Here is a 243,089-nt window from a genome sequence, read left to right as displayed (position 1 = left end):
ATTTTTATAAAATATATGTGCTAATAAATGAAACATAGAACTTGTTGCAGAAAGAGCCCTTTCCGAGCGGCAATCCGAACGTTTTAGTTTTTACGTTTGCCGCTAGGAAAATTACTGTAACGTTACAGTTGCCAAACAAACCGCCAACGCCAGCGCGTTAAATGTAAATAAACATGGCCAGTGCATACGGAGAAACAGAGGCGGAGTCTTTGTGTTATGAACAGTGTCGAGTAGCGCCATATCAATTTGAACCTACTCTGAACGAATCTAGAACAGCTACTTTCGACACAGATCTAACAAGTTCTAGTGATCAGGACAGTTTCACGAGCGAGAGTAGCGGAACAGTGAGTGATACTGTTAGCGCCCAGGCCGGTTGCGAGTCGGTCATACCTCCAGTGGAAGAATGGTAAGCCTAAGTCATGACAACAAATATGGTCTGTATTATATCACGTGCAATTTTAAGCATATCGAAATCTGTCTGGTGTTTATAAATTATTGGTATCACAGACTGAGTTTTATTTGTTTATACTTTGCCGACTATGATAACTAATGCTCAACCCTTCCACAATCATTGTACCGGGTATTTATGACTCGTAACAAAAATTAATTTCAATTATACGTCACAATTCTGTCTATAAAATTAAACTAGATGTAGCAGTCTGAATAATTAATTTAATATTTACCATAAATGTATAATTTATATGACATATTCCGTATGTTTGTGCAAGGTGTAGATGTGGTTTATGCCAACCAGGAGAGAGTGCGTTTGTTGTCGCTCATACGGCAAGGTGTCAAATCGATTAAAAGATGAAGAGTGCATTACTCGGACTCGAGGCTTTGATGGAAATTGCCTGAATATCGATGTCTTGGAAGCATCATACTATGAATCTGTTGACTTGAATGATGAGGAGCCAAGTCACGAGTGTGTATTTTTCAAGATGCAGTTAAACTTAAAATAGTATATTTGAGTTTAACCTACAATTAAAGATACTGTTTATCCAAAACTATGATCCTACTTAGTCATCTCAAGTCATCCAAAACAGTCGGATCCGGCACGAAACATGAGCGTTCAAAGTGATCTGGACAAAGCTTTGCATGGTGTGAAGGAGTCCAGTTCTTCCTATTGACCATCCGCACCCACTGTCGCCACCTTGTCGGTTCGTTCCTCCTTGCATGGAAACGAAAAGAAGCTTATGCCCGATGCCGAACCGTTTTTACAACCATAAGCAGCGCAGTAAACCATGTTTTCATAAAACAAACATAAAGTAGCAATATCAAGTAAAAAAAAAAAAAAGTCTCACAAAGTATGTAATCCGAAAAAGCACTGATATATTTACATAAAACACCAGCACTGAAAGGAACAAAATGGTCGGCGCGCAACGAAGCGTGTTTGGCAACTATTACGTCATAGTTGTAAAACGTCACGGAAACAGCCGAACGACCAAGAGGAACTTGAGTTCGAGGGCCAACATATTTTGTTTCATTTTTTTACTCAAAAACTAAAGTGTTTAAAAATACGGCAACCACACAGGAATTATATCTAACCAAAGTACAGTTTCTAAGGCAATTATTAAATTTGTTGAAATTCACCTTTAATGATATCGAATTTTTTAGAACTTTTCTGTCACCTAGATTTCGAGATGTAGTCCACCAGTGGGACAGCGGGGATTTTACAGACTTATAACTCTAAAATCCAGGGCTGGATAACCTCAGCAAGAAGACTAATACGGCTTTGCTTTAAAACAAAGAAATCAAGCTGTAATTACGACAAAACGTGGTCCAGACAGTCTTGAGGTTACCTTCTATTATATTTTAGTTTCTTTGTCTTTTACAGTCAATGACGTCTCTTTTGCCCAAGAAGATACTGCAGTAATATATAATATCTTGATTTAAAAATTATATTATAATATTGTTTATTGGCCTACTATGACGTTAAACTAATTTAATAGCCGACCATTGCTACAAGGGAGAAAAGGTAAACGAGTAACGATGTCGAAAAGACAAATAAAGTGAGTTTATCTATTGAATTCAGGTGCGCTTTATTTATGTAGTTTTTACTAACACATCATCAATAAGATTTTTTTTCAAGAATAATGGTTTTATTTCAATAAAAATTTACGCTGATGGTGAGAAAAAAAGTGGAGCCAAACATAGTATAACATAAATAATAAACATTTTGTCTGCTAGTTATGTTACAATAAAGATTTTACTCATTTATTAGAATTTGCACAAAGTTGTTATTTTACACTTCAAGATAATCAATCAAGTTATCAATTACAGAACACTCCTCGTATTTCTTGATTAAATTTATTGTTATTTATGGGCTCACCTAATTGTTGATAGCCTATTGCGTAGCTTTGTACTTAACTATAAATAAATTGTTTGGTTTAGTTGTAACTTTATTCAAAACTACTTGAGGGACATCTGCATTAGCCATCACTAATTTAATAATGATAGACGATAGGAAAGAAAGGCAATTAGTCAACACCACTTATCACCAGCTTTTGGACTACCCTTTTATTAACGAAGAATAGTATTCACCATCACGTTATTACGCTCTCTTGTCTGAAAATATACGTATGTTTAGTGACGGGGTTGCCTATCTAATTCTTGTTGGAACATCAGTTTCACCTCATAACACCACAAACAGGTAGAAAGACGAAATGTTGGTGGTTTTCCACTATTATTTATTAAATAGTTTTCCAAAGATAATATATACATTAGTCCTTGATTACTCTCTTGAGTTTAAAGGAATGCCTTTGCTAAAAAAAATTACGGATGTAAAAGTACTGATGATTGATAGAGAGAATTTATGAGTGAAGAGAACTGGTTGTATAGAAATATCTTAAGTATAGGAGAAGTTGTATCCTGGACATTAGACTTTTGCTAATGTTGCCTATGTCCATAGCATTGGACCCCCATTGGCGCAGCGGCATGTCTGCAGACTCGCACCACTAAAAACCGGGTTTTGATATTCGTAGCGAGAAGAACATAGATAACGCATAGTGTAGCTTTGTGCTTAATTACAACAACCAACCAACCAAATAATACCATAACATTGGTCAGCCTATAAACAATAATTCATGAAGTTTTGTTCATGTTTGATGCATCTAGACAACTCAAGCTGATAAAACCTCTGAAGATCATTCCTAGTGGAGGGGAAGCGTAATTCATTGAGGATCACCAGGATAGTTTAGAGCATGATGAGTGTAAGACCACATGTAAATGCATCTACCAAATTCCCAGGCCTTTGCCAGTCAGAGTGCAAAGTTTCTATAGTTCAAGTCCAGACTATCAATTGATAATGGACATATATTGGATATGTCTCTGGTGTAAATCATCCACGAAAAAATTCCTCCATCACATTGATGTTAGCTCATAATAATTTGGGCCATGTTGTGATGTACAACGAGCCAACAAAAGTAACTCATCATCTCGTAGCCCTGGACAAGGGATGAACCATATATTTAGATTTCAAGATCTCGAAGAATCGTTCCATCTGACGCCAAGAAAATTCACAACAACTTTTTTAGACAAACATGAGAATTATGAGAGAGAGAGAAAGAGAGGATTTAGCCTAACAACTAGGACCCAGTGAGTTTGCTAAAGTAAACATATCCTCCAATATTCAAAGATACAACATAAGAATACCAGGATTGGTGCCTCAACATTTCAAGCAGGTAAAAAATGGATGGATCCAGAATCAGGCTGTGCAAAACTTGAGTATGATCTGTGTTATTGATTTCACTTCCAGCAGAAAATCAAGTAGTCCATTAGGTCCAATTCAAAGTTCAGAAGAAGACTGGTATTGAGATACTGGCTGCCTGTATGGATGGTCTGTACCATTTGCACAGGAAAGTATACCTGACAATTACCTCTACAGATTGGGAGGACATTTTATTTAACGAACTTATAGGTGGTTTTCCGATTACCTTATGTGACACCACCTGTCATGGTATGCTTCGAAGTTCTCACCTCAAACTAGCAATCAGAAGGGAAAAAGCCTGTAATGGTAATTATACTAACAGATGGTGTGACTTGCAATGTTGCCCCTATAGTATAGGAGTAACAACCAGCCACCTCCTCGTTTCCAGCGAGTAAACAGAATTATACAGGTTCTTCCATAGGAAAGATTCTACAGCAAAGTCTAGGCACAAGACATATCCTAGAGTAAGGTATATTTATAGACTATATGCCTTCCATCTAGAAAATATATGTTACAGCAAGGTACACCCATGACGTATTTATGAAAAGAGATTGTCTCTGCCCTGAAGAAGCGAGAAGTTTACATATTCCCTAATTTAGCATCATACTTTAGACAATTTGTGATAAACTTCTAAAAACTAGCAGAACCACTCTCAGTTTTATAAAAGTGGAAGTGCATTTTGGATGAACCACGAAATGTTGTCAGCTATTTTGATTTATAAAGCTTCATAGACTAGTGATTATGGTGCTCCACTTTCAACCTAAAAGTCGTGGATTTGAATAGCCGTCACAAAAAAAGCAGTTATAGTAGTGTATAATGTCATTATCAATTCCACTATTCATTTATAAAAAATAATACAACAGTTGAAAGTGGGTGTGGTTAACTAGCTGCTGTCCATCCAGTCAATCACTACTAAATTAGGGATGGTTCACACAGTTAATCCTGATGCAGTTCTGCGAGAAGTTTTAAATAAACAAAAAACAATCCTAAAGCTCATTATGCTCGTACGTTTTCCCAGCGAAAAAGAAGTAATAGCAGTTTTATTGCCATTGCAGAATGCAGTAGAATACCTAATAACATACGCTAGTCATATGTTCACATCTCCCAATTACAGATATTATGTAAAGAAGAAAATATTTCTTGCTTTGATTATCTTCATAAAACATTATTGGTAGGGATCTCATCATCTGGGTAGATTCTGTTTTGCTGTTGTTTAGAATCTCGCGCAAACTATGCGAGGGCTGTCTGTGTTAGCCGTCTCTAATTTAGTAGTGTAAGACTTAAGAAAAGCCAGCTAGTCATCACCATCCAGCGCCAGTTATTGAGCTACACTTTTACTATCGAATAGTAGGATTGATCATTACATTATAACACCCTCACGGCTGAAAGGTCGAGCATGTTTGGTGTGACAAGGATTCGAACTTGCTATTCTCAGGTTACGAGTCAAGCACCCTAACCGCCTGGCCATACCAGGTCATGTTTTGTTGAAATGGTAAGTAAACTTTAAAAATCCATAAATGTGATATCACACTGTGCAATGAAATTGCAATAATATGACTTTATCAACGTTCATTGTCCAGGCTCAGTGCATGGAAACACAGATGCACTATCTCACCACACGGTCAGACCTTCTCTGTTTGTAGAATGTCCTAATCTTTGGAAATGGAACAGTGCTGGTTTTGCCTATATCAAAAACTGATGACAAGATATATTACTCCACTGAAAGGATGAATACCATTTTGGTTTGGTTGTATGTGAGTTTTGCGCAAAGCTAAACGAGGACTATTTGCGGTAGCCATCCCTAATTTAGCACTGAAATACCAGAGGGAAAATAGCTAGTCATCACCACCCACCGACAGCTCTTGAACTACTCTTTTACTCATGAATAAAGGAATTGAGTTTCGTGTTATGACGCCGTGGCTGAAAGAGCGAACGTGTTTGGTGGACGAAAATTGGAACCCATAACTCCTTATACTGCGAATCAAGTTCCTTAACTACCTGGTCATGCTGAGCTAGATGGATAGCGAAATTAATGCTTTTAAATGATCTAGTGAAGAACCTTTAGTTAGTATGAGTTAAACTAGACCTGTACTAATATATACGTGTGGTGCTGATACACATATCATGTGACACCTCTACAAACATTTAGTACAAGAAAGTGTATTATATCATGGCTATCAACCCAGAACATATGGTGCACTCACATTTGCTTCAAATAGTGGTCCCCATAGTTCTGCACCGTAAAATATTCCAGAAGTTGCACAACACAAAGGCTGGAATGCACCGAAGTGTAAACTGCCTTTGTGTTGCCATGCAAGTCGAGATATTTATTACTGGTGTGAGTTATGTACACCCTGTGTCGCCCAGATGAAAAAACTTACTGAGCGAACTATGATGGATAATTGTATGATTTCCTCCGGAGTTAGAATAAAGAAAAAATAAATTTATACATTAAAATAAGAAAATACCACGCTTTTTCTTACCCTTGTGCCTCAAATATTTTGTCCCAATTCATTCTTAGTTGTTGTTTACGGTATCAAAATTTAGTTAAGAAAACTATTTACTATTTCATGCGCAACTGATTTTTTTTCCATTAACTTGTTTATATGAGTTGTAATGTTGAATGTAAATACCTTTGAATACATGTTGGCCCGACATGGCCAGGTGGTTAAGGCATTCGACTCGTAATATGAGGGTCGCGGGTTCGAATCCCCGTCATACCAAATACGCTCGCCCTTTCAGCCGTGAGGGCGTTATAATATGACGGTCAATCCCACAATTCATTGGTAAAAGAGTAGCTCAAGAGTTGGCTGTGGATGGTGATGACTAGCTGCCTTCTCTTTAGTCTTACACTGCTAAATTAGGGACGACGAACTGAATTTGCGCGAAATTCAAAAACAAACAATACTTGTTATCTAATTTTCTGATTGATCAAATGTAAAAAAAAATTATTTGCTATGAAATCAGTTTGGAAGTTTTCTATCAAATTCATTTTTGTTTACGAGTTGTCTGAAAACACTTATATAGTCATGAATCACGCTATCTGAATGTAGTATTCTTATTTCCATATGAATAAGTGAGTTCCAGTTGTTCATAACAATGTTACAGTAAACCTTTCTACATTCATAAATGCTCTATGTTTGTCACAGATTACGTGCAACTGTGCTAATATCTTCAGTCTGTACTGACCATGTTTCATCTTGTTACATGATGAGGAGCATCCATACCAGTTCTGGTGCCCTTTAAGCTGCTGTACGTTTGAGTTTCTGAAGAAGTAATCGTCGTATTCAATCAATAGTTGTAGCCACTGTCATAAAATGTAACACCAGTAACATAAGCAGCTTTCATTCTACACTATGACTACGACTAAGATCTGAACCTTCAAGAAACAGACAATTCATTGGCATTTCTTTTTTGTGGATCCAGACAATAAAATACAACAGACTTATGCTCCTGTGAGTTGTTATATAATGTACAATTGTCCCTCCCAGATTTATAAGCTACTTCAATGATGTACCATACGCCTGACTGGCGAATTTCTGCCATCTCCATATACATTATCACATATTCCACTCAATTCTGAAACTGTGATAATACTGCCCTGATTTCACAATCATAGACATCAGTATCCAACAAGAACTCACAATTCTTCCATAAATATGTCAGCAATGGAATTTTCACTAAAGTGTGCTTCAGTAACAGGAACAGGAACCTTGTAGAAGTTAGATACAAAGCACTGGTGATACAACATTAAACCCAGGAACTGTGGACGTTTATATGTACACAAGTTGAGGTTAGTCTTAAATTACTATGTTCTTCATATTATAAATAAAGACTCATCTTCTCACACTATGACTGAGAAATTGCATCCACGTGTACCAGTGTACGCATACTTCTATGGCTTCAACTTTAAGCCTGACAATCTTAGCATTAGACTTGAATATTGATGCAGCATACAACAATATGTTTTTTTCTGGCATAGAAAGAAATCCTTCCCATTTCAACCTCTTCCATATGCGTTCCAATAGTCAGCATGAGCTGCATTACAAAGATGAAATGGCATAATGCAAAACTTATACAAGTCATCTTGAGTGTTTAAAGTTATGTAAGATCTGCTTTTGTCATCTAATTTGACTTCTTGGTATCCAAGTGTCTGGAATAAGGCGTTGAACCATATGGTACCATCCAATGCACTTACACGTTAGTTTTTGTATGACTGGTAGTGCTCTAACGTGAGTTATTGCTTTCACCTATTTGAAGTCAACACAAAACCTTGCCATACTCTCTTTCTTCCTGACAATCACTACTGGAGAAAATCATATTATCTGAAAACTGTATGATTTCCTTATCTAATATCTACTATAATTTTATACTGACTACATCTATATGTTCCATGGAAACATGTGTACCAGTTGTTTAATGGGATGTGTTTCACCTGTACCTATGACATATTCAGCCATTTTTCTTAACCTCATCAGTCTCTGGTCCTATAAGTACTACAGCGAATTCAGCCAACAGGCCTCTATATTTCTGTTACCATGTTGAATCGAGGTTGTTTGCACAATTATCAACTGCTAGATTCTGATACGTCAGCAGCCAAGTATTTGAATTCAGACGTACACAATAGTTTGATTATCTCTACTTCACACGTCATTCTAATCGCCATTGTAGTGGAAAGTTGGATAACCAACTGCTCATAATTACAGAACAACACCAGAACTTCATTCCTCCTCAGATAGATCATTGTCCAAGCTAATGCTTCCCGCTTTCTTGAGAGAAAAATGCAATTCATCCATTGTTTCTATAGCTGTGTTACAGAGTGCAAGCAAGCAAACTAAACCTTGAGTACACAGAGGTAATGTCACTCCCTGAACATCATTAACCTATGTACTTCATTGTTCCTGGAACCAATCTGAATGACATTCCTATGGAAATTCAGCTTACCCTCTTAACTGACAAAATACCTTTTACGATACGGTATTCCTGAGGATACCAATGCAAACGCTAAATTCGATAATTGTAACATTCGTTCTGTGGTTGACATGACCTATAATTATCTTTTCAGTTAAGATATATTCTATCAATATTCGCCAGAATGAAGTCAGCGTTAAATAAACGGAGTAGTAAGATCAATCAGTGTTCTCACAGCTTCAGAATAAAGCATGTAATCTATCACTTACACTTGTATCTTTATGGGTTGATACAAAGTTTCACCCAGTACAAAGAGCTGGATTGACCACTAAATCTCTTAGCGCAAGGTGTTTGTTTATCTTCCCAAGTCAGTGGCCAGAGGTAGCAGCAGCTATGGGCCATTAAAGATCCTCTTGCATCTTCCATTCACACTTTCAAAAGTGACATCCTTGCATATCTTCCGTGCACTTCAATTCGACGTAATTCTGTTGCCTATGACTGTTGCAAATCTCTTGGTCCTGTTTTCAGGACAACATCTTTATAGCATCATTTATGTTGACTCTGATACAAGCATTAATGGAGCACCAGAGAAACAATGCTTATTCGTTCTGGGAGTCAGTGGGTTATGTTATAATAATAGAATTTGTTGATTAATGAGTTGATATCGTCGAAGCTCAAGCTCAGTGAGAGGTGGTCACTTAAGTAGAGTAGTGTTTATAGTACAGCCACACTGCAGCTGTCATTGTGATTCGTTTTAAGTCATAATATAAGACTCATTATGTCAAAAAATGTCTCCAATAGTGTGAGGATCTCTCTCACATTCAAGTGAGACCTCATTAATTCATTAGATAGCTCCTCAACAAAAGTGTTTATAAGGATATATTTACAGACTGTTAAAGCTGTTGCAGGATATATCTTCCATTGCTATTGATGTGTATCTTTCATAAAATTGGTAAACATCTTGGAGGGATCCCGTGAACGAGCCTCAAACTTGGCTCACTAGACAGAGAAGTTACTTGGCTACAATGGTAATATAGTCCCATAGTTGTGTTTTGCTCAGTTTGTGAATTTTTACTGATAAGGGATGGATCACTTGAACTCCAAGCCTGGTATTACATTATATGTTCCTAACTCCAGATATGGTTTGGTCTCTCTTTTGCCACACCCTTAAACAATGGAATTGTGATTGCTTTGTCTCTTCCTTTAGAATCTGCATAAGTATCTCAAGCACAAACTCTTGGCCAACTCTCGGCAAAAATGTTCTAAATTTCGAGGTGTGATGGAGTGAGCTAGTACAGATGGATTGATATCATTTCCCTTAGGTTGTAAAATTGTGAGTTACCAGAAGTAGTTACTCTGAACGAGCCCAGGCTTCACCATAGAACATGGACGCCCCTGCAATATACACCAAATCACACAGAAGCTCACTACTGCCCCATGGATCAACACTTTCACTATTCTGTTCCTATTACTGATGAAACAACCACTGCTGGTGCATGTAATCCTTTAATAACACCTCCAGTTTGGTTGACAAATGCCTTAGTATCCTATAAAGACCACTTCATCTAGTCTCAAACTCACCAGACGAAGCAACAACGTGATGATCCTCAGTCATCTATATCTCCTGTAGACTATGTTTACACCTCAGGGAAGAACATAATCAGTTATAGTAGGAATACCGGATTCTGGCACTTATCCTTGCTGGGTCTGCAGCTACAGCACGAAAGACATTAAGAATCTTTGCAAAATCAAGAAATGTTGAATATCTGGAAAAACTTCCCACAGACTGATAACTCTCTTTTAAATTCTTATACCCTTGGTGCTTAACTCTTTCTCCTAGTCATAAGTCATTTGACTCACGAAAAATGCAATTTCCTCAAATACAAAGCTTCAACTTAATAATATTAGAGTTCAGAAGAAATAAACTCAAGCAAATACACTCATCAGGAGAAAAAACACATCTTACAGAAACAAATCCTGTAGTCAAAAGCCATATCTTTTCCTGCCTACCTGCTTTATAGTTTTCTTAAGTTCACTGAATTCCCTGAGAGTAACTGGGAATGAATTATAGGATAACAGAAGGCTCAGTAGAATATGTTTTGCTGTGGAAAATATTAGTTCCTCAACCTCCATTTGGTTGGAATGAAATAAAGAGATTTGTCACAATATACAATTTAGTAAACATTCTTTATTTCGGTCAAGCAGCAATCAAAGTTTTCATGAAGCGCCAGAGCTGGAAGGTTCTTTAAACCTGTTAAAATATGTATTACTATCTATGTTAAAAGCTGTATCTGTTATTAATTAAATTATGTAATCATCCCAGTTTTAAATTTTGCCCCAGCCTGAGAAAACTTGGCAACATATATAAGAAAAATAAAAATGATATTATTTTCAGGGCACATGGACTATCAACGTGACAGATGGTCACGTTTACTACAAAATAAAACTTGTATCCCTGAGGCATCACTTAGCATGTCTTATTAGCAGAAAAGATCACTGTATTTTCAAACAATGCTTCACTTTGCAGGAATCTTTCCAACGTGACAGCCGTGTTAAGCAATCCAATTCAATATATAAAAAAATATACAAAAAATGTTAAATGATTCCCTTGATCAATATCCCATATTAAGACTACATACATAACATGTAGATAAGCATAGGAAGCACACAGTGTATCCATGTATCACAATTACACTGGTAACCTTCAGTTGTGAAAGTGACTGCAATAATTAGTTTCATGAAGGTAGTCTATATTTCTGACCTACCTGTATTTAAAAAAGAGACTGGACAAAATGTAAAACAATGTGAAGAATTGGACTTTATGTGTCTGTATGGACAAGATAGCCATATAACTTAGACAGGTAATAAATGCACAGGACAGTATGACGGCATTACAATTTTTAATTTGAGAGTTCCAGCCATAAGAACATGTTAATATTTTAAGAAATTCTGAAATAGAGGAAAACACTAACCATTATATATATTTACAAAGAGGATCAATGCTTTTAGAGTGGATGTGTTTTCTAAGTCACTTTGTCATCCTACAAGTAGACATTTGGAATATGTAACTTCCAACTATTTCTAAATGTGTATTCAACCATTTTTGCTAAAGAATACAGAGCACTAGATTAAAATAATTCTCCAGTGCCCTTTCCTTGGGAAAGTATAGAAATACCACAGAGAATCGCCCTTGACAATTTATAATTAATACAAACAATAATGCCATTACAACTTGTGTTTCTTTGAACATTTAAATCTCCGTATATGTCAGACATATTTAACTGTAAACAGTTTTGATGAACTAAATTTCCACTTATTGAGCTAAAATAGAAAGAACTCATGGTACATTCAACACAACACTAAATTAAAATTACCTCTCTCAAAATTCTGATGGCTCTTTAATTAATTATTTTCTCTTACAAATTTCATATTGTACAGTACTTGCATATAAAATAATTTGAGCAGAGGGACTTCTCATCTATTAATTTTAGAATAGAACAGTTTTTCAGATGTTGCTTCTGGCTATAATTAAAATAACTGCCAAATATTTATTTTATAATCAAATTAAATTACGTCAGCATGCTACTTTATGACGCATAAAGTCAAAACTATAATGGCTCTTTGTCACTGTGGCGTATGCTATATCACCATATAAAGTAGCAGTTTTGAATCGTGCCTTCACTTTCTCAAAATAGTTTTTATTATAAAATCTTAGCTTTGTCTATTATAAGAATCACTCTGATACAACCTGTAAACATCAGCACAGGTTCAAAAGCTATCCAATCTTGATTTTCATTTTTTGAGAACAATTGTTATTTATACCTTAATACAGTCAGTAGCGTGTTTAATACTGACACTTACATCTTAATGACAGGGCTGAATGCATTATTTGTGCAACAGCAGTGTAGTATTTGATAACATTGTAAAGAAAAATGGTGCAATCTGGTGCTTTTCTTGGATTAAAGTTATACTACATTTGACCTTGATCCTATTGTTCAGACAACTACTGCTAATTTGCCTGAAAATAATGCGTGCGTAAGTTTCGCGATTTCAAGACAAGTGGGAAAGGGTTGGTAACTCCGAAAATAGCTCTTTGTACAGTATGTAACTAAAAACGGGACAGCAAGTAGTTCCTTGAACCAATATTCTATATTAAAACTACATACACAATGTGCAGATAAATATTATTTTGTATATTAAGGGGTAAGAAGCTCACAATATACTTGCATAATACACAAGTACACTGATAACCTTCTTGCTAACTATGTGGAGAAAGCACGTTTACGAATCAGAGAAATATAAGAGTGTGTGTTTTCTTGTAGCAAAGCTTCATCGGGCTATCTGCTGCGTCCACCGAACAGAAATAAAATCAAAGTACTAACTGACTGTACTTATAAAATATAAGCCTTTTCAAATATTTAGAGCTAAATCGAGTATAATGACATTTTTCTTGTTTAATGTAAAGAAAATGAAAGGTTTCATTCAATAAAAAAAAGAGATATAACTTTTTTAGCATAAATAGTTTCTTCTCAGTGTATATATACATATATCTAATGTGGCGCTGTTATTTTCTTCAATTTATCCTGATAACAGCGTGTCCGAAGAGCAATAACAAAAATAACATTAATACGGGTAGTTAATATAAAATACCTAGAATATGTTTGTAATAAATTAAATCTTATTTTGTTCTTTGAAAGTTTATATTAGATATAAGCAGTCACGTTAATATCTTTATTGTTTCAGATGTAGTAAAAAATTGGTTTACTTAGATATTAAGTTTTAACAGTTTACTTTACAGTTAAACTATTAAGTAAATAACTAAGATATCAGGTTTACGGACTTGAGTGAAAGTCTACCCCTTTGAACTTGTCAATATATGTGTCTCAGCATTTTTTACATACCAATCGACCCTTTTCGTTTTCTTTCTCTATGGATCCCATTTGTACTCCATATTATTACGTTAATTAGTTAAAAGTAGTATCACCAATGTACCAAGTCAGATTGTAAGTTATGTATGTGGTTTCCTTTTTTAAATACACTGTTCTTTGTTTAAAAAGGAAAAGTTTAGAAAATAAGGGTAAATACCATTAACAACTTTTTTTATTTTCACATGAGATAAAACTAAGTTTAAAATGCAAAGGATTAGAAGACCATAAATTTAGTGTGGTCTGGTGTGTCTCTCAGTGGCTAATAAAATAAGACATAGAGTTAAAAAAGTAATATATCATTTTTATAGAACTTTCTTAAACCTACAAGGTACAGGGAAAATCATAATAAAACATGCTAACTGTGATTGTACGTGTATTCATGTTAAAGTCACAACAAATTTGTTGATAAACAAACAAAGAAATCCAATTATTACTATTAGCAATTAAAAAATATACTTAGAATATGATGAATCAAACTTTTGAGGCTTATGAGAATGAAAAAAAAAAAGAGTATTATGAATACCCTTAAAGCATATTTGAATTAATAGTCATTTATAATTAAGTTAAATACAAAAAAGGAAAAAGAAATAACATCATATCTTCTAAATACTGGTATTAGATTTTAACACAAAACATTATTATGGAGAAAAACACAGACTACTAAAAAAGATTTGTTATTTTTACATGGAAGAGAAGACAAAGCATTTGAAGTGAATTAGGTTTGATTGCAAAGATCAGTTTTCTCTTAAATTCTAATTGGGTAAAGAGTTGAAGAAAAATCAATTCAGATGATATTGAAAAACTTTAAGTAGAAATCTCAGAGTCCTGCAAAACAGACTTATTTTAAACTTTGGAAGATAGATACTCAGTAGTTTGTGGGAGCTTTCAGGTACTGTTTTGTAATACATCTACTTTCCCTAGAAAAGGAGGAAACAGGCTTCAGAAAACAACCATTACTTAGGTGAATATTTTGCTACTTTTTTGTTACTCCATCCACAACTGTTACTGTTAAGCCTAATATTTACTAACCTACTGAATAATTTTTTTCATTATTAGTTTGTTTTCACACTGAAGTAATAAAGTTTATTTTTAATTATGTATAACAGAACATTTTTAGAAGTGATAACAACTAGTTTTAGACATATATAGTATTTTATAATACAGTTTATTTTGCCTGATTTATAACCTACTTAATTGAATTTAAACTAATGTATCCAAGTTTAAGTAAATGTGGTAATCTCTAAAACACAGAGATAACAAGTTAGTATTTAGATTTTGGGTTTGTATGTGTGTTTTCTTACAGCAAAGCCACACCATGCCATCTGTTATGTCCACCAAGGGGAATCGAACCCCTGATTTTTAACATTGTAACTCAAGACTTACTGGTGTGCCAACAGGGGACATTTTATATTGTAGTTATCTAGTAAAACAATGTATTCAACCTGTTTTATAATTTGCTTTAGTTTGAAGACAAACAATAAAAACAATATAATTAGTTGTTAAATGTTAGGTTTAACAGTAACAGTTACAGGGGTGTAGTAGAAAAGTAACAAATGTTTTGGGTTAATGGTGGTGGTTTGATAGGTGAGAGTACAACAGTAATTGGTTGAGTAATCTTAATTTTGCTCTTTTTTATATTATTTATCTATTTTGTGTTTTCTGTTGTATAATTATGTTTGAATTCTTCATAAAGTTATATTAGTTTTTTTTTGTAATGTTGGGATCCTTGCTCAATAATTTGGAACTTTTATTTTTGTTTGCAAGATTTTGCTTCATTCTCCATGGTTGTCCATTGTTTGTCTTTTTGTTTACTTGTTTTGTGTACATAGCATGTGGATGTGTTTTATGCTCTTTTTGAAAAGGCTAAAATTGAAGAAAATCATTACATATTATGAAGTTTAGTGTTCACTCATGGTGGAATTCTTAGAGGTTTATAATGGATGAGAATTTAAGATAAGGGATATAAATATAAATTTTGGCATAGTTAGACAAAGAGTCATCTTAAGCTAAGACATTTTTTTCTTTCAACATGGTTTGGCTTTGAAATAAAATTCAAACATAGGGAATGCAGTGAATTCATGAGTACATATGGGAGAGCTTAGTAGATATTTGAATTGTGAGAGCTGGTTTTGAGATTTTTTTCCTCAGTGGATGGGACATCCTTGATAGAGGAATAAACCTCCTCTTGTCCTTAAAGGTTTTATTTTATATTTTCTTTGAGGAGGATTTTATTTTTGGCACCTTTTAACTTAAAGCACTTAATGTTCAAGCTTCTGTTTTTTCTCATCTATTTGTTGTTTTGTTTCTACATATTATTGATATTTTTATTTCTAAATTTGCATTATGTGATTATCAGTGCTTTTGTTGTTTTGATACATGAAGTTCTTTCTCACTTGATGCCTTAATTTATTATCTATTAATTTTTTTTCTTCTGTGATCCATTTTATTAATGACAATATTTTATTTGATTTTTATGAGTTTTGATATTGATTTTCTAAGTTTCGTTTACTTACAATTTTTTGTCTTTAAATATATTTGAATTTTTTTTATTTTTTCATGTTTAGGTGTTTTTACCAATTTTTTGATAGTTTTTATTTCAGCTTTTTTGTGTGAGTGTGTGTGAGATGTGTTAAAATATTAAGTGATTTTTAGTATATAAAGTTTGTAGAACACTTACTCTCTTGCTATTACAGTTATGAATATATTAATATTTTATGGTCTTTTGTCACTAACTTTATTCTTGCTAAGTAACCCAAAGTAAGAAAAATGTCCTGTTTCAATGATTACTTTGAGCCAAAAGCAAGACGGAATTCTAAGTAGCCACGTGAAATTCTTTTAGGCAGGATTAAAGTAAATTAATCTATGATACTTTTTTTCTCTTTCTTATTTGCCATATTTTTGTGCACCATCAATACCAAGTGTGGGGTGCACTTTCATCTGATTCAGTTTTTGTTACTATTTAAGGATCTTTGTCAGTCTACTCTCAAATACAAGTTATTTCAGGCATAATTAAAGTGAATTAATTTATGAGACCTTGGATGTGATCAAATACATCAACCTATAGGGTTTGACCTCCTGAGTCCAAAACTGTAGTTTAGTCTCAAATTGGTTAAGAGATTTTGGAGGTATGAGCTAAAAGTGTGTACTTGAAAAAACAACAAAAACTTGGAGACATTCTATGAGCTGGTTTGCTGCAGCTTGAAAAAGGAATGTAATTGAATGATTTATTGGGACAGTTTTTAATGTAGAAACACTACATCTTTCTTGTATGAAACTGAACATATCTGTAACTGAAATTGTGCTGTGTATTGTAAAAGAAATCAGTATGGCAGTATAAAACCTAGGAAATTAGTTAAATATTGTCTTCAAAATACAACAGTAATTGTAATGAGAATTAAACATTGTCACTTTGAAAGACTAAGTATATTATAAAAATCATGGAACTGTCAGGCTGATTTGAAGCAATTACTAACAAAAACATTTGATGCTGATTTTGAATTTGAAGTTGGACTAAAATTAAATCCTGTTTGATGTATACAATTATATAGAAGAGTAGTTAATACAAAAATAATTTTTAACAAAAAAGTTTCAGTACATTTTGTAATAAAAGCATTATAACCAACAACAGTTTATTAAAAAAAACAACATAGGTTTAATGTTTTGTAACACATTTTTTCTGTTCCACAACTTGTATTGAATATCTTAAAAACACCATTTATTCTTTATACCCCAATTTTCTAAAGTATGTGCCTTTTAAATACTTCAGTCCAGATATTTTGTGTTTTTGAATGCTATGAAATGCATTTTTAGGTATTTTTAACCTGTATTGATACATTTATATGAAAATTGCTAAAGATATATTTTAAATATATATGTATTATTTAGTGATAAAGACTGAAGTGTTTTTGTTTAATCATCTACAAAATTAGGGTACAGCATTTTTGAAATAAGATGCACTTTAATACACATTGTTATTTTAAATGTTTCTGTAGTTAGTTGAGTATCTGAACAATGACAATTGTCTTATATGAAAGAAAGAAAAATTAGTAATTGTTTTTACAAGTTTTGACTACCCACTTATACAGTTTTAATTTTATTTACAAAAAAATAAGGACTATTTGCATACTGATGCACCTAATTTAGAAAGCAATTTTGAAATATAGGTCAATTTTTGATAAAGAAATTATGCAACCAGTATTAATGTAACAAAGATGTTTACAGTAATAGATAACAATATGTGATGAACAATTTGTTTATTTTTTTTTTACAGTGCTTCAATGTGAGTTTTCAGTTAGTTACAACTGTAGTTTCAATGATTTTTAGTAACAATGTATGATTTATTTGAAAACTGTATTAAGTTTTTAATTAAATGAGTTTATATACCTTAGTTAATATATATCAGTATGCATCATAAATGTGTTTGTTTTGTATTAGAGAACTGTATTTTCTTTATTTGCAGATGGCGTCTTGATGTTACATCTGATTATTTCTGGCCACATAAAGACCATATTTAACAACTCTCTTTCTTGAAAATGCATTTTTGTCCCCAAAATATCACTCTGACAGAGGTTTGGGTGAACCATGGACTGTCACATTGTTTTGTGGACACATTTGGTAACTCTGGATTGTTCCTTTTTATCAGCATTGCAGGGACTGTCCAGTATTTAATTTACAAAAAATATTCTTCCCCTTTAGATGATAGGCTCCTTCCTAAGTCTCACCTCTTAAAATTACAATTTTTTTTATCATTTTTCATCCCACTTTTGAACATTGTACGCTTTGGTCTTCAAGCCACCATTGTAGGAGACAAGCAAATTTATGGTTATATGATATTAGCAGTCATTCTAACGAGTGTTATGTGGCCTGTGTCTGTTATACTAATTTTTCTTGAGAGACAGAGGGCTTTACCAAGCATTCCAACTTGGGGACATGGCTGGGTACTGCTCACATTTTGGACATTGAATTTTATAATTGAAAACTTGGCATTTCTGAATTTAAAGAATGAGGACTGGTGGTTTGATTTAAGTGGGTAAGTAGGTGATAAATTTTCTATTGCATTAATATTTTATGTTTTAAGGAGGTTTTGACAATCAGATATAAATTGTTATAAAATGATAAAATCCCTACAACCCAAATACATTAGAAAGATCCACCTTTCTAAAGCTTCTTGAACATACATGTTTTTTATTAAGATATAAATTGTTGTCATGGTAGTAGTTATACAGTAAGTTAGGTCTAATTAATAATTGGTTATTTTCCTTTCTCATATTACTTAAAACTAATCACTAAATAGTATATATGTAAGATATATGTGTGTGTGTGTGTGTGTATATATTACATTTAGCTGCTAGTTAGCTGTTCTATACAGAAATGTTCTGAGTAGGACTGCATCTGGTAGCAAAGAGCCAGGATTCAGTCCTTGGCCTTCTTGATAGTAAGATATGTGTAGTATCTACTTCATTTGGCTATTATTATTTCCAGTGATATTTGGATCAAATATTTCAATGATTTTCTGGAACATAAAACTGTTCTGACTCTCAACGTAAGTTTTATGAAGTGATCTCTGCAACTGATAACTTAATTAAATAAAACTATGAAGTACAATACATCTTGACAATTCCAATGAGTAATTTTTCTTACATTCTGTTAAATAACATTTTTCTAGTATTATATTTAAAATGATTATTAACAGTTAAATCAAAACATAGTTATATTGATTCCCTTTAATTTTTTGCCAGAATGATATGTACGGAAACAGAGACCAGTTTTTTTTTATGTTAAAGTATGTCCATGGACATTTGAAACATAGCAAAAAAAAAGTGTTTTGCAAATGACTGGGTTAAGTAACTAATTTCTAGTGAAGCAACTGATTTTCTGAAGAGTTTTCATGTAAAAAGGAAGATGATATATTTTAAATTCACAGCTACAGAATGCTTGTTTTTCAGGTTCACCTAATATAAACTTTACTGATGCAATCAATAAACTAATGTCCAACGATTAACCAACTGAAATGTGCATCTTTTCAATAAATTTATTCAGGATTAACAAAAAATTTGTGTCAACTGCAAACAGTCTGAATATATAAATTACATTGGTTTAAGTTACACTTAAAATATGTTCTTTAACCTAGTGACCATTATCTGACATTTTTGGAGGTTAGTGAAAACAGCCTGATTGAACAAAAAGCTTTTTGTTATTTTTTCCACCAATCTCCCTATTTTATACACTTCAAAGGTAAATGTGGGTGCATTATTTTTCAAAATTAAACAATACTCAACTATACTGAAATGAACATGTATCATATACCACCATTCATTTTACTTATGTATTTTTTATATAGACCACATTGCAGAAAAAGTAATATATATAATATTTAATCGTGTAAGTGAAGCATTGGTAGATTGAATATAAGAAAAAACAATGTTAGTGATTAATGTACTGTGAAGAACATTTGAACCACCTAAATCTTTTACTTGCATTTTAAAGTTAAACATTTAAGCTAAATTAGAATTTAGTTAGAAGAGATTAAAGAAACCCACCGGATAATCACTCTTTACATTATTAATTCTTATGCTTTAATCTTGATAATGGCATCCATGATATTTGACCCTAATTATTCTTTCTGTCACTTAAACGTAGTTGTAAGTGGTAAAGACGTGAAAGTTCCACATTGAGAAAAATATCAAGTACTAATAAACATTAATGAAATAAATATTTAGTTGCATCATTCTAAGTGGTTTAAACACAAGTATTGAACTGTAAATAGTATAAATGTTTGAGTTTAAATAGTTACATCTCTCTCTGATTTAATGACCTATAAATGGAAGTGATGTATGAACATTTTTATGTTGTATCCAAGCCCAGACAACATAAGTAGGCCTTTCACAGGGCTCATGTATAGTCATTTTCAAACCAAAATCAAATTATTTCTCACAGACTGAGCAAAGCCCAGTAGTTATCAAACAAGACTACAAAACTAAGGTTTCATGGTGCATTTTAGGGCCATGGTTGCACTATAAGAGTAAAGGTCATATCCCACTCTTCAGTTAGAGTAGCCCACAAGTTATCAGGTAATTAATTACCTTCCCTCTAACCTATTGCTGCATAATTAAGAACTGCTACTTCAAATAACTCTAAGCTTTGCACACAATTCATGGACAACAACAGTCTGTAGACCTAAAATGTAAACAAGAATAACATGAATATTCATAATAGAAAATAAAGTTCATGTGTTTCAACTTCTATAAAACTTTAAAGATTCTGTAGGTATAATCTTTACTTTTTTCATTAAATTTATCATTATAATATATCGTGCTGGTATTAAGTTTTTGTGGAAAATATAATAAATTCATTTTTTGGACAATTAAAATATAATTCAACATCTTTAACAGCATCCAGGGTCTTGAATCTCAATAGAAAAAAAACATTTGCTCATCTTCTAGACTGTGTTATAAAAAGTTGTGAAATCTTGCAAAGTAAAACCATTATATTTGTTTCTTAACCCACTTTCTATTGGCTCAGTGCACTTGCTTTTAATTGTTATATAACAGTAGCATAACCTTCCTGTGCTTTTTGATTCTTCCTTCACTATATTTTGTATTCAGGTTTTTTACATTTTGCCCTAAATTCTTCTTATTTTTAATGAGATTGAGCAATTACATTCAAGTATCTAAATCTGTAAATGTAACTTCTCATGATGAAATAACTCGATCCTCCTTCCTTCAAACCTGATCCTCACTGGCTTATGTTTTCCTCTGGACAAACTTTAATGAAGTATTTGTGATGCAGCTTTACTCTACTAAAAATATAAAACCTGTATGAGGTATGGGTGAACTGTTGAAGAACCACACAATAATTTTCAGTCTTAAGATTATATTTTTTCAATATTATAATGTAGTGACTAGCTCCATATACGTCATTTTATGTTACCAACTCTTCTTCATAAAACAAAAAGGAAAGTCTTGTTTTATTTTCTAACATTAAATTTTCTTCTCTTCAACATTATCAATCATTGCAAGCTCTGTAAGCCTTTAAACTTATTTAGCTACATTGTGTGAATTGTTTATTAAAAGTTGATGAATAAGAGATCATTTCTGTTTCTGAACTCATTGGGATAATTAATTTTCTTTTTTTTCAGTGTTTCAGATAGGTTTGAATTCAGTCTTTTTGTGTTGCGGTACATATGCTGTATGCTGGTTTTTGTCCTCGGCTTGAAAGCTCCTGGAATTCCAACGTCCCAAGATTTCTATCTTTACAACAGGATACATCTTAATCGGGAGCAGAGTGAGGTACATAATACATGATAGAAATGGCATGTTAACCAATGTTTTTCTGACTTTGCTTTTTGTGGATTCATATCTGCAATCATTGAGTCTGTATACATATATATATATATTTTTTTTTTGAGTGGGGTTGAACATATGACACATTTAATGTCGATAGAAGTGATTATCTGAATTAGAAAGCAACTGTTTTTTCATAAAGTTATTTATTTAAAAAATACTAGTTTTATTAAGAATATCATCTTTGCAACATTTCTTCCTATGTAATGTGATGATGCATTTACCTCTTCTGATTTATACAATCCCTGGTTTGAAGTGTATATTGTGCCCATTACTTCTTGTTCTTCATATTTTTTATGGCAACATGGGTGTGCATTATAGTAAAAGTAGAGCATTGTAAATTTAGATGAGTTTTTGAGACATGCACTGGTTTAGAGGTGGTTGTAATGCAACCTTTAGCAGAATTGTTCACATTTCAATTTTTCTCCATGTAATGCTCTTATGGTGCTACCTTGTCTATGAGAGCATTTAATGTATTGCTGTTTAACTTCATAGATAACTGTAGTTAATTTTAATTCTACTCCTGAATGACTGATCAAAGCGTAAGATTTTGTAGTTTGAAATGCCAATATTGTGTTTATTATAATAGCTATGTATTGCACTGCTCAGTCATTCTTACTTTATTATTTTATTAGGAATGTAGTTAATAAAATTTTATGCTTATTGTTATTTTAGCCTTTATTAGAAGAAGGTTCAACTCAGTCATCACAACAGAGATCAACTTTTGCCAATCTTTGGCACAAGTGTCGAAAGCTATCTCCTTTCATCTGGCCTAAAAAGAGCTTCAAGCTACAAATAAGAGTTATAGCATGCTTTACGTTGTTGGTTGTAGGACGTATAACTAATGTTTATGTCCCCATATTCAACAAAAAAATAGGTACATCTATTTTGTAAATTAAAATGTCATAGAGGTGAGTGATTTAATTGATGACTTATGAGCAGCAGTATTATTGATTAATGTCATTTAATATCATTGCTGATTAAATGTCATTTAAATTCTAGATACGTTGTATTGTTTTACACTGAAAATTAATTTTTGCAATACTATTTAGTCTCTGAAAAATCAGTAAATTAAAAGGGTTTTCTGTCTTGTGCTGATTTCACATGGAACTACATATACGTAATTCGCTTGTAGTTGGACTCTTCGCAAGTGGACTGTTATGGAAATGACAATAATTTGTGCAAGACAGAGGTCATACAGGTGTGAGGTGCAAATTTTTATTAAAATATTTGTTAACAAAATTGAGCTGAAATAAGTCATGTTTTTTTGGTATTGTCATAACTATTTTTGTAATGTAAAAATTATTATTAAAGTAGGGTGATTGATCTCATAACAATTAAGCATTCTTACTCATAACTGGTGTATATGTACATATTATTTCTTTTATGCCAAATGTATTATTCTAAAATAAAATCATATTTATTTTTTCCATCTTCATTTAACTGTAATAAACAGATGAATTAGCAACATCAAATATATCATGTATAGTAAACTATTTTTTTTAGATTTTATTACACTTGGCTGTTTTAATTATAATGTTGATGTTCTTTCTATTTATTGAATAATTTTATTTATTATTTAGATATGTTTTTATTTTCGTAAACCTTAGATATTTGCTGTGCTATCTTGTCACCAGTAAAGGTCCATTAAGGAGGTAAAATATTACTTATACTAGTGTCATGTTTTTCAAGGGACAGGGAATAAGTGATAGTACATGAAGTAAATAATATTATCTGTTTGATATTAGTCTCACCATCTATATTGGTTAGAATGTTTAACTCTGTGTGTATGGCTAAGGTCAAAGTGCACGTATCACAACTTTTTAAGGTGTTACATTCAAAATGTAATTTAACAACTTTATCAGTGCAAGTTAGCAAACTTGGCATGAAAACAGTTTACAGTTCATATTTTAATTCCATATATTTAGTATCTTAATTCAAAATGAAAAATTTAACTCTGTTGCACAGGCTCAGTAGAATATAAAGGAATACTTATACACATTTGCACACTAAGTATTACACTATAATCTTTCATGTGGTCTGTGCCCCTTCACAAAATTTGGCATGCTTTTAGTAAGGATTACAAGTTTTTTGTGCAGAAAAATTGGAACTTTTAATGAAATACTTTTATTAAGGAATCATTTATGAAAATATCAAGTCTGTTTGGTCGTCAGTCCAAGTGATAAGTGATATCATGTTAGGCTCAAAAAACTATTCTTTATCCCCAAAATCTTGAATATTATTTGTGTAATCTCTAAAACGTCCTGAATACATTTCAAATGTTTGTTTTCAGTAAGACTTTGCTATTTTCTATACCCTCTGTGGGATCTTTCAAATGATCGACCTCATAACCATTGTAAAACAATTAGGAATTAAATATAAATTGTGCTTTTTTTGTACTGGAATAACTACATATTATACACATAAAAATACAAATGTTTAGTCTAAGTAGCTTAAGTCCCATATTTACCTTCCAGTTATGCCTAGCTTATATTAAATAACTTGCATTGATGCACTCATGTTACTGTATCCAATAGTATAAATTTGACCTGGTTTTGGCTGTATTTTAGAGAACTAATATTTTGTATTATAGAGTAAGATTTAAATTATTATACATTGTATATGTATATAGATTATTATTATTATTTAGAAATAAGTTACAAAACTTGTACATCATAAATATGGAACAATAAATAAAGATGTAAAGTAAACAATTATCTCTTCTAGCTAAGACCTTTGAACTTGGTTGCTAAGCCTTTTAAAGTTTTGTACATGGAAGATATCAAACAAAATTTTTTTAGGTTTTATATAAACAGTTGAATAACCAAAAAATCATAAATAACTATACTGACACCATATAATTCTACTATGATTTATTAAACTTAGTGAATAAGCTGTATTTAGGTCTAAAAAAAAGATGTGAAACTTTGAGCATGTTGAAGACAGAACCTACCTTCTTGAAATTTTAGTTTGAAAGAATATGGTAGTCGTTTCACAAATTAAAATGGCTGAGAAAACCATTAGGAGGACATTCTGAGCTGTTGATGTGTTATTTACGTGTCATATATTGTAATAAGTGTATATAAGGGACCATTTCGAAAAATGGAAAGAGATGAACGTGGCAGCTGTGTTTAATTCAGTACAAAAGCCATATCTCAGCAAAATAAAAACATGAGGTTTTTGTTTTATATTCTAGCTTGTCAATATTGGTAATTTGTGTTTCTGATTTGTATGAAACTACAGACTTAGTATTTTGACATCACATCATTGTGCTGCATTCAACATTTACTATATTATTCACAGAAATCAATATCTAGATATGTTCTTTAATATTTACTTTTAAATTGAGAAATTAACTCGTATAATATTAGAGTCTGAATTATATTCTACAATGTGATTTCAAACTTACTTAAATAATAATAATAATAAAAAAAATCCAATATGGTACTTACCTCATCTCACAAAATTAACTATTCTTTTTCAGTGCTGGTTTTTATATACAAACATTTTCTTTATGCCTGCCATAAGCTTTCTGCTCCCTTCTCTAGAAATTGGAAGATTGTCACATGTCTCATACAAATCATCATGCATCACTTCCTAACAACTAGCAACATGACTCACATGATGCATGTGACTCCCTCTACACTCCTTTACTGAATTATCACTTCTCATATGGTAGTTTAATGCTTCATGTTTGACTTTGTTTCCTCACAAAGTACCTTCTTTTTTTTTTTTTTAAGTTAGTGGGCCTTCATTCAACCTGTTTCATCTAATAATATTAGTTATTTCTAGTTGCTTTTTTTGCAATTATATACTGTGAACCTTTTTTGTGCAACAACTTCTGAAATTAATTTTACCACTTGGAGGGTTGCACCAGTGATGATCATTTTTTCTCAGACCTTAAGTGTGAGTGACCCAACATCGGATTTATCTTGCTTTTATGTTCTGAGATTGAATTTTACATGGGTTAGCCTTTGTCCCTGGACAATGCTCAGGCTTCTCCAGTACAGAGTGATGAGGATTTAAATTACCCTTTACCTCCTCTATATTTTACCTTTCATTCCCATTCCAAATCCAAGAAGTATATTAGGCCTGATGCAGTCTTTATAAATTTTGGGTCTTAGGTTTATGACATTTTATCCTTTTCTTTTATTTCTTATGCCCTTTGTCCTTTCTTATTATGTGAACAATTTTCATAATCCGTTCTGGTTTTTTTCCCTCACCTGACATTCATGGTCATGCGAATCACTTTGCCTCACAATCTTGATAGAGAATTAGCTTACTGCATTCCAGTAGCTTTCCAGTTAGTTCACTCTTTCCCACCATCATGTTGACTATTCATTTTTAGGCCAGCAGTCATTAGGTTTCTTGTCCCCTATTTGGGAGGTGCCTCCTAAATCATTTGTCAGTCTTGGCCATGCCCAATATTCTCACTTTTATCTTACCCTTACCAATCTATTAAGGTGTCTTTCTTCCATACTCATCCTATCTGAGGCTCTCCACACAAATCCAAAGGGGTTTTTTAGAGATACCCTTGCCCTTCTCTCCTCTACTTAAGACTGCATTTTATCTTTTTTTGGTTTATTTGTTGTTCGGACTGTATGTGTGGTGATGCCATACAGCTTAAGTCTTTTTACCCTCAACATAACTGAGGGATTAACCTGGCCCCATTTCTGAGGCACTGTGTTTTTGATATGGTCCAAGAAACTACAGAATCTTAGGTGATATCAGTCCATTAATAGTTCACACTTACAGATATTGTTAATCTCAGTCAGAGCCTTATTTATCTCCAATTATCTTTTTTCATCTTTCCCCTTCTCAGTCCTTACTTGTCCGTTCTTGTCACTTCCCTTAGCATTTCACCCAGTGACTACCCCATGGGCTCAGATCCATTGGGAAGTGGCTGTTTGAGTTTCTTCATTGCTGACATTCCTTCAACAGCAGTCAATAGGTACTTCAGGTTCTATCTCTTTTTTCCATGAAATCTCATGACCATCCAGCATCTGTCAGAAGTGGTTTGGGAATTGCTATTGCAACAGGGCATCGAACCTGTTTCCCATCTTTCCCAGGGTTTTATTCCCTCCTTTTTGTTAACCATAGTAAAACTAGGTGTTGGTGGCTGGTAATTGATTTATCTTTGTGTAATTGCTTGAGTTCACTGTGGGGGGGGTCCTCATTTCTCCTGTTTTCCTTCCTTCCATTTACAATCTTTTACCCCTCTGTGTGGATTCCTGTATGTGATGAAGGGACTTTCCAGGGAAGGTTCTGTTCTTTCAGTTTACCTCCTCTGGGATCTGAACATCCACCCACATGTTTGCCGTGTGTGGCAACCCGTGAAGGGGAGGAGAGGATACTGGTGGCTGAGGGGTCCAACCCTAATACACCACTTTGGTCTTGAATTCCTGTGGATGGGCAGTCTTGGGGTGGCCCCCCTTGGATCAGTCAGCTGGTCCACTTGAGCTAGGGTCAACCAAGTATCAGTGTTGGATGTTCTCAACAGGTGTTGTGGACATTGTATCTGATGCTGGTGTTTGGGTATAGTGCTCGCGAAACCCATGAGTTGCTGCAGTGCTCTTGTTTAACATTGTAGTGCATTCCCTCATAGGGCTCTATGGTGGGTGGGGTCAGTGGGCACCAAAATTTTCCTTTTTTCGTTATGGATACTCCAATTAAAAATCTTAATAAAATAGTGAAAAAACAGTCTATAGGTAAATGACCACGTCTTGAAGATTCTGAGCAGCAATTCTCACCATCTGTACCACCTGTTGTACCTCATTTTCTTATATCACATTCACTTTCAGACAAACCTTTAGGGCAAATGTCTCCCTTTTTCATTCAGAAGGTACTAGAGGTACTTGCTGGCTATCCAAAGTCTGTAAAGAAGCTTCAATCTGGTGACATGTTGGTGGAAACATTTCAACACAGTGAACTCCGCTTGCATTCAAAGGCAATTGGGGATATACTTATTGAGGTTACACTTCATGCTACTTTGAACTCATCATGAGGAGTTATTGTTGAGAGGAATTTGAAGAACATCCCAGGGCCAGAGATTCTTGCTGGTTTCTCCACCCAAGGAGTTTCTGCAGTGAAGCGTATATCAACTCGCAAAGATGGAATTATGATGCCGACCAATATCCTCATTCTCACACTTACATCACCACGTCCACCTGCCACCATCAAGGCAGGCTATCTTAATTGCAGAGTACAGCCATACACTCCAAACCCTCTTTGATGTTTCCAGTGTCAGCAGTTCGGTCACTTAGAGATGTCATGCTGTGGTTCCTTGATGTGTGCTCATTGTGGTGGCAAGGACCATGATGTTTACGAGTGTGAAACAGACCCTCAATGCATCAATTGCAATGGCTCTCACCTGTCCCACTTTTGTTCTTGCCCTAAATGGTTGAAAGAAAAAGAGGTGCAGTATTTGAAAATGATTCAAAACATGACTTACCCTGAGGCTTGAAAGTTGCTGTCCATCACATTATCTCAGATGTATGCTGCTGTGCTTCATTCCACTAGTACAGTGGGAGTGCAGACAGATTTCTCTGTGCCTCAAAAAGAATCATTCTCAAAACAAATGAAAAGTCTTTTGACCTCCATGGTTAAAAAGGTTTTTAAATCAACTTCAACACCCATCTCTGTCCTTCCATACATTTCAACAAATCCCATGATCCCCTTCTTTTGATTTTGGGTACAGGCATTTTTTTGGATACATCTTCTCCCACCTCATGATGCAAAATGATCATTTGTTCACATTCTCAGTTGCTGGAATTTTCTTCCAACAGTAAAGACCTGCCCAATCAACCTAGGACAGGATCCATGGAGGTACAGAAATGGCAAGCTGTGTGATGGATGAGTGCATGGAGGGGTGGCACTGTTGGTTGATCAGCATTTGCCCACCCTGTCTTTGCTATTTGACACACTCTTGGAGGCCGTAGTCATCCGTGTTTCCTTGGGTCATACCATCACTGTTTGTTCTCTCTACCTGTTGCCTGTAGGGACCTATGATCAATCAGACTTTGATGCTCTCATTGAACAGTTGCTGTCTCCTTTTTTCATCCTTGGGAACTTTAATGGACATCATCCCCTCTGGGGAAGTTCTGATGTTGATAGGAGGGGTTGCTTCATAGAACATATGCTCTCTGATCACAACCTTTCTTTTTTCAGTATTGGTTCTTTTACTTATTTTCATGCACCTAGTCAGTCCTTTAATACTATTGACCTCTCAATTTGCTCCCCTTCACTATTCTCCCATTTTTCTTGGCAGGTTGACAATAATCGACTAGGCAGTGATCATTTTCATATAATTTTGAGAGAGATTGGCCGTGGTTGATGCCATCTGACCCATGTGCCCTGGTGGAAGATGGATCAAGCAAACTGGCCCTCTTTTATTGCTCTTGCAGACTTGATCCTGCCATTGTCTGTAAGCCATCAATAGACGACTCTGTGGCAGCAGTAACTGACTGTATTATACAAGAAGCTGCTCAACATATTCCTAAAACCTTGACACATTTTCCATAATATCCTTGTCCGTGGTGGAATCCTGACTGCCATTGGCATGGAAGGCTCAAAAATGGGCCTGGGATACTTTTCATAGGTATCCTACACTCTCGCACCACATCACTTTCCAGTAGGCCTGTGCACATGCCCGGTAGGTAAGACTTCAAAGCCAGAATTAATCTTCAGTTAAGTTCACAACCAACATGTCTTCTACCACCAGTTCCAAAGTCATATGGGATAAGATTTGAAAGGTCAGTGGGCAGTATAATTCTGTCCCCCTCTTGATCTTGCTCTCTGATGGCTAGGAAGTAGCTGATACCCGGAGCATCGCTGATACTCTAGGTGAAAGCTTTTGCCAGGTATCTAGCACTTCTACTTCTTCCTCCACCTATTTAGCCATCAAGACTCAGGCAGAGCAAACACCTCTGTCCTTTCGAGCTTATTGTCTCTATGTCTATAATCATCCCTTTACACTGGTGGAACTCAAACTGGCCTTTCATCGGTGTGGTAGTACATTGGTTGGACCTGATGATGTACACTATGAAATGCTTCACCATCTATCTCTTGCTTCTCTTATTATTCTTCTGCATGTTTTAAACTGAATTTGGCAGGAGAATGATTTTCCTGATGCCTGGTGCCAGGCTATTGTCCTACCTTTCTGTAATCCTGGGAAGGATCTCAAGATTTCTTCAAACTACTGTCCAATTGCTTTGACAAACTATCTCTGTAAAACCTAAGAGAGAATGGTTAATGCTCATCTCATTTGGTTCCTCGAATCAAACAACCTCCTCTCATCCACCCAGTGTGGGTTTTGACGACAGCTCTCCATCATAGACCACCTGTTTCAACTTGAAACGTCCATCAGAGAAGCCTTTCTCAAATGAGAACATCTTGTATCAGTATTTTTAGACATTGAAAAGGCTTATGATATAATGTATGGCATTTTGTGACACCTCCATGTATGAGTTACATGGCCATTTGCCCATTTTTATTAAAAAAATTTTTAATGGACAGGAGATTCCAAGTTCGTGTGGGTTCAACACTTTTCTGTTCTTTTCAACATGAACTTGGAGTCCCTCAGGGCTGTGTTTTGAGTCTCATACTTTTAACTCTAAAGATTAATGCCATCACTGCACAACTCCCTCTTACTGTTGCAAACGGGCTCTATGTCGATGACATTCACATCTCCTGTCAATTGTCGAACATGAGGTATATTGAGTGGCAGCTACAGACTGCCCTCAATTGTTTGCTGAAGTGGACCACAGCAAATGGTTTTAACTTCTCTCTCTCTAAAACTGTTTGCATGCACTTTTGCCACCGATGGGGTATTCACCCTGATCCTGAAATCAGTATCGGTGAGTTGCATTGTCTGTTCTTGGAGCTAATCTTTGACCATAAGCTGACCTTTATACCTCACATCAAGCAGCTATGGGTCAAATGTACAAGAGCACTGAACATCCTTCATGTCCTCTCTTCCACCACCTGGGGTGTGGATCGATGTTCTATGCTAAAGATATATCATGCTCTTATTCATTTGAAAGTAGACTACGGATCACTGGTCTATGGCTCTGATAGGACTTCGGCTTTAAAGATGCTTGACCCCATTTATCATCAAGGACTTTGGCTCTGCACTAGGGCTTTCCTCACTTCCCCTGTTCAAAGCTTATACATAGTCTCATGAACCTTCTTTGCACCTCTGCCATTTGCAACTGTCTTTACTATATGCTTTGAAACTTCATTCCTTACCAAAGCATCTCACCTGGGATTGTGTTTACCTTCCTTGATGGACCAAACTTTTTCAGAATAGACGATCTGCCTTTTGGCCTTTGTATCCATGTGCAGTTGGATGAATTGGGTCTGTCCTTGGATAACATTGATGTATTCACTGGTCAGCTCATCCCATCATGGCTTCTTACAGTTCCCATATTTGACCTATCTTTCAAGTCATCTGAGAAAAGCAAACACTCCTGACTGGAAATACTGTCTGTTATTTGCTGCCCATCTTTCAAACCATCCTTCCACTCTTATTTATACAGATGGTTCAAAATCAGGTGACTGTGTGGGCTCAGCTATGATTTATTGTGGCTTGGTGATTGAGCACAGAATCCCCTCTACAGCTTCTGTGTTCACTGCTGAACTGCATGCCATTTCTCTTGCCTTGGATCACATAGAGTACTAAGCAGTACTCAAACTGCACTATTTATGCTGACTCACTTTGTTCTCTACTGGCCCTGGAGTCGCTTCACGTTTATCTGCTCTGGCACTATCATTGCTGTGCCTGACCAATACATGGACTATGGTCCTGTATTCAAGCCTCAGCTCCATGCCAGCTGGCAGTCAACTTGGAGTTAGCAATGCGAAAACAAGTTTTTCCAAATAAAACCCTATATTGGATTTTGGCTGTCTTGCTTCCATAAGGATCGGAAAGAGAAAGTTGTTCTAACTACGCATTGGTCACAGCTTTTTAATTCATCATATTCTTTTATCTGGAACTGATGCACCATTGTGTAGTCTGTGTGATACTCAGGTGACAGTAAATCACAATTTACTTTCTTGCTGTAGTTATGGCTCTCAACGATGGCGCGATATTCACCATATTCTGTTCCAAGGTTTGTCCATGACGTTGGACAGTTTCATTGGTGATTGTGACACTGTCCACCTTGCAAATGTTTTTAGTTTTTTAAAGGCCATTAATCTTTTTAATGCCATTTAAGTTTTTTAATTTATACATAAGACCTTTTTCAATTAGATTCCCTTTTAAGAATCATAGTCCATCTAGTTCAATTTGAAATTAGAAAATGGCCGTAAAGTCAACTAACTCGAAACCAGGACTGGATCGGTCAACTTCAGGTAACTGACGCTGCTGTTTGAACTACCTGTTAGTCATCCTGGTGAGTTATTATTAAAATTTTACTATAAATCTTTTAAAATTTTTATTACTTTTTGAAAATGGCCATGACATCAAATAACTCGGAACCAGGTCTGGAAAGGCCAACTTCAAGTGACTGATGGTGGTTTTTGTACTTACTTGTTAGTCTTCCTGGCGAATTATGATAATTACAGTTATGCTACAGAAAGTCCTTTTCAACTTGTATTACTGTAGTTTTTCTCTTAATGCTGTAGACTAGATGTAAACATTGGTTTTGTGCTTTTTTAACTTTGTTTTATTTTACCTTAATTTCCTTTTATAAATTTCCTAATTTTACTTTAATTTTAACTTTTTTACTGGATGTTTGGCACAGATAGCCTAGCTGCTTTGTGGCATAAAACACCAAATCAACCAACCAATCTTTTACGTTTTTAACTCTAAACCAGATTCAGATAGGTTTCTTTATTTGGTCAGGATTTTGCATTGTTAATGCTCTTTTCTGGGTTATGCATTACCAGTTCTTTATCAGCTAGCAGTTCTTCTCCCTTCATAATTTTTCATCTTCTACCCTTACCAATTGAGACCATTGCACTGTCTTAGGTGATGACATTCCTTCAGGTTTCCCACTGTAATTACTTCACAATGATTAACCTGCCCAATCTAAAAATGTATTTCAAAGTGTTTTATCCGTATTTCTTATTAAATTCGGCTTATTTTTTCCTTTTTCTTTTTAAACTAGAGGTGAGTACTGAAGACAGTTTTGGGCTTTTCTCAAGTACAGAGGTTAGATGGGCCATAATTTATTTCGATAAGAAATTCCCTAGTTTGTTCTTCATTTGACTTAAGAGCGTATTGAGTTTCTTAAGTTATTTTTGCAGTGTGAAACAATAGATATATATGGTTGGTGCCTATATGTGAATCTAGGTCACTTCATATTTTAGTTGTGAATGATAGTCTTCACCGTAAATAATTTTCAACATTTTGAACCTCCATCCAGCAAAAATCAAAGTAGATTCACCACTGAAACTTGCCAACAACATGTATTAACTTAGTGAGAAATTATATGCAAGATTATTTGATGGGAATATCTTAAACTACAAATTTCATTTATAACTACAAAATCACAACTCATTTTCTGGAAGAAAAAAATTAACCTTGGACAATTTTTTTTCAGTTTGAAATTTATCAAAAAGATATATTTTATGACAGATTAACAAAAGTGTTAAAGTTATGAAGTTGTAACTCCATGACTATATTTTTTGTATTAAACTGTCATCAGTATTATAGTTTAGAATATTTATTTTAATTTCATCCCAAGCTTTTTAATATAATCTAATTGTCTTAACTGTACAACTCTATTTTAGATTTCTGGATCAAAAATGATTACATGTGTTTCACCTTTGTTTTTTTCATTTTAACAACTTTAATTTGCGAACAGTTGACGATTACCATAACTCATTTCTTATTTTGTTTCTTTCAGACACTCGGGTCATTTTATTGTTGTGGTTCTTAGAAGGAGAGGGTCTAAACTATTTTAATTTAGTTTAAATGTTTCTTTTAACAGTGAACAGCTTGTCATTACAACCAGGTGAGACAAGCATTTCCTACCGATGGGACTTTATTCTAATTTATATTGCTTTGTGGTTTTTACAAGGACAAGGTGAGATTTTGAAATTTCTGTTCATTCTTCCATATAAAAAAATAATTTGTCTAAAAAGGTAAAAATAGCTTTTTAACTTAATTTCAGAATTTAAAATACATGGTAGGTGGTGACAATAATCTGAAAAAATAATTTTTGTTAAAAACCTTGTCAAGTGATGTTATGTTGATGTAATATATAATACTTGTATGCCTAAATATATCAGTTTCACATGTTTGTCGTAGTTTTCATGGGTTTTTCATAAAAGTATTAAAACATGAGCATAAACTACTTTTTCTAGCATCATTCATGAGAAGTCATATCCTCATTTACTCACCTTGCTCCAGTAGTTTTTGCGTATTATGAATGACGAAGAGCTTTTTAGTTTCAGAATAAAACTGAAATACAAAATTCAAAATTGGCAAATTTACCTCCAAAATACAAAATGACTTTTCATGTTGAATTTAGTGCTGCCATGAAACATCGAACTAAAGTGACTAAAATTCTGCTTGTTTCTGCCATTATGTAGAGTACTTGTCAACTTGAATAATCCTCCCATCTTCCATGAGACTTGCTCTGTTTGTGTAAAGAGTATGAGTCCCTGCATGATACTAGTATTAACTAGCTGATAAATAATGGAATTACCTATTTTACTGTACATGTGGAATAAACCAACTGCAATGTTATCAATCAAATAGGAACTTTAATCAGTTTATCACAGAATATAGAATAGTTTGGTTCTCATTTATTCACATCAGTAGATTCTTTTTACGCAGTAGATTTAACTGAACACCCACAATAGAATAAGCTCTGAGAAAATTAACGTAGTATAGTTGTTCAACCCAATTAGAAGTTAAATCTGTATTTACAAATTATGATCTGTGAATGTTAGTATTAGTTTCCTGTGTTAGCTTACCATAAATATTTATATTTCTCATTTTTTTTCTCCACACTTGTGCTTCAATGACACAATTCTGTTATAAGAAATTGCTTTTAATATGTTCTTTGATAGATCAATAGATCGAGTATTCATAATGGGTACACTGGAATGGGCAACAGTTTCCTCTTGTATTAAAAGAAAAACAAGTGTAAAGTGTAATTGGAGGTATTTCTGAAGATGAAGGGGTTTTGAAACATCATCCTCTACACTTGTGTTTTTTTCTACAACAAGCAGATGCCACCCATTCCATTGTACTCTTACTATGGTTTTTCTCTCTGTGGCATAGTTTCTTAAAAAGTTAAACATGCTTTAAAAGAGTTAATTTCTGTGAGAAAAGCAACTCTGATAATTAAATTGTACCATTCATGTAGCAGTGTCTGTTTTAACTTATTCTACACATTTTATTTATTTCTAAAACTCTTCATTTACAGGTAACAACAGTTTTATAAATAATATCAGGTCGTTTTTATGGATCAGAGTGCAACAGTACACAGTAAAGGAAATTCAAGTTGAACTTTATGCTCACTTGCACAGGTGAGTCTACAGGTGTATTACATTGTTATATATTTAGGATAAACAAGTGATACTCCATAGACACAATTTACTGTTGTTTGAAAACAGAGTAATATAAGAAATTTTAAACATTGTTCTAACTGTAACAGAACTACACTCAGTGGCCACTCTATTAAGTACACCTGCCTCTTTAATGTAAATAGCCAAACAGCAAATCATGTGGCTACAACTCAGTATATAAAGCAAGCAGACATGGGCAAGAGGTTCAGTTGTTGTTTGACCAAACATTAGAATGAGGAAGATGTGTGATCTAGGTGAATTTGTCCACAGAATGATTGTTGGTTCCAGACATGGTGGTCCCAGCATCTCAGAAACTGCTGACCTCCCAGAAATTTCATGCACTATAGTCTCTAAAGTGTACAGAGAATGGTGCAAAAAATATCCAATGAGTAGCAGTTATGTGGGTGAAAACACCTTCTTAATGAGAGAGGTCAAAGGAAAATGGTCAGACTCACTTAAGCTGACAGGAAGGCCACAAATACTCGAATAACCACTCTTTACAACAGTGGTGTGCAGAAGAACATCTCTGAATGCACAATGCATTAAACCTTGAAGCAAATGGAATACCCCAGCAAAAGACCATATGGGTTCCACTCCTGTTGGCTAAAAACAGGAAGATGAGGTTATGGTGGACACAGGATTGCTAAAACTGGACAATTGAAGATTGGAAAAATGTTGCCTGGTCTGATAAATTTCAATTTCTGCTGCAACATGCAGATGGTAGGGTCAGAAATTGGCGTAAACAGCATGAATCCATGGATGCATCCTGCCTTATGTCAATTATACAGGCTGATGGTAGTGACATAATGGTGTAAGGAATGTTTTGTTAGCACACATTAAACCTCTTAATTCCAATTTGAGCATTATTTGAATGCCACAGCATACCTGAGCATTGTTGTTGACCGTGTACAACCCTTTATGTCCTCAGTCTATCCGTTTTTCAATGGCTACTTTCAGCAGGATAATGTGCCATGTCACAAAGCACGAATTATCTCAAGCTATTTCCACGAACATGACAGTGACCTGCACAGTTCCCAGGTCTCAATTCAATAGAGCAACTTTGGGATGAGGTGGAATGGGAGGTTTGCAGCATGAATGTGAGGCCAACAAACCTGCAGGAACTGCATGCTGCCATCAAGTCAGCTTGGATCAAAATCTATAAGGAATGTTTCTAGCACCTTGTTGAATCCATGCCACAAAGAATTCAGGCTGTTGTGGAGGCAAAAGGGGATCTTACCCAGTATTAGATGCAGGGTTTGAAATTTTCTATTTAAAGCTGGACATGTCTGTTAAAAAAATCAAGTTTAACCGGCACTTTCCCATCTATCACAAGACATTGTGAGCGGTGGTCATATTCCTAACATATCGGACACAAATACATTGTCCCCTCAAAAATAAGAGAGGCAAAAGCTGTGTATGCACAGCCCAAAGATTTTGCTTAAAAGTATATTCTATAATGAGTGGAAAATAACTTGTAAAATTTAAGATTTAATTTAAGACAAAAAAACCCAGCAAATTTTAAAAAACGGTCGTGAACTCTCACAAAATGCGCTTTTTAGGTCACCGTATCCATGCTGTCCCGGATAGTCACGTGACTGCCAAACATTCACGACGATCTGACCATGACGTCTGATAGTAAAAAAACGGGAAGTCTCACGATCTATTTCAGTTTGGCTTCATGAGCAAGACTGATGAATCAGAAGACAATACTATGAAATCCCGAGTGAAAAAACCCTAGCTTGTTGATCCAAGCCCAAGTGTTAAAGCAAAAACTGTTAATGCTACTACTGGCACTAAGCCTACTTGTCGTTTGTAGGATGAATGGAATAGAGGACAACCATGGCTGAAGTATAATAACGCTATTGGACTGTTTTGCTCGATTTGTCAGGAATATGACCAAAGTAGTTGAAGGCAGAAGAATACCTTCATAACAGGATCTTCCAACCTGAGAGAAGTGCTGTTAAGGAGCATGAAAACAGTCACACCCACAGTCTAAGTTGTCAAGCTAATACAGCAAAAGAAACACCTAATTTAACTCCCATGATGAAAGAATTGAGCAAACTTAACCAGACTGAAAAAGATTGTTTGCTTGTGCTGTTCAGGACTGCCCTTTATATGGCTTTGAATGCCAAACCATTCAGTGATTTTCAAGAGCTTCTGTTGCTGCAGGAGCACAACTTTGGTATGAACTTAACAGAACATTATGCCAATGACAAACAAGCAGTTATCTTTACGAAGTATATTGCAGAAGCAATTAAAATTAATGTCAGATCTAGTCTGCACACCTCATTATTCTTTGGCATTATGACTCACGATTCAACAGATACTGCCAACATTGAGCAGGAGATAGTCTGTGTAAGATACTTGGACAGTGACTCTTACCCAGTAACCCACTTCCTATGTCTGCAGTCAGTTGAGAAGGCTGATCCTGAACACTTGCTACAGGCACTTAGTTCAGGTAAAGGTTTCTTAATTACCTGGGATGAGAATTTTCTGGATTTATTCTGAATTCCTAACAAAGAAAAATTAAAATGGACAATATTTCATGTACATTTGTGTTTTAATTCTGGTTTACATAGTCATTCCATTATTAATATACATCAGTGAAAACTCAAGCATTTTTCAATTGATTTAAACCAAGAAGAACCATGTATTTACCACTGACAGAATTGGAGCTTAACCTAGCATAACTAGAGTAATAGATAATGGAGCAATTGAATTTTCCAAAGTACAAATTTACATTTTGTTTTGTTTTTTTTACAGAAAGTAACTAATATTGGGTACTAGTGTTTTGTACTTGCAGCATTATATGGCAAGTTTCCCGACTGGCTTGAATCAATTGTATGCCAGACAGCTGATGGAGCAGCTGTCAGTTTTGGCACAAATAAAGGACTTGTCAACAGATTGAAGGTAAAAAAACCATATTTGATAGGGATCAACTGTATTAGTCACAGATTGGAACTTGCAATTAAAAAAACCATCAAGGACATCCCTTACCTTGAGAGTATCCAAACCTTTTCAGAAAACCTACAGAAGTTTTATGACAATTTGCCACAGAACTGGGCTGGCCTCAAAGAAGCTGGTAAAGCCAACAACATTGTTGTTAGAAAGCCAACAAAAGGGACAGGAACCCGGTGGGTGGCCTACAAAGAGCATGCTCTAGAGTCATTTTCTCATAACTGGCCAGCTTTAGCAGAGCACTTGTATCAAGTAAAGCTGCATGACAAAGGAGAACATGAACAGAAAGCTGCAGGATTATACAGTACTTTGACAAGCCTTAAATTCTTCCTGTACATGGACATACCCTTGGCATTTCTGCCTGTTTTGACATCTCTTAGTCTCAAAATGCAAGACAATTCTGCTACTGTAAAGATTGTTTCTGACAAACTTGCTGTTTGCAAAGAGAAGTTGGGCAATCTGAATCATGTTGGGAGATCCCAGAAAATTGTTAAAGAGCTTACAACATGTGAACAAACTGGCAAGTGGTTACTTAGAGGAAAGGTGATTGCTATTAGTGGTCAGACAAGGGCCAGAGGCTCAAAAAGTGCCACAAAAGAGACAGTTGCTCAATCTGTGGCTGAAGAAACTGCTATCTTCATAGGTAAAATTGTCACATATCTGAATGAGAGATTTGAAGAATTTGATAAGGATTTTATTGGTGCCTTTCAAATTTTTGAACCAAGCAACTGGCCTAAAAGCAAGGAAGCATTATCATTTTATGGCCATAATGAACTCCAGACACTATTGGACCACTTTGATGCTCTGCTAGAAGCTAAGGGTTTCAACATTGCAGCTGATATTTGCCAAGCTGACTTACACGAGACATTGCTCAAAGCCACAAGATTTGCCAAATCAGATGAGTCCCTGGCTAGTAGTGCAAGTGGATTGTGGGCCCACATGTTAAGTCAAATTACTGTTGAGGATGGTAAACCTTTCCCTGGATCAACAGTGTTGGCCTTGGGGTATGCCTCATACAGGTGATTTCTGTGTCATCTGCTGAACCAGAACGTGGATTTTCCCAAATGGTAGTTATTAAGGATGACTGGCAGTCAAAACTAATAAATGATTCTCTTAATGACTTGATGGCAATAAAATTAGCTAAGAATAAGATCTGTGATCTTGCAAGCACAGAATTACTGTGCAAGTCAGTAGAATCCTGGTGGAAGGACAGTGAAAAAAACCAGACAATTTGTGAGCCTTTTTTTTTTTTGGTATATCATAGCAGTTTCAGTGATCACATATTATTTCCCAGTTTAATGCAGTTTTAAGATCACTGAATTAAAGTTACTTCACTAAAATGTAAAAAATGACTGTTTGCAGCAAATGTTTCAGTACTGCATTTTCAAATAACAAAATATAATATTTTTGTAGCCATAATTTGACATAGAAATTTAGATTTTTTTCTAGGTTCAACGAGCATGATTGATAAAAGTTCTTTTTATTAGCATATGCGATAATGTAGAAAATACCATTAAAGCTATATTAAACTATACCTTTCAGAGCTGGAATGACTTTAAAGTATTTAAAAATAGTATAAAAACATTATTTATGTTCTAAGTAAATTATATATGTAAATTTTTTTAGTGATAGCTGCCTTTCAAAGTATTGTGCATGAAAGTATTCACCATATAACTGAGAAACCTATATGTCATTATTTAGTATTGTATTCTCACACATATACACATGAAACATAAAAACATACTTAATAATGTTATATAACTGAGAAACCTATGTCATTATTTAGTATTGTATTCTCACACATATGCACATGAAACATAAAAACATACTTAATAATGTTATATAACTGAGAAACCTATGTCATTATTTAGTATTGTATTCTCACACATATGCACATGAAACATAAAAATGTTATATAACTGAGAAACATACTTAATAATGTTATATAACTGAGAAACCTATATGTCATTATTTAGTATTGTATTCTCACACATATGCACATGAAACATAAAAACATACTTAATAATGTTATATAACTGAGAAACCTATATGTCATTATTTAGTATTGTATTCTCACACATACGCACATGAAATATAAAAATATACTTTATATAAGATTGTTTTACTGGTCAAGAAGAACGAATAACTTTTTTTACTGTATAACTATGTGTGAGTTTTATAGAATTAAATGCAATGTTTGTTGCTTGTTGAACTTAATAACTTACTTATTGGGTTCCAAAATCCATAAGTAAAGTAATATCTTACACTTTTAAAATGTATAATATTTAGTTCAAAGCTGTTTTAATTTACTATCATTAAAACTGTCCCTAGTTTGTCTCTACGGTGGCATCTTGGCCGTAAAACAGGAGAAGTTTTAAAGATAATGGATCGAGGAACCAACAGTGTAACCAGCTTACTGAGGTAAAGAAAATTTCTGTTGTTGCAATATAGTCCTGGTTGTTTTTTGATGATAATTTACCATATAGGGTACCTTTTGTATTTTGCCGAAGTAAAACAGGAGAGATTTTAGCTTAATTAAAATGTTTTATTTTAAAATAATGTAGAAATACAAAATAAAAACCTTTATTTAATAAACTGTACCTTTTCAGTTTGTTACCACTACTACTCAGTGAGTGTAGAATAACTTATGACTGAATAATTAAAACTTTGTAATAAATTTGCTATTGAAAGGATCATATATATGAAAGGTTTAATGCAAAGTGGATAAAAAATATTGAAAATAATCAACAAAGAGTTAGTGTTTTAATGAAATTTGTATTCAATGTTTCATACAGTACATTTATTTAATATGAATCATTTCTAATGCTATACGTTTTTAAATAATTATTGATACATATATACTTCATATAGTGTTTTTAACTTTCAGCTACATGTTATTCAACATCCTACCAACAGTGGCCGACATCATCATAGCTATAATTTACTTTATAACAGCTTTTAATGCATGGTTTGGACTAATCATGTTTTTAACTATGGGACTTTATCTGAGTAAGTATTATTAAGATATTGTATAACTATTGCTGATTCATTTTGACATTTGTAATGTATTAGAAATAAGTATAAGTGGGTTGTTACTGATCAGAGATATTTTGTATGAACCAGAAGTACATTTTTGCTTTATGAATATGTGTAAAGGTATTTTTAAAATGTACAAGATGCTTGAATTTCTTTCTCTATAGTAAATCCAGTGCATCTTCAATCACACCATTCACAAAGTAGTCTATGAGTATGCCCTAGTGGACTTGGAGTGAAGCGCATAGAAATAATATGAAACTATAATGAACCTTGGCTATTCTTCTAAAAATGTGATGCTTTTTTATGTGTACATCTGTGTTAAATTTTCTGTTGGGTTTAATGAAACATTTATTTAAAAGAATGTAAGTAAACACTTGACTACATCACTGCCTTTGACATTGCAAAAAAATTTACAAGTAATATAACTTTTGATTCTCAATAAAATTTAAGAGTTATCATAATCACACATGCAATTTTTTAAAATGTTATCATGGTCAAGAGTATTAAATTTCAGTATTAAGCAGTGTCCGATAATGAAATAAACTATTTATTTCCATGCAGTGTGCTTGTGGCAAAACTTAAGGGCAATCAATAACAGCAGGACATGTGGATATTGTACTTTATAATGTTAAGAACTGTTGACCGATTTGAAGGTGTAATTTAATAAGACTGTTTAGGTTATCCTTAAACAAATCACTGATAGTGGTAAGTTCACTATTGGAAAACTATTTTGGAAATGCTGAATGTAAAATTATTGAAATTAAAATAGATTTATAGAAGATAGAATCCAAATATGTAAAGAAAAGAAATTTTAAAATCAGTTACCATAATTTTTTTTTTAGTATTCTATATTAATGACTTGGTGATAAACCCAATATTTTAAATTAAGACTTTACATTAAATCTGTTCCAGATAGTCCATTGTTTAATGTAGTACAAAAGATAAGGTGTAACTGTTTGTTATATGTACATTCAGTAATTTTCAGAAACTAATTTATGAAAAGCATGAACAGTTAGTTGGGTTATCTTTATAGAAGAATTCGACACTGGGTTATTGTATAATTACTTTTAAAGGAATATTTGTGTTACAATAATCAGTATAAAAAAACAGAAAACTAACAAAGTGTGTTGAATGTTAAGTGTTTAAATAAAATAATATTTTATTCTTTATTAATTGTTCAGTAGTCAGTTTAGAAAATGGAGAGGTGGGCATTACTCAGTGGTTAGATTGTGTAACAGATTATGTTCCTTCACACTTTGGGGCATTGGGGACATTGTAAGAGTGAGTATCAAATTCCATTATTCAATTACAGTAATCCATGAGCTAGTAATGGCTAGTGTTGTACAGGTGCCACTCCTGTATGTAGTCTATTAATTCAAAATTAGAGATAGCTAGTGGTGTTGGCCCCCAAGTTGTTTTTTTAAAATGCACCAATATTTGAACTGTTATGCTAAAAGGGTGAACCAGAAGTCCTTTCATGGTTTAAAATCCCTTATAAATATTTCAAGTGAAGCAGAACATTACTGGTATTAATGTAATAAATTACTAATTATGTCACATTCTTATTTTTGCAACTGAAAGTGGATGAAGATTATGTTTTCATCCGTGTGTGTTTGTAAGCAAGTTTTTCAAAAATAGCTAAATGGATTTGGATGAAAGCTGGTATACCTTTGGACTATAACCCAGCTTAGAAGTGATGAGCATTTGAAGGATAAAGGTTACAAAATAAATCACCATCTTTTAACTTGGGTAATGATTTTGTTTCTACACTGTTTACTCTCTAACATTGTCAAAAATGATTGGAATTGGATGAAACTTGGTGGAAGTGTGTAGAATACTATTCCTCACTGTTGTGTCAAAATAATTCATGTCTGTTGATAATGAAGGGCATATGGACACATTTTCTTATACTTGGAGAGACAAATACGATCAATGCTTAGTGGCAGAGGTATGCATTCTACTGAGTACCCCTCTATGTGTGGATATAAGTTTTATCTAATTTCTGATAATTCAAAATATATAGAAGTATGGAGAATTTTAAAAACTTTTTAATGATACAGATAACTTCATAATTAATGAACATTTAGTATGACTACAAAATTCACCATCCAAACTCTACTATTACTGTATCAGTTAGCCAAGACTTTATAATCAGTTTTACTAACAGTTATTTTCATTGGCTGTGTTCTAGATCCTTTCATCCAGAATTTTCAAACTTCTATTATATAATTCTTTAAGAATAGTATAGAACTGCAGGTAGGTAAATATTGAAATGTCAAGTGTTTTCAGCTTTGAGCCAACCAGAATTTAAAAACCTTGGTTTTTATTTATTTAAATCATTTAATGAGATGTATTTTTTGAAAGAAACGTATCAATGAGAAAAACCTGACAAATTAGTTTTTGTGCTTTAGACATAAACTAACAAGAATTGATAAGCTCTGTTGATCTAGTTAAACTGAACTGAGTTTGAGATTTTTTTCTCTCTGTTATATTTACAATAGTTTCAAGCCTCTAGTTGTAGAGACATTTTACTTCTGCTGCTTTACCTTAAAATGCTTGTTTAATGGCCATCTAGTAAAGGAATATATTTTGTCAATAAGCTGTGAGCTGTGCATGCTTTTGGTTAAGTATTAATCATGATTCATCCAGTATTATAAGTGTTAATAATGTTGCCATTTTAGAGTGGGAAAAATAAATTGACAAGTACTTTCATATATGATAATTTTGACACAACTTGTTGGATTTAATTCACACTTAAAACACTTTAAAAGAACATAAATCATAATTAAAGCCTAAATTACACATCAGAGCCTAAATTTAGTAACACATTAACATTTTTGAGGTTCCTGACAAACAACTTTGAAAAGAAACTAGCTTATCAATTACACTGTTGTTAATTTAGTTAACAAATTATAGAAAATTAACACTTTATTAGAGTTAACTCAAATAACTGACTGAAAAATAACTCAAACTAAAATTGTAATAAATTTTGATATTTAAGCCCTTCCTAATTATAAAATAAGCTAAGACTAATATTATACATAAGTTGTGAAAATAACAAAATTGACAAATATTCAAACTCAAAAACATCGAGATCTTAGAATGTTAATTAGTAGTGTAGAAATCTTAATCCTACTTGTATATAGTGTTACTTAGTCATTAAGGAAATCATTGTTTACAGTTAAAATTTAAGACAAAAAATTTTATAACTCTTACCTCATAATTTTGTTCCAATGTAAAAAGAAACATAAAATGTCAAACTTCATCCAATTGTGACTGTATTTACTTTGCTCAATCTGGTTGAAATTCTAGACTGCAGTGGCTTGGTACCATATGTACTATGATGCAAAAACATATTTGTTGTGCATTATAAATGATTGTTTAAAAGTTTATTATTGTTTTATTGCATGAACAATAGAATTACATAACTGTGTGATTTTGGTTTGGTGAGTTTTTCATTTTTATTGTTTACTCTTTGCTCTTAGGAGAAAGTCTTTATGATCCTGTAAAACTTGAATGAGGGATTGTTTCTGTTTTTGTCTTTTCTTTATCATGATGACATTTTAACTCTTTAGTAAGGGCCACAACCCTCTCAATGTTGTTATTTATCACATTCAAGTTTCTTTTTTAAGTTGGCATTCTACTCCTCAGTCAGGGCCACACCCCTTTCAGCATTGTTATTTACAACACTTTAGTGTTGAATTGTTTAAAATTCCTCCCAGTAATCCTCTCTGGGTTCTCGTGACTCGAGGTCATAATCCAGATATCAAGATTAAATTTTGAGGCATTTGAAGAAGTCTGTTTTGTCTGATTAAATTTTCAAGTGACATGTCTCCAGACTTTCTGATATTCAATTGGATGTGCTTTGGAGATTCATCCATGCCTAACTTCTCATTTAGTGCTATTGCTTGATTTGTCTCTGTCAGTACAACGTGAATAAAGGAATTTCAAACCAACGAGTTCCTTATTGATTTGTAACTAATTTTTGACAGGCAGGTTTTCAAAGAGTAGAATTAAGATCATTGTGAAGAACATAAATGACATTGAGAGCAGTGAACTCAAGGAAAATTTGGACATCAGGAACAAGTGTGTGAGATGCAGCAGTAAGGATAAATGTTGCTTTTCTGTCACTCAAGTTAGTTCTTTCCATCGATGCTGCTAAATCTGGAGTTAAAGTATTCATTTTTGCTCTCTTTTTACATTTAAAAGATAATTAGAAGATAATATTTCTAAATGTTGTTCATCCTCATCGCTCTTATTGATACAGTATCCACTAACTTCATCATCACTGTTGTTGATACAGTATCCACTAACTTCATCATCACTGTTGTTGATACAGTATCCACTAACTTCATCGTCACTGGTATTGATACAGTATCCACGAACTTCATCATCACTCTTGTTGACGCTTTCCAAAAACTGTGTTTCATTCAAGATCTCCTTTTCTTGTCTGGCCAATGCATCTGTGCTAATCTTTTTATTTGATCAAGAAGAAAGTCTTTGTCATTTGGGTTCTTGAGTGATGGTAAAAACATCTCCAGATTATCAACAAATACTGCTTGATTGGTTTAACGTGTTTTAGTTTTCACTTTTTTTTTAATCTTTATAAAACTTCTTATCTACCATATTACATTAATATAAGTAAAAAGTTAGGTGTAAAATGGCTGTACATCAGTATATAAACAAGTATATTAATGTAATATATGTAATATGGTTGAACATGAGTATATAAACAAGTTGTGTCTGATATTTATGCAGGTATTAAAGATTGCCTTCTGTAATATTTTGTGATGTTGAAAAAATAAATGCACAGTGGATGTATATTTGGAAGTAATTTACTTCTTGTTAATGTTATTTTAGTATCTTCTTTACAAAACAGGCAAAGTGTGGTCTGAAATCATGTTTCAGATATAGTGTCAACTGAAATGATACAGAAGAATCTGTGTAAGCTCTTATATACCTTCAAATAAATTCTGGAAATTACTGTCATGTCGTACACAATATTGTAGAAGGAAAAAGTAACAGAATGTATTATTTGTATATGTAATGGAATGATCTTGGATAATGTGTCAATACTCTGGATCATTCTAGAATGATGATATACTAGAATGTTCCAGACTATTCAAATTATGTGGGTATAATGTGATCTACAAGGTAGAATTTCAGCTGTATCAAACAGCACCTTGTACTCTCAAGACAGCTTGTGTGACTTTTGACCTTCATGTTCTCTACTTTATTTTAATAAAAGTTTTAACACTCATACCAGCTGTCTTGAATGCATTTTTACTTCAAGTGGGTTTCTTGTTATCACAAATCACTTCAGCATGCAATTATAAGAGAAATGTAAGTTTATAGCGTTTCTTTGTGTACTGTGTTATCTGTTTGAAACCCCATTATGTCTGAACTTACCTACATTATGATATTGTTAACTGTACATGTTCTTGCAACGCCCTCTATAATTCCGTACCCATTTACATTATCATCCCTAAGACATACGTGGCAACGGTCAGTTGCAAACTCTCTTTTTGGACCTGAAGATGACATAAGAAGGTTGAAACGTTGTTCTCTACTTCATTTTAATAAAAGCTTTTAATACCTATACCAGTTATCTTGATAATATGCTTTTACTTCAAGTGTGTTTGTTGTCATCATGAACAGCACCCAAATGTCATTCACAATAGACAAAATTTAGAGTAAATTACTTACTCATATATTGTAACAAAATGAGGAAGGAGTGGTGAGAAACATTGTAAATAAAAAAAACAAAAAACATCAATATTAAAGACCCCTAAAAATCATTAACCATCCACCAGTTTTCATACCCGTATTGAAGGGTAATTTTATTATACTGATGCTTTAATTTGAAAATTAGGGAGAAATGTACATAGATTGTAGAGAATCAGTGAAATGGTATAATTTTGCACTCTGTAAATTGTACAAATTCAATACAGCCTTAAACTCTGTAAAGTGTATGGAATCAGTATAGTCTTGTACTCTGTGTGAATTGTACAGAATCAGTATAGTCTTGCACTATGTAAATTCAAATACAATGATATTCAATTTTTTATTTCAGCTGTTACTATAATTGTCACTGAATGGAGAACCAAGTTTCGAAGAGACATGAATCAGTTGGAAAATGCTGCCCAAGCCAAGGCAGTGGATGCTTTACTGAATTTTGAAACTGTATGTTTACCATTTGTATAAACTATCTAATTTGTTTTGGAAATTGGTAAATATTATTAATTCAAAACCTTTTACTTTTCAACAAGTTACAAGCAATGTTACTAATGATTTTGCCTTTATGAATCTAAGTTTCATATATCAGTGGTTGATTTGAAATCTAAGATATTTATTTTCTACTTTTCAAAACATGATTTAAAAGAAGGTGTTTGAAAATATATTTTATTGTAACATTAATGTTTGGGGTATTGTATCTTTTTTTTTTTTGCATAAGGTTTAAGATGTTAAAAACAGTTTCACAGCTACTTCAAATTAATACTTAACATGCAAAAGCTTAGTCTTGTTTTTCTATTATAATCTTGCATTTGATCATACAAATCAAATAGGTTGGTGGCATGTAGTTTCAGTAAATTGTACAAAACTATGTATATGGCTTACAACAGCTTACCTAAAACACTTCCATGGCACCTTAAGTCTTACTTGATGCCATATGAACTACAAAAGAATAACAGATACACGTATTTACATGTGATTCGTTTGCTTGTATGTCTAAATTTCTTTTTAAATTGAAACTGTTAGCAAGCCAGCCATCCACACATTTGCACAGAAGGTATTACTTGTTCAACAAGTTACGAAACAACACAGATGTAAATTTAATGATTATGTGATATATGTTACGTGGCCCGGCATGGCCAGGTGGTTAGGGCACTTGACTCGTAATCCAATGGTCGCAGGTTCGAATCCCCATCACACCATACATGCTTGCCCCTTCAGCCATGGGGGCATTATGATGTGATGGTCAGTCCTACTATTTGTTGGTAAAAACAGTAACCTAAGAGTGGTAGTGGGTGGTGATAACTCGCTGGCTTCTCTCTAGTCTTACACTGCTAAATTATGGATGGCTAGTGCAGATAGCCCTCGTGTAGCTTTGCACAAAATTAAAAAATAAACCATATGTTACATACCTTTTTAATGTCAGAAGTATGAATGGAGCTGAATGAGATATTACTTAACTGATGTCCTCTCCTCATACCTCAACTGTAAGTTTGATGACTTGTGATGTGAAAAATTCCAACACCAGAGGAGGAATTTAAGAGTTGAACCAGATGTATTTATTATATAGATCTGAAAATCCAAGATTTTCTGTAAGAAAGCCAATAAAAGTTTGAGACTGCTCAGTGGGCAGCCATTCAATAAGAAGGATGCAGCGTGATACTGCACTGGCTTTTTTTGTAACTGTCTGTTATAAGAATGTGTAGCTGTTGTGATTCCAGAAGGGACCTCATGCAGGAGTGCTAGATTATCTGACACCTGCACATTCACACTTGCTGTTTATAGTTAGGTATAAAATGATTGTGGGGTGAGTATAGTAACCAAGTTGTGTTTGATATTCAAGTATTTTAAAAATTAATATCGTAAAACACCAGATATATATATATATATATATATGTTGAACCTTTCATTCGGTAGAATTGTTCTTGTAAAGAATATGTTTGAAAGTAACGGGAGCTAATTTTCAACATTCTCAAAATAGTTGACAGAGATACTCATAATAGTAAAAACTTCTTAAACTGTACATGAGTGTTGTGCGATTGTTTTTATAAATGACAGTTACATTAACCTGCCTGTGAGTGAAATAAATGTCAACATGAAACAAAAAGTTTTTCACTTCAACTGAAATTTTTAGCATAAGAACCTCTAAACTTTGTGTGATGGTAAGTTCAGGCAAATGGATTGTAATTTTGTTGGTAAATCTTGTACTTCCTATAATAACTAAGGAATGTGACGAGTGAGAGAGTTCCACTTTGCAAAAATAACTTAATATTTTAAAAAAATACAGTATGTTATTAGAAAAAATATAGGCTTAAGATAAATGTCTTCAAGTTTATAATTTTTTTTGACATAAAAAACGATTAATTATTCAAAGTGATCCTAACTTCATAATATTTTGAATAATGATATTATTAATTTCTTTCCTGTTGCATAAGAAAAAAGCTAAAAATGGAATTTTTTCATTATTATCTGCTAGAGAAACAACTGTAGGAAGGAAGAAAAAAGTAAAAAAAATTAGGTTTTGCTTTTTTGATTAAAAGAAATTGTGTAAAATTAAAGCTCTGAAATTAATAACTTTGAGAATAAGTCTAGATTGTTTATATCAAGATATTTAAACTGAAAAGTATAAGTGCATGTTCAGTATTGTATAGGGTATGTTGGAAGTTGTAGGACAGAACAAACTCTGCAAATTTTGTATGAGATAATTGAAAAGAAAAAAATAAATGAATATGGAATAGCAAACAATTCTACCAGTAGTATTTGTTTGAGTTTCTTTAAATTACACCCATTATTTTATCTGGGTACATATTTGTGTACTAGATAACAAAATAGTTTGATTTAGAATTATTAGAAATGACTGTTAATTTTAATCACTTTTTAATCTGTTGCAAGGAACAAAGTTGTAGTTTAACTCTTAAGTGACAGCCATCATCAACTGATGTTGCGACCTACAACATTCCTGCTGTTTAAGGATTAAGCATGTTTTAGTAACTGTTGTCATATTGATGAAAGCTTGAGTAACTTACAGTTCACTCACTTACACAAAATAAAGAAACCAACAAAAGTTATATAATTCAATTTCAGCTTGAAATTAGATATTTTGCTAATTTTAATGTTGGAAAATTTACCAATAACACCTCTCTCAGGCAGAATTTGTTCTTATTTTTCACATGATTACATCAAACATCTAAAAGATTTAGTTTAAGAATGTTATTAAAAATAGTAATAGGAATATTTATTAAATATAAAAGTACAGTAAGTCAGTCAACAGGAACTAATTTTAATATAAGAACAACATAATAAGAGATACTCAAGTATTTGGTTAACTGAAAGCTTTCCTCTTTATAAAAGTGGGTCTAAATTTATATTAATTGAAATGTTCACTCATAGAAAAGAAAATGTATCCTAAGACCAGACTATTTTTTAAATTTAGGTCAAGTATTACAATGCAGAAGATTATGAAGTTAATAATTATAGAACTGCTGTAGAGAATTTTCAGGTAAGTTCTAAATGTAAGTATGCATGTACAATATTGCATAACATGTTTGTTGCTGACTCGTAGTTTCCTTTTTTTAGCAAATCCACAGGCCTGGCATAGCCTGGTAGTTGCGACACTTGAATTGAATTCTGTGGGTCACAGGTTCAAATTCCCATCACTGAACATGCTTTCTCTTTCATCCATTTTCTTTCATCATTGCTATATTAGGGAGAGCTAGCAGAGATAGCTCTTGAATAGCTGTGTGAAAAATTCAGAAGAAACAAGCAGACAAAACCATCATGGAAGTCAGATACATATTGTAGTAAAATCATCAGTCTTTTTTTTTTGCAAGAATAGATTGTTCTAAGTTCTTGAAAATAAGGGCATTTTGAAACCAGTCTTTGTACTTGTACTGTCTAATACTCAGTGCTTGTTTTACAGCACAAAAATGAGTTATGATTTTTTTTTGTACTGTTGGTACCCCAGTCAAATGTGCTTTTTCATTGTAATATTTCTTACAATAGCAAACTTGAATGCTTGATTACCCACAGTTGGGGAAAGAAAAAAGAGTGAATTTTATATTTACTGGACTGATAAATATTGGGGAATTTCATTTTACAGACAAAACTGGGAAAATCAGTTTTATGTGATTCAGTGATGCTTATAGGATAATATGGATGGAGACAAAATAAATTACAATTAGCACCAAAAAGTTACATACAGGTAAATTCTAACACATTTTAATCTGAGGGTCATGGGTTTAAATCCCCATCTCACCAAACATGCTCACCCTTTCAGCCATGGGGGCATTATAAAGTTATGGTCCATCCCACTATTCGTTGAAAAAATAGTAGCCCAAGAGTTGGCAGTGGGTGGTGATGACTAGCTGCCTTCCCTCTAGTCTTACACTGCTAAATTAGGGATGGATAACACAGATAGCCCTGATGTAGCTTTGTGCAAAATTCAAAACAAACCAGTCTAACATATTTAGACTGTGTTAATTTTTTTTTTCAGATATAATTTTTTTTCATGGTGTTGATAAATCTCATAAACTATAGCTAAGTTCTCACCTAAATGGAGTTTAAGAGCTCTGAACAGGAATTTTTTATAACTGTCTTAGAGGATTGTTTTACTGCACCCTAAATTCTCTTAACAAATTGCTATTTAGAGCTAGACTATTTACATTAATTATTTTTATGTTACAGATTTTACTGCATTAGTAAAAGCCCCCATGTGATATTTAGGTTATATTTCATTACTGACACATTTATGTAGGAAAGATTTGAAGTACATATATAAATATATAAATGTAAAGGAAAACCTAGCAGTTCAAAGATAAAACAACTTGCATAATTTTGGTGAGTTTTTATTTCATGACTGTACTTATATTTATTCAATTAATTATCAAAAATAATTATATAAAATAACAGTTTATCACTAATTTTGTTTTAGTTCATTGTAAAACAAAATACTCATCTCTTAACATGGCTTATAGTAAATGGCATCATGATGCTTGGTCAAGGGTTGTTGACAGACGATATCTTCAAGACAGGTAAAAGGTCATCAGTAACTTTTACAAAAAGCTTATATAAAGCAAATTGTGAATAGCAATATAATATATCAGTATTTCTGGGACAACAAATTTTGGAAAAAAATCAAATTGAGAAGATATTGAAAAATATAAAATTTGTCATGGATAATTTTATGCAGGTAAGGGTTTCTGAGAATATGACACTATTTGTTGTCCATGAATATTTTAGAGAAATGGGTGTACCTGCACCACTGAATACATCATTTTTACCAAATAAACTATAGTAAATATATCAGGTTTATTTACATAATATATAAATTAATGTCAGATATCTGTATGATATATTATGAAGGCCTAGCATGACCTGGTGGGTTAAGGCATGCGACTCATAATCTGAGGGTCGCGGGTTTGCATCCCTGTCGCACCAAACATGCTCACCTTTTCAGTCATGGGGGGATTATAATGTGACGGCCATCCCATTATTCATTGGTAAAAGAGTAGCCCAAGAGTTGGCAGTGGGTGGTGATAACTAACTGCCTTCCCTCTAGTTTTACACTGCTAAATTAGGGACGGCTAGCACAGATAGCCCTCGAGTAGCTTTGCCCGAAATTCAAAAAAATAAAACAAATAAATATTACGAAAATATACTGTATGTTAACGAACAAACAAAAAGAAAGAGTAACGACTGAAGGTAAAGACAAACCAGTACAACTTAACAGAATTGGATTAATTTTGGTGGTGTTTTGGAACTGGACTTTCAAACTTGAGATAGAACTAGGAATTAGTAAGGAGATTGTGTAGTACAAGTGTGGTTGAATACAAGCGATATTATTAGTGCTTTTCTTTGTTTCTAAGTTCAAGGACCATACTCCATACCAGAATAAAAGTGAAAAAGTAAAAGTTTTACTTAACATCAGTTTTTATATTTAATTTAATAAGTAAAATTATGTAAGAAAAAAAAATTTGATTCTTGATTATATTACAATATCACTGTCAGTGATACATACATGTTTGTATAAAGTTGCAATATTCCAATTACAATAACTTTAGTGAATATAAGTGTACACTTTAACTGAATAGGATTGCAAACAACTGTAAATTTTGTGGATGTTTAATATGCAGGCCATATTTTGTGTCTGTATAATTAGAATTTACAACTTAAGTTATTTTTGTATATAATTTTGCTATCTCATGAACAAAAAAACTTGCATAAACCTAAAAATATTTTCAGTAACATAATTGGTTGGTTAATATATAGCTATGTCAGTTCAAAGTTATGTTTATTTGATGCACACAGTTTCAAACCACATGTGAAAATAATATGATGTGCTCTGGATCAGTGGATGATTTTGTTAATATGTACAGGTGTTTTAAAGGTGTTGGAAATATGAATTTCTTCAGTATATGCATAGCAACAAGAAAAATATAGGTTTTTGTTTGTTATTGTGCACACACATAGCAGAAGAAATTAATTTGATAATATATTGGATATTTAGGAAGTGTACTCGTTGAAGAATATTACATTTTACAACAGTATGTTCCGTTTGTGTATTAAAAGTGAAAACTTTATAAAATGCAAATCGTAAAATGTATGTTGTTTACACTATAATAATATTTTTGTAATTTAAATCGAAATTTAAAAACGTAATCATTATACATTAACAGAAACAAATGGATAAAACTGCCTTTTTTGTGTTTATGGTATCAATAATTTGAGGACATGACATACTGAAACTGTGCAAGTTGACATTTAAACAAACCATGATTCTTACTATACAGGCTGCCATGTCTTTATTAAAATGTCCATGAATAATGTCTTGCAATCATGTATTGTTATTATTATTGATTATTATTTAGTGATAGACTACAAAATGGTTTGGGAATACTATTTTACCATGGGAAGAATTGGGGAATTTCTTTCTGATTAAATTTGGTAAACTATACTTATGAACTATATTGACTATAAAAGGCTTGTTTCCTCTGTCACTATCAGCAATGCTTTCACTCTGATCTTTTGGTAATGCTCAGTAGTATACATCATAGCTTAGCAACAAAACTATCACCTGGTTGCTCTTTGACCAGCTACTGTATTTATGTTAAATGCTTCATATTCATGTTAATGTTTGAAAAAGGTTTTTTTATTCTTTATTTTTTGTTAATTTCAATGATATAATGGCAAAATAGTTTTAATTCACAAGTAGTATTTCAGCTAAACCTTGCATCACATTTACGTATTAACCCTAATTCTTAAATTAGACTACAAGTTGGCTTAGTACTACTTACATTGTATATTCAGTGTTTAAAAAGTTTTAGGTGTCGGAAAAATGTTGGTTGATAAATATTTATTTGGTATTTTAACACGTATACTACCTATTTGGCCTCAAATCATAAAGAAGGATAAATGTTTATTTCTACCACATATCTTTTATCTTTTGTACATTCTAAATAGTTGGAATGTTCACACCGTGTTTTCTACTTCATGACTTCAAATGCAAGGAAAAGACTTGAGAGTGCTGTTTTAGGTTTCTTTCAGAGTGCACACATCCTTTTGTTCCCAATAACATTTCTCTTTTTTTATGTATAGTTTGTACTAAAAATGTGATTATTTAAAAAATTTTTAAAGACTGATGAAATAATGAAATAATAGATGCATTTTGGAGTTCCAGGCAAATTTGTTTTAGTTAAATTGTATACTTTTTACCAATCATTCAACAATGGTTACTCCTCATTGTGGCCTGGCATGGCCAGCTGGGTTAAGGCGTTTGATTCGTAATCTGAGGGTCGTGGGTTCGAATCCCCATCATACCAAACATGCTCGCACTTTGAGCCATGGGGCTGTTATAATGCTACAGTCAATCCCACTAATTGTTGGTAAAAATAACTTGAGAGTTGGTGGTGGGTAGTGATGACTAGCTGCCTTCCCTCTGGTCTTACACTGCTAAATTAGGGATGGGTAGTGCAGATAGACCTTGAGTAGCTTTGCACAAAATTAAAAAACAAAAACAAATCCTCCTCACTTTTGACAAGCCTTACACTATTGTTGTTATATAACAGTAGTATTTCTACCAAAATAATTTGTTTACCTATACTAATTATACGAACAGTGCAGTATCTCAACATTTGTTTCTCAACAGGTAGAAGAATGGAAGTCCTCTGCCTCTTTAAATTTGCTCAACACATCACAGAATACAGTCATTACATTAGGTGTGATGACTGGTGCTCTGTTTTGTGCTCACCTGGTGGTTAGTGGTCAAGGTTTAACAGTGGGTGACTATGTCCTCTTCAGTACATACATTCTCCAGCTTTATACTCCGTTAAATTATTTTGGAACATACTACAGGTAGGATGTATATTATAATAATGTTACATCTGTAATAATTAATATTTATCTTTATGTTTGTATGCATTTTTTCTTACTAAGAAAATGAGATCCAATCCATTTCTGTAACTGAATATGTGCTCAATTATTAATGAATCATAACTGAAAAGTATTCAAGACACTTAATTCAAGTTTGTGTAATCGTACATATATTCCTGTTAGGAGTTGGTTTAATAATTAATGTACTTAATATTTTACAAATTTTAAAACATGTTTTAGTAACTAGTGAAGAACATATCTTATAATTGATGGCTTTTTATCTTCTCTTAAACATAAATTAAAGAAATTAACTCAAATTAATGTTGTTGTTTTTCATTGTTAAGAACATTATGTTACAATAATTATCACGAGAAAAATCTCATTATAATGGATTAATAGTGTGGCTATCTATATATATCTATCTACTTATGAGACCAAAATAACTGATACAGTGGTGCCATTTGTTGTGATGAAATACAAAAAGATCTCTAGGCTAGAAGTGGTGATTTAGGCCTATGAAATGTAGCGCCATCTGTTGAAAGATACCACAAACACAAATCCATAAAAGAAATTCAGACTGAGTATTCAAGATTCAGTTAATTAAAAAACATAACCGTGATATATGCAACAACCTTTTATAATAAAACACAGCTTTAAATAAAAGTATTCTCCTGAGAACAAGAACATGACTTTCTATAGGACTGTATGTGAGGATTTAATTGCCTTTAGTGATGAAATTTTTAAATATAGTACTAAAAAATTGGAGTTCTTGAAAACCTATTTTTTCAACAAAGGTTATCATTTGTAATGTATAAAAACATTACATTGTATATCAGTAAAATTTATGAAAGATGTGAGCTGGTATAGATTGAATCATTTTGATGCAGTGGGTTGCATATGACTAAAGAATATGGTCTGAACATTTTTCCCATGCAGTAGTTGTAAGAAAAAATATTTTTTTAAGAAAATGTTCACTTTTTCACAACTCTTTACAATGAGATATGAATACCATGATCACAAATTACTGGCATAAATGACTGCTCATGGGGTGTGTATAGCTATCTGTATATAAGGTGGCATTTCTGCTATTATAGTGTGATACATGGAAATTTGTTTTTTTACTATATGCACAAAATTAATTATTACTAACACTTAATAAATATATTAAGTATAATTATTAAGTATATTAATATATATTATACTATTTAATGTACATTCATACTGAAGTAATAAACCAGTATTAATATGTAATAAAATAAACTAAATATTGTATTTTTTTAGGTTAATTCAGAAAGCCTTCATAGACATGGAAAATATGTTTGATCTACTTGAAGAAAAAATGGAGGTATTACTTAGTTTAAAATTTTTATTCTATTTTACTCTTTCAAAATTATTAAATTTTGTTTAATAGAATGTGGAATGCTGTAATATTCTTAAGTATATCATCATTATCAGGTTCTGATTTGTGAAAGTTAATGTCTTTATATTATTGTTCATTTTTATTTTCTCTAATCATTACTCATTCCAGATAAAGTCTGAGATATTTAGTTATTATATCATTGCAGAAGGCAATTAGGACTAGTTTTTATCTGATTTTGTAAAATACTGTATAGTTAGTTAATCAGGAACTAATTTTTATGTTTATGTAGGTTTAACTTAAGATTACTAGTGAAAACTAAATAAATTAAATTCGAAAAGACTTTTCTCACTAATAACACAAAAACTGCTTCTTGTTAAAGATTAGAATGATAAGTTTCTATGTTTTTATTTTCATTTGTAAGCATTAATTCGTTCTTTAAAAATGAATAATGTTGCTCAAAACTAATTTATGATATTTTTATGATTAATTCTCTACAGTATTTACTGTCTTTAACTTTTTATTTTTTAGGTTAAAGATGAAGTTAATGCTCCAAGTCTAAGAATTATTAAAGGAGACATAGAATTTAAAGATGTCTGCTTCTATTATACACCAGAGTAAGAAACATTTTCATTTTCTGAGAAATTGGTTTCACTTATAATGAAATAGAAAAGGTAGGTTTTTAATAGGAAAGTAGTATAATTCTGATGTATTTAGTCCACTGATACTTGGATCAACAAAATATACAGTATCCTGCTGCTTATCTACACAGAAAATTGAAAAAAGGTGTCTTATTATGAAATTTTATGGTTTAAATGCTGAAAGCTGGCAAAGCTTAGAAAACCAATTGGCCTGACATTTGTGTTAATCATGAATAAGCTGAGAGTAAAGTGGGGGAAAAAAATATCTGGAATGTATATGATTTCTATTTTATTATTACTTCTAATTTACAACCACTTGGAAACAATATTTGAACTATACTGTATCCAAGGGTGATACAAATCTGACTGACTGGTCCACTTTCTAATTACCTATGCAACCAGTCAAAGGAGTTGAATCTGTGATCTTGCTGTCCTGATTTTCTGGTACTTAACTTTTACATTGTTATTCTGGCATGTGCATTATTTAAGAGCTACAAAACCAGAATGTGAAACAGTTATTGTATCCTTCTGTACTCAGAATCTTCCAATATAAATGACTGAAATGTATGTATCACACATATGTTGATACTTAATTGTAAGAATCTGGTATGCTTTCTTTGAAATTTGTACTAAAAGTTCTTTCTAAAGTGTTCTGAGTTTTACCAGTAAAAATGTATGCAATATTAACCCTCTCCACATGGGTTAAGGGCTATGTCATTGTATTTGTTGACTCGCATTCAACATTTTATTAAATTACAATTTTATTAACTTGTGTTCACAAGTTTGGTATCAAACTATAGATTATAATTCAAATGTTAGTATAATACATTATTTATTTTTTTAACTTTAAATAGTAAAAAAGCACAACTAAACATTAATTTTTGTGTGTCATGTGGTATGTTGAATGTGGCACTGGTTCAGTTTAAATGTTTGTAATGTCAAAATATAAAATCTACAGTTTTGTAGGAATTAGTGACGAAGTTACCAATATTAATGAGCTAGGCTAAAAAACAAGAAACTATTGTCTTTTATATTCGCTGAGATATTGCTTAATTAAACAGTGGCTCCACTCACCTTTTTCCATTTTTGGAAACTCTCCTTTTTATACACTTCTATCTATGATATTTGAATAACCAATTGAAAACTCAAAATGTCCTTTTAATGACATATCAGCTATCTTCAAGTATTATAACATCATCTCATTGTTTTTAAACAAAACTTCAAGCTTGTAAGTTGAGTCTGTAGTCTGCTCGAAATTTTGCATTTTTTCAACCCAAATACTAAGTGTGATAAATTATAGTATTGTTGATATGGTAATTTATGATACCTCTGGTTATTTTAAATGTATATATAAGATCCTGAAAAATTATTTGATTTGATTTCCTCCACATGCAAAAGTTTATGAGGCTTAGCATTACAAGCATCAGACAGGTCCAGAGGTCGTGACAAGGAGAAATATTTTTTAGTTTTACTCCTTTATTTACTGTTCTTTGTTTTACAAAAAATAAGTTTGTAAACAGTAAAAATCTATATACATGTATTGTAATGTGACTGTATTTTACAAAATCCTAGTCTGATGAAATACAACCAATACAGGTTGCTTTGTAAAGACTAAAAGTCAGTTTTATATTCTTGCATCCAATAACATTGTAACTTCTGTATTGTTAGCTAGGCATAGCTGATAGGTGAATATAATAAAGTAATAAATGTATAATGTTATGAGATTTGAGCTGTTTAGTCTAAAGAACAGTAGTATTTCTGTGATATAAACTGAAGTTATTTCTGAACATAAAAGGCATAATTTACATTTATTTCCTAATTTTTTATGGTGGTTATGAGATCAGTCAAATTGACCAAACACATAGAGATTAATTAGTGAAAAATAACAGATTTAATATAAAATATTTTTCCTAATAAATGATTAAAACTTTTGATGCATATAGGTGGTTTTAATCTTAAACTCAGAAGTAGCTTGCATGTTAGATAGACAACATGAAAATAGAAAAAAAATGTGAGAAAAACATTGCTTAGCAAACCTTAAGACTTAATATAAAACTAATATTTCGCACATGAAAACCTTGAAATGTTTATTGATAATTTGCCAAATTTTGTTAATATATGCTCACTAATTTAAACATTATAGCATAAAAACTATAACAAGCACAAAGTGGTTATGAGCTTGATTCCAGTTGAGTAATTTGATGTTTCTGTGTGGAGTTTTATGACTCAGGTTTTAATTTTTGTTCTTGTTTTTATGCTGTGAAGATCAGCCTTTATAGCTTTTAGAATTACCTGCAGGTCTTTAGTTGAAAGTTTAGTATGACATATACATAAAAAAGGCTTATAAAATATTGTCCAATGTAACTGTTTTAAAAGAAATGATAGTTAAAAACTTAATACTTTTAGTTAAAGTTCTTGAAATCCCTCATGTTTTCTATAACTTTTGCTCTGACTTTATGGGTCTATCATTTGTTGAAAGCTACTAAATTCTGGAGATCAAATAAATAAATAGATAAAAAGAATAACTGGAGCAGTGGAGGGTAATATTGTCAGGTGTCTAATATCGTCACCTATGACGTAAATAATTTATTAACGAATGGGAATTCAATATACAAGTTTAATAGTGTGGGAAAATTTTCAGCGTGATAGTTTTGCTTACCAACAATTGTGTTTGTCAATGGTGAGTGAAAATAAGTCAAAGTGAGTATTATGGTTTATAATTCCTTACCTATTGATGATACATGGGAAATATAACTTGATAAGCAGTTTTCATAAGGGACACAGTGAAGGAAAAAACTTGTATTCCACTAAAATTGAGAAGTAGAACAATAAACTTCAGCTGTTATTCATTTAAGAAAATGCACAACAGATTGCTGGAAACTTCCCTGAGAAGTGACCTTGAAATGCGACAGGACCGGGCATGACAATATTGCCCACCCGAAAATATAATGTTCAGATAATGTTGTCACTTTGCAGACCAAAGGAAAATCCTGAAAATTCTCAATTTACAATTTAATTGTTCCAGATAAATAAATGAAACATCACATGTGAACATGAAGTTTAAGTTACAATACCAATACTGGGGAACGATTATTATCACATATAGTGTGTGAAAGTCTCATAAAGAATTCCAGATTAGTGCCAACATTGCTTTTTCCTGACAGCATGGTATTTTATATATATATATATATATAAAAATACAACAATTCACAGTTAACTCTTTTAATTAAAAATGATATGAGGCAGTAAATTGGAGGGAATAATGAACACATTCAACAAGAAAAAACTTCAGTGACAATATTAGCCTCCCTATGATGATGTTACCCTACCTTGATGCAATGTTTCATTTAAAAAATAATGCATCCTAATTTCATTGTATTCAGTGAAACATACACCAGTTTTATACAGTGCTCATAAGGCTCTTGCCATAAAGCACCATGAACAAAACAATTTGTACATATAATACTAATGACCAACTTTTCCTTTAAAGTGACAATATTACCCACCACTGCTCTACTTATTAAAATAACCTGATAAAAAAAAATCACCCAGTACTCCACTTTCTATAACTTGTAAGAATATGTTGTTACAGAGGAACTCCACTTTCTGTTGAATTTCTCCAGAGAATACAACAGTGTGAGTAACAATAATATTGAATAATTGACATATTACAGTATCATTATTGCAATATAAATTGTGCAAAACCAAGTTAGAAGTCACTAGGTCTAAAGATTGCCAGTTACAATTGTATATCTTGTGGCCATTCTTTATGTATAGTCATTGTTTGCAGGCCAATTTTATTACTTATTAAAAAACAAAAACGTTTAATATGCTAAGTATATGTAATTGCCTTGCATTTGATTTCAGTTTCAAATATCTTAAAGAACAAATAGCATCTTTAAAAAACTAGTAGTATTGTATTTCTTTATCAGAACTGTTGTTAGCATATTCATTATGCATCATTACAACTGGTGTTGTTTCCACAAAATTATTTTATTTGTGTAATTTTGATGCTATATACAGAGAGCTAAAAATGTAAGCATGGTAGTCTGTTTTAAAACATTCTAAAAACTGGAGAGTTTATATCCTATTTTTAGTGTTCTTATTTTTATAAATAGACCAACAACATTTGATTATAAAACAATATTTTAACTGGAGTGACCAAACTGAAAAGTCTAATATATGTATGTGTTTTGCTAATTAAGAATTATTTTTAATACCTGCTAAACATTAACTTCCTTTTAGTAATATTTGTTAGGAATGAAAAATGTGTTAGTTTCATAATTGTTTCTTTTTTATATAACTATAATATAAAAAAAGGTATATATAAATTTGAAAATAACACGATATTCAAGTTTATAACTGCTGTAAGAAACTACTGAATGACTGATTGATTTTTTATTTCTAAAAAAGAAATTGGTTTTTAAAGTATTTGATGTATGTCTGTTTTGTAAAACTAGCTGATGCACCATTTTAATGCAAGGAGAAGGCATAAGAACCCATATGTTTTCACATTGGAACATTTTGTCAGTCATCAGGAGGCCTTGGAAGTACATGTAAACAATTGGTTCAAGAGTTTACATAAACTGACAAATACAGACTTTTGTAGAATAATGATTAGCTTAAACTCTTATCCACTAGAAAAATCCCTTCCATGATATTTAGCATGTGTAAAAATATGGGTATAAATGATATTTAGCATGTGTAAAAATATGGGTGGAAATGAACATACTTGGCATACATTTGTGGGTGGAAATAATGTCTACCATACATAAATATGTAGGCAGAAAATGTAAAAGAGATAACATATCAGTGATAATTCATTTTGAAAGACATGTTGCAGAGTGTGACTTTTTTATTCTGTAATGCTTCTGAATGAGTGAATTATTGCAAAGTTTATCTTCATTTGAGCTTACCATATATGTTTAGTCATCAGACATCATTGTGGGTTTTGCATGATATATTAACTGTCTAAATGTGAATATTTCTTACTGCAGCTCTCATATCTTTGCCAATAATTCTTTTACCTTCAAGAAGATGAAAGTTTAAGTTTTTTCAACCCTTTATTTTCATTTTAATCTATGACTGCCTAATGTTTCTCAGTTATTTTTTTTAATTTCCATATATTTTTAATCATTCAGTACATCCATTTAATTTATAGCTAAAATGTTTTTCGTTGACCATGAAATTTCTCAGCTCAGTCCATTAGTTTCTAGATTTTTAATTGATATTAAAATATAATGAAGTAATGGAAATTTTCATGTGTAACTTAATTAATAAACATAAACATTTTTACAGGAGACTTGTTTTGAAAAATGTTAGTTTCGTTGTACCACAGGGAAAAACTGTAGCTTTGGTAAGTTTGATTATTCACTTAGTGGTTTTGTTTTTACGTGAGTTTTAATTCACAGGAAGAACTGTTGAAAATATACTCTTCAAAAAAAGAAATGCAAAAGGCAAAATTTGAGACATATTGTTAACGAGTTTATTCCGGGTAGTTCTGTATGACATGTGTGAAACTTTGCACATTCACTGCTGAACATCCAAAGTCTGCAAAGGCGAAGTCCACGCTCACTAGGTGAAGTTTAACGTCACTCAACGTCAATAACGAGTATGCCCCCGTAAGCATCAATAACTGCTTGGCATCTCCAGCCCATGAAAACGATGAGATGACGAATCACATCCTGTGGAATAGCTGTCCACTCAGCCTGCAAAGCTGCTGCAAGCTGAGGTGGAGTCTGCGGTTGAGGTTGTCTCCGTCGCAAACGTTGGTCCAACTCGTCCCAAAGATGTTCGATGGGGTTTAAATCTGGTGATCTGGAGGGCCAGGGAAGAACGTTGATGTTGTGGTGTCTCAAGAAGACAGTGGTGAGTCGGGCTGTGTGAAGACAGGCGTTGTCATGTTGTAAAACGTCGTTGACGTTCACCATGATGGGTTGCACATGGGGCCTAAGAATTTCGTCTAAAGTTGCGTACGGTCTGATCAGAAATCCTATGCAGCCCTGGTATGGTTGAGGCAGTGGATGTCGTAGTGGTGGTCCTATCTCGAAGGTGATGCTTCCAAGCGACCAATAGCATTGTTGCATTGTGCTTCAGTCAGTCTTGGCGTAACTGTATTGCGTGTCGGTGGCTTAACACTGAGCTATGGAAACCGAGAACCCATCACTTTTATAGGAATTTGCACATGTTGCACCTGCAGAACATGCAGATCTCTCAAACAAATTTATTGGACACAAATGCGTTTTGGCGAAAAATCCTATGTTTTCCTCTGTTTTCAAAGAGCACAACTTTTATTGTCATTTTGGTCTGACAATCAGTGCCTTAACACGTGTACCATCACATACTCTGAGCTTGTAATGTTATTACATATATTTCTCTTTAAAATAAAAAAATGTCCCTTTTGCTTTTCTTTTCTTGAAGTGTATATTTAATCACTTTTTTATGTGTTATTGAACTAAATTTTATGTTTGTATGTGTATTTAATTCTTCAATTTTTTAATTTTGGTACAAGAGCTATGTTTTTCACTTTAATAATCAAGACTTTTAATGCATCTATTAATACTGTATCAAAGAACCAATAAACAAATTAACAAAATCATTGTACTAATTAAAGGCATTAAATTTTTTTTATGATTTCAACAATATAATTTGTATTTACAAAATTAAGTCTTACATTTATGATCAACATTTGTAGTTGTTTTAGTGTTTAAAAATGCTTTAATAGTAGTTGCTAGTAGGTTAACCATTTAGCTAAGTTTGTAGACCACCTGCTTGGTATGCATGAGTTCTCGATGATTTTGAGGAATTACTACAAAAAAATCTTTCACTCAATTAATGGTAAACTCACAACCCTGAGAATCTCTTCTTGTAGTAATTTTAATCTTACTTTCTCATCTTGGATTTGAACACATACCTCTTGCACAACAAACGAGTGCTCTTGTTTTAATCATTCACATTACAACACATTTGATGCTGTATTCATACCCATGTTCATAAAACAAGTATATTTCAAAAGGCAGTAGAAAAACTTCCTTTTTATAAAAGTACTGATTTTTGTAAACTCACATATTCGAATATGTAATTCCAGTATAACTAAAGTTATTGGATACATTTCAAAATAATCCTTCAGACAGCACTTAATACTAGCCAGATGCAAGCATTCTGTCATTTACTGTCAGATTTCTTGGACTTAAAAATTTATATAACATCATATAATCAACATATTGAGCTTTTCAACACTACATTAAATGTGTAAAAAATGCAATTCTGAATGTGCATAGGTAAAAACTAACATTCCAACATGGTCCAATTTAGCACACAGCATTTGAACATTCCATGACTGACACTTTCTTTAAATCTGAGCTCAAACAGCAACCTCTGACATTGGATCACAAATAGATAATTGACATGCAACACACTGATTACTGTTGTAGTCTCACATATGACATTTGTTGGCAGATTACTGGGTTATGATTCTGTGGGTAAAAAAAAGCTTAACCAACAAGTTAATAATTTATGGACATTGCTTTGTATATTAACACTTTTAGTACATATATAGACATTGCTTTGTATATTAACACTTTTAGTACATATATAGACATTGCTTTGTATATTAACACTTTTAGTACATATATAGACATTGCTTTGTATATTAACACTTTTAGTACATATATAGACATTGCTTTGTATATTAACACTTTTAGTACATATATAGACATTGCTTTGTATATTAACACTTTTAGTACATATATAGACATTGACTTGCTTTTAGTACTGTATATTAACACTTTTAGTACATATATAGACATTGCTTTGTATATTAACACTTTTAGTACATATATAGACATTGCTTTGTATATTAACACTTTTAGTACATATATAGACATTACATTGTATATTAACACTTTTAGTATATATATATACATTGTACATATATTACACTTTTAGTACATATATAGACATTGCTTTGTATATTAACACTTTTAGTACATATATATAGACATTGCTTTGTATATTAACACTTTTAGTACATATATAGACATTGCTTATTAACATAACACTTTTAGTATATATAGTTGCATATATTAACACTTGCTTTGTATATTAACACTTTTAGTACATATATAGACATTGCTTTGTATATTAACACTTTTTAATTTAGTACATATATAGACATTGCTTTTTTGTATATTAACACTTTTAGTACATATATAGACATTGCATATATAGACATTGTATATTAACACTTTTAGTACATATATATAGACATTGCTTTGTATATTAACACTTTTAGTACATATATAGACATTGCTTTGTATATTAACACTTTAGTACATAGACACATATATAGACATTGCTTTGTATATTATTTTAACACTTTTAGTACATATATATAGACATTGCTTTGTATATTAACACTTTTAGTATATTAACACTTTTAGTACATATATAGACATTGCTTTGTATATTAACACTTTTAGTACATATATAGACATTGACATTTGTATATTAACACTTTTAGTACATATATAGACATTGCTTTGTACATACTTTTAGTTGCATATATAGACATTGCTTTTGTATATTAACACTTTTAGTACATATATAGACATATATAGACATTGCTTTGTATATTAACACTTTTAGTACATATATATAGACATTGCTTTTTGTATATTAACACTTTTAGTACATATATAGACATTGCTTATATTAACACTTTTAGTACATATATAGACATTGCTTTGTATATTAACACTTTTAGTATATTAACACTTTTAGTACATATATATATAGACATTGCTTTGTATATTAACACTTTTAGTTACATATATAGACATTGCTTTGTATATTACACTTTTAGTACATATATATGTTTGTATATTAACACTTTTAGTATATATATAGACATTGCTTTGTATATTAACACTATATAACACTTTTAGTACATATATAGACATTGCTTTGTATATTAACACTTTTAGTATATATAGACATTTTTGCTTTGTATATTAACACTTTTAGTACATATATAGACATTGCTTTGTATATTAACACTTTTAGTACATATATAGACATTGCTTTGTATATTAACACTTTTAGTACATATATAGACATTGCTTTGTATATTAACACTTTTAGTACATATATAGACATTGCTTTGTATATTAACACTTTTAGTACATAGACAGCAGAGTAGGTACCCAAAAAACCTATTTCCCTTATCCAAAAATCATGTTTATGTATTCATGAACCTTTGATATATATTTAAAATATACTTGCTGAATGCTTGTGCAGATTTAAATGATACTGATTATACCACTTTTAGAATAAATTGATAACTTTAAGTCTTGAATAAATTTTCATTTCACTGTCTTAAAAGACGAAATGAAAGTTGCGTGATTTTTAATCTTGTACTTCATCTTAAATACTGATGTACTGTGTTTTATGACTCATACACCAGCATGTTTAAGGTGAAACATAACTAAAGAGTATTGTATTTCTTACAGTGTTGTGATGAAATATGTGTGGTTACATTTTATAATTGTTAGCTCATAAGGAAAACCAGGGTCATGTTATGGCAAGCTAAGTAAGTGGCATTTCAAATTATATTTATCATCTATCCAATCATTTCATGAGGAGTAAGATGTGTTTTTTGATAATTTTATGTTGTGGAGCAAAGTTGTTAGAATTCTTCCTCATATATGTACTTTTGGTATGAAATGTAGTATCATTTATTACTTTAGATTGTATGCCCAATTTGCATGTACTTCTAGTAAATTATTGCAAAACTTGAGTTGCTTTCTCAATCTGACATCTTCTCTGATTTATATGGTATGAGTAATTCAGATATTGAAGAATAAAGGCCAGAGAACTGGTCTGAATGTTTGGCCTTAACAGTAACACTGAATTTGAGGGTTCACTCCACTAATTAGTGGCTCAGGATCAAATTTTTTTATGACATAGTATAAAGTTTTTCCTAGATTTAATTATCTGGTACTTGTAATGTACAAGTGTTATTAATTACTGTACTTCACTTTTAGTCAATCCAAACTGAATTTGAAAAGTTATAAATATGTAATTGCAATAAACTTACAGTTTGTGTAGTTCACTTTTACTCAGTTTACAAATAGTGCCAGAAAAGTTGCTGGACCAATAGACTTGGAAAGTCTGGCACTTTTCTTTAGTAACCTCAAAAGCATATGAAAATGGGGTTATACATATTATAAACATAACTCCACTGAAAGCAGTACATTTCTAGATCTGAGTCCAAACAACTACCTATTTTAATTTTTCTTTAGGAAACATCAATTAACATTACTTAACTAATAAGTTACAGCAAACAGTTGCTTTTTTTTTTCCTGACCATATATTATCATTAAATAGTCCTTGTAATGTTTTTGGTTTTTTATTATATTTTGACTGACCAAAAAACAATTTTACATACAACTGTATCAAAAGAGAGCAAAGAGCTTATTATGTTTTGTGTGTTTGTCTGTGAATATTAATCTCATTTTTCCAAGATAATAAATGTATTTATTTCTGCCTTTAGTTTCTTTCATAAGTAAAACCAATACATAAGTTCTGATGATTTTCACACAATTTTTTATTATTATTATTTCTTCTAGGTTGGTCCTTCAGGTAGTGGGAAAACAACAATTGTTCGTTTATTGTTTCGCTTCTATGATACCTGCTCTGGTGAGATCACTATAGATGGCCAGAATATATCAAAGGTATTTCAAATTTCTACACAAATTTTACACATGTAAAAAAATTTATATATATATATATGGACTTATTTTTCATATTTACATTAAGGCCCGGCATGGCCAGATGGTTAAAGCATTTGACTGGTAATCTGAAGGTCACAGGTTCGAATCCCCGTTGCAGCAAACATGCTCGCCCTTTCAGCAGTGGAAATATTATAATGTGACTGTTAATCCCACTATTCGTTGGTAAAAGAGTAGCCCAAGAGTTGGTGATGGGTGGTGATAACTAGCTGCCTTCCTTCTAGTCTTACACTGCAAAATTATGGATAGCTAGTGCAGATAGCCCTTGTATAGTTTTTTGCGAAATTCAGAACAAACAAACTTACATTTAAAAAAAATTCATTAAATTAAAATTCAGAATAGTGTAATGTTTCTAACAACTAACATTCTTTTTCATTTTGTAATTTACACTACCAATATATGAGGTCAATGTGACTACTAAGTTTACCTGGAAATTTGTATAACCTCAAATCCTTTTTTGTTTAATCAGTGAGATTATAGTTCTGTTGGTATCTAGAACTACACCAAGCCATCTTCAACATGTAAAACCATATAAAACTCTGTTGAGCAAGTTTATATCATTTCAACAAGCTGTACTGAAGGGAGCTGGCATTGTTTGAAACTGCAGTTTCCAACTGGTTATAGTAAAGGTTTTGTTATCTGAAAAAGCTTGAATGTTTTCATTTCCTGACCACTGAAATTACTTTTAACTCAGATAATTGTTGACAAAAGCTCTGAGTTAGATTGGTTGTTAGCTTTAAAGTAGCTCTAAATATGTTTTTCTTTAAAGAATAAAAAGTTATGAATGTACAATAATTATTTTTATTAACACCCTATATACATGGTTGTTACCCTTTCATTTTACCTTACATTGTTGATTTTGCAACAATTCATGTTAGAGAAGAAACAATACCACATACAAGAATACTAAAACAATGTTTGTTATGCATCTACAGAGTTGTTGAGGCAATAGTACCAGTAAAAAACTGTATGAGAGACAGATAATTTGAACATCTTATGAATATCTTGCACTCCAACTTATCAGTTATATTTTATAGGCATATTTTAAACTCAACAACTCATTTGAATTTTTTGCACAACAGACTTTAGTAGTTAATAATCACTTGCCATATTTAATGAAAATATACTATGTAAATTTACAACTATTGTCAAAATTCCTGTGCAATTAAGTTAAAATGTACAAAAATTAGTTGATTGGTTATGTTTATTGACAATGTTATGTACTGGAAGTAATCTTGATATTTGGGGAAGATGTAAGGTTTGAAACAAAAGTATTATAAATGTCTGACTGTGATGTGCTTTTTATCTTCCAAATACTGCATTATATTGATGCATTTTGAATTTTGTTAATGTATTTTACTAGAAGTTACCACTTAAAATTATTGAAGTATCATTAAAGGTATCAAAAAATGTTGCGTATCCAATGCAATGGATGGGATGGGTGATGGTGTGCTGTGTTGATCAGAAGAGAATGAAACAAAGGTGAAAGGATATCAAATATGATGATGAAAACTTATGTGAAGATGAATGATTAGTGTAGTGTATTACCATGTAAAAATTTTCAATAAATTTTATAAAATTGACACACACACAACATTTCAGTGAAAGCTTTCCAAAAGTGTTTAATAGATTGATAGTTGTTTACTGTATTTAGAAACTCTTTAATACAGTTTGTAAAACTAATGTGCAAAAAAAACCAAAAAAATGCACACTTTTTTTTTTTAATTTAATATTTCAAAATGGAGTCCACATTATATTGGGGAAAATACAGTACATAGGAAATTCTAGATATGCATTTTAATTCATTTTGATACACACCAGGTGACACAGAAATCCTTAAGAAAACACATTGGAGTAGTACCTCAAGACACTGTTCTTTTCAACAATGACATCAGGTGAGAAAAATATGTGCAGTTCTAAGTTCTCTCTATGAATTTCAACAGCAAGGTGGAAGTTTTTCTTAACTTCAATCATACTACTTAATGTTTTTATCAAAATTTGATTGAGAATCTCTTAACTATGCTTACATAAATGTTTTCCGTTTGTTCATTGTTTGTATGTTAATGAAATATACTCTTCAAAACAAGAAATGCAAAAGGGATATTTTTTTTATTTTAAAGAGAAATATATGTAATAACGTTACAAGCTCAGAGTATGTGATGTTACACGTGTTAAGGCACTGATTGTCAGACCAAAATGACAATAAAAGTTGTGCAATTTGAAAATGGAGGAAAACATTGGATTTTTCACCAAAATGCATTCGTGTCCAATAAATTTGTTTGAGAGATCTGCAAGTGCAACATGTGCAAAATCCCTATAAAAGTGACGGGTTCTCGGTTTCCATAGCTCAGTGTTAAGCCACCGACACGCAATACAGTTACGCCAAGACTGACTGAAGCCCAACGCAACAACGCCATTGGTCGCTTGGAAGCAGGCGAATCTCGATCAGATGTTGCCAGAGCTGTGAATGTCCACCCAAGCACCATCACAAGGCTATGGAATCGTCACCAACAACATGGATCAACTCGTCACCATCCATGATCTGGCAGACCTCGTGTGCAGGATGTTGACAGATTTGGTGGTGGCAGCGTCATGATGTGGGCTGCCATCGCCTACAATGCCAGAACAGACCTTTTGCACATTCGAGGGAATCTTACGGCTCAACAATACGTCGACGAGATTCTTAGGTCCCATGTGCAACCCATCATGGTGAACATCAATGACGTTTTTCAACATGACAACATCCGTCATCACACAGCCCGACTCACCACTGTCTTTTTGAGACACCACAACATCAACGTTCTTCCCTGGCCCTCCAGATCACTAGATTTAAACCCCATCAAACAACTTTGGGACGAGTTGGACCGACATCAGTGATGGCGACAACCGCAGACTCTACCTCAGCTTGCAGCAGCTTTGCAGGCTGAGTGGACAGCCATTCCACAGGATGTGATTCGTCATCTCATCGCTTCCATGGGCAGGAGATGCCAATCAGTTATTGATGCTCACGGGGGGCATACTCGTTATTGACGTTGAGTGACGTCAAACGTCAACTAGTGAGCGTGAACTTCGCTTTGCAGACTTTGGATGTTCAGCAGTGAATGTGCAAAGTTTCACACATGTCATACAGAACTACCCGGAATAAACTAGTTATCAATTTGTCTCATATTGTGCCTTTTGCGTTTCTCTTTTTTGAAAAGTATAGATTAAAAGATTTATTACATTGAGGAAAAAATTTGAAAATCAGTTATTAAAAAGGTTAAGAAAGACAAACATAGGTGTGGCTAGCTAAGTCATAAAGGTGTTTAAGAATCATGTTCATTTTCTATGGCAATTTATATTAATTAGTGAAAAATGTATTTGTTACTTAAAAAAACATTTTATTGTAGGATCTATGCATATGATTAGCACTGTAGAAAAACAAAAGTGTACAAGTCAAATGAAATAGTTAAAAATGCCTATCATCTAGTTCTGTGTAAAGCTTTTAGTTGTACAACTTTGATTGAAGCCATGTATAACCTTAAATTGCACCTTATTCTTTTACTTGTCTTAATTTGCCTCAAGTGCTCTGGTGGGTTAATCATAAGATTAAATATAACAATGCTAAAATATGGTGAACAATAAACAGGAAGTCCATTGTGCAGCTTTGTGCTAAAACAACAATAAAAGTGTGATTAAAATTTGCTTTATGAATTTTTTATATGATTTTTTTTTATTCCCAAACTCTGCTTTGTTTAACATCTAATTATACACAAAGGCTGAACAAAAAAATCACTCGGGGTGTATAATACTCATGTAAGTGTATTTATAATCATGCATTTTGTATTTCCAGGAGCTAGGGAAATTTGATGACATTGTTAAAAGTGGTAGTTCAGTTCTACTTGTACTTTCATCTATAGATTTGATGTAGGAAAAATTTAAGTATGGTACTGCCTCATTATAATGCTATTAGTTATATTGATTTCTTGGATGTAATGCTGTGATACCTTGGCTTCTAAAATTTGGTATCAACCTTTGCTTAGTTCTTTGTCACATGGCTTTGCAGGCTAAACAAGTAAAGGAAAAAAAAAAAATTAAGGAAGTCCTGAGTACCCAGAGATGTGAACTTGATATTAGAAATTTGGAAATATGACTTGATTGTTGAAATAGCAAGAAAGTGTAGTTGACAACTTCTGTTTGTAAAAAATGGACTTAAAGTCACATGGGCAGTTTTCTAGCCTCTTGTGTTCTTGGTAGCACAGAAAACTATTGAATACATTCTGGACCCAGCAGGGATTCTATCTGTTTGATCATAAATAATGTCAGTAAAGGGGAAATGGTTTAATTTTGTGGAGATGGCAAAAAAGTTCCAAGAACTGTTCATAGGTGAAACCAAGATACTGCTCAGAATCGGAAGGAAATATAGATGTCACATCATTAACTGCAGCAGGTTTAGTAGCTTTTGGTGTGATATTAATCATCCATTGAATATATCAGTTGTTTTTATATTATTGTATCTTATCTACATTCTTTTTATATATATTTTTGCTGTTTAAAGAAAGAGTTATTTAATTTACTGCTTTAGTGGTCTGTTGAATTCATACTTGTTCAGCACTGAGCACTTAATTGACTGGGTGGTTATAATGCTTCCCCACCTACATTGCTCTCAGGTGCACATGACCCTTGATGGTAGCGTTATGATGAGGCAGTACTGTATTAACAGATTCACTAAATATCTTTTACTATATGTAGGTATAATATCAGATATGGACGAGTGTCAGCTGCAGATGAAGAAGTAGAAGCAGCAGCCAAAGGGTCAGATATTCACAGCAGGATTCTAGACTTTCCTGATGGTTAGCATACAGCTACTTTGTTTGTCGTTATGAATGATGATAGTTTTAATAGATTTTTATTACAAAGATGATAAAATTTGGTAATTCAATGCAATTGTAAGAATGGTTCCTCTTATCAATTAATCCAATTTGAATATTTTTCTACATTGTGGAATTACACTTGGAATAATTTTCTGCAGTTCAATGCTGAGTTTTGTGTGTGCTTAGATGTTTGTATTAAAACTATTAACAGACAACATTTGGTAGAATTTTGTAAGTTAAACAACTGAAGAAGTTTAAATTTAGTATTTGTGAGCTAACAGTCTTAAAATAAGTGATCTAAGATTTGCTTAAAACATAAAAACGTTGTTGAACACAAGTAAAACAATAAGGAGTAAAATTTGTTCATAAATTCATTAAAAGTGTCAAATTTCACCTCAGCCACTCTCATCTTTCAAGTGAAAGTTAGCAGTTGCAGTTTAATCAATTATGGTTTGTTCTGCTTGATCTAAAAGAAAATGCAAGTCATTAAAATTTCTCTCTCTTTTTTTTTTTTTATTCTGAACAGCAGAAAAAAGGTATAATAAAACTTGTGGAGTGGTGGTAGTGATAGAGAACCAAGCTGTAACAAGACCCCTTTATGGTGTTAGTGGTAGAGAACCTTGTTGTAATGTGACCTCTTGAGTGGTGTTAGTGGTAGAGAACCTTGCAGTAATGTAACCTCTTGAGTGGTGGTAGTGATAGAGAACCAAGCTGTAACAAGACCTCTTTATGGTGTTAGTGGTAGAGAACCTTGTTGTAATGTGACCTCTTGAGTGGTGTTAGTGGTAGAGAACCTTGCAGTAATGTAACCTCTTGAGTGGTGGTAGTGATAAAGAACCTAGCTGTAATGCGACCTTTTTCAATTATCGTAGGCTATAAAACAGTTGTGGGCGAACGTGGTTTGAAACTCAGTGGAGGAGAAAAACAGCGTGTAGCTATAGCCAGAACCTTACTTAAAGCTCCTGAAATAGTTTTACTTGATGAGGTAAGTTTTATACTGAAAAGTAACTTAGAATTAAGATTTGTAATTGGAAAACCAAAGTTTCGTTGACAAATTTTACTTCAAATGATAGGTTATTTCTTCTGAAACAATATTAATTAGTTTTATTAAATATCCATAAATGGTCAACTTGTAAATAGCTGTGATATAGAATGAATTTCTTTCTGATACAATTGATTTTAGTTTTTAAATTTGAGATACTACATATTAATTCTAAATGCAAATTTACTCAAGCAGAAAGCTAAGAAAAATACTAGTGTCATCCTACAAAACTTGTAAGTTCTTGCAGGAAGTAACAGCTTGCCAAATTAAATGTCTAATCCATTCAGGGAAATTATATTTCAATGTAAAAAAAAAAAAAGGGTGGGGTTAAATTTCTGTTAAACAGTGCTGAGCCATAACCAATCATCATTCTCTTTCTTAATTAGTAAAGATAATTATATTTATTAATTTTTTATCTCTATCAAAATATTAAAGGTTATTAGGTGATAAAAATGAGTCCATAGCTCTTATTGTTCTTGTAATTACTGATGAAACTAAGTTCAGTTTGGTCCTAGCAAATTAGTGTTTTTGTACGTCTTTTTGTGGTTATTGTAATTACTGATGAAACTGACACCAGTTTGGTCCTAGCAAATTAGTGTTTTTTGTGGTTATTATAATTACTGATGAAACTAACACCAGTTTGATCCTAGCAAATTAGTGTTTTTTGTACGTCTTTCTGTGGTTATTGTAATTACTGATGAAACTGACACCAGTTTGGTCCTAGCAAATTAGTGTTTTTTGCACATCTTTTTGGGGTTATTGTAATTACTGATGAAACTAACACCAGTTTGATTCTAGCAAATTAGTGTTTTTTGTATGTCTTTTTGTGGTTATTGTAATTACTGATGAAACTGACACCAGTTTGGTCTTAGCAAATTAGTGTTTTTTGTGGTTATTATGATTACTGATGAAACTAACACCAGTTTGGTCCTACCCAGTTGGTGTTTTTTGTGGTAAAAAAAGCAATTTAATATCTAGTTATTAGCCCCAGATATGATGAATTTTTGTTTTAGAAGGTCCTGTATGACATACTTTACAACTGCTGACAAGTTTAGGGAAAGTTACAAGCTGTTAACCAATAAACTGAAAACTTGGTGTCTATTTAACTAATAAGTTATCATTAAGTTTTTGTTTGAATAAAAATGTACTTACTTTACATCATAATTAAAAATTAACCTAGTAGTTAATATTGGTAGTATAATAATCTAATTAGGCATAACCAACATCATAAAAACTTAGAACAATTACAAAACATTGATTTGTCAGCTGGAAACCTTTATCACAACAATGATTCATGAAGTTTGGTAAGCTTAGGAGATTTAGTTCAAAATCTGTGAACTAAACTTTCAATGCAAAATAATCCTTATAAGAAAAAAAATGGAAAATAATAAAAATTAATATATCATTTAACATCTTAACAATTACAGTTAATGAAACTGACATTAAATAATGAATGGAATATAATTTAGTTACAAAATACGTAAAAAGTAATTTTTTATGCCCCATCTCCATTTTTCTTTCTTTTGAAAAGCTTCTATTGTACAGTAGTAAATGACAACAGCTTATGCTATTTTTTACTAGGCCACATCTGCTCTGGACACCAAGACAGAAAGGCATATTCAAGATTCTCTTGCTAAAATATGTAGTAATAAAACAACAATCATTGTAGCTCACAGGTAAGCATTTTTTATACTTTGAACTGTTAACTATTGACTTCATAGTATGATTTGAGATGAGAAAAATTTTTAACAGAGCTATCTTAAATAAAACGAGTAAAATAATATATTTGTTATTGGTTTCTTTACTTATGGCATTAGTGTTTATTTGATGAAATTTGTTCCTATCAACCTGCACCTCCACTGCAAATGAATTAAGTATGATTTGTTTTCTTCTGGGAAATTAAAGAATACTAAGATTGACTAACTTTTTATAAGTTCAATGAGCAACCAGTTCAGAATATTAGGGGTACCAAATTATTACTGTGTGATTGTGCTGGATAATTATGCATGTAAACTTAAATTTTGAAATGAAATGAGGTTTTTATGCCTCTGAGCTAAAAAGAAACATATCTTACATGAAATATTACTTTTTGATTAAACATTTCCTGGGTAATTACCATGTCTAATATATTTCAATTCGATGGAGGTTAAGGGTTTTCATAGCTAGTTTCTTTAATGTTTACAACTTTGTCTTTTTTGAATTAAAGTGAAATTAATTTCGTCAGCTATACCATTATAGTCCAGTTAGATTTTCTTCAGCAGTTGGAAAGGTTCTGAAGAATATGTGTAAAGATGCATTGCAGCCACAAAGAGCCAGCATGGTTTCCCTAAGGGGAAGCCTTGTTTAATATAAGGTTATGCATGCAGGTTTTCACAATTCAAATTGTTGTTACAGTTTAAATGGGAGTGCATTGCATACTGTGTTTGAAGGAAATGATCTTGTTGTTATGATAAAAAAAAAATCACTTAAATCACCTAAGCAGTGTAATGTAGCTAGAAATATTAAATAAAAGATGAAAGTGTGTTATTGTTTCACTTTATAGATCACTCCTAAGGCCTCTTTTAGAGTACTATGTACAGTTTCAGGTTCCTTTTCTTAAGAAGGACATTGAATTATTGGAAAAGGTTCAGAGAAGAGCCACTAGGATGATACTTGGGATGGCTATAATTATTTCTTTATAGTTAAATTTTATGAAATTTAATATGTCTGCTTTTTCTTTATTTAACTATAATTATTTCTTTATGGTTAAATTTTATGAAATTTAAAATGTCTCTGCTTTTTCTTTATTTAACTATAATTATTTCTTTATGGTTAAATTTTATGAAATTTAAAATGTCTGCTTTTTCTTTATTTAACTATAATTATTTCTTTATAGTTAAATTTTATGAAATTTAAAATGTCTCTGCTTTTTCTTTATTTAACTATAATTATTTCTTTATGGTTAATTTGTAATACTATAGAATAATATTTAGTATATTTAGTTTCATGTTGTATGCCTTAAGTAGAAAATGTTTTGGTATCAGTTTCAGCCTTTACATGCATTTAGAAAATAAAGATGTAATCTTTCTTTGTGCATTTTAAGATGGATCTTTTTTTAGTTTTTTAAAATTTTGTAAACTATATCTCTTATTTTGGGATATCTGCAATAGAAGAAGAATGTTTATTATGTATCATCTTAGTTTTAAACAAAATAATTAAAGAAAGTATAACATTATATATTTCAGTGGCACACATTAAGAAATTCTATTACCATGTCACTTATACTTGTATACCATGCCATATGTTTGATTGATTGGACTACATCACCTTCCACTGGCCCCAATTAGTCCAATGTCTATAGTCTTTGCACTGTTTGAGATTTTTTCTTGTTGATAACTGAATTCATATGTATATGCAGTAGTATCCTATTTTAGTAGTCCATTTGTTGTAATGTTCCTTTCAAGGTGTAGGTAGAGGTGGGTGTAGAATGCCCTACATTGAAAGTCTCTCAGTTGATGCACCATTTGATGATAATCTGGACATCCTTTATAGCCACATGTTTTCTCTTTCTTTCATGTGTTTATGGCCACAGTTCCTCCCCTTGCAGCAAACATTTTATTTATCTTTTTCCAATGTTGATAAACTCTAATGTCTGATGTCTTGGAACAGCTTCTCAGTGACTTTCCTGGCCACTGTTGCACTTGTTATATGTGCACTCACTGCCATGCCTCTTTTAAATGCTGCAACATCTTTGCCTTTTCACACATCTCTTAAACTGACTGCAAATGTACTTATCCCATCATTTAGGGTGCTGCAGGGATCACTTGACATATCAAATGGTTAACCTAACTTGCATCTGCAATTCAGGTCAGGCACAACTCTGAAAGGGTACACAGTTTCTAATAAAGTGATCAGCCAATGTATAACAGTGTTTGAAGAATTTTTACTGTGTATTCTGTTAAAAACATAGAAGATCAAGTTTAAACTTTTATCAGTGTGCATTTCATGACTGTGTTAAAGCCATATTTTTGTGTTTATTTACTTTTTTTAAAATATTTTCAAAGCCCTGTGTAACATTTAAAACATGGTTCTGTTCACATAAAGTAATACTCTAGCTGTCTATTATTTTTGTTTCAGTACAATTCTTATTACATTAACATAAAAGAAAGTTTACTCTTAAAGCTATTAAGTAAAGTTTTCTTTTCCTATAGATTGTCCACTATAATTCATGCAGATGAAATCCTGGTTATAAGAGAAGGAGAAATCATAGAACGAGGAAGGTCTGTATAATATGTGTTAAAGTAAAGCTGATTAAATTTAACTTTAAACTTGGAATTTTGATTTTCTGTTTGCCCCTATCCAGTCCAATCTTGTGGATAGCATATTTCAAAACTGAATGGATTAACATTAACAAAACTCATGAAACCGGTGCTACATAAAAGTTTTTAGATCTGCTTAACTTTTGAAGGCAAATGGTTACTGGTATAAGATAAATTATTCTTGACACTTGTAGACATGATATTTCAGTGCAGGATGTTGATCAAGTACTACAACATTCTAAACATGATTAACCTTTAAAGATTGTGGAACAAGGTCAAAGTTCATTGTTGTATAAAAAATCTGCCCCAGTACTGTGGAAATGTGCTACTTCATCGAATTGGACAGGACTTAAATGCACAGTATAACATTACTGGGGGCATAGATGTTTCATAAACAGTTTTACTTGTTTCTTATTGAAATGGGTTGTTTTAAAAGTTGTGGTATTATTTAGATTAAAACTAAATGTTCTCTTGAAGGTCAGTGCTAAGTTTATGGACACAATTTTAAAAGTTTGAGTTTGTTTCTCTGTGGTGGACAGAATAAAGATAAGATATTGTACAACTTTGCACTAAAAAAATCAATAAGGTTAAACTTTTAGTAGTTAAATAACTATTAAAATAATTTAACCTTTGTTGTTGTTATAACATCTAGGTAACCATCAAGTAGAACTAGATTAAGTAACATCAGAAAACACTGTTACTTGTTTATTTTAAACAACTTTCTGTGTATTAGATAATGTTAATCTTATAATGTGCTTCACAACAGCTTCTAGTTAGTTACTGAAGACCCAAATGGCATAGCAGTATTCTGTTTGTTTAGATACAGATTTAGATGTCCATAGTGGGCAGAACACAGATAGCCTATTGTGTAGCTTTGTGCTTAGTGTCAAATAAATATAGTTAACACAGAATACACTGAAAGTTCTCAACTGGACAGACTAGTTATTACAGTTTCCATATAATCTATACTTTAATATTCTCCTCAAAAGTACACATTTAAAGGAAGACTAGTACTTTCTTGACTGAGTTGCTGCTGAGTGTTTGTTCTGAACATTTTCATAAATCCTCACCTTGTACATTCATATTAGTATCAAATATATGTGAACTGAGGAGCTTCAGTTCACTATTGTTACTGTATACTTATGTTTACAGGTTTTGTAGATTCACCTTTTATTTAATATGTAACTTCATGTGTTTTGTTGTAGAACAGTTTATTTTTGTACAACAGATTTATAGACAAAGAGTGACGTCTGAATGATAAAGAAAATAGTTTTTTTTTTGTTTTTTTTTACTGGATAAAAGTAGAGAACTAGAACTAGAGATTACTTTGTGACATTAGAGACCAAAATTATCAAACTATGATGACCCTCTGAAATCAAATGAAATTATACATCATTGGTACAATTGTCTTTCAGATAAAACTAACTTAGCAGTGTTACATTTAATAACATAAATTTATTTCAAACTTTGATAGTTCAGATCTTAGCCATATAAAAACGTATTTATAATTGAAAAATATGAGATGTTCCAGGTTTTCTTTACCTAGCTATAGTACTACTGTTATATATTAAATTTATAGAATGTGCTTACAATGGTAATTATATTACTCAATGTATTAAAGAAGCTTCTTGTATGAACAATATTAGCATGTCTTGCAAATGTTAGCAGCACTCGATAGAGAACTGAAATTTCTGTTTAGTTTGTGTTAAAAACAAAATGTTGTCTTTACCGAGCTTCTAGGTGTTTTCCTTAACACACAACTTTCAAAGTTTTAAAATAAATTTTAATCTTTGTGCTTACATGTAATCTGAAACCTTAAATTTTGATAGAACAATGAATTAATGTGATACAAAGTGCTTATTTTTGATGTTACATTTGTTATTCAAATACCTAGAGTACTGAACTGACCAGGATCTTGTTTATGGTTACAATACCTGTAAGACAAGCTTTTTTCACCAACCACACTAAACACACATTTTTTTAAGTATTGTTATGGGGGATGATGATTCCTCAGTAGTTAAGTGGAAACCACTACTTTTTAGAAGTGAGTTTAATGCTGTTTGTTGCATCCTATGTAAAATTTCTTATATTCTAATCAAAACATAAGACATCAAATATTAGAGCAATTTTAAGCCCTCAAAACTATGAACTGAACAGTTTGATGTATCACAGTGTATCTTCGTATTCTTCTAGTTATAAATGATTATCTACGTTTATTTTTTTGTGTTCCTAGACATGAAGAACTTCTAAAACAGAATGGAGTTTATAGTGAAATGTGGCAACAACAAATTGAAAAGAGAAGTCACACCTCAGAGTCTTATAATAATACGTTGGAGACATAATGACAGTGACTGGTAGGTCCATAGGTGCAGTCATGGGTTATACGTCGGAGAGGGGGTATACATGCAGCATTTATTGGGGCTGAGAAAGCACTGTAATCTTAGTTACTGAGGCCTAGAGTAGATCTGCAGAAACTAGTGGAACTTCCATTGTTTTGATATTAAAATTACAAGTTCTCTTGACAAATGTTTGCAAGAAGACTTGAAGCATTTTGAATAATAATGTTATCTATTAATTTTGTTGAGCAACACTTAGCAGTCTACTGTGTAAATTATATCTATGGATTTTCTACTGAGCACAATCAAAGTGGAACTCATACCTAATAAGGTGTTAATAATACATTTGAGTCAGAGTTCTGTATACAGTTGCCTACATGGACACTGATTCAAATGACATATCCATACCTAAAATAATTTACTCGTTTTAAACCATCGGGAAAGAGAGAGATAAATACATTGTTCATCCTCCTCAGTCAAGATATTGAGATACCACATCCCCTGTTTTCACTCAGAGGCAGCACCTAAGACTAAGCCTATTTCAGTCCTGTTTTTCATATTTTGTTTTAATTTTTGAATTGATCTATTAACTTTGATAGATTTGTATTGTATACTTTCTTCTTGTAACTTGTCAATTTTGTGAACAGTAGTTTCTTCTAAGTAATCTTTAATTTTCACGTCACTTTTATTCTGCAAAAAATGTTTTTACGTAATTACTCAAAACATGGATGTTTGAAAATGCTAGAAAATTTTTGTTACCCACTATCATACTTGAGACTTAAAATTTTATTTCTTTCTGACATTATTAGCCCACCAGTTTCACAGCAGTAAGTGTGTTGATTCATAGTGCTAAAAATCAGGTTTTGATACCCATGGTGGGCAGGGTACAGATAGCCCTTTGTGTACCTTTGCGCTTAACTACAAACAAACTTTATGACATTAGTAAAAACATTTTGTTACATCTGAAGAGTAATTAACTATTAAATTCACATTACGTTTATTAAGCATTTGTTTAAGAAAGAAATGAAACGTAAAAAAAAATTTAAATGCAAAAAAAGTGCAAATTTCAATTATTTATGTTTTTAACCTTGCATTTTAATACACATATATATTGTAGCTATCTTGTAGTTTCTCTAGACATATTTTATTAAAACATCTTTTATTTTATAACATGAATTTATCTATATGTGAAACTATACAGTGAAATGTGAATATTACTTGTATTGGTATCCATTCACTTACTAAGTAAATATACAGTTTGTTTTTTAAATTATTTTAGTGGTGTAGTTCTTGTGTTTAACTTCTGTATGATGGCTTTCTACAATATGTGATTAATGTACTTGAGTTAAACAGTGTGCATTTAATATTTCAGAAGTTTTATCAACAGATGTATTTCTGGTGTCAAGGTATTAATTGAGCCAGATTTCTTAAGCACTCTCGTACGTCATGCAAACATTCTTTTAAACTTTAAAGATGTTAATTTATATCTATCATTAAACTGATTATCATGCAAGCCTTTTTTTTTTTGCAATGGATATTGTTGCTAAAAACAACAACTAACTGGTAGTAATAGTGAGGGTGGAAATCAATAACATTATTGACTTGCACCCAAATCATTTGAAGATTGTTCAGTAATACCACTTCCCCGTGGGCATGTGTTATGAGTGATGATATTATGTCTATTGATTTTATTCAAGTTCGTAGTCTGAGCAGTTCATTACATCTTGCTGCATCTTGTGCAAATACTATATTTTTTTTTTTTTTTGTACTTTATTGAAATTGCAGTAGCCTTTTTGGTGTACTAAAAATGCGAGTTTTTCTGTTTTTTCCTTCCAACATTTTGTGGCATATTTTTCTTAAATCTGTACTTTTGATTATATTTGTTTAATTTGATGTTGCTTAGGTGACATGGAATCAGTATCATAAGATGTTACATTTATGGTTATATAAGTTTTAGATTTTAAATTACTTGTATAGAAAATAGAGCATCAAAAAAAAATAATTTTTCTGTTAGTAAGATGTCTTTTATGTAAGGGTAAATGTTGAATAAAAATTGTTATGAAAGGAATATTGTAAGATATGAAACACTTTCATATAAAAACACGAGGAGAATACAGATTGAAAAAACTATGGCACCAAGTCTGTGAGACTAAATTTGGGAGATTTAGAGGGTACAGAGTTGTGTCATGGTTTCTTGTATTTATGTTGGAACCCAGAAAGTACTCTTTTCAAGGATATTATCTATTAACATCAGAAAAACCACTCTTTACTGCCAAAATAATTTGCCTCACAATAGTGCTTGGTTTCAAATAATGCAGTGTTTAGAGGGTTGGCTAGATTGCTTTTCGCTTGTACAAAATAGTAAAAGTTTTCATATTAGCCTACACATCAGTCAGGTTCCATACTTAGCTATCTTACAGCAGCTGTTAAGCTTTCTGTAGCCATCCCTGTGAACAGAACTAATGCAAATCATTTTGAAAACTGCTTTATTGAGCTGAGGAGCAAAATTTTGTACTGTAGCTACTATTATGTTTTGTGTGGAACTTTGGATGGTGGTATGGGATGTACTCCCTCGTAACCTGGAAACTGGTGTGAATTAAGCCAAGCTGGTGGAAAATTCAGATTACAGGTATTGCAAGGATTTCAATTCTATTAAGAATTTCGAAAAAAAAGATAGTAATAGTAAGCTTTGTTTGTTAATCACAACACTAAAAATGCCTCTACAAGATTCCATGAACTAAAGTATTCAATATGTTAAAGAATTTTTTATCAGAAACGTAAAATATGAGCATAAAAGATATCGCTTTAAAGTAGTAAACTAGTGATGACGAGGAACCTACTTGAAGTAAAAATGTACTAGCATTCTTAAAGTAGTAATACCTTCACATAGTGATAGAATCTCCAAATCATATTTGTAATTATAATTTTATTAATTATGAACATTCTTTAATAACTATGTTTTTAGAGATTTAGAAAAAGTAAGTAATTACCAATATTTTGTGCCTTTACTTTTTCCTAATGAAAATGGTTCATTAATAGGACATTATGAAGAGAGTAATGAAAGTGCATCAGATTTGGAAAAGGATTTTGATATATCAATAAAAAGAAAGCTAATCAACGGGACTACTTTTCATTTTTCAACACATTCCAAATGTTTAACTGTCCAAATATTTTGTTTTTAAATGCTTTAGAACAACTCTACAAAAGCAACTTTAAACTATACTTTAGGCTATAAAGTGTAAATCTGTTCAAAAATAAACAGTTTCATGGGAATATTTTTTCTCAGTTTCATCCTTATGTTAAACTTTTAAAGTAATTATTCAAGTTCAAATATTTTTTTAACAGCAATGCTTTATTAAAATAAAAACTTGATGGTAATTCGTTAACTTTACACACAGAGCCAGTATTTGTAAATTGTTTCAGAAAATTATAAAATATAATGAAATACTCACCCAATGAATATAGCTAGAAGAACTCTTTGTCATATAAGCACTTTGGACTAAATAATAGGTCCATTTTCGCATAATATTCTTACACCTGAAAATGGAGAATGTTTTCAGTAGCATCAAACCTAGAAACTTCGACTTGTTTAAAATGCAGCTCGTTTTGCTATAGTCTCATGATAACTTACTGTCACAGTTTTAGCTTGCTCTGTATTAACATAAACCTACCATTGGCTCAGTGTTATGTCTGAAGACTTATAACATTAAAAATCTGGTTTTAACACACGTGTTTGGTACAGCACATATAGCTCAGTGTCTATCTTTGTGTTTAACAAAGCGATATTAATTCTCTACGCTTAATCAGTAATAGGTGATGTGAGCCGTTGCCATTGTGTTTCCTAATGTTTGACTGGCCCTATTATTTTGAGAATAAAAACTTTCTGGGCACATACTTGTGTTATTTGGCAAAATGTTATCCCGAATGTATGTGTGTAGTTTTAGATAAAGTATCATTTGCAATTTGAGTTTATAGCATACTTTCCAAAGCCCAGTATACTAAAAATTTAATATTTACATGATACATCGACAATTTTGGTTTACAAATGTCGCTCGTTTTCATACTCAATATTTAAATTTTTTTGATTTTCATATTTAATCGTCGAATTCAAACAACTTATACAAAAGTATACAGTCCTAATAACTGTTTATTATTAAGGCTAAAAATAAGTTGTTATTGTGTATTTATTAATACTTGTATTGTACTTTTATGAAAACTAAATCATTTTAATATTTTGTTTTATAAAAAAACATTTACGTTGTTATGGTATTTGTAAAACTCGTTACACATGGATGACCTAAAATTTTCTCCCACTCTAGATATATCAAAAGGTATCGGGACAATGTAATGTAGTAAAATGGAACCAATTTAATAAATATTTTTATGGTAGTAGACACTAACAGGAGGGGGCACAATAGTGTAGAATGGAGTAGATATTGGCGAAAATAATCAACTCAGTTAACTAATATTCACTACTGTTGAATATTAATTTAACAAATAATGTAACAACGCATAATTATGACAACTTCACCCGAATTTACTATTCCTAGATTTTTTACTTAATTATTGGTATTATTATTGAAGTTTTTGTGGTTTTTTGCCGCCCAGTGGTATATCTGCATACAACGCAAGAAACCAGGTTTCGATACGCGTGGGGGACAGAACACAGATAATCCACTGCGCAGCTTTGTTCTTAACTTCAAAAAAAAAAAAAAAAAAAGATAAAAGATGATTCATGCTCACAAGTGAAATCCGATTCCTATCTTGTAGTTTATTTTCTCCTACTTAATGTGAAGTCTAAAACATGTATTGAAATTTGTTTATATTCAGCGAAAGTTGTCAGTGAACCCTTTGTGGTTTTAGGTGTGTATTTTCACTATTCATTGTACGTTCCAAGCAAATGTTGAAAATTCTTGTTAATGTGAAGTAATTCTAAATAAAATCTATAAAGTACTGGTGTTAAGAAGTTCCAAATTTTAATGTCTTGGCCACCCGAAAAAAAAAAAAAAAACGTTTTTGAAAATTATCATAAAATTTTTATTATGCATATAAGTGTTAAAAGTTCAATAGGCCCTATAGTTCTCTCATTCGTTTTGAAATGTGCATTGTGAGATTTTTTAAATGTTAGTTCATAAGTAAAATTAATTGATATCTTCGCATACAACTTCATTAAAATTTATAACCGTTTCAGACGATAAGTGTGTTTGTTTGTTCTTTAACACAAACCTACACAGTGGTAAATTTCGCTCTGGTCGCTTGTGGTTTTAGAACTCTAGGTTTTAGCGTTTTAAGTTCACAAAGTTACCATGCAGTGAACCATCAGAGGATATGAAAAAACAAAACAAAAAATAATAATGTTATGGTATTCTAAAATATTTTTATTGATGTGCGTTTGTTTTTTTTCATTGGATAACCAGACGGTAATTTACCGAAGTAAAGGTAAAACGTTAGCTTTCCTAGTTATTTTTTCAAAAAAAGGCTGTATTAATGCTAATAAAAACATTTTTTATTCATAATTATACCCCTTTAATTATATTACTAGTCCTCAAAACACAATTTTAAGAAAAAACGTTAAATTAGTCTCAATAAAATTCTGAAAAACCTAAAAAACGTTTGTGTAATCACCCTTTACAGTAATGATAACGACTAAAACTTTCTTATACAATCTTCATAATATGAGTGCTTCAAGGCCTTGCATAGCCAGATGGTTCAGGCACTCGTCTTGCAATCTAAAGTTTGCGGGTTCGAATCTCTGTCACACCAAACGTGCTCACTATTTCAGACGTGGGGGCGTCATAATATGTGGTTAATCCCACTATTTGTTGGTAAAAGAGTAGCCCAAGAGTTGGCGGTGGGTCGTGATGTCTAGTTGTCTATCCTCTTGTCTTACACTGCTAAATTAGGAACGGCTAACGCAGATAGCCCTCGTTTAGCTTTGTGCAAAATTCAAAACAAACAAACAATGAGTACTTCAACGTAATCTTAGCTCAAAATATTTTCACTCATGGTGTGGCGCACTTGTTCTTATTGATCGAGTCAAAATGTTGTTCTCTACAACAAAGGCGATTCTTAGAGTATGAAATTTAGTAGTTTCATAAAAATCCTTGTTCAACTTTTTAGATTAGAAACGTACAATTCTTTAATTTCATTTTGCCATACTGAATAAATCATTCAATAGTTAATCAAATGATATGGGAGAAAGTCATCAGTTAAACGTGCTGCAATAATATCGAACTTAAAATTTAACAAATTCTCTGTTTATTATTTTTAAAACTAGTTGAAGTCTATTTCAATTAAAAATATTAATTGACTTCTTCAATTTTAGAAGTTTAATTATCGGCAGTGTTTTAACATGAATCTAATAGACAAAATGTTTAAATTATAGAAGAATAGACGATAGAAAATAAGACGAATTTGTAAGTATTATAATTTATTTTTCCAGAATTATTTTTCACTTTTCATGTAATATTTTAAATAATGTTTAAAATTTCAATAATTTGTAAAATGTTGTTGGTCTTTTCTTGTATGTGTTATTTCAAGGTACCGAACAGAAGAAGCACACAGTCACTTACCACAAAAATAAGAAGACCTATGCAGCATTTGAAAGGATAAGCGTAGTGACTTTTCGTCAGTTAAAGTCTGAAGGAAATTCTAACAATCTAGAAATAAAACATATCTCTCCCTGCACTAGGCCTGAATTGTTGTCTGGAGTATTAATTTAAACAAAAAAGATACAAACAAAACTTCACAACAAGTCTTTACACTTTCACAGTTGAAAAACAAATCTCTACAACAGTGCTAAAATTGTTTTCATGATTTATATTTTTTTTGTAGTTGATTAATCATAAACCAGATCACAAGTATCGGAAAGTATATCTCCCAGGTTTATGTGACTATGATTGAATAACATTACACACAGACTAGTGATAGAACCATTAACGAAACAACAGATTGACATCTTCGATGGGTATGTGTCATAAAGCGTAATACCCATGACTGAATTAGTATATAAAAATAGGTATGAAAGTATATATTATTCGGGAGTGGGATATGTGATATCTGTATGTCGCATATACATAAATTATTATAAGTACACAATTAATGTATCTACGAATTAGTAGTTTTCTCAGTTGCAGTTATTAATAAACGCCTTGTTTCAAAATCCTTGATCACCTCGAAAATAATTTTTCGAAATAAAACTGGCTTTTATTTATATACTCTCGTTGATGATGACGATTTGTATAGTTTTCACATAAAAAAGTCATTTTAATTCATATCACTGAAAAGCAAGCCAGATCGTTAGAAAACTACACTTAAATTGTGGTCGTACCACACGGGTTACTATATTAATAACGTTCATTTAAGGTCAAAACTACAAAAGTAGCTTATTGATAACTAGCACTATGATAAGACAATCATTTTAAATCCCATTTATATTTGATAGTTTAATATTTATTTTGTTTTGGTATGTGTTAAAAACAACAACAATGATAATCAAGCTTCTAAAATATCAAAAGAAGTTTAAAGAATGTGAGACGATAAATCATTGAGTAGACTCGCTTAATGAATACTTTTGCAACGTGTACTGTTGTTTATATTTCATTTTCTTTCCTTTTAACATTTTTCTTATTGCATTATTACTTTTTTCTATCGTTTAGGGGCGCTTTCACCGATCCACATACGAGAGCAAATTTGGTTTAATGTAACAATAAAAAAAGAATATTTAAAATTGTTGAAGAAGTTGCATTATTGGTAAAAATTCATTTCTTTTTGTTTCTTTGTTGGTATTGTGTTTTATTTTAACATTATGGGTTCAAAACACTTTAAAAATGTGTTAGTCGTTAAAGATTAATTATATTAAGCAACAGAACGAGAAGGTGGTAGATTTAGACTGCAGAGACAAAATTAAATGTTGTTAGTATTACTATGAACTACGTCTGATTAAAATAATAATATAATCTATTATTATTAATATAGTGAAGACATTATTTGATGTTAAGATTGTAATCAATTTTACATATTATTATATATAATAATTTAAGATGAAACCTAGTCCTAAAACAGACTTAGACTATATTTTATTGTATTTTTGTTTTTCTTTAAAGTCAGCTGAATAAGACATTTAGAAAGTGAACTATAGTAATTCCTAATGAATCGTAGAACTGCTTATATACAATTCACGGAAGGAAAGAAAGTGACTGCCTTCTTTTTTGCTTTTTTTTTTGTTGTTCTGTTGTATAACTAGTTAGAAAAGTGAAAACACCAGTGACTGTAGGTAGTTGTACTTTTAATGACCTTTATTAGTTTATGTGTTGAGTAGGTTCTGCCATCTGTTTCAGAGTTTTTGTATAATCTCCATATTGAATATATAGATGTGTTTTTAGATACCAACATCCATAAGGAAGTACCTCAGGCTCAGAGTTTAGAAAATGTTTATATAGTTTAATTATAAACAGTTGAACATGAACAAAATAATAATAATAGCATTGGAAACCTATAACATTGCTAAAACATTAAGATTCATATAAATCAATGTTTTGTGATTACTATTTTTCTGTATTTAAATAACCTTTATCTGGAACAGGTATGTACAGATTGGTACATTATTATATGCACTACATATATAAATTGTTTTCAGAGTGGCTCTTATAGCATTTCTCAACAGTTAGCACAATTTTTACAAATTTCTTATCAACACTTATGCCAATGTGTACCCCAAGCTTGTTTAGGCCTACATTTATATGTGTTTTCATTATTTTTGTATAGATCTGTAAAATCCCAGATTTAATATTTTTATAAATTCAGATTCTGGCCAGTAGGTAATAATGTAGATTAGAAGTAACATAATATTTAATACAGGAAATTTGTTTGGTCTGTGGCACACAATTCAATATTTTCAAAGTAACTATAAATATTTGTCATTAGGATATATAGTTAGGATTCTGAAGTTACAAGTAAAATTAAAGAGTACTCACATATCTTACTAATTAAAAATGCCTTACAAGAATGATTGGGATAATAATATAACTCAATTTGGCTATTTGAATCTTTCCTTTTTTGTATACTTGTTTTTTTTTTATGGTGATTGGATTTAAACTTTTTATGGTCACAAAATTTACAATACCTTCATAGTCTAGTGTATTACAATTGCTATTTAGTTAATATATGATCCTACCAAAACAGGTATGCAACATTAAAACCTTATAGTTTAGTTTGTAGCCCTTGTTTATGTAGCAAAAAATGAAAATTATGCAGCAAATATCTTGAAATTAAGCACCATAAAATTTCTGTTTATGCAGAAAAAAGTAAAATTATATATTGATTATCTTCACAATTTCAAGTTATGCAACCCCAGCTAAAGTAAAAACAGATGAAAATGAAAACATTTAGGTTGAAAGACATAATACAATTCCAACTTCAAGAGCAATTTAACAATTTTATGTTTCTTGTGAAATTACAAGCACATTTTTCCACTTTAGAACCTTGAGAGGCCATTGATCAGATTACCTTAACTAGCAAGAAGAAATGAATTAAGTCATAACTAGCTCAAAAGTTTAACATCCAGTAACATTGATCTAGAATTTATTACTCTTAAGTTCTTACAAACAGTAACATTTCTTTAATATATTAAATAATGACAAAAATTTGTTTCACTTCTATGCTAAGTAAATTTAAGGTAGCATTTTAAAACACTTTTCATGAACAAAAATATTCTTAACTGTTTAAATAAATTCTCATGAGTAGTTTTACTTGATAAATTCATAATTATGTAGTAATGAGAAAATATTAGACTTGTACTTTAATACAGATTAAAGATTGGTATATTCTGAAAGACACAAATTCCCCAAATGTACAATATCTAAATGTGGAATTTATTATGGGATTCAAATTTTTATTCAGTTATGAGTTTAAATGTAAAAAATGACTTATTGAACTGGAAAATAACTTATTTAGTAGTTTTAAACATGACTGAATAACTATGCATATACACACACACACACACACATACATGTTTGTTTTTGGCATGACAATTGAATATTTTAAAAATTATACGTTTTTTTTTTTTACACTTATGTAACAATATTGTTTTACCTTAAATAGTATAACTTAGGTTCATCACAAGCTATTTTAGCTAATGTTCCAGTTTCAACATTTTATATTTTCAAGGAAATATTATAGATATAAGTTAACTAGTAAATTAAAAGGTCTGTACATGTATTAATGGAGTATAGAATGTAGATAATTGTTTCATCATGTTACTTTGTTTACCACAAGCATGAAAGGTTGTATAAACAGTTTATATTTACTGTATGGCTCAGTTATTAAGGTGGAAAGGTTATCTAAGGGAAATAACAGTTAAATCATTTTATTATTCAAAGAGATGAAATTATATAAAGCCAAATGTTGCACATGTTTTTACTTTTTAATAATCAAGCTTGTGAATATTTGCTAAGCTCAATTAAATAAAGTAAACCATTTATTTGTACACAGTTTTTAAATGATGTTCCAAAAATATTGTGTTTTATTCAGTTGATTTTATGCCCAAAGCTTGTTTTGTAAATATTAGAATGTGATGCACATAAATAAGTTGATATAAAGAGTTGTGTTTTTCTGTAAGTCTTTCACAGATGAGAGTGATAAAAGGTTAATGAAACTTGATACAGTTTTATGTTTTATATTAATAGTCCATTAGAAAAAAATCTCATTCTATCTACCATCCACTTTTTCTGACATGCTCAAAATTATAACCAAAGTTGAGGTAGTTTCTATTTCTATCACATTTGGAGTTGTGTATGTCTTAGACTTTTAAAGTAAGCTCATGTTCTTTCCTTTTTCTGAAATATTTCATACAAATATCTTATGTACATAACTGTATGAACTCTTTAAAACAGGCTCAAATACAAAAGAAATTATATATTTGTAGATGAATAAAATAGCATGTTTGATAAATTAGGGAATGTTTATATCTAGGGTTGGTAAACTCTGTACATAGGGAAGGCCAAGGTACTCGGTAGGCATAATACGAGTATTGATATTAAAATTCAACAGTGACAAAAAGTTTAATTCTAAAAGATGACTGCTATGTACTTTCATTTGTTTCTGTACCAAACAAACCAAAAAAACAAGGTTAAAAAATGATTGCTAAGATACCAGACAAGAAAATAACCAACCTACCAAATTGTTTATTGCTCTTATTATTTCAGTCTAGATAACTGCACACTAATAAAAACAAAATAATCATAATTCTAGTGTAAATGATGTTGTTGGCACCCTGTACTTAAGCTTTTCAGAGGAACACCAAATTTCTGTAAAAGCTAAATACAGGGTGAAACAGAATTACCAGCCAACAATAGATGACTAACTTATAGAATACTCAAATGTTTTGTACACTATACAATTGGTAATTTTAGGGAGTCAACCCTTATATTGTGTATTAAGTGAAGGAGTAAAAAAAAATCAATACACATAATACCAAATTTTCATACACATTCATAGAATACACAAACGTTCAGTCAGGAGAAAATAATGTCACAAAACAAATAATAAAAAGTTAAATGTATATTGATGTAAGGATGGCAACGGCAAAAACAGTGAAACAAGAACATGGAGATGATACAGTTATACATAATTGTCCCTACATGACTTTTAATATTAAAATTTAATGTTACACTGTAAAGTGCATGTTTCATTTTAATATAACTACAGTTGGAAGTTACATATTTCTGACTGGTGGTGTGCAGTTTATCATAATATCACGGTAATGTCAGGGTAGGTATCAGTATAGTGTAACTATGAACCTAGGACTTACAAAGAAAACCAAGTTGAGCCAAAACATGTCTTGATTATTGCAGATTTTCACTACAAGGTCAGTCAAACTAACTGACCTTGTAGCTATTTTGAGCTCATGCATATTACAGTGTAACATTAAATTTTAATATTGAAAGTCATGTAGAGAGATCTGTGTATAGCTGTATCATCCCTACATTCTTGTTTGCATTCTTTTTGGCTTTGCAACCCCTGCATCAATTTACATGTATAAAATGTTTTTTTTTTTTATTACTTGTCTTAAGTATGAAATTATAATCATTTAGGTCACCTAAACTAAGGATAGAAATTTCAGCCAGAGGTAAATACAATTTATCATTTATGGCAATCCTAGATATTACATACTTTAAAGTTTTTTTGTTTTTTTTTCAAAATTCTAATGTCTCTATCTTCATAAGGGTGAAATTTTAGTAATATTTGAGGTATAAATCTGTTTTTCTTCCTGTCATCAAACATTTTTTGAGGGGATCCACTGGAACTCTGTGCATGCAATTTAAAATATCTTAGTTGAATTTCTGGATGTGTGTTTAGGAAACAATTTCATGCTGTATGAAATACATGAGTTTATTAGTTATGTCATGGAAAAGTTTTTAATTATGTATTTAATGATAAAATTTCAAATAATAAAGTATGTAAAGAGTAGCTTTCCATACAGAATCTTAGACAGCTTCTGGAAGATGTATTTTTGAGATATTACTAGTGTGGTGTTTAAGTTAATTTCCATAGCCCTATAAGTAACTTATTATGCATTTTTTGTCAATACTATATATATATTTTTTGCAATGGCATCTATAGATACTTAAAAGTGAAAATCAGGAATTATTATTTAGTTTTAAGTAATTTAAAATATTTTTTTTGCCAGAAGTCAGTTGACAAGAAAGTATGTTTTTCATTGTGTTCATGCAGGTTTCCTCATTCGCTAACAATATATATGTCATATACAATGTAATCTTAACACTTCACCTGTAAAAAAAAATTGAATATTTTTGGGCTTTACAAAATTGAGAATCCTCCATTTTGAAAAAAATTGGGACCTCAGCAGTTGTTCATAGTTTATGTTTTAATAGTCAGTCAGTAATTTGCCTGTTTGAGGCTTGTGTTCTTATAATTTAGTAGAGCATCAGTATCATGGTATTAACTTCCATGAGGTGAAGATCTCTAGTTCAAACCTCATTCAGGCAAATTTTTTAAAAATTTAAATTCTTTATAATGCTATTAGAAATCAAAATGGCTGTCTTCCATTTACATCTTAAAGCATACAGTTTTTCCTTTTGATTTCATTAGTTATTATTGAATGGCCTGGCATGGCCAGGTGGTTAAGGCACTTGATTCGTTGTCCGAGGGTCGCGGGTTCGAACCCTGTCATGCCAAACATGCTCATCCTTTTGGCCGTAGGGGTGTTGTAAAGTGATAGTCAATCCCACCATCTGTTAGTAAAAGAGTAGCTCAACAGTTGGCAGTGGGTGGTGATGACTAGCTGCCTTTCTTCTAGTCTTACACTGCTAAATTAGGGATGGCTAGTGCAGATAGCCCTCAAGTAGCTTTGCTCAAAATTCAAAACAAACTAATTTATTGTTGGTTGGTATCAGTTCTGAATAGTTGTATTAACAGTTTAATGATAATGTGTGCAGCATTATCATGGGGGCATTACAAGCAGTTTAGATATGTTTAAACAGTAACTTTGGAGAAACAGTGTTGTAATTGTTTAATTGCTGGTATCACAGTTGTTGGCATAACAAAATATTTCAATATAAAAAATCAAGTCATAAGTATTATTTTCACAATTGCTCTTTAGAAGTGCATATTGTGAAAACTTGCCATCAGTTTCAAAAATACTTAACCTAATTTAAAGAAGGCAGATTTACCTAACCAATTTTTGCTTAAAATACTTCATAATATTTATTGGTTGTACTTGTTACAAGTTTGCCAGTATATACAGTTAGGATAACCTTTGAGAAAAGCCATAAACATTTTTAGTTTTTCTTATAGGAACTTCAATGAGAACGGTATTGAAACTTAAACAGCACTACTCAGTTTGCTTACACAGAGTTTATAACAGGCAAAGTGTTCCTCTCTATCTTTAAGCATGCCTTGTAGATTTAATTAGTTTGTAAGTTTATACATACATATTTCTGCTAATGTTTCATTTAAATTCTCACAGGAATTTCAAACCTTCTTGCCTATACCAAACACAGGAAGTAATTCATAAATGTATTAAGCCTGTGATCTGAGTGAAATATGAGATTAATATTTTTGATTGGTGCTGATGATTCCAAGATCAGTCAGTATTGGGATCAGATTTTGACAGTCTGTATTGTGTGTTCTTTATATTTGGATATCCCTTGTGTATATTTACTAGTGGTATGAGTCAAGCTCCAAAACTCATGTTTAGACCAGTAATGCACTTATTAGACTACAAAAAAAAGGATACATTTTCCTGTAAACCTTTAAACAAAGCAAGCAGCAAATGCTTTTTGTGGGATATATTGTGCTTGTTCCATCGGGAAGGCATCTGTTTATATTGCGTATTTTAATAGGTGTACAAACTTACCAATTTGACCTTCTTAAAAATTGGATCAGTAAAACATTGGCAAATTCTTTAGATAGGTTCAGTATCAGTGACCAATACATAGGATACTCACAGGCTTAGAATAGATTCTCTGTTACCTCAATCCATAAAGCTTTATAACAGTTTTTGTATTTGTCTTATAAAATGACAATTTTACCATTACTTATATCATTAGCTCCAAATATGTGTTTTAAAAAAACAGCATCTTCTGTAATTCCTGCCTTCCAAGTGTTTGTCTTTTTTTCACATAAACTTTCCCATTTGATTGATTATATCTAGTTTTATACTCCACAATATACACCCAACATTCATTTTTCACTACATTCACAAATAATTTATGAATCATTCAAAACACAAGGGCCATTTCCTTCTCTGCTTTCATCAAAAGTCATGACTCAAATTCTGTCATCTGCCTTGACATAGAATTCTTTCTTGACCTCAAAGTTTTTTTTTTCTCCATTGCACACCAAAGTAAATTACTTGTTGAAATTTATGTAAGCTTCGATGTAACTAAAGATTGGATATCATAATCTAACTCACAATGAAATTAACCTTATTGTAGTTATATTACACATAAAAGTAAAGCAAAAATAAGAATAAGCAAAATAAAATATAAGAAATAGGATAACAGAGTTTAATAAAATAAATTAGTCTATCAATTACAAGGGCAGAATGATTTAACAAAATAATTTAGGCTTAAGCATAACTTATCAAGTTTAATAACTTAAAAGAACATAAAATAAATATGTACATGTCTCATTTGTAGAAAACAATAGCAATTAAAGGTATGTTTATTTTGATATATATACTTAAGTATATGTTTTCTAATATTTTTCAGGTATTTTTTACCAATTTTCTTCCTACTGGGCTCTTTCTGTCATCTGCACCTATACAAGTTTTGCCTAGGAAAAAGGAATTCAAGATTGTATCAAGGTAACCAGGTTAGATGAAGTATTTTGACATGCACATCTAGTCTGTTTGTTCATAATTGCCTCCTTTCTTAAACTCTTGCAAGATGATAGTCTCTATTACGCTAATGACAACTTACTCAATCTTTCCCTGTTAGAAAAAGAAATTGTCACAATTGTATCCAAGCATCTGTTTTCAAAAATGTTAAGCTTTTGTCTCATTGCCTTGATGTCCAAAGAATTCATCATGTAGAAGTCAGAGGGCTTTATACTATTGACCACCCAGGTAATGCAAACTCCAATAACTGTACCTTTTATAATTTTTTTTTCTCAAAACAAATAAGAAACCTTATCCCAAAGATAATTGTAACAGCCCTCCTGTGAACCCTTTTCATGAAGTCAATATACTTTCTTAGGCAAATAAACCTAAACTGCTTTAAGTGTTCCACATGAGATTCAACTAGTTAGTGATTTGTGTAGTGAGATAATTACTTTTAATTTTTAGTTAGTATATCTGTATATGTATGCTAAACTTCCATTTACTCTCCTTACTAGTAACGTAGCACTGCCTTAATGGCATAAACGTACCTAATATTGAGTAAAGATCTTTCTCTTCAGTCAGGTTTTGAATAGGCTGCTGTCTTATATTAAACATGTGATCACATTGTCTAAATAGTCATTTGAATCATGCAATGACAAAACTACAAAAAATTCTCTTCTTCTGCATCAGGCCCTCTATGTTTATTTCCATGTAATTATAGTTACATTTTTGGCTATTTTGGACTTGATTTTGGGCTGGGACCTTTATAATTTGGGAGGCTGTGGAGGCATTCTTATACTACTAAATTAGCATTTTCCCTTAGTGTTCTCAGTATAGGTAGAAATGGTCAAAATGATGTTGAGGCTATGCTTTCATGGCCAATAAAATACAGATATGGTTATAGAGACCCTATTAGTATTTTAAACATGTTTTATTTAGAAACAAGAGGAGTAAACAAAGTGCCATCAATATTGAAATTAACTCCAGAAATTACTGTATGTTCCCTGCATACTTGATTTAGAAATTTTGATTATTTTAAGCTTTTTTTTTTTTTTTTTGGCTTAGTTCTTTACACTGAGTATTTTAGTTAAAAACAATGTAATGTGATATGTGGATTTGATTTCTAATTGTTTCTGTTGACATGTAACCCTAAAAACCTGGTTTTAGTATATGTGGTGGGTACAGTGCAGATAACCCATTGGGTAGCTTTGTGCCATAGCAACAAACAAACTATTTGTAGTTATCAGTTTAAAAAGAATTAGTAATTTGAAAGTTAGTTCTTTTAGTTTTAACCCTTTTGCACTTTGCTGGGTTCACCCATTGCTTGAGGACAAAATTGCACCATTGAATTGAAAATAAGCTTTAGGTATTCTTCCACATATATTTTTAACTGCATCAGAATTGCAATACATTGAATAAAATTTTTATTTAGTTTCATACATAGAAAATGTTTAGAAATCACTAATTTTGATTTTGGGTTGATTTCAGTGAGCTCTAAATGAAAACATTGGTATTTGAGAATTTCCTGAATTTGTTTGAGCATAATGTATATATCTCATAGTTTTCTAGAAGGAAAGTTGAAATAGTTTTGAACAATATAGCTACAAGATCCAATTTTATGAATCCAATTCAGTCATTGTTTATCAGCCTTGATTTTCATGGTGCTGTGTAAATTAACTGTATCGTGACTTTGGAAAGTCATACACTAGTGACCTTAAATGCATAATGAAAGCTTTTTCTTTTATTCTTTTCAACTTTATTAGCTGCAAGTTTAGTGAAGACTGAAATGGAGATTAGAAAAAAATGATAAAAGTTTAGCTTAGTAACACGTTGCTAGGAGAAAAGAAGTTTATGAATCAATTATGCTACACTTACAGCATTGATGTTTTTAAAACTTGTAATAAGTTTGCTTTATTAATTTGTAATTAATTTTAATTTTCACATTGCAATACATTAGGAAAATAAATGTTTCTTGTGGAACAGGATTGTGTTGAAAATTATTCTATTTTTGTTAGGTTATTTTTTACCAATCATGTTAAGTTTTGTTTCAACAACTAGGCTGTGTTTACATTAGGTCTTATTGACCTAACTATTGCAGTACTTTGTTGTTATTAATATAGGTAGAAATGATTGACAACCCTGCTTTTCACTATTTGTATTCTTACTGAGAATTAAGATCACACAGATGTTTGTTCTTTAACTCTTCTGAAGTGTCTGGTCTTGCTAAACTTGACTTCAATTACATTTTGAAAGTTTTCATTTCCCCAGTCAAACTTGACACTTTAGTCAAATTCCCACCTTACACCTTTCCTTTGAATTAGGGATCTCTTGTTGTTGTTGTTTTTGCACATTTTTCTAAATTATTTGTACACCAAATTTCTTGTGGGTGCAGGTTATGGTGGTTATAGTGATACTAATAACATATATTTTTTTACCAAAAACATTTAAACAGAAATGTTCTTATTATTGCAATTAATTGCATGATGCTATTGTCCCCCATGTATTTTACATGGAAAATGGGTGTTTTCCCTTAGTATTTTGTTGAAATTCTTCAGAGTGAGTATTGTTACAGACAATCTGATGCAACAGTTTAAAAGTGCAAAAGAAATAGCTGATAAACAACATATAACACTGATATATCTTGGATAACCAGTAGGGCAGAGTAGTTAGGCTCATTAATAACAGGACATTTTGGGACCTTGGGCTTTGAAATGTATTTCTTCAACAGGTGAGTCACAAATAAACAGACAAAACACAATTTCAAACAAACACCAAATATTTAACAACAGTTTTAAAAATAGTGAACAATCACCACAATACAGTGTACTATTACACAAGTAATAATAGGGTAAGTGATTAATGTGTATCTTACACAAAAAGTGTAAGACTAGCAAATTATAAAATGAAAGATTTAATAAGAAATAAGAAATTAGTGCTCTTTAAATTGAATTAGAATAAAACGGAAAAACAACCTTTGTTGGCAAATGATTATAACAATGGTTAAGTCAGTGTTTGTTAACAACACTTCACATGCAATGTGAAGAAAACTCTTAAAACTAGCATTCTTATTGTAAATGTTAAAAATGAAAGCTTATCAGCACTTCAACACAAACAAATAAATGTGAATGACAGTTAAGGTTAAAACCCCATTCATGGAAGGTGAATAGTTTATACTGCAGAGAAGTTAATGACTCAAAAAATGTTAAAAATGTGTACAAATTACTACAAATTTCACATGAAAATCTCTAGAAAATCAAAGCTTTCATTTTCATACATCACCTTAAATATACTGATAAACCCTCAGATTTTTAGCATATGAAAAAATGTGATTAGTCCATGATAGTTTAGCTACCCAGTAGGGGCGCATATCAAGAACAAGTACATTAGTCCATGATAGTTTAGCTACCCAGTAGGGGCACATACCAAGAACAAGTACATTAGTCCATGATAGTTTAGCTACCCAGTAGGGGCGCATACCAAGAACAAGTACATTTGAAACTATTATCTTGTTTACTGTAAAGAATGACTAAGCTTGCATATTGATAGCTTTGTTATTCCTGTAAGAGAATCAGAAAAGTGAACTTTGACATTTATGTAAAACCCTGCTTGCCACTTAGAGGAAATTGAAATTAGTACTCAATTGAGTGACTCACTGCATCCAGGAAGGAAACTGTGAAAAACAAGATGAATTTGAAAATTCTACTTTTTAACAAAAGTGTTGGAAAATGTATTATACAGCCCCGTACAACAATCACAGGAGGATTGCACTCACAGCCCCGTACAACAATCATAGGAGGATTGCACTCACAGCCCCGTACAACAATCACAGGAGGATTGCACCCATTACTCTTCTTTATTTGACCGTAATACTATCTAGATTTGGGTGGTTAGACCTGACAGTAACCCTAAAGAGTGAGCCTTTTATTCATTATTAAAACTCAACAGCAAGACTAGGTTTTTGTATGTTGACAACTAAAAATCTACCTGAAATATTAGCCTTGCATAGTCTTAATAAAATAATTGAAATCATAATAAATGTCTAAAGGTATGTTAGAGAATTGTAAAAACAGAGAAAAATAACACAACTCCATGCTAGTTGTTTTCTAAACAAAAATGTTTAGAAGAGAGTAATTTTTTGAGATTTGCAAATGTAGTGTAAATCACTTTCACATATCAGCCCCTAAATATAGTCTCCTATCATGTTTTCATTATGTGTTCCCAGGTCACAAAAGCAAAGCTTGAAGAGAAGAATAGGTCTTTTCCATTTACTTTAAGCATAAGCAATTGGGAAATAACACTTCCTGTCCAGGAACAAGAAAAAGTAAAAAATTTGTTACATAGTGTAATTCATGCATATGCACATAATAATAAATGAAACAATGGCTTTTATAGAGATCTTTGGTTTGCCATACCACGTGTAGATGCTAGAACTTTGTAAACCTAACTCGTGTTTAGTTTCTATACTTGTAAATAGTAGTAGTACTGACAGTTATTATTATACTATAAAGGTTTTCGTATTTATTTCACCATTATTTTTAAATATGCTGACTTATTATAGAATATATAAATTTCTACCTAGTGGAAAAAAAGTGGGATATGTGATAAAGTGAGATAAAGCATAGTAAATGTTTTTTATTACCGAGGAGCAATAATATATTAACAACCATGATGTTTGTGAAGGAAACCTTTGTATGTTGACAAAATTTCTAAGAACATTGTTCATGCGTGTTTAGTATTTCTTCAGCTCTAGGATTTTCATACATTATGATTTGACATCAGAAATTATAATTATTGTCTCTGGTAATCAATCTTTTCAAGTAAAAAAATAATAAATTAGTGTAAAAAATATTATGCAGAGAAACATCTGATATCAAGACTTTTACTTTACATCTTGAAGATGTATATTTATTTATTTATTTGAAGAAATTTAGATAAGTAAATTATTTGGTAACAAACACTTCAGTGCATTACGAATGAATCTCTGTCTGCAGTTACTATAAATAAATTCAAATAAACGAGTCTTTTAACTAGTCTCTTGCTCAATCTAAACATTTTTAATTTCATTTGAATTTTTCTTTAAAAGTTAAAATATGTGATATTTTATGTTTTTGGTTAAATATACAATATATATAAAAATGTTTAACTTTAGTTGTCTCCGCTTTGGTTTTTAATATTTTGTACATACTATAGTTTTTTTGTTTTTAATCCTTATTTAAATTAATGTTTTCATTTTCTCACATAAAATGTGATTTATTTCTGCTTTCAATATTAAATTTTTTTTAAATTTCTGCTCTTAAATGGAATATCATTTTATGTTACTTTATTTCACATTTGATTTTGTCAAAGATTTATTGTTGTTACTTTTTTATTCTTATACTTTCATCCTTTGTTTGAGTGATGAAAAGTTTTCATATTATTGTTGGTTTTGTATTGATCATATTTCATAGATTTTGTATCTTAAAATTGAAAGTAATGAGTCAGTATTAATATGTTGAGGTACTGACGTCCATGAAGTTGTTTTCTGTTTTACCCCAACCTCTGTATATGAAATAATGCCAAAGAACAATTCTTGCAATGTGAAAAGGTTATGAAATTGACAATGAGTGAGATATATATTCTTCTGTATAATGTGATATTCAGAAGTAGGAAAACAAAAATTAAACTTTCATGATAATGTTAGTTATTTATAGAATGGCTTTAAGAAGTATCCAAAACAAAATACATACTGCAATAAAAGATACACAAAAACAAGTAAAGTGTTACTAGTTGAGCAGAACTTTAGTCTCTACTTTGGTTGGCATTGTTATCTGTAGAACTGAATGGAGCAGTCCAAATTTGCCAACCAAAATAGGGTTTGGAAATTGTTTTGAAATCTATCCAACTAGTATCACTTTTCTTATTTGTGTGTGCTCTTATTGCAGCATTTATTGTGTTTTGGATACTTCTTAAAGTAATCTACAAATAACCAACAATCCTTACTTTCTTTTAAAAGTTTAATTTTTTTCCATACTTGTTTGTTCAGTTTTTATGTCTGTAGAATGGACACAACATTAGTAAACTTTCAGTATAGCCTGATAGCTATAGCTTTTGCAAGAATTAAAGCCACAATTACAAATTTATAAAATGTAATTACACTATGGCCTACAGATGTATGTAAACCTGTCAAGTACGGATTCAGTTTTATAAGTTTGAAATTATGGTTTTAACTCTTGTTTCATTATATGTTGCAGGATCCCTACTTTAATTTAAAATTCATAATATTTTAATACTTTTGTTTATTTCCTTTTTTGTGTTATACCTGTAAGAAATATGTAACTTACCTTTAGAAACAGTAGTATGTCTATCCATTAATATATAGCACCATCTGTTGAGTTTAGTTGGGTTTATAAGATATTTAAGCATATGCATGATATGTTCACCATTTATAAAAAAAAAATTATGGTTATTGGAATATTAAAAGCAAGTAGCTACAAACCAGCCAAGTGAGCTGAAGAAATGTTGTAATGATAGTCTGGGCCATTTAGGGGCTAGCCCTGCCAATGTGATCGGGTAGGTAGTAGGTGAAAAAGTTGCTGTTTTAGATGTTTTTATACCAGAAATGTTAGTGACCATTTTAGTGTATTATTAGTATATATGTGCATTGTATATCATAACTAATACTTTGAATGGTTGGTTTGTTTGCTTTGTAACTCAGTAAGGTGTTGTTGTTTTTCTTTTTTGGAACATGAACTATTTGGAAACCTTGTTGATCTCCTATTATTAAGTACTACCATACTTAGTAATAAATAAATAGCAAATATTACTAGGAAGTTTAACAATAGTTTTCCATCCCACCCTTTGTGGTGAGTTGTATTTTCAATTGTTTGTTTACTAAGCAATGGCTAAAAAATAACTCATCTTCCATAAACATCTTTGAGAATTTGCTTTTATTGTAGAAAAATATTTATCAACATATTGATGATATAGGAGTTCTCATTTTGCAGGTTTCATTTTTTTTACACATTTTAAAATGTGGTGAGAGAGGTAGTTTATCATAATGCTTACTTATAAACATACTTTAAATTATAAGTTTTAACTGTCTTTAGTTACTCAAATAGTTTTAACCAAAATGTTGTGCTGCAGTTAACAGTAGGTGTTGATAGATAGACAACATATTCATATTTTTTTTTGGTACTAATGTCTGCCTGCCAAACACAATATGTATAACAGTATGCAATGCAAATATGAAAGCATGCAGTAGATGTTTGTGTTGTGAAGGTGTACGTTTCTCTAGATTTTCAGGCAATTTCTGCTGTGGATTTCACTTGAGCGTGATTAAAAGTTGTAATTTGTCTTTAGTAAAAATGTATTATGGGAGCAGGCTTGAAAACTGACAAATGTTATTTGCTTTCACAATTATTAATTTGTGGGTCTGATCTCTTTCAGATCATTTTATTTTACACATAAAAATCTGTATAATTATCATTTTGTAATAGATAAGGTAGTGGTAGATGTAATCTACTTTTGGTCAGTATTCTTGTGAGTGGATTTAAGTAAAATAAGTTTAAAAGAAAAATTTCTATGTAACTTGGATAAGTAGTCTTTGATTAAGGTTAGTTATGATATGAAACATTTTACACTCCTACTACAAATTATTTGAGGAGCTTAATTTAGTATATTTCATAATTTGCTTTAGAAGGAAATGGGCAGACTAAACCTGCTGCTATTAGTAATAAAGGTTTATTTGGCAAAATCTATTTGTTTTAATATTATTTTTGTTCATTTTGTTTCATTTTTTGTAAAAGTTAATATTAGTTTAATGTTGTATGCATACATTTAGATTTTTTTTTTTTAATTATCATCTAGCAACGAGCATGAATTAGGTTTTCTATTTCAGCATGTTTTTATTAACATTATAGGTGACCATATTCTAAGTAGTTTTCAATAAATGATATGAAATGTACTTTGCATAAATGAGAATTTAAATTCTGTCTAATAACAAAACTAGAAGTAAAAGTGCAGGTTCAGTTTGACATAATCCGTTATTGATTTGGAAGTAAAGGTGGGAAAAAGCAACTAGTCTGAACAAGGTTTATCCAGTCATCTTTCAGTATTTGTTTGATGACCCATCATCAAAATAAATTATCCAGAAAAAAAATGATGGCTGAAATTGTTTTGCCCTGAGGTGTAAAAATAACAGACTGTAATGATTATGTATAAATTAATGTTTATTTCCAGATTTTCATAGTGAAACATATTGTTTATTTTGTAAGAATGTGTGTATCTTTTATAACCTTTATTAAAATGCATTTTGGATCATTTTTATAAGCATGATAAACTCTACCTTTTCTTAATGAAACTCCTGTTATTGTGTATATTACCTTTAATCCTAAAACAGTGTAATTTAGTTCATTGAATTTTATTTCTTTGATTTTTTTTGTTTATTCATATTAGAATAATCCATACACAAAAGTTATTTTCTAAGTTACTGCAAGTTAATGGATTAGATTTCTTATTTTTCAAACATGTCTGGATTGAATGAAAAAACAAGCAAACTAGTTTAAAACTATATTTTTGTCTGCTAAACATTTTGGGTGCTTGTTCATTTCACAAATATATGATGTAGAACTAACTTGAACCATAAGTAGTATAATTTAAGTTTCTAATATTGAATACTATGAAAATTGTTGATATTAATAGTTGTATCAAATCATCTAAAACATTGTTTAGGGTAAAAAAAGCAGCTTTGGAGTTTTTACAAAATAGATAATATTATACTTTCTGTATGCTATGTAAAAAAACAACACACACACCAAGAAATAGAGGTAAGAAAGTTTAGGACTGCATTTCAAAACAATCACAATATTAAACAAGTAGTTTTTTTTTGCAGATAATATTTCACCATAGCACCTTATTTGTAGATGTGTATAGGTCATAAAAATATTTCTACCTTGAAAGGTACACAAGAGCTGCTATGGTAAAATTACAAAATTTGAATGTAAATGCTATATACCACAAATAAATGGCATATGATAAAAAGGTGTTTTTAATGTTCACAATGTTTCAATGTGGGATGCCATTTGTCTGGTTGTTTTAAAGGAACAAAGGGCTTGATACTACAGAAGGAGATATCAAATGTAAAATGCCTGATCATAAAGCAATCCAGAGACACATACATTGTACACACAAGTCAGTTATAAATCTATATTACATAAAATTCAGCATAATATTAAAATGAATATAAGCAGTTATGACATTGGTGATTAGCCATGATACTGCACTATAATGTAAGGCAAAAAATAATAAATATAGAAATCAAAGTTCCTTTGCTTTTGGTTCATTGTCTGTAAAACATCCAAGTTTACAACATAATAAAAATGTTGAGATACCTTAAAAAGACAAGACTTTGTAGTGGCATTTAGAAGTAAATCATTCATTTTGTATTGGTTCATTTGATAAATCACTAAAGGATGTACTCTATTGTAGAAGATGCAGGATTGAAGATACCATGAGTTACCATTACTGCAATATATGTTGCTGTGAACATTCATTATGCAAAACATGTCATTTCATCAGTACCAACATTATGTTAATGAACAATTATTCATCTGGTTGTCCTAATGTTTATTCTGTTGCATTACCTGTTTATATTGTAGACAAGTATACATTTGAAAAACAGATTGAATGTTGTGGTAACAAACATGTGAATGTATTCATAATGTCCAAAATAGAGAAACTTGTGCAAAACATTTTAACCATCACGACCGTAACATAAATCATTTAAAAATGATATTTCTCTGTAACTCACCAACAGTTAATAGACTACATACACACTAAGAATGAACTCATCTATTGGCTTGGCACAATTCACCCTAAAGCAAAGCAACTTTTTTAGTTTAAATGTGGACATGCATGTGTGCATAAAATACATATGTGCACACCATTGTTTATGTTATATTTTTGCCACTGTATTTTTTGTTACTTTTTATGTAATGCCTGATAATTTTTAAACTTTATTATTAGGGACCAGCTTATTAGTTATTTTTGAAACTTTAAAATTGTGGCATTGTTGCATCACAACTTTAGTTATTAATGACACTTTTTCCAAAAATGTTTAAGTATTGTTAATTTGCTGCTAATCCACATCTACAGTGTATACTTCTCTGGATCTGTTGCATGGAGCTCGTTTTAAATTTTGTTTAATAACCATTTGTGAAGTTAAAGTCTAAAATCACCAAGTAAAGAGTTCACTGGCTTGAAATGTTGGGAACATTAAAAACTTCTGTTTGTGATTTACCATTTGTTTCTGGTACATGATTTTTTTTTTCCTGTTTTGAATCTACCTTACAAAATTGTGCTCTGTAATGTTAGTTAGATGTTGCATTTTATGGCTGAATTCAACACTTATTGTGCCCAGAATTTGATGCGGAGTATACAACCCGTTTGGAGTTTTTTTGGACAAATACTAACTGTAGGTACTTGTGTTCTCAGCAGTGGCTTCACAGTTACTTGTGTTATTGTACAAAATTTCATTCTTCAAACTTTAACACATTGAAGAGGTCACAAAACATTTTGGAAAGTACTTAGGTCATTAACTGATTATACTTTTTGAAACATGAATACAAACTTTATTTTATTAAAACAAATTTGGAAGTTGAAATATAGGTAAGAGGTTTCTGAAAACTGTTGTAGTAAGGACTATTAAAAACAAAAACTGGTTAAATTCTATTTTAATGATGGACATTATAAAGTTTAATGGAAGGATGTTGAAATACCATCTTTACTCAAATTAGTCAGTCTATTTCCATTCATGATTACTGCTTCTAAAGCATTTTATCTCAAGCCTCTTAATCTTGACAGTAAAAACTAATTAAAGAAGTTTTTTCACCATAAGAAATAATCACTTTGTATAACATTACATTCTAATAAAATTAATTAATACCCCTACTCCCCAGAAAATTATAAACTTTATGAATTAAAAGCAGTATATTCTGGATTTTTTTATTTGTCAGCACAAGGTTGTTTTTCACACTATAACACTTACTGAGTTTTTAACAACCTCATTTAGCATAAAAGTGTTAGTTATGATATTCCCACAATAGTCTATTATGTTTTGAAAAATATGGAAAAAAATTATTTTGTATAGCAAAGGATAACTTGCAAATATACATACTATTATATTAAAAGGATATCTTTGATTAGCATGTGCATTTTTTAGAGAGATATAATTGTTCTTTATTTTTGTGATTTTTTAAGAAATGTTTAATTTTAAATACAGTTTAATTTTTATATCTCTTAAAATAAATATTTTTACATTTATAGAATTTTATATTAGTTTGGTTTGAACAAAAAACTCATCCTGGCATAGTCAAGCAGTTAAGGAGCTCGGCTCAAAATCTGAGGGTCGTGGGTTCAAATTCCCATCACATCAAACATTCTTGCTCTTTCAGCCATGTGATGGTCAATTCTACTATTTGTTGGTAAAAAAGCAGTCCAAGAACTGGTGGTGGGTGGTGATGACTGGCTGCCTTCTTTCTAGTCTTACACTCCTAAATTAGGGACAGATAGCCCATGTGTAGCTTTGTACTAAATTAAAAAAAACAAACAAATAACAAATTTCTGATTCAGCTAAACCATATACAGTATTCCACCTCTGAGAGGTACATATCCAGTAGTTTCTCAGCTCTTGCACATTTAATGAACATGCACTGTTGTACGAGGAACCAAACCATGTTGATTGCCTCCAAAACTGAAAAGAACTGGAATGGTTACAGTGTTTTGTATTTTGGTTTTTGGTACATGGAAAAATTGTGTAATAAATATTACCTAAGTTCATTACTATCATACAGTATCTACAGAGATTTTCACAAAGCCAACAATTATTAGGAACTTTAAAGATAACTAACAGTTTTGGTCAAAATTGTATACATCTCAGAAGACATGTCAGAAGCATCAGTTTCAAAGCTTACATGCAAGTATAAGATAGCAAATTATTTGATGTGCTGCCAGTACACTAGAAGTGGATGCAGCCATGATAACAAGTCAAAAAAATAGACCAAAGAAAAGAAAATTCCATTGGTGCTAATAAAAGTTCCAAATAACCAAAGAGTAGTATATTGAACTACAGACCAGGTACATTCACAGAATCACCAGAAGACATGGGCAGCCATGGACAGAATGGTGAGAATGATGAACTTTTAAGATACAGAAAACTACTATGTCCTTAAACAGAACTACAATGGAGGACTCCTTAGATTAACCCACACACACCAGTATATTTTATTCCATAGTTTCCACCCTGTTTTGTTACCAAAATTACACAATTGGTCCTAATGAGTCAGAGATTTATTGTTAAATTATTTAATCTATTTTTTATTCTAATTCTTAAATCAAAATGCCTTCCTCAAGCTTTTATAGCTAAACACTTAGTTTATATCAAAAAATCCTTTTATGTCTTTCATTAAGTGTTTTCTTATAGTTTTTATGACTAAATAATGCCTACTTTTATTTATAAGAAAATCTGTGCTTAAAAAACTAGAAAACTTAATATTAGATGTGTATAAAGATTCTATTACATGATTGTGTGACCACAAATTAAATATACCAAAACAGTCAGTTTGATTACCCACAGTCTTGTAAGGAAGATCTTTGGTGCAATAAGGCTATATGTATCTGTGTTTTTGAGGTAGTCATGGAATTTTTGTGTTTTTGAGTGCTTGATAAAATGCTGTCAATGTTTCTAATATAATTTTTAACATCTGATAACTTTTTATCCAGCTGCTGTCTGTAATTTATGTTAATCTGTTATGCAGAAGCTGTAGAGAAATTTAATTATATGAGCAATAATTAAGATACAGATAGAAAGATAATAATGAAGGAATTAAAAATCAACACCAGGTTCAATTTAAAATGAATTTTGTGAATTTTCAGACATCTTGATCAGTTACATTTATTTACAATCTTTTGCTAAAATCATTACCAAATAATCAAATCAACTGATTATACTATATTAATCCCAGCTGATTCGTTTTAAGTACAGTATGTCAAATCCTAAAATAACCTATATTGCATTATTTAGTTTAGTATACATGCAAGATTATTTTTAAAAACTAGCTAAATGTGTGTCGTGTTTTTTGGTACAGCCTCAAATATCCCTAACTGCAAGAAAACACAATTCAAAAGAGTAAACGATATGTTAAATTAATTGTTTTCAGTATTGAGTTAATTTTCGCTCATTGTTGGTAGCATGTTTTAGTTAGAAGTTAATAATAATTGGAGGCTCGGGTTTTATCAGTGCCAGACTTCTGAACCTTCTAAGTTTGAATTTATTAGAATATTAATGTAAAGGTTTTGGTAACATGTGTTTAACATTTTCAAAGAGTTTGAAGACATTCATGATCAAAGTAACTATATTTTAAATTATGTATTATATCAAAATTTAATAAGTTAATTCTTCCACTGAGTTTCGATAAATTCGTCGTATTAGTATTTACAGCAAGCTAATATCGGTTAATATTAAACTAATATTACATGTGTGAACGCCACGTGCTTCATGTGATTACACGTGACATTAAAATATTACAAAGTGGCGCGCGTGAAGAAATTTTATTTTTTCGTTTTCTTGATGTGTTGGATTGGTTGAATCCTTGTAGGCTCGGTTTTTTTTCAGAGCCAATTACGTAGAGCGCAGTAACAGCGCATGTGAGTTTAGTACATGGCTACGTGATTGGCTAATGCATGAGGAGAGGGAGTGTCGCTTGGCGTATAAACCACCAGGAGCGATTAGGGGAGCACCCGACGCTTAGGTAATTATATGGACTCTCGGGCAGTAATTTCCAGAGTAGTAAAACGCCTTTCATGACTGTCCGGTACTCTACTTTTCATACTGCGATATCTGTATAGTTGAGTTCGAGAGATTTTTTTTTATGTATTTGTATGAGAAGAACAAATCGCGTTATCTTTTATATAAGCACTGAAATTATAGTAGATACCAAACCAATATAAAACAAAATTTATAATGTGATTGACAACTTAATTAACTGTGTGGCGTCCCTTAGCTATAAACGCGTAAAATTTAAGTAAGTAGTAAGAACATTAGATAACATTTTGGATTACGACCCGTAAACCGTAACCCTCTTGATTATCTTACTTTCAACAGGGAAACTGTTGGAAGACCTTGAGTGAAAGTCCTTAACAGATAGTGTGTTAATAGAACATTACGAGAGGAAAATGACTAGATGTGCAGGTGAGCTACATTCTTTGTTGCTATAGCAACATATGACCTTTCATGATATAAAGATGATGAGCTCCCTGGTCCAACTGCCTCGACCTGTGTATGTAAAGGTTCGTTCTTTTGTCACGTGAACAGGGCGTCTGTGGGCATTTTTCTCCTGGCGCGGCGTTTGCGTGGCACATGAAGTTTCGGAATCAGCGTCTTGAAGTGACTAGAGTGCATGTATACGGCACAATTTTGTTTGTCATATTGGTGGCTAGCAGAGCCGCATTGCTAACCTTACCTCCGTGAACAGACAAAGCGGGAAGTCGAAACAGGTTGGTGATTTTTACCATTTTGTCTCTCTTTCTGTGTTTTTCTTTTTCCTCAAAAGTTTCGTATTTGTAATTGTTGCTTGTCAGGTTTCAATTCCATAACCAGACGAGTGGAGTTTTAGATTTGGGTTGACATAATTTTTGTTGTGACACTTTTAAGAATTATATGGCGGGCGGGGAACATTTTGTAGATAGGCTGAAGAGAAGTACTTCCGGTACGTTCGTGACACCTTTCCGTGTTAATTTTTCTTATCAGTAACTACTTTATAAAATTTAAATAAGTGTCAGGACTAGTTGGATTGGCGTGTAACGATTTATGCGACACTGAAAAGCTGTTTTTGTGAAACGAAGTCTATTATGGAGTCATCTTTGCGAACTGCAGGAAATACGCGCTGTGACGTATTTACATCCCTTTATCGAGACATGCGCGTAGATTATTTTTATAGTTCAACACTGTACGACCTCGCATCAAGGATGCTCGTTGGTTGTATGGAACTGTATGTGAGAGATGAGGTGTGTATGTGTGTGCTTATGTTCTGACTGGCCGCACACGTTTTAGCCACATACACCCTGTTGGGTTTCATTTTTCTTTCTGAATACTTTCCAGCATTTCCGATACTTGCAATAAAACACGCTAGAGAGATGGAAACTAAAAGTTGAACCCATCTGTCTAGGTTTGGAATCGTGATGTCAGACATCACGAATCTCTGCCACAAGAAACTAGGACGAGAATGGAGGCAGGAAGGATATCACGGTCGGTACTATAGTAGTAGGTGTGTAACGTTGGCTATTCTGTTTTGACAAACTGTGCCTGATGCGAAGTTTTTTCTTACAAATATATTTTTAGCAACAAGACGTAGTGGCGTTATCACTTTTGGTAAACGGGTTAACAAGTGTTGTAGATTGGTGGTTAAAACGTGTATTACATCGTAACTTTCACAAACGTGGTCATTGTTGTTTAAAGTTTTAATATAAGCACTTTCGAAATAAGTCTGTTATAAGTATACCTGCACTGAGGTGTGAACATGTTCACAGAACTGTATGTTTAAAACAGAAGAGTGTGTATTTGTCAATTCATTTTTTACACAAATATAGCAACTGTTTTGTATCGCGACGATGATTTAAACAACTATATCGTGGGTTATTTAAACTGTTCGACGAATTTCTTTCTGGTATTACATGTAGTTACTGGATAATCATAAATAATTAACACGGCTTTTAATTATCATTAACTTCTGATTAAAAGTGAGCTAACTTTACAGATCAGAATTAAATAGGAAGTAATAAATCTGATTCTGAACAATAAACTGACGACAGGTACTTAATAACCATATATAAGCATTATAACACACTGATTCTTCAGTCAGATGTCCTGAGTATTAACAATATTTTAAGTCATAAATCCAGTAATATTTCTCAAGATTCGGCGAGCTTGGGGAGTTTAGGTTAATCGTAAATCAGTGCACTTAGTTAGTAATTCAGAATAATTATCATAAATATATATATATAAATGAAGAAAGCCAATGTAATAAGAGTTCATACAAAATACACAAGAACTAGTTGTTTTGGCTCTAAACGTTGCTTCATTTGTCTCCTTGGAGAGATGGGGGGAGTTAACTATCAAGCTTCAACTTTAAAGCCAGATTTATTAACGGGCGTATTCTTATTGGACAATGCTATGAATTCACATGCACGTTTATTGTAATTAGTACGCGTATTACTATCAGACATGTTTATTAATTTCCAACGGGTAAATGCTTGAGAAGAAATGTCAGTAAGGATCACAAAAAGTAAACATCCCAACCTAACTATCATTACAATTCTTAATAGCAATGCTTTGCTCAGTCGGATGTCAAATAGAATCCCTGGACAAATATTAAGAAAAACTTTTCTCGAGATTTTGAGTTCAGTCTCGTAGGATTTCATGTAAATCTGGAGGACTGGACAGATTATAAGAAACATTGAATAACATATAGGATTGCAAGTAAAACCCAAAAAGCAGCGCCTCTATCAATTCGGACACCAAGTAAAAATCCGCGAGTAATTATAATTTTATTTGGTTTTTGTCATTATTAGCAGTAAAGTCCTAGCAGCGTTACATTTAATCTTCTAATAAGACCTGTTGTAAATACATTGAAAGAATAAATGTCAGACAACTGACAAACTTGGAAGTAAAATATTCTAAAAATAAGGCGAAATTAGAAATAAATATCCCCCCAAAAAAAAAAATTATACTATGTATATGTGTTTAAAGCCCTGATTGGGTGAATTTTGAGTTTTACAAAATGCATAAATTATTAATAAAAATATTAACAACATGAGTAAGAACTAAAATTTGGCACGCTTACTGGAAAGCCCAACTGGTTATGTTACTAATAAATCTTATGAAAGAGTAAATTACAGACAAAACCCTGACTATGAACTAAGGATTTGATCAAGTGAGAGGGAGTATTAGTAGAAGAAATATCTAACAGTAGGTATTTCAGGTGAAAACCTTATGTTAGGATTTCCTTTATGAATTAAAAATTTTAACGCCTACTATTTCTATGGACTAAAATACCCTTGATTGGTTATTGATATCGTATTAGTCGAAGTATTCTCAACATCTGTGTTCGCGTTTTATACTGGACCATGGCAGCCATGTTGGGTGGAACCACTATTGAAATGGAATAAAAGTTTGTTTTGCTGTTACCGCGTAACTTGTTGCCGCATGTTAAACTTTGAACATGCGCATGCCAGTCCTAAGAAAATGAATATGTGTTGTTTTTTTTAAGTCCACATTTAACATTCATTGCATTTATCTCGACAATTGCACACACGCTGTTTAAGTTTTTAAAAATTGTCAGTGGTCTGTTAGCGGATTCATGTTTTGATTATAAGAAAGAGAAAGTTTTTCAGAATTCAAATAATATATACCAACAATACCATTAAATTTATATACAACATGCACTGTTACATACAATACCATTAAATTTATATACAGCATGCACTGTTACATACAATACCATTAAATTTATATACAGCATGCACTGTTACATACAATACCATTAAATTTATATACAGCATGCACTGTTACATACAATACCATTAAATTTATATACAGCATGCACTGTTACATACAATACCATTAAATTTATATACAACATGCACTGTTACATACAATACCATTAAATTTATATACAGCATGCATTGTTACATACAATACCATTAAATTTATATATAGCATGAATTGTTACATACAGTACCATTAAATTTATATATAGCATGCTTGTTACATTGTCTGAATTGTTTTTGTTGATATAATATATTAGCAATAAATATTTCTACAAGGAGACGTACATCTAGGTTGTTTTTAATTTAAGAACTGGACATAATTTAGTGTTTACCATAATGCACTGAGAATCCGGGAGCTCATGTTTATGTCCCATCGCAAAAAAGGGAATTTTTACTGTGGACCGTGGTTGTGTTATAATGGTTGATGGTTGAATCCCGCCATTTTATTGTAGAAACCCAAAAGTTGATGATGGGTGCTGTTGACTAGCCGTCTTGCATCTAGTTTATTATTTCACAGTTAAAAACGGTATTTTTTTTTTTACATTTACAGTAATTAGTTGTTTCTTTAGTAATTTTAATAATATGTTCCTTGTTTCTGAAAAGTAAAAACAACCTACTCTCTCAGTCGACGCTAGGTGAGACTAGCTTCGAGAATTTCAGACCCTCAGCGGTAATTACTAGCGTATACACACACACACACACAGTTTTTTTAACAATATTGTGAACAGTGTTTTAGCGAACCCTGAATCCTTGTAATTTAGAAAGATCACGAGAGCATTATTATGTTATGGTCAGTCCCACTATTCGTTAATAAAAGAATAGCCCAAGAGCTGGTGGTGATTTATTAAATACCTTCTTTCTAGTCTTTTACTGCTAAGTTACGGACGGCTAGCACAGACGGCTCATGCGTAGCTTTGTGCGTAATTAAAAACAAACCAAAATATTAAAAAAAAAACGTGTGCCATGGCTTATGAATATTACGTTTGTGATTGAATAAAAACAACTACCTCTGAACTTCCTGGTGGTTGTAAATTATAAAGAAGTGCTATTTTGATGTGACTTCATTGTGAATTATGTATTTGTTGTCAAGCTCAAAGTTGCACAATTAGCTGTCTGTGCTGTGCTCACTGCAGGTATCGAAATACGGTTCATAAGCTGTCAGACGTACAGTTGTGTTATCGGGAACTTTATTGCGAATGAAAAACAGAATGTTTATAACGGGCTTAAAAGGATACTTTTTTTACATGAATCTCTTGCATCAGATATAATCAGTATTTAACTGTTCCCTAAAATTGTTAATCACTTTTGTTTCTTAAAGTAATGTTTGTACGTTCAACATGTATCACTGCTGCCTCATTGAGTGTCAGACTGCAGTTTTACGTAATGTTTAATCATCAGTGAGCGAGCTTTAAGTATAAAAGTATATGACATTAAAATTCTGGGTTCGATACCTGTGGAAAGCACTAAGTGCATAGAACTCGTTGTGCAGTATTGCTGTTTAAAACCAAATAGAAGCTTGTTTTTAGAGTAGGCAGCTGAACAGCTTAAAAAGGTTTCTTTGCGTCATTATTTCTAATAGATAGAAAATACTAGAATATACTCGTTCACTGAAACCCAAGTTGCTTAAGTACAAGTATGCGAAGAGACGCGTTTTGCAAGTTTCTCCCAACATTGGCAGTTGTCGCATTACAACTGACAAAAATATATATTTGAAAACTGCTTGACGCTGTTTGAAATATTATTATACTAATGTTAAAAACAAAATTTTAATTAACTGTTACTTGCGGATGAGTTTTTGGGGACTATTTCTTACTTATCAGTTCGTCAGCTATAATGCAACTTTGAGCGGGAACTGAAAAAAAACCTGTATAATAAAAGCAAATTTTATTATTTTAATAGAGTTAATTGAATTTCAAAAGCTCTAAAATGATGATATACCTTTCTTATTATTTATAGTGAAAAGTATGTAAAGTTATCGAACTGTTTACGTTTTATACTTTGTATTATCGTGTAACTCGTAAGTTGCAGAAGATATTTGACTGAATTCCAAGTTGTTCTTTTTAGATTCCGTAGGCTTGTTAATAACTCGTTTGGATGTCGCTATTTCTGTGATCGTTGATAGGTCACAATCTGAGGGTCGCGGGCTAAAATCTCCGTTACCGAACATCAGTGCCCTTTCAGCCGTATGGGCGTTATAATGTGGTGGTCAATCCTATTAGTTGCCGGTAAAATAGTAGTACAAAAGTTGGAGGTGGGTGGTGTTGATTGACTGTCTTTCTTCTAGTCTGTCACTCCTAAATTGTGGATGGCTAGCACGGATAGCTCTCGTGTAGTTTTAGCGAAATTCAAGGCAAACCAAATCTTTGGATTTTTCGTTTCATGATTATAATTTTGAAAACCACTAATTATCAGGTCTAAAGGAGTGTGGTGTTCAACCAAGTCAAATGTCAAAAATTACGATGCTTTGGAGAATGAATGTGTTTTTTCACTAGTGATTTATTGGCAATGCATTTTTAAAAATATTTTCTTTGAACGACCAAATTTAACTTCCTTATGAGTCATGAGTTTGGCGAAATTAAGGTTAATAACTACAATTCGAACTTGGCTCGGTGGGGATTTTTGGACAGTGCTGGAGGTCCATATAGGGCGCTGTGATGCTGTTAACTTAGCATCTGTTGGAATCCACGAATGTCATCATTTTCTGTTATTCTCAAGGTTAACATGGGCAGTGTAGTGCTTTTGGATTAGTTTCAATGGAGATTCCGAGTTTCGAAGATATTACTTCAGAAGGCTGATATCGAACGATGCAGACTTAGGTTGGATCAGGCAGATGTTCTGCGTTTAGAAATATTATGTTACATCTGTAAGTTAGTATCGAACGATGCAAACTTAGGTTGTATCTGGCAGGTGTTCTGCGTTTAGAAATATTATGTTACATCTGTATGTTAGTATCGAACGATGCAAACTTAGGTTGTATCTGGCAGGTGTTCTGCCTTTAGAAATATTATGTTACATCTGTATGTTAGTATCGAACGATGCAAACTTAGGTTGTATCTGGCAGGTGTTCTGCGTTTAGAAATATTATGTTACATCTGTATGTTAGTATCGAACGATGCAAACTTAGGTTGTATCTGGCAAGTGTTCTAGGTTTAGAAATATTATGTTACATCTGTAAGTTAGTATCGAACGACACAGACCTAGGTTGTATCTGACAAGTGTTCTGGGTTTAGAAATGTTATTTTACTTCTGTAGGTTAGTATCGAACGATGCAGATCTGGGTTAGATCTGACAGATGTTCTGCGTTGAGAAATAAATTCTGTTACTTCTGTAGGTTAGTACCGACAGGCGTAGAACTAGATCAGCTTTATCGAAATTACTTCATTGTTACATCTTAATTTATTGTTTTAACCATAACAATTGATTTTCACTGTAACCTCAGAACTACAGCTCTTTAATTGTTTTACTCAAGACCGACAGGATTAACCCAAGAATAACTGAAACAAAATAAGACGAAGACCTTTATCGTATGGAGGTCGGATGTACGTAGTAGTTGGCTTGCCGGACGTAAAGCTCACCGTTCATGGTTTGCGCCCCGTTGACGCAAAATAAGAGCACTGTACTTCGGCACTGAGCCTGCATTTTTAGAGTGACGATCCAATGTCACTATATCAATAGAGTAGTCGAAGTGCTGGCGGTGGGTGTTGTTAATTAACTTCATTTTTTCTCTTTAACTCAAAATTAGGGGCAGTTAACAGTCAGTACTTGTGTAACTTTGCGCGAATATCTGGAAAAATATACGTGATTTAAACACATGTGATATGTTTAAAACGCTTATTTTCTGTTGACTCCCTTATCACACTAGTGGTTAGATTTGTGTTAAAACTTTTCGGTATTGTCTCACGAGGAAGACGTAACGTAGAACCACAAAAGATTATTGTATAGTGTCGGCTCAATTGACATTGATACGCGTATTGCTTGCAGTTGTCGGGTTTCATATCCGTGGTAAGCACAGCGCAGAAAGTCCATTGTGTAGCTTTGCACTTAAGAACAAACAAAATAAAAAAAAAAAAAGACAGTCGTTTACGTTTTACATTTCTCCTAATTTTCACCTTTCTGAACTTCTTGAACCTGAGAATTTTCGCATAACAAAGGATTATAGTGATAAAAGTAAATACACACGTATTTTATGTTAAGCAACCATGCTCCCTCCCACTCAGAGTAGCGTTGATAATACAATTGTCTTACCTCGACAAATTAAATACCAGTTACGTATAATGGTTGAATAATGCAGATTCTGGTTGTAAAGAATTTGTTTTTGTTTCAGACATCACTTGAAGATTATTTCTCACCAAGCGTTTCTCTACGTAACTGGCAAACCTGATTTTCAGATAAATATAAAATACAGTATCGAAAACGCGTCTTTTCCTTATTGTCATTCAACATAAAACTTTTAAGAGAAAAGAGTTCTTCGTTTTTTTTCCACGTATGTAATGAATACTATATGTTATGCAGGGACAATAAAATTTCTAGAACATAGTTGTGCATACAAAAAAAAAAATAAATAAATACTGCGTTACTATGGCAACAAACTTTGCATGGAGAGGCCAGCTCAGACTATTTCGATGAACTAGCACATATATATTTTTAGTTTTTCTCATCTCTTTTTATCTTTTATTGATTTCTCGTGAAGTTGCGAAAACTGTATGTGTACATAGCGTAAGCACATTCATAAAATAACTCGTATTTTAAAACGATAGGGGTCATAAGGAGATATTTTGGCTACATATATCTGTCGGTATAAATGTCAGTCCAAATTTTTGTTATTATTATTGTAGGAATTTTTTTTCATTTAGCTTTTTTTTTCTGTTTTGTGATCTTCGTACTGCTTTCATTTGGCTATCTATGTTTTGGTTAATTAGTTACAGATTTAATTAATGTGTACATGGTGTACACGTTAGCAGAGCTCGGCATGACCAGGTGGTTAGAGCGCTAAACATGCTCGCTATATCAGCCGTGGAGGCGTTATAATGTTTCGGTCAATCCCCTTATTTGTTGATAAAAGAGCAGTCCAAGAGTTGGCGGTGGGTGGTGATGACCAGCTGCCTTCCATCTAGTCTTACACTGCTAAGTTAGAGACGGCTAGCGCTGAAAGCCCTCGTGTAACATTGCGCGAAATTCAAAAATAAGTAAAACTGAATAATACATGAATAACTGGGATCTGCTAATATGTTTTTGAATTTTGCGCAATGCTACACGAGAGAGCTATCTGCACTAGCCGTCCCTAATTTAGCAGTGTAAGACTAGATGAAAGGTAGCTGGTCATCACCACTCACCGCCAACTCTTGGTCTACTCTTTTATCAACAGATAAGGGGATTGACATTAGCAGATCCCCGTTATTCCTGTATTATTCAGTTTTACTTAAAATATGTACATATACTGAATATTCGTGTGTTTGCTTCTCATTGACGTGAAGTAAACAACCCTTTCGATTAAGGCATGATTTACAGGAAGTTGTCGTAATTTCTTCAGTCACCCCCCCCCCCATTTCGAAAATTTTGTACACATCCTCACAAAATTTCATAAGAAACCTATGGATCTTGATGTATTTGCTTGGTAGCAGCTAAAACGCATTTTCTTTACTTTAACTTCATTGATGTATGTTGCGCGTGATAAAGAACATTAAGACACTTCTGTCCTTGTTTTGATAGTGTTTATTATATCTCTGTGTTATATGTTTATATATACTAGCAGAGACGCACAAATGTACTGTTGAAGTAGTATCTCTATTGCAACATTTTTTCTTTAAATACTCTTAGAATAATATTAAGTGCGATAAATTAACATTGTAATATACGCATGTTTTTCCTTCAATTTAGTTAGGGTTAAATTTTACCATGATTAATACTATTAATAAGTAAACTTGTAATGTTATTCTAACGTCAGACTTAGTTTTTTTGAAAAACTGATAAATCTTTAATGTGTTGTAAACAATGTATGCTAAAGTATATTTGTATCCGCATTTTGTTTGCATCGTTGAGTGCGTCACGCATGTACATTTAGATGACAAAAGTCCGCGTGCATTTTCAGGGAAACTGAGTATAATAATAATACAAGCTGTACCAAATTTGATGCGTATATCAGAAAGAAGGGTTAATAACATTTTTTAGTATCTGATGTAATGGAATTCAAAACAAGATATGTTCTGAAGGTTCGACAGTTCCATTTCATTAATAAACGTCTTACATATCTTCCATCATCAGCTATTACCAGTCTAATTCTGCTTTTAAATTCTGATGACATATTCATTTTCCAACAAAGCTGTAGAAATGGATAAGACAAAATCGTATCCATGATTCTGATTACATTTATTTTCCAACAAAGCTGTAGAAATGGATAAGACAAAATCGTATCCATGATTCTGATTACATTTATTTTCCAACAAAGCTGTAGAAATGGATAAGACAAAATCGTATCCATGATTCTGATAACACATTCATTTTCCAACAAAGCTGTAGGAATGGATAAGACAAAATCGTGTCCACGATTCTGATGACATATTCATTTTCCAACAAAGCTGTAGGAATGGATAAGACAAAATCGTATCCATGATTCTAATGACACATTCATTTTCTAACAAAGCTGTAGGAATGGATAAGACAATCATGGATACGAAGATTTAGTTCCTCAATACTCATTAGTTTGTTATAGCAGACATTTGCTTAAAAATAACCTAAAGCTAAAGGTCTAAAGGGGTTAAATCAGAGGAACTCCTCAGGAGTTACGTCACTCAAAAAAGGGGTCAATTAAATAATAGAGTTAAATAATGTAAGTAATAAAATTAATAATTAACTTAAATACAGCTGACAAACCTTCAGAATATGTTTTGAAATTTGTTGCAAATTATTCAACTGTCTGTTTGGTGTATTCGTTTCAGGACATTCTTTAGATATAAATGCACTGACTAATTTTTTATGGACCAGGTGTGGCACCGGACTGTGAATTCGAGAATTTGTGGTTTACATATCTTTGTCGCGGAATAGGCGCTTCGCATTTTGAGGACGTAAGCCATGGTCAAATTCAACTATTAGATAGTAGTAGTAGTAGTAGTAGTACAGGAATTGGCGATAGATGCTTTTGACTATTTTTTTTTTCTAGTCTATCAGTTGACAACTTACGTAGTTAACGTAAGTTTGCGAGAATAAATGAAACAAAGAACTAACTTTTTATACAATCTTCACAAAGCGTATTGAAATCACATTTAATTCAAATTAAGTGTAGTCTATGATATATACTATAAATATTTACTATTTAATATTGTCTTTTTTATATCAATTGCTGGAATTCTTTTGCTTGTCATACAGCAAGTTTCATTGTAATAGTGACCGCATGTACTGAACATTTTTGGTATGATGTTTCCTTTCAGCCAGAAAAAACTGTTTGTTTTGAATTTCGCGCAAAGCTACACTTAGCCGTCTTTAACTGTGAAAGACTAAAGGGAAGGCAACTACTCATCACTAGCTGCCGCCAACTCTAGGACTATTCTTGTGCCAGCCAATAGTGGGATTGATTGGGACTTGTAACGCCCCAACGGCTGAATGGGGCTGGTATGTTTGGTGGGACGGAGATTTGAACCCGCGACCTTCAGATTACGAGCCGATCGTCCTATCCACCTGAGCAACATGAAGAATAGACTAAAAGGATAATCTTAAAGAATATATTAATAAATATATTAAACATATTTGAACTTTAGGTTTATTACGAATGAATTAGCTTTATTTTATTACTTTATCACGAATGAATCTGCACTCGAGTGGACAAAGAGGATTAGCTAGACATCTAATTTAATGAAATGTGGAAGACTATCAAAAACATGATAGTATCGAACGATGCAGATCTGGGTTAGATCTGACAGATGTTCTGCGTTGAGAAATAAATTCTGTTACTTCTGTACTGTCATCGCAAAATAAAAATACGTTGATTTTGGTTTTTACTCGAACGTTGTACTGAGCCGTTCATTGATACGTAGTGCATGAGGTATAAGAAATGCTGATATTTTGTTTGACACTGATTTCTACAGACACGTTCCACAGTAAATATCAAGGAAGAATAGAATAATCTCCCATTTGCATTGTAATATTAACGTTTTGATCAGTATATAATGTGAGAAGTTTTTTTTTTAGGCTTAAGAATTAGGTAAGATACAGTATTAAGCATGAAGACAGAGCAAACTTCCATTTGTATTGTAATATTAAAGTTTTTATCGTTACGTAATGTGAGATAAAGTTCAGGCCAAGAGACAGGCAAGAGATTGATTTAACTCTTTCTTTCTTGTCAGCGTCAGTTATCTATTCATGAATGTGCCTGTTTACTCATCTTAAACAGTGATGGAAACGCAAACAAGTCATTACGTCATATAGCAAGTTACGCTGTGCGTTTAATGAATTGTTTGTCCTTTTCCACGAACTCGTTTCACAGTTTTGAAGCTAGCAGGATCAAAGTTTGCACGTGGACATGGGGTGTCTTAAGGGTATCCTTATTTATACGTCGTAGTCCCTTTACAAAGGTATGCCAAGAGTTGGGGGTTAAATTGCACTCATAACGTAACCCAGTCGTGGTGGGGGAAGTGGGTTCTGGAGTGGTTTTTCAGAGTCGCTACTGTGAAACCATATTTCTGCCCCTTCCGGGAAGTTAGCGGGACCAAACAAGACGCACATGCTCAAATATTCCAAAAGGGTGTCCTGAAAGGTTTATTTTTGAACTTGGTCTTCCTTTGGAATGGCTGTAGGAGTGATTGGAGATAATGGAGAAGGTTAATCTGTACCTTGGGGACCTTTGAACCTCAAGCAGAGTGAAGGTACTTTATGTTAGTTCATTGAAGTTGTTGTAAAACCGAAGTACTGATGTTTATGTTCACCAAATTTGTGTTTGTTAATTAGGATCGATTGAGTTTGTTTGACATACTCTACTGGTAAATGTAAGTGAAACTCGGAGTAGAAGGACGTTAAAAAGCTGGACTTTTCACAGAAATTTTTGATAGATAATAACTTCTGTCAGTTAATCTGTTTTTAGAAAAATCATAAGCAGCGCTTTCTTTATAATGAAACTTACAACAAAGTGATGCACGGAAAGTTGGTGGTGAAAAGAACTTGTGGGCTTCAGGTAGCCTTACGTACAGTATATTTTGTATAGTGGGAAAGCATAGTGTAGTTTACATGCTTGGACTATATATCCGATGTTTCATGGTTTGAGATAGTTAATGTGTATAGGAGAAACTGTCAGATCCTACAATTCGATTGCAGTAGTCCAAGAATTCGCCGTAGCTGCTCTTGACTGGCTGCCATCCTATCTTTTTGTCAGCCTATCACCGAACGCACTTGAGCTTTCAACTGAGGATTTTATGATGCAATGGTCAATTGCACTATTCCTAAAGAATGGCCCAAGAGTTGGCGATAAGTAGTGTTGATTTGTTGCATCGTCGTTAGTTTGTTGGTGTCTCCCACTGGGACAGCGATAAGTCTTCGGCTTTACAACGCTAGAATCAGGGCTTGATTTCCCTCGGTGGACACAGCAGATTACCTGATGCGGCTTTGCTGTAAGAAAACACACACTCTTTAGTTTATCTTTTAAAAATTAGGAACAACAAGTGCAGATAGCCTTCGACTAGCTTCGCATGAAATTCAGCAACACAAACAACATGTTTACTTTTTGTTGTTGTTTTTTAATTACGCGCTAAGCTACAAGAGGGTTATCTGCGCTAGCCGTTTATAATTTAGCAGGGTAAGACTAGAGGGAAGGCAGCTAGTCATCACCACCCACTCCCAACTCTTGGGCTACCCTTTTACCACTGAATAGTGGGATTGACCGTCACATTATAAAGCCCCAACTGCTGAAAGGGCGAGCATATTTGGTGCGACGGGGATTCGATCCCGCGACCCTTGGATTATGAGTCGAACGCCTTAACCCACCTGGCCATGCCGGGCCGGGCATGCTTACTTAAATTACAGCCTTTGGAAAGGGATATGCTACAGAACAACTTTTTTTACCAACTTAAAACAAGTGGGAGTAGTTGAAATTTACACTTAAAATTAGGGACGGTTAGCGTAGGAAAGACTTTTATAGCGAATATCCAAAACAACAAAGTACTTATTTCTGATAGTACCAGGCAGTTTTCACACAGTGTTACTGATAATAGCATAAAAAAAAACAATGCAGAAGAAACTACGGTTATTTACACTCTTAGTAAAATATAAAATAGATGGAAATATGCTATTTTTAAACATTGTATTGCATTTCTAATTGTGAATTAAATGACTTATGAAACGTCTTTTTGTATCTGGATATTGTATTTTTTGGCAACATTATTTACTCTGAAATGTTTGGTCTGATTATTGGAGCATAGTGTAGGTAGCTAGTTCATTGTGAAAAAACAAGAAAAAGAGTTATGAACAACACGTTTATTATAGCCAGGTGGTTAAGGCTCTCGACTCTTCATCTGAGGGTCGCGGGTTAGAATCCCCGTCGCTCCAAACATACTCGCCCTTTCAGCCGTGTGGGCGTTGTAACGTGACGGTCAACCCAACCTTTCGTTGGTAAAAGAGTAGCCCAAGAGTTGGTGGTGGGTGGTGATGACTAGCTGCCTTCCCTCTAGTCTTACACTGCTAAATTAGGGACGGCTAGCGCAGATAGCTCTCGTGTGTCCTTGCGCGAAATTCAAAAACAAACAAACTATGGCTTTTCCCTTTGTGTCATCATTTGTACCTCACGTACTCTTCCTGTTAGGCTAGAGCGTGTGAAGTGGTTAAAATGATTTGGTTAACACACTTAGTTGTCATTGAGAAAGTTTGTTGGATATTATCTGATAACATTCGTGGGTGCCAGTGGCTCTCACTGAAAACTGGAGCATATGGCTTGTGGTTTTACATAAACTTCACTAAACCGGTAGACAAAAGACAAAACTCAAAATCGACGAACTACAGCTTTCAAGTGTGATGTTTCACATACCTGTTTTTTTAAAATAAAAAATACATGAAACGAGCGTGAAATTAGTACGTTTATGTTGACCTTTTGTAAGCAGTCGTTGCTCCTGAGTAAAAATGTATGTTTTGAACGTTTCTGATATTTACAGCTGAAGTAACATTTATTATGAAGTTGCTTTTTTTATTAATATTTATTTGTTCTCGTGCACGCTGTGATTCCTCGTTTGTTTGATGTTAAATTCATATTTAAACTCTACAAATTATCCATGTTTTAAAACTAGAAACTCTTCCGTGTTTTCGACAGCGTATCCGATTTCAATTAATTTGTATTTTTCAACTTGGAATCAACCGTGTTGTTTTGTAATGTTTAATAGGTAATGGATTATCACGCATTCGTCAACAGTCACGCAAGTCGCGAGAATTTGTAAATTGAACTTGTGATTCTCACGATAAAGTGTTAGGTGTACTGCTGGGTGTAGCATTTTCTGTCTGAAGTTTCTTAAAACATACACAGTGTACATATAGTGATATATTTTGTAATACAGTAACGTATGAACAGTGGAGCAAAGATAAACAGCTTTTATGAACGTTTCGAAACTGTACGTAATGATGCTCAGTTGTTGCCTTGGCTCTACAATTCGTACACAGCATGGACCGGTGGTTAAGGAACTCGACTTGTAATCCGAGGTTGCGGATTTGAATCCCCGTCACAACAAACATGCTTGCCATTTCAGCCGTGGGGACGTTATAATGTGAGAGTCAATCCCACTATTCGTTGGTGAAACAATAGCCCGAGAGTTTGGCGATGATTAGCTGCTTTCCCTCTTGGCTTACACTTCTGAATTACGGACAACTAGCAAAGATAGCTCTCATGTAGCTTTGCGTGAAACTGGAAACAAACCAATCTACTATTTGTTATTAGACTTAATTTTCCATTAAATGTATTAATAGTTATGTATGTATGCGTTTTAACGATTTGTTTCGATTATTGATTTCTGTTTATAGAGTCTGAGAGACACAGCAACTTATGTTAGTACTTTAAAACTAAATATGCATTAGGCACGGCCAGGTAGGTTAAGGCGTGCAACTCGTAATCTAAGGGTCGCGGGTTCGCATCCTCGTCGCACCAAACATGCTCCCCTTTTCAGCCGTGAGAGCGTTATAATGTTACGATCAATCGTACTATTCGTTGGTAAAAGAGTAGCCCAAGAGTTAGCAGTAGGTGGTGATGACTAGCTGCCTACCCTCTAGTCTTACACTGCTAAATTAGGGACGGCTAGCGCAGATAGCTTTCGTGTAGCTTTGCGCGAAATTCAAAAACAAACAAACGAAATATTTAGTTACATCTTTGCAAATTTCTCTTAACGAAACTATTAACCACAAGCTTAAAATGATGGCTAGAACATTGGTTTAGTCTATAGACTTATAACACCAGAAACCTGGTTTCGATACCTCTCGTGAACAGAACGCATATAGCCCCCTAAATAGCTTTGTGCTTAACCACAAACAAACAAGAAATCGAGCAACAACCTATTCGAGTATGCTAGTCGGTCCTGGAATTCGGAATTGTTGGACTTGCACTTTAAGCTGTTTTAAATTTAAGGAAAGAGAGACGAGTTGGGTGATACGTAAAAAATGCTTGAGCAAGACCCACTTCATCTGATAATTTACTGAGGTTTAAACGAGGATCAGGTGAAGTTAGATAAACGTCTCTAACGTTATCAGTATGAGTTAATAGTCATTATTAAACAAGAAACATAAGAAGTGAAGGTTTTCTCACATTTATCTAAAATGCCAAATGCTGTAAGATGCGACCGGTATGTAATATATTTAATTATTGTTAGCCACAGTTAGAGTAAAAATATTTGATTTTAGAATTACCATTGTAGACTGTTGTTTTGACAATAGTTACAGTACTTACAGAATTCTTACACGTTTCTTATTCGCGAATTTTGTATATACGTTATTTGCTGTATCTGAAACTAGATCTGTATTTGAGCTACGGTTAAGAAGCACTAAGGTTCGAGCCACCTGTTGAGTATTCCTAATTCTTTTAGATAGTTTATGAGTGACATTCAGTCCTGCTGATCGGTTAAGATTTGGTTGTTTGGAAATTTCGCACAAAGCTACTCGAGGGCTATCTGTGCTAGCCGTCCCTAATTTAGCAGTGTAAGACTAGAGGGAAGGCAGCTAGTCATCACCACCCACCGCCAACTCTTGGGCTACTCTTTACCAACGAATAGTGGGATTGACCGTCACATTATACACCCCCACGGCTGGGAGGGCGAGCATGTTTAGCGCGACGCGGGCGCGAACCCGCGACCCTCGGATTACGAGTCGCACGCCTTATCGGTTAAGAGTAGCCGTTTAAGCGGAGAGCTACTGATTAGTTTCTCTCCATCTGGTAAGTGTTTCAAAAAACGTAAAAGCTATGCCTGAACCTTGTAGTCTTCGACGTGGCTGCTTAGCCTATGTGTCGCAAAATGTATCGTCTAGGTGAAAATACCAAATACTTATCCATCAGCGGTAAAACTTTCTTGTCTGATTCCTGTTACTAACTGTTATTTGAAGAATATTACGTTCAGTCAAGTTTTGGCATTACTGCATTTTCCTTAATTTGGAGGTAATGTAAAAAATACTGTTATATGGGCGAAAGAAAGAAAAGTATTCAACATATGTTCTTACAAAGCATGCAGACATCGTGACATCGTGGAGACAGGGCATGGCCAAGTGGTTGAGGCACTTGACTCGTAATCCGAGAGTAGCGGGTTCGAATCCATGTCGCACCAAACATACTCACCCTTTTAGCCATGGGAGCGTTATAATGTGACGGTCAAAACCTCTATTCGTTGGTAAAAGAGTAGCCGAAGAGTTGGCAGTGGGTGTTGATGACTAGCTGCCTTCCCTCGAGTCTAACACTGCTAAATTAGGGACGGTTGGCGCAGATAGCTCTCGAGTAGCTTTGCGCGAAATTCAAAACAAAACAAACAAATCTTTCTTATACATTCTTGTGTTATTATACAACAGGAAGGCATCTTTTGGAAACACAGTGTGTGAAATTCAAAACAAAACAAACAAATCTTTCTTATACATTCTTGTGTTATTATACAACAGGAAGGCATCTTTTGGAAACACAGTGTGTGAAATTCAAAACAAACAAATCCTTCTTATACATTCTTGTGTTATTATACAACAGGAAGGCATCTTTTGGAAACACAGTGTGTGAAATTCAAAAACAGTCAAACTGTGCGTTACTTATGTAATTATCGCCATACTAGCACAGTTGAATGTTTTTAACAATTTAAAAGAAGATTGAAAGTTTTGTTTTTAGTACTTGTTTTTGAAGGCAATTTAGGATTGAAGTTGGAAAATTCTACCTGGCGTCTCGTAGTTTAAACTTGGATGTGTAAAACTAGTTTGATCTAGTGGTTACAAAATGCTTACATAATTGGCATTGGCAATGTGAACTTAAATTATAGAACACCTTGTACGTTTTATTAGTTTTTGTATTCAGTAAAAATTTGACGTGGTGTTGACACATTGATTAACTTAATCGGTCAGGTATCGTATTGGAATTTTAAGTTATAAAGAAGTATTGTAATTACTAACGAGATGTTTATGGTGCGGCTGTGTTTTATTGGGATGCTGTTTTTATTGTTTGAATTCTAAACATTTGGTTGATATGAAAAACACGAATAAAGTTGTTGTATTTATTGAAATTACGATGATTCAGCCAGTTGCCTTTCTGGTTTGAATTCATAGGTATTTCACCACTGTCTCACAGAACGTTAAAACCGTGCTTGAAAAACATTATTATTTATTGTTGGTGATTTTTAGATGGGCTCTTAAGCAGTGGAGCGAGAAGCCGACTACAAAGATGGTGCATTTTTCTGTTTGTTCTCTGCAATCGTATATTAGCACTCAAATACGTCAAATTTAGGACTGAATAGTTAGCAGATGTCAGAATATTCATATTTGCTTTATCACTGACCTTCATAAAAGTGAGTAGACGTTGATGGATTAATTTTAGCATACTTGTATTCGCTATTGCAACAATGTTAGATGAGTTAATTAGACCTGGTATTCAATGGTAACCTATACCAGTAAATGTGATTGGATTGCTGGTGGTCTTGACCATTTTTTATAATTAAGAACTGAAAGTACTTCATTTGCCGGCCCGGCATGGCCAGGTGGGTTAAAGCATGCGACTCGTAATCTGAGGGTTGCGGGTTCGCATCCCCGTTGCACAAAACATACTCGCCTTTCCAGCTGTGAGGGCGTTATAATGTGACTATTCGTTGGTAAAAGAGTAGCCCAAGAGTTGGCGGTGGGTGGTGATGACTAACTGCCTTCCCTCTAGTCTTACACTACTAAATTAGGGACGGCTAGCCTCGATAGTCCTCGAGTAGCTTTGCGCGAATTCAAAAACAAACAAATTTCATTCGCAAACGGTGCATAATTCAATACTAAATTATTTATGTAGAGAGATTTCAGTCGAAAACAATTCTAATTTGAAAAGTAACAAAAGACAGCTGAACCGACATAGGAATGACATTATGTTCTTATACCACTACTGATTGAAAGATGTAGTAGTTTGTCCGTGGAAGAGGTGGATCAACTTGCTTAAAGATAGCCGTGAAAACTAATTTGATAGGAATACTCGAATATTTATCAAACTATATGATAATATCCGATATGTTATAAATTACCGTTTAAAATAATGACCCTTCCCCACAGGTTTATGAAATGAATTTAGTATGTTGGCGTCTGGTATTATATTAGAGTAAAGGAACATTATTCTAATACATATTTAATCTACAAAATGGATTAGATTCAAACGTTAATTTAGAATTTTGCTATTAGAAATATCAAACGGCCCCACTTTATTGATTGAAGTTGCTAATTAACTTGTTTGTTGTTGTTTTGTTTGTTTCCGTTTCGAATATAGAATGTTTTAATGCTCATTACTTACTTCGAACAAATCTAACAAATTTCAGTCAAGTCCGAAAGTTTCGTACAGTGTTTGGAGAACGAACCTCGTTTTCAATCTGCTATTCATAATTAGCCCTGAATCTCGGTTAGGCCATCCATTGGAATTTTCAGTTGTTTTTAAGGGCCCCTCTTGGCGTCCAGAAAAGCTTCGCTAAGCAATTAACAAAAGCAATTTGCGGCTTTCCAAAATGGCGGCTATCCAAGTAAGAAAATATTAAATCTCATGAGCCATTGCACGTTGGTAGATATTTTGGGGTTTAAGTAGAGTAATATAAGTTATTTTGTAACCGTGAGATGAAAAAAGTGCGCTGTGTAATAAAACAGTAATTTTAAAATTCAATTTGGGTTTTGTCATTCCTAAAATATCTTTTTATTGAAAGAAGCCTAGCGGATAAAACTAAAATTATTTGAAACTTATTCTACTTTTAATTCCGAGATTTGCAGAACTATTTTAATGAACTAAACAGTAACAAAATGAAGTTGACGTATATTTTTGAGATAACTTACACATGTCTTTAAATTCCGTTTAAATGTAAACAAAAAACAGTACACGTCATGTTTTCACAATCGATGCATGAACACAATCAAACTTTGCCTAAACACCTGTCATGTAGAAGGTATCCATCACTTTCATACCATTCATAATCATGTGATATACAAGTCATCCAACACATTGATATACTCTAGACCAGAAAAGTTAAAACAAAAACCGTTCAGATGATATGACCTTCTAGGAATACAGCTGGTAGTTAAGTTAATAGTTGCTTCGTGTTTCTGTACATGTAATAGTTCAGGTTGGTGAAGGTTTTTAGGTGGTAAAGTTAAACAAGATACTCTTCCATTTTGTCAGTTTTAGATTCTGAGGGGTTAGAACGTTCTCAAAAAGATCAGCAACTATCGGTGTATGATTTATTACTAATTAAATTGCATTCGTTTTCCACTTGAGCTTTTACCTCTTCGCATCCTTCTGTGATCTTTATATCGTTTATTCCAATTTCATATTAAGCGTCTTTGAAATTTCTTTTTTTTTACTCTTCACAACGAAGTGACCATGGATGAAATTTTTGTAAAGATGAGGATTTCTTTTTCCAAATTCCTTATTTGTGGTGTAGTTAATTTGTAGAGGTTCACACTCGTGGAGGACAAGAGAAAGAGCTTCAACAGCATAGACGTCCAATTCCCCAACAATAACTGTATTAGCAACCATGAGGTTATTCATTCGTTCACCAGATTTCAAGTTATACTTTCCGGTATTTGCACATCTCAAAATTTCTTGGTGCGCTGTGATGTGAAAGATTGGATTTTCCTTTGACTCTAGCCATGTGTAGGTTTAAAATAACACCGTTCAGTGTCCTCCATTTTCTGTATCAGTTCCTTTGCTGTACTAAACTTCTAGATAAAACTGGTAAAGCTTCCTATACCATTAACTCTTCACAATGCTCTCCATTTTTGTTTCAGTGTTTTAGAATATTATAAACTCTGATTGCAAAATTCTTTTCAGTGAGAATTTCAAAACAGACTTCATTTCTTTTCTGCAAAGGCAGCCTACGTCAGAGGTCTTCGACACCTCTTCTGTCCATTGTAATGTAAAACTACTTTCAGCACCTGTAAAATGCCAATCGTTGAGAAGAGAACATAAAACTTCTCAGAACAACTCGAGACTATATTAAGAACAGTGTGAAATACACCTTCAACTCAGAAAAGTGAACACACTTATTGCTTTAGCTGGGAATTGACCTCATAAGTTTTGTCACGGAAGTTTAAACTGTCATCAGTGTGTAACTATTATTAAAATCACAAACATAAATCTAACATCCTTTATTGGTACGTTCCCGTTTAATATAACAGTATGGAAACCATCCAGTGTTGGATTGGTATTGTTATTTTGTATAAATGAAGGTTTAGATGTCCACACCGTATAAAAGTAATAATAAGATATTCAGCATCTGAAAGCTGTATACACCCCCCGCTAGTACAGTGGTAAATCTACGGATTTACAACGCTAAAATCAGGGGTTCGATTCTCCTCGGTGGGTTCAGCAGATAGCTCGATGTGGCTTTGCTATAAGAAAAACACATAAACACATACAAGCTGTATACTTAAATATTCTGCCACCTTAAAGACGTTTGGTAATGTTGGCCTCTGGATTGATTTACAGTAATATTTCATGCACTGACAAAGTATTTATTATGTTGGGCAGTGTTTTCACACTGGCAGTGGACACTTTGCTTGCAGTAACTGTCTTTTAGGTAACTTGGTGCTGGTAATAGGTTTTGAGCGCGAGACTGTGATCGGATACAGACGTAATACAAGGTAGCGAAGTGTTGTTTAAAATTTGAAATAAAATGATTATTTTCTTAGGTGTGGAAACTCTTAAGAGCGACCCTTGGATTTTCGTAGTTTTTTGTATTTACAGTTAAGGCTGTTTTAATTAATTTCGTCTTATTTCTGTGCTTGTAAAATGAATTGTATTTTAGCTCGTCGATTACAATTGTTGGCAAACTTAAACGCGTTTCGTGTTTTTCTCTTGTTATCAATTCCTAAAGAGCGGCAGGGTAGTAATTATGTCGATTAGTATTCATACAGTCACCAGTAGCTGTAATCCAAGTTAGGCCCCAAACGTTTAGACTTTTAAAGTTTCTTCTTCATATTTCCTTAAATATCTTTTTTCTATGGATATCTTGTAGAAAATGCACTAATTGTAAATTTATATGAAGAAGAAGATGGTGATATCTTGTGGTTTAAATGCCATTTGTGATCTTATAAACATGAGGACAAGTTATTTAAATTAGTTCAGAAAATTATATATAGAAAAACTTACAAGAAAAATATTACAAAAATATATAACGAGTACTATGGCAATTTTAACTTGTGACTTGAAGTGACTGTTTTCTTTATATATTCAATAGTTTTCTAATCTGAATGGTGGGTATCTTTTTTGATTTTAGTGTAATTAACCTTTTCTTCCTCTCTCTTTTGCTGTTAATAATAACGTTTAGCTGTTGCACTTGTGTGTGTGTAACAATCCATTTACAGACTTGTTAGTTCTGTAACGATGATGTGTGGAGCTCTTAGAACATTTAGAGCATTAAGAAATGTTTAGGCTTAGTGGTTGTGGAATTACTCCTAGCTTAAAAACATGTCTGGGTATGAAAAGGATAGTCCTCCATTAGACTTCTAGTCGCTTCTAAATATAGCCTACAAGCCAAAAAAGGTAAACTCCACTTCCCCGTAGGGATTTATCAAGACTGATATTTTCAAAGGTCCTCATATGAAAACATAAAATCAACTTCTTTGCCAGTTTTAAACGTTAATACTTATGAGTTAGAAGGCCAAGTTTACATGGTAACATATACAGTATTTAGAAGATGAGACATCACCACTTATATATAAAAAAAGATATCAAGTTTAGTACCAAAATGATGTTACTGAAAAAAAAAATTACTGGAGCATTGTGTGACGTCACAATGACGACATCGCAGTAGTTTCACTTGTACATTTGAAAAATGTTTTTAAAGGTATTTTCTGATTTGCCAAGGGTGAAACAGTTGGACTGTGTTACAGACTACTATGAATAATTTTTTTTTATTTAAAGTTATAGATTGGTTATTTTAGTTATAATTAGTCGATGTAGAAATAACGTAGGGCTTTACACCCTCTTCTCAGTACCCGCCACAAAATTATATGCAGATAACCATTTACTGGCTCAATCTTGTTGTACCTCGTATATACCAATTAGCTAAGTAGATTCTGTACGCTGAAAAGAGGTAGTTTTTATTTCAGCTTGATTTGTACCAAAAAAAAAAAGTTTTGGTTCATAATGCGTGAAATATCTCACAAAATATACAGTGATACCACGAGTATCTGAGGATAGGCAAAATAAATCATTTTAAGAAATAACAGGTTATCGCAACATTCGAAATGTTAACGTTAAATACAGAGTAACAAACCCCTTTCTGGGTAAACTGGGACAATTTGTATGTTGCTTGTATAGAAAACCATCGTGACTCAATATCAACAAATGTCAGTACGACGTGGCACACTAAAAGTTCAGAACAGGAAGAGGTTATTTGCTGTTAAACTCTGACGCTATCGACATGAATTTATTACCTTCACACAGATCAACACTACAGATGCATGTATCGAGGAGAAACTGTCAAATTTCCATGTGGAAAAAATATGCGACTTTACCGTATCCAAGTGTTCTTGTACTGAAAACGCATGGTTGAGAGTCGATTCTACGAGATTTTTTTTTATATGTTTGTCAAATATAACATATGAATACTTCACTCCGAAGATGACATCAGCGATGCTGGTAATTAATGGGAACTCGTTTGAGAAACATTTTGATTTACTGACAGCATTTTAAAAATAACCTTCATATAATCATTTGTAATTACAACAACGTCTAAATGGCCTTCTCTTTGCAGGAGTCATTAAACTGGATGAATACAAATGTGTTAGGGTTAACGACATATATAACAATAATTTGCAACAACTTGAAATACGACATTATATATTTTATTTGATTTTTAACTCTATTTTTTCCGATCTTTAATTTGATTCGAATGTTTTCTTGAATTATATAAAGAATTTCAAGGAATCATGAAGCATGTTATATAAAAAAGGAACCACGGCAGACAGTTCTCCTTGTGGGTAAGGTCACCAAACATCACCCCTCTGGGGCTATTGAAAATGCCTATGTTTCAATACTTATGGATGATACCAAACATGCCAGTACTGAATGATAAAGAATGTGTGTACAATGGGAACTTCAAACCCTGTTCTTTGTTTGTCCTACAGTAACATAATGCAGATTTCTTGATGATGATAAACCCACATGGCCAGGTGGGTTAAGGCGTGCGGCTCGTAATCTGAGGGTTGCGGGTTCGAATCCCAGTTGCACCAAACATGCTTGCCTTTTCAGCCGTGGGGGCGTTATAATGTGACGGTCAATCCCACTATTCGTTGGTAAAAGAGTTGTCCAAGAGTTGGCGGTGGGTGGTGACGACTAGCTGTTTTCCCTCTAGTCTTACACTGCTAAATTATGGACGGCTAGTGCAGATAGTCCCTTTGTAGCTTTGCGCGAAATTAAAAAAAACAAACAAACAAATCCACTTGAAATAAAAATGTATTTCAGAACGGCTGGCATGGGTATTAACACTTTTATTGATAAACAGAGAACAACGTTTCGACCTTCCTTAAACACAAAATTAAAGAAGTTCAACTTACACAGCAAATGAAACCAAAATTAAACCAGTATAAAGGAACAACTTTATACCTATATACCTATACTAATTAAGGAACAACTTTATACCTATACTAATTAATAACCTAACATCCAATTGCAACGCCCCTGCAATCCCGTATTCGTTTATACTCTCATCCCTAAGACATGCGTCCGGCAACGGTCACTCGTAAACTCTCTTCTTTACCCTGAAGATGACCTAAGAAGGTTGAAACGTTGTTCTCAGCTTATCAGTAAAAGTGTTGATACCCATACCAGCCGTAATGCAGATCTATCGTTGTCAAATGCTACAGTTTAAAATTACGTTGTTCTCAGCTTATCAGTAAAAGTGTTGATACCCATACCAGATCAGTAAAAGTGTTGATACCCATACCAGATCAGTAAAAGTGTTGATACCCATACCAGCCGTAATGCAGATCTGTCGTTGTCAAACGCTACAGTTTAAAATTGACAAATGACATTCTACAGGGTGTTCGGAAAGTCACTGTGCACTTATATATTTATTAACAGACATGTTTCAATATAGAACACAGGAGGTAAATATGAATGACAGTTATAACCAGTGTTGAAAGGGACCCCCGTTGGCATCAATACAGGCCTGGATCCTTCTTATTTTGTTTCTAAACACCACTATCAGTTGCTGGCTTGAAATAGACTGAATAAAATATGACTACAAATCTGCACAGTGACTTACCGAACACCCTGTAGAATTTCATTTGTTGTTGTTCCACAGTCGGGTGCTACTCCCTAGCCCACAGACTGGTAGTAGTAGTTGTGCATGTTGTTGTGACACTGTTAGTTCAAATGAATTGTTCTGTAACAATCTTCCTATCGGTTCTCTTGGTCCACTGCTCGGTTGTAAGCAGTTGTTGTAGCTGTGAGTTTCTAAGTATAAAATCAAGGGTGATAAAAAGAAGCCGTTCTTCTATTCGCCAATGAAGATGAGTTAGAAATCCCGATAAGAAAAAAAAAAAAAAGAAATACAGGAAAACATTTGTAGGGTATTGATGGGGTAAATAAGTAACAAGTGTGCGTAAGAAATAAAGTAGCTTTTGAATCAGCGATGAAGCAATGGGGACAAAGACTCCAGGTTGGTTCGCTTTGCTTAACTTGTGTAGAGGGGGTTGAGGCTGTATAGTTTCTATTGATATATGTATGTGTGTGTGTACATATATATAGACATACGCACACATAACGTACAGTGAAACTTGTTCTTTGCACAAGTGTTCAATGCTTTCGTAGATGTTTTCACGAGTTGTTATTTTTTTATAATCATCTATTTTTGAAATTAATCTAGAAGCAGCACAAGAAAGTTCTTTACATAATAAACAATAATATGCACACGTATTCTGGTGTCATGATAACTGTAATTGGAACTGTCTGTAGATTTACATATTTATAAATTTACCAACATGGTTCGAATTATTTACGCCGACTTTGTATTTTTGCTTTATTGGTAGAATTAAAAACTTGTCAACATCATTTATTTTAGCCTGTAGGGGTTTGGGTAACAATAAGAAAATGGCGTAACGTGTACGATTGAAATGGCTCATGGTTTGAAAGTGTTTCTATATCGAGACTTTTGATTGTTTGTTCGTTTATGATATTAATTGATAATATTTTACTGGCTTTAGTGTATAACTTTCTAGCTTGTGTGATAAACAGCAAATGTTTAGATACAGTGAAAATTTGAATGGCCGAAGGACATACATGTATTAATATAAGCACGTTTAAATATTTTATGTGTAGTAAGTTAGGCTAATTTTCGTGTACACCACTCGTGTTTGTTATTTTTTCAGTTTTTTTTTTTTTGTAGTAGTTAATTGTAGTTTATCGTTACAGCTACGTCACATGTGATCTTCTTTCCTTGTTATCTTACCTTTCGTTAATTTTCAAACTATAAACACTTGGACACTGTCGTATGACCGTAGCAACAACTCTTGTGTGCTTTTACGTGTTTTTAAATCGTTATAATCCTAAGAAGTAGTCGTTTCATCGTTAAAATGTGTATTGGACTGAAATGTAATGATATATGAAAATGGAATGTGTATTATCTGAAAAGAAGGGTTATTTTGGAAGCTGAGGTAAACCATAGTTTTTTTACGTATTGACAACTTTACGAAGTGACAATTCAGTAGTGTATCTTGTTTTTTCTAGAAACAGACTCGATTACAAACTTGTACCTGTAGGTGTTCAAGTGTGACATTCGGACTTATTAGAATATGATCATACCAGATTTATTCGAACATGATTATGCCATTTTTGTTTGAACATGATTATGCCAGATTTGTTAGAATAGTGTTATACCGTATTCATTAAACATAATTATACCAAGTTAGAACATGATTGTACCAGATTTATAGTTACAGAAGTTTAACGAAATCGCCTAAAAATATATTTTTCAGTGAGTCCATTAACCTTACGTAAACCTAAGGTCAAAACTGTAGTTCTCACACTTTGTCGGAATGTCTTTTGTTTAACAAACGCCATTACAGCTTGTATGTTGTGATTGTTTTAACTGTTATTTATTGGTAAGAATCATCTTTTACAGCCATGGTTATAATGAGTGTTCTAACATTACATATCAAATTTTATCAAATACTTGCTGATAACGTACGGTATTATAAGGTGAAATTATATTAAGTTTTTCAGTTATTGTTGAACTTAATAACCGATACGATCACCTAAGCCTAATTAGTAATTAGGTACTTTTTTTTTTTTGCTTCATGGTAATTGTTATTAAGTTTTTATTTGTCTTTCAGTTGATACTCTTCTGCCTTTTTCAGGGAAGTCTGAGAAGGTCTTTGTGTGTGGTGGGATTTGATCCTGGGTTTTCTTGATCAGCAAGGCTGGTTTGTTATCCACTGGTACAGGGTCTCCCCCATTAGATCTTTTATCAATCAGCTTACCGACAAAGTCTTGCGTAAGTACTTGGTGATCTATTTAAACATTTGATAAAAATGTAAGACCTCCAAAGAGAGGATCAGAATACATGCACACATATCATTTTAGAAGTTCGAAAGGATTGTAAATCTAGCCACGCGCAAGAAGTCGTGAGTTTCAATCAACTTATGAAGTTCAACATTTCAATTAACTTTAACCTTTATAAAGGTCTTAAAGACGTACACGTAATACAGTAGTATAGAGACGCTTTAAACAGTGTAACGGTGTAGTTTCCCGTGATTTTAAGACTTAAATACACTATTATGTAACAACTCGTAAAGGTGGTTAATTTGGAGGTTTATTTCAAAATGTCACGTGCTTCCAGATTTGCAACACTTCAAACGACAATTCTACAGGAATAATTTTGAGACGTGTGTGGCAAAATACGCTTAATAACGAACTGACTTGTCAGCTTGGCGAGGGAAGTAGTTCGGTATGCACTATTAAACGCTTGTGCGACAAAAAAGAAAAACGCCTTCATGTGATCTACGTTGGAAAAGCAAAAGTGAAATGAGGCCAGTTTTTGTCATACAGTTTATAACTTACAAAGCTTTTGTGTTAATCCGATGCTTTACTTTGTAAGGGAATTGCAAACGGTGATATCTATCGTAATTTGAAGTAACTTTGGTTAGTATAAATAAAAACGCGGTAAAATACTTGTGAGAGTGAAGTAGTGACATATGCCATTGGCGCCATAGTAGAGTACCTGTGATGCATTCATAATTCCTAGTGTTTAATCACGAACGGGGTTGGGGGTGGAAGGGTGTCTTCTGACGTTCTCCTAATGTTTGTGCTCCTGGCAACAACCCAGTTAGCTTTGATGACGTCAGTTTTGTGTGGTACATTAGCCTTGTATGTGTACGTGTGGTGGTGGGTGAGTTTCTATCTCTGCTTTCGCGCATTTTGCTTTATATGTTCCTCCTATGTAGACAGGTCTGTTGTTGTTGTTTTTTTCCCAGACCCTTGATATTCTCGTCCTCAGTGGACTAGGTCACTGGATTAGCTAGTGCTACGTCGATATATTCGACTTATTTCGTATTTTCATACAAACGTAGGACGGTTTGTCAAATAAAGGTTCAGAATACGTGCAAACGTTTTTCTCTCATTCATTTTAGTAGAAAACACGATGAGAAATTACTTGTGTTATTTTGGAGTTCGCGTGGTACGTAAAGACGAGTTATTGTTTTTTCGCGTTCGTGTAATTCCGTAGGTAGTTTTGGTTTTTTTAGTTGATCTAGTGAAGAACGTCATAGCGCTGGGTATAACGGTGTTTCTCGTTGACGTGTATAAACCCTCGGTCGCATGGAACCCCTCAGTCGTAAGCTATGAAAACTACAGCGAATGTGTGACGTAATAAGACGTATGTATTTTTGTGTATTTATCCTAGTTAATAAATGAACACTATATGGACTGACCAAGAGATGTTATTCGTTAGTACTCTTGCGGTAATAGCTACATCGTTACTCTGTGTTTAGGTATGTATTTGTAATTCTTTGAATGATACTGAGAACGTAGAGCTAGTTTTGTGATGAAAGACATATGACTATATTTATGTGATCATATTACAAATAACTGGGAGAGTAGACTGACAGAAAAACTACGAGTATTTTTATCAGTTTTGACACGTTCAAAAGTCGGTTATTTATTCGTCAATAATTAATTTTGGAATGGTATTAAAGTATGTGGTGAAACCTACTCTACAGGGGCGCTTAATTTTTAGTTGTTTTTATTCTTTTTTAAAAAAAAATGGGAGTCTACTATGGGATTAGAGAGCGTATCACAACAGATGTCTGATTACTGTTTGAATCCTTCTGTGGCAAGAAACTCACTATAGAGACTGCCTATGGTACATCGAAAAATAGTTGGGGTCGAAAGTGAAAATGTTTACTACTGACATTGATAACTGAATAAGACAAAGTCGCACAATATATATTCCAAAGTCGTCTTTTCAAACAGCCACCAGTGGTATAGTTGTATGCTGGCAGGCTTACAACGTTAGAAACCAGGTTTCGATATGTCCATGATGAGCAGAACGTAGATAGCCCATTGCGTAGCTTTGCGTTGAACTACAACCCACCAACCTTCCAAATAACCTGAGATGTTTTCTCTTGTTACATTTATATCTGTAAAAACGGCTCGTTTGGGTTGAGAAACGTTTTTACGTAGAGGAGCGAACAACGTTTCGACCTTCTTCGGTCATTGTCAGGTTCACAAAGAAAGAAAGAGATAACTGACCGGAAGCTGACCACATGTTTGAAAGGGATTGTGTAACTGAGTGTCGGAATGTAGAAAGTGTACTTAGATGTTTGAATATATAATTTTATATTTATTTTAGTATTATTATTTATTATATTATTTTTAATATAGGTATAAAGGTGTTCCTTTGTATTGGTTTATTTTGCCCTTGAGCTGTTGTGTAAGTAAGGCTTCTTTAATTTTGCGTTTGTTTATGAAGGTGTAAAGGTGACTTTTTATGTTCTTTGAATCTGGTTTTCATTTTTCTACTTGTTTCTCCAATATAGAAGTCGTGACAGTTATCACATTGTATTTTATACATAATGTTGGTGTGGTGTTTGTCAGTGTAGTTTTTACATAGTATAGACCTCAGTTTTGTGCCTGGTTTTTGAATAAATTTGGTATTAACTGGAATGTCATATTTTGTTACTAGTTTTTACCAAATGTTGGTTATTTTTCTGCTGATGTCGGGAATATATGGTATATAACAGTATATGGTTTTGTGATTTTTTGATTCGTGAGATATATTTACTTTAGTTGGTTGATTTTGCTTTCTGTCTAGGTGTGTGCATATAATGTTTTCTGTGGTTTGTAGAGGAATCTTATTGATGTTGATGAAGTATTGTTTTATTTTGTCTAATTCATCGTTAATTTTATCTGGTGAGCATAGTTTTATGGCTGTGTTTATTTGCTTTTTTAGTATGTTGAGTTTTTGTTTTGTTTCATGTGCTGAGTTCCAAGGAATGTATAGTGCAGTGTGGGTGATTTTTCAGTGGATTTCTGTTTTAAATTGTGTATCTGTTCTTGTTGCATTTGTTTTGTAACTAAATGGTCTAATGTGAAAGGATTTTTTCTTAAATACGAGGTTTATTTTATTTTATTTAAACAAGCAAATGACGCGTAAAATGATAAGGGCGATTTGTGTTTCCAAGTCACAATCATTTGTTAATATCGTGACGACAAGCAAGATCCAGAGTGGTATGTTCAATAGCTTCCTTTGTTCCATTCCTTTTAAAACTAATTTCGATAGTTTTTCGCTGTTATAATTCATTTACTTGCATTTTATATAACGTTACCATGTTAAAGATGGTAATTTTTAGTGCATGACTCACAACTGGTCTGCATTACATCAGGTGTGTATATAGTTAAACTTTATCATTAGCCATACAGTTCAGAATGGAGAGAAGTTGAAGACACGTACAGAGTTGTGGAGTCCCCTTACAATTGTTAGATTACATCATGAAAGACCGAATAGTGTTGGGATAATATAAGGGGTAAGGGGGCACTTGCCGGGACTGAAGCTATCATAAACTGTGTTTTAGTCTCCTCTGTAGGCCCTGCATCCAGTTAACAATGCGTACTGTTAAAGCTGTTTAAGCTTTTAACACTAGAGTTTGTGTGCTCATAAGATGTGGGACGCAACCACTCATTTGTTTATTTAACAATGCGTACTGTTAAAGCTGTTTCAGTTTTTAGCACTGGAGTTTGTGTGCCCATAAGATGTGGAACACAACCACTCGTTTGTTTATTTAACAATGCGTACTGTTAAAGCCGTTTCAGTTTTTAACACTGGAGTTTGTGTGCCTATAAAATGTAGAACACAACCACTCATTTGTTTATTTAACAATGCGTACTGTTAAAGCCGTTTCAGTTTTTAACACTGGAGTTTGTGTGCCTATAAAATGTAGAACACAACCACTCATTTGTTTATTTAACAATGCGTACTGTTAAAGCCGTTTCAGTTTTTAACACTGGAGTTTGTGTGCCTATAAAATGTAGAACACATCCACTCATTTGTTTATTTAACCCCCATTCCCACCCAACTCCTCCTCTAGTGGCTATGCGGTAGGTCGATGGGCAGACCTCAGATATTACATTGTGTAGCTTTGAGCTTTACATTAAAAAAAACAAAAAACAGTCCTTTGCACAGTGGTTCAGAAAGGGATTTGCAAGTATCCAAAACTTCAGTTGGTTGAGACCAATATTTAATTAGGTGCTTGACAAGTTTTTCATGGTGGTCGACGTGTCTTCTTTTCTCCTTCAAATTTTTAGTTTGTCTCATGAGGTTTCTTTGAGATTTTAATCTGGTGACTTCGCAAGCTAACCCAGCACACTTACGTTTTTGTCTTGGAAAATTAGCCTTTCACCGCACTTTAGGTGTTATAGGGTAGCCAAACCACATAGAGGAAGAGGTGAACAGTTTTTTTAAGAATAAGTGTACACTTATCAGTGTTCGTTCTGTAACTAATGAAGTAAAATTTATCTGTATACTTTTTGTTAGTGTTCTCTAGCTTTGCATCTTCCTTGTATATACTAACAAATACCAGAAACTTCGAAGAGGAACTTATTACTGAATACACCCCAGAATGGCCAGGTGGTTAGGGCGCTTCCCTTGCAATCTGATGGTCGTAGGTTCGAATCCCCATTACCGAACATGCTCGCTCTTTCAGCTGTTTGGACGTTATTATGTGACAGTCAGTCTCACTCTTCGTTGCTAAAAAGTGTAACCCAAAATTGGCAGTGAATTATGATGACTAGCTGCCTTCCCTCTAGTCTTTCAATACTAAATTAGCGGCGGCTGGCTCAAATAACCCATGTGTATCTTTGCGCGAAATTCAGAACAAACAAACAAAAAAAAACCAAACCATTATTGAAAAATAACCGAGGTAAAAGCTCAATGAGTCACATACGATATTTTTAATTATTATAATCGCTCATATTAAATGTTATTCGTATGTGTTTCTTTTGAAAGCAGTAAATATGGATTTTCTACCTTTTTTTAGAGATGAAAAAACAAATTACAGGCAGTACTTTCATATGCACGTGTCATTTCGCTGGGTTTTCTTGTCTAGTTTGCAGAAATTCACATTTTATTTCAATGCATCATTTCTAATTCTGATATTTCATAAAATCCCAAAGTTACCCTTTACCAGTCTTTTGTAAGTGTAACCTCGTGTTTCTTTTCCCAAAAGAAACGTTTAGCTCGTAAGCAGAGGCGTTTTGGAATGTTTTTTGGACTCTATCCCGTTTTCTTGAAGTAATCTCCTGGAAGAGACTTGAAGTCTTTCTTACAAAGTTTTCATTTCGTCTCTAGCCGTAGACGTCAGTTGTCTACAAACTTGACCTTTTATTTGGGAATTAATTTGTTTTATTGCACTGCTGAATATGTAAAGTATTTGTGGGTGGTGTTGATTAACTGTATTCTCTGTCTTGGTCTATGAGTAGAGTAGCTTCGCACAAAATCCAACAAAACAGTGACTAAACTATTAGCTTGGTGTGTTATAACCTGAAAATTCGGAGCTCTATACCTGAAAGAAAGAAAGCAAAAATCTTATTGTCAGAAACCAAATCTTTGTTACTGAAACTTGATGACGAGAAACACACTTGAAATAAAAATGTGTCTCAGAACGGCTGGTGTGGATATTAATACTTTTTATTGATATTCAGAGAACAACGTTTCGGCATTCCTAGGTCATTTTCAGGTTAACAAAGAGTCAGGGATAATCTTCCTTACATTAAAAAGCTAGTCATTATATTAATTATACAAATATTATTGTTTAAACCTAAAAGCTAATAATACCACAAGTTCATTAAAGTTGTTAACTATCGATTACATACGATTATCATATTTTCATGGTGAACCCTCTACCAGACAGGTGTCACGTGTCCAATTAAGTTTAAGTATGCACCGAAAAATGAACTCTGATTGTTCTCGTGGTAAATGACTTTCTTAAGCCTGTGATAAACATGGCCGTTTATGATATTGTGCTTAAGTTTATTTGAGTACGTTATTGCCTACTGTGCACTTAAAAGCATCGCGCGAACCTTAATACTTTTATAATTATGAAGTATCAATGAGGCATTCCATTCCACCTCATAACTAACGTAAAATTAACTTGTATTTTTAGGCGAAACACGTGTCACTATTTAAACGAGACACTTTCCAGAATTTGCTTTTTGTAGTTTCACTAGTTTTAAGCCACTTACATCACGACAAAAAAAACAACAAAAAAACAGATAAAATAGTATATATTCGTGTGAGATTACGTCACCAAACAGCATATTACTTGTAAACAAAGATGTCTCTATTTATAAAATAATAGTATTTTTAACTTAATAACAATATTAATTAAATGTATTGTGAAGGGTGTCTCTGTTAACTGAAAGTAATAATTCTTTTTTTGGGGGTTAGAGTAAAAAAAGTATTGCTGTTTTTATCATTAGTATTTAAAATTCAGAAATAAATATGGGAAGAGTAGAAATGTGTGTGTCACGAAGGCGACAACGAACTAGTTTTCTTTTGGCATGTGGCTTAGGCTTAATAACTTGGTAGTGCATTTTATCATCGTCTATTTGTATGTACAGAAAAATATATTGTGTACATATTTTCGATCCACGTATAAATTCATTGAAAACAAGAAAAGAAAGTCCCGTATTGGATGAACCATAAAATGACTGTGAAATTGTCAGTGAGCCAAATTAAACTTTTGTTGGGCTCTGGGACCTTCTGGAAGAAGTGAATTGGGCTGGTGCAATTAGGTATCGTTGCTATCGTAAAAATATATAAAATCACGAAACCAGTTTTAATATGCAATTAACTTTTAAAGTGCTTAAAATTGGTATTTTAATATTCTATCGCCAACTGAGAAAGAAACAGAAAAGCGTTAAAGACGTACGTCTGCTTTCTTGGGGTTCAAATGTGGTGTGTGTTTAGTTCATCGATTTCCTTCTTCAGTCTCAGTGCTATACTTCTATTCTGAGCGATTGACAAGCTGTGTGTAGTAGGTGATCGATACAGCCGATGTACAAGTTGGTATCCTTTTGGAAGGAAATTCTTCTGGATAAGTTTTTGTTTATCTGACTGAATTCGTTACTGGTTTAAATGTTACTCGTACACATTTACTGAAAATATTATAATACTGCTTTTATTTCCAGTACAGAAACTTAATTACTAATTCACTTCTGCTTGAAATAAATATGTTATATATCATAACGTTAACACCCCCCCCTCCCGTTGTAGTTTTTTTTAATTACTTATTCATATGTTACAACAACTCAGAAACGTTTTCATTTAATTTAATATAAACAAAACACAGGTAGTCTTTTATGTTATCTACCAGTATACTTCTGTTTACAGGTAAAGTAGATATTGACATGTGACTTCATTAATGTGTCACGATTTCTTAAAAATCTTTTTTGCCTGTTAATTGCAAATGTTCGTTCATTTTTACAGTAAGTTGCATCAGCTATTATACAGGGTGTTCGGAAAGTCACTGTGCACTTATATATTTATCAACAGACATGTTTCAATATAGAATATAGGAGGTAAATATGAATGACAATTATAAACAGTGTTGAAAGTGACCCCCGTTGGCCTGGATCCTTCTTATTTTGTTTCTAAACACCGCTATCAGTTACTGGCTTGAAATAGACTGAATAAAATATGATTACAAAACTGCACAGTGACTTTCCGAACACCCTGTATTTATTCGTGATAACTTCTAGACATTTGTACTCACAGTTTGTGGTTTCTAGAAACATTTGTTTTAATCGCTTATTTTAATCAGAAACTTTTCGAAACTCGTTTATAGCTTTGTATACCTCTTAAGTGTTTATTTTTTAAATGCTTTAACTGTCAAAGCTTTCTTACCTGTTCGGTTGTTTCATGAGTTAGGGAGCTCGACTCGCAATCTGGGGGCTGCGGATTCGAATCCCAGTTGCACCGATTATGCTTCCCCGTTTTATAATGTGACTTTCAATACTACTGTTCATTTCTAAAAGAGTGACTCAAGAGTTAGCGGTGAGTGGTGTTCACTAGGTGCCTTCTCTCTAGTCTACAATAGAGACGGCTAGCGCTGATAGTCCTCGTATAGCTTTGCGCGAAATTCAAATGAAGATGAAGCTTAAGTTAAATTAAGTGTGTGTACTCTGGAAAAAACAACAACAACACACGAAATAAAACGTTTAAATAACAATAATTTAATATATTTATTTAAACAAATGATTTAGTGGTTTATGCAGGGCTGACCTCTATTCATAACATATTTTTCAGGTTTAGCTAAGCAGAGCACCTGATTAATTGGACGAGAGGTTGTGATAGAACCGGTTAATATAATTTATATCTACACGTATGTCGAAAGCGGATATGTTGATAAGAGAACTATTTTATCGGTGTTCCTAGTTCATAATGAAATATTAATTCTCTCAATACTTGCATTGCGGTTGACTCGTTGTATACAGCAATAGTCGGCTTTAGTACTGTTTACTAATGATATATACATTTAGAGATGCCATAAATACCATAAATAAATTCATGATAATAAATATTATTACAAAAATACACAAGAAAAGCAAATATGTTGTCCAGTGCATGAGTATTGTGTTTGAGTGCCTGTGTTTTACACATATCATTTCACTTTGTTTTCATGCTGTAATACAGTTTATCATTGTCGAATTGTGAAATATTGATTGAAAGTGTTCTTTATTACTGTCCACAGTCTGATTGGCCAACTTTTATCTTTATCAGTTCATAAATAAGCCAATACATACTTAAGAATTTTCTTATTGATACTTTGTGTAGTCGAAGCTTCATCAATTTCTTTACCATTAAATGCCCTTCCGCCAATTTTGCACTGATCATTGTCTTCTTGGAAGGTTGATCCGTGCTGGATGAACCCTGTTCCTCAAGGAATAGAATGGTAGATCAGAATGTGCATGTCTCTATGAGCACTTAAGGTGCCATCAGTTATGTGTAGATCGCCAATACCGTTGCTTGATGGCCCGACATGACCAGCTGGTTACGGCTTTCGACTCGCAATCTGAAGGTCATGGGTTCGTATCCCCATCACACCAAACATGCTCACTCTTTCAGCCGTTGGTAAAAGAGTTGGCTGATGGTGAGGTTGATTATCTGCCTTTCCTCTAGTCTTACAGTGCTAAATTAGGTCGGTTAGCGAAGACAGCTCTCATGCAGCTTTGCTCGAAGATCAAAATAAACAAATAAAACAAAAACCGTTACTTGTTGGGATGCAATTTTAAGTTTGTGTGGTATTCATGTACAGTATTGTCCTACGGACAAGTTTAAAAGTATCTGCAAAACTCACATTCGGGAAGTGTACTGCAGAAAATAATTCCGAACTCTGAGAATAAAGAAAAACAAAGAAATGAACAAGTAAAACTATTAATATTCACTAATTATTCCAACTAATGTTTTCATGAAAGAAAAACTGGTGACTCATACCGATTTGTACAAGTGTCTGTGCTGCTACTTGAGATGAACTCACTCCCATACCAAGAAGGATGGGTACGACATGTTGTAGAATTAAATCGATACGAGTCTCTAGCTGTTGGCATATGTAGATTAAATGTGAAAGATCTTTCAATATTCGGTTACCTACAGGGTGTTCAGAAAGTCACTGTGCACCTATATATTTATTATCACACATGTTTCAATATAGAATACAGGAGGTAAATATGAATGACAGTTATAAGCAATGTTGAAAGTGACCCCCGTTGGCATCAATACAGGCCTGGATCCTTCTTATTTTGTTTCTAAACACCGCTATCAGTTGCTGGCTTGAAATAGACTGAATAAAATATGATTACAAAACTGCACAGTGACTTTCCGAACACCCTGTAGAATGCCAGAAGTACATGCGAAACATGTGAACAGAAATTTTGGAAAATGTACCAGAATGTATTTGTTTAAAGATATGTGCTAAACTAGTTATGGAAGGGTGAAAGTCATAACAGTGTCTATCATTACACTTTCACTGATATTTAAGCCTTCGGTGCCTAAACAATCATATTTATTTGAAAAGAGCACATGACTCCAGCTTTGCTCGTTTCATTGTTTTTGATCTGATTCCTGTTTTTTTTTCTTGGGGTTTGGTTACCCCCTCCCATCAGTGGATTTTAATTACTCAACCACATTGATATCTGTGTTTATAACAAGGTGGATGGCAACAAATGTACTCCGCCGTTGTCTTTCCTATAAAGACAATATTGCAGGATACTTAACACCATTTTGTGGAATTTCAGTTTTCTATCTGAATCTCATTATTGTTTAAAAAAATACTCGTATCGCTTTACGCACCCTCTTCAGAGATTTCAATACACATCTCACAAAATTTTCCCACTTTTGCTTTGATGTTAATTAGTAACTGTTGATCCGTCTACTGTGAGGCTATTACTTTGTGTCCTCTGCTGAAAAATGGAATCTTGCTGCACTTAACTTAACAACATTTTAATTTCCACGTCTTACCATGCGGTTATTCAGTCCTAGAAGCAACTACTTGAATCCATATTATTATTACCTGTGTATACTTTTATAGGCACTCTCTGATGTCATCTCGTGATTGTAATATAATATTTGTATTCTCTGTTTCCAGTATACTGTATGTCTGTTTAGATAGTTATCAAACTAACCAGTAATAAAACTAGAGGCACACTTGAATTATATTGTGTAATATTATTTTAATGTTTTTATACAACACTGCAGTTTGCCACATTTTTTAGTTTACAAAATCGAAATTACATCTTTAACGCGCTAGAAAATGTGGCACACAGTTTAAATATGTTCTTTATGGGTGATAATTTTCTTCTATATGCTACTTTGTATTGTTTTTCTAATTTTATAATATTTGGGTGCAATTTTTTTCATTTTCCTTAAACTGTGCAAGTTATCACAGTTTGTTTGTGTGGTCCTTTTAGCGATGATGGCATTATAATGTGACAGTCAATCCTACTATTCACTGGTAAAAGAGAAGTTCAAGAGTTGGCGGTGGGTGGTGATGATTAGCTACCTTCCCTGTAATCTTACACTGCTAAGTTATGGACGGATAGCGCAGATAGCCCTCATGTAGCTTTGCGCGAAATTAAAAAATGAGCAAACAGTCGTCTGTGTGACGACTTTTTGAATCTCGTGTTAAACAGGAAAATAGTTTGGATTCTTTTATCTTTCCAGTAACTCCTGTTTCGTGATCTAGACTAGTTTTCGCAGTGGTCCGGTACGTGTTTATTTAATACGGTTTGTTATGTAAAATAACTCCGGCACACACGCATCTCACAAAAGTTTCACACCTTGGTTTTCATGTTAATTAGTAACTGTTGATCCTTCCACTGTGAGACTATTACCTTGTGTGTTGTGATGAATAGGCTTCTATTTACTTGGACGATATCAAATTAATTATGTGCACAATTCCTGTTGCATTTGTTCATTTTTTTACTTAAGAAACTTTAAATATCTCAGCTCATTTCAAAAAGCAAATTATATCTGTATACATATAGATACATACATACATATACACACACACATATGCACGCTTATCGTCAACTTTATTAATATCTGTATATTTTATCAATAATCATAATGAGGGCACATGTGGTAAAGCAGTCATTTCTCGTCCAACTTCATTGCACCATTTTATTGGTGGTTTTTAGTGTCGTCTCTCTCTTCCTCGCTTTCGGTACGCACTCGTTATGAACCTTAAATATTATTTTAAGTTTAAGTGTCTGAGTTTACGCTGACATTCAAGGGCCCTAAGAGGATATATGATACGTCTTCAGCCCTTGTGTTGTTGTTGTTCAAACGTCTGACCTGTGCAGTTATTAATATGCTGTTATATTTGTGCAAAAAAACAACTTTACCCTAAATTATTTTTTGTGCAAATCAGCTTTTTGAGAAGAGTAACCATTTGAGAGCATCGGTTATGTATCGTATACCTGATCGTTCTGTCTGTATAATTCCGGTAAATACTGTACGAATTTCGCAAGTCCGTCCGTACACCGAGTAGTTTCAATCCACGGTTGGTTGCTGTGCTACAGACGCGCCGCCCTGCATGGGTGTCGCAGTGGCACGCGCCACGCGGAGGCATTTTCTTGTCCCTTTTTCCCCCGTACCTTTCTTTCCATGTATACTGGTCTGCCCGCTTGTCGCCGTGATTATTAAAGAAGCGTTCTATCATGAGGCAAGCGACCCCATGAAATCAACTGGGAGAACCCTGCATTCAACATAGGCAGCGATGTATTGGGGTGGGGTGCCCTTTGGATAACAGGGTCTGGGGGTATTACCTGGGGTTTTGGGGGGTGATCTTCATTATTATGCTGCATTCTTCCTCGTCATAGGAAGCATACAAATAAGTAGACATTAAGTTTGAAGCGTTAAGAGCAGATGTAATGCGCAGAGAGCTAAGTGATTAAAAAAAACAACAACAAAAATTCTGTTAGTTAATCGGCGATCTGGGTCCTGCTTTCTGCTTCAACTTTAAGTGCTACTGCTGTGGTTGAAACTCGTGACGTAATCGTCTTCAGTGCTGTGGAAGTGCAGGTAGCTGCTGTGAGGGGCCATATAGGGTATGATATTTCATTGCTTGCTTGTCTTGTACTTAGTTTTGCTATGCTGGTGTGGTAGTGAATAGAACGTGCGTAGTAACAGCAAATGGTGACGTTAGTTTCCAACTCTGGAGGGTGGCTGCTAGTTCACTTCAGACAGAAACCATTCTGTAAACACATACATGTAACAACTCTGTTTGGAAAGTAATTGTAATCACGAACTTACTGCACACAAAGTATGTCATACTGAATAACTGATGTGTGTGTGTGTGTGTGTGTGTGTATAGCAATTTGAGAGTGTTAGAAATCTGCAGTGTTTTATTGTACGTTGAAATTTCAAATTAACTCGTTGGCATTGTATCTAGTGGCCAAGATTGTTTAAAGGTTTATCACAGAATATGGAATCTGTAAGTGTGAAAAGGCAGCCAAGAGAGTGAATGTTTAATATTTGGTTAGTGGACTTGTTGGTTACATGTAATTAATCAGCAGAGACAGAATAGGTACTGTATAGTTCCGTGAGCGTAATTAATCTAGCGGTATGAATGGGTTTTTCTAATTAAAATACTCAATAGGAGTATATACCATACATACAAGATCAGTATAATAAAAAGACTGGATGGTTAGATATAGTGGATTAATTAAGAGGACTGAGTGCCTATACTTTGAAGTTGAATCAAGACATTTGAATAGTTAAATGCACGGGAATCAATAGAAATAATCAGTTGGAAGTACAAGGCGAGTAAAAAGCATCAACCAGCTAGAAATACAGTTCGTAGCTAATCAAAACACGTTGTTTATTAATTCAAGGTCAAAATCATCAAGTGGTTAGAAATGCATAATTTAATCAAGAACGTTAACCATTTGGAAGTACAGGGTCAGTCAAAAGCAATGAGTGGTTAGAAGTAGGTTAACTTGTAGTTGGCTAAGAGTTAATGAGGAACACAGACACCTAGGGTTACTTAAGGTCAGATGATTAAAAACAAGGGTCAATCAAGTTGATCAGTTGTATCGAAGTAGGTTCAACTGATTTCAAATAAAAAGCTATTCAAGGGAATCTAGATGTTAAAAGTAAAGTCCAGTCAAGAAGACGGATGTTTAGATTGAGATGGTTTGGATCAAATCACTTTTGTAAGTGTGGTCAATCAGGGTTGGGCAGTTAAGTGACATAAGTGATTAAGTTTATAAAATGTAAAGGAGTACTCAACAGCTCAAAATGAGATTGAGTGTGTGGGTGGAAAGTATCAGTCAAAATATTGAGTGCTTCAATGTACATAGTTGAATAAGACTTTATAGATGTATGACGTGTTTGGAAAGTTAAATACACAGAATTGCTTAAGAGATTCAGTAGTTAAAATACTGAATTAGTCACTTGGGTTGAGTATTTATTTTGAATGGAGTTACTCCACAAAAATGAATGGTTAAACAACTATTAAGGGATTCAGTAGTTGGATACAAAATTTCAATACATAAGATTAGTTAAGAGTTTGAGTGGTTTACAGTGAGTTATTGGTCAAGTGTTCTGAAATATCAAGCAGAGCAAACATACACTGTTTTTCAGTTAAGCAGAATGATGCACACAATTAGTATGAATGCTATTGTTTGAGATGTTTCATCTTTTCCTCGTTTAAATTCAAGTTAAATGTTGTACCTTATTCAAGTAAAGTTATTTTCTTTTGTTTTCTAAGTTTGTTGTTAGAATAAAGAACATTCAAAAAGTGGATGTTTTAGTTTAATAATAATTAGAAATATGTTTCATATACAATGAAAATGGCTAATCATATATAAACTAGACATGAGACTGCTTTTTGTGTTTTGTCCTCAGTTTCGAATGTAATAAAAAACTATATTCAAGAAGATTAGAGGATAATTTTAAAATGTTTTACATGCAGTTAGTTTTGGTTACTGTCATTATTTTTCCTCCTTTTATTTTTAGGTGTATTTAAAGTAATTATAACAATCAAGTGATCTACCCAGACTATTCATGTATGAGACTAGATTGGTAGAGTACTGGACAAATTTGATGACAACATGGAACGTTTCAGTGACTGTGAGTACTGAACAGATCTGATTACTATAAGGAATGTTTCAATGACTGTGAGTACTGCACAGATCTAATGACTATATGGAATGTTTCAATGACTGTGAATACTGAACAGATCTGATGACTGTATGGAATGTTTCAATGACTGTGAGATTAAACCTATTCCACAACATGTGATACCCATCAAAGACCTCTAGTTCAAAAGAAACTTTGAGCCATTTGGTGTGATCAAAAAGGACAAACCAATTGACTTATCTAGGAAGAGACACCAGCTATAGTGACCTTTCAAAACACAAAATGTAGATACTGGTGACAAGTTTTAAAATTGGTATACTAATGTCCATAAACAAATGAAAAAGTTCACATGTTAAACCTTAACACACAAACACTTTGGTCTGGGGCATGAAAGATCCATTACCCAAATGCCTTTCCCTTTGTAATGTATAGTAATATTTACGTCCTTCCCTCCCTTATTTGTATAGTGATGTTGTCCATATTTTCTACTCGTAATTTTATGCTGCACAGTTTAATGAAGTTTACAAAGCTTCACATGCATACACAAAGACATTACTATTTTTATTATATATATATATACTTGTCATAAGATGTTAGTATTAGGCCTATTTGTATTTTTAGCATTACATTCTTTATTCATCCCTTAGGGTCATTTAAGGAGAACAATAGTATTTCAACTATACTATGTCTGCTGTATCCATTGCTGATGGCTTATTTTGCTGAATACAGAGCTCATTGGGTTAGCTGTGACAACAAGCACAGCAGTGGTTGAAATATTAATTATATAAGACATTTGTTACAATAACAGTTATTTTAGTGTAAATATCTCTTCTAAGCTATTGAAGCATGATCGTGATTCCCCAGTTTAAGAAAAGCATTCACACCAGATCAGCTAATTAGTTTCAAGAAAGTGTTTGCCTGTTCATTTGTCCAAAATTTTGATTATAACTTTATTTTTCAGACAGGAACTCGGTGATATGATGGATAACTTACACAGTTTAGACCCACGGAAACAGGAACTTTTGGAGGCCAGATTTTTTGGAGGAAGGGTAAAATATCGTATTGTTGTGTTTAGATAAGATTGTGATGTGAGGTAGTGTTAAAAGTAAAGTTATGTTTCTATTTACTAGTCTTTCTTTGGTTGAGTAAAAACATGACCAACAGCTAAAGTTTTTGAAGAACTTATGTTAAGATATGTTTAGTTTGATTGAAATATAATCCTTCCAATCCTAAGAGTTCCTCTTGGGCATGTAAAATCTTCAAAGGGCTCAAATGATTGTGAAAGGCTTTTATTTCACAGAATGCATTCAGGAAACAGCACAACTTATTGTATTATCAAACTTTTATTTAATGTTACTGAATAAATTATACTTTATGATATATTTTGTTTTTGTATACTACTATAAAGTGTTAATTGAATATATATAGGACTTGCTAACTTCACCATTATTTACTTATTGTTAAGTTTCTAAAATACCATTAAAGTTGTTTTTAGAACTGAATTAGGACTATGAAAATCTTAATATGGCCTGTATATTGGTATATAGTACAGGTTTTTATCAATCTATTCTTAGAGCTAATTGTTGACTTCATTTATGCTTTCAAGTACATATAAAGCATCATAAAACATTATGTTTTTATGTGTAATTTTAGCTGATTGTAGTACATTGTTTTATCATTTCACTTCTTGGAACACTTACAAACTTTCAAAGCTGAATTATAATTTGAACATTAGATAAAATTATTATTTGTTTGTGTTTCATGTAGTAATTACTAGAGATGACTTAAAAGTGTAAGTGCATAGGTTTAACCATGAATATATTTTCATATGTTTTTACAATTTTGAGAAGGTTTTTCCATATAGTATAAAAGCAGTTGACTGTTACAGAAGTATTACAGTTAGAGAACACTAAATATTTTGATAATTTATCATGTCCAAAAAGAAGGATTTACTCAGATGAAAAAATGTTATGAAAATTAATATGATGAGATCTTCATTTAGAATGAAATAATAGTTTTTCCCTAAATTTACTCATTTTGTATTTTTGAAAATTAGAGAATACCTCTGGAAGTCTGGGCTCATAGGTAAAAATACACAAACTATTCTTTATTTAATTATCATTCCAATTTCATGTCATTAACAGCCATTAGAATACTAGTTCTTGGTTGGTACAGTGTGCCATCAGGGTATACTTCTTTTCTTGAAATATGTACAACTGACATCAGAAATGTGTTTGCTTAACTTTAAAATTATAATGTCTATTTTTGCTATTTTTTCACCAAAATTATATGTTTGGTGATAGATAGAAATTGCTTGTTAAATTTGGAGAAGGATGATTGCCCTAAATTGATGTTTTATACATTTCAAACAGTATTTTAATGTTAAAATTTCATTGAAAACATCAGTTAAAATTAAGATATTTGCAGCTGATAATTATCACTAACACATAGCAACAAGTAATGGTACATGTGCTTATGCAAGGAGCTGCAATTTCATATCACAGTTAGGTGGTTACAGCATAAAATTGGGTTAGTCTAGGCCTGTACTTTGCTGCAGTGGTATTATTATTGTTGTTTTTATTGGTCTTTACATCTAAAAAATGGCAAAATATAAGAATTATATAATATCTCAACTGACGGAATAGCTAAAGAAAGGATTAGAAAAATTATGTATGGAAAAATGAACCAGTGAATCTGATTAATTTACATTTTTTCTACAAATGAAGACAGATCATGATAGATGTTATGAACCAAACTGTTTTTACAAATTTCCTGATTTGGTAATGCCTTTATTTTGGAGCATACTGCTCTCAAAGAAGTCAAGATGTACATTTGATGTAAAGAAAAAGCTTGTTGAGGATAACCAGTGAATCTAGTTCCCTGAACTTCTGGAAGTTCTTGACAGTATAATATCTCAAAGCAAGGATAAAGACAAAGGTCCACAACACATTATCTGCACTTATGGCACATTTGCCATCTGCCTTCTGGTCTGTTTTCATCATTTTATTCTGTGCAGTTTGGTCAGGAGGCACCAGCCAGTTCAATCTAGTGTTTTTTTTTAAACCTTTGACACAGTTTTTGAATGAAATTCTTCAGAGAATGGTTTGCCTGCCTACAATTCCTTTGTAAATAATGTGACAATTTACCAAAGAAACACTGAGCAATGTGTTGAAGATTTGGTTGTATCATTTACATGATCTGTGATTTATGTTTACATCCTCTTATCAGTTCCATCCATATAATTATTGTACCTGTACATGCAGAGAGGTTTTTGCACTGTTTTAAATGCATCACTATATTTTGAATGAATCTGTTTTTAACATAATCATTAGTATGGACTGTTGAAAACATGTGGGGTCTTTTGGTATCATGCCAGGCACAGACTAATAATTTCCCTTGTCACATAAAAACAGGGTCTTTCATTTTCCTAGGGGATAAATTAGCAGGCCTTTAGTCCCTCAGACATTTCTTTTCTGTTTGCTCTTAGTGCACTGTACATTCCTGTACTTCCATCAGTCAGTTCATTTGCAAGGGCAAGGCTTGTGTAGTAGGTGTTGTTGTACAGTTCTTGATCCTTCCCCTTGTAACACTGAATAAAAGTGCACACAACATCAGGATTATCATCACCATTCTTATTTTTTCCTGCACACAACTTCCAGTTGAAGGCATATCCTATAGCTGCCTCACTTAGAACAAATGTTTTGTATCCCCATTTATCTGTTGTTGTTTTTTTTTTAAGGGTTATGCTGTTTCAGAGTACTTCTCTCTTTGAATGTCAGTGATTGGTCTAATTTTGAATATTCAGTTATGGCCAAGCTCACCACTTGGACACATGATTATCATTGTTCACAAAATTTAAGAATCAAAGAATCATCGTGAACCAATTCCAAAACATAAATTTTGGAAATTTTTGTGTTTCAAATATCCAAAACATGGACCAAAAATCTTCCACTTTTGGCTTCTCATATTGACCAATTATCAGATGGAGACAAATGAATGCTTTCACCCTTTTGACTGGCTGCCACCACTTCAATTTAGAATAAGAGCCAAGCTCATGACCCTCTAAAAACTTGTTTGTTTCTGCTGTCAAGAGATTTCAAAAATATTCTTTCCAAAATAATCCCATGAAATCAGCAGGTCTGGGAGGAGTATCCTTGTCACTGTTGCTACCATGAATGTCACTGTGACAGGATTATGATGACAAGTCATGGTCATAAACTTTCAGTTTGCTACCTGAATCCTCATGCCGTGATTTGCCTTGAGGGCTTTGTTAACAGTGAACTTTCTACTGGATATTCTTTCTCCAAATCCATCATTTGGCACAAAAACTTAATGAAGTTTCACTCCTGTATTGCTCCAACACATTGAACAAAAAGATACCATGAAATCACCACATAACATGCACCCAACTTTTGCGCAATCTATCACTGATAGTTTGAGTTAGCCATAGACTATTTGTTGAGTGCTGGGGTGAGTGATTTGAAGGGATGTCTTGTTGCTTAATGGGTTAAGTAATTTAACTATGTTATTTTAAAACTGTCAAATTATATACTGGAAGCTAAGGTACTCATTCTTTGTCTGCATTATGAATTTGAAAAACTTAAGGGGGTGCTATGATAAATAATACAAAATCCTAATTTTCACACAATTCATGTGTATCATAACATATTACAGCAGTCATTATTAACTCCCTAAAATTTCTCTATAAATATTTAATATATACTTGAAATATAGTATGTACTATGCTATGGTCAGGGTGGTTTTATAGGAAGAAGTAAAGGTCGAAGTAGTGGCAGTATGGGTGCTTGCTGCTATACATTTTCAACATGCATTTCCTAACATCCTTTTACTGTGTTTCACTCAATTAATTGATGGTCATTTGCCACAGAAATGTTGTGAACCAAAGTCAAATTGTCACAGATTAAAATAGAAAGTAGGTATAACCCAAGAAATGGCTTTTCATTTTAACCTTATGATGGCTGTTGGAGTAGAAATTTCAGCTGTATTATTGCAGTAGTGGTAGCTATATTTTCATTGCATTTCTCTTTACCTTTTTGCACTGTGTGTATGTTATGTTGTAGAATTATTAATAAACTTTATTTGTGTATAAGGACATGGTGCCATCGTTGCATTTACTAAGTGTTAAATATGTGAGAGATAATAAGTCCTAAATAATATAATAATAGAAGAAATGTGGGGGTGGAAGAGGTTGTAAATCCTCCTTTAAATTGCCCCTTGTTTGAAACTATCATCCCAAAAAGTTTAGTTGAAATTGGCTCAGTGACCTAGTAGTAGTTAGACAATGGACAAACAGACAGACACAGATTTTTTTGTCTAACTTTTACTAAAAACCAGATCCTGCAGATTGATTACTAGTAACTTTGATCATATAGTAGAGTTAACTACATGCAAGTGTATGCATTAACTAGCATAGGCTAACAAATGTGTGAAGGAATGGCAACAGAAAAAATATGAAAACTGCTGGATGAAAAACAGAAAAATATAGAATTTTTGTATGGTAAATACACTTGAAGTTAGTTGCAACACATACCTGATTGAATCATTAATAACAACAATATTGGAAGTGAAATGCTGTTACAGTACAAAGAATGAAGACATCACATCTTTTTTAACTTATCTTGAATTAGATGAACATATTATGTTGCAGCTAAATCAGAACTGGTACAACGACTACCAAGTTTACAATCGACTTTTGTGTTCTAAAATAATAACAGGTTAAAATGTGATATAACCCAGTTGATTGCAAACATCCTGAGTTGGATAAGTGTGTGAAGATGAACTCAACTGAAGATAATATTCTGCATTTTAGCAGTGTCTAACCATTATAACATCAGTGTGTTCAAAAATTGCTATTGAGGTCTAAAATATTGCTGTAATTCTGATTTATAGAAAGATACATACATAGACTAAAAAACATAGTTGATTGATATTGAAGCATTATGTAGTTGTAAATTTCTAGATTTTAACTGGTGTTTTTAGCAAAGTTTTAACTTCTAAATAAATCCTAATAACAATAACAGTTTTTCAGTTGCCTTCAAGTTGGTCATCAGTAAGCTATTATAGCAAGTTACAGGGTACAAAGGTCAGTTCTTATATATTATAATTAATTCCAAGAAGAATGTAATGAAGGAAATAATTTCTTGAAGGTAATTCTCTTTTGCATGTTAGTGATGTCCAATGTTGGAACTGCACCACATCAAGACCTGTTGTACTCCAAAATGCACACAGTTATTGCTTTATGAATGGATAATTGGAATGGAATGAAGGCAAATTATATTTTATAGCTTATGTTAACAATTTATCTGGTACATGATGTAAAATTTAAGGAGCTCAGTGGAACTCTTGGTCAATTTTGTTCTCTCATTCAGTGAACTAATGTAGAAAAACAAACTCATACCCATTCAAATATCTGTTAAGCCTTCCTTTGAACTTCCTTAAATGTACTGCATTCACTACACTTGGAGGCAATTCATTCCAGAAACCAACCTCTCCATTTGAAATATAAAACTGTGCTACCTGAAAATGATTTGTAAAATTATACTTGTGTCTCCTACTCCTACAACTCTTATAATTAATTATGAAGAGAAAGAGGATGTATTGACAGTGCTAATTTGGTTAACAATCTTAAACACCTTCCCTCTAACTCTTCTTCTTTTTTGTTTCATTACAAGAGAAAACAATGCCAGATATCTTAACTTTTCCTTGCATAAAACCATTCCATCCTAGATAGTAGCTCTCTTCTGAAACCTTTCCAACAATTTAGTGTCCTTTCTAAAGAAAGCAGTCCATGAATGAATACAGTACTGTGCATGTGGCCTAATAGTATTCTAGACAATGAAATTATAACCCCTTTAGTCTTCTTTTCAATATTTATGTAGATATAACCTACATTCCTATTTACCATACCACTAGTAACAACACACTGCTTGGATGGCTTAAAAGATTGATCAGTGAGAAATACTGAGATCCATTTGTTCCATAAAATTGTTTAAGGTTTTTCTAATCAAAATAATGTTTAGAATTCTGAGTGTGATAACACATGCACGTTACATTTCTTTCATTATAATTACAAGCCATCTGCTGTTTATTTGCCCAACTTAATAAATTATTTAAATCCTTTTGTAAAACCACAGTTTCCTCTTCACAGCTAGCAGTCCCCAAGAAGAATATCATAAGCAAATTTAAATAATTTATTGGCAGTTTCAGCTTATGTATTTGAACACCCAGATGTGTGTAAAAGAAAAAAAATAGAAGAAAAGTATAATCAAATTTTCAGAAGGCTGAATGAAAAGCTTTCCCTGAGGTTAGGTTGTAGTTCTCAGTTATCTCTCAGGCTTTTATATAGAATTGAGCTATCAAATAAAATAATAAGACTGTTATAAAATAAAATTTGTAGAATTGAACTGATTATTAAAAATTGTTTAATTAAATAATAATTCTTCTGCATGTGAAATATTGGAACATTATATATTTAAAACAGTTTTTGGTTCTAAAAGTAAACTTTGAGGTTCACATGTATTGCTCAAGTAGAGCTAAATGTTACAGTTTATTGAATATTTAATCTTCTTAAAGCTACAATAATCCTTGTATTGTGTTTTGGGTCTAATTGACCCAAAACTTGTTTTCGTCATAGTGTGATGAAATGCATTATATCTTTAAGTTTATTATAATGAGAGTTTAATTTTTGATATTAAACATAAAATGGTAAATGCTATATAAATAAAACATAGCTTGTCAATTCAAATCTATTTTAATTTGTTTGAAATTGCATTGGATCAATATGACCCAAAATATAACAGACATATTTATATTCTGAACATTATAGGAGTGTTAAGTAGGGTTTACCTGAAATATCACTTCTTAATTTTTTTATATTACTAGTTTTTTTAAGGGAATTAAGATTATTATTGGTCTAGTTTTCATTAGTCTCCAAGTGACTTATATCTTTGAAGTGGAATCACTATTATAAAAATGATTAAAATAGTTAAAAAAATATATATTTGTTGTATCTGTTGAAGAACAGTTATATATTGATAGTCCAGTATACTCACCAAAGGGAATCATCTGTGGAACAATTAATACATTTCTTGTTAATTAGAAATGGAATTGGTAATTCAAGAATATTTTTGCCTCTCTTCTGTCCCATGTGCACGTGCATCATCACAAATAGTAATAATACTAATATAAAATCAATTTATTTAAAGCGTATTTCACCAATATTAGTTCCAAATGTAGAACTGTGTGTTTTTCATCAATGTGTGCAATTATCATGATTTAAAGTAATGTATAATTATGTTTGTAAGATTTAAATTGATGCTGTAGAGAATCTTACAGATATTTCTTTTGTGAAGTTGAAGAAGGTCTAACTTTTGCCCTTTTACACTAGGGATTTACATTCTCCCAGCTGTCTCTAGATCAGCAGCAAAGACTAGTCCAAGCTTGTGGCTTCTCAGCAATTCAGAATTCCAACCACTCGCAGGGTTTCAGCGGCTCCCACCCCTCACAAGGTGGTAGTGGCAACTCTTCTCAGGCTCAGAATGACAGCTCCAACCTCAGTGCAGCAAGTGGCTCTAGTGATAAAGATATTGATGTAAGAATTAAATGAGTGTGTTAGGAATATATTTGCTACTAAGTAATTATTGCATGTATAAATTATGAAGAAACTGCTCAGGCAAGCAGACCAAACAAAATTTGTTTTTATGAATTTTTTTCAGTAAATTTTAGAAATAACATACTTCTATTTTTTATTTCATCTTTTGTTAATGTCAATCATATTTAGAATTAATTAATCTTATGTATTTGTATCTATTGCATGGTAAACTCCAGATAAAAGCAACTTATCTTTCCTATTTTCTTAACTTTTATTGATGTAAACGTGACAGATCAGGTGAAGGAGAAGAAATAAATTATAAGTTATTAAAAAAATTTAAGTACAAGATTGATAGATGTGAAAAGAAGAATGTTTTATGAATTTTATTTATTTGAAGAATAAGGAAAACAAAAAGGTAGTTGTTGGTGAATTAGTTTTTTTTGGATTCCAGAATTATTAATATATAATAACTCACATTTAATACCCTCATGACAGTTTTTATTTATAGAGGATACAGTATTTGCTATATGTTTAAATTGGCTTTAGTGGGTTTTTGAGTCATCTATTTACAGGTGTTATGCTGATTACATGCTCTATGAAATGATACACACACTGCATATGAAGCTAGAAAACAATTACCAGAGTTTCGTAAAAATATGAAATAATGTACTTAACATTTAGAGGCATCGTTAAATGTAGATGTTAAAAAAACATCTTTAATTCCAGCTCTGAATGAAAAAGTAAATAAATATAACAGTAAAGGTTCTGTTATGATAAAAAGTTGAATAAGAGGATGAGAAGTTAATAAATAACAGGATATGGAACAAGTTTAAATGAATCTGTTTAACAGTGTGGATTAGGAAAGGAATTATGTTTGGAGGATAAGCATGAACAGGAAGGAAGGAAGGAGAAAAATGGGAAGTGTAGGAGTGAAAATAATATTTGAGGTTAATTGAGAAGAAGAAAGAAAAGATAAAATGTATTTAACCCAAGGAATATATAAGTAAGGTCTTGATTTTAATGAAAGTACAAGAAATTAAAAAAGGCAGTGCTGAATTGAGAAAGGAATTGAAAGCAACATAGATATCAGGAAATACAACAAAGACTAGAGTTTAGAATAAAAATATAAGGATTTTTGTGTAAAGAAAAGGATGAATCTAGAGAAAGAATTGGAACTGAGGAAATAAATAGAATGGTAAGGTAAAAGAGTTAGGAAGTAGGAGCAAGAGAATTAATGTTGTGATAAAATGATTGGAAAAAGAAGGAAAATTGGGATGTAAATAAATATTATTAGAAGAGAAAATGCAAGTACTAGTTGAAGGAAGTGGGAAAACATGAATGGTAGGTAAGTAAATATAAGAGAGAAGTTACTTGATAATAGTTAAACTACAAAGCTGGAAAGAGAAAAAAAAACTGTTAAAGAAAAAAGTAAATTTAAGGAGTACAAATATTTTTACCAATGAAGGTGATTTTCAAATTAGAATGCTTCCCATAGAGTTGAGAATATTGCAAAATAGTGGAGAATAGAAGGAAAACGTGGACGATGGGGACTTGTAATATAGCAGGGAAAGAAAATAGGGCATAGAATTTTGTTATTATTTAGAAAAAAATTGATGTTGAACATGTAAACATGCAGTGGATGAGAAAAAAATGGTATGAGGAACAATAATAATAGAAATAAGTGGTTGCAAAAGAGAAACATGAAACAAAGTTTATATGTATTAGATTATGGAATGTAAGTAGAATAAAGTAATACTAATGGTAACAGTAGTTTATTGTAAAATAACATAGATGCAGAAGAAACATTGAAAGACAATAAAGGAAGAGCAACTAGCAGAGAAACAGGAAGTAATCCTGTGAATAATAGTAGGAGACTAATTTGGTAGAAAGAGGGAAGAAGTGTATTATGAGAAAGGAGGAAAAAGGCAGAATAAAAAAAAAAAAAGTTTATATCACACAAATGAAAAAAGCTGTTAAAATGAATGCGTTAATAAAATGGGTTAGGTATCTTTATTTGGAGTCAAACTGTAGATAAAGGTGGTAAACTAATGTATTAAGGAGTTAGAAGAAATTAATTATTTGATCATGCAGTTGTAAATCTTGAAGCAAATAGGTGGGTGTTATCTTTCAAGGTATAGGAGAGAGTAGAATCTGAAGAAAGAAAAGAGAAACAAAAATCATCTTGGTTAAATGAGGAAGGAGAAAAACTGTTGTCACCCATGATAAGCTAGAACATGTACAAAAAAAATGAGTGGTGAGAAATATTGAAATATATAAAAATGATTAATATGAATACAAAAGAATTTGTGAAAATAAGAAAGAAGTAAAATATGATGGAGATAACAAGAACTGAGGAGTTATAAAAATGGAACAAAATTTGGGAAATGTGTAAAAGAAGGAATTAAGTAAGAAGAATGAGAAGAGTTCTTTTTAGGAAAAGAAAGAAAGAAAGAAGGGTCTCCAAAAAGTGGAGAAATAAAGGGGGAAAGACAGATTAAATAATTTATATTACATGGGATTAAGAAGTTAAAGAGAGGAAAGTCAGCTGGGATATGTGGACTACAAAATAAGATTTGGATATGTGCTTGAGATTTTTCATTAGAAGAATTAAAAGTTGTATTTAATAACGAAGGAGTAGCAATAGAGAAACAAAAGTGTTATGTTTTTCTGTTTTGGGTTGGCAACAGAGGCAGAAAATTTGAAAAAAAAATTTGGCAGGACAATGAAGAAGAAATAGATTGGAATTAATTATATATAAATAAATTAGATATTTAAGCTTTTCAGATAGGAAGAAGGAGGTTCAAAAAGGGAAATACTGATGCAAGAATAAATAGATATAAATAGGATAGCAGCTTAAATACTTGATGTTATTTTAAAAACAGTAACATGTAAAGTATTTACTGAAAAAAGATAAAGTATCAGCAAAATTGGATTTTGGGTAGAAGAAATAAAAAGTTTTGACAATTTACAGAAGGGGGAAGAATCAAAGACTGTAAGAGGTTAAAGGAAATAGACAAAATACATAATAAGATTGAGAAAATAACTAAATATGAATTTAAAGGTTATTATTTTATAAAGAACAAATAGAACTGTAAACAATGAGTGGGAAAGATTTGAAGAGGATATTGAGTGATAGAATAGGAGACACTAGTAGGAGATTAGAATTTGAATCAAGATATAATAAATGGTACCAGAAAGATAGCAGAAATTACCTGAATATTTATGGAGGATAAAACTGAAGTTGGAACCATAGTGAAATTCAGATGTTGCAGTTATATAAGGGGTGACAAATATTGGTTAAATGAAAAATTAAGAAAGTGTATTCTAGTGGTCGACATCTTGTGGTCAGTGGCAATTTGGCTGACCTGCTAAAAGTTGGCTTCACCCTTGCAACATGTGGGGAAACAGTAATTGCTCAATTTAGATTTCTTGGCTATGTGAGAAGAACAAAGATATTAAAGGGAAGAGTCACGACTACAGAGAATTTTAAGATTGGTTTTAGGGAGAATATTTAAGGTGGAAGAACTATTCATTTTGTTTGTTGTATGTAAATAAACATACACATTTAAATAAATGTACCAGTCATTGATCCAACATGTTGCTTTTTTTTTTTTTTTTTTTTTTACCCCAAATCAAAAAAGGTTTCTCATAAGTTGTGTAAAGTGTGTAGGATATGATGAAATGTGTGTGATAGTTGGAAGGAACAGATAACAAAAAACTAAGGAAAACAGTTGGGAACAAAAAGAAATAATTGGTGAATTATGAAGTGATGGTTTATAACTTTATCTCTGTTTTATTATCTTCACCACCAATGGTAAATGAAGGTTATGTTTCTGCCCCTGTGTGGGTGCTTGTCAGCAAGATTTCTAAGAGACAGTTAAGTGGATTTGGATGAAAGTTGGTATACGTTTAGAAGGTATTTGTGTATGAATGGACATGAAAATAAAAACAATCCCTATCTGTTAACAGGGAGAATGATTTTTCACACTGTGTTTGCTCTATAACTCAGTCAAAAATGGTCATATTTTGATGAAACTTGGTGGGCGTGTGTTGATTGTTTTTCCACATTGTCCATGTCTGTTGATAATAAATATGGTCAATGCTGTGTGGCAGAAGTATGCACTCTTCTGAGTTCCCATCTAGTTATTATTTAATTCACCTTTCATTTAGAATTTTTCATTTTTGCCAATGTTACTTTTAAGTTTGTTTTATTTATTATTTTACTCCTTAAATTTAATGTATTATTAGATAAAGTATGCTTTTGTTTAATTGAAATGTAAAATAATGAATTTTTCATTTATTCATAGTTAACTAATAAAATGATAAAACAGAGATCTTACTATTACATAAAAATGTATGCATTTTGTTCATACTAAAGCACCTGTTTGTGAGTTATGCCTATTTGAACGTATTCATAGCAGTCAATGTAAATAATAAACATATAAATCTAAAAAAGTGCATGCATCCATTACAAAAGTTCCTTGGTAATACTATTTAACTGAAAACTATGCAACACCTAAATATTACATTGTACCATGAACTGAAGAACTTGCTAAACAGCAGAATATATTCATTATTCATTAATTCAGAAAGAGGGTACATGGTGAATAAAAATAACCAATTATTTCTATTTGAAGAGTGTTAAATGAAAAAGAGAACAGTTTACATAATTGATTTAATACTTTTAATGTTTGACTTTTCACTAATAGGTTTTTTTTCTCTCTGTAGATTTGAACATTATCATAAATAACATAAATATTTTGTGTTTGGAAAAAAAAAACTATTAAAGAAAAATAATAAACACTGTATTTTAACAGTCAAATTCACACATCTGTTTTCGACTTTTGGTTGAAATGTGTTAGTAGTTTAAGAAAAATTGTAACCTGAACTAAGAAAATGTACAAGTTTTTACAGTTATCATTATTTGTTTTTAGCATGGATTATATGTTTGTGACAATAAAAACAACATTGAATGGAAGCACAACGTTTATGGCTGATATATGAGGATTTTAAGTAAAAATTGTTGAAATTACAAAATGTGTATAACATAAAATAATATTTTGGGACAACAAAGGACCTATTGGTTCATCTCAGCTGTTGCATCTTCTAACACTATTAAATAAATACATTTTAAAAAATCTGAAACCCTTAGAATTCATGTACTTATTATTAAGCTTTCTCTTAAACTCACTTAAATTTACTGTCTCACAACATCTGAAAGCAACCCATTCCAAAGGCCAACCACCCTGTTATAAAAATAAAACTGTCTTATCTGAAAATGACTCCTACCTTGCCAAAATTTATATTTGTGTCTCCTAGTCCTACTGTTCTGACTGTTAAGTATGAAAAACAATGATGTACCAACACTATCAATTCCTTTTATAATTTTAGACATCTCAATCAGATCCACTCTTATCTTTTCTTTTTTCAAGAGGAAACAGAATTTATTCACTGAGTAATTCCAAAAATGATCATTTTGTGATAAAAGTTTTAAGAAATTGAATGAGTTTTCAAAATAAAAGTAAAAGATTACTGTGTTCTCAGATTTGTTAAAACAAACGTGTTTACGTAGGACGGGATATTGTTTGATCACACCAGTTTTCTAAAATGTTAAAAACACCAATTTTTATGAAGGAATAAAATCTACAAGATATGAAATTGGATGAAGGAAATGTTACAGCTTTATGCCACAGACACACACTTATGCAAATTATTCATTACCGTTACACAGGAGATAGCCACTTCAGTCACTCCTGGTCAACAGCCTCTCAAAAACCACTTGTGCACAAGTATCCAATAGTAACACTTCTCACCATCATGAAGAAAGTTATTGAAATTTGATTGAGTCTGTTTTATAACACACAAGAACAGGCTCAAAACTAGTTTCTAATGATAATTTAACCCGTGCAGACTATGGAACATGGTGGTCATTAAATGTTGAAGAAAATTAACAAAGAATAATCTGCTCCCCAGTGGCTCAGCGATATGTCTGTGGACTTACAACTCTTAAAAACTGGGTTTTGATACCCGTAGTGGGCAGAGCACAGATAGCTCATTGTGTAACTTTGTGCTTGATTCAAAACAACCACAAAGAATAATCTAGGCACTAGAAGTTATGAATATAAATATTGGTAGCATGAATAATAATTATTTCTGTTACTTTGTTTATCTAATTGTATGAAAAAGTAAGGTTCAACTAAATATTGTATTCTGAAAATAACAGCATAACCTGATTTAAGAAACAAACAAATATGTTAATTTGTTTTTGTTGTTGTTGTTGTTGTTCTGAGGACTTTTAATAAAAATTTTATGGTTTATTTCTACTATTATTATCATATCTTCAGGACTGGTAATAACTTAGCTGGTGGTCCAGGCTGTGCCTCTATTCACACAGAAGTCCCCCAAGAATTTGGCACCTTATGTAGCTAGCTACCCATATTGTCTGTCCTTAACAGTGGGCCTTTGTGTACTTTTATTGTCCTTTTTTATCTCTCTCTCCAGTCATTTATAGGAAAAAGTTAAATATTTGTTAATTTACTAATATCTGTTGTTTATGAGGCAATGAAACATCTGGGTTCAAATATTAAAAGCTTAAATTGAATTTGTTGGGTTTGTTATTGTAATTGTTAATTAGAGCAGGATAACTATGATGTCACTGTTTAGAAGAGTTTGTTTTAAGTCAGGAAATATTCACACTAAAAGAAGACATTAATTTAAAGGCTTAAGCTGCTTTAAAATTTGTCTTTTTTTTTCTTATTTTTTCTGACAAGAGTCCAGATAAACAATTGAACAAAACTCCTCCGGAAAGAAAACGGAAGAGGAAAGATGATCAAGGGGGTGGTATGTAATGTTTAGTTTTATTTTGCAATTTTTATTTATCTTTCTTTTTGGTGTTTTTTTTTTTGGGGGGGGGTCAACTTTCTAATTTAAGATAAAAGTTATTTTAGTTATTAAGAAACTGTTAGTTTATCCATACTGTGGAAACTCAGAGCAATGAAATTGGCAGAGGTTTCTTCATTGCAGTATCTTGCTTGCTTTTGAAACTATTTTAATAACTTATATTCTTGCAAAGTTCTTATTTCACTTATTTTGTATTGAGATACAATCAACTGAAATATTGTAAAGGAACTTTATAACATTAGTAGTGTTAGGTATTTCTACCTTATAATATATATTAATATAAGTGTCTAATATCTATTTGTGACTGTAAGAACTGTATGATTAAATATGTATTTGTATATTCTGACTGGTCCCTGGTAGCTCAGTAGTGTGTGGGTTTATAACACTAAAAATGTTAAATACTTGTGGGTGCAGTCATTTGTGTAGCTTTGTGCTTAACAACAAACATTCTGAATTAATTAGCTCTAAAGTTTACGTTTGACATCAGTTGTACCAACTGGGTTTATGAACTTTATAAACATTTAGAAATAGCATTGTGTCTTCAGTAAACATTTTGTCATGCTTTGGATTAATTAAATTTGTCCATTGAAAGTGTGTGCATTGAAAAGTTAACATGTGCATGCTCTAACCTTCAACAGAATTACATTAAATACTTAATTAAACAGTTTTATTAACAATTTATATCAGTAATCTTAGCATCAAAATGTAGTTTATAATTTAAATGTTAATGTTATTTTAGTTTTAATATCTTAATTTTAAAAGGAAGTTTTAGAGTCATGTATCATGCTCTTAATTACTTATTTTAGATTCTTTACTTCCCTTAAATGTCTTTCTAAGTGGCCATCAAATAAGAAACACAAATAACAAATATTGGAAAACCAGGATATAAACTTAGAATCTGTTATCTTTGATTACTGAGATATTAAAAAAGTTATACTCCATTCTGTCTTTTAAAAAAGTCAACAATTTCATCTTACATTGCTAATGCATTAATTATAACCAATATATATCTGATAGCTTTTTCTTCATGTGATTTTTTTACTGTTGTTTTGTTTTGGTGCTCTTAACTAAATGTTTAGCTTCAATTTCATTGTTTGCAATCATATTTTTTTTACTCCATGCAGCTAACAAAATTCTTTTAAGCTTTTCATAGCTTAATTAGAAAGCCATTTAAATATAATACCTTTAGACAATCTGTTGTAATGTCTGGTAAACTTTTTGTGTTTTAAAATGCATATTTGAAAGAAATATTAATGATTTTGCAGAGAAACAACACATTATGAAAAAATCTAGTGCTAACTGTGTATGTTCCTTAGCACAAATTACTTTAAGTCCATAATTTCTTGTTTATTATGTATATCTTTCATTTATTGTAATTTAATTTTAACTGAAGTACTACAATGTAAAAATAATAAATTTTACAAGATCATTTTGATCTAACTACATTAATGTGGTTGTTTACAGTAAGTTCTCATCCTGTATTTAATTGCATGTTATATACTTTAGGGTGTAAAAGGCATTATAGAGTAATAAATTTAAAAGCAAACAGATTTGATAAAGTTAGACAGCCAAGGCTATTTAGATAAATAACTGTAATTATTCAAGGAAAAAAAATATATATTGATTTTGCCCTCCAGTGGTATAGCAGTATGTCTGCAGACTTACAGTACTAGAGATTGGAAATTGCAACCCATGGTGGGCAGAGCACAGGTAGCCCATTGTGTAGTTTTTTGCTTAATCTCAAACAAACAATTATTGATTTTATTTTGCACTTTTAAAATGTTTTTCTGTGTATAAAGTTGATTTTTTATAGTCAGTGTTTGGGAAGAGAAGATAAGAGATCAAAATACAAATTTTTTATTGAAAAATGTGATATTGTTTAGTATGCTCTTGAATTTATGCAAATGAAATATAAAACTACAAGAAGTTTTCTTCTTATTAGAAAACAAAATCATTTTTTGCTCAGACTGACTCTGTCAAGGTTTCATAAATTCATAGAAAGATCTTTAATATAAATACTTTATTTGAAAAAACAAAACAGACTTGTAACATATACTAAAAGTTTGCCAAATTTTGTGAAGATATATTTAGTAAATTCAGAATTATAGTAAACATTACTATATATAGCTTCACAGAAATGGGTCAGTTGAGTGGATCAATACCATTGACAGAGTTTTAAAAGTCAGTACTATTATTTAAAGATTTCTGAGGTGGTTAGTGTAGTACATTTGGTGTGCACTTATCACAATTATATTGTGTGGTATACTTGTGTCAGGTTAAGCATATTCACTTTATCAATTCAGATGTTACAATTCATGTGTATTCTGTTTTTAAAAGAATTGTCTTTTAAAAAACGATAATTGTTTCCACTTTGTTGGGCAAGCTGTGTAATGCACTAAGAGAGCAAAGAAACAACAAATTGTTATGGTGAGACTGGCAACTACATAATAGCATGAAAATAATATTTGGCTCCTTGTGGTAAATAAAAACTAATTATATAGATTGATTATATTTATATAAAGTAGTAGTAACAGTAGTAGAACATTTGCTTTAATTTTCTATTATAATGTGTAATAAATATTAGCATATCTTAATTTAGATTGCGTTTAAATTTGACAAAAATAACTTAACATTAAATTCTTTAGTCGTTAATTTTCCTTAAGCAGACAAGACCTGTTTACGTTTATTTACATTAATATCCAAATGAAGTAATTTTAAATTATATTCATTTACAGGAAAGAAGATGTTATCTCTGTGTGCAAGACTACATGTGTGTTAGAGTGAGACAATAAAGTAGTTCTTAAATGAAAGTACATATGAGAAGTTGATAGTTTCATTCTTTGATTTTTTTTAGTTGATAATTTGTACTCTTATTACTTGTTTTGAATCTTTCAAAACAAAACTGAGTTAAAATTATTTTGTATCTGTTAGATATTTTTACTTTGTTTTGTTTCTGTAGTTATGAAAAACTTTGATTTACTTTCTCTAAGAATTAATTGAATAAATAAACATGAATCTAAACTACTCACAAGGAAAGTATTATACCCTACCAAAACTGAAATGCTAGCCACCTTTCTTTGAAACTGTAATATTCTTGTCTGATTTTTATATATTTAAGATTTCTGTCATGTAATGAACAGTTAATAACAGTGTATTTTAAAAAGATAGCTTGTAAAATTACTCATATTTTATGTAAGGAATCAACAAAGTAAAGAGTAGAGCCAAGTTGCTATTACAGAATTCAAAGTGTTTGAGCGCTTTGATTATATATACATATTTGTATATATATTTGTGTCCATAGGTGTTTTTAAGAAAAGAAAAAGAATAGTTATTTCTCTGTAAATATGAATTTATTGTACAACTATGAAGACTTTCAGATACAGAAATAAATTATGATTTCTTGAAATTTGCTTATTTGTTATCCAAGGATACAAGTTACTCTTTCAAGCTAGTTTTAGTAGCCAAAACATAGGTTGGTTTATGAACAGGTAAATCATTTAAAATTGAACAATTAAGATATGCTGTACATTGATTTTGTCCAACATTTTACTTTTTGACATTCTAAACCTAATAACATGTTTTAAAGGTATTTTGTGTACACCAATCATTTAAAAAATTAAGTTTTTATTATTTTTTTATTTCTTGAGAAAAATAACATATCATTGGTCTTTTGTTTTGTCTGAGATATGTTGTGTAAATCATTATGAATCCAATCAGTTTTTTAGACGTTTCTTGATTTTTGCAACAAAATCTCCTTTTTATATACCTTTCATTGTCTATGTAATTTTTGTTTTATATGTTTTCAAACTCAAAGTGCCATTTAATTTTTAGTATTTCTATTCGTAAGACCTTGAATTTATGTTATACAAACCAGGTAATTCTGTACTTTTCTACTGCATACTTAGTTTTTGGTTAAAATGAAACAAATAAGAAAACAGAGTTAGGTCCAGTCAGATGGTGGCTGAATTATTTGTATATTCTTAGATTTGAACTTAATCCATGTTGTAATTCTCACTCACCACTACACACACATGAAGGAAGAAAAACAAATTGCTTTCACTTATTTATTATCATATTGTAGTAGTTGATACCATAAAGTAGTGTATATTAAAATGGGATGAATTTGGTAAAAGTTACACAATGTTCAGGGAATTAATTAGTAATCTAGTTTTATTGCTTATTTGCACTATAATTTTGGGCCCGGCGTGGGTAGGTGGGTTAAGGCATTTGACTCGTAATCTGAGGGTCACAGGTTCGAATCCCGGTCGCACCAAACATGTTCGCCCTTTCAGCCATGGGGGCATTATAATGTAATGGTTAATCCCACTATTCATTAGTAAAAGAGTAGCCCAAGAGTTGTCAGTGAGTGGTGATGACTAGCTGCCTTCCCTCTAGTCTTACACTGCTAAATTAGGGACCACTAGCTCAGATAAACCTTGAGTAGCTTTGCTCAAAATTCGAAAACAAACGAATTATATCTTTGAAATTTTATGTTGCTTAAGTAACTAGTTTAATGGTTCTTCTGTAAGACAAAATAAGGTGTAAAAAAGAAAATTTGAAACTTTTCATTCAGGAATAGCTTTTGTGTAAAAATGATTTTAAAAGCTGAATAGAAACTTTTTAATATTGTAGCTAAAGCTAACATAATCACGGGTATCATATTTTATGCTATATCTTTTTTTACAATTAATTTTAAAGTATCTAATAAAAGGTAATACTGTAATGATCAGCTAAGATCAAGCTGAAACTTCATATGAAAAATTAAAATAATAATCAGCATTAATAAACAAAACTTCTCCTTCATTCTTATCAGTTCCTTTCTCTTCTATAAAATGTTATCTGTATGTTACTAGTTTGTTTTTTTTCCATTTTGCTTGTTCTCCTTCAGTTATTTGTCTCTACTGGTGCAGTCAAACATAGCAAGCTAGAAACTATTTTTGTAATGAGGAATTTAATGTATCATCGACAAAGGCAGTGGATTTATTTTTAGCATTGTTTTTTTGTTTTCTTATCGCAACAACATGCTTCTACAATGAGAAGACGCTATGACTAAGTTTTCTCTGGTTTAACTGTTATTATATGCCTTACACTCAAGTAACAGATATTGAATCTGATATTTAATTGAAAAATTAATTCAATCTCTGTATGATAAAACAGATAAATTTCATTTTTTTTCTTTTCGGCACTAGATTACATAGATGTACACTTATATCAGGTTACATAGTAATTTAAAAAGTTCATAAGTAGGTGAACACATGTTGAGTTTGACATTCTAGAATGCTTCATCTGGAGTTTGATTTGCTAAATTCATGTCCTGTTATGCTTGACAACTTCAGCCATTGTTAGTGTTAAAATGATTTAAAAAGGATTCAAGTACACCAACTTTGAGAGTACTGTCTGTTACAAAAAGTTAATAAATTAAAGTGTAGCTAACTGACAAAGGGCAGTGTAATAGTTGCATGATGTAAGGCTGTGTTAGATTTGGCAGGCTTTAGGTAGCAAATATGTACTAGAAGTCGAAGTACAATACTTTCATGATATTAGGTTGTGTTAGAACTTGGCAAGCTTGTAATAGTATACACACACACTCTCCAAATCAAAATGTAATACTTTCATGATATTAGGTTGTGTTAGAACTAGGCAAGCTTGTAATAGTATACACACACACACTCCAAATCAAAATGTAATACTTTCATGATATTAGGTTGTGTTAGAACTTGGCAAGCTTATAATAGTATATACACACACACTCCAAATCAAAATGTAATACTTCAATGATGTCAGGTTGTGTTAGAACTTGGCAAGCTTGTAATAGTATACACACACACACTCCAAATCAAAATATAATACTTCCATAATGTTGGATTGTGTTAGAACTTGGCAAGCTTGTAATAGTATACACACACACACTCCAAATCAAAATATAATACTTCCATGATGTGAGGTTGTGTTAGAACTTGGCAAGCTTATAATAGTATATACACACACACACTCCAAATCAAAATGTAATACTTCAATGATGTTAGGTTGTGTTAGGACTTGGCAAGCTTGTAATAGTATACACACACACACTCCAAATCAAAATATAATACTTCCATAATGTTAGATTGTGTTAGAACTTGGCAAGCTTGTAATAGTATACACACACACACTCCAAATCAAAATATAATACTTCCATGATTTCAGGTTGTGTTAGAACTTGGCAAGCTTGTAATAGTATACACACACACACTCCAAATCAAAATGTAATACTTCCATGATTTCAGGTTGTGTTAGAACTTGGCAAGCTTGTAATAGTATACACACACACACACTCCAAATCAAAATGTAATACTTCCATGATGTAAGGTTGTGTTAGAACTTGGCAAGCTTGTAATAGTATACACACACACACACTCCAAATCAAAATACTTCCATGATGTAAGGTTGTGTTAAAACTTGGCAAGCTTGTAATAGTATATACACACACACTCCAAATCAAAATGTAATACTTCAATGATGTTAGGTTGTGTTAGGACTTGGCAAGCTTGTAATAGTATACACACACACACTCCAAATCAAAATGTAATACTTTCATGATATTAGGTTGTGTTAGAACTTGGCAGGCTTGTAATAGTATACACACACACACTCCAAATCAAAATGTAATACTTTCATGATATTAGGTTGTGTTAGAACTTGGCAAGCTTGTAATAGTATACACACACACACTCTCCAAATCAAAATGTAATACTTTCATGATATTAGGTTGTGTTAGAACTTGGCAAGCTTGTAATAGTATACACACACACACACTCCAAATCAAAATGTAATACTTCCATGATGTGAGGTTGTGTTAGAACTTGGCAAGCTTGTAATAGTATACACACACACACTCCAAATCAAAATGTAATACTTCCATGATGTGAGGTTGTGTTAGAACTTGGCAAGCTTGTAATAGTATACACACACACACTCCAAATCAAAATATAATACTTCCATGATGTCAGGTTGTGTTAGAACTTGGCAAGCTTGTAATAGTATACACACACACACTCCAAATCAAAATATAATACTTCCATGATGTCAGGTTGTGTTAGAACTTGGCAAGCTTGTAATAGTATACACACACACACACACACTCCAAATCAAAATATAATACTTCCATGGTGTCAGGTTGTGTTAGAACTTGGCAAGCTTGTAATAGTATACACACACACACTCCAAATCAAAATGTAATACTTCCATGATGTTGGGTTGTGTTAGAACTTGGCAAGCTTGTAATAGTATACACACACACACACCCAAATCAAAATATCAAAATATAATACTTCCATGATGTGAGGTTGTGTTAGAACTTGGCAAGCTTGTAATAGTATACACACACACACTCCAAATCAAAATGTAATACTTCCATGATGTGAGGTTGTGTTAGAACTTGGCAAGCTTGTAATAGTATACACACACACACTCCAAATCAAAATATAATACTTCCATGATGTCAGGTTGTGTTAGAACTTGGCAAGCTTGTAATAGTATACACACACACACACTCCAAATCAAAATATAATACTTCCATGATGTGAGGTTGTGTTAGAACTTGGCAAGCTTGTAATATTATACACACACACACACTCTAAATCAAAATGTAATACTTTCATGATATTAGGTTGTGTTAGAACTTGGCAAGCTTGTAATAATATACACACACACACTCCAAATCAAAATGTAATACTTCCATGATGTGAGGTTGTGTTAGAACTTGGCAAGCTTGTAATAGTATACACACACACACTCCAAATCAAAATATAATACTTCCATGATATTAGGTTGTGTTAGAACTTGGCAAGCTTGTAATAGTATACACACACACACTCCAAATCAAAATGTAATACTTCCATGATGTGAGGTTGTGTTAGAACTTGGCAAGCTTGTAATAGTATACACACACACACTCCAAATCAAAATATAATACTTCCATGATGTCAGGTTGTGTTAGAACTTGGCAAGCTTGTAATAGTATACACACACACACTCCAAATCAAAATATAATACTTCCATGATGTCAGGTTGTGTTAGAACTTGGCAAGCTTGTAATAGTATACACACACACACACTCCAAATCAAAATGTAATACTTCCATGATGTGAGGTTGTGTTAGAACTTGGCAAGCTTGTAATAGTATACACACACACACTCCAAATCAAAATATAATACTTCCATGATGTGAGGTTGTGTTAGAACTTGGCAAGCTTGTAATAGTATACACACACACACTCTAAATCAAAATGTAACACATCCATGATGTTAGGTTCTGCTAGAAGTTGAAATGCTTTTGGTAGCATACATTTACTATCAGTCAAAATGTAATACTTGTATGATATTAAGCTGTGTTAGAAGTTGTCATACTTTATGTGTATATATACTACAGGTCAACATGTAATAAATGTATAATATTAGACTGTATTAGAAACAGTCCTGCTTTACGTGTACATGTATAATATTAGGCTGTATTGGAAACAGGTCTGCTTCACGTGTACATATACTACAAGTCAAAATGTAATACACATACAATATTAGACTGTGTTGGAAGCTGGATTGATTTACTTATACACATGATAAAAGTCAAAACGTAACATGTATGGTGTTAGGTTGTGCTGCTTAAAGTTGCATGCTTCAAGTGTAGATATGCTACAAGACAAACCATCATATGTCCATGACTTACAAGGCATTATAAGATGTTGGCATGTGTTAGGTAGCATACATATACTACAAGTCAAAATGTCTTGTGTGGTATGAGGATGTGTTAGGACTGTGTAATATTAAACTTACAAACAGATAGTTTTTAATGTTTACAATGTGTAATAAAAAAATAATAAAGGAAAATATATTTATGAGAAAGTACTATAACTTCTTGAAATCAGAAGTTCTGTACTGTATTAAAGTGTAATAGTCTTATTGTAACCGTCTTTCAGTGGAAGAATTCTTTTAAATTATTTGGGGAAAATAGTGCAAAGTCTAGTCCATATAATGATAAGTTAGTTTATTTCTTCTTCAATATTTGTTACAGGCTGCTTTTGCTTATAACGGAAATATACCTGCTAATGGTATTATGATTTACCAGTCAAATCAAAGCTAAATGATTGAGTAACTGAAATATGCAGTAGTTAACACTGATTTGAATAATTTACTAACTTCTCAACCACTGAATAAACTGAAAACTGTGACTCAATGCTTCACTGTTTTTTATATTTATAAAGTATCCTTGTTTCTAGATAATTCATAAAGTCTCTTGGTTATTAACACTTTCATCACTGGTCAGACTCTCAAGCTAACATTTAAGTTAAAACATTGAAATATAGCTCACAATACTATTTTTAGAAGACAACATGTTAAGTTTTAGTATATTTCATTTCCAGTTATGATGAAATAAGTGAAGGTAGTTTTTATATATTTTGTTAGGTGGGAAAGGTGGAAGAGGTGAAAATGCCAAAAAATTAAATGAGTATTTAAAGGTAGGTTTGCCTCATTTTTCATTAATGTTTAAAACTGTCATAAAATTATAGTGTTCAGTTCAAATTAAAAACTTTATAATCTGGAAATTTCAGTTGCGCAGCTGTCATTTTGTTATATTTACATGATATAAGTATATTTGCCAGATATTAAAAAATTTGGAAAACTATTTTTTTTATCTACTGTCTTTGCCAATACACACAACAGTTTTTATCAAGATGGTTTCTCTTCTTATTTGAACATCTGCCACAATTGGATGCCTTTCTATTTAATTTTTGGGGTAACCTCTAAGATCTAGAGTTAAAATGTGAGATTTTTCTATTTATGACTTGAATTTTGGCAACTTTACACATTATTTGTTGAACACGAGAGAGCTAATGTGTATCGATATACAGCCAATAGTTTTTCATATTACTATTTTGAGTCCTATATTGGAAAGCTAAGAGCTTTTGAATTATTGTCTATATCAGAAAAACTGACACGGTTTGTAAGTTGTGTGTATATATTTTTATATATCAATGTAAATGATGTTGTACATGGTGGGCAAAAGGTCTGGACACCTCTTATTTAAAGCTCATGCTAATAGTTTCATTTTTAATGTTTTAGTAATGATAGTAACAAAGAAATAATATGAAACGAGTGATGTACTGTAACACAAATTGTTCGAAGTCTTTCTAAAATCACCCCTATTATGGAAGAAGAATGTTGCATTACGTGTAGAGACCTATCACCCTATCTAATGAAAAATGAAGGCAAACAGATGTATGTTTTTTATTATTAATTAAACCTTCTGTTAGTTTCTGTTAATATGAGATATGTAAATATGTCAGTGTGCAATAAATCCTTTTTTTCATGTATGCTATCTTTATTTTAGGGTGTTCAGACTTTTTGCTAACCCTGACAAAAAATATAGCAAATAATTAAGAAAAACCTCTTGGTAAATGCATTAAATTTTTCACTTTTAAGAAGGTTTTTTAGTTTCTTGATTTGTTTCCATGATTAATATTCCCAAGAGACCTTCCAGTAAGAAGATTATGTAAGAATTTTTCTAATACTTGTATTTTTTTCTTGTCACATGAGTCGCCATTGATTCCCGTTAATGATATACACCTCCCTTCTATATTGTTTAGTTTTATTCTACATGTATTTTCATATACAGTTTTTAGTTGAACAATATTTTCTAACCTTGATGCCTTTTTTATTATGTTATTTCTGTTTACACTTCATGTGACTATTCAGAAGGTTTTACCAAGTTAATTCAACATCTTTTTTAACAGTACCACTGTACAGAAATATTGCTTTAACCAGTAGATTTTGCTTTTCTACTTGTATTTATAAATGTTTGTTCAATTACGTAATAACTTTTGGTATCATTACACACATAACAGAGGGGTAAAATATTTATTTACTAAACTCAAATTATCAGAACAATTAAAAACTCTTTAAAAATATTTCTTTTTGCTTAAAACTGTTTTAAAATCTCTTTTGATTATCTGTTTCTTTCTTAATATTCTATTATTAATAATTGTTGTTATCATTTGTTTTTTGTGTACAGAATCAAGGTTTTAGTCCTAGTCGGTATGGAGGGTCTAAGTCACCAACATCACAAACGTATCACTTGGTATGTGTAAAATATACTAAACACCTGAAGTGTGATAATTGATGTATTAAATATACTAAACACCTGAAGTGTGGTAATTGATGTGTTAAATATGCTAAACACCTGAAGTGTGATAATTGATGTGTTAAATATCTAAACACCTGAAGTGTGATAATTGATGTGTAAAATATACTAAACACTTGAAGTGTGAAAATTGATGTGTTGAATGTACTAAACACGTAAAGTCTGATAATTGATGTGTTAAATATACTAAACACCTGAAGTGTGATAATTGATGTGTAAAATATACTAAACACCTGAAGTATGATAATTAGTATGTATAAAATATATTAAACACCTAAAGTGTGATAATTTAAATGCTTATTAAATTTCTATATTAACGTACTTGATTTTTGCATCTGTTTGTTGCACAATTATTCAGCTACTCCAAGGTACAAATGAATAAATTCATTTAATTTTCTGTGTTACAGGGTAACTCGAGTTCTCCTCAAGCAAGCATGAGTAATAATATTGACTACTCAAATATGCTTTTCCTGTCTCAGCGATCAGTACAACTTTCCCATCGGTCTGTTCAAACAGATTTAACTAACAATAAGATAAAAGAAGTAGAAAGTAAATCTGCAATGGACCTAGAAATCAGGGACAACAGAATAGAGGAATTACAAAGGGTATGTTATCTTCTTGTATTTAGAATATATAAATGTACTATGAACTCTTGAGATATCTGAGTATGGTGAGTTCATTCAAGAAAGCTTCTATCTGTAAGAATTGTAAAGGCTTTAAAATGCAGCTGTGTGTAGTTATGTACTTCGAAGTGTCTTTGATATTTTTTTTCCAAGATTTATAAATTGTGGCTTACATCTATGTAATTAATGCGAATAGTGTTGTGGCAGAATGTTTGTTTGTTTTTTAATTTTGCACAAAGCTACACGAGGGCTATTTGCACTCGCCATCCCTAATTTAGCAGTGTAAGACTAGAGGGAAGGCAGCTAGTCATCACCACCCACCTCCAACTCTTGGGCTACTCTTTTACCAATGAATAGTGGGATTGACAGTCACATTATAATGCCCCCACAGCTAAAAGGGCGAGCATGTTTGGTTGGAAGGGGTTCGAACCCACGGCCCTCAGATTACGAGTCAAACATTTAACCCCCTGACCATGCCGGACCTTAGCAGTATGAGTTACAAAATAAAATCAAGAAACGTATAGAATAATAATGGAATTTATATATAGAATTACTTGTCTTATAAATGTGATATTTTTTTGGTCATTATTACAGTAAGAAACAATAACTATTGAGTGTGAGCTAATTTATCAATTCCATAAACCTAATAATAGTGAACTTATCAACTTGAAAAAGCAGCTGGATTTCTTAAATAGTAAAGGTCAAAATAGGTAACCTAATGGCTGCTTAACCAGAGAAAAGTTATAAAAAAAGACAATAAGAAGTCAGTTTCATTATATTAACTTACTGTGGTGATTCTCTCAACATGGTATCTGTCAATTTGACCAACCACGTAACCTCATTGTAGATTTAATATTTTAACTTTCAACGTAGTATCTTCACAAAATTTGGCAGTCTTTCAGTTAATGTTATAAATCTTTCACATGCGAAACATATATTTTAGTGAAGTATTTTTAATAAACTAAAATAACAATTTGTTTACTAATATGATGAGTATTTATTTGTTTTGGATAGTCTGTGTGCAAAGTAATTTTCATGTTAAGATTAAAAACACCTTTCCTCATCTTAAAAATCTCAAATTTACTTTATGTTATCCATAAAACCACCTAAATACATTAAAAAGTCATTTTTTTTCAGTAAAACTTTAAATTTTTTTTTCTGTTATTTTCTCTACCATAACTCAAAACAAGATCAGTCAATTTGACTGACCCAATAACTACCAAAAAGAATTTGAAATAAATTTAAATTACACTTTTTGTTCTTTCTAGAATAACAAACTACATTTGTTTATTCTAAGTAGCTTTTAGCTTGTAATAATGTACATCTATTTATAATTGCATTTTATTGTTTTATTGCCCTTTGAACTGTGTCTAAATACTATCTGTGCCAGTTTAAGTTGGATATCTTATGCTATGCTGTTGAATTACATTACCCATGTACTGCTCAGATCTCGTGCCTTGTGAAACATTTTTATTATATTATTATTAATTATTTTACTTTATCTAATCTTAACTAACCTAGAAAGATCCTTATATACATATATATAAATATAGTATTTATCCAGTCTTCTTTTTTTCTTGCTATTGGTTGTTGAGAGCATTTAAGCCTACCTTTTTATATTAATAGTAGTAATGCACTAAATAATTTTTATGTAGTTAAGTAATGCATTAAAGAACACAGGCTAATGAAAATTTCCCTTACCTTTTACAATTTTTCTGGCTTTCTAACTATGTGGCAAGAGCCATTATAAATTTATCCAAGTTAGTCATTATGTTTCTTATAATGTTGCTTGTACTTTCAGTGAGATTGACTATTATTTGTTTAGAACCCATTAGGCAATAGATCATTTGGCAGATGAAAGCATTGACTTTCTTTTGGGTTTATGTAATATGTAATTAAACATAAGAGAGAACTATTAACATATCCTGAAAGACAGGATTTAACAAGTGGATGTGGCAGGAAGGGTCTGATTTTCTGTTGATAGTTGTGTAACCATACAAAACTGAAGACTATAAAAGTTATGTTTTATTTACATTTAATTTCTTACACTTTCAAGGGGTGGTGGAAATAATAGAGAAGACAAGATGCCAAAAGAAAATGTTACATGTGTCATGCTAGGGAAAATTTAAGATTTTTTTTTCATAATTCTTTGTAGAACCAGGAACTTAAAACTTATATGTTATTAAAATATGTATTATTAGCTAAGATTTTATGATATACTAATTGGTATAACATAAGCAACAGGTAGTTTATTAAAATTTTGAATGTAAGAAACTAAAACTCTGTCATGTGCAGTGAAGAATACCCAAGAAGAAAAAATTTAAATACATTAAAAATATCATAAAAAAGGTCTTATTTCATGAGTGCTTAGTGAAAAAAATGCACAATAAAAATCAAACTAACTAATGTTTGTGAAACTCAGCTTATTCATTCACAGTTTATTTGCTTCTAATCATAAAGCACATTCATCAAAGTTGCACTTTTCATATCAAATCACATGCATTTCAAGTAGTCTTTGAAAAAAACACCCAAAAATGGACATAAGGTTGGATCATTTACTTATAGCTTAACTTTTGTTGTGTGTTCAGTAGCAGTATTGTGTAATGTTATCATAATAATTGTGGTATTTAAATGTATTAACTTTATTTTCTATATGTTGATGATATTTTAAATGGATATTTATACATAAATAAAAATTACTGCTTTCTTCAACAACACGAAACTTTATTAGTTGTGAAATGAATAAATATTGGTAAATAAAATAAAAACTTGTGTTTTTCAAGTTATTATTCATACATTTTCATTTCTTAAATGTTAAGCCTGGCCTGTGTACTCTCTGTGATCATTAAGTTATTTGTTTGAACCATTACAGAAAACCAAGAACAGTTATGACTTTTCACATAAAAAGACACTTAAAATTAATTTCGTTTTTGTTTCTCATCTTTAATCAAAAAACATAATTCTGACATAATTCTAAGTGAATAGTTAAGAAAGCTTTTACAGTTTCTTTTAAGTTGTGTGAATTCATTAATGTGTACTTGATATTGCCCTAGCTTTTGTATGTGAAATAATTATAGAGATGTTTTACCTTTAAATTAAGATGATACATAAAAGAAGCAATAAGAATTATACTTTTTTATAATGTTAAAACCTTGATAACCCACTCTGTGCTTAACTGTAATGACCAATACTTTTACATGTGGTGCATTGAAAAGTGTATTTATGTATATTTTTGTTGCAAAAACACTTTCTTGTTTAATGGTAACTAATTTTTTAACTTTAGATGGAATATTTATTTCAGATAAATGCAAATAGAATATGTCTTTTTAATACTGACATAACTTTATAATTGGACTGAAAAATTTTGTCAAACTGTTTAAACCATATTTACTTATATATTTGCTCAAAACAGCACATTTCAATTGGGAATTAATATTAATTAAATAATGGATGTTTTTATTACAGACAAATGAAGAACTCCATAGGCAGCTACAAGCTCAACAGAAATTAATAGAAAAACAAAAAGAACAGCTAACTAAATGTACAGATGTTACAAAACAACTATTAATTGAAAAGGTATGGTTTATAAAAATAATTCTTATATTTTTATTTTTCTACTGTATGTGACCTGTACACTGATGATTGTGCATTTCTGAAATGAATGAGTTTTATTTTTATACTGAACACAAAGTTTATATAACTTTAATAAATCTTGGTGGAAAGTGAATCAGTAATGTCAGTGACATTTTTAAATTTTTGGCATAATTAAACACCATATTTTAGTTTTTGTCTACACTCATGGTTGATTTTATCTTTTTAATTATTAGTCCACAATGGAAAAGAAACAAGCTAGACAGAAATGTATGCAAAATAGGTTGAGATTGGGACAGTTTGTTACCCAGAGACAAGGAGCAACTTTTGCTGAAAACTGGGTTGACGGATATGCCTTCACGGAACTACTAAAGTATGTATGCTTAGAATTTACGGTGCGTGTTATTAGGAATCTATTTGTTAATTTCAAGGAATCAATCTATCTGGCAGGAATAATGTTAAAATTTTATTTATAAATAAAATAAGTAATTATGTTCTACTAGGTTCACTTTGCACTGACAAGTGGATGTGTTTGAATAATGGAACAAAACCTTTCCATGTTGCATTGCAGTATAAACAGCGATACAACATCTCTTAGCTAGAAAATAAACAAAATTGTTAAATAAGGAAAATTTAATGCAGATGTAATTTTACACATGAATACTTGTTAATTGCTTATTTTGAATGAAATAAAAATAAATTTATGAAAACGTAATTATTTGTTTTATCTTTGAATAGAAATGAGATTTTCTTATTACAAGTTTTTCCTTTTACTTAATTGAAGAACAACATTCACTGCTTCATCTTTTTAGAAACTGTTTTCATATTGTTGGATTTTATTTATTAATAAATTAATGATGTGTGGAACGATCTTTCTTTTTATCAATGTTAATCTATTATGAATAAAATAATACATCCAGAAAGGATACTAATAAAATGTATTGATAAATTTTGGAGTTACACAAAACGTCTTGTATATAAAACACAGTGAAAAACATTACCATTGTAAAAACATGTTCATAAATGCTGGTAATGTATGTTGTTAACTGCTGATATTTTGTAAGTAATGTAACATTTTAAAAATAGTCTCCTGATGATTCAGTAGTAGGTTCACAGACTTACAGCACTAAAATCCATAGCTCAATTTCCACAATGTGGACAGAGTGCAAATAGCCCATTGTATAACACAGCACTTTAAAAAAAAAGTGTTAATTGTGTGCTTGGTTTGCTATTCAGAATTGAAATTATAGAAATAATGACTTGTCCATGTAAAGTTTGTTAGGTATGTTGTAAACAAAATGTCACAGAGATATAAATAGCTGTATTTCTGTTTTGTATGTTAAACTGTTGACGTTTTAACACATTGTCTGTCATGTGGCCCGTCGGCAGATCACACCTAATTTGTACTGAAGTACCACACGACCTGCTCATAGGCCATGCCATCTATTAATTTCAATTGTAATTTTCTCCTTGGCATGTAATGTACATGGAATCTAATCTGCAGTGAAATTTGTTTCGAGCATTGCAAACAAAATCTCTAACTTCGGCCAATCGATTACTTCCAGCAGCCAGTTTGTCACTAAAGTGTATGAATTTCAGTAATAGCTGAAATTGATTTAGTTCCATAATCTTGGGAACAAAATTATTTTTGTATAATTTGTCTTTACTCCAGTGAAGTGAATTTTTTGGATATTGTACAAACATCACTATCTTCAGATTGGATATTGTACAAACATCACTATCCACAGGAATTTCTTGATTTATACAACTTCACTCTTCTTCCACTTTTTTGCATGAGATTTTTGACATACTTGGTTGTTCAGAAGCCATTTTTCAGCTGTGGCATTTGTCTAATAAACAAGTAAATCATATACATTTTCTATAACCATCAGATTGAATGCATCTATTGGCCTGAGGGATTGTTGTCAAGAGGAGTTTATTCCTGGTATGCTTGGACTGCTGGTGAAAACAAAATTTTGTGACATGAGGGATTGTTGTCGAGAGGAGTTTATTCCTAGTATGCTTAGGCTGCCAGTAAAAAAAAATTGTGATGTGAGGGATTGTTGTCGAGAGGAGTTTATTCCTGGTATGCTTGGGCTGCCGGTGAAAAAAAAAAATTGTGATGTGAGGGATTGTTGTCAAGAGGAGTTTATTCCTGGTATGCTTGAGCTGCCGGTGGAAAAAAAAATTGTGATGTGTTCCATCTACTTTGTGCCAAGCATTGGTTGGGAGTACAGCATCATCACTTTTGTTGTCAGTATTGTTACTTTGACTGGGAGATTTCAGTTGACAATTGGCATCTGACATAACTGAGAGTTGACTATGATTATCTGGCAAAGGGGATTTATTAGAGTCAGGGTTAGAAGGCATATAACTATCTGTATCAGAAAAAGAACTAAATGGCTCATCAATGACAATCTGTGAAACAATTTATATGTAAATGAGGTTTGTTGCACATTAAAATAGACATTGTGCTGTAAAAAAAAACAATAGTGAGTTAGTGAAGCTGCTGTGGAAAATATATGATGAATTTCATTGTAACCTACAGGTAGGTCATGAAGGAAATATTATATTATTACCAAGCACTGTGATCTGCCAGCAGATCATGGTATAAATATATATACTAACATTCTAGAGTAGTCAAATATCATTATACAAGACCACAAAATAAAATTACGTAAGCCTAATTGTTTTATAATGCTGAAGGTGCAGCTGTAACAACGAACTTATAGCATTGCAGCAGCAAACGTGTTAATCTGTGTTACTTTTTAGTTTATATCATGGTATATTACTCAAGCACTATTATTTTGTAACATTTTCAGTTAGTACTGAGTTTAAAAACTGTGTGATAAGGAAGTAAGTAAGAGTCTAGTCACCAGTGTCATCTATAAAATGTGCGATGAACTGAACTGTTGATATTCATGTAACTCACAAATATGTTATTACATTACTAACGTTTAAAAAGTAAGCTGGTTCTTATAGGTGTTACTGTAAGTACTTTTTAAATACTAGAATGTTTTTGAAATACATTAAGAAATGTTGTATTTAATATTGATAGTATGTTGATGAGTGTGGATTATTCGTTTTTGTGATTATTGAAGTGGAGTAGAATTCCTGACACAAGCCTAGCTCAGTGACAAATCTGAGAACATACTGGGCTTCATACTTTTTCATCAAAATACATAGTTTTGGTACTAAAAAATAATTTTATATATATATAGTGTGAGGGTTTGTTGGTTGTTTTTTTTAATGTAACATTAAAGAAATCTTTCCTCCCTTCAGGAAACAGGAACTAATAACAGCTGAAAGGGAGGAAATAGAAAGGCAGAGAAAATCTTTAGGAAAAAAGAAAACAAGTACTGCTCAACAAAAAACTAAAGCTAGCAACGGAAATCCTTTACTTTTAAATGGAGACTTCTTAAAGCCTGATAATCCTAAAGAGTGAGTAACGGTGTGGCTTAGTGATTCTGCAGTTTATATTGATGTTTGAAGTTATTTTGTCTGCCTCACAGATGAAGTTTTGAAATATTTACCAGGGCAAATAATCCCCGAATAGATGAATACTTTTAAACAAATTTCCTTTGTCCTGATGAAATGTTAGTTTGCTACAATTAGGCCTTTATTATTAGTACAAAAAATTGCATTTTAGTTCCATATGCAAATTTACTCTTTTAAAGATTTTTTTATCAAAAACGAAGTGTATACCAGAGGATCACAATGGTCAAATGATTTAAAAAAACGAAACTGTACTACTCAACAGTATTTTTCATTCTGTAAAAGTGATTTCAGAGTGCAGGTATAGAATATAACTTCATTTCATTTAGTGTAAAAAGAATAGAGTATTATAGTTTGTTTTACTGCTTTAACAAAGGGAACTGTATTACTTCAACTATTTTTCATTGAAAAAAAAAGAATTAATTTTAGGTTACAGATGTGGAATACAATATCATATGAAATCTATTTAGAACATTAAAAAATAATAGTGGTTTAAAAACATAGAGTATAGAGTGACTTTCTCTATTGCACAACTCACTTATCATGCATCACCAGTAGTGAACCACATATTAACAAGTTTTGATGGTTTTTGGTATATTGTTGTTTATATCCATAAAAAGAAAAATACTGATTCATTTTAAATTTTGATTTGTTTCATAAGGTAAAGTTTGTACAGACTTTATTGGTTCTTAAAAATATAGTTACTAGTTAAGATGAATTGTTTTGGTGATTAATTTTAAACTCAACATTCAGTCAAAAACATAAAGGTAGTTTTGTTTACATAAAAGGAGTAGAAAAAATGGTTTAATCAAACTGTAATGGGAACTGATAATTTTAGGCGTTCGTGGCATGACTACTATGAACAGGAAGAAATTTTGAAGCTAAGGCAGGCAGCACTTAAGAAGGAAGATGCTGACTTACAGTTAGAGTTGGAAAAGTTAGAGAGAGAAAGAAACCTCCATATCAGAGAACTGAAGAGACTGCACAATGAAGACCAGACAAGGTACACAGTTTATTGTATTGGAACTGTTAATTGTATATCACATGGCTGACTTTTAAAAAAAGTTAATGTAGTTTCTTTAATTTAAGTTTAACAGTATTATATATGCATTGGAAATATGTCAATTAAAGGTTTTCCATTTCTGACTTTTATTTCTTTCTGATTACGTATAAATACAAGATGATATTTTAGTTGTATGTGAGCTTAAAAACTCACAAAATAAAACTCTTCTTTTCAATCTTTTTCAGTATTGTAGTTGAGAAAAGTAAGTGATAATTATTGTAAGTGAAAAAATTAAGTTAGTAGAAGCCCTTTGTAATTTAAACATAGCGACATAGAAAGTTTGAAGTGTACATATCTTTTGTTTAAAGAGCTGCATTCAACATTTAATTCAACTACTTTATTATCTATGAATGTTATCAACCTTAGCATTGAAGTGTAGTTGATAATTTTATATAATCTGAGGTTTAATTTCTTAATTTCAAAATAAAATATTTAAACTAATTACCAATCTGCATCTGTGAGTGACATATTTGTTTTTGAAATCTAAAATGCATATCTGAAAACTAAATAACTTATTTTTTGAAAACCAAAATATTGAGAAGAAAATAAGGTTGTTAAACCATGTAGCCACGTGCAAACATTTTATGTATGTTTTTAACAAAAGTGTCAAAGTTAGATTGAGTAGAAAAATTAAATAAAATATTTCTTAGATGAATGAATGTGGGTTGCCACATACAACATTCCTCAATACATTGTATACTGTGATTCAAACTAAGCTGTCACTGGGTGATTTATTGCTATGCTGTGCTCATTAGACATGGGTCAGAAAGTAATGAAACTAAAATTAAATGAAAGCATATGTGAAACTCTTTTGAGTCTCAGTTGTTTGTGATAAATAATTGTATTGTCAGTAACAATCTGCAGTAATTGTGGAATAAAAATAAAATGTTTTTAGTTCATATTTTTCAATTTTTTCTATAGATAATTTCACTGTAGTTATTGCTATGGTAGATAAAATAAGAGAAGTTATAATATTTTATAGAAAAGTCTTTTAGTGTTACTTTAGGAAGCTCTGAAGATAATACATATGAAATATTCAAACTGCAAGATGAAAATAAGTATTTTTGTTCATAGCATGAAAATTACCTTTCAAACAAACTGACTCAATAAAAGCTTCATAAATTCACAGAAAAGTGTTTTTAAAAATACTTTATATAAAAAAATCTGATTTATTGTGTATAACATACTTGTAATGTTTGCTAAAAATTTTTCAAATTTTGTGAAGATACACCTCATGCTTTCAGACTTTAGTATGTATAATTTCATGGTTACATGATGGTTTCAAGGTTGGTCAAAGTGACCCTTCACATATGCATAGGGTTAAACAAAATATTTTTTTCCCACTTTAAACAACAACAACAACAAAAATAGTAATCAAGAGGTTATTTTTTCTCCACTATTTAGTTTTGTGATCATTATAACATTTCAATGTGCACTTCTTCAGGTTTAACAATCACACAGTACTGAATGAAAGGTATCTTCTCTTGACTCTACTTGGTAAAGGTGGATTTAGTGAAGTACATAAGGTGAGTGTTTGGATCTTTAAGAAGGAATACATAATATTTGATGATGTGTGAATAAATTAGCAAACTGTCTCAGTAACAGTATGATTTACTTCTAAACTTCTTCAGTTAAGAATAACATATTTTCTTAGAATTTAGTGTGGTATGTTAGGTGGTTGATTTTCATAAATACAAATAACTTACTTGAAAGTATTCCCATTTGATGAAGATCATATGACTGGCAATAATAATGTCTAAAAGAGGCTGTAAAATCCATGGCTTGGTATAGAATCAAATGTAAATAAAACCTACACTCAATGTTTTGTTTGTATGTATGTATATTTCAAAATGTTTTGTCAGTCTGATAGAGCTGAGCATAAGTTATGTAATATATTTTGAAATGTATAATGTCTCCTTATAAAACTGATCAACCTGTTTTGAATCCTTTTTGGTTTTATTAACATGTTTTCTTATTTCTTGAAATGAAAAAAATCTTTAAACCAATTTTTAGCAATACTTCTTATTGCTAAAATGTAAAGGATTTATGTATTTATCCACAGGCATTTGACCTCAAGGAGCAGCGCTATGTAGCTTGTAAGATCCATCAACTAAATAAGGATTGGAAAGATGATAAAAAGGCAAATTACATTAAGTAAGTTCTTATTTTTACAAAGAACATACATTGAAGTATCATAATTTTGTTTACATTGTAATTAAAATATTCACTGAATATTTTTTTTCCACAATTAATCATTATAATGGATTAGCTATTATCATGGGTATTAGAAAAGTCTTTTTAAACTATTCTTTCATAGACATTAATAGGGTACATTTTTAATCTACATTGCACCTTCATTAATCTTCTTAATGTTTCTTATTCATACAAGCCAGTTCAAGGGGTCAACTTACATGTCAGTCGTAGTAAATGATTTTCATTCTTCAAATGAAAATATCATTTTTAAGAAAGACTACATAAAGTAGGTATTAATACATATTTCCTAAAGTGAGTTAAGCAATGAGAAAAGTATGATTATTTAATGTTAATAAAGAAAAAAAAGTTTTTCTACAAATATTAAGATAATATATTTAGTACCATATTTAAATATTATTAATATTTGCTATATCACAAGTTTATCTTGACAGGCATGCTTTAAGAGAGTACAATATTCACAAAGCTCTAGATCATCCACGGGTAGTGAAGCTATACGACGTGTTCGAAATTGATGCCAATTCGTAAGTTAAAGTTTTTGAGTACTTACTGTGTTCTTGTCGTTTTTCTCAACTCACATTAAAGGCTTTTGGAAACATTATTTTTGTCATGAAATTAACTGAAAATATGTTGTTATTCATTAATCATTGGCCCAGCATGGCAAGGTGGTTAAGGCACTCGACTTTTAATCTGAGGATTTCGGTTCAAATCCCCGTTGCACCAAACATGCTTGCCCTTTCTGTGGATACAAGTTCTTTGAAATATATTTTAGAATGGATGATTTTTTTTACTCATTATATTTTTGAAAGAAGTTGTACAATTACCTTTTAACATTAAAAGTGTTTGACAGTATAGTCTTATATGAAAGAGGTAAAATATATTCTTCAGTTTAAAAATTTAAAGTTAATGGAAAAAGTGTAGATGCAATTATGAATTTATGTTCTTTGATAATGTGTTTGGTGGGACTTTCGAAACATGACACTTGACCTCAAGGTTGTTGTTTTTTTTTTATTCTTAGTTTTAGCTTCCATAGTTCATGGATGAGAATTTGTTTTTATGGATAAAAGGATCCATGCTGTATTTTCTCATTTATTATTGTCATCTGTTCCTACCAATAAAATTGTGTAAACAAATGATTTTATGAATATGGGTGAGAATGAATAAAGCCAAGCATAATGTAAAGCTCATTTTATCATGTTTATAGCAAAATGCAGATTGTGATTTCCACATAAACTGTGAACAACATCAGACATCAAGATATCACAATCTGAAAACATCAGGTGCACAGGCTCTTTTGTCATGTTACTGAAGAATGTTGGATAACATGTGAATTTGTATAAGTATTCATAAATCATCTTGAAGCAACATTTGATATTCCATGTGGTTGAAAGACTCCTAAAGTTTGTTCATATAAATAAGGGATTTTTAAAAGGAATTATTTTTATGCTTTTAGTTTCAATATGATGACAAGAATAGTTCTGTTACTTGTTGATATTATCTTCTGTCATGATCACAAGTTTCTTCTGAAATTGTATTATGAGAGATGTGTTGTTTGTATATTAAAAATGTCCAACAAGTTAAAGAAAACCATGAGAGATTGTACACTAAAATATTCTTGTTTACTTTGCAAAATGTATGAAGTGATGACTAGAATTGAAGTAGTTCTTAGTTACAAGTATTAGGTTGCTCAGTGAAGCATTAATTGATTGTTCTACAGTAATTTCACTGGTAGAACTTTAATTCTATAGACCTCAGGATATATTTTATAAAATTATAACTTGATGCTGTAAGTGTAAGCTCTGTTTTTAAAGAATTCAAAATATGATTTTTAAACATAAAATACAGAGATATTGTCACTCAGTGTGTTATGCTTCACTCAGTGTGTTATGCTACAAGTATTTTTAACTTGTAATAATTTATGCTTCTTAAATTAGAAGTAAGATTTAATTTTTCTTGAAACATAATGAATTAAAAGTTATACTTTTGTAGATTACCGTTCAGCAATTATGGTTATTTGTGTATATCGAGGTCTACATGTTTTTCTGTAGATTCTGCACTGTATTAGGGTATTGTGGTGGCCATGACCTTGACTTCTACCTTAAGCAGCACAAAATCATTCCAGAGAAAGAAGCTCGCTGTATCATCATGCAGGTTGTACATGCCCTCAAGTATTTGAATGAAATCAAACCTCCAGTCATTCATTATGACCTCAAACCTGGTGAGTTGATTTTTCTCATATAACACATGTGAGTTCATGCTCACTGTACAGTATTTCAGTTTTGATTAATAATTGTTTGATAACTATTCATTCCACCTCTAATGCAATATTCAGGGCTCAAGTAGTTCTTTTTATAGTTTGTAAAGTTGGGGTTTGGAGGTAATTTAAAACTACAAAAAAAGTTTAAAATAAAAAGCTGAGATTTATTATTTTAACCCATCAGTTAACAGATCAGTTAGTTTTATTTGAAAGTCTTGGACTTACAGATATATATATTATTCAAAAACTTACTGGAAAAGAAAGGAGATGGAAAAAATGACTTAATATTTAACAGTCTATGAGTTTATATAGAGAAATACCTGTACTACAACAAAATTATAGTGACAGTTGAAGGAGAAATTTTTTATTATTCTGCTGGTGCTCTTTTATTAAGAAAATATAAATAAATAAGTTGAAATAAAAAAATAAATATAGTTTTTCAGTATTTTATGGATAAAAACTAGTAAAATGGTAGCTTTCACAAAGTTTGGGAGTAAACCTTTTGGGTTTATACATTTAAAGACAACATTTGATTAGAAGTGTGTGGGAAATGATGTAATATATAGTAAGGCATCTTCAAGTTAATGTGTGCATGAGGGATGACCTAGAGTGACTTTTATTTGTTACTTTACTGAATACATGAAGATTTTCAGTTAAATGAACATAACTGTGTAATGAGATTTGCTTTATCTGAAAAACATTTTATCTTAATACTCATGAGGTTCTTAAAAAAATATTCATATGTATATAAATGCTGGCAAATGTATATTCTAACACTTGCTATAAACTGTTAATTTAAGATGATTATGTTTAATAACGTGTTTGTATACACCAAGGAACCATGATATACTGATATTTGTATCGCTAGAAAGACCAAGACAGTTTGAAAAGATCACTCTCATGGTACATTCAGTCATCAAGAACAGATGTCAGAATTGATTCTTTATGTTAAGTTTAAAGTGATTTAATTAGCTTATAAGCTTGAGTATTTTTTTATGTTCTGTGAAGTTCTATGTTCCTCTAGGAAGAACCATGCAAAATTAATGGTATTAATCTGTAAAGGGTGATTTTTGCTTTATAACTGCTTACAGAAACAACAAAGATATCATTTGGGGTTGGTGGTTATTTGAGTTTTCAAAAAAAAATAAAAAAAAAATTTTCCAGAATTATTTCATCTTTCTGTCTTTGTACACTCAAGTCCTCAAGGTTTGTTTCTTTTGGTAGGTAGCATTAGAAAAGTTATTTTTTAGTGATTAGTTGTGGTGAACAAACTTGTGACAAATATTCTCCAGCATGTTTGGTTTCAGTAAATGTTTTCTTATTTTCCTGCTCTTAGTAAGTATTTGATTATTTGTCTCACAATAAATTCTTTTTCCTTTTAGGTTAAGTTCATGGCCAAGAAGAATAGTTTCTAATATTTTACTTGTTTGTTGTTTGAGTATTCATTATGTCTTAAACAGGAGAAGCAGTGACCACGGTTCACAAAACTGTGTTTCTTGAAAAAACATAAATTAATAATGCAGTAATGGTCTAATTAATGCACTAGGTATGTTAAACAAAGAATTGTTGGACCCACTTGTTGGGGCTTTGAATTAATCTTAACAAGTTAAATGTTAATTCATGTGTAGTTTTATGTTGCTTACTTAGTTTCATATCTCAGTGTTCAAAAACTGTGAGTTTCTTTTCTGTGTTCAGTGTACTATATGGTTTTTCTGTTGTGCTTATATTAGGAAACATTCTACTAGACAGTGGCACCACTAGTGGTGGAATCAAAATAACAGACTTTGGACTCAGCAAAGTGATGGATGATGAAAATTACAACCCTGAACATGGCATGGACTTGACTTCTCAAGGGGCTGGAACATACTGGTAAATTTCAAATAGAAACTTCACAGGTTACTTTAAAATTGTATTATAACTTTACTTGTGGTTTAAATATTGAATATGTTTCTATTATCTTCTTTTGCAAAAAAATGTTACTGTGACATTTTATTACAACTGATGCTTTATGAAAAATATTTGCACACTAACAAGAAGTTCATTATCAACTTTGCAGTACAAATTAATTTGACTTTAAAGTTGTCTCTTTGTAAAGAGTTAATTACTGATTTTTTTAAGTAGTTAATAGTGGTTACCAACAAATTTGATTTGTTTGTTCTGCAGTGAGAAGAACCATAACAAATTGTTACTTGCTCTAACAAGTGTAGAATAAATGTAAAATAAGTTGTCTAGCATTCTTTTCATTTCATTCCATGGAGTATAATTAGAAGGGGTATTTTAATCTACAATATAAACAGTGAACTAAAACTTCATTTTATGTTTAATTTTTTTCTCCTTAATTTGTGTTTTATTTTCACTTTGATACATTTATATGTTTTATTTTTCCTTAACTTCTGTATTATTTTATTTTTCTCCTTTCTTACATCATGAATAAAAAATTTGAAAACGTTTTTCCAGGTATCTTCCTCCAGAATGTTTTGTTGTTGGTAAAAATCCTCCCAAAATTTCTTCCAAAGTTGATGTTTGGAGTGTTGGAGTTATTTTCTACCAATGCCTCTATGGTAGGAAGGTAGGAGAAATTCTTCTTTCTTATTGGTTTCTTTTATTATGCTATATGACAGTTTTTTTTTACTTCAGTTATTTTAAATAGTATTTAGAAAATATTTTACAACTTAAATGGGAAGTGAACATTTAAAACGTATACATTGTTTGGAAACTAATAGTTTTGTTTTGAGTTTACTTACTAATAAAATATATTTTATTCCAATGCTCACATTTTTACAGTGATTAATTTTTACAACAGGTACAATGTTTCAATCACTGGTGTGATCATTATTAAATACACAACTTATTATAAAAATAAAATATCTAAATGAATGTTTTAGAAACAACATAAATTAATATTAGCAGATTAAGCATTTGTATAAACATGTATTAGTTGAATAAGCACTTTGCAAGGGGAAATTCAACAAGATGGATGGCCAAATCTTCATTTAAGAAATAGAATATTATGTGGAAAATAATAAAGTGACAATCCAAAAAATAGGATACGACATGTTGAAAACTTTTAATTTTATAATGAGTCATTTACATGAACAAATGTCATAATATTTATTCAACATAATTCTAATCAAGTCTTTTCTTTCTCTCATTTTTTATAACTTCTTACCAGATTCATGCTCATGACTTTAAATGTATGACAAATTAAACAGCTTTTTTTTTGCACATATAGTAATTACAAACTAACATTAAGTCTTTCATTGCATGTTTGAAATTCTCAGAATCCATATTATAATTTTTAAAGAGTGATTTTTTTTGGGAAAACAAGATATAAAGCTAAACAACATATATTATTTTGATTGTATGACTTTGTAATTTAGGTGAATAGACATCTTTAAAACAGATTTTGTGTGTGATAGTTTTTATGTTACCCTATGTTATGAAACATTTCTGTAAGAAAGAAAGCTGTGAACACTTCAATATTGTTTGATAAAAAATAAGAAACTACACAACAGTGAACAACTTTTAATTACTGTGACATATCATCTTGGTTTCTGCAAGAGGTCATCCCTCTACTGATTACAAAAGCTGTAAGGTTGAAACACCCAGGTATATAAAAGTTTTTCTCAGGTTGTTTCTTTTTTGTTGTTACACGTGTTTAAGCTCCAATGTTTAATTAAGAATGGTAAACAATATTTCAACTTTACTTTAGTAGCAGTTGGTAATGGATTATGTGAAGGAAATATTGTATTTCATTTTTCACAGCCATTTGGTCATAACCTTTCTCAAGCCACTATACTTGAAGAGAACACTATTTTAAAAGCTACAGAGGTTGATTTCCCTGCCAAACCTGCTGTTAGTAACGAAGCTAAGGTTAGTTTGTTTTGGTTTGGTAACTAATTGGCTTATAAATATATTTGATGCTTATTTAATATACATTCCTATTTGGTTAAATAAAAAGTTTGGTTTTACAAAAAGGTTTATAATTATTTTCTCTCTCATACTTTCTAAATGCATTGAATACTGTCATAAGTATTTTTTTAAGATAAATAAAAATAGAGAGATGAATTACTTTGCCACACATCCTTTAAAGTAATAAGTATATTATTTCTGGTAGATTTGATATCTAGAATACAGTTCTCACATTTAAGACATTTAACCTTACTTTTCCTTTATTAGTGATGTTTTCCAGTAGTTTCAGTTTTTTTTAAAACAATTTATGATTATATGTTTTGTATTAATATCAAATTTCCATCTCAGTGTGGGTCCTTATTAAAATGTACTTATAAAGGCATAATATTTTAAGTATAACTTCCATAGTAATGTTTAGCAATGAAGTACTTGTCACTTTAAGAAATTACTGAAATATGGAATGGGGAGACATTTAAGGCATGAACTATCTATCATTTGGTATTAAAGAGTGGTTTGGAACTTGCACTTTAGAAATGACCATAAAGCATGTATGTATTTTAAGCCTAAAACTTACAATTGTTTTATCTTATAATGATATTATTAATGCCACATGAGCATTTAAATAATAATAAAACACGTATTCTAACAGTTTAGGTCTGAACCAGTAGAAACTCTCATCTGTGATAATAACATAATTTTGATTCTGAGTAACCTTTTTTTTTCTTTTAAGCAATTCATCCGCCGGTGCCTACAGTATCGGAAAGAAGATCGTATTGATGTATTTGGTATGGCAAATGATGACTATTTTAAACCCAATTATGGAAAATATAGTCGACAAGCGAGTTCCTCCGATAGATCATAGCCTTCTTTGGAACAGAAATTTTGTAGGTTTTTTTCTCTCAAGATAACAGCCAAACAGCGTGCCAACATGTTGTACTGAAGAAGAGAGCTATGCATTGACTTGGTGAAGTTCTGGCTAGCGTTGGATCCAAGATATAGTTTGATTGAAGTATGCTATATGTATTCAGCCTTTCTTCATACATATTAGGCCATTCCACTGGCACGCTCTTCGGTGAACACCAACATGATTCCTAGTTTTTCAACAACAGGAGTACGATGAATGTATTTATGGGGATAGATAGTAGTACCTGGATGCAAATATCTCTTCAGGCTAAGGAAAAGTTTCATATAAATTTGGGCAACATCTTTGCCTTATATGAGCTTTGGAGTGCTCAGTGTAATATAGAGTGTACAAAGTGTAAGTGAGGATGGAACAGCATGAAAACTTTGAGTGCATGTGCATGTATGTGTGTATTAATAAATCTGTTAAGTAAGAACTACAACACAGTTACTTTTGTCTAGAAGACTCAATGGTCTGTAAATGATCGATTGGTAATCCTAACTGTTTCTTCCAATGAACTATGAAATAGTGTGTAGAATATGACCTTTCAACTCCTGTGTAGTCAACACAGAAGAAAAAAAAAAAGGAATACCTCCTCAATTTTAGTACTGTGGATTCTGTACTCCAGTATTTTCTAAATCAGTATCTACTGAAACAGTTCTCCATTACCTGTGAATTTAGTACTATACCCACCAAACCAACATTCAACTATCTACTGAATCATCACCTGCTTTGTGTACTGAGTTAGTGTTTCAGTGTCAACTGAAACAATCCTCCTGGATTTATTGGAGAAAGAAATTCATTATATAATGAAGAAATGCAACATAATTACTGGATCAACAGCTTCATTGTTACTGAAGTGGTTGAACACTTCAGTAACTTCAAATCAGCCTTTGGTGTGGTAACCATTTGGCCAAATCTTCAGTATTTGTAAAGCGAATCATTTAGTTATTCTTGTACAAGTTTTTAGTGAATCTTTTTCAAATTTTCAGTAACTGTAGAATATAATTTCAAATGTCTATCAGATTTTTTTTTCAGTAATTACTTAAACTCTTCTAAGTAATCATTTTGGTTTTTATGTGCATATATGCACAGTAATTCGTTTAATGAATTCTCAATCAGTGCTTCAAAAACTGACAAGTTAATTTTGTGGAAACTTCTGAATCAACTTAGAGGAGTCTAATGAATTTAGTTTTTACTGAATATCTATTAAAACAGTACATTTGGGTCAGATTATCAACAACCATGTGATCAACTTTTGAATGTTTTTCAGATAAAGGCTTCGATAACTCCTGATGCTACACAATATCTGCTGGATTATGCTTTTTTTTTCTTCTGGAAGAATATTTCAGTATTTACTGATTCAACTCTTTGATGTCTACTGGCCAGTACTTTAATATTCAAGTTTGAGGAAAAATTCCAAAATAACTCTGGTAACATATTAGAGAGCAAACAAAGGATAGTTATTCAACTTGTATAGGAAATCTCTATAATTAATCTGTTATTGTATCTAAACATTGCAAAGTTATTGTGATACACCTCAAAGTTAGAGATGTTCTTGTGGGTCTCAGTTCTACTGATCATAAAGTAGTGTGGGATCTCGGACATCACATTTGTAGTTACAAATTATCTTGTATATTAGATATTTGTGTGATTTAGGTCAGCCAAGCAGTGAAGGTTTTTTTTTCTTCTTTGAGTTTTTTTTTTTTTTCGAGAAGTTAAGTTAAGCTGTCAAATTGATTTTTCGTAAACCACTTGGTACAGATGGCTATTATGAGTATCTAGAACCATAACGGTTCTTTGTTTCCAGGCATCTTCCCATTTTGATAAAAGCTGAAGACATAGTCTGTGATAATCAACACTTGTCTGTTCTCATGTTGTTAGAAAGAAAAATCTGTTTTTTTTGCAGCCAACTTATTCTGAGATAAACAAACATTCCTATCTCTAACACTTAAGTGAATGACTAGTCACAACTTGCATGCTTAGCTCTTACTTTCAACTAAAATTATAAAAAAAGAAAACAAAATAAATGAATTAGTGAGTGTTAAATAAAACTATTGATAAACTTGGATGTTATTTAATTTCGACCTAAATTATTCGTGATGATACAAATTGTGTTGGAAATCGCATCTTCTCATGTAACGAATGTTCCATAAAACTGAAAATAATAATATTTCAGTATATTTAATCAAAAAAACTGTTTAGAAACTTTACAATTTTGTTTGAAATATACTATATTATTAAAATCACAATTATTTGAATACCTGGTGGGTAGGTGGAACGTTTGCGGAATTTCAATGTTTAAATCATGAGTTCAATTCACTGATGTATACACAGTACAAATAGCCAATTGTGTAACTTTGCACTAAGAAGACGACAACAACCGTAAGTGGCTTCGTAAAAATATATTAAAATATAAGTTCGTTTTCTTTGGGTTTTTTTCTGATATTTTTTATTTCTTTAATTCAAAATCCTGCTATATAAATATATAGGTTAAAAAAAAGGCTGGTAGATCACGGAAGAGACACCGATAAAACTACCAGAGTTCGCCATAGGATCAGCTTTTGAAAGCGTTAGCATTTTATTAGGTTTATTAACTGTTTCTCTTGAGATATTCCGTGGTAACCATCAAATATATCATGCATATGCCTAGCGGTTTTGCGATAAGTCTGCAGCTGACGACTCTTTAAAAAGATTGAGTTTCGATACTCGCGGTGGGCTGTGGTGTATCCTAGTTTTTCACTCGTTATTTTTAAAAAGTGCTTAAAATTAAAAGGCTGAAATTGATCAAAATTTTTAATGAAAATGGCCATTAAAACAAATCATATGTAACATAGTTTATAAAAGTTTTATTTGTTTTTATTACATGATACAAAACGAGTTCATTTTATATAAAAGCTGAAAAATAATATGTAATCAATATGCGTATATATTCTTGGGGGTCGAGCCCACTTGGTTACATCTCTGGAACTGGTGGTCAGAAATAAGATAGCCCACAGTGCACCTTTATTTCTAAGAACAACTAAATCCATCATACGTAACATGATCCATTACCGCAATAGATATTATCGCATTTAAGATTTAAGTTAAAAATTGAAACCAGTGGCATATTTAGGTAGGGGCTAGAGGGGCTCAGCCCTAGAACCCATTGATAATTTTGTTCTTTGTAAAATTACATGGGATGTAGGGCCCACACAATCTTAAATCAGCCATTAATAGGAATGTCTTTCTGTAAGTACTTTTTCATCAAAGCGAAATTGGTTTTTATCGTGTGCCAAACTTGGAGTTTTTGACTCTAGTGTTTCGCAGTGGTTGTAACTGTCTACAGGTATGGTAGCAGACCTAATCTTCTGTTTGCTCATACGCATGATTACATTTACGTCACAGGATTTGGGTTATTGGCTCTGGTTTTTGTCTCCTTGCGGCTCTACGTAACAAGGGAAAAACACAATAGGTTCTTTTAATCTGAGATATTACTGACCATTTGTAGTTAATAATATATAGAACTGATTAATTAGTTTAAAAGACTCTCGAAGATAAATACAACACTTGAATGTGCCTTCATTTAATTCATTTAACAAACACATATCAAGAATTAATATCGTATCTCTGGCCACATACTGAGAAACATTCTATGTTACAAATGTTTCTTCCTGTACGATATAAGTGTGCTCAAGACTTGGAATTTTCATGGTTAATAATTGTTTGGTAAGGAAATCCATAAATTACTTCTTTTAAAAAATATATTCCATATATTCAAAGCAGAGTTGTACGCTTCGTTCCACAAATTGTAAAAGGATTAGTTAAACTAATTTTGATCGAATTTGGTTGACGAACTAGGCTAGTCCTCCTCCATCCTCAGTAGCATAACTTGACTTTAACTGGGTAAGGAACAGTTTTAATTTTGGCAGACATTTCAATGTTTGCTTCTAACTACAACAAATAATGTGAAGTGACCGAGATGGTTTACAAATGAAAGTTGGATTTAACACTACGTGCGAAAGAAGAAAATCTTTGCATCAGAAAAACGAATCGGTTTGTGTGATGCAGCTCGAAAATGTGAAACGGGCAATCCACCCCTTCATTTGTGGTATCATCTTTATAAGTTTTAGATTACCCGGTGACTTTGCTAGTAAACAAATAAACTTAACAACAACAAAACAAATGAAATGGTATCAGTGAATGAAATTGATTTTGTACGAAAGTGTAATTAACTGTTTTACTTTAAAGCCTGATTAATGTTGGCTGAAATCTACAATAAAATAGTTCAATGCACAGAAATATAAAATAATGGGATTATTTGCTATGGATTCGATTCGGGCTTCCATTAAAATATAAATTTAGTTGATTAAAAATTTAGGTTTAGTTGAAATTCCAAAATTTGACGATGTTATTATGGATGAAATTTGTGTTTGGAGTGCCATGCTGCATTTTGGAGAGTCCGTCGATTCCGTTAAATACATTCACCGGTTTTAGTTAATGGCAGTTGTAAGATTTACAGTTATGGGGCTGGAGGGTAGCGGCGCTGCTTGTCTGTATTTTCATCTAATTAGTAATTAGATTAAAGACTGTTCGACCTGAACCTGGTTATCGCATAAAGTGATGTTTGGATAAATAAAACCATCTGATACTTATGATAAAGGTGCGAGTCTCGAAATATTATAAATTGTTTGTGTGTGGATAGAAATGATTTTAAAATCAATAAAGATTTAAAAAATAACTTATGTCGCTGTTTGTCGTTCTAACATGTTAAATTTGTGTAAACCGCCGAGTTTCGATACTCTCGTGGTGGGCAGAACACAGATAGCCCATTGTGTAGCCTTGTGCTCAATTTCAAACAAAATATAAAGGCGCAGATAGCCAAGTTGCTTTGCGCCATAAAATACTAAACCAACCAACAAAATGTAAAACCTTGTAAAAAAAAAAAACAACTTAATCGCTTCAATGGTGTGGCCAAGTGTTTATGGCGCTTGACTTGTAATCCGAGGTTCGCGGGTTCGAATCCCCGTTGCACCAAACATGCTTGCCCTATCAGACGTGAGGCGTTATAATGCTATGATCAATCCCACTATTCGTTGGTATAAGAGTTGGTGATGACTAGCTGCCTTCTTTCTAGTCTTACGCTGCTAAGTTAGGGACGGCTAGCGCAGGTAGCTCTTGTATAGCTATGTGCAAAATTGAAACCACAACCAAAAAGTAGCATAAAGAGAGTTAAGAGCGTCATTTACTATTTTAAGTTATGGGAAAATTTTTCTATCTTAAAACTCCATTTTCTTATGAAAAACGCGAAGCCAGGTGTTGCATTATGTTGTCATAATGTTAAAATTATAACTTAATATATATATATATATATTTTTATAACTTACAATTTTATCATTGTGAATGAGAGAGTTTTAAATTTAGAAATGATGATAATGACCATCAATACCTGAAGAAAACGTAATTTTCAATGACACAAACATGTCCCAAGTTATAAGATTATTTCGACATAACGTAATCGTGAATCCAACTTTTCCAGTTCTAGCCGATCTAAAACATAGACTCTCTTACATCTTCCAGTGACTATTTCTCAACAACTAACGCTCCACCCATAATAACCACGTAAGGACATAAGCTTGGTTGATCAGATGTACACCTTACTTTGTTACAGTTCGGATATAGCAACAGAAACACTTCGTGACGTCATATTAACCTGTTGCATTAATTTGGATGTAAGGATGACACTTCAAAAATTGAACGAATTGGAAATCGACGTTTTACCTCATCCATCTTATTCTCCAGACCCTTCCCCTATATATTTTCATTTTTCAAGCACTTTGACAACTTTTTGAACAATAAACACTTTCAATATCAGGTAGCTGCAGAAGAAACGTTCAGGTAGTTCACTGACCATAGTAACTCTGATTTCTACAGCAGGGGCATAAACAGCATCGTTACACTTTGGCAAAAGTGTGTTGAAGTAAATGGTGCTTACTTTGATTAAAGTATGTTTTACTTCACTGGTTTATACTTTGTAAACTTCGCAGTTCAAAAACGACATTTATTTCTGGATAACATAAACATAATACTGTATATGTTCGCAAACAACGACAAAAACACCCCGTGACTTGACATTGAGTTGTTCCATTAATATGGATATTAGCACAGAGTTAAATACGTTAGGAAACAAAACAACAAATATCTTGTGACTTCATATTAACCTGTTCCACTGATTTGGATGTTAGCATGAGAAGTTTTAACGAGCGTAATTAATTGGGATCTTTCGCATTCCGTTGAAATGGAATTATTTATAAGTGAGTTTTTCTTATAGCAAAGCCACATGGGCTATCTGCTGTGTCCACGGAGGGGAATCGAATCCCTGATTTTAATGCTGTAAATCCGAAGACTTACCGCTGTCGCAGCAGGAGGCAAAGTATTCAAGAAACTATGCTATCTTCAGTATATATTTCTCAACAAATATTTATCATTCACTTGTTTTAATGTTACTAAAATCGTTTTTGATTTTTTAAAAATTAAACATTAGGGTTATAATTTTTGGCACTTTCTTGCTAGCTTGTAAGATAAAGAATATCCACAGTAATGTTGCAGAAGGATTTTCAAATCTGTAAGATATACATACCATTAATTCAAAATACAAGGAAGATTTCGTTCATTAGACATTGTCTTAACCGTATTATTCATTAGAGGTCTGGATACCTTTATGCATGTATATATGTATCAAAAAATGTCAGTCGTGGAGATAAAATTTGATATTGTAAAGCTCATTTGTTGGCTGATCCATCACATAAGTCGAATACTGGATTTAAGGATTGGAAAGGAAGCATTTCTTAACAGTATGTTCAAACTCGCACCGTTCTCTGTTGAGTTTGGTAAATTTACGAAATAAAAGAACCAACGGGAAAAGAAAAGAAAAGCAAACAATTATGTAAACTAAAAGTAAAATGAAAAATAAAATTAAACAAGGACACAAGTGTAAATTGCTTCGAGAGTGTTAGCTCAGAGCCCAAAGTTGTTAATGTGCTATTTATGTTCTAAGTCAGCTGATAACCTGATGTGGCTTTGCTCTAAGAAAACACACACTGTTCTAAGTACTTGCAAGATCAGAGATGACATCTGTGGCTTCATTTATTTAGTATGTTTTTCTTCCGTTATTACATCTTCTGGAAGAGGTCTGCCGCTTGTTTAATTATACTCTTCGTCAGCCGTCTCCTCCGCGCAGACTCCAGAAGAAACACGGCGATACTTACTGTCGTGCATCAGTGCAATAAACAAGAGCAATCACAGAGATTTCATATCCTCGTCTCGCCGTTTCTTTTACGAGATTATAAACTAATGGATAACGTAAAATTTCATCTTCAAAAACTTGGAAGATCCTTCTCAGATCCAGAATGATCAACGATCCGGATTATATTTTGCAGTGTGATGAGGAGTCTCAACCTTAATGTGTCCATGAAATTTGATACAAATTAGATTACACTTTACAGAGTTATTAACCGAAAACCGCGAAAACTCTCTATCTTCCCAAAATAATAACAAAATTGCTGCAAAATAATTCAGAATTCGGATTTAAATGTTCCACATGAATTCCTATCTTATAGAAAATTGTAATACACCTAGTTCTATTCATTTTCGCGATACGCGCGCAAAAACACAGAGACATATGTACATGAACCCGATTACAGGGACCTAGCAAGGCGAGAGCAATAATTTACTTGGAAGATTATTGCTGTGGCCAATCGAATAGGAATCACTGAAGATGGATACAGTGAAAGAATTGGTAACATTTTTCATTCACAAATAATTAAATAGTGTACTCGAAGATACGTGAAAGTTTTTGCCATCTTCGCTGCCTAGTCGAGTTACTAATAACTGTTATTTTGATATATAACTCACGCTTTTTGTTTTTCGTCTGCCAGCAGAAATTTAATCTTCCCTAAAGGCTAAGTGCTGACAAAAAGGGAGCCAATGAATGTATTATATGCAATACCACCATTAGTGTGGGGTTATTTTTATCATGTGATATAGAACGTAAACTATTTTGGAGGATTATAAATGATCGGCTATAGAGAACGTGAATCGTAAGAAAAACTTTAGTGCTTGATGTAGATTTACTTGGGCTCCGAAGGAACCAACAGACGATGAGAAGTCTTGCCCAATTATATTGTGTGCTTCACCTATTCCGATTCCTCAAATACCACAGTATTCCTTTTTATTCTACCAACTTTTACTTTGAAAAGCAACATCTATTTATTTTAATTTACATTTACTGTACTTAATTTTATCTTATGTTTTTTATTACATATTATCTTTAATTTTATACTTGACTCACTGTTTAGAAGTTTCCAACTTTGGATTTTATATTTTAAAGTAACTTGTCAAAAAAATAAATATTTTACAGTAGGTATTCCCTAGATAGTTACAAGTATATATATTCGATTGCTTAACGAATTCTTCTTTGTTTTAACACGTTCTTCACGCTCCTTTCCCAGTGACACAGCGGTGTGACTGCGGACTCACAGCGCTAAAAACTGGGTTTCGATACCTGTGGTGGTCAGAGCATAGGTAGCCCATTGTTAGCTTTGCGCATAATTTCAGACAAGATAATCCATACTTCACATCATGAAAAATCGAACTGCAGATATTTAATAATACGACAGTAATTAACAACGCAGAGCATAAAATATTAGTATTTTATAGACACAATGAATAGACAGACACAAGAAGTGGCCTGGTATGGCCAAGCATGTTAAGGCGTGCGACTCGTAGTCTGAGGGTCGCGGGTTCGCATCCCCGTCGCGCTAAACATGCTCACCCTTTCAGCCGTGGGGGCGCTATAATGTGACGGTCAATCCCACTATTCGTTGGTAAAAGAGTAGCCTAAGAGTTGGCGGTGGGTGGTGAGGACTATCTGCCTTTCCTCTAGTCTTACACTACTAAATTAGGGACGGCTAGCACATATAGCCCTCTAGTAGCTTTGTGCGAAATTCAAAAACAAACAGACACAAGAAGCTCTGTTTATTGTTCAGGTTTTCTTTTACCAGTGTCTCAGAGTAAAGGTAAGTGGTTAAGATTAATGGAAACGAAGTTACGTACTCAGTTGCTTAGATTTAAAGTTTAAAACGGCCCTGAAAATATACTGAACACACATTTTTCATATAATGTGCGATTATTACAATTTTCACATTTATTGTTGTGTCTTTGGCGCAAAGTTGTACAATCGGCTATCTCTAATCTGTCCACATCGGGAAATTAAACCCCAGATTTTAGTATCCTAAGTCCGTAATATGTGGGTCACTGGTTCGAATCCTCGTCACATCAAACATCCTCGCCCTCTCAGCAATTGGAGCGTTGTTATGTACGGTCAATAATGATTCGTTGGTAAAAGAGTAGCCCAAGATTTGGCGGTGGGTGGTGATGACTAGCTGCCTTCCTTCTAGTTTTAACACTGCTAAATCAGAGACGGCTAACGCAAACATCCATCTTGTAGCTTTGCGCGAAATTTAAAAAAACAGAGTCGGTAAATGTATTTTTAGCCTCATCGGGCGGACATGACCATTGTAAGAAGTTCAAAGTAATTATATATGATACAATGTCACTTACCTTATGTGCATCTTTACTACACCGACTAAAACCTAGAGAACTGATAAATAACCATCACATTATCCCTTATATTAACTTTTCTAAAACAGTTTTTCATCAATGCATGTAAAATAAGTTTAATGCTATTTTTGCCCTACTAAAATAAAACATTTCTTCGAAGATTAAACTTATACGTATGTATATGTTGTGGTGGTCCCCCGCTAGGATAGTGGTAAGTCTACAGATTTACAACGTCAAAACAAAGGGTTCGATTCCCCTTAGTAGATAGCTCGACGCGGCTTTGCTACAAGAGAAACACACGAATACATACAATATTGTTGTGTACTGTGATTCAATTATTTCGTTTTGAGGAACAAGAATTCTCTTGGCAACGAAACCAAAGGTCGTCAGAATACTAGATGCAGACCTGCTTATCTAGAGCTGAATTGCTACTGTTTGTTCGTATCAAACCTTTATTCCTCGCTGTGCACCGCTGGTTTCGACGATGATGGTGGATATAGAACAGATAGTCCACTGTGTAACTAAAAAAACTATAAATCATGACGTATGGTGGTAAGTGTTCGTGTTGGTTAGTGCGGCCTGGATTAACAAAGTTTGTATTAAACTCACTTCCAAACAAACAGACTGAAGGTGATAATATGAAATGTACGAATCTTTACCACGTCTGACATTTTACACAAGTCAGAGACTAGCTGGTTATTAACATTAGCTCCCTGATATGTGTAGAAACCCTTCACGTACATCGGAGCAATCAGTACAGTGCTGTGACAACACATTAGTAATGGATAAGCTTTGGCCGACTTAGTAAATATAAGAAAAAAAAAAACAATGACCAGCACACACCAGTTACCTCGTTCTGTCTTTGTGAGAGAACCAGTGATGTTCAGGGATTATTTTCAATAGAAAAAAAATTCTTGCTAGAATTTACCTTGCCTAGATCATTCTTTTCTCTGGGCAATGGTCGTTGTATAGTGGTGACACCAGCGTTTCTTATTTTGCCTGTCAACAAATGTTAGGCACAGTGTTTAAGACACCTTCGAGGCCTCCAGACTTAGATTTATGCAAAGTTTGAAGAATTTGCTGCCTCCTAGCCTTGGGAATCACTAGTCATAAATAATACAAGCAGAGAACCACGTCTATGTGATTAATTAAAGTTATACAGCGTGTCATTAAGCACTTCATACAGTGTCACAGAATATGTACAGCTGTGCTATGTTCCTCATACCCCACTGACCACGATTTACCTTGGTGAACGATAAGGAGCACTCGTGCCATTTCTGGGGTTTTCATTTGCTTTTGCTGAAGATCGAGGATTGTTAGTCTTAGCACCCAGTCACTAACCCAGTTAATAAATCTTAATGATTAACTTGAATTATGAGAAAGAATGTCATATAATACATACATACGTTTTCATTTTATGTCATGAATAGCATGCATTATAAGAGAGAACAAAGCTACACAATGCGCTATCTGTGCTCTGCCCGCCATAGTTATTAAAAACCCTGTTTCTGGCGTTGTAATTCTGCAGACATACCACTGTGCTATTGGAGAGTTAAGCAGTTTGTGTGTTGTTGTTTTTTGCAGTGATCGTAATAATTAAATGTTATGTCTTAAATCAACAAATATTTCTAAAATACAAGTATTCTACAACTAAAGTCTTCGGTTACACAAATATATATATATTACAACTATAAAATTTTCGAGCCATAAACCAAAACACATTAACATAAACTAAAATATGCTTCAGTTTTTAAAAAAAAAAAGAATCCTAGGGTACAAGCTGCAAATGGGATTATAAAATTATCCTAGGTTTCGGAGTGACTGAAGAAGAAGGGCCCACATTGCGGTGGGGATACACCGTCTATCAGTCTTAATCTCCAATTCGCTGGTCTCACATAAAAAAAAATTAGAAATTAGGAAAGCGAGATGTGGGTGCTCAAGCCCACAACGTCCCACAACGTCCCACAACGTCTCACATCTATATCACCCTTCACTTTCTGCAGACAGTTGTGGGAAGGTGACTGCTCTCCCAAGTTAAAATAAAAATAGAAAGATAAGCATAAAAGACGAAAAATAATAAATAAATAATGAAAATATATATATTAGTTGTTAGTCGTAAAGCGATACAATGGGCTATTTGTGCTGTGTTCTCCATGGGTATCGAAACCCGGTTATTAACGATATATAACTTCATAAGTGCACTCCTATACATAAATGACATTAACCAAACCTATAAAGTAATAAATATTTTACGTTAGTCAGTAGTAGCGGATTTCAGGTTGTGTGGGCCCAGTAGCTAATAATTTTTGGGCCCTACATCATATGTAATTTTACAAGAATAAAATTATCAATGGGCTCCCATTAAGAACATGGGCCCTGGGGCTGAGCCCTTCTAGCACCTATCTACATACGCCACTGTTATCCAGGGTTTTCTAACTCTAACGGGTGTTGAACTTGTTACATCCACGACTGTTAAATAAATATTCACCTAATTAAAACTCTAATGTGTTCAAACTTCCTCCGTGTACGTGTGTGAGTATGTTAAAATGAGTTTTATATCAACACCAATCAGTGGCTGTCCGTTTATGACCATTTCCATATTAACTTACAATCTTCTGGTTAAAAGGCAGATTATAAATTGCTTTGAAACGATACTGTTGGGCTATTTTTCGACTCGCAGGTGTATCCCAGGATATGAAATTAGGCCCTCTTTACTGGAGGTTCTAAAATGTTAGATATTAGAACTTATTTCTTCTTTTTCCACAACTAAGTACATGTTGCCAGGAAAGACATAAACTATGCACCAATCACGAATATTTAATCAAATTCACAAAAAAAATTACAATACACTACAAAACAAAACAAACAACCAGGTGTGCAATTAGTGTTTGTGAAACTGTGTAAGAGAGAAAGATCTGAACCAAGTGTGCTATGAGTGTGTGTGAAACTGTGTAACAAAGAGAGAGATTTGAACCAAGTGTGCTATGAGTGTGTGTGAAACTGTGTAACAAAGAGAGAGATTTGAACCAAGTGTGCTATGAGAGTGTTTTAAACTGTGTAATGAAGAAAGATCTGAACCAAGTGTGCTATGAGTGTGTGTGAAACTGTGTAACAAAGAGAGAGATTTGAACCAAGTGTGCTATGAGTATGTGTGAAACTGTGTAACAGAAAGAGAGATTTAAACCAACTGTACTATGAGTGTGTTTGAAACTGTGTAAGAGAGGGAGATGTGAACCAAGTGTGCTATGTGTGTGTGAAACTGTGTGAAAGATAGAGATATGGAAGTAAACCTTTATTAAAATCTTTCACCAGCTGTCTGTAATTTCAAAACGACAACAAAGAAAATAAAACAAACAATACTAGTTAATTAAAATAAAGCAAGTTGTTTAATTAACCTGAGCTTTAACACTCGATACATTAAAACGAAAACTAAAAAATCGTTTCCAGAAAACTTTGTAAGCTCTGTTGAAAGTTTGAACTGTAAAAAAACAACAACACTAAACCGAATTCAAATCTGTAGCTATCGAGCTAGTTTTGGCCTTAGGTATGCTGATGAACTTTAGTAAATTAATAAATAGAAGACTATGGTCTGCATCAAGCCTCAATTCCTGAAGGGGAAACTCAGATAATTGCATAATTGAGAACTCACTGCGAACGTCTGGTAGAAGAGAAAGTTTAGCAACTTACTTAAGTGCCTCAGTGTGTTAAAATTAAGAACTACAAATATTGTAACGATTTTAGAAATATTACTCGTTCATTAAATGGGTGGGAAATACTTAGTGCAGTTCTGTTCTACGCATTTTGTCAAGGCATTCTTTCAATGTACTAACCCTAGTACTACAAAATGAAAATAAAACAAACTTTAATATGTAATGTTTAAAAAATCAAAATAACTCATCATTATTCAAGTAAAACCAAAATGCCCTACAAAACCCACAAATAAAAAAGCTAAGATAACTCTGTAAAATAAAACATTGAAATGTTTTAGATACTAACCTAGAAGGCTCAGCAATGCCAAGTGGTTAGGTCTTTCGACTCGTAATCTGAGGGTTGCGGGTTCGAATCCCCGTTATATCAAATATGATTGCCCTTTCAGCCGTGGGTGCGTTATAATATGACGGTCGATCCCATTATTCGCTGGTAAAAGAGTGGCCCAAGAGCTGGCGGTGGGTTGCGATGACTAGTTACCTTTCCTCTAGTTTTACGCTCGTGTAGCTTTGCACGAAATTCAAAAAACAAACAAACCACTTCAGGCAAGGCTGGTCTAAAATATTACGTAAACCTGAAAATAAAAACAAAAACAAAATCTTACATTACCAAAAGGGACCCTTTAACAATCTACCTTCTTTAGAAGGAATAAATTATGCATCCAAACCAATTACTCTTAACATGGAAATGAATAAAATGATCTTTAAGCACAGTCATTGAAATAATTATATGTATGCACACATTAAATAAAAGAAAAAAACTCGTTAAACCTTAACCTTAATCTAAACAATAGCAAACATATATACATATACACTGTACAAAATATTTTTGAAAAATGAATAATTATTTATAAAAAATGTATTTAAAAACATACAATTTAGATGAGAGATACTCATCTAAAAGAGCTCCAAAACAAGGCCTTCAATGCATCTGTGGATTTGTGGAACGCCTTGATGGTCTGGTTGATGATACTTGTGGTTCTCACAAGGACCTTCTTGGGCAACACCAGATCCTTTCACAGATGACACAAATTTGTATCTTGCTGTGTTTACGGTTCTCTGTGTTTCAACAGGTGGTATTTTCTCTAGGTTGTAAAGCAACTGAGTTTTCATTCATATTACTGTCCGATCCTGGCAACCGTAATTTAGCATCATGATTAGGGGCTGTGTTAGGGGCTTCATAGTAAGCACCACCTTCTCTATCCTTCCTTACAGAGCCACTGGAAGTGTTGCTGACAATGGTGTAAATGGCATTGATGCCTGAGTAAGCTTGGATGCTTGGAATCGAGTCCACTTCTTAATTTCAAGAGAGGCTGTTTCTGGATTAGGCTGGTATAGTTGGACGACTGGTACACTGGACATTGCTAGCTCATGTGAGCCCACGTTACCTGGATCCTTAAGTTTAGTAATCGGATCACTTATTTGAGGTGGCAGGTAATGTTTCCTGATGTTTCAGAGCCTACAAGACAAATTCCACAGTCGCAGACTCCAACAACTGCATCATTGACCAATACTTCTTCATTCATGGGTTCTGACAACATAAAAATTAGGCCAGCCCCATATCTATAAGCAATGATGGAAATTCTGAACCTTCCAACAAATTAAAAAAGAAAAAAAATGCAATGTTGATTAATCCAGTTCTCATGCAGTAGTAGAAATAAACAACAGAATCTAATTAGCATGTCAGATAAACGAAGATAGCTAAAAATGTTAAGAGTTTGGTCTTAAATAAAGTCAGAGTTGAAAATACATGACCAACATTGCTTTAAATGGTCACAAAAACTCAGTCGAGAATGTGGTTTGAAATTGTAATGAATGACCAGGAATGACTGCGAAAACATCAAACATAAACCTGTGATAGAGCACTCTGTCTACGAACTTACGTGTGCTCACATTTAACGTGCCTATAGGACACTATCCCTACTACCTCTAGACTGCAGGCATTCTCGGATCTCGCACTTGACCCCAACTTTGTCTGTACACTCTGAGGTCGTCACAGGTGTGATGTTGGTTCACAACTATCTTGTTACCCAGACGAATTCCTTCCACTGTTATTTGGATGTTGATCCAACGGAACCAAGATCCAGTAAGATTGATTTGTAATTGAACACAAAGGTACACAATAAACTATCTGTGCTCTGCCCACCACGGGTATCGAAACTCGGTTTGTAGCGGCGTGAGCCCGCAGACATACCATTGTACTACTGGGGGACAGGGTCAAGTAAAAAAAGAAGTGGCAAAAGAGTATTCACACTAATGACCATTTGTAGATTAAACTCTAAACGTGGATATTTACGAGCGCCTGAATTTTTTCTCCCAAATAACTTTATTCAGCTACCAAATCAGCACAGAGAAGTGCACCTTCGTCTCACCTGCAAGGGTTATATCTAGCATCCAGCATCATACACTGAATTTTCATCCATGCTAACTTCTGAAAGACAGCCTCAGGCACGTGGGCATTATTACAGTAGCTCATATGGGCTACTACATTTGTGAATTAACTGTGGTCTTCACGGTCCGCTAACGACGTGAATAGTTTCTAGGACAACTTAGTAGAAGTAAAAAATTCAGCCAAAATCGGTTTTGCCGGAATTAATAAACACAGCTATTTATTCTATTCGCCAGCAAGAACAACAACAGTTTCTCTAGTCATGTAACGAGTCGTTTTTCATGAAAAAGGAACTCATGTAATAGAATAATTACGAACATACCCAAAATGTTCTTCTAGTGACAGCTAAAAATAACTAGCTTACATGAACGTCTCACTGCGTTTAAAGAAAAAAAATGTGAAAAATATAGTATCATTAGAAATTTTACCCCTTAACTAAAAGTGCGGAAAATACAGAATACGGCACCATACTACACTGTCAAACATGGCTGTTAGTGCAAAAGAGCGAAGAAACGTGAAGAAATAATATTTATGGCTTTTCTATCACCAACAAGGTTTTCTTGCCTTCAGATGGCGCTTTAATTTGCTGAAACCTACTATTTCGTTTTAGTTAGATAGATTACATTTTTCGTACTGAATGTTTGTTGTTTTTTTTAGTTTGACGTAAAGCTGCAAGAAGGCTATCTGTGCTAGCCATCCCTAATTTAGCAGTGTAAGACTAGAGGGAAGGCAGCTAGTCTTCACCACCTACCGCCAACTCTCGGGCTACTCTTTTACCAACGAATAGTAGGATTGACCGTCACATTATGATGCCCCCACGGCTGAAAAGGCTAGCATGTTTAATGTGACAGGTATTCGAACCTGCATCCCTCAGATTACGAATCGAGTGCCTTAACCAATTGGCCATGCCGGGGTCCGTACTGAATGTTTAAATATTCTAAATTCATAATGAAATTGGTTTATACTCACAGAAACCAGCACAGCTCAAATTATTCGCACTGTTTTTGAACAATCGAGGCATGTTAATCCCTGGTTATCTGATTGACGTATATAAGTGCACACCATCATTTTTATATCAACATCAGGAACACGTGAAATAAGTTAGCTTTCATTATAACAAGATATATTAAATCAGTAACTCTCTTTCTAAGCCTAAGCAGGTCCTGTTCTAATGACCGAAGTTTTTAGCAAACAACAAAAAGGAACTAAAACAAGTCTTAATGTTGTGAACGTACGAACGTTATAAATTTTCGACAAATTATGTAAGGCTAAACACACTGCTCTGTCTGTTTTGCTATAATTTACTCATAAAATTATCTGAAAAGAGTACGTCAGAGTATTACGTTTTACGTTTAAAGCGCCCTCTAAAGTAAAGTATAGATATATATTTTGCTTAAATCTAGTAAATAAAATATTTTGTGAAGTGTTTCACACACCGATAATTTTTATACTGACGCTCTGTTTAACTTACAAAGTTTATTGTTAGAATAAACAATAATCTAGTTTTTATGTAATGAAGTAAAAACCTACGCGTACTGTGACCGAACCCAGACAACTGCAAAATTCCGTCTTTCTTCAGCAACCAATCACTACCAATCTTATTGCCGCTATGACACAGCCCAACCAATAGAGGACTGCGTCTTGTGGCGCCTAGCAACTGTTTGTCTATATTCTAGTTGTTAATATTAAATATTCCTCACTACTCTCTCGCACCGATTCTTTAAAGGTCGTAACAGTGAGACAACCGCACCACGTTTATCTTCGTAACCATTTTAACAGTCTTTTAACATGGTGAGTTGAATGATACGTTTTTTGTGTTTTTAAAACTGTAAGGCGAACATAATTATAAAAAAATAATATATATTTAAATAAACGTTAAAATATTCTACTTAAAGAGTGATAAGTTTAATGTGGGCGAATTAAAAGTGACGTAATCGTCAGCTTTACGTTTTCACTCCGAGAAAATGCACCAAACTATTTTAAAAATCACACAAACTGTGAACACCAAGTGTAAATAAAAAATACAACTCGTTTACTGAAGTTTCTCTGACGAAAAAGACAAATGTTCATACAATGAGACAATAACTATAGACAATTTTCTTATGAGAAATAATAGGCAATAACAGCCCGTTCAAACATTTCATAAAAATAATATTTCATAACAGTCGACTGTCTCTGCTTTTTCTTTCTCTCTCTTATAATATTACACGTAAACTAATGTGGGACGCTAAATTATTTTACTGCACATTTCGCTCTCTCGCGGGTTCGAATGACCGTCACATTAAAACGCCCCCACGACTGAAAGAGCGAACATGTTTGGTGCGACGGGTAAAAGAGTAACTCAAGAGTTGGCGGTGAGTGGTGATGATCATTTGCCTTCCCTCTAGTCTAACACTGCTAAATTGGGGACGGCTAGCGCAGATAGCCCTCGTGTAGATTTGCGCGAAATTCAAAAACAAACAAAACCAAAACCATTTTGCTCTACAAACTTCTGTGTTACCCGATGTTTCACGCAAGATAAAGAAAAAAAAATACCAATATTAGTTTTACTACACATATATTAACGTCATTGTTATTAATAAATACACAGTATTTGATCATTCATATTTCAAAATTTACTGAATATTCTGAAACAAAACTATTTTGTTGTTCATATAAGTCATGTTCCTGGACTCTGTGTTTGAAAACGGAATCTTGAATGTAAATTAGAGAAGTTGTTATACTAAAAATATAGAACACACTATATCTCTCTGCAATATTGAATAACACGAAACTTCGCTAGAAACCAACTTTAAACTTTCTGTAAGATGTTTATTTGATTGATAATATTTGTGCTCGTTACAAATTAACAGAGATCAGTCTTGAAAATAAGAGTTAATGCTTGTTTGTTATTGAGCACAAAGCAAAATGATGGGCTATCTGCGCTCTGTTAACTAGGGATTTCTGGCATTCTACGTCCGCAGACAAACCGCTGTGCCACTGAGGGGCAAGAGTTAACGAAAAACCTTCGGAAAATATCAGAACTTACCTGTCAAGATAGATACTTAACACTAACAGCAAGACAATTGGCGTGTCTTGTTCAGTATATATATAATCCAGTGGGTGTGTCATGTTCAGTACATATAAACTAGTGGGTGTGTCTTCTACGGTACATATAGTTCGATGATATGTCTTGTTCAGTACATATAATCCATTGGGTGTGTCTTGTTCAGTATATATAATCCAGCGGGTGTGTCGTATTCTGTACATACAGTCCGATGGATGTGTCTTGTTTAGTACATATAATCGAGTGGGTGTGTCTTGTTCAGTGCGTATAATGGAGTGGATGTGTCTTGTTCAGTACGTATAATCGATTGGGTGTGTCTTGTTCTGTACATACAGTCCAGAAAAGAATATACTTACACTGCAAGGATCCAGACAATAAGAATGAAAGATGGGTACCGTCTGAAGACAAACATAATGAGCAGTACTTCTTCACGAAGAAAACTAGTTTGGTTCCTCAGCTTCATACATTTTGTTTCTTTGTACGAAACGGACATATATAAAGTTCTTTAACCAGTAAAATAAAAAATTTGTCTCTATAAACTGGTTTTATGTTTGCAGAAACCTTACCTTAACACGTAGGCTACAAAAGAGAATAAAAAGTCAAACCAATTTGAACTGCACCGTAATTTATGATACACAGTTGTGGCAAATTTAAAGTTGAATATTATTTGTATAAAAATACCATTTTATACGATTCCATATGATTTGAGAGCCTGGCATGGCCTAGCGCGTTAAGGCGTGCGCTTCGTAATCTGAGGGTCGCGGGTTCGCGCCCGAGTCGCGCCAAACATGCGCGCCCTCCCAACCGTCGGGCCGTTATAATGTTACGGTCAATCCTACTATTCGTTGGTAAAAGAGTAGCCTAAGAGTTGGCGGTGAGTGGTGATGACTAGCTGCCTTCCCTCTAGTCTAACACTGCTAAATTAGGGACGGCTAGCACAGATAGCCCTCGAGTAGCTTTGTGCGAAATTTAAAAACAAACGAACAGATCAACTATTTATATTATTTAGGTTTAAGAAATGTATCGTTATTGGGTGAAATAGAATAACATGAAATACATTTCGTTGTTTTATCTACTTCTAGATTATAAAACTCGCACATCCAATTTTTAATTCTCAAATCAGATAACCACGATATGTTTACTGAATAGATATTTAGCAAAATAAAAATGTAATAGTTCTTGTTAGTATATTCTATTCTGCCCGTATCCTCGTAAAATAATAAAGAATAAAACGTACAGTACTTTGTTCACTTTGTTCTTTAAATTTCTGTTTGACGAGTGTTTGTTTTTATTTCTAAATATTTGAGGTTATGTGTTTATTACTTGTAATTAAAAATTAACTGTGGTTGGCAGGTGAAGTTTTCTCAGAACCCAAACTATTAAATACGAATAATCTGTCCTAAAAGATTGGCATTCATTCGTCTAATCAATATAAGACTTTGGATTATTATTTAAATTATTTATTTTTCAATTTTCAGCGTGAATGTATCAGCATCCATGTTGGTCAAGCGGGGGTTCAGATGGGCAATGCATGCTGGGAACTGTACTGTCTCGAACATGGTATCCAGCCTGATGGACAGATGCCTAGTGACAAGACAATTGGTGGGGGTGATGACTCCTTTAATACGTTTTTCTCTGAGACTGGAGCTGGAAAACACGTTCCTCGGGCTGTGTTTGTGGATCTAGAACCAACAGTTGTCGGTAAGATCACCTCCCTGTATTTTGCCACGAAATTAGGTTTACCGAACCGTAAAACTTTTTCGGACGAGTTTTTATGTATATTGTTTTGTATATTAATGGAACAAAAACTAAGACTCGAAACCAAATTCCTATAACCGCAAAGAAGAGCTAACCGTAATAACCCAAACTAACACCGTAGAAAATCATGTGAATTTTGCGATTTAAGGTCAACCAAGATACCGAGAATACGACTTTGTTTTGGAAATTTTCGATTCTGAAATCTGAAGCAAATGTAATAGTTTTTGGCTTCAACCTTTGAAACATCGCCAACACTCATTAAACCAATGGTGGAAATTAGCTTATTTCATTTCAGGAACGTCATATATTTAGGATGGTAGAGAAAGGTTCTGTGTAGCTTCCGAAGATTTTCTTCTTTGAAGTTTACTATAGTTTATGTAAATTCCCCGGCCGAACTGATTAAGTTAGTAATGCATTTAAAGATCACTTCCATGTGATGACTGAGCCATGAATGTCCACACAAAATGTGAAATATATAGTGATGACTGTGGAGGTGAAACGAGAAGACATTGATTGTACTGGCGGACCTGGTGTTCTTTAAATTATCGAATTACGACCCTGCGCTGTAGTAACAAAAGTGTGACGTCAAGATGTAACCATAGCAACTGTTCACATAAATAGAAGTAGATAATCAACATTCCAACTAGTGAAATAAACTGGAACGAAAAGATATAACAAGAACTGGTTATTTTAAAATAAGTTATTAATACATTTCACTTGGTGTGTTCCGATTTCTTTTTGTTTGTTTTTGAGGCGTTTATGAAACTAAGCCATATTTTCTCTTTTCAAAGGTTTCGGTTTGAAAAAATTAAAATATTTCTCATTCCTGGAACCGAAACTCGGTCCATTTTCACCACTGATAAAAATCTTTACGGGACGACATTCCACTAACAATATCGTTAATAATTTTATTCTATATTGAGTTAAAACTACTTAAGTCAAAGAAACGTTTAATAATTCAGGTTCAAATATGATCAAGTATCTTATTTGTTCAAAAATAATAATTAATAACGAAAAAACAACTCTATTAGATAAAGACATTCAAAAACGTTGAAATAGCTGCAGCTAAACTACTGGACAGGTTTCGTAAGGTTACTTGAAATACAACATTAAAACTCGGAATTTGATAATAGAACAGCTATTTTTAAATTTCTGTAAATGAACTCTAAATATGCATATTTTTATTCAGTGTACAGTGTAGCGTGGTTTCTTCAGAATCATGAAATGCTTTCCAGGTCCAGGTTAGTTAAATATATTTTAGTTGTTACTACGGTCAGTCTTGGTGTTATCTAAGTTTATCAAAAGTTCTGCCAAGGTCAGATGGCTTCCCATGAACATGGGTAACTTGCAATAGCAATCACTTCCGTGAATTTAATTTAGTGTTAACATCTGTTTACCTTTGTTTTTTTCATGATACGTTGAATGAACACTTTTTTCCAGCGTTCACACGACCAGCTGTCACAAATGCCTGACAAATAATTTGTTGTAATGTTTTAGTTCGTTAGGTCACTGACGACGTAAAGAAATTGTTTCGATGACCATATTATTAGAAAGGTTCTCTGACAGACAGACAGAGGCGTTTCAGGTCAGGTGACGCCTGGGGCAGTAGAATAGCATTTGTCCCCACTTAATAAATACAAGTACACATAGTCATAAACATTTCAAAATTACTTTTCGTTGAGGCCACCAGGTGGTCAGGTCCCTAATGTAGTTGTTCCTTTTACCACACCGTATAATATGGCCCTGCCGACAGAGGACACATAAACCATAAATGTTCACAGTGTAACACTATGGTTGTATTGCGTATTTCGCCACCTATCCGTGAAAGACAAAATTAATTTAAAATAAAGCAATTTTTAAAAAAATATATATATACAAGTTTTACTCTACTGTTCACCCACGACACTCGTTCAACGGAAATGAATTCTTCCCTTGATAACAAATCTCCAGACAGTCAGTTCCAGTCTTTCTGAACTGGACAGCTCACATGCTTACAATTGTAACTCAGTAGAATTTACATGTTCTAAATATTATTGTACCAGATTCTTTTAGGATCTTAACCTATCTCTGGAATTTCTTAAAGCACCTAAAATAAACAATCAGAAATAGTTACTGCTTCTAGCATTAAACACACAATAATACATGTATATTATATATACTTATAATAGAACTACTAATTTGTTAATACTTTAGTGTGTAATGCAGGACTATCGTTTTCACCTTGACCCGACATGGCCAGGTGGTTAAGACGCTCGAACTCGTAATCCGAAGGTCGCGGGTTCAAATCCCCGGTACACTAAACATGCTTGCCATTTCAGCCGTGGAGGCATTATAATGTTACGACCAAACCCACTATTGGTTGGTAAAAGAGTAACCCAAAAGTTGGGGCTAGGTGGTGATAGGCATTATAATGTGACGACCAAACCCACTATTGGTTGGTAAAAGAGTAGCCCAAAAGTTGGGGCTAGATGGTGGTAAGTAACTGCCTTCCCTCTGGTCGTACAATGCTAAATTAGGGACGGCTAGCGCAAATGGCCGTTGTGTAACTTTGCGCGAAATTCGAACCTCAAATATTCATTTTGTTTTGGGTTTCAAAGTTGCTTGTAGTAGAGATATTCATATAATATGTTCAATATAATTTTTTACAACCACCGTGTGATAACTGTTTCGTGTCTTACGACAAATGTTCAAGAGTTGTTGTGAATAACAAAAATGATCTTCTTCGTTACAGACGAAGTGAGGACTGGAACGTACCGACAGCTGTTTCATCCTGAGCAGCTTATCACTGGTAAGGAAGACGCTGCTAATAACTACGCCAGAGGTCACTACACTATCGGAAAGGAACTCATTGACCTTGTGCTGGACAGAATACGAAGGTTAGCCGATATGTGTACTGGTCTGCAAGGTTTTCTTATTTTTCACAGCTTCGGTGGAGGCACGGGATCTGGTTTTACCTCTCTGCTAACGGAGAGACTCTCCGTCGACTACGGCAAGAAATCTAAACTAGAGTTTGCGATTTACCCTGCTCCTCAAGTGAGTTTACATTCTAAACATTGAGTAATTGTGTCCCAGATCAGTATGTAGTTTTCACTACAATAACTAGAACTGATACGTTGCCTACATCTCAGCTGATTGGTTAAAATTGTCACACCTTTAACAATGTCACTGATGTTAGTCGATTACTTACCTTTTCTGGGAGTTAAACCATCCACAGCTAGTCACAAAAAACGAGTCAGTTAATTTTAACTCTCAATTCGTGTCTGTTCCAAAACTGACCAATCGCAGTTTTTCATGTATTAGTTACTCATAATTCTTGTCGCTTGTTTATTCAAAAATGGAAGAATCACAACTGTTCGTGAATACTTTTTAAGTGCACAAATAAAATGTCTCCACAAATGTTTTAAAGGATAAAAGAGATATTATATGGAAAATAATATGAGCAAGTATTTGCAATTGATTTTCAGATAACGTGTAAAACTGAACAAATAGACATCGCATATTTGTCTACTCATTCTTTATATATACTTCACAATAATACATAAAATAGACATCACCTTTTTGTTTACTCATTCTTTATAAAGGCTGCACAATAATACATAAAATAGACATCACCTTTTTGTTTACTCATTCTTTATAAAGGCTGCACAATAATACATAAAATAGACATCACCTTTTTGTTTACTCATTCTTTATAAAGACTACACAATAATACATAAAATAGACATCACCATTTTGTTTACTCATTCTTTATAAAGGCTGCACAATAATACATAAAATAGACATCACCTTTTTGTTTACTCATTCTTTATAAAGGCTGCACAATAATACATAAAATAGACATCACCTTTTTGTTTACTCATTCTTTATAAAGACTACACAATAATACATAAAATAGACATCACCTTTTTGTTTACTCATTCTTTATAAAGACAACACAACAATACATAAAATAGACATCACCTTTTTGTTCACTCATTCTTTATAAAGACTACACAATAATGCATAAAATAGACATCACCTTTTGTTTACTCATTCTTTATAAAGACAACACAATAATACATAAAATAGACATCACCTTTTTGTTGACTCATTCTTTATAAAGACTACACAATAATACAGAAAATAGACATCACCTTTTTGTTTACTCATTCTTTATAAAGACTGCACAATAATACATAAAATAGACATCACCTTTTTGTTTACTCATTCTTTATAAAGACTACACAATAATACATAAAATAGACATCACCTTTTTTGTTTACTCATTCTTTATAAAGACTACACAATAATACATAAAATAGACATCACCTTTTTGTTTACTCATTCTTTATAAAGGCTGCACAATAATACATAAAATAGACATCAACATTTGTTTACTCATTCTTTATAAAGGCTGCACAATAATACATAAAATAGACATCAACATTTGTTTACTCATTCTTTATAAAGACTACACAATAATACTTAAATAGACATCACCATTTGTTTTCTCATTCTTTATAAAGACTACACAATAATACATAAAATAGACATCACCTTTTTGTTTACTCATTCTTTATAAAGACTACACAATAATACATAAAATAGACATCACCTTTTGTTTACTCATTCTTTATAAAACTATACAATAATACATAAAATAGACATCACCTTTTGTTTACTCATTCTTTATAAAGGCTGCACAATAATACATAAAATAGACATCACCTTTTTTGTTTACTCATTCTTTATAAAGACTACACAATAATACATAAAATAGACATCACCTTTTTGTTAATCATTCTTTATAAAGACTACACAATAATACATAAAATAGACATCACCTTTTTGTTTACTCATTCTTTATAAAGACAACACAATAATACATAAAATAGACATCACCTTTTTGTTTACTCATTCTTTATAAAGACTACACAATAATACATAAAATAGACATCACCTTTTGTTTACTCATTCTTTATAAAGACTACACAATAATACATAAAATAGACATCACCTTTTGTTTACTCATTCTTTATAAAGACAACACAATAATACATAAAATAGACATCACCTTTTTGTTCACTCATTCTTTATAAAGACTACACAATAATGCATAAAATAGACATCACCTTTTTGTTTACTCATTCTTTATAAAGACAACACAATAATACATAAAATAGACATCACCTTTTTGTTGACTCATTCTTTATAAAGACTACACAATAATACAGAAAATAGACATCACCTTTTTGTTTACTCATTCTTTATAAAGACTGCACAATAATACATAAAATAGACATCACCTTTTTGTTTACTCATTCTTTTTAAAGACTACACAATAATACATAAAATAGACATCACCTTTTTGTTTACTCATTCTTTATAAAGACTACACAATAATACATAAAATAGACATCACCTTTTTGTTTACTCATTCTTTATAAAGACTACACAATAATACATAAAATAGACATCACCTTTTTGTTTACTCATTCTTTATAAAGGCTGCACAATAATACATAAAATAGACATCAACATTTGTTTACTCATTCTTTATAAAGGCTGCACAATAATACATAAAATAGACATCAACATTTGTTTACTCATTCTTTATAAAGACTACACAATAATACTTAAATAGACATCACCATTTGTTTTCTCATTCTTTATAAAGACTACACAATAATACATAAAATAGACATCACCTTTTTGTTTACTCATTCTTTATAAAGACTACACAATAATACATAAAATAGACATCACCTTTTTGTTTACTCATTCTTTATAAAAACTATACAATAATACATAAAATAGACATCACCTTTTTGTTTACTCATTCTTTATAAAGGCTGCACAATAATACATAAAATAGACATCACCATTTGTTTACTCATTCTTTATAAAGACTACACAATAATACATAAAATAGACATCACCTTTTTGTTAATCATTCTTTATAAAGACTACACAATAATACATAAAATAGACATCACCTTTTTTGTTTACTCATTCTTTATAAAGACAACACAATAATACATAAAATAGACATCACCTTTTTGTTTACTCATTCTTTATAAAGACTACACAATAATACATAAAATAGACATCACCTTTTTGTTTACTCATTCTTTATAAAGACAACACAATAATACATAAAATAGACATCACCTTTTTGTTGACTCATTCTTTATAAAGACTACACAATAATACATAAAATAGACATCACCTTTTTGTTTACTCATTCTTTATAAAGACTGCACAATAATACATAAAATAGACATCACCTTTTTGTTTACTCATTCTTTATAAAGACTACACAATAATACATAAAATAGACATCACCTTTTTGTTTACTCATTCTTTATAAAGACTACACAATAATACATAAAATAGACATCACCTTTTTGTTTACTCATTCTTTATAAAGACTACACAATAATACATAAAATAGACATCACCTTTTGTTTACTCATTCTTTATAAAGGCTGCACAATAATACATAAAATAGACATCAACATTTGTTTACTCATTCTTTATAAAGGCTGCACAATAATACATAAAATAGACATCAACATTTGTTTACTCATTCTTTATAAAGACTACACAATAATACAGAAAATAGACATCACCTTTTGTTTACTCATTCTTTATAAAGACTACACAATAATACATAAAATAGACATCACCTTTTTGTTTACTCATTCTTTTTAAAGACTACACAATAATACATAAAATAGACATCACCTTTTTGTTTACTCATTCTTTATAAAGGGTACACAATAATACATAAAATAGACATCACCTTTTTGTTTACTCATTCTTTATAAAGGCTGCACAATAATACATAAAATAGACATCACCTTTTTGTTTACTCATTCTTTATAAAGACTGCACAATAATACATAAAATAGACATCACCTATTTGTTTACTCATTCTTTATAAAGATTACACAATAATACATAAAATAGACATCACCTTTTTTGTTTACTCATTCTTTATAAAGAATACACAATAATACATAAAATAGACATCACCTTTTGTTTACTCATTCTTTATAAAGACTACACAATAATACATAAAATAGACATCACCTTTTTGTTTACTCATTCTTTATAAAGACTACACAATAATACATAAAATAGACATCACCTTTTTGTTTACTCATTCTTTATAAAGGCTGCACAATAATACATAAAATAGACATCACCTTTTTGTTTACTCATTCTTTATAAAGACTACACAATAATACATAAAATAGACATCACCTTTTTGTTTACTCATTCTTTATAAAGACTACACAATAATACATAAAATAGACATCACCTTTTTGTTTACTCATTCTTTATAAAGACAACACAATAATACATAAAATAGACATCACCTTTTGTTTACTCATTCTTTATAAAGACTACACAATAATACATAAAATAGACATCACCTTTTTGTTTACTCATTCTTTATAAAGACTACACAATAATACATAAAATAGACATCACCTTTTTGTTTACTCATTCTTTATAAAGACTACACAATAATACATAAAATAGACATCACCTTTTTGTTTACTCATTCTTTATAAAGACTGCACAATAATACATAAAATAGACATCACCTTTTTGTTTACTCATTCTTTTTAAAGACTACACAATAATACATAAAATAGACATCACCTTTTTGTTTACTCATTCTTTATAAAGACTACACAATAATACATAAAATAGACATCACCTTTTTGTTTACTCATTCTTTATAAAGGCTGCACAATAATACATAAAATAGACATCAACATTTGTTTACTCATTCTTTATAAAGACAACACAATAATACATAAAATAGACATCACCTTTTTGTTTACTCATTCTTTATAAAGACTACACAATAATACATAAAATAGACATCACCTTTTGTTTACTCATTCTTTATAAAGACTACACAATAATACATAAAATAGACATCACCTTTTTGTTTACTCATTCTTTATAAAGACTACACAATAATACATAAAATAGACATCACCTTTTGTTTTTACTCATTCTTTATAAAGACTACACAATAATACATAAAATAGACATCACCTTTTTGTTTACTCATTCTTTATAAAGACTACACAATAATACATAAAATAGACATCACCTTTTTGTTTACTCATTCTTTATAAAGACTACACAATAATACATAAAATAGACATCACCTTTTGTTTACTCATTCTTTATAAAGACTACACAATAATACATAAAATAGACATCACCTTTTTGTTACTCATTCTTTATAAAGGCTGCACAATAATACATAAAATAGACATCACTTTTTGTTTACTCATTCTTTATAAAAACTACACAAGAATACATAAAATAGACATCACCTTTTTGTTTACTCATTGTTTATAAAGACTACACAATAATACATAAAATAGACATCACCTTTTTGTTTACTCATTCTTTATAAAGGCTACACAATAATACATAAAATAGACATCACCTTTTGTTTACTCATTCTTTATAAAGACTACACAATAATACATAAAATAGACATCACCTTTTTGTTTACTCATTCTTTATAAAGACTACACAATAATACATAAAATAGACATCACCTTTTTGTTTACTCATTCTTTATAAAGACTACACAATAATACATAAAATAGACATCACTTTTTGTTTACTCATTCTTTATAAAGACTACACAATAATACATAAAATAGACATCACTTTTGTTTACTCATTCTTTATAAAGACTACACAATAATACATAAAATAGACATCACCTTTTTTGTTTACTCATTCTTTATAAAGACTACACAATAATACATAAAATAGACATCACCTTTTTGTTTACTCATTCTTTATAAAGACTACACAATAATACATAAAATAGACATCACCTTTTGTTTACTCATTCTTTATAAAGACTACACAATAATACATAAAATAGACATCACCTTTTTGTTTACTCATTCTTTATAAAGACTACACAATAATACATAAAATAGACATCACCATTTTGTTTACTCATTCTTTATAAAGGCTGCACAATAATACATAAAATAGACATCAACATTTGTTTACTCATTCTTTATAAAGACTACACAATAATACATAAAATAGACATCACCTTTTTGTTTACTCATTCTTTATAAAGACTACACAATAATACATAAAATAGACATCACCTTTTTGTTTACTCATTCTTTATAAAGACTACACAATAATACATAAAATAGACATCACCTTTTTGTTTACTCATTCTTTATAAAGACTACACAATAATACATAAAATAGACATCACCTTTTTTTTTACTCATTCTTTATAAAGACTGCACAATAATACATAAAATAGACATCACCTTTTGTTTACTCATTCTTTATAAAGACTACACAATAATACATAAAATAGACATCACCTTTTTGTTTACTCATTCTTTATAAAGACTGCACAATAATACATAAAATAGACATCAACATTTGTTTACTCATTCTTTATAAAGACTACACAATAATACTTAAATAGACATCACCATTTGTTTTCTCATTCTTTATAAAGACTACACAATAATACATAAAATAGACATCACCTTTTGTTTACTCATTCTTTATAAAGACTACACAATAATACATAAAATAGACATCACCTTTTTGTTTACTCATTCTTTATAAAAACTATACAATAATACATAAAATAGACATCACCTTTTTGTTTACTCATTCTTTATAAAGGCTGCACAATAATACATAAAATAGACATCACCTTTTGTTTTTACTCATTCTTTATAAAGACTACACAATAATACATAAAATAGACATCACCTTTTTTGTTTACTCATTCTTTATAAAGACTACACAATAATACATAAAATAGACATCACCTTTTTGTTTACTCATTCTTTATAAAGACTACACAATAATACATAAAATAGACATCACCTTTTTTGTTTACTCATTCTTTATAAAGACTACACAATAATACATAAAATAGACATCACCTTTTTGTTTACTCATTCTTTATAAAGACTACACAATAATACATAAAATAGACATCACCTTTTTTGTTTACTCATTCTTTATAAAGACTACACAATAATACATAAAATAGACATCACCTTTTGTTTTACTCATTCTTTATAAAGACTACACAATAATACATAAAATAGACATCACCTTTTTGTTTACTCATTCTTTATAAAGACTACACAATAATACATAAAATAGACATCACCATTTGTTTACTCATTCTTTATAAAGACTACACAATAATACATAAAATAGACATCACCTTTTTTTTTTACTCATTCTTTATAAAGACTACACAATAATACATAAAATAGACATCACCTTTTTGTTTACTCATTCTTTATAAAGACTACACAATAATACATAAAATAGACATCACCTTTTGTTTACTCATTCTTTATAAAGACTACACAATAATACATAAAATAGACATCACCTTTTTGTTTACTCATTCTTTATAAAGGCTGCACAATAATACATAAAATAGACATCAACATTTGTTTACTCATTCTTTATAAAGGCTGCACAATAATACATAAAATAGACATCAACATTTGTTTACTCATTCTTTATAAAGACTACACAATAATACATAAAATAGACATCACCATTTTGTTTTCTCATTCTTTATAAAGACTACACAATAATACATAAAATAGACATCACCTTTTTCTTTACTCATTCTTTATAAAGACTACACAATAATACATAAAATAGACATCACCTTTTTGTTTACTCATTCTTTATAAAAACTATACAATAATACATAAAATAGACATCACCTTTTTGTTTACTCATTCTTTATAAAGGCTGCACAATAATACATAAAATAGACATCACCATTTGTTTACTCATTCTTTATAAAGACTACACAATAATACATAAAATAGACATCACCTTTTTGTTCACTCATTCTTTATAAAGACTACACAATAATGCATAAAATAGACATCACCTTTTTGTTTACTCATTCTTTATAAAGACTACACAATAATACATAAAATAGACATCACCTTTTTGTTTACTCATTCTTTATAAAGACTACACAATAATACATAAAATAGACATCACCTTTTGTTTACTCATTCTTTATAAAGACTGCACAATAATACATAAAATAGACATCACCTTTTGTTTACTCATTCTTTATAAAGACTACACAATAATACATAAAATAGACATCACCTTTTGTTTACTCATTCTTTATAAAGACTACACAATAATACATAAAATAGACATCACCTTTTTTGTTTACTCATTCTTTATAAAGACTACACAATAATACATAAAATAGACATCACCTTTTTGTTTACTCATTCTTTATAAAGACTACACAATAATACATAAAATAGACATCAACATTTGTTTACTCATTCTTTATAAAGGCTGCACAATAATACATAAAATAGACATCACCTTTTGTTTACTCATTCTTTATAAAGACTGCACAATAATACATAAAATAGACATCACCTTTTGTTTACTCATTCTTTATAAAGACTACACAATAATACATAAAATAGACATCACCTTTTGTTTTCTCATTCTTTATAAAGACTACACAATAATACATAAAATAGACATCACCTTTTTGTTTACTCATTCTTTATAAAGACTACACAATAATACATAAAATAGACATCACCTTTTTGTTTACTCATTCTTTATAAAAACTATACAATAATACATAAAATAGACATCACCTTTTTGTTTACTCATTCTTTATAAAGGCTACACAATAATACATAAAATAGACATCACCATTTGTTTACTCATTCTTTATAAAGACTACACAATAATACATAAAATAGACATCACCTTTTTTGTTTACTCATTCTTTATAAAGACTACACAATAATACATAAAATAGACATCACCTTTTTGTTTACTCATTCTTTATAAAGACTACACAATAATACATAAAATAGACATCACCATTTGTTTACTCATTCTTTATAAAGACTACACAATAATACATAAAATAGACATCACCTTTTTTGTTTACTCATTCTTTATAAAGACTGCACAATAATACATAAAATAGACATCACCTTTTTTGTTTACTCATTCTTTTAAAGACTACACAATAATACATAAAATAGACATCACCTTTTTGTTTACTCATTCTTTATAAAGACTACACAATAATACATAAAATAGACATCACCTTTTTGTTTACTCATTCTTTATAAAGACTACACAATAATACATAAAATAGACATCACCTTTTTGTTTACTCATTCTTTATAAAGACTGCACAATAATACATAAAATAGACATCACCTTTTGTTTACTCATTCTTTATAAAGGCTGCACAATAATACATAAAATAGACATCACCATTTGTTTACTCATTCTTTATAAAGACTACACAATAATACATAAAATAGACATCACCTTTTTGTTTACTCATTCTTTATAAAGACTACACAATAATACATAAAATAGACATCACCTTTTTGTTTACTCATTCTTTATAAAGACTACACAATAATACATAAAATAGACATCACCTTTTTGTTTACTCATTCTTTATAAAGACTACACAATAATACATAAAATAGACATCACCTTTTTGTTTACTCATTCTTTATAAAGGCTGCACAATAATACATAAAATAGACATCACCATTTGTTTACTCATTCTTTATAAAGGCTGCACAATAATACATAAAATAGACATCACCTTTTTGTTTACTCATTCTTTATAAAGACTACACAATAATACATAAAATAGACATCACCTTTTGTTTACTCAATCTTTATAAAGACTACACAATAATACATAAAATATACATCACCTTTTTGTTTACTCATTCTTTATAAAGACTACACAATAATACATAAAATAGACATCACTTTTTTGTTTACTCATTCTTTATAAAGACTACACAATAATACATAAAATAGACATCACCTTTTTGTTTACTCATTCTTTATAAAGACTACACAATAATACATAAAATAGACATCACCTTTTTGTTTACTCATTCTTTATAAAGACTACACAATAATACATAAAATAGACATCACCTTTTGTTTACTCATTCTTTATAAAGACTACACAATAATACATAAAATAGACATCACCTTTTTGTTTACTCATTCTTTATAAAGACTACACAATAATACATAAAATAGACATCACCTTTTTTGTTTACTCATTCTTTATAAAGACTACACAATAATACATAAAATAGACATCACCTTTTTGTTTACTCATTCTTTATAAAGACTACACAATAATACATAAAATAGACATCACCTTTTGTTTACTCATTCTTTATAAAGACTACACAATAATACATAAAATAGACATCACCTTTTTGTTTACTCATTCTTTATAAAGACTGCACAATAATACATAAAATAGACATCACCTTTTTGTTTACTCATTCTTTATAAAGACTACACAATAATACATAAAATAGACATCACCTTTTGTTTACTCATTCTTTATAAAGACTACACAATAATACATAAAATAGACATCACCTTTTTGTTTACTCATTCTTTATAAAGACTACACAATAATACATAAAATAGACATCACCTTTTGTTTACTCATTCTTTATAAAGACTACACAATAATACATAAAATAGACATCACCTTTTTGTTTACTCATTCTTTATAAAGACTACACAATAATACATAAAATAGACATCACCTTTTTTGTTTACTCATTCTTTATAAAGACTACACAATAATACATAAAATAGACATCACCTTTTTGTTTACTCATTCTTTATAAAGACTACACAATAATACATAAAATAGACATCACCTTTTTTGTTTACTCATTCTTTATAAAGACTACACAATAATACATAAAATAGACATCACCTTTTTGTTTACTCATTCTTTATAAAGACTACACAATAATACATAAAATAGACATCACCTTTTTTGTTTACTCATTCTTTATAAAGACTACACAATAATACATAAAATAGACATCACCTTTTTGTTTACTCATTCTTTATAAAGACTACACAATAATATATAAAATAGACATCACCTTTTGTTTTACTCATTCTTTATAAAGGCTGCACAATAATACATAAAATAGACATCACTTTTTGTTTACTCATTCTTTATAAAGACTACACAATAATACATAAAATAGACATCACCTTTTGTTTACTCATTCTTTATAAAGACTACACAATAATACATAAAATAGACATCACCTTTTGTTTACTCATTCTTTATAAAGGCTACACAATAATACATAAAATAGACATCACCTTTTTGTTTACTCATTCTTTATAAAGACTACACAATAATACATAAAATAGACATCACCTTTTGTTTACTCATTCTTTATAAAGACTACACAATAATACATAAAATAGACATCACCTTTTTTGTTTACTCATTCTTTATAAAGACTACACAATAATACATAAAATAGACATCACCTTTTTGTTTACTCATTCTTTATAAAGACTACACAATAATACATAAAATAGACATCACCTTTTTTGTTTACTCATTCTTTATAAAGACTGCACAATAATACATAAAATAGACATCACCTTTTGTTTACTCATTCTTTATAAAGACTACACAATAATACATAAAATAGACATCACCTTTTTTGTTTACTCATTCTTTATAAAGACTGCACAATAATACATAAAATAGACATCACCTTTTGTTTACTCATTCTTTATAAAGACTACACAATAATACATAAAATAGACATCACCTTTTTGTTTACTCATTCTTTATAAAGACTACACAATAATACATAAAATAGACATCACCTTTTTGTTTACTCATTCTTTATAAAGACTGCACAATAATACATAAAATAGACATCAACATTTGTTTACTCATTCTTTATAAAGGCTGCACAATAATACATAAAATAGACATCAACATTTGTTTACTCATTCTTTATAAAGACAACACAATAATACATAAAATAGACATCACCTTTTTGTTTACTCATTCTTTATAAAGACTACACAATAATACATAAAATAGACATCACCTTTTTTGTTTACTCATTCTTTATAAAGACTACACAATAATACATAAAATAGACATCACCTTTTTGTTTACTCATTCTTTATAAAGGCTACACAATAATACATAAAATAGACATCACCTTTTTGTTTACTCATTCTTTATAAAGACTGCACAATAATACATAAAATAGACATCACCTTTTTGTTTACTCATTCTTTATAAAGACTGCACAATAATACATAAAATAGACATCACCTTTTTGTTTACTCATTCTTTATAAAGAATACACAATAATACATAAAATAGACATCACTTTTTTGTTTACTCATTCTTTATAAAGAATACACAATAAACATAAAATAGACATCACCTTTTTGTTTACTCATTCTTTATAAAGACTACACAATAATACATAAAATAGACATCACCTTTTTGTTTACTCATTCTTTATAAAGACTACACAATAATACATAAAATAGACATCACCTTTTTGTTACTCATTCTTTATAAAGGCTGCACAATAATACATAAAATAGACATCACCTTTTTGTTCACTCATTCTTTATAAAGACTACACAATAATACATAAAATAGACATCACCTTTTGTTTACTCATTCTTTATAAAGACTACACAATAATACATAAAATAGACATCACCTTTTTGTTTACTCATTCTTTATAAAGACAACACAATAATACATAAAATAGACATCACCTTTTTGTTCACTCATTCTTTATAAAGACTACACAATAATGCATAAAATAGACATCACCTTTTTGGTTACTCATTCTTTATAAAGACAACACAATAATACATAAAATAGACATAACCTTTTTGTTGACTCATTCTTTATAAAGACTACACAATAATACAGAAAATAGACATCACCTTTTTGTTTACTCATTCTTTATAAAGACTGCACAATAATACATAAAATAGACATCACCTTTTTGTTTACTCATTCTTTATAAAGACTACACAATAATACATAAAATAGACATCACCTTTTTTGTTTACTCATTCTTTATAAAGACCACACAATAATACATAAAATAGACATCACCTTTTGGTTTACTCATTCTTTATAAAGGCTGCACAATAATACATAAAATAGACATCAACATTTGTTTACTCATTCTTTATAAAGACAACACAATAATACATCAAATAGACATCACCTTTTTGTTTACTCATTCTTTATAAAGACTACACAATAATACATAAAATAGACATCACCTTTTTTGTTTACTCATTCTTTATAAAGACTACACAATAATACATAAAATAGACATCACCTTTTTGTTTACTCATTCTTTATAAAGACTACACAATAATACATAAAATAGACATCACCTTTTGTTTACTCATTCTTTATAAAGACTACACAATAATACATAAAATAGACATCACCTTTTGTTTTACTCATTCTTTATAAAGACTACACAATAATACATAAAATAGACATCACCTTTTTGTTTACTCATTCTTTATAAAGACTACACAATAATACATAAAATAGACATCACCTTTTGTTTACTCATTCTTTATAAAGACTACACAATAATACATAAAATAGACATCACCTTTTTTGTTACTCATTCTTTATAAAGGCTGCACAATAATACATAAAATAGACATCACTTTTTGTTTACTCATTCTTTATAAAAACTACACAAGAATACATAAAATAGACATCACCTTTTTGTTTACTCATTGTTTATAAAGACTACACAATAATACATAAAATAGACATCACCTTTTTGTTTACTCATTCTTTATAAAGGCTGCACAATAATACATAAAATAGACATCACCTTTTTGTTTACTCATTCTTTATAAAGACTACACAATAATACATAAAATAGACATCACCTTTTTGTTTACTCATTCTTTATAAAGACGACACAATAATACATAAGATAGACATCACCTTTTTGTTTACTCATTCTTTATAAAGACTACACAATAATACATAAAATAGACATCACCTTTTTGTTTACTCATTCTTTATAAAGACTACACAATAATACATAAAATAGACATCACTTTTTGTTTACTCATTCTTTATAAAGGCTGCACAATAATACATAAAATAGACATCACCTTTTTGTTTACTCATTCTTTATAAAGACTACACAATAATACATAAAATAGACATCACCTCTTTGGTTACTCATTCTTTATAAAGACTACACATTAATACATAAAATAGACATCACTATTTTGTCTACTCATTCTGTCGTGGGCCTGAAGTGTAGAGAACTGAAGGGCATTCTGCAAGTAAAAATTAGAACCCAAGCGGTATAAACTGTCTATATATTCTTAAACGAAAGTAACCACATTTTTGAAATTGTAAATAATGTTTGTATACTATGACAACTTGCAACTATGAATTAAATTTTGTATGATTTAAGGTTTCAAAGTATTCAACTCATAACGTTCTTACTGGATTTAATATTACAAAACTGTTTCCTAGGTATCGACAGCTGTTGTGGAACCCTATAACTCCGTTCTCACCACCCATACGACACTTGAACATTCAGACTGTGCTTTCATGGTGGACAACGAAGCAATCTATGACATCTGCCGTCGCAACTTGGATATTGAACGACCAACTTACACGAACCTGAACCGTCTAATAGGGCAAATCGTCTCCTCAATCACCGCTTCGCTGCGTTTCGATGGTGCTTTAAACGTTGACCTAACAGAATTCCAGACTAACCTCGTACCATACCCAAGGTATGACTTGGATGTATCTATTTTTATGATAATTTAGTTTCAATCTCTCTCGTTGCCCAATGCAGAAAATAATGTGGATTATGATCAGCTTAAAGTGGTTAGTATTCTGTTCAAGCCTAGAGATCACTTTATAGTAAGTAGCACTGGAATTAAGCCTAGAGTAGAGAAGCTAAAGTATCTTGTACTAGAATTTAGCCTGGAGTAGAGAAGCTAGTGTATCTCGTACTAGAATTTAGCCTAGAATAGAGAAGCTAGTGTATCTCGTACTAGAATTTAGCCTAGAATAGAGAAGCTAGTGTATCTTGTACTAGAATTTAACCTGGAGTAGAGAAGCTAGTGTATCTTGTACTAGAATTTAACCTGGAGTAGAGAAGCTAGTGTATCTCGTACTAGAATTTAGCCTAGAATAGAGAAGCTAGTGTATCTTGTACTAGAATTTAGCCTAGAATAGAGAAGCTAGTGTATCTTGTACTAGAATTTAGCCTGGAGTAGAGAAGCTAGTGTATCTTGTACTAGAATTTAGCCTAGAGTAGAGAAGCTAAAGTATCTCGTACTAGAATTTAGCCTAGAATAGAGAAGCTAGTGTATCTCGTACTAGAATTTAGCCTGGAGTAGAGAAACTAGTGTATCTCGTACTAGAATTTAGCCTAGAGTAGAGAAGCTAGAGTATCTCGTACTAGAATTTAGCCTAGAGTAGAGAAGCTAAAGTATCTTGTACTAGAATTTAGCCTAGAATAGAGAAGCTAGTGTATCTTGTACTAGAATTTAGCCTGAAGTAGAGAAGCTAGTGTATCTCGTACTAGAATTTAGCCTGGAGTAGAGAAACTAGTGTATCTTGTACTAGAATTTAGCCTAGAATAGAGAAGCTAGTGTATCTCGTACTAGAATTTAGCCTGGAGTAGAGAAGCTAGAGTATCTCGTACTAGAATTTAGCCTAGAGTAGAGAAGCTAGTGTATCTCGTACTAGAATTTAGCCTGGAGTAGAGAAGCTAGAGTATCTCGTACTAGAATTTAGCCTAGAGTAGAGAAGCTAAGTTATTGAGTACTAGAATTAAGCCTAGAGTAGAGAAGCTAAGTTATTGAGTACTATAATTAAGCCTAGAGTAGAGAAGCTAGAGTATTTAACACTAGTATTAAACCTAGGGTAGAGAAACTAGAGTATTTAGTACCAGAATTAAGCCCAAAGTAGAGAAGCTAAGTTATTGAGTACTAGAATTAAGCCTAGAGTAGAAAAGCTAGTGTATCTTGTACTAGAATTCAGCCTAGAATAGAGAAGCTAGTGTATCTCGTACTAGAATTTAGCCTAGAGTAGAGAAGCTAGTGTATCTTGTACTAGAATTTAGCCTAGAGTAGAGAAGCTAAAGTATCTTGTACTAGAATTTAGCCTAGAGTAGAGAAGCTAAGTTATTGAGTACTATAATTAAGCCTAGAGTAGAGAAGCTAGAGTATTTAACACTAGTATTAAACCTAGGGTAGAGAAACTAGAGTATTTAGTACCAGAATTAAGCCCAAAGTAGAGAAGCTAAGTTATTGAGTACTAGAATTAAGCCTAGAGTAGAAAAGCTAGTGTATCTTGTACTAGAATTCAGCCTAGAATAGAGAAGCTAGTGTATCTCGTACTAGAATTTAGCCTAGATTAGAGAAGTTAGAGTATCTCGTACTAGAATTTAGCCTGGAGTAGAAAAGCTAAGTTATTGAGTACTAGAATTAAGCCTAGAGTAGAGAAGCTAAGTTATTGAGTACTATAATTAAGCCTAGAGTAGAAAAGCTAGTGTATCTTGTACTAGAATTTAGCCTAGAATAGAGAAGCTAGTGTATCTCGTACTAGAATTTAGCCTGGAGTAGAGAAGCTAGAGTATCTCGTACTAGAATTTAGCCTAGAGTAGAGAAGCTAAAGTATCTTGTACGAGAATTTAGCCTAGAGTAGATAAGCTAAGTTATTGAGTACTAGAATTAAGCCTAGAGTAGAGAAGCTAAGTTATTGAGTACTATAATTAAGCCTAGACTAGAGAAGCTAGAGTATTTAACACTAGAATTAAACCTAGGGTAGAGAAACTAGAGTATTTAGTACTATAATTAAGCCTAGAGTAGAGAAGCTAGAGTATTTAACACTAGAATTAAACCTAGGGTAGAGAAACTGGAGTATTTAGTACCAGAATTAAGCCCAAAGTAGAGAAGCTAAGTTATTGAGTACTAGAATTAAGCCTAGAGTAGAAAAGCTAGTGTATCTTGTACTAGAATTTAGCCTAGAATAGAGAAGCTAGTGTATCTCGTACTAGAATTTAGCCTGGAGTAGAGAAGCTAGAGTATCTCGTACTAGAATTTAGCCTAGAGTAGAGAAGCTAAAGTATCTTGTACTAGAATTTAGCCTGGAGTAGAGAAGCTAGTGTATCTTGTACTAGAATTTAGCCTAGAATAGAGAAGCTAGTGTATCTCGTACTAGAATTTAGCCTGGAGTAGAGAAACTAGTGTATCTCGTACTAGAATTTAGCCTAGAGTAGAGAAGCTAGAGTATCTCGTACTAGAATTTAGCCTGGAGTGGAGAAGCTAGTGTATCTCGTACGAGAATTTAGCCTAGAGTAGAAAAGCTAAGTTATTGAGTACTAGAATTAAGCCTAGAGTAGAGAAGCTAAGTTATTGAGTACTATAATTAAGCCTAGACTAGAGAAGCTAGAGTATTTAACACTAGAATTAAACCTAGGGTAGAGAAACTAGAGTATTTAGTACCAGAATTAAGCCCAAAGTAGAGAAGCTAAGTTATTGAGTACTATAATTAAGCCTAGAGTAGAGAAGCTAGAGTATTTAACACTAGAATTAAACCTAGGGTAGAGAAACTGGAGTATTTAGTACCAGAATTAAGCCCAAAGTGGAGAAGCTAAGTTATTGAGTACTAGAATTAAGTCTGGAGTAGAGAAGCTATAGTATTTAGTACTAGAATTTAGCCTAGAGTATTTAGCACTATAATTAAACCTAAAGTAAAGAAGCTAGAGTATTTAGCACTGGAATTAAGCATAGAGTGGAGAAACTAAAGTATTTAGTACCAGAATTATGCCCAAAGTAGAGAAGCTAAGTTATTGAGTAATAGAATTAAGCCTAGAGTAAAGACGTTAGCACTGAATTCAAGCCTAAAGTAGAGAGATTAGCACTGCATTCCAGCCTAGAGCAGACAAGTTAATAGTCCCTAAACCACACCAACTGTTTTCTGTAATATCAGACGCCATCAGCCCTAAAAGATAAATAATGATTTACGTTGGAATGGAAGGATGAACACACAAAGAAGTCATGAAAGTTAGATATGATTTTAGAAATTTAAAGAGCCTTTAATTGTGTAAGTGTATAAACGGGTAAGTATAAATTCAAACTAACACAGGCAAATTCTCTGTTGCTTTAAAACTTTGATACTAAATATTTTTAAAGGTTATCTCGATACGGCGTTTACTCTTCTTACTTCAATGGTTATCGGAAACGACATAGAGAGAACTTACAATAAATATTATTTTCAATAGTTTATTATTTTTTATTCTATGAAATATATCTTAGTGAATTTCATTTCGAAAAACTTTATACTCTTAATCGAAAAAATCTTTTCAGAACAAAGTCCAAGCATTATTTATATTATTAAATTAACTTTGTTACTGGATCATAAACCGCTAGATGGCGGTACCACAAGTGTCTTACTTCGTTGAATCTCATTTAAAATTTGTCTTTACAGAATCCACTTTCCTTTAGCAACATATGCTCCAGTAATCTCTGCTGAGAAGGCGTACCACGAACAACTCACTGTGGGAGAAATTACTAATGCTTGTTTTGAACCGTCCAATCAGATGGTAAAATGCGATCCACGTCATGGAAAGTACATGGCAGTGTGTCTACTATATAGAGGTGATGTGGTACCCAAAGACGTCAATGCTGCCATAGCAAACATCAAAACCAAGCGATCTATACAGTTTGTGGACTGGTGTCCAACAGGATTTAAGGTTTACGTCAATTCTATGTTATATATTTTTAAAATTATCTCCACTGCAAATTACTCAATTAAACTTTTTACTTTTATATGTACATTACTTTAAAATTCCTTCATATTAATTAATACAGTTACGATCAAACGTTATTGTTTGATTAGTACAAAAAAAAAAACACAAAAGGTCATCTGAAGCATATCCGAGACAGAAATCGAACATTCGATTTTAGCATAGTGAGCTCGTAAACTTACTACTGACCCACCAAGTTTTAATTTTGGGGTTTAAAGTTTTCTATTTAACTTTCTCAGAATCGTTCCAACTGTTTTATTAACAATTATAACTGAAATGATATCAAGTTCTAAGTAAAACAAAATTATTCTAAAGCTTCAAAATCAAACAGTTATTTAAATACCAGTTAGCTGTTATTAAATACCTATTAGCTATGTTAGCTGTAAACGTAACTCGGCGTATTTATTTTAGAAATGATTATTTTTATTTGAACGAAACCGTCATGTGCTGTTTCATTTTCAAACTGTTCTCTAAGCTGAGAACTATTGTGAAAAGTACTCAGACAATTTCGAATAATTACGTTTCACCTTTGTTTTTGAACATTGCGGGAAGCTATACGAGTGCTCGTTGCGATAGCCGTCCCTAATTTAGCAGTGTGAGACTAGAGGGAAGGTAGCTAGTCATCACTACACATTGCCAACTCTTGGGCTACTCATTTTACCAACAAATAGTGGGATTTACCGTCACGTTATAGCGCATCCACGGCTGAAAGGTAGTGCATGTGTGGTGCGAAGGGGTTTCAAACCCGCGACCCTCAGATTACGAGTCTAGCGCCCTAACTGTCTAGCCATGCTGGGCCTAAGCTTTGTGTAATGGGGAATTTACATAAAGGCTGCTCAGTGTTTATATACGAAAGTTGAAACCTAAACTCCAGTCTTCACAGCAGAATAAACACATATAAACAATCAACTTACTATTATTGTTTTACGTATATATGTATTATAATAGGTGAGTAATAACTAGCTTACCAGTGACACAGCAGTAAGTATGTCGGTTCCTAACGCTGAAAATCCGGTTTCGATACACGTAGTGGGAGAGCATAAGTTACTTATTGTGTAGCTTTTTGCTTAACAGAAAACAAAGCCACAAGCAGAAACGTTTTTGTAAAACAATAGAATTGCGTTTTTTTGTCAATTTGTTGTGCCGTTTAAAATAAAACAAATACATAAAGATAAAATCCAATTATAATATTTAATTTTGTCATGACAGTGACGCCCACTTTACGTTGGTAAAAGAGTAGCCCAAGAGTTGGCGGTGGGTGGTGATGACTAGCTGCCTTCCCTCTAGTCTTACACTGCTAAATTAGGGACGGCTAGCACAGATAGCCCTCGAGTAGCTTTGTGCAAAATTCCAAAACAAACAAAATAAACAATGACAGTGTCGCTAAATAATTAGTTTTTAAATTTTATTTTTTATAACATAGGTAGGTATTAACTATCAGCCCCCTACGGCTGTACCTGGAGGAGATCTGGCCAAAGTGCAACGCGCTGTGTGTATGTTATCTAACACTACAGCAATAGCCGAGGCCTGGGCCAGACTTGACCATAAGTTTGATCTGATGTATGCTAAGAGAGCTTTCGTCCACTGGTATGTCGGAGAAGGTATGGAGGAAGGAGAATTCTCCGAGGCCCGTGAAGATCTGGCGGCGTTGGAAAAAGATTACGAGGAAGTAGGCGTGGACTCGGCTGAGGGTGAGGGCGACTATGACGAAGAGGAGTACTAGTTTCACGTGCGAAAAATATTACTTCGTCCATTTAACTGGATATAGACATCAATATATATTGTCGTAACAAATGGTGGTCATTGTTTAGTATTTGTTATTCTAAATTTTCCTTGAACATTTTGTAAAATGTTTCCTCTGGAATGCTCTTAGTTTTGACTACTCGGAAACTGTTTGAAATATTTTGAGTTATTAAATTGCCTAGTTAAGACAATAAGTGTACAACGTTTGTACTTTCACTTGCGTTAAGTTCAGCCATTTTGTTTACATGCTACAATGACTACCAGATGTCGCGACAGTAATGATACTATTGCAGGAATCACTAAAATTTGTGTCCGTTAACTGGAAAAACAATGCTCAGAAAAACCTCACAACGTTTAATATTTTTATTTAAAGAAAACAAATTTCTAAACATATATCGGTAGTTAGTGCGCTTGAATAAAACGCAGAAAACAAACTGTTATCGGTTTACGCTGCCAGTTTGAATACATTTCATTACAATGATTATTAACAATTAATCAAGAAGACCCATATCGTGTAGAATAATAAACAGTTGTGTTTTTAAACACCAAAAGGTCTTACGATAAAACTAAGCTCTTGTTTTTCTATCGCTGTTAATAAGTTAGCGGGAATTGTGGCTGTTACAGACCGCCCGTTTATGCCACATATATTAACTTATGCAAAAGAAAAAAATAATAAAAAACACGGAAAAGAATTTGTAATAATTCTGTATTGTTAAGTGCAATGCTTTGATTTTTTTTATAATTTAGACCTGCCTACTGTTATGGAATATTAATATATGAATTAGTACGAAGTATATGCTGTACTAGAGATGATATTGTAAGAGAAATAAAGACCGTGTTGTAATTATTGTATATATTGATCTCTATAAAATATCCATAGCGCGTTAGGCACGTGATCAGTTGTTTTATAAGACATTTACATTGTTATTGTTATTGCTCGCTTTCAGCTCAAAGTTACACAACTTTCACCGTGACGAATCTAACCCTGTATTTTAGTGTTAAATCCACTGACCACCTGGAGATCATTTAATATAAGAAAATATTAGTTAGTGTGGTAAAACACAAGCTGGTGCTTAGATGTGCAACTTTTCATCAGTATTAAAAACGGTTAACATACATTTGTCAGTATTTTGTAAGATTAATCTAATTAAATATGTTTTAATTTTCAGCACATTATGTAGTGTATAAACGTATGAAAAACTTACTTTAATAACGGAGTCTTTTAAGAGTGCTATGAAATATTATATTATAAACTTTGACTGCTGTGAATTCTATTTATTTTTCAATAACTAAGAAAATTATCTTGAGGTATGACATCACACATTATAACGTTTTCTTTACGAAAAACAACATAAAAACTCTTTCTTTGCAGCATAAAAATAGAATGTTAAAAGACAGGAATTTAGATGTGACAATAAATCTGCCCAAATTTTTATTATTATTTTATTTTGTTTTTTGAATAAAGAAGCCAGTAGACCTCTAATGGCGAAGATTGTAACTATCATGAAACGTATTCTGCAAATACTGTTTATGTAATACAGCAAAAAGTGATGTTGGTCAGAAACGAACAATAACAACAAAAATATTAAATTTTAGTTTTACACCTCGTGTTTTTTATATATATTTTCTGCAATCTTATAAAACGCTCGTGTAGTTTTGTGTGAAATTCAAAACAAACAAAGACGAGATGTATGACTCGTGTTTTTCTTTTTGAATAATTACAAATATATGGATTAAAAATAAAACAGCTAATATGACACCAGTTAACACACAATGTCAAACGATTTATCATAATCGTGTCAACGTGAACAACATCATCACCTGAATAACAGTAATTTAAC

The 243,089-nt window shown here is 32.1% G+C and overlaps 3 protein-coding genes across 17 annotated transcripts; all 3 read left to right on the top strand.

The window, feature by feature from the left end:
• The first annotated feature begins 13,150 nt into the window (after positions 1-13,150).
• Hmt-1 (ABC transporter ATP-binding protein/permease Hmt-1) lies at positions 13,151-82,887 on the top strand. Of its 4 annotated transcripts, XM_076471419.1 has the most exons (22): positions 13,258-13,620; positions 14,467-14,506; positions 18,005-18,574; positions 21,683-21,833; positions 22,563-22,764; positions 33,821-33,916; positions 35,267-35,369; positions 40,698-40,787; positions 41,254-41,375; positions 47,476-47,585; positions 50,569-50,634; positions 55,279-55,484; positions 56,784-56,847; positions 57,391-57,476; positions 62,799-62,856; positions 68,129-68,233; positions 70,112-70,185; positions 73,022-73,122; positions 74,016-74,128; positions 75,767-75,861; positions 78,376-78,444; positions 80,717-82,887. In XM_076471419.1, exons 3-22 carry the CDS (start codon positions 18,078-18,080, stop codon positions 80,823-80,825), a joined length of 2,517 nt encoding a protein of 838 aa, XP_076327534.1. In that variant the 5' UTR covers positions 13,258-13,620; positions 14,467-14,506; positions 18,005-18,077; the 3' UTR covers positions 80,826-82,887. The 4 variants fall into 4 exon arrangements, with proteins under 4 accessions (XP_076327532.1, XP_076327534.1, XP_076327533.1 ...); XM_076471417.1 differs by lacking the exons at positions 13,258-13,620; positions 14,467-14,506 and adding an exon at positions 13,151-13,249; XM_076471418.1 differs by lacking the exon at positions 14,467-14,506.
• A 5,497-nt stretch (positions 82,888-88,384) lies between these two features.
• On the top strand, positions 88,385-199,334 carry LOC143234221 (serine/threonine-protein kinase tousled-like 2). Of its 12 annotated transcripts, XM_076471414.1 has the most exons (21): positions 88,476-88,571; positions 96,053-96,147; positions 100,385-100,483; positions 153,487-153,574; positions 160,933-161,136; positions 167,907-167,976; positions 177,478-177,530; positions 179,084-179,149; positions 179,620-179,817; positions 183,301-183,411; positions 183,663-183,799; positions 186,709-186,867; positions 187,760-187,924; positions 189,429-189,510; positions 190,047-190,138; positions 190,630-190,719; positions 192,244-192,413; positions 194,183-194,321; positions 194,910-195,021; positions 196,218-196,325; positions 197,095-199,334. In XM_076471414.1, the coding sequence occupies exons 4-21, from the start codon at positions 153,503-153,505 to the stop codon at positions 197,224-197,226; spliced, it is 2,160 nt and encodes a 719-aa protein (XP_076327529.1). In that variant the 5' UTR covers positions 88,476-88,571; positions 96,053-96,147; positions 100,385-100,483; positions 153,487-153,502; the 3' UTR covers positions 197,227-199,334. The 12 variants fall into 12 exon arrangements, with proteins under 12 accessions (XP_076327523.1, XP_076327529.1, XP_076327525.1 ...); XM_076471408.1 differs by lacking the exon at positions 100,385-100,483 and having other exon boundaries at positions 88,385-88,571; XM_076471410.1 differs by lacking the exon at positions 100,385-100,483 and having other exon boundaries at positions 88,478-88,571; positions 96,053-96,155.
• Positions 199,335-214,630: 15,296 nt separating this feature from the next.
• Positions 214,631-241,517, top strand: LOC143234219 (tubulin alpha-1A chain-like). Its single transcript, XM_076471404.1, has 6 exons — positions 214,631-214,752; positions 217,486-217,708; positions 220,497-220,798; positions 235,212-235,474; positions 239,187-239,451; positions 240,929-241,517. Exons 1-6 carry the CDS (start codon positions 214,750-214,752, stop codon positions 241,226-241,228), a joined length of 1,356 nt encoding a protein of 451 aa, XP_076327519.1. The 5' UTR covers positions 214,631-214,749; the 3' UTR covers positions 241,229-241,517.
• Positions 241,518-243,089: the final 1,572 nt, after the last annotated feature.

The sequence above is a fragment of the Tachypleus tridentatus genome, chromosome 12 (genome assembly GCF_004210375.1).
Source record: "Tachypleus tridentatus isolate NWPU-2018 chromosome 12, ASM421037v1, whole genome shotgun sequence".
Classification (NCBI taxonomy): Eukaryota; Metazoa; Arthropoda; class Merostomata; order Xiphosura; family Limulidae; genus Tachypleus; species Tachypleus tridentatus.
This window is presented reverse-complemented; position numbering and strand designations above follow the sequence as displayed.

Excerpts from the sequence above, each read along its gene's own strand:
- Hmt-1 (XM_076471417.1), top strand. The coding sequence starts at position 18,078 with ATGCATTTTTGTCCCCAAAATATCACTCTGACAGAGGTTTGGGTGAAC. Across the intron at positions 18,575-21,682 it reads TGGTGGTTTGATTTAAGTGG|TGTTTCAGATAGGTTTGAAT; the intron begins GTAAGTAGGTGA and ends CTTTTTTTTCAG. Across the intron at positions 47,586-50,568 it reads CTTTACTGAATTTTGAAACT|GTCAAGTATTACAATGCAGA; the intron begins GTATGTTTACCA and ends TTTTAAATTTAG.
- LOC143234221 (XM_076471405.1), top strand. The coding sequence starts at position 111,376 with ATGTCAGACATCACGAATCTCTGCCACAAGAAACTAGGACGAGAATGG. Across the intron at positions 153,575-160,932 it reads CCAGATTTTTTGGAGGAAGG|GGATTTACATTCTCCCAGCT; the intron begins GTAAAATATCGT and ends CTTTTACACTAG. Across the intron at positions 161,137-167,906 it reads CTAGTGATAAAGATATTGAT|AGTCCAGATAAACAATTGAA; the intron begins GTAAGAATTAAA and ends TTTTCTGACAAG.
- LOC143234219 (XM_076471404.1), top strand. Across the intron at positions 217,709-220,496 it reads TCTAGAACCAACAGTTGTCG|ACGAAGTGAGGACTGGAACG; the intron begins GTAAGATCACCT and ends TCTTCGTTACAG. Across the intron at positions 235,475-239,186 it reads AACCTCGTACCATACCCAAG|AATCCACTTTCCTTTAGCAA; the intron begins GTATGACTTGGA and ends TTGTCTTTACAG.